Source organism: Tachypleus tridentatus, chromosome 13, assembly GCF_004210375.1.
Source record: "Tachypleus tridentatus isolate NWPU-2018 chromosome 13, ASM421037v1, whole genome shotgun sequence".
In the NCBI taxonomy this organism is placed as follows: Eukaryota; Metazoa; Arthropoda; class Merostomata; order Xiphosura; family Limulidae; genus Tachypleus; species Tachypleus tridentatus.
In genome coordinates, this window is record NC_134837.1 from 152,980,544 (window position 1) to 153,224,336 (window position 243,793).

At 33.4% G+C, this 243,793-nt stretch overlaps 2 protein-coding genes and 1 long non-coding RNA gene across 14 annotated transcripts; 2 read left to right on the forward strand and 1 right to left on the reverse strand.

Moving 5' to 3' along the window:
- The first annotated feature begins 98,739 nt into the window (after positions 1 to 98,739).
- On the forward strand, positions 98,740 to 104,534 carry LOC143238268 (uncharacterized). Its single transcript, XM_076478356.1, has one exon. The coding sequence runs from the start codon at positions 98,984 to 98,986 to the stop codon at positions 99,830 to 99,832; it is 849 nt and encodes a 282-aa protein (XP_076334471.1). The 5' UTR covers positions 98,740 to 98,983; the 3' UTR covers positions 99,833 to 104,534.
- A 20,120-nt stretch (positions 104,535 to 124,654) lies between these two features.
- On the reverse strand, positions 124,655 to 243,335 carry LOC143237123 (peroxisomal ATPase PEX1-like). Of its 11 annotated transcripts, none has more exons than XR_013019872.1 (25): positions 243,203 to 243,335; positions 239,648 to 239,753; positions 238,820 to 238,933; positions 238,452 to 238,607; positions 237,289 to 237,378; positions 216,319 to 216,430; positions 210,827 to 211,818; positions 207,671 to 207,788; positions 204,861 to 205,143; positions 203,354 to 203,583; positions 196,614 to 196,784; positions 195,849 to 196,003; positions 188,331 to 188,508; positions 184,676 to 184,866; positions 184,307 to 184,441; positions 183,287 to 183,351; positions 181,211 to 181,270; positions 180,407 to 180,489; positions 177,655 to 177,758; positions 177,108 to 177,282; positions 174,953 to 175,137; positions 173,466 to 173,638; positions 157,891 to 158,009; positions 147,518 to 148,558; positions 124,655 to 125,641 (listed from the first exon to the last, which is right to left on the reverse strand). XR_013019872.1 is itself a non-coding variant. In XM_076476017.1 (24 exons), the coding sequence occupies exons 3-23, from the start codon at positions 238,913 to 238,915 to the stop codon at positions 157,928 to 157,930; spliced, it is 3,834 nt and encodes a 1,277-aa protein (XP_076332132.1). In that variant the 5' UTR covers positions 238,916 to 238,933; positions 239,648 to 239,753; positions 243,203 to 243,335; the 3' UTR covers positions 124,655 to 125,641; positions 157,891 to 157,927. The 11 variants fall into 11 exon arrangements, 9 of the variants coding, with proteins under 9 accessions (XP_076332132.1, XP_076332133.1, XP_076332137.1 ...); XR_013019871.1 differs by having other exon boundaries at positions 147,518 to 148,561; XM_076476017.1 differs by lacking the exon at positions 147,518 to 148,558.
- LOC143237125 (uncharacterized) lies at positions 143,369 to 147,507 on the forward strand. 2 transcript variants are annotated; one of them, XR_013019874.1, is made up of 2 exons: positions 143,369 to 144,554; positions 144,800 to 147,507. It is a non-coding gene; the product is annotated as an uncharacterized LOC143237125 (long non-coding RNA). The 2 variants fall into 2 exon arrangements; XR_013019873.1 differs by having other exon boundaries at positions 143,369 to 144,511.
- Positions 243,336 to 243,793: the final 458 nt, after the last annotated feature.

Genomic DNA, 243,793 nt, shown 5'->3' on the forward strand with positions numbered 1-243,793 from the left:
GAAAAGCATTTAAACTGAATAATGTTATACAGTGTTACGACGGTTAATTCCCATACGCTTATAACAATGAGTCAGTAGCTACTTATGTAGTGATTTTTATACAGTTGTGTGTATTCATCATATATAAGGTATAACCTTGTTTCTATATTTTTTTAGTATTTCCATCCCTACGTCATCCTTATTTTTTTCAATTTTTTAATTACTTGGTTTACCTGTTATTGTTTTTTAAACAATCAATATTAATGATTGACAGTCTTCACGAAAGAAACAGTTTTAGCGCGGCGTGATGAATTGTCATGTATTAAAGTCATTGAAACTATATTACTTATGTAGTTAAACTGCAATAATTGAAGTGTAAATCATCACAAAAACTTCAAACATTGGTGAGCTAACCCTTGTGGTACCAGAATCTGAATAATCAGTTGAACATTTGGATGTTAAGCTACTCGCTGGTTCTTTACTTTATCGACGTTATCTGGAAAAACTGAAGGTCTTAATAGCTAATTAATACCAATATTACGTGTTTAGAAAGGTTTCTTAGACTACTACAAGAGAAGTTTGATAATATGATGAGCGACACATAATATGCAGGGGTCTTTATTTTTTTCATGGCCTATCCCTACATATTAAACACTATTGTGCTTAGTGATATGTGAGCCAAAATATTATATATACACATATCACTTTATTTTATCTTTTATTCTAAAAATATAATTTTCTTCAACGCAGTGAAATGAGTAAAAAAAACAAAAACATCCCTGTTTAATGAAACATCATATCCTGCGATAGAAAGACAGCCCTGTTTGATTTGATAAATTATCATATCCTGTGATAGGAAGACAGTCCTGTTTGATAAAATATCATAATCCTGTTATAGAAAGACAGCCCTGTTTGATAAATTATCATATCCTGTGATAGGAAGACAGTCCTGTTTGATAAAATATCATATCCTGCGATAGAAAGACAGCCCTGTTTGATAAAATATCATATCTTGTGATATTTCCCTGTTGGAAATTTGCACTACTATGAAAACGTTTTTAAAGTATTAGAGAGTTTCATAATTTTGTGATAGAATGTTTTATGTTGATTCGGTTTACAAGTAACAATTATCTGTTTCACACGCCCCGTAGTGGCTCAGTGGTAGCTTGAGGGACTATAAAGATCGAGGTTTAATAACGGTGGTGGGCACAGTGTGCATTATGAAAGATTCCCGTTAACAACTAACAGGAAGAACATATATCTGGTTTAGGGATATTTTTATGGTGTTTTAATATTGAAAGTCATGTAGGGTGACCTATGTATAGGTGTATCATCCCTGTATTCTGGTTTACACTTTTTACCACCATTCATGCATCATTTTACATTTACAAATGCTTTTATTCCATGTTGTATAAATACTTGTTTTAACGAAGCATTATGCATTATAATGTTATTTTCTACCTGTTTGACAATTTGTGTTTAACAGCTGGTTAAAGTTGCACGATTACCTTCATTTTTACATGTTATTATCATTATAGGCAACATTCATGCTTTGCTTTCAGACAATCTAAATATCTATCGTTAAGTGAAGGCTGATCAGGTGTTCTCTCTCTACTACCATGAGGTCAACAGTCATCTTCATGCAAGATAAAAAACTAGGCAACAATCCCTCTACATCATCTATTCTTGTCGATTTAAATATTACATCATCGTTTTTATTGTGAGTTCATTTAGCAGTTCCTTATTTCTGGTTCTTAAAATTTATCAAGTTACATCAACTTTTGACAGTGAAGATCAGTGTTTGTGATGATAGATGAATTTAGTATGAACTGTTTTTTGGTTTGTCTATAAACTACAAACCTTGTATCCTTCTCCCGATTTAACTTCTAGTACAGTAGGATTTTCCATCTTGTCTACAAAAAGTTTCCTGTTGGTCATCACTCCATAACTCTAGTAGCTTTTTTATTTTATCCACCCGCGTGTTCAATCTAAGCTTAACCTTCATTCGATAGAATTATCATACCAGTTAGTTACCTATCATATTAAAGCAGTATTTAAAATACTAAACAATCAATATGTGGATTCATTTCTATCTGACACTTCAAATAGCTGCCATCATCTAGAGTGTCAGGTCATATTTTCTACTTGATATCGAAATTCCGTTGTGTATCTAATAAAACTGAGTTCGATAAGATGTGGCTGTATTCATATCTCCTTTAATATAAGTAACTTGCTAATACTGTGGTTCTATTTAAGCCTAGTAAAATCATTACTGAGTCAGTAAGTAGGAAAGTATCAACTTTAATAGTTCAGTGGTAATCTCAAAATGTTAGATATGAATAAAAGTACACAGTGCATTTTACATCTATGAGTACAATAAATATGAGTAGAATGAATAATGTTGATAGTTATAAGCACAAATATAACACAAAGTATGCCAGTCTTCGATGTCAAGAATATTTGAAATAAAAAATATTAAATGCTTCATTCTTTGTTTTTTAACTAATCATCCCGAGCATCAGTAAAAAAAAAAAAAAAAAGGCGTCCAATCTAAAAGAAAATATCTACCTAATGGTTTGTTTGAAATTAGCACAAAGCAACCCAATGGGTTATCTGTACTCTGCCCACCACGGGTATCGAAGCCCAGATTTTAGCATTGTAAGTTCGCAAACATACCGCTATACCACTGGGGGGCCATACAAATAAACATGGGGTTTCGTTATCCACGGTGAGAAGAGTACAGATAACCCATTGGGTTGTTCTCTACTTAATAAAAAACAACAGAACTAAAATCAGGCTAGAGGAAGTATGTTTTTGTTGTAATTTCTGTTTATAAATGCCTCTGACGTATTAACTTGCCAAGCAAATACATAACGCTTTATAAGAAATCAGTCATGTATATGTTTATGAACACAAGTTACAAGTTTTTTCAGACAAAATCAGTATTTCATGTTTACATTGAAATGTGTATGGACAAGTTTTTCTTTCACTGAAACTTTTACTCGTGTCTTTAACAATTTAATGATGTCATTAACGTAGTGGATGTCAATTTACCGCCAGTTACACACCGAAGTTAACATTAAAAGTACACTAGTAAGCGAAGCAAACCACTAGTGTTTATGTGTTCCGTAACTAAAATACATTCTATTTTTCTCGTCTTACTTTCATTAATAATATTGGATAGTATCAGTGTTTAATGAATGTATGTGTATACCTTTCAAGTATTCATAGTAATATTTGTAATAAAGACTTTTTAGCTGAGTTATGACTTTTTTTTTAATTTCGCACAAAGCTACACGAGAATTATATGCGCTAGCCATTCCTAAATTAGCATTGTAAAACTTGAGGGAAGGCAGCTAGTCGTTACCACCCACCGTCAACCTTTGAGCTACTCTTTTACCAACGAACACAGGGATTGACCGTCACATTATAATGCCACGACTGAAAGGACGAACATGTTTGGTGTGACGGGAATTCGAGCCCACGATCTTCAAATAACGAGTCGAGCGTCCTAACCACCTGACCATTCCAGACAACGAGTTATGGCAAACGTAAATCTCCTGAGTAGTCCATCGTTAGAATTACGACCGAAAACATCGATAACAGCAAGAGTACTTAAATGATGAAATAATGTCTTCCAATCGTCACAAGTACACACATAATAACGGTATATTTATTTAACTAAACACATTACCAAGTGGGTTATTAGTAATGACCCATTTATGTAGCTTCCTTTAATCATAAGTTAATATTAATAACCCTTAACTGTAAATAGGAATAACGCTACAGTAGTAAAATTCGTATATAGTAATTGCTTCAAAAAGTCTTAGTTTAGAAAGGCAGAATGCACAATGTAAATGTAAGCAATATATCATATGTATGTATATATATATAGTGCAAGCTCTTAGGGCTCGGCATGACCAGGTGGATTAAGGCGTGCGACTCGTAGTCCGAGGGTCGCGGGTTCGCGCCCGCGTCGCGCTAAACATGCTCTCCCTCCCAGCCGTGGGGGTGTATAATGTTACGATCAATCCCACTATTCGTTGGTAAAAGAGTAGCCCAAGAGTTGGTGGTGGGCGGTGATGACTAGCTGCCTTCCCTCTAGTCTTACACTGCTAAATTAGGGATAGCTAGCGCAGATAATCCTCGAGTAGCTTTGCGTGAAGTTCAAAAAACGAATGAACAAACAAGCTCTTAGTGCACAGAAGTAGATTACTCAGGCTTTAAAAATTTGTTCTACATGATATGAGCCCGTTTCGGCTTTACAACTTATTCACTATACTGTTATCTGAAATTATAAAACATGTTCATAATTGTATTTTTAATTCTTAAGCTGATAGCTACTATATTAAACAACATAACGATGTACACATGTTTAAGTAACGAAAATATAAAAATGTATGACTTCAAACACATATACAAAGGTCCAAGTATAAGATTATGTAGGATTGGAAACTTCGGAGAGAATTTAGCTTTCTTAATACGTTTCGAAAACCCGGGCAATTGTTTTTTTTACGAATGTATCATGGGTTTTTCAGTTATTCTATTACGATCACACAGAGTAGTTTCCAAAGACCTAATTTATGTGTGTAACAGATTAAAAAGCCATAAGATTGAAATACGATGGACTTTTAACTTTTTTTTTCACCCTAGAGGGAAGGCTAGTACATTTCTCATAAATTATACGTTTAAAATGAACAGTGTGAGACATGTTATAGAAATGTTTTATGTGTCTGTTATCCGTCCCCTTATAACCACTATTCAAGGACTTTATAGTGTTGGGACTGCACAGAAAAAATTATTAAAGTTGTTAAGAGATTTTATATTGATTTATGTACATAAAAGTAACAGATTTACCTTTTTCACGGCAGGGGTATACCTCAACTGACTTGTGATTTAGCTGAGGCATATTGATTAGTGCACCTAGACTGTGAGTCCATTAATTCATATTTGGTGTCCCGTTACCTCAAACGAAGTCCGGCTACTGGGGCTATGAGTGCTCTATAAGTGTGACAGTAGAATCCAACCATATGATCACGTAAGAGTGGTCCAAAGATGTTACCAATCTTGCATCCAGTGTTAGAATATGAAGGAACATGATAGATACAGCGACAACATTGTATGCACCTTTAAATAGTCCAGATGTTAGAATATAAAGGTACGTGATACACAGAGTGGCAGCAATGTATGCACCGTTAAATAGTCCAGATGATATTAAATACCTACCGAAATAATTTTAACCTTGATGCAACAGTAAAAACAACTACAATAAATCAAAACAGTTATTTAAAATGGTGTCAATGCATTACTATATTACCTCTTACTTCCCGAAAATGATGCTAAAGACAGTAAAACTGAAATCATATTTTTCTATACAATCTTGAAACAGGAGTTTATTAACAACCTCCATTCCTATAATATTACTCGAAATATTTAATTTACATAGTTTTACTTTCATAGAAAACGTAAAAATAGAGAAAAAACTGTAAATATGTAAATGTTAATCATTTTGAATAAAATAAACTAGAATAAAACAGAAACCTTTCTATTACGACCCCGTGATCATTAGATCCTTTGAAGCTATTGATTCGTATAAAATTATATTTTACTATGAGTATATGAGGAAGCCATTTTTCAATATTAATTCATAGCATATAAACTATTACTACAACACCAAACTGATATTGATGTCTTTACGAAATACTATTTGTTGATTACTACAGCATGAAACTTTGGGCAATCTGATTTGCTAGAAACAAATACGTATGGGTCATTGCTTACTATGTATGATTAATTCGTTACTAAAGCAGCAGGTTTCTTTGACACTTTGTGTGATCTTATTTATCCATTGTGGCAACAAATCGTTATTGTTCTTGCGTAGTCTGATTCATTTGTTGCTATAGAAACAAATTAGTTTGACAATTTCTGTAGTCTGATTCCTCTGTTATTATGGCAAAAACCACTTATATTCCTTTTTAGTTTTCTGGTTTATTCATTACCTTAGCAAAAAAATGGCATTTTTGTATAATATGTGTTTGTGCAACCGAAATTCATCAACTTGTACTTGCGCACCTGTATATAACAGTCATGAAGATCCATAGCCACATGTTGAACGTAAAATAACAATCGTAGAATGCATGCCAAGTTCGTTGAAAAACAAATAGAAAATACAATACTGTTCAAGTAGTTTTCGTACAAGCATCCAGCAATCGCATACGGCTTACTTGAAAATAATGTACGAAATACTTTGTACGATACTCATGCTTGGTTTTGAAAGTGCGTCACAAGCACTTGTGTTCCTGATGTGATTGTTTGCAGAGGCACAAATGCGCACGTGATTACCTTCTTCGTGTTGCTACAGAGGTTGGTGTTAATATGTTAATAAAACAAAGTATTTCGATTTTTGACTTAGGATGTTAGCACGCTCAGTAATCTGATTTGTTTGTTGCTATAGCAACAAACTGGTAGGGGTGTCCATTCTTTGTGTAATCTGATTTTTTCCGTTACTATAGCAACAAACTGGTACGGGCCTTCGAGTAGTTCGCTCATTTTCTAACACCATAAATTTTAAATTAAAATATTCCATGTGTAATTATATAACTATTATATACAATTTTAGTACATTTGTAATGCAGCGAGTTATAACGTAAATTTGTAAATATTGTCTATAGTTCTATTACCATTTTATAACACAAACACAATAATAAACACTACTTTTTTATATATGTGTTTAATTAAAAAAAGAGAAAAAATTATTATATTAATTAAAATATTTCTTTAAAAGTGGTTACCAATTCATATGAAAAGATGGAGTAAAGAAAAATAAATATACCTAAAAAATGCATGCGTTTCAGTAAGTTGTCTGTTTACTTATTAAATGTGCATACACGTAAATAAACAAGATGATCAAATTACATGATAGTTTGTTTTAAAACTTAATTTTCTGTTCGAAGACTATAAGCTGGTCAAATTTATCCTCTGACACGAGTGTCCTGTTTTATTGCTGCTATGATTCTTCAGCTGTCATACTTTGGTTTTCATCCATAGAAGCATCAACACCTTAATCCTTAGTCCCTATTCATGGCTGGTCCGAGTGCAGAAGGTTTTGAACTTGTCAAATGCAGTCGCTGTCTTTGATGGCCAATTTATGGCCCTATCACTAAGACTAATCGGAGAACAATAAAAGTTCATTTTATGGAGCCACTAGACAACGCCCCCGTATCGAGATTGACCATCACGCGTGGTTGTTAACTAGGGAATGGGCTATGTTCCAGTCACGTGAAACGGTGGTGAGCAGATGGAGGACTATTTGGTCATGATTCATTTGCCTGCTGCACTGACCGATCAGACATTGTGCTTACTACTGTAACTAACTGTCAGTGTAGACGTTTCTTGACCTCTGATGAATACGAAAATGTGAGCATTAGCTTGGATTATTTACGGCAGTTTGTGAGCACACATGTATGCTAAAGATTATAAAAGCAACTTTTCTTCTCTGCTTCGCACGTGTCTGTGTCTGTTTTGAGCATTTGCTTTGCATTCTTACGTTGTTTTGGTACGGGTGTTAGAGAATATTACACAGAAATAGCTGGTGTATTCAGATATAATTATTATCTTGAAATAACAGCTAATAGCACTGTCTCGTGCACACGATACATTAAAATAATATTAATAATCAAAGTAGGTATTACTTGAAATGTTGTATTCATCATGCGTCAAGCATTAAAAAAGAAATGTACAAGTTTCATCCTATCGATAATAACAAATGTTGATATTTTCCAACGTATTGATATTAACAACAGTTCTATCGAATCTGAAAAATAAGTCAGTAATATAGAAATTAGGACATTTAGCTGGAATATATAACTCGGAGTTGTGCTTTGGTAACAAGTGACAATATCGTAAACTTGGTAATCCATCATACATAAACAAGCGTCCGAAGCTATGTCAACAGCTCTCTCTAAGTTCCTCTATAGGATCAAGTGTGATGTCAGCACCGCCCCCGTGTGGACTGCACAGTAATTGTTTTGTTTCAGGGATGATGGTTGGACGCTTTCAAAGCTAAAGCTGCGAGATATCTATCGTCGGCTCTGTACAGGTAGCGAACTTATGTCGCGCCTACATACAACCTACAAAAAGATCTAGTCCGGCTAGAAAATTGTAGGGTTAACGCCAAAACTATATATCAGCAGTTCACCCCCTCCCCATTCACCTCCCGCGATCACTGAAGCGTGCAACTGCATCAGTGAGCCAGCGCTAACGTGGGAAATGCTAAGCAAATACTATTTCTTGATTCCTAATCTCTATGTTTCTTTCATTTCAAATAAAAGCAATAAGTCGGTCACCGTGTAGTTTCTTTTCTGAAAAGCTGAATACCAGAGGCAGTCTCGTGCGAAATTACAGTCAAATATACAAACGTGGTATTTTGTCGTCGCTCTAACTACGGAGTTGTTCCTTCAGACATAAAAAAGTAAACGAACGTCATTCGACATAAAAAAATCCAATCATCTAAGTCGGTTACTTTAAAAACATAGATCTCGTGACGATACCCGGTCATATAACGTTTATTTTCACAACTCTCAGTGGCCCTAGCTGACTGACAAAGAGCGAACTGGATATTGTTGTCTACACGTTAATGTCCAAAATAGGAAGTCATTGACATCACAGAAGTTACCGCTGTTTGAATAAATCCCTGCCATGTTACTACTTATGATTTCCTATCGCAACCAGAGACAAGGACTGGATGATGATGACATTACATGTTTTTGTTACGGGATGTGAGAGACCATTCCCTATATCACGTAGCGGGTGCTGGCGCGTGCAGACATATCATGTAGTCACTTTCAGGTGTGATAGCGCGCGCCACTTCCCTTCAATAATGTCGGTGCGTGGGGAAGATAACTTACCTTTTGTGTTCAATTATGGCTCTACGTTTCCTTTTCTTTCAAACCTCCACCATTAATGGGCCATAGAATACGACGTAAAGAAACGTCTGTGATAAAACGCGCTGCCATCAACTCGGTGCGACTCCCTGAAGGAAACGGAACGTCACATACACATACAAGTGACTATTATTCAGTTCCCTAACCCACTACACAGTTCCCACTGTATAGACCACTTAATTGGCCCTAAGGTGAAGTCATAGAAGATATTCTGCATTGGCATTTCTTGTTAACCAAACATAAAGGACGTTCGCTCTATCTGAGCGATAGGTGTTGTGCACCTGTTTGTTATGTGCGTATAGTTACACCTATTGTTATGCAGTGATCGATATAACAATACAAAAGCCTTTAATCACTTTTCCATTAATTAAACTACTTAATACGTTTAGATTGCTTAACCATAACACCGTCTAAGTTGTTATGTAGCAACTAATCTAAACGATACAAAGAATTTTAACCACAGTTCGATTGATTAAACTGAACACAGCCAGTCAAAAGCACCCTCCACCACCCACTCTTTAAGTGTGCGGAATATTTTGTGGTATTGCAGAAATCAGAACCTAGTTCGCTATCTTCAAAATCTAGAGCTCTAACAAAGGGCCAACACGAGCCTATTTTTTATTATGTTTCTGTAGTACTCCAAATGTTTCACAAATTCGAAGTCGTATATGCTTCAGAACTTTAAAATATTTTCTTCCATTTCCTATCTGTAAATAAATAATTCAATTCATCTTCCGATGCATACATCTTGGAGTAAACTTAGCTGAAACTGGATTTAGTACTGTTATTTAGTTCCCAATATGTCACAGCCGGATTTAATCGTCTGTACTCCAGACATTTTAATCTTTTAATGATTAGTCTTGATTATTTTTTAATTAGTATATATCTGTAAAAAATTAAAAACTAAAATAATTGTAATGAGCTAATAACTCAGTCAATAACTCACTGATAAGCTCTAATCCTCGAAGATTACCCACAGGAAAATACAAAATATAATGAAAATTTAACGGCTACAAAAATGTGATAATGTTTATCAAATGCTTGTTTTTCAAAATATCTACTGACGTGAAAAAGAGAGAGAGAGAAATAGGAAATGGCACGCTGCTTTCGTTTGATAATTGGGAAGTTTCAAATCATTTCCTCTATTTGGATATGAAAAATAAAATGATATATTTCAGAGTCTACAGATAATCCATAAACTAATTACCACAATCGCATTAAACAAGTAAACACTTATCTAAATGTGAGCGGTTTGGATGCAGGTGAACCGAAAAAAAGAAAGAAAAAAACGTTTTGAATTACAAACACCCTTCAACAGAATGTAGTTGCAACTACAAAATTCATATTTTCTTTGTTAACCCTAAAAGCCATAGAAAAAACACAAATTTCTTGCTATTCTTGTAATCCTTCAACAAATCAAACATTTGCAGGAAAATTTTGATATGATAAACTAAAAAAGAGAAATGTTGAAATATTCACTACATTTACAGAAATATCATAAATTCTAGTTTATGCTAGCTGTTCTGAAGAAATTAATATTCGTTTTCCATAAAAGTTTCAATTTTTTCCACGAAAAATAAGAAAGAACTATGAGTAAGAAATGGCTAAAATTTTACTTTTTGTTTTAAATTTGATAAATTCGTATTTTATAGCTACGTTTCTTAAACTTTCACGTGCTTTATAATAAGCAGATTTCTAGTAAATCTCAATTTACTCAATTTTTTAACCCAAAGGCCCTCTACAAAGCAATACATATCAGTTTTTAAAGTTGTATATTATATATGTATAAAAATAAAACTCAATTTAAATTTATTGTATCCGTGGATCTTTCAGATTCTTTTACTTTTAAATAAACATACGTAAAACGTCACTGGTAACCAACCAAGAATAAATAATATTTTGTTAATAAAAAAACCGTATTTGTCTGTATTGATAGATGCGTAATCTAAATCTTTCAAAGAAAACTGAAATCCTCCTCTGGTACAACGGTAAGTCTACGTATTTACAACGCTAGAATTAGGAGTTCGATTCCTCTCGATGGACTCAGCAGATAGCCTCACGTGGTTTTTCTGTAAGAACACACACACACATAAAAGTGAAAGCTAAAAGTTTAAAAGAATTCTTAGCTAATATTAAATAAAGCTTAAACCTTCATATTACACTGGAATAATAATAGGTTGTTTTATAAACAAAACACATCCAAGAATTATTTAACCTTCATACGATAGTCAGTACACATATATTTCAATATTGTAGGCAGTTAGGGCGTTCGAGTCCCCTTCCCAGCAATCTTGTTCTCCCTTTCAGCCGTGGCAGTGTTAGGTTCAGTCCCACTATTCGTTGGTAAACGAGTAGCCCAAGAGTTGGTGGTAGATGATGATGTCTTCCCTCTTGCCTTTCACTGCTAAATTAGGGACGATTAGCCAAATAGTCCTATTATAGCTCTGTGTGAAATTCAAACCAACAAAGTTTTATAGATACCCTTAACTACAGTGCTCCAGAAAACTTTCTTATGAGAAATCGCACTCTTTTTAATCATGTTCATAGTCAGCAAATCGGTAACACTTAGGTCTTTTAACTTTTCGCACGTAAACTGACCGTACACTATCACAATGTTTAAGCAAAAGCATAGTTCATAGTCTTTAACCCTAATCTCTATACGTGCAGCAAAATCAATGAAATTAATAAGATAATAAAAACATTCAATATACAAACATCCATATAAAGTATAATTTTAGCTTTATGAGAAGCTGCTCATTACTTTTCACATAAGACTAATGACTGATTATTCATAACGGAATCATAGCCTAATGAACGATAAGTTACTTGCAGAGTCAGTTATAACTACGTCATTATGTTGTACTATGATGAACTGTAACATATTAATTTGTTTATACATTATGTCATCCAGGTATTTCAACGTGATACAAAGTACCCACTGACAGTTTTTGTAATACTGAATGCTTTTAACGAGGTAAAGTAAGTTAACGATGATGGCGACAGGCGACGTCTGTTCAAAGAAACTGCAAAAAAAGGTTGATACTCAATATAAAAAAAATATATAATTTCTAAAGTACGAGGTCAAACGATGTATGAGGCTGGTTGATACACTAACAAAATATGTATTCACAGCAACAACTGACAAATAACCTTTCAGTTCAGTTAATGGTTTGGGTGTCTTCGCTCTATTTGTTTTGGACAATGCATACCACTATTTAATATTGTTATAGGATTGTTTGTTTTAGAAGTACGCGTAAAGCTACATGAGGGTTATCTGCGCTAGCCGTCCCTAATCTAGCAGCGTAAGACTAAAGAGAAGGCAGCTAGTCATCACCACCCACCGCAAACTCTTGGGATACAATTAACCAAAGAATAGTGGGATTGACAGTCACATTATAACGCCACAACGCCTGAAAGAGTGAGCATGTTTGATGTGACAGTGATTCAAACCTGCGACCCACAGATTACTTGTCGACATCCTAACCACGTGGCCATGTCAGGCCTGCTATAGGAAATATTTCGTAATAAAAGTGTGTTGACATAATTAGTATTTTAAAAATAATACAATTTTTCATATTTTATGGAAATTAAAGCCAACATATAACCTGCAGACTTTGTCATAATGGTATGATTTGGATGCATCTGTAATGTATCATGGTAATGTTAAATAAGAATAATAATGCAGAAACACTATTAGGTCCCAAAACTTACTCGCACACTTACGTTAACACATTACACATCTGCAGTGGTTATAGATTTTAAAATCTAGATATTTTCTGGTAGAAGTAGTCTCTTTACATTGGAGATTATGAACGTCTACATTAACAAAAACATTAAATAAGTTCCTTTTAATAATACTGTTCTTCTTTAGGATAAGTGTAAATTAAAAGCCCTGTGTTATAAGATGTGATTGTATAGGTAAATCCCTTCCACGCGAACATGATGAGTGAAGGTTGAAAGTTTTTTTTAGAATCCAAGACACATATTTCCAGAATCTTCTACCGGCGATGGGTACGTCCTACAATTGCGTTGATTTTTTTAACAACATATTTACTTCCAATTTTTTCGTTCAGAAATTATCCTTGAAATGAGGATCAATGACCCCCGCTCTTCAATTGAAATTTTTACCTCTTTTTATAAAAGCTAATTTTGTTTAGTGATTGATATAAATGTAGAGTCTTCTAGCATGTTGTATAAAAACTAAAGTATTGCAAACAGTATTAACATACATAAAAAAGAACGTTTTCAGGATAAAAGTATCTTACGTTCAACTGTTTCCATTGTGGAACTCTGCCAACGTACATAGACAAAATATTTCCCACCAATGTCGAAGAATAAAAATAAACCAGTATTTCAGTCAAGCCATTCTCTTAAATATGTTTTCGCAAAGAAAGATGTAACTGTTTATTAATTTACAAAACAGATATGTAATATTAGAAGGAATAAATTTCCTGAATTTTCTTTTGTAAAGATTGATGTGTATGCTTACAAGTTCAACCTTCTCCACCACTTAAGAATATTCAGCAACCGTAATTATTAAGCTAAATTGATGTTCTATGTACATTTAATTAAAACAAATGGGGGCAGTGCTTTAGAATTCAGTTTATAGTTGCACAAGTGGATAAGAATGGCGATCCATTGCTCGTGTAAATGATGCCAGTTCGTCTCAGGTTAACCTCCAGCTAACAGCTGGTACCCATCACACAGGTGGATAGAGTGGAACAAGTAAGGTAAAGCAACTTGTCATGACGCGAACCATCAACCAACATCTGACTACAAGTTGAAAGAACGAAGCCACTGAGCTACGCTGCCTCTTACGTAGTGTTAGAGTAAGTAAAAAAAAAAAAAAATCCAAATATACATCTTTCGCTGATTTAGGGATTGCAAGTAATGGTAGATAGGTTTAAAAAAAGGAAACTCGATAGAGACGTGGTTCACTGGTCCGGTTTGTAAGTTGAGGTTGATTGGTCTGAAAAGGGAATATCTGAAGAGACGTCGTTTACTGATACAATTTATATAAAATTTTCTTTTTTAAAATGTAAACACACTTGGGTAAAGCCACGTAATGTTATTCTCACGCTTTTTGAGAACGAATATTAATTACTTCGAGAGACAATGAATGTATAGTTACACCGTTTGAGAATAATTATGTGTAGCACTTTTATGCCAAAAAAGTAGTAACATATTTTTTTCAATATTTAGTTGTCTGAAAGATTTAGTTATAGCTCTTCATTTCTATATATATATATATATATATCAAAACAAGTTTCCCTTGACCAACGTCTTTGAAGTTGTATATGTATATGATTGTGCGTGTGTATGAAAAATTGTGTGTATTTATTTGAACCAAATACATTATGATTATTTGAAGTTAACATAAAATGATGTGATCTATCCGAAAAAATATGGAATAACTACGCTGCTGTTTTACATAACCAACTGGTGGCTTAATGTGGCGATTTCTATATGGTGATCAGACTGTTACTTCTCACTTGCAAGTGACAGATAAGTGTGATAAACTCTACGTGTTATCCACCTTGCTTCTTTTCAAGGCCTTAATATGGTGAAAAACCACACATGCTAATCACATTGATTTTTCTCAAGGTAAACTGTCTACTTATGTAGAGGGGATAGAACTTAACGTACTAGCCACAATGCTACTACTCATTGTACGTGACAACCACACTATTGCTTCACACTGTCCAAAAAGCCTTAGTGTGGTGAGGTCTACCAGCTCATTAAATCATACTGTTGGTTCACAAGGTCGACTTTTCTTGTTAATCACACGACCAGCTTAAGGCTTAGACTTAGAAAGGTGGACTGCGTGTTCACCACACTGCTACTTCTCACGGCCAACTGACAGCTTAGTGTGGTGACCTGTACGTACCTCTCACCATATAATTTTCTTATGCACTAGAGAAGTTGCAATATAAGAACAGTTGTGTTTTGATCTAAAATAAAGCTCTTGCAACTAACAGAGCTCTAAATATATTATGTTTATTAATCGACAAGTGATCTAAATTGCCTAAGAAAACAATCAATAGATATAGTACTCAAAAACAACAAAAACTGGTTAGAAAAAGAGTCGCCTCTTTATGCATTACAGCCTTATCTTGCGCTAATAGTTTGAAAATCTGTAAAAAATAATTTTGTATTTAGCCTATCATAATACGAAATTATTTCTTTTCAAAAACATTGCAAACTTTTTAATTAACATGTTTAATATCAATATCACAATTTATAATGAAAACAAAAGTGTTTGGTTTGGTATTGAATGTATAAAACAGATTTCTTATCAGGGATAATATATTAACTTTCCGTAATTCTGTCCTGACGCTGGTGATTTCGTGACCTTTTTACCTGGATTCAAAGGTCCTAATGCTGCTATATAAACAAGCAAGAATTTTCGCAACGTAGTGATAACTCATAATAGCTTCTCTTTTTTTATTTACTGTTGACAAAATACGCAGGTTCTTCCTAGCGCCAAACCTCTTTCAACTTGGATAATCATCACTCATGCATCACTGTCGCCGCTGAAAACGTCCTCTTGACAAACGGGAAATTCGCGCCATAATAGAGAAGGCGTGCTCCACAGGTCAACAAAAGTTAAGGAGAGAATCTAGTAGCACGTGACAAAAATTTACAACTGATTCAATCATATTCAAAGTGAAAATATGCTTGTGGTATGAATTTATACTCTTGACAAGTACCATTAATTACTTGTTCAAATTGTTCTTTTAACTGTCGTGGTGAAAGAAAAAAACGTTCACACGCATTTTTATGGTCCGAAACAATCGACACCAATTAAGAATCTATCACTCAAGAAAGACCCGGTTCAAATGCGACAAAGGCTGTTTAGTTCAGATAATAACAGACTCAAAATTAAACAAATAACACGATTAAGAAAGGAATTCAGCACATGCGCTTCAAGCTACATTTCTTAAAGTGATTTGTATCTTTCTCACAGGGCGGGAGCAAAAGAAAATTACATACATAAGCGTTTAATTTGAAAACAGAAAATTTAACAAGGGCTAGCTAGGCCTATATTACCGAACCAACAAATAACTAGGCCTATCTTACCGAACACTTGTGTTTAATAGTTCGTTATTGTTCGTGTTCCTTGACTCCAGAAAACACGTTTTTGTCAGGAATTCTTTTTTTTTACAAGCAACTGAATGTTTTAACACAAAATTTCCATTATTTAGTCAAACAACGTATTCTCTACGATTGATCATGTTCTAAATTATATAACAGATCGAAATCAGTCAACACGTAGTTGAGATATACTTTAGTTTATTCCATAGCTTAATACAACTCAGAGTTATATGGAGAATGCGTTAATCAGTTAGACGTACATGATGTTCAAAAGACTAGTTATTTAAATACGTGAATCCACAATTTTCAATCAGAATACATTGATGTTTAGAGGTCAGAACTTATTGGGTGTCATTTCGTTTTAACATTTTATCTTATAGTACTAAGTTAACGACGTGTAAAATCGCACAAATTAAACTGAGTTTAGTAGACAAACTTAGTTTCACAAAGTTTATGTTTTGTCCTTATCAGTTTTGTTTCTTAATTTATTATGATCAAGGTATTCTTGAGTACATAAGATACTGTGAGAAATTTTTGTTCCTAAGGTTATTTGATTTGGTTAGTATGTTCTTAAAGACATATAATTATAGTATTATAGTAAGGTAGCATCTGCACTATAAGTTGAATAACTGAAACTTCAAGTCTTAAAAAAGAAAACATCAAAAGTAAAAAAAAAACTTAAGAATATTTAATTTCTTAAGCTAATACGTTGTTGTTAATGTGCATTATGCAATATCTTAAAAAAGACTGTGATAGAATGCAACCGATGTTTCTACATCCACGTTGTTATTCACTTTGTAATAAAGTTACTTTTTTCTATGAATTCTATTGTTGTTGTTGTTTCCAAAAAGATAATGTGTTCAGATAATACGATTACTATGGTTACTTCTGTTGCACCCTACAGAGCTAGGTTTAATCTCACAAATAGGAGTTTCACAAATAACCATACGTTCAATCAAAGACCAATTGAGGACTTATGACAGATCTTATGTGAATATTAGAGTCACTGTCAGACACATGGTAATTTTTTATCATTACAGTAGATCGGTAAAAGGGTTAAACTGGTGTTTGGTTTGAATGTTTGGGCAAAGCTATACGACAGCTATCTGCGCTAACCGTCCCTACTTTAGGAAGTGCAAGACTAGAGGGAAGGTAGCTAGTCATCACCACCCACCGCCAAATCTTGGGCTACTTTTTACCAACGAATAGTGGGATTGACTGTCACATTATAACGCCCCCAAGGCTGAAAGGAGAAGCATGTTTGGTGTGACAGGGATTCGAAACCGCGACCCTCGGACTACAAGTCAAGTGTCTTAACCACCTGGTCATGTCGGGCCTAAACTGGTGTTACCCTGAACAAAGGGCATTAATAAAATACTTGTTTACAGAGGAAATCAGAGTTCAGAAATGTACATTACTTTTGATATTTTAGCGTCAATGTTATAGAAAGATGTGTTTGACATTTAGAATAGCACAAATCTATACTCTTCTATCCAATATAACATTAATAATAATTTTCACTAGAAACTCGATTTTTGATCTTAATCTAAAAGAAAAGTGTAATTAATCTGTTTCAGCATGTTACGTACTACTTAAAAGCTCTCAAGTATCCAAATTTCTATATCTTCCAAAATTCAATAACTTGCTTTAATAACTAGATGATACTTATTTCTCCTAGGATGACTGGAGTGTTTTCGTAGATCACATAAAACTGAAACACTTAAATTCAATGGAAAATATAGCTATTTCGGCCTTATACATAATCAATCATTGAAACCATTGACAGGGTTTTGCATGGATAACCCCGTAACAAACACACATTTGAGACACATATTGTATAACCAGGTATTTTTGTGCTGTCAAGTTAAAGTTTTTGGAAGTTTAATAAAAAAAAACCGTTGTAGATTGCGTGACACGTTTCTTCTACACAGTCAAAGAAAGTGGATTATATATTGTTGTTCCAGACAGTACTTCATCATCTTCATTCTTTTAACACCTCACAAAAGAAGTAATAACTCAATTTTCTAAAATATGACGATTTCGGTCATAGCTCAACTTTCTAATGTTTTTAAAACGGAAAACTTGATTCAATTTTCTTTTGGATAGGGAACAATTCTCCACGCCTCAAGATTCACTGTATATTTACATATGATGCCATGGTGTAAGACCACTTCCTCTTTCATTTTGGTTTCGGCCACTTTTCAGAGGTTCAAGTCGTGATCATCATTTCAATGTACATTATTATATTGTGACATGAGGGCTGTTTTCATGCACTTGTACACGGCTAAGTGCTATTTCTTGAACCCTGACATCTCACTTCTATCGACATTATCTCTCATTGTACATATTCGCAGTATCAATTCCACTTGAAACCCTGAATCAGAACATTAATTAGTATCAGCACTAACCAGTTTCTGAAGAAACTTTTATGCTCCTTTACATAATCTACTAGACAATAAATTAGAATATCAGCTAAGAGAATCCAAACGCCTTTACCCTAAGGTACACCAGAGTAAATCACCTGTTATAGTTCTTCAAATGAAAGTTACAGCATCTTAGCCTGTTATGTGAGTGACAGGTTGGAAAATTTAAACATATAATCATATCGGCTGCACAGTTGGACTTACGGTAGCAGTTATCTTTTCCAGATCGCTAGTCTTTGACAGTGATATGCCGATAGACCTAGCAACTCCAGGAGAGTGCCAATCAACAAACTTGACTGTAGCAAGCATTCTTGGGGCCTCTAGGTTAGTTTGAAGAAGTTAGCATAAAAGATGGGCAGGAAAATAGTCTGTTAGTCGTGCCAAGGTCTTCCAGGTTATTTCATATAAAGCTGCCAGTTATCTCTGACTAAAAAACGTTGCGAGAATACAAAAAAGAAACAGCACGAAGCTATTCTACATAATAATAACCAAAAGAACTAAACGTCAAAGTTCCCCAAATGAACTCGTATATATAATCAAAAGGCCGTGACCTCAATTTTGACGCGTTTTTACTGAGAACCCACATTACAGACCTGTGTCATGACTGAGCAAGCGTCATCACAGCCGCCTTCCACGAGTCTTTACTCTGTTCAACCTCAGTGTTCAAGCAAATTTTTAAAACCGCAAAACAAAAAGAAGAAAACGTGACGTGTACGTCTGGCCCTAATTGATTGTGACCTGTATTCAAAGCTATTCTATTGATATCGGTGGCAACAGTTAGCCGACTGTGTTGTTATCTGTTACCTCCGTGGACCAAAGAAGAAGGTCAACTTATTGCTCACACAATGTTATACTGTGAGGACCATTTTTCTACACATTTCAACAACTAAACTCACAAACATAAAATAACCCTCCTTCTTCAGTCACTCTTTCGTTAAGTCATTTTCTCTGTACTTTGAAACTTTATTAATTAAATAAGTTGTTGGTGTTAACCTTCGGGAACTGAAAATAGTACAAAGTGAGGGACTCTGTAAATATTAATATTTATTCAAGTATTTGTTTTCAGAAGACGAAGGACTGTTAATAACTTGACACTAATCTAGATGACAATATGAAAAGGCGAAAAATAAAACTACGTGTTATTCATTCTACGTAGTTTTCTATTTGAAGCTGTATAATTAGAAATACATTGAAATTACATCGATTTTGCATATTCTAAAATTGAAGAAAAAAGATGTGTATTGTAATTCACTTATTCGAAATTTAAGTCTAGTTGAGCTTGGATATAATTTAATATTTCGTTATAATTATTTGGAGTGTGTTGGCTTGAGAAAGAAAAGCTATCTTAAATATATATATGGAAAATTTGTATTCGTTAAGACTATCCACACACATAAAAATTGTACAAAAACAAACGACAACATAATAGTAATGTATGTATAATGCTTAAACACAGATTCCAGTCGGTTCTTAAATTTTACACACAAATTATTAAAAAAAAACAGGCACGAAAATTTCCCGCTCAAATCGACCCAAAATGATAAAATCACAGGTGACACTCCCGACGAACAGCTTATTGGAAGTACCATATTATTTATCAGTACAAAAGCCCCAGTCAGCAGGGTAAATTATGGAGACGATGATCCATTAAGTGGAATAATTTTTAGAACTTTTTATGTTCTTTCTTCTTCGTCATTATTCTGTAATTCGTGTTTATATTACACTTTAATATAAAGACGGCGAATCATGAAATACATTGACATTTGCAGTGTGTTTGGCCCGCCCCGATAGCAAAACCACTGACCAACAGCGTGCAACTTTTCCAAAATCACACTGTTATTATTAGAGCCCTGGATTAGTTTTTATGATACACTCTCTAGACATGGTTATTAAAATCAATTTGGACGGCTTCATGAATTATGTGTCATTACACCTGGGTGAACAGCGCCGCGAGGCAGGACCATGTTTGTTGATTTTGTTGAAAACCATTGTGAACCCTTCAAGAAATTGTAACCAACAAAATCAATGCTAATATTTTAAAATTTACATGTAATTATATCATACTTCGAAAATGCTAATTATGTTCAAGACTTCATTTCGTTAAAAACGCGCTTTTTTAATTAGTATGAATTTTTGGTTTTGAAAATAGGTGATTGTACGAAACGTAATAGAACTAATAAGTAAAAGTTACTCGTTTTCTCACGTAGTTTGGTTACATTTTTAGTGTAATTTCAAACTAATTCAGTTTATTCCTTTTTATTACACCTGTCACAGAGCCAGAAATAACATAACAGCATTGTATTCTGAGACATCACTCATTATTTGTCGATATTTTTTTTTATCAGACTCATCTAGATATAATATAGTTTTGAAACTGTTGCATAAATTATCAGGATTTGTGCTTTAATACTAGAGGAGCCAGAAGAAACAACAGGTCTAATTATTTAGGGAATGACTTTCTGTCAAAATGGTACTATGTATATAGCTACAAATATTCATATTTTTATAATTTCTTATAAATTTAAATAATTTCTAAAATAATATTTAGGCACAAAGCTCATTTACTACTTTCTTATCAGGCATATATCATATACAGTATATATATATATACAGAGAGAGAGATTTAGCTTATGAATAAGTGAATTCTATAATAGTCACAATACACATAAGACCAAGGTTTAATAAACATAGAATATTACAGTTCATATATACACATATATTATGTTAATGTTTGTACACAATGAGAGTGTATGAAACATAGTTTACCAATCAGTGAGTCTGATTAATCACGATAGACACAAGACCAAAATTTAAGAAGTAGCATGTTACAATTCGTATGAACTTATGAGTTGTATTAATGAAAATAACATACAACCGCGGAATGCAGTACACAGTTCATCAAGTGACATATGGCGACAGACACGCATAGTGTTTTTAATCACGAGACACTTATGAATACAGATGTGTCAAAGTGAATCATTCTTGTAGGTGTCAAAAGTTGATTTGTCAATCCTTGAAAATTATATCATTCCGTTTTATCCTAAAGATTCACAAATTACAAAAATGCATTTGTCACTGTTTCAGAAGTTGTGTTTAAAACATTGATTCTGTCGACAAATCAAGAATATCTGTATATGTATTCTCAGGACTGCTGGTATGGTTATTGAAACTTTAGTTAAAATAAAGTTCAGAACAACAACGTTTCGATCTTTTTAGGTCATCTTCAGGTGAGAGTTTAGAAACATAGTTGTAATTAATAATAAATACATGAGGCCAATATAACCAAAACCATATGAAAATACAATACCATTACGTGCGAATAGACATTCGTAATGAAAAAAAACTAAAATAAACATATTTTCAAATTTATATCACACTTTTCTACACATATACATTTTACAAATATTGTTGGAAGCTAAAGCTTTATATACCCTATTTTCTCTCTTCCTATGTTCGTTCACTAATGTAACTGTGTCCTTATACTTAAAATGGTAGCTAAAAATTCGAGAAAGTTATACACTGGAATGTACCAGCTCTCAGTCGCCCACCAACGAGCCCAAAATACACAAAGCTATTATTTCAGCATACCTGTGTTATTATCTGGGTTTATTGTCAAATAAAAGGAAAAACAGTTAAGTTCTATAGCCCTTGGAGGAGTCAGAAGTAACGACGGGTCTGGTTTAGTGCATGGGTGTCGGCTGTTTCGGCTGTAATTATAGATAGACGCAAGTTGATTGCCTCAGCCTTTTTGTGGCCATGTTACGTAGACGAAGTGTCAATAAACAATTAAAGTTATGTGATGCTTGTATAGCGATCATTACGCCTAGCTACTGTTCCTTACGGCACAAATGACGATGCTCAAAAATAACTATACATTAGTATAAAAAAAGCTAATCAGTTGTGATGAGGAAGCAAAAACTTTACATTTCTTCAAATGAATTATAGCTTATCGAGAGATAATAAAGTAAACTTTAGTATATGTCCGTTTCAAAACAGATAAAGAACAGAGAAAATATGGAGAATTGAACATATATATATATATATATAGACACAGCAAGATAATAGTTATGTTGAAATGCCTTGGCTATCATTATAAGAGACCTGTAATTAATAACTGCTCGTATATTTCTATACAAATAATACCAATTCCTTAAATAGCTAAAATCTATACTATAATAATAAAAAATGCGACAATTTCTAAATACTGAAATAATTTATTTTCCAATAAATAAAATATAACATTTTGTTTTACAGATTATTATTATTTAATTACAAAGCAGAAAAAAAGAGTTTAGCTCTGATCAGTTGAAAATGTTTTATCAACTGGAAGACTTTTGTTTACAAGACAGTACATAGACTATAGTACTCCTGTGTGTGACGTACAAGTTCCAAAGATGCGAATATAAATTAATGTTTTTTATAAAAATTACATAACATATTCGCTTAATAAAATATCGAATAATCTACGTAAGGAACCAGATTGAAACTTTCACACACAGAATAAGAGTATATATGTATATCTATATTTTTAACACTTTTTTATCGAATAACCTGATTTTTTATATTAACCCATGTAATGAAAAATGCAAAGAATTCCATAAACATGCAAACAATATCAGACAGAAGCTAAAAAATTAATACAGTTCAAGTGCTGAATACTAGCTTACAAGATTCAATAGTTACAAAAATATATGTTCAGGCTGGAGATATTGTTCAAGTGAAATCCAATCTATTGAACTCTCTTCGTGCAAATGGACCACATCAACTTTATTTTTTCTAGTTATTTTAAACATTTGGGTTAAAAATCTGTCCAGCTGCAGTAGCTTTTGTATTTTGTACTTGCATTCAGAATACGCTTTTGTGCAAGTGCGAAGTATAATAGAAAAGACCGCAAGTGTTCTTATGTATACCTGTACACGTATTAGTTTACTTTGATGTAGCTTACAGTACCATATAATCTACTCTTTTATAAATTGCATACATGCATTCATACTTTTTGAACTCGTACAAAGTATTTACACTTTCACGTGTTTTAGTACTTTGAGTCAATGTTTTTATGTATTAATTTTATAGTTTAATATAAGCTCAAAAGTGGTCCATTTAAGCTGACTCTACAGAACTGTAAGCTAAGAATGTTATGCATCTGTAAACTAATATATAAGTTTACAAAGCAGTCTCTGAAATAAGTTAGTAAGTATTGCTTCTTTAAAATTTCCTATTTCCAAAACAAGTTCCATATTTAGCAGTTATTTTCACTATATCGGTAAGAAATCTTCACCAAATTATTTCGGAAAACAGTATTAGTTTACTCGTTAGCAACGAGGTTACTTTAATATAAATAAACGCATATATCATTTAAAAAATAACACGTGAAAGAAGGAACATATTTTACATGGGAGCGAAAGGCAAAAGTCGTAAAGTTCAGATAGTTTTTATCATTAGCAAAGTTAGAAGTAATGTCTTTATTATAATAATCAAAGACAGAATTAGGCACTTCCGTGAGTTGTTTATATCATATCATAATAGAGCTCTTGTTTATGATACTGCAAAAACCTTTTTATTACGTAATGTGCAACCTTCAACTTCGCGAAATGTTTATCTTGTGTGCATGAAAATTTACAATAGGAATCACGATTTTCCAGTTTCCCCTCTCCGTTTCCCGTCACGGAAAACTTTATTTTTTCTCCGTTCTTAGGGTGCAAATATGACGTCATGAATACGTCACACACGGATCTAATGTATTGGCTCCATCTATACAAATATAGTAGTACTATCTGTTGTATGTCCACGTAAATACTTCACAAGGTTTGGATGGATTTACACTAAAATTGGTTTGAAGGTTAATTACGTTTATGGGGAAGCACACATATTTCCAATTTTGCATTTTTCGATTTTTGCTAGTGTTTTTGCGTTTCTTTGTTTTTCTAACACTACTTCGCCTCTCTTCATGGATCTTCACCAAATTTAGCATGAAGGTTCGTTGGACCCATCAGAAGATACACGAGAAATTAACGATTTCACATTTTGTGTTTTGCTGTTTTATGGGCGTTTTGGTTTTTTATTTTAAATTATATATAAAGGAAACGACTAAGATAACCTTTCATTAATCATGAACTTACATAACTTCCGTCCAGGGTACGGGTATCCCAGCTAGTAATTATAAGAGGTTTAATGCAAAGATTCTATTTCAAAGTAAATTACATAAGATATTTTTGGTTCAGATATAGTTCTCTCTAGTTTTGAATTGCAAGCCAGGAAGGAAGATGACCACTTGTCAGTTCCCACCAATTGAAGCGGATACTCTTAAACAGAAAACAGTATTAACTGTTAGTTTTATAACGTACTCACAGATAAGAGTGCGAAGCATTTTTGGTAGCACCAGTGTGGGTTAAACCCAAAACTCTCGGAATTCTAGTCCGAAACATAAATCAATAGGTGCTCTATCTGTCTTCTGAAAAGATAACTTAAAAACATCTGCAACCAGTATGTTAAAAAGTAAAAATAAAACAATCAAACAGAATGGTGCAAGTTAATTCCTACAAATATTTTAACATGTTATCTAATTTGTTAGTTTTTATGCCTTTCCTCACCTGATAAAGTTTAACTAGAAAATAAATGAAATTCATGAAAATCAACAAATAAAATTTGATCTCATTTTGACCCTTTTTTTACTCAGTATTTTTTGTTTGGTTTGTTAAAAATACGAGAATTCGTAAAAGCCTGATTGGTGTTGTACAAGCCACAACGGTGCTTTAACTTGAGTGTGAAGGTGTCTGTCATTCTAATAGAAATCACATAAATATATTTGTTCTGTTAAGAGACATTAGGAAGCAAAAATCTTATGTAAAAGATATATAGGGACGATACTTATCATGGGTAAGCTATATACAACTGTTTAATCAGGTAGTTTCTAAAACTTATTATGAGTTGTATATATATACAGAGAGAGATCACATATCACCTGCAGTAAAATATTGACTGTGCAATAAAATATGATTGGACTTGAAATGGAATTTATGATATATAAATGCTGACAAGGCATAACCGAGATGATATAAGGAAGAACTTATTCTCAACAACCGTCGCGTGGATGGGGTCGGTTATTCCTATATTGATGCACGTGAATACTACACACAAGAGTATATTGCTCTGCAGCAAGATATGTGGACATAATTCATTCCAACCACAAACGACTGAGAACTCGAAGACGCGGCTGCAACACAACTGTTTAAAAGGAACAAAACTCATGAATTTGTAAGTTAATCAAACTGGTCCCGCTAACGTCGCAATGACGGAAAGAAATTACCTCAAATAATTCACAAAGTTAAGTACGTTTTTATATATACGTTTGTCGCACTGAATAGCGCAGCAAATCATGTGGAAGAATCCTATGTTAATATCTCGCTACCCAAGCCAGCTCATCATAACAAAATGGTATTCAAAGCTATCCACGAAATTTCATTTGAGACCCTTTCATAACTCGAACAAACGCCAGCAGGAACACCCGTGTGTATTATAAAGTTAATATAGCAAGTACAAAAATGGTGCAACGGATCACAGTTGATGCATAAATTAATATTCGGATTGAAAGAACCAGTTCAGTAAATGGATGAAAAATGAGTCCAAGTGACACAATAAGATAATAAGTTAAATATATGAACTGTGAATACTGTGAGGTGGTTGTTAAACAAGTAGAAACCCAGTATATCATTTAAAAAAAAACTTATTCTGAATTTCAAAACTTAACGTCTCTGTAAAACTTCATATCTCTATAAATGCAAAAATGCATATAAATACTGTTAATAAACTGACGAACACCTATTCTGCATCCACCTCTGTCCAAATCACACTGAAATAATTAGATGCATGCGAATTATATATACATAATATTTACACGTTCAATATGTATATTTATATATATAGAGAGAGAGAGCCTCTTATACTAAATAGATAGGCATTTCTACAAAGAGGGCGATTCTATAAAAGACTGTGTATGTATATATTGCACGCCTTTTCTTGATTAACCGCATTAGCTTCTTATTGTTCGAAAATGGTATCACGTGGGTTGTAACTTTAAAGTTAAGCCTTGATGGTTAACATTATTTATATACATACATAAATAACAACTCCTTTGTTCAAAATTAAAAGACCCTATGAAAAAGCACACAGAATATCAATACATCGTGTCGGAGAGGGGAAACACTAGAAACAGATTACGAGACCTCCCTACTAATCTATGATGCTCCATCAGTCTGACCAACCAGACAAGAGAACACATTCGTACTAGATCATAGGATAATGTCTCACTTAACAAGAGCTTCCTGTTATCTGTGGTTTTGTAAACGGTCCTTAGACTCCACCTGTTTGTTTAACACAAGTTATTCGGTGGACGAGTACTAAACTACGTGTTCTAAACAAATAGAATAAAGCCTGCAGTTTTTGACATGCAGTTTAAAAATCACTCTACCTAAAACGCTTAGGAGCACTGTCGAAAAACATTTCTTTAACTAACATGCACTATCCAGCACGTTTAGGAACATTATCGTGACACTCGGAAACGTTTCTTTAAATAACGTGCTCTACTCAAAACGTTTGGAGAAACTACCGAGCTAGCCGGAAAACTTTTATTTAATTAACATGTTATAGCCAACACGTTAAAGCACACTACCGACTTATTCGGAAAGTATTTCTTTAACAGACATCTTCCAACTAACACTTTTAAGGACGCTACTGATCTATTCAGCAAACGATTCTTCAGTTAGCATGTCCTACTTCACAAGTTTAGAAATATTACCGACGTATCAGAGAAACGACTCCTCTGTTAACATGTCCTACTCCACGAGCTTAGAAACATTACTGACGTATTAGAGAAATGGTCCTTTAGTTAACTTACACTAACCAACACGTTTATGGATACTATTAAGATATTTGGAGAACGTTTCTTCAGTTAATACGTTCTTACTAACAACATATGTAATTGGGATGATCGAGACATCCAGATTTCATCACAATATCTTTTACAAACGGCGAGTTGTATCCGAAACGTTTGGATATGTGTTTAAGGATTTACCAGAAACACTTTGCTTATCTGGTATTCGGTAGTATTCTGAAATTACTTGTTCTAATTTACCAGAAACACTTTGCTTATCTGGTATTCGGTAGTATTCTGAAATTACTTGTTCTAATTTACCAGAAACACTTTGCTTACCTGGTATTCGGTAGTATACTGAAATTACTTGTTCTAATTTACCAGAAACACTTTGCTTATCTGGTATTCGGTAGTATTCTGAAATTACTTGTTCTAATTTACCAGAAACACTTTGCTTATCTGGTATTCGGTAGTATTCTGAAATTACTTGTTCTAATTTACCAGAAACACTTTGCTTATCTGGTATTCGGTAGTATTCTGAAATTACTTGTTCTAATTTACCAGAAACACTTTGCTTATCTGGTATTCGGTAGTATTCTGAAATTACTTGTTCTACCCAAAAAGTTAGAGATACGTAATTTAATTGTCAGTCTGTATAAACGAAGCTTAATACATAGTGGTAAATTTACGGTCTTACAATTTTAAAATACGGGGTTCGACTCACTGCAGTAGACACAGCAGATAACCCAATGTACCTTTGCTCCAAAACAAACAAACAAAAATACACAAGAGTTGTGACATACAAACAATATAGTAAAATTAACCACTCTAATAAAATACAAGCTGCAACCAGATTTAGAGGCGAATTTCATGTGTACAAGAGTTTAGCTCAATTGACAGTTAATAATCCAATAAAGTAAAAGCTATAACTAAATAAACTATATTAAAGTAAATTGAACAACAACAATTTACGTTGGTTATTTTGCTATTGTATTAGGATAACATGCTTTTTTAAGGGGGAGAGTCTAGTAGATAAATACTGTAATCGTATTATTAGAAGTTACCTCACCACGAAACTCCTACAGTGGGATTAACCGAGTTTATTTCACTAATAAAATGTTTTTAAAAATTCATTAAAACCTATAAGTGTGATAGCTAGATTTAAAAGGATTTGATACATAAATGTTTTAACAGAATTATTAAGACTTATTCTAATTAATGAATATAGCTGGATTACCAAAAATCAATCCACGATATTAGTAATATTATCGGGTTAAAGTGAATAAATCTAGAGTATAACCGAACTACGTTAAGATTAGCATGTAAACAGGCAGTTTTTAGTTGAAAATCAACGCAAACTGACTTAATTCTCCTACATGTAAAACATGTAAATGTTTCATAATGCCCATGCAGTTTTTCTAAAATGTTTTGGTAATTTTATACTTTGATACATTAATCGTTCAATCATACCTACTGTTTTTGTAATTCCGTTTTACTTTGTGACTCATATTTAATGAGAAAAAAGAACGTATTATCATGCGTAATGTAAAGCAAATGTTTTAAATATTCAAATGCGTTAGTGTTTACGTAATATAACTTTTACATTTTGTAAAGGCACGAACTAGTTTTTATACATAAAGAAGTTCGTTACTCTTAAATTTTAATAAATCTTTTGCAGAATTTCAAAAATTAACTCATTAATATATTCATAGTTACATATTTCTCCTTTCTTTTTATATTTGATTTATATCGTTTCTCCGCTTAAAACAGATCTAAGTGGTCCTTAAAGATGTCTTTGCATCAAATTTATAAAATCTTCTATTTTTTTAACTTACATGCACTTCATCACTAGTTTCTTTCTGCTACAACTGTATTGATACACCTTTAGTTAAAGACAATGTAAAATGTAAAGTAACTAAAATTAAAAATAGCATAACTTACAATAACTACCTATATATTTAAACTATAATCGTATTAAGAGGAAATAATAGGTTATCTTTATTTCATGATTAAAACAAGTAAGTGTTAATTATAAAAACAGCAAAAACAGCTAAAATATCTAACTGTATGGTTCCTTAAGCAGTTCACTGTAATGTTGAGTAGCGACAATAACGACGATTATAACTATATTAAGAAACTTCAAAGCTACTAGTATAAACGTTGAACACATGATGCCCTATTTATTGTAGCAGCTATAAGACATAGTGTTATATATAATACAGAGAAGGTGAGACTTTTTAAGAGAATTCCGGCCAAATAAGGCTATTCAATTATTTTTTTATTATTATTATTGACCATACGAGACGTCTACGTGTAGAAACCACAATAAATGGAACAAATTATCAAAGGAAATTAGAGTAACTGATTTCTACAAATCTTCACGTTATTGTTCCTTATTAAGAATAAGGTATACTATTTATCTAGTTGTATAACTAGAGTAAAAATGAATGAATAAATAAACGTAGGTATATGTTTAGTAAAAATATGTCCTGTTTAATTTGTTACGTGTTTCCATGATTTATATGAATGCTGCCCAAAATAACCATCAAACGCTGACATTTACTTACCTGTATTAAGAAAATTATTCTATGGATAAATTAATAGGATTACGTGTTTTGGTAGGAAGAGACGCTGAAAATTATTGATTTCTGTGGCGATTAAAGTTTCGTCTATTAGATTGTGTCTAGTAACATACGAAGCCATGTCTGATTGAACCACGTGTGGGAATACTATCGATTATATTGACTATTTGTTTTCTAAACTTTTGCTTGAAGTTAAACAAAGGGTTATCTCCGCATAATAATACCTAGTTTCAAACTGATAAACCTGGGGAAATCTAGCTATTCAACAAAACTCACTAACACCTTTTCAGCTTCTTTTGTCTAACTGAGTATTGGGATTTGACTGGTACTCTTATAGTGTACCCAAGGCTTCACAGTGGGGATCGCGATTTTTTGGGGATTGCGGCACAGGGACATGAACCATAAATTGCTGGATTCGAAGTCTTGAAAAGTTAGTCAACTAAGCCACGCTTGGCCCACTACCAGTGATATCAAAAATAAAGGGCACCACTACAACCTTTAAAAGAGTGTAACAGAGCTCAAAAATATAACTTAAAAACATATTACACAAAGATACTGTCACATTTGTTCACAAGTAATTGTTAAAGTCTATAAGTAAATAAAAATTAACCCAAAGCAGATGTGGAATCTGCATTCGTGAAAAACAAGTTTCAGCAAACAGAGCTACGTTTTGGATTCATTACTCGTAATTACTGAAAAGGTCTTTCCCTTCCACAGTAAATTGAAATCACATACTATATAAGAAGTGGTCCTTGGCTCTGTGAATTAACACAATTTTCTGCATTCTCTCTGCATTGTCTTTACTTAGAAAAATATGTTAAAACTAAATGGAATCCTCAATACCATCGGCTCTTGAAATTCATTTAGGCAGAATTAGAGTAAAAAATTAATCTGAAACATTTTTTCACTTTTTCTTAGCTATATTTTTGTGCATTAGCAATACCAAGCGTGGGGCGCGCGTATACGTGATTTGATTTTATAACTCATCAAGTTCTCTGTCAGCCTATCCTCGAATTGACATTCTTTAAGGCAGGATTAGAGTCAGTTAATCTATGAGACCTTCTTTCAATCGAAAGGATTTGACCTCCTTAGTCTAAAACTGTAATTACATCTTAAATTGGTTAAGAGGTGACGAAGCTATGAGCTAAAACTATGTACTTGAAGTAAAAAAAAATAGAGCCATTCTATGAGCTGCGGCTAAAAGCAACAAAACAAAAATAGTGGGAACTAGCATAAAATACCACCGTTCTCAGAGAAACTCTGGGAATTCAATATTTCCAAATGCGCATGCGTCAAATAATTTAATGGCATGAAATGCCTCTTTAAATTTAGAGTGACTTAAGGATTTAATATTGCATAACCGTAAATGTATAAATCTTGGTGTACAGAAGCTTAATTACATAAAATATCCCCCTTTCTTGAAGTTGACGTACTGAACCGAGTTTGCGTCAGACGTGCATAAACTTTCGTGGTTCAAGAATCCCCTGTATGTATCCTAATTGAGGATCTCAACCAAATAATTCGTAGGAATATAATATAATATAATAATTTACTTTCATTTGAATCTATATTCTACATTTTGTTCTCTCTGTGTGTACATTCGTCCCTTACTGAATGCGTAGGCACTTTTCAGATCTGAAAATTCATTCTCGGAGTAAGTACAAGTATATGTCGGGCAGTCCCCTAAAACTGTGTCACAACTCACAGTTGTAAAACCCCTGAGTTACACATATGGCTGCGTTTTACATTATAAATTAACAACACAATATTCCTTTTTTACGTGAGAAGACCCAATGATTCAAGAATCCACATCACACACGTTATGTAGTGGATGTTTGGTATTATAGATATAATTTAATGATGTGAAACGCCGCTTTCTTTCCTCTTTAGACGTATACTTAATGCACTAATTTATGCATGTTTGGAGATGTGGAGAAGAAGGGAAAGTCCGCGTAAATTAAAGTTTAATTATGTATCTAATTTCTATGTATCATTCTTGACCATCTCTACGCTTTTCACATAATAATATTTCACAATAAATAAACACGAGGTATGATCATCGTTATCTAGCGCTTCCAAACTCTCCTGCTTTCATTTCTGCAGTGATGAGTCTACGACTTGAAATGTACATATTCAACCACGCAGTCTGAAACCCCATTTCACAGACCGCCTTTAAAAGTGAAGCCACAGCGCTTAGTGAGAGGAGAAACTGTGTCGACTTCGTTTAAAAGTTGTAATGAAAAATGCGATAGGAAATGAAAATAAGGAGAGAAAAAAAGAATGAAAAGACGTGCAGCCATTATTCCCGATAAGTTTGCTAAATTGCAAATTTCGGTTGAAAAGGCAGCTCATACTTACTATATTATATATATTATCTATGCATATATATATATATACATGTATGTGTGTGTCAGTGATGGGTTTAATATTCTTATTTCGAGAGCTGACAGTTAAACTTCACATCTTTACTTATCACTCTCTACAGAGCTACGTCCCGAGGGAAGGTATATTGAAGTTCTTATCTGACATTCTTCCTTCTCTGCTATAGTATTTTCAAGTTCTTGTGTGACACTTGGTGTACAGTTGACAGCTCTATGCAAGCTCTGATTCTTCCCACGTGACACGTAGGTGATTTCCCATCCATACAGTAGCTACGAAAAAAGTGCAAGGGTTGTCAAAATGTTTTAAAGCAAGTGCAATTCACCATCAAACGTTAGTAAACGTTTTAATTGCAAGTTCTGTAATTATATAAGAATAAACAGTTTAGTTTCAAACTATAAATTAATCAACTTGAATTAGCGCTTTTATTAAAGAGTATTTACACGTAAAAATCTCATATTCATCCCTGAATGTCGAAAACTAGAATCGCAATCTTTTCACCGTCTTGTTTCTTTCAGTAAAACCATAAAATATTTTTATTTGTGTCATTAGAGCATATATCACTTTAAAATAAGTATAATCCAAATTTAGACTATTTGACCTGATTAATTATCAAACACTTAATATTATGACATGTTTTATCGTACATATAATGTCATAAACACGCCAAATGTTTATTACAAATAACAGAGTTACGCGTGTATCTAACTACTTCACTATATAGCTAAGCTTCCAAGTTAATGTTTTTTATTGTTGTTGGTTTTCCCTCCATGGAGATGAGTACTTTGACCCTCTCATGGTCTAAACATATCCTGTAGGCGACTCGGGTCTCAGCTTGAAACCACGGTCTGCCTACTAATACCGACTTTTCTTTTCTTTACCACTATAACAGCTTGACGCTGTGCGAACCGAAAGGGGTAATTTAAACCAGTGAAGGGACATGTGGTAGCAGTGATTGTCGAAGTGTGGAAAATTATATTTCCTATTACCGCCCCAAAACAACCGGCCGTCAATCTTATGTCCTATATTGATTTGTTTTCCAAAGAAAACACTCAAATTGCAGGGTTGAAACCTACTATTCGAAGAATCTTTTTTTACTTACCTTAAACAAGAAAGCCAAACTTGTGCTTTTGTCTGTAATGACTGGTTTCACTTATTCCTCACACGATGGGTTTTATAAAACCTTTGTCATATAAAACTAGTCAACTATTTAATTCTAGAATAACGGAAGTTACTACTCTATTCGTGTGTGGGCTCTATAACAATAATAAATATGGAAATGTAATAAGTTTTATTTTATACAAAAAGCATCAACAAGCTTGTAATACCACCTAATTTCTTATTAACAATGACGTAATATTATCTAAGTCAATGGTAATGATAATTTAGAAAAAAAATAATTTCTCTCTTTTTTGTCCAAAAACTCTTCATTGTCATGGCCAGGTGGTGAAGGTACTCGACTCGTAATCCGAGGGTCACGGGTTCGAATCATCCCAAACATGCTCGCCTTTTCAGCTGTGGGGGCGTTATAATGTTACGGTTGATCCCACTATTCGCTGGTAAAAGAGTAGACCAAGGGTTGGCAGTGGCTGATGAAAGCTAGCTGCCTTTCCTATAGTCTTACACTGCTAAATTAGGGCCTGCTAGCGCAAATAGCCCTCATGTAGCTTTGGGCGAAACTCAAAACAAACAAACGTTAATAAATTTAACCATCAGTTACTTGAAGGACAGCTATATTGGTGGGAACTAGATTAAGCTAGGTGACAGAAATTCGCTATCAGCTGTACCAACTCAGTAATAAAAGTTGTTGTATTTGTTTAAATATTTTGTACGATAAGAGTACAAGCGCTTCATCATTGCAAAAGTCAACAACTTTTTTTTGTAGCAAAACGTTTGTATTTATGCTGGTAACTGTCAAGTGTAACGAACACTACGAATCACAAAAAGTTGTTATGTGAAAACTGAATTAAAATAATTAATTTATTTTTTATATATCATTACAATATTTATTCACATAAGAATGTATTGCTACAGCAAATATTCTAACGTGTAGTTATAAATACAGCAGCATTGTATCGACGAAGTTACTGAATATTAGTTTTTTGTGTTAGTGTGTGTTACATTAGTTTTGTATCTACTACATTAAAAAAAATTTAATGTGCATAAAATCCAATTTATATAAAATTTTATACTGGCCTTAGTTTTACTGCAAATGATTCTGTATTGATAGACAGTAAATTTGAGTGAAAGGTTAAAAAAGAAACTTTAAAACTAGTGAGATTTTCTCAGTAACTTGAGGGTCGTAATTTGAGGGTCGCGGGTTCGAATCCACGTCGCACCAAACATGCTCGCCCTTTCAGCCGTGGGGGCGTTATAATAGTACGATGAATCCCACTATTCGTTGGTAAAAGAGTAGCTCACGCGTTGGCGGTGGGTGGTGATGACTAGCTGCCTCACTCTAGTCTAACACTGCTAAATTAGGGACGGCCAGCGCAGATAGCCCTCGAGTAACTTTGCGCGAAATTCAAAAACGAACAAACTTTTCTACACACAATTTCATAGTGGCATGAAGGTCAGTTTTAAATGCAAAGTAACAAATTGTAATTTGTTTTTGTAGCTTCCTGGTGCGGTTTTATGTATTTTAAAGAATATATATATACTTTGTGGTGAATATATGAGCTATTACTTTGAGAAGTTTTAATAGAAAAATATCATAGAATATTTTTGTTTTTTAGTTTTAACACCTCTGGCTCCATATTAAAGAATTTTAATAACTGTATCCAACAAAACGTGCGTTTCTAACAGATGTTTATTGACTGAGTGACTAAAACGTATAAGGATTTTCTCTTAACTATTGGCGACTGAAAATGTATTGAGTTGTTTCGTATCTAGTCGAGCGAAATAAAATAGCTCTTTTTTCACAATGTTACAAATGAAATACATAAATATTTTCTTATAACTAAATGAAAATGTTGTTTATGAATTCTCTCTTAACTAGACGACCCTAATCTTCACAGACCTTTGTTCTCAAATTAGGTGACTAAAATCTATTGTAAAACCTACGGGACCAATAGCTCGACAAATGGTAACCACTGGTAAGTTGTTTCGTGACTTGGCCATTTAAAAACGTTGTATTTTCTGTTGGTAGCGTTTTTCTTGGGCAATGTTGGTTTCTATTGTACAATGTTTATGTTGATAAAATACGTTAAGTGACTTCCACATGTCAATATTTTCCTGTAGTATTGTTCCTTGTAAACATTTTCATTTCTACACATTTCACAACGTGATCTTTGCGGAAAATAAAAAAGAAAGAAAGAAAGCAATTACCTAATTAGGCATCTTTTAAAGCTATTCAAAAGAGTAGAAGAGAGATAGTGCTAGTATCTGCTACCTGAGGATTTTTGCTAGTATCTGCTACCTGAAGATTTTTGCTAGTATCTGCTACCTGAGGATTTTTTTTACTTCACAACCATTTTCAGACACGTGCAGTGACTGTTACGCCCGTGTGCAATATTTGGCCGTGGTTCAGTAAACTAATTAAAATCTAATGATACACGGACCACTTACATTTGCCCCCAGTGCTTTAGTGGCACGTATGAGTGCTCATAACGCTAAAAATATTGTTTGATATCTGTTCCTTACTCACCGCCAGATGACGCCGATGAAATAAATTACAATATTAATGTCAATATTAATATTTGTTTGTTGTTAAGTGAAAAAGTAAACAATGAGCTAGCATTCTGCTCACCACAGATATCAAACAATATTTTTAGCGTTCTCATTTTGTATCGTTATCATTTTGTTAACTTTCTTTATCGAAATTTACAACAAATAAATATAACAGTAGATAGATATGTGACAGGAAACTTTGCAACGATCAAGCGGCTGTTGATTCGTGTAAAATATACTGGTAGTTTAACATTGTTTACTTCCCTGATTTTATGGAGAAATCAGGTGAAATAAATGCAGAGTTTTAAGCATTTAAGAGTTGTTGTTTTTTTAGAAAATCTGGAAATCTATCCTGAAAATAATTGCATTTTCCGTTTGATATTGCTATCTGCAAAATATTCACTCGTATTAAAACAACTAGTTTTCAGTACGTGATTACGTTAAAGGTACGAGTTTATACGAAATTTAAAAACATGACATTTAGTATAAACTCTCATTTAGTATATTTATGAATACCATAAAGATACCATTGGATAAGTTACAAACTTATAGTTTGCCTATTCTGAAAATACTATCCATTAAACAGTTGCAGTTGGTAAGGATAATAACCCAGACTACAAGAACTATACCAAACTCATAATGTTCTTGGGGAAACGACATAATTTTTTCTTTCTTAACAAAATATTAGACTCGTTATAATCAACCCGAACAGGAAAAAAATGTATTAATTCAAAGTCATTACTGTTGTGTTTAATGGAGATTATTGCTAGATAATGATTCAAACAAGTTAAAAAAGCGGGTACAAGCTATAGTTTATAAAATAACAGATCTGTTTTATTAGTGTCGACAATTTTTTTACTTGCACCAAAGCAGTTCGTGTGGTATCTTGGGTCTGACGGTTTTCACATTAAGATAAAACATTGCATGACATTAATGTAATGTAATCATCTCGTTGTTATCTTTTCGTTAATGGCCGACCGTCAAACCGGAAGCGTTCGTCCAGCTTTTGCACTCGGGTCGTAATATGGGCGATTTGTTGAGATACCAAACTTCATGTTTTCTAATTACTACCTGGGGTCCAGCTGTTACATTATTGTTTAAAGTGACAAAAATTGATGACTTTTCCACCCGTGTTCGTACGTAACATGAAGCTATCAGTGATCTGTTAGATTAATGAGACACGACAGCATCCAACACGGGTTTAGATCAGTTACTGGACCACCTGATGTGTTTTTTTTTTAAGTTTAGTTTAAATAAACATAAGAAAGAATAAAAACGGGAACAGGTTTTTGTGATGACATGACATAAAATAAATCTTAGTCGTTAAGTTTTGTACGATATACAAATAAAATTTCTTTATTTGTTTAAAAACGAAATACATAACGAACAATTGATTCGCCACGTAGCATATTTATTAATGAAACAAAACAACCATACTAAGAATCAAATATCTTATGAAACCATATTCAGCTGACTATGAATTGTGGTTGCATTTGCTATCACAGTTCAATACAATATTACCTGGGGTTAGTTTAGAAGGTCTAGACTGGCCAGGTGGTTAAGGCACTTGACTCATAATCCGAGGGTTGTGGGTTTGAATCCCCATCACACCAAACATGCTTGCCCTTTCAGCTGTGGGGGGTGTTATAATTTGACAGTCTTGTCAAATGTAGTTTTGACAAAGTATGGTAGCATACCTACCATTATTCGTTGGTAAAAGAGTAGCCCATGAGTTGGCGGTGAGTGGTGATGACTAGCTGCCTTCTCACTAGTCACTACGTATTTTGTTTGTTTATTTTTACAACAAACCCACTGTGAACTGTCTGCTGTGTCCGCCGTTGTAAGTCCGTAAATTTGCCAATGTCCCATCGGGAGATAGACGTACCAATAGAAGTAGGGCTTGACATCGAAATGGGCATATTATTATATTGTATAACACCCTTCAAGTGTTAAATGCGTTTCTTCTTCCTTGTGAATCTGGCTGTTTCTTTCTACGCAGCTATTTTGTCTGTCTATTTTGCGTTAAACAATCAAGAAACAATTCCATGAAAAGATAAAATAGAGCATTTGTAGCTCTTATACCAATTAGGCATTTATGGCAATACATACTTAGGCTAAGGTCATTATCACAAGTCATAGATCTCAACGAGAAGATCCAACTGCTGAGTAACCGATAGCAACTTTCTAGACCAAATATCACAGTAGAATTGTTATCTATGTGTTTAGAGTGTTTCTTTTTTTTTTTTACGCAAGTATGCGGTTGAAGTATTGTATTCTAATTGTTACAGAAGGTTCATCGGACTTTTTTATCTAAATTATTTATATATATCTAGAACATGTCTCAAATGTTCAAAAGATTAAGTTTAATGAATTGAGTTCTTGTTTGAATTTTTCAGATTGGTCCTGTGTTATGAATTGTTCTGATGTTAATGTTGCTTATGATAATTTTGCTGAAGTGTTAACTGATTGTATTCAAAGTTGTACTACTACTGTTTCTGTGTCACGAAAGTTTAGAAAAATTAAGCCATGGATTACCAGTGAATTGGTTTTGTTAATGATTAAAAGAGATAAGTTAAAAAAGAAAGTACATCAATTTCCTGATGATATTTATCTAAAGATTAGATTTAAGTGTTTAAGGAATTATGTTGTTAGCTTGACCCGTAAGACTAAATGGACTTATTATCATAACCTGTTTAAGAATGCTAAAACTATTAAACAGAATTGGAATATTGTTAACTCTATTATTGATGTTAAAAAAAAAAATAAGAAATTTTGTAATTTTGGTACTACTGATTTATCTGATTTGAATTATTTTTTTGTTAATGTTGCTAAATCTACTTGCTCCAATCCTAAATTTTGTTCTCAGGGCATGCCTCCTGCTCCTTCTTCTTCTTGTTACCTATATCCTGTTACTGTATCTGAAACTATGAATAATATTTTCTCCTTATCAAATTCAGCTTCTAATGGTGTAGATGGTGTTTCGGTTAAGATTTTGAAAGCTAATGCTAATCTTTTGCACCAATTTTGACTTTTTAATTAATTTATCTTTTACTCAAGGGAAGTTTCCTAATGCTTTAAAGTTATCATTGGTCATTCCTATTTATAAATCTGGTAATATTTCTGATTTTACGAATTATAGACCTATTTCCTTATTAATACATTTCTCTAAACTATTTGAAAATCTATGAAGATTAGAATTTTATCATTTCTTGATAGACATTCAGTTTTGTCTCCTTCTCAATTTGGCTTTCGGCCTGGGCTTGGAACGGAGGTTGCTGTTGCTAAACTTGTGGGAAGTATTACAGAAGCTTTGGATTCTGATCTTCATCCAATTGCTGTTTTTCTTGACTTAGCCAAAGCTTTTGATTCTGTTAATCATAAAATATTGTTAAATAAATTATCTTATTATGGTTTTAGAGGCATTGTTTTTGATTGGTTTTTTCTTACTTTCACAATAGAAAGCAATCAGTTTGTATCCATAATAATTATAGTGATTGGCTTACAATTAATGTTGGAGTACCACAAGGTTCTGTTCTGGGCCCTTTATTATTTCTCATTTATATAAATGATATTCTTTACCAACAGTTTTTTGGAGATATCCAAGCCTATGCCGATGATATTGCTGTTGTTTATAGTAAGCCAAATCTAATTAATGAAGCCATTATTTCTAGTGATCTTAATAAAATTAAAATTGGCTTTTCTGTAATGACTTATCCTTAAATATATCTAAATCTTTTCTTCTTCAGTTTAACCTTTATGGTGTCATTCCAGCTTTTCCTTCTATTTTTATCATTCTAGTGATTGTTATACTTACCCTAATTGTAAGTGTCCCAAATTGACTCAAGTTTCCTCTGTTAAATATTTAGGAATTATTTTAGATCGAAAATTAAATTGGCAATTTCATATTAATTCTTTAGTTAATAAATTAAAATATAGTTCTATGCTAATTTTGAACTTAGTCATTGTGCTCCTTATCATATTTTGTTAAGTGTATATTATGCTCTCTTTCAATCTTTCTTACAATATTGTATTTCAATTTGGGGTGGCACATATAAGACTTTTTAATTCCTATTCACAAGTTGCAAAAGTGTTTTCTCTCTTATTTTTACTCATAGGCTTGATACCGATTTCAGTAAATTTAACTCCCTCTTTCATATGATAAACTTTATTTATATTTTTAGCTTTATCTACATTGCATGTTTCTTTTAATAGGCCTTTTAAAGTCACTTCATATTTTACACGACTTCAATCTTTTTTTCCAATTAATGTACCCACACCACGTAAAACAGTTACACTTCATCAATATCTTTATTTGGCACCTCGTATTCATAATTTTATTCCTTATAGTATAAGATCTTCTATTAATCGTGTTAATCAAAAGAAATACTTAAAACAATGGATCTTAAATACTGATGATAATATTCTGGGAACTTTACATTGATTTTGTAAGTTTTGATTTTACATTTTTATGTGTTTAACCATCACAGGACGAGTTAACTCTTTGTTGATGGTTTTAAAATGATATTTGATTTTTTGTGTCTAATTTATTGCTTAATAAATTTATTATTATTATTATTATTATTATTATGTGCTAATACAGTAACGTATTGCTGCACGTATAAACCATGGTGACACAGAAGTCTAGTTTAGCTCTCCTTGTGTTTGCTTCCCAATCCTCCGACAGTGCAATACAACCAAGCGTCGGCTTATGGATGAGAGAAACTTACATGCAGTGATATTGTTCAACGATGCAGGATACAGAGCCAAGGATTACAATATATGGAATAAAAGAAGCAGTCCGTGTCATTCCTGAAAGCATGACATTTCGCGTAACAGAGCACTTAAGACACCATCCAAAACCATACGCCCAAATCAATTCCAGTTCAATGTCATCATTCCAGGACAAAAGCTCTAACAGTTAAAAAAACTAAAATTCCAATAGTCATTGTAGTGGGGTTGTATCTATCTTCTAATACCGTTAAGAACATAATAAGCAAGCATTTCTAGATGCCAAAGGCTCAAAGGTTTCCAACCATACCACAGAAATGAATGTCTGTTCTTTCAAAAAGATTTGTTTATTTGTTATTAAGCACGGAGTTACATACCATGGGTATCGAAACCCGGTTTCTAGCAGTATAAGTCCACAGACATACGGATGCGCCACTAGGGGGCCTCTTAAAGAGAATTACAGAAAATTTATAATTACATGAACATCATTCGACTGTATACCTACCAAATCCATCGAAGCAGTTCAGTTGGAATTTTTGTGTCTTTGGTTTGCCATATATAGATGTGTGATCTAATACTGACTTCGCTGTTCTTCGCATAGTCATGGTCAACAGATTGAACGTGATCGACAGTGGAAGAGGTAGCTTCAATTGTTGCTAGAAATCCGAAACATCATCCTTATAAGGCGTGATTACAGGCCACTCACTACACAAGCATACTGTACCCTTACTAATCTTTCTCAACCACACGAGCACCGTTATCTGAGGCTTTCTGTGAAACTACTGCTTTCAAACTATCTGGTAACAAAGTAATAACTGTAATTTAAACAATGTAACTGCTGCTGCCAAACTATCTGGTAACAAAAAATAACTGTAAATTGAAACAATGTAACTACTGCTGCCAAACCACCTAGTAACAATGAAAGAACTGTAATTTAAACCATGTAATTACTGGTGCCAAATTATATGATGATATCAAAATAACGTAAACTGTACTCTTTAGGCTATAAAACACACGTGTATAACTTGTAGCTTTATCATTATCTGTGGAAATGCCGAACTTCTGTTAAACATCAGTGGGCAATTATGTGAATATTATCTTGGTCTTCTGAAACTATAACATGCAGAAAACCCGAAACCTTATATCATACAGGAGCTTAAATAACCTGGTTACTGACGTTTGTGACGACGATTTCAGTTGTATAGCATAGCAGCAAAGCTCCCCCCATCCCAATAAAAGGATTAATTAACAGATGAATTTATAAAATTCGAAAAAACCTTGGGCAACATTAAACGGCCTAACAGTGACGTAACCGAACACGTGGACACTCACTTTCAAAGAAGATTCAGAAAAAAAAAATAACAACACAAAAGTCTCACATTTCGGTTTCTTTAAGAAGACTTAAATAAAAACACGAAAGGTATGTGACGTTTTTAACATTGCCAAATATTGTTATACAGTTTTAAGTAGTGTAGGTTATACTGGACCAAAGGCATTATGAACTGCATCTGTTTACATAAGACAGCAAAAGTTTTTGTGTTATATTTCAGAACCGGAGTGGCCTAGTTCTAAGCGAGTCTGGCTTTGAGTGCGAGAGCCCATGGTTCGTAACTCAGTGGTACAAAATCGGGCTCTTCTCTTTGCGACTGCATTACAAGAGTAATAATTAAATCCCCTACTTGATAAGAGTAGTCCAACAGTTGGCTAGCTGCTTTCCTTCTATATTATGAGTTCAAAATTACGGATGGCTAACACAAATAGTCATTGTGTAGTTTTCTGCGCATATCGGAAATACACAAACAAAATATTATACTAACAGCGCTATCTAGTAGCATTAACTATAAATAATCAAACAATGTGTGATACTCCAATATTTAAATACGTTTTAGTGACAGAAATAGAACATAAAGTAATATCAGTTCCAGCACGAAATTATTGCAAATTTTCGCAATATTTCACTAGCTGTCTGGAATAAAATGTTTGTTTATTTTATATGTTATAATTTCTGCAAGATACATGGAAGTAAATAATAACAATAGTGTTATACTACTAATTGCTGTAATGAAAACATTTCTCATATTGTGCCCATTTCACAATTTTGCCAATGAAAAATCATGTATTATTTTCTTACTGTTAGAGTTTAAGCAAAACCATAAAGAGTAGCTATAATAAATTTCATTAAGTTAAAATTAGGGTGTTGGTCTCTGTTCGTCTCGTCTTCACAATGAAAAAAAGAAAAAGAGATCTAAATGGTAGTCGTTTAGAACTATGTTTGAATTATATTTTATTTGATATCAGCACTAAAAGTTTCAGCTAAAACAAAAGCAAATTCTTGAAGAAGAAAATATTTTATTCTATCTTACACAAGTCATGGTTAGAACTTTCTAAATAGTACATCTACAGCGTTCATTCGCTCATGCCTTACAACTCTCCTAATTCCAAAGATTTATTTTCAGATTGCAATTTAACGGTGAAGCTTATCCATTTATAACAGGCTGTTCCGTTAAATGCGCGTCTTGTTCAAAGTGCCAGTTTTCATTTTCATCACACTTGCAGCAGTTTCCTGTCGTTTAAATGAAATCATTTGTTTACATAATGCTCCTGCGGCCCGTTGATTTGAATTCTCTCTCAAAGGCAACACTCGCATGAGAGTATTCCACATTACCGCGTGCAAGGCACGTGATGGACAATAGCAAACAATGTGGTCGTGTTAGATATGGCGAGAGAAAGTCCATGCAGGTTTGTTATTTCATTTCTGAAGGCTATTTTGGCAAGCAGCAGTGGTCCGCACGAGCTTTCCTCTTGGGATGAATTTTAATAAAGTTGTTCAAATATCATCGCTTAAAGCCATTATCGCCTCCGCGCAGTTGAGATGAAGGAATCATTCTATCTGATAAACTGTAAATGAGACCAAGCTTTTATTATGTTCTCCATCTCTAATGTCTGACGGGTCCGCAAACAATCAACCTCTTTTAATTTTCTATGGATGAGTCGACTGTTGGTTGTACGACAGATATCACAGAGCCCAGGAGCTCTGGATGAAAGGTGCCTACGAAGTCTTTGTTGTCGTATAGTACTTCTCAAACTTTATACAGAGAGAAGTTATCTTAAGAAATGTCCTTATGCCGCGACAGTGTTTCTCTTGTATTAACATCCCTTGGGGCTAGCTGCTAGTGCCATTCCTGCGAATTTCTAAAACGCCCTCGACGAAGTGTGTATAAACACATACATCTATCCTCCCTATGGTATGATTTGATAGACCAGACTGGGAAAGAATATAAGCCACAAAAACAAAATACCATTTCCTGAGCCGTCTTCTGCTCAAGTCTAAGTGGCGGTTATAGCCACGCGATATTAAACTTGTTCTTCTCTTGTGTACTTCCACCTGACAGAAAAGAGACATCACGACGTCACACATTGATGAACGTTACACTTTTGTTTGCGCGTGACTCAAGCAAGTGAGACTTATTACTTTTGAGTTTGATCGATCTTAAGATGTAGCTACGTTATCGAAACAAGATAAAAGTACCATTGTCGTAGTGATTGACTTTGATCTTGTTACAAAGATCAGTAACAGGTATCAAGAATGGGAATATTTCTTCTAACTTTTGAACACTGCTAAAAAATATCTTACTCCGCGAGGCTTAGTAACAATGCCAAAACGCATCATATACAAATATTCAAACTCAATTACAATAAGAAAATAAGAAACGAGCACCAGAATTTCAAATGTTTAATTCGAATGTACAAAATACATTTGAATCTCCACAAGAAATAATTGTAGTTAATGCGATACACCTTAAGTGTAACAAGGTTAACAATGTTATAATTCCTTGTTTTCTTGTTTATAAAATTTTCGGGCGAAGCCACAGGAAGGGATACTGCACATGGTCGTTCTTAATTTTGATTTTTTGATTTGTTTTGAAATTCGCGCAGAGCTACTCAAGGGCTATCTGCGTTAGCCGTCCCTAATTTAGCAGTGAAAGACTAGAGGGAAGGCAACACCACCCACGAATAGTGGGATTGACCGTAACATTATAACGCCCTCACGGCTGACAGGGCGAGCATGTTTGGTGTGACGGGGATTCGAACCCGCGACCCTTGGGTTACAAGTAAAGTGCCTTAACCACCTGGCCATGTCGGGCCTCTTAATTTTGAGCTGAGTAGAAGGAAAGCATTTAGCCAAGCACCTACCGCCAACTCTCATCTGACCGAATAGTGAGATTTAGCTGTCACTCTTGTAGAAGGTTCACGGCCCAAGGTATGAGGTGCGAATGTACAGTAATTGTTCGTGAACCTTAAAATCCCGAATTCACATTTTAAGCACGTTAAAAATAGAGGAGAGGCCCAACAAATTTATGCATTTCAGAAAAAAAACAGTAGCCTTAGTAAATAACATACAAAATAATTGGATACTTAAATCTACCTCACAGAAGAATGGCTTAAATAATATATAAAACTAGACTGAATGATAAATATAATACATGTATTATCTTATTAAAGGTGAATTTTCAACAAATTTAATAATTGCCTTAGAAACTGTACTTTGGTTAGGTATAATTTCTGTGTGGTTGCTATATTTTTTAACACTTTAGTTTTTGAGTAAAAAATGAAACAAAATATGCGGGTTCTCCGACTCAAGTTTTTCTTGGTCGTTCGGCTGTTTCCGTAACGTTTTACAACTATGACGTAATAGTTGCCAAACATGCTTCGTTGCGCGCCAACCATTTTATTCCTTTCAGTGCTGGTATTTTATGTAAATCTATAGGTGCTTTTTTCGGATTACATACTTTTTGAGACTATTTTGTGTCTTGATATTGCAACTTTATGTTTGTTTTATGATAACATGGTTTACTGCGTTGCTTATGTTTGTAAAAACGGTTCGGCATCAGGCAAAAGCTTCTTTCCGTTTCCGTGCAAGGAGAAGGAACCGGCAAGGTGGCGACAGTGGGTGCGGATGGTCAATAGGAAGAATTGGACTCCTTCACACCATGCAAAGCTTTGTCAAGATCACTTTGAACGCTCATGTTTTGTGTCGGATCCCACTGTTTTGGATTCCGTGGGTTTCAAGCCAGATAGATTGAGACTGTTAAAACCATCGGCAGTAAACAGGATCGTCCCCACCATCTTTCATCGTGTAGAGCTGAGGATTGATCTCAGTCTGCAGCGTACAGGTTCCACCCCTCTGAAGCCATCCCTTGCCATCACGAAAAGAACAAACTTAAAGGTATGTGTGCAGTATAAAGCGATAAACAATAACTAATATAATATAATAATTTAAAAAGTACAAGTTTTTGAGGAATGTAACTAGACATACACATTTCACATTCATGATCTATTTTGCATTTGTGGCACCTGAAAGTCAGTGAAACCTTGATTTCCTAGTCTAGACAGTAGACAAATCTATCCCGAATAGAGTATATTCCAAGTTTAAAAGCTGGTAGATCATTCTGTAGATATTTTTGTATGATTTTTACATATGGAAAAGTTTGAAGAATACCATTTTTCAAATTTAACATTTCAAGATAAATTGAAATAAGACTATGTCTTGAACATGTTGAAGTAATCAAGTACATGTTATGTATTTTTTTTAAAATCATTGTAGACTTGTAAACAATCAAATATAAACTCCATAACCATAACTCTTCATAATAAAATTAATGTTAACACAGTACTTTGACATTGTCATATTAACTGTAAATCTCATAAACCTCGTATAATCTTATTTCTTCAGTATCACTCACAGTTCCGCTACTTTCGCTCGTGGAACTGTCCTCATCACTAGAACTTGTCAGATGTGTGTCAAAAGTAACTGTTCTAGGTTCGTTCAGAGTAGGTTCCAATTGATATGGCGCTACTCGACACTGTTCAGAACACAAAGTCAAAACAAACTCCGCCTCTGATTCTCCGTATGCACTGGCCATGTTTATTTACATTCAACGCAATGACGTTGGCGGTTTGTTTGGCAACTATTACGTCACAGAACTTTTCCTAACAACAAACGTAAAACCAAAAACGTTCGGAATGCCGCTCGGAAAGGGCTCTTTCTGCACCAAGTTCTATGTTTCATTTATTAGCACATATGTTTTATAAAAAATGTGAACCTGCAAAATTAATCAGTATAAGTAGTTCTTTTGACTGCAAAGTTTTCTTTTTTTCTGTAAAATTCACCTTTAAAAGATGAAGCGATCGTCTTTTACAAATAATATTTATTTTTGATTGTCTCGTGATTATCACCTCTTTACCATCCTCGTTTTAGTATTATCAGTTTTTATATTATTATAATAAACATTTTACCTTTTTAGTAATATTAATTATTTAATCGTCTTACTTGCACCAACCTTTTTATTTAGTGTCACGTAACAATCTTTTTCCGTCTGTATTCGGTTGTCTTACGTAAAGCAATCTTATCTGCATTGAGCTTGTGTAAGCTTATGACTGAATGGAAGGAAGCATAGACTGTCAGAAATGTTAAAATGTTGGAAACCAGATATAAAAATAAATTTTAATGGATTGTTATTCAGCGGATACATCTTCAGTAACAAATAAGATAAAACATTACAGCAACAAAAAAAAAACACTACAAGTTTCTCAGAGGAAAGAAATCAAACTGGACTACTGAAATAAAGAAAGTAGACACCAAACAGCAGAAAGTCATTCTTTGTTTTTCACAACACTGAAAATGTAGAAGTTTTTTGTGTTTTTTCTTATAACCAAGCCAAATCGGGCTATCTGCTGTGTCCACTGAGGGGATCGAACCACTGATTTTAGTGTTGTAAACAATGCTTTATAATGTTGGTCGTCGTACTATTCTAAATCTTCTTAAAGTTTGTTTTACATGTAATAAAAGCAGTTATTGCAGTTCGGACATCCATCTTCACTGGACGAAAGACAAACGAAAAGATGTCTGGTCAAACAGAACCAAGTCAATACATCCAGGTTTGACCACCCACTATTTCTAGCTGCCTACGTCATGAATCAGTCTTAATGATACTTTAACGGAAGTACAAATATTTATAAGGGAAATCCTTTCTGGCCAAGTTACAGATGGTACCTTGATTCCGTGCAACTGCTCAACGTGTCTTAAGAGAGACCCCTGTTGTGTTTAACTAGTCTAACAATCGGCAAATTACAGTTGACTATGTCCTATCATTACACTAATATGGATTGAATAAAACACATTCATAAATTAAAGGTAAAGCTGCAATTTTATTGAATGCCTACACTCTTCACAAAGGAGCCAAGGTTTCATGCCTTCAACAATCATCTAGAACAGGGGTAGGCAACTTATTTTTCATAAAGGTCACAACAATGGATAATGAAAACACCTTTGGCCAGACTATTAAAACCAAAAATTGAAAGATGTTAGTTTAATCAAAATAACTGTATTTCAACTAACCTTCAATGTGAAAATTGATGGGATTTTTAATCAACTAGTTTCGTAAAATTTGGGTTAATATCTATGCTCAATGACCATCTTAATTTTGCCTCTAAATTTATGTCAGTAAGCTGAGATCTGCGTCGAGACCTTAAAAAATCTAGAGTAGAAAATGTTGACTCATACACCCATGTGGATCCAAAGATGGAAAATAACTTTTGAAATTGATATCTTTAAATTTGGAAGACTATCATTCATCAGAATAGTGAGCCACATCTCTCTGATAGAACATTTTGTTTACCTTTTATGTGTTCTACACTCTGCAGGGTAAGCATCTCCAAAGACAAAAAAAAATGTAATTTCCTTACCGAAATTTCCTAAGTCAAATTGAAATGGATCGTGCAAAAATTCAAATATTAATTTCAATTTTTTTAAATTCGGAGAAACATGATTCAAATTTTTGAAATAGATTTTTATCCAGTTTACATCGAGACCATCTTTAGCAATAAGAGAAACAATAGTCCTTATTATTTTCTAGAAAACTATTCAACTTTTCAAAATATATCAAATCATTCTTTTGTAATTGTTCTGCAAGGAGGTTTAGATTTAATTGAAATTCATGAATAGACTGTGATTGCTCGCTTATTATTTTACCTCTTCCCTGAAGCTTCGTATTCAAATTATTCAAGTGAGCCATCATGTCACACAGAAAGTGCAAATCAAACTGCCATGACAAAGTTTCAATTTCAGGGAAATTTTTAATTTTACTCTTTTCAACAAGATACTATTTTATTTGAGGAAATAAGGAAGTAAATCATTTCAAGTCTTTTCCTATATTTAACCATCTTACATTTGCAAAATCAGTAATATCATCAAAGGTACAGTCACTGATTTTCTTCAAAGACTCAACAAACTATCGATGGATGAGAGAACTTCCACTTCTAATGTAATTCACAACTTTTACAACAGTGTCCATCAAATTTTTCAATTCATCACTTTTAAACATCTGAACACATAAATGTTCCTGATACAATATACAATGGAAAGATGGCAGTGTGGAATTCACATTATTTTCAATTAAATGCTGCTTCAAAAGAGAAACAAATCATAATTTTGCCCCAGTCATGGCGGAAGTACCGTCTGTTATGACAGAAACCAGTTTTTTTTAATCCAGGTTGAATTTTTTTGACATTTCAAGAAATTTTTCAAACATGTTTTTCCATATGTTTGATCTCGTAATCCACAAAGGCCAAACATTTCTTCCCTCACTTGAAGATCTGAAGTTACATATCGAACTCAAAATATCAACTGTGCAGTGTCACTAACATTTGTTGACTCACCTAATGCTGAAGAAAAATAAAAACAGTCTTTTAGTTGTTCAAGCAACTGATTTTCTATGTATTTTGCTAACTCTAGCATTCTGCGGACAATTGTCCTTTTTGGGCCTCCCTTTTGTTCATGAAGTTGTGCTTTCAGACGAATAATTTCGTTCATACGATTTTTGCTATCAACTGGAAATTTTACATCAAATTTGTAGTGTAAATTGTTAAAGTGCTGCTTAAGGTTGTATACTTTATTATTCCTAAAAACTTTGTTACACAAAAGGCACACTGACTTATTATTTATTTCAATCACTGCAAATTTCAACTCCCAACTTTCATTAAATTATCGTTTCACGTTTTTCCAGTCACGCGCCATTCTATTTTTGGCAGTAATGGCAGAATAAATTAAATTATCTTTATTTTCTGAGTATTCACCGTTATCTGGATTTTTTCATTTTCCATTTATCAACTTATCCATATTATGGGATTTTAAAAAATTTAAACACTTGAAAATGCACAATAAAAATATGTTTGCAAGCGCATGCAAAACAACGCACACTCGATAACAAACATCTAAACCAGACTGACGTTACAAAATGGACGGAGTCTGTAGCAGTAATGAAGCGCGCAATGTTAGCGATGACTTGAGGCAGTGCAGTTGCTGATTACCAAATTTGCGATAAAAATAAATCATGGGAAAAGCTGATTACTAAACGTGAGCTGTCCACAATTGTGCTATCCACTGGCTACATTAGACCAGCGGACATGGAGTTGCCCACTCCTGATCTAGAAATTTGAATATGTGGAATCAGAAATTAACGATATGCTCAATACATCACTGTTAAATATAACAGTTGAAGGTCATTTCAATTATTGACCAATATCACTTCAGTTTATGACGTGATGGCCTTTCGCACGAGCAGCGAGACTCCATTTTGTCCTCGTGTCGTTAGGATAACACTCGCTGCTATATTACCAGGACTGTGGATGGTCTACGTTAAATAATAAAAAGCATTAGACATTATGGACTGACGAGAGAGAAGTCGTGGTTTCAGTCTAATGATTTCTGAACGATGTGCATATCAAATACATAAACCTTTTGTAGTCCGATGGTTTGAGTAGTAAAAGTCCTTACTAGCAGTAGCTAGGCTATAATCCTTTAGCACAAATGATTTAGTTTCGTTGGTGTTTGATATGTACTTAATTCGAGCACTGGTCAAGCAAATTATCATATTACTACAAAAATATTGGCGCCTAGCTAGTTACAGTCTAAAGAGAAATAATAATTTTTTTTTGGAAAACCACAAACATAAAATAGTCGTTACACCGCTTAAGAAACTGGACATAATCCTGGGTAATTGGGGTAATTTAATGCAATCTGAGGAACATGAATGATTCATTTTCAATGTAATTAGCAATGCGCTATCAATCAACTCAGTAATTTACTTTCAGTAATGTTTCACAGATTTTAGTCAGTAATATGCTGTCAATGAAATACTGATTTATTTTCAGTCATGCTTATTGTTATTACTTAAATGAAGTCAATTTCTACAACTTTCTTATTTAACAACAAAATCGTCTCCTCATTTGTCTGATAAGCAACAACACGTGTTTCTTTCAAGCGCAAAGCTGTACAATGGGCTACCTAAATTGTGCTACTACAGGGACTGAACCTCGAACTTTATTGTTATGTGTCGTCAAACTGTATGCTGAGCCACCAGGGACCTCATCGAATATCACGGCTCTTATTTAGTAGCCTGTGGTTGTTATTTTAAACATGCATAGGAAGTTACACGAAAATTATTATAACATTTTTCCTTTATGAAAATAATTGTTGGTAAATTATTATTTTTCCATTGTGAATGCTTTCTTTCACACAAAAATATTAATGATATCGAATATCTCACAATACGCGAGATAGAACCTTTAAACTTCATCTTATATCCTTAGTGTGTGTTTTTATATGAATTGATTCTTTTAAAATGTTAAGTTTTGAAATCCATTCAGTAAAAAAACTGAAAATTACAACTTACTGCATAGCAAATCACTCAACTGAACTTTATATGTGTTGCATAATAAAATGTTTTGTTTTATCTGAAAAAAAATATTGAACTCATTGATAAGTGTAACTTTTTGATTAAAAAAATAAAATATACTTTACAAGGTATTAAAAAGCAAACAAACTAGAAGTGAAACTTATTATTCTATTAAAACAACATTAAAATTGTATATTATGTAATATTCTTAATATTTTATTGTGAGAATATTTTTAAATCTGTTCATTTAATACAGACATCATAAAAATTTTCCGAATGTCTCAGCGGCAAATTTGCAGGCCTACGATGTTAAAAATTCTGGTTTTTGATACCCACGGCGAGCAGAGCACATATAGCCATTGTCTACTTTTGCGCTTAGCAACAACAAAAATGAACATAAACAACAGTTAATAAAGAAAATATGTGTGTATATATATATATATATATATTAAACAAACGTAGTTTGTTGATTAATATTTCTTATTATCTGTGAACCTTTTGCTGCAATTCCATATGAGCTCAATATGCTATTTACGAATTCTAAACCGAGAAGTAAACACAAAGCCCAATAATCGAATATATTAAAAGCTTTTAGAAGATTTAGTCCGGTAATGAACTAACTCTACGCAGTTTTTTCTAAGCAGCATTTGCTTTGTACTCACAAATTTAGTGGAACTTAGAAATAAATGTTTGTATTTTAACAAGTTTCTCACTTTCTGGAACATTCTTTGTTAAGAGTTAGTTTCAATAAAGAAAAACAGGAGTAGAACGATCGTTTGTTGTAGAACTAACACTTGTCAACTTCACATGCGTGGCACGCTTTTTGGACATTGTTGGTACGAAACAATGTTCGCGTGTACCTGAGAATGTCATTCTATTCCGGCTTTCATTATCGAGCTACCCTCTACGATACAAATGCGGTGTATACCTAGCTCTTGTTAGTTTCCTGGGTTTCGACGAAACGTGAAAGAACACACAATCACTCACTTCTGTTTTATAGCGCAGCGGATGTAGAATGGGTAGGACAGTCTCCGTTAAAGAGTAGAAGTAACTTGAGAGTGTCTATTCATTCATATTCAAGTTAAAAATACTGTCGCATTATCCCCAACCCCTTCTTCCCCTCCTCGAATCTTTCTGTAAATTAGATGCATATATATATATATATATATGTGCGTTCTTACTGCACAATAACCTTAAATATGTATACAGAGACCATAATTACTCGTGCTTTCATATCTAACGTCTCTGTGGAATACGTGAACTTTTCAATTAAGCTAGAAAATGGAAGCACGTGAATTTCGTCATCACTGAGCCAGCTAACACTAATACGGACGTGCAGCGATATACGCAGTAATAGTTTTATAATCTTTAAAATACAGAAATACAATGAGCGTACGGTTTTGTTTATATACAGGGGTGTGCTTTATATTACTGTTGGTTCCTTCTAAGTTGTATTTTAAACACCCACATATTTATACGTGTTACTACATGAACACTTTTACAAACGAAGCTATACGTGCAAATAGTTTCATGTGTTTTGTTTAATGCAAATAAATAAAAAGACTGACTGAGTATAAGCTTTGTGATTCAAATCCATATCTCTCCTTACATTATTATGTACTGCTGTTTATATGAATTTACATAAGTTGGATTCTGTTTTTGTTTCTTTCGTTTGTGGGCTTTGAGGATCAGTGAATATTAAACTCTTAAACTCTTGTGATCTCAAAGCTAACCTCTGATTTTAAGTAATTTACTCACAGCACGTAATGACATCACGTAATACAGCACAGTGCATAATGTGACTAACAGGTAAACTGAAGTAAACCAACAGTTGAACTTAGTTTCACGACATAACGCACAAACAACACACAAAAAACGCCTCTACAGGAACTATGCTAAACAAACATCGATAAGTCAGTGATTGATATTGAAAGAGATCCAAACTTATTAAAATTAAACCAATACAATATCTTCAAAAATAACTATACATCACATACAGTACACAACTAATCGATATGCATATGTAAAACCGTGGACTCTGGACTTTAATACAGAACATAATAAAGGTTAATACTTTAGTTCTTGTTGCTAAAAGGTAAAACATAAACACAACCTACTTGAATAAATAAAAAAATAAACCGTCTAATTATTCTACTATATCTGAACCACGCATAAGCTAGAAAAACACGCAAAGAGACTCATCTACATACTAATATAACTATACTGTAGTTTAGCATAACAGTATTGAATGTAAACATAAATTGGCTACCTGAAGTGTACAACCTTCTAAGCTGGAAATTATCTAACTTTAACCTAATATATAAATATAATCAGGACAAATTACGTTGAGCGTTCATCACATTAACAACTAACTTACACTCAACTAACATTGCAACATCTTTCAAAGTTAAATGAAACCAGCAATTTAAAACACACTGATCATGGAAAAAAAAGCTTAAACCTAACAAAAAAAAAAGACATGTAAAAAATATATCAAACTAAATGGTACACGTCATAATCAAAACGATTACTTTTCCATAGCTACATACACACACCAAATTTAACTTAAGCCATTATGATTACAATAAGTAGCAATTAAAACTGTGTTTGTTTGTTTTTGAATTTTTCGCAAAGTTACTCACAGGCTATCTACGGCAGCCATCCCTAATTTTGAAATGGCAGAAAAGAAAGCAAGCATCCAGTCAACACCACCTACCAACAACTCTTAGGTTACGCTTCACCAACTACATGTAATAATAGAGCTGACCGTCACACTATAATGCTTCCATAACTGAAAGGAAGAGCACGTTCGAGATAGGATTCGAACTCGCTACCTTCAAAGTACGAGTCAAATGCCCTAACCACCAGGTAGAAATGAAAAGCGTGTTACTTTATGCATATTTAAAATATGTCATATAAGTGTATGAAAAATCATTATGATAGTATTAAAATAAGAGCCTTTGAACAAAGAGTTAATGGTAGTACAAACATGTTTTCTTAATTGTTGACAAAAATCATAATACTCAAGAAAATATATGTTTGTGATATTTATTCATCAGTACCACACAATTTCAAACGTAATTAATTACACCTGGATTAAAAGAACTAATTTCACTCGTACGCCATTAATCAGAATTTATGTCTTTACCTACAACAATTGCTCGGAACGTTTTTTGTCTTTCATAAACCAATTCCACGTGTACGTACTAACCTGTCTACATGTCAGTTTGCATTAGTTTGAAATAATCCGTGTATATTCTGGTTTTACACTGATTAAAATTAATCGTGAATAATCTTGGTTTGAATTAATCCGTGATGATTTCTGTGTTAAACTTTCCTTAGTTTTCTTTAAGAACGTTGCTATAGAACAAGAAATAAAGCAAACTTTCCAGTTAAAATTTAAGTTAAATCTCCTTTATCCTGAAACAACAATAGCATACGAGTTTTAATCAGATGATGATTGCGAGAAAGTTTTCCACTGCAAAATCTAGGTTGATATTGTTCTTAAAAGGTATTTGGCTTTCTGTGAATCTTTTCGGGCGTGTTGGAGGTTTACTTAACTCTTCTCCACCTGATGTGGCTGTTAGATTCTTGTACCTTTATTTAGCACTTGTTAGCACAATATGATAGCATTATTTTATGGTGTTGCCTTATACAGAAACTGCTATTTGTACTTCAGATAAAGGTAACTTTGTTTTGAATTTTGCGCTAAGCTGCACGAGGGTTTTCTGCGCTAGCGGTCCCGTTTAACAGTGTAAAACCAGAGAGAAGGCAGCTAGTCATCACCACCCGCCGCCAACTCTTGGACTACTCTTTTACCAATGAATAGTGAGATTTACCGTCATCTTATAACGCCCTCACGGCTGAAAAGGCGAGCATGTTTGGTGTGACGGGGATTCGAACCCGCGACCCTCAGGTTACGAGTCGAGTGCCTTAACCACTTATCCATGACGGGCTATAAAGGTAAGTCTGGCGGTATTATTTTTGGCAGAACAAGTGGCAACTTTAATGTACTAGATGTTACACAATCTACATACATGTATATGTGTGTGTTGTATACTTGTGGATTAAGCCTAAAACAAATACAGTGTGTATGTACTTGTGGATTAATTAAATTTAAAACAAATACAGTGTGTATGTACTTGTGGATTAATTAAATCTAAAACAAATACAGTGTGTATGTACTTGTGGATTAATTAAATCTAAAACAAATACAGTGTGTGTGTATACTTGTGGATTAAACCTAAAACAAACACAGTGTGTGTACTTGTGGATTAAATGTAAGCCAAATACAGTGTATACGTGTGTGTATGCGTAAATGTGAATATAACCTAGGACAAACACAGCGTGTTTGTATAGATAGATGTGTAGGTACTTTTGTAATAAACCAAAGACAAATATAGTGTACGTGTGTATATGTTTGTGTATGTCTTATATATGAAACCTAAGATAAACTCAATATGTATATCCATATATGTGTGTGTGTGTGTGTGTGTAATTACAAGGTAAAATGAAGTGTACCCAAAGAAACTCAGCGAAGCACTATCTAAAACAATTGTTATTAGCGTAAACAAAGCCTTCATTTCCTAGTCTTCCGGTCATCGTCACATAACTGGTCATTCTTTCTCTCAACATTCGTCGACAGATTTTTACCAAATGGAGTAGTGGAAGGATTTACGGTGTTTTCTTAGACCAAGAGGATGAAATCTTTTTATAAAAGAAAAAAAAAAAGAGGAAAATCATGACTAGTCATTCTTTCTCTCAACATTCGTCGACATGTTTTTAGCAGATGGGGTAATAGAAGGACCTATGGCATTTTTCCAGACCAAGAGGATGAAACCTTATATAAACAGGAAAAAAACCAGAAGAAATCCATGAGGCAGGCAGATATGGAGGAAATCTTACGATATTTTGAGTCACATATTTTGTGTTATACAAGCATTAATTTGGAATTAAATAATACATTTAGAATAAACATTTATTATAGAAAGAACAAAACGTATTATTTTGTGTTGTACGAGCACTTATTCAAAACTAAATAATATATTTAGAATAAAGATTTATTATAGAAAGAGTAAAATGTATAATATATTTCTATACCACACTTCCTTCTGCCATGTCTTTTTTTTTCTGCCGCTCCAAAATGGTATACTCATTGTTCTGTTAATTTATGAGTTACCATGCACTGAGATATCAAGGAGAGGACAACTTCAGCCTACTTATTAAAGTATTTTCATCAAAAACGACAAAAACCTTATAACCCGAAATATTTCGAAAACGCTCAGGTTATAGGGTTTTTATTATTTTATATCAGGATTTCTTGAATCTACGTGTTTTTCTAACATCATAATTATCTTCCTCTATTGCTGTTGAAGGTTTGAAAATATCCGTGGCTATTATCTGCACTGATGATCATACTATTTTCTGTCACAGCTTCCCGTGGAATAATTCTCTGGGAAACGCACATAGATGAAGTGTTTGTCCCATCTTTTCACATCTTTCTCGGAATTTAGCCAGAAAAACAAGCTACACAACGATCGTATGCCTTTAAGCTCCAAAGACCACTAACCAAATCACATAATGTGCGTTTCTCTAGTAATTGTACGCTTACTTTTGTGCTATGTTTTCCAAGGTGAAGTTCGTGTTTTCCTTTGCTCTACAGCAAATAGTGCTCAAGCTTCATCATATACTTTAACTGCTTTTTCCAGAGCACTATTTAGTTACTCTTAGAAACCACTGATTTTTAACACTTTTTTACCAGCTTGTATGTGTGTCAACTTTAGCACCAATCTCATGTTTTAAATCAGGGCATTCTACAAAGATGTTACCAACTTGTGAAAGAGTTCATTGATATTTCCATACAGCAGTCACACGTGATGGTGTACAGTGAAACTGTACTTTTGCAACATGGTTATTCTTCTTGTTGGTATAATTTCTGGTTTTCTTTAGCAACAGAGGGTCAACTTTAATCAAGAAAGATATAACAAAGAATACAACTGCGATACTACTTGTTTTTACAACAATGACGTTCAGCATCAGTGGGCTTGCAACTTGTACACGTGATTACACACTCTGTACCGTGTGGGCTGAGCTCGTCCCAGTGGTTAGTACAAGACTGTGGATATGGGGTTCCATGATTTTTACCCTATTACAGTTGAAATGTTTTGCGCTGTAATATGAGGCCATGGGTGCGTTATGAGAGTAACGACTACTAGCTCTGCCTTTCCTCAAGTCTATCACTTCCAAGTTAGGGATGGCTGATGGCTAGTGCAAATAGCCATTAGTAGTTTTACATGCAACTAAACAAACAAACTATACCACCACTACTCTAGCATCGTTATGACGAGCAGCTCTATACAGTAGTGACGAACACTAGTTTAGGGTAAGCTAATACTGATGAATCAAATAAACTTATTTTAATAACTGAAGTGACTGTTCCTTGTCTTCTGTAAGTTGCAACTATTCCAGTTAGTCTCACTCTGTGTTCGTTTTACTGAAAGTACTTAATTCTTTCCTTCCAGTTAAAAACCCAAGAAATTGTACTTCAAGTGCACATGAGCATATATACTTTTCTTCTTTTATTACCTTCTGAAATATCATATTTGGGTTTTCAAAAACAATCTATAAATTGAAACCAAATATTAATGTCTTATCAACATATATCGAATACTTCTCCCTTGAAAATTTCATAATGTGATTTTTCAACCATTCAAAAGTACATAATGCACTATAAAGGCTAAATTGTATCATTTAAAACTAACACAATATTTATCTGGTATCGAAATCAGTTTTATATCGATCTTATGATTAAAATCTATCTACTGGGTATTCACTCCTTAAGCTTATGACCGTATATGTTGTAAAACACTAAAACATTTGGTGTTCTTTCATTTTGGGGAGTAATTCTGTTTAGTCACGTATTTATAACATTAAGTCTTTGCCTACCTATATGTCATTTCCAGATACTGTTGACACTCCAGCCAGTGTTTTGGAATCGATATAGTGAAAGCTGAGAGCTGAAGAGCACCAAGAAATTCTTCCAAAACGAATTCAGTTTATATCAGCTCTCTAGCGTATACAGATGGTCTTGTCCTAACTACCTCTAAGACGCTAAATGTTATTGGATGACTGACATTATCTGCAGCCTTGGTTAAACTGGTGGAAATTCTAAAGATAAAATTATGAAGTCCTTCATGGAATGCAGGGCAATGTTCTAGGCTCAAGACTGGGTTTCGCCTTGTTGCTCTCCCGTTTTTCCATCTTATACAATTTCAGTAGATACATTTTTCTTTTTATTGTACTTTCTCAAAGAAATATAGTAAAAACTGCCTGTAATGAGACAAGATAAAAGGAAGCAAACTACAAATAATGGAGCTAATCTTCTTTAAATTATTTACACTATCTTTGTTTTGGTATGGTAACTGGTGTTTGACTCTTAATTAATACGCTACTCGATCTCCGCTAAAATCAGAGATTCATAGGAAGTAGCAGGATGGATGTAAAATTACTAGTCCAGCTGGTACAAGGTGTTCAACATGTAAGTTTAGATATTTTTATTAATCAGGTGTAAAAATAAGAATTAACTACAAGTAATGTTGTTTTAACTGTGATAAAATAGTGAAGTAAAACGTGAGAGATAATGAAATCTGGAGTTATTGATGACAAGGGGCAAAATGAAATAAAACACAATGTTTGAAAAACAATATTGACTTGTCAAAACATGTATTAACCCAATCAATCAATATCATCCTTACAGGCCATTCGGAGTTCAAAGAGGTGTACCCTGAATGTGCTACTTTATTATCTACAACCAAGTTCATGACGTACATCAAAGAGTTACTGCTATCTACACCCATCTCTTTGGAGATATTAATATAACAGTATTTATATTCAAATAACAGTATTAAACTTTATAAACTTTCTGCCAATATGATCACAAGTATTCACTAAACCCAGAATCACATAAAGCAGAAATTGTGAATACATAAATATGTATAAAAATAAACTATGAATTATGTGCAAGTAGAAAGAGGAAGTTGTGCAGGCAAAATACGTACAAGGTTAGTATAGGTATCTAACTAGTAGTGGACATAAAACAGACTGGTGCTTTATAGCCTTTTGACTCAAACTGTAACTTGCATATATTGTAACATCATGGGTAGTGAACATGAAAGCAGACTTTGATTGCTTTGTATTCTCTCTGATTCGAAACTGAAATTTCCTACACTGTATATAATCAATAGTGGGCATGAAGCAACTCCTGGCTCTTATATTCTTTTTGTTTGAAGCCTTAACCTAAATATACTGTACATTCCCAATAGCTGGCCTGTATTTATAACTAATGCACTATAAGAGAAATCGAAACAAAGTATACATGAATAACGTGATTTATGATACATACTAGGCAATAGATAAAAAATAAAATGTACAACACAATGAAACTTCTATTTTATTAACTACTTTAAAATGTGCAATCTTTAGGTATAAAATAAAATAAAACCAACACCCTTCTCAGTAATAGTGCAATATACCCTTGGATTTGAGCAATGCTACTGTGTAATAACTTTGACAGTGAGAGATTCGCAATTATTCGGTTATTAATCTTAGTATTATTGACTTAATTATGAGTTGATAACTAATAAATATTCAAAAGCACTTATCGTGTTTTGAGAAAGACAAATCTATAAATTACAATTGTTCCTAAAATATTTCTAATAAATAATTGTAGTAGTAATAATAATTTCAATCTCTAATTATTTCTTCTTACACAGTAATGTTGAAGAGTTTGTTAAGATAAAGATAATCTGAAAACTATCTTTGTATCCTGGGTACGATATACATCTGGAAATCAGTCTTAACGTGTAATATCTCTGTTCAACTAAAATGACGATCTCTTCTGGTTGACCATCTTTAAATCAACCCACATTTAGTTTCAGTTTGTTTAGTGGAAAGTTGACACTTGCTTTTATGATGTAATGAAATTTCTGATGTATGGTGAATATTAACAGAAGTATTTCTATCAAGGAAACTGAATTTCTTTTGTTTTTTCATTCATCTTATGAGAATGGTAAATATAATTTCAAAACTATGGTATTCTATACTAATTATGGAAAACAATATTTACTTACCACAGTGTTGTTATTTTGAGCAGATGTTTGCAGTATTAACATAACACAAAAGTCAAGTTACCTTTTCTCTAGCTTTTGGTTTTACCCTTGTTAAGTCAAAGCTATAAAACAAGCTACTTGTCCTCTTCCCACAATGAGTATCGAAACCCTATTTTTAACGTTAAACTTATCGCTAAATCACTAAAGACTTGCTCTAGTTATATATTGTTCTGTATCACTCACCTAGAATAGCATCCTTCCTCTTCTCATGGTGAAATTAACTTCAAGATCACCTTAATATATATGTTATACAGTAGTATAACTGGTGAAATTAACTTCAAGGTCACCTTAATATATATGTTATACAGTAGTATAACTGGTGAAATTAACTTCAAGATCACCTTATATATATGTTATACAGTAGTATAACTGGTGAAATTAACTTCAAGATCACCTTAATATATATGTTATACAGTAGTATAACTGGTGAAATTAACTTCAAGATCACCTTAATATATATGTTATACAGTAGTATAACTGGTGAAATTAACTTCAAGATCACCTTAATATATATGTTATACAGTAGTATAACTGGTGAAATTAACTTCAAGATCACCTTAATATATATGTTATACAGTAGTATAACTGGTGAAATTAACTTCAAGATCACCTTAATATATATGTTATACAGTTTTATTTTTTTCCTGGCAGTCTCTTGATCTCTTGAGGAAACCTCCATTGTGTTTCATTCGAGATGATTACACTTGGGTAAAACTAATCACAATGGTAAAACTAATCACAATGGACAAGTCTGATGTTAACAAGTTAAGTCACACGATATTATAGTCAGTCTTGAACAGAATCTCAACAGAGTAAGTAAAAAAAAAAACAACCCTCACAGCTAATTCTCCAATAAAGGCAACACAAATGTGCAATAAACAATCTTTATTTATTTTCTTGAGCTCAGTTAGATTCAGTATACAAAATTACTTTCTAGTTAATTCTTTAACGAATATCGTCTTATTCTGTGGAACCGTCTTGTTACTCTTAGGAAAAATCAGTACTACCTGAAACATATTAAGTCGGTGTAAAAGAATATTTAAAGTGTTTGAATATGTGTATAATATATAAACATAAATATAATGAGTTATAACTTGTTTATTAGACTATAGATCGTTCTTTAGATTTCGAATTTTATCCAAAGCTGATAATGAATACCAAAGTGAATAATTATGTACAGATTATTCATCAGATTTAAAACACATCAATGGTGACCTTACTATGTTTCCTACCTTTTTAAAACACATCAATGATGACCTTACTATGTTTCCTACCTTTTAAAACACATCACTGGTAACCTCATTATATTTTCTACCTTTTCAAAACACACAACTGGTGATATAATGTATTGACTATCTTTCTAAAACATACCATTGATGATATTAGCATATTGATTACCTTTTTAAAACACACCGCTGGTGACCTTACCATATTCGTGTATTTGCTTTTATAAAAACAGTTGTTTTTTTTTTTCATTCATAATCATATACAAATGATGTTTTTTTGAAAATCTAACAGATAAGTTTCTTAGTCTTTATATATCGTTTATACTACAGTACAAAACTAATACCTGATAAATACTAGAATACTGTAAACTAATATGTCAAACCGGGATTTCGAATATGTATTTAAATCTGTGATAAGCTTAAATTATTTGAAGATATTTAATAACTTCAACCCCAATTAACACCTAATATAATACATGATGACCAGAGGGTGGCATTGCCTATGCATTTACTTTTAATTGAATAGTGAGACTGACTGTCACATTTATAACTTTTTCACAGCTTCAAGTAGAGGACGTGCTTATCGATATACTGAGTCTCGAACCTATGACGTTCTGATACACAGCCTAGCAAGCTAAACGTTAGGCCAGTGATGCTGGGTCGTTCGACTGAAAAATATAGTACATTGAAAGAATGTTCACAAAGTAATATTTCTGACAGAATCACTACAATATATAATACTTTAACCACATGGTATGTTATATTAAAATTATTCCAAACATCTTGAAATATGAATGATAATTGCAGTTTATACATCTGGATAATGTTATCACGATCTTAAAAGCTGTTCTATTTTATTTGTTTGTTTTTAGCGCAAAGCTAAACAGCATGCTATGTGCACTGTTTCCGGGGAAGAGATCGAATCCTGAATTCTGGCGATATAAGCTGTTAAGCTGCCCTCTGAAAATCAGGACAGAATTAACATGTTTGATACGTTATAAAACATTTATAGATGCACTTTGACAATTTGAGTTCTGGAACAAACACGAATACTTAAAAAAGAAGTCGACAACAGCTGCTTGTATAAATATATATTAAACAAACAAAAGGGTAGCCTGATTTAATATCACAAATATAGTTGTTTGTATGTTACAGGTTTTTGTGCATCAAAGTGACATCACCGACGTAGAGATTTGGTTTGTTTTGAATTTCGCGCAAAGCTACACGAGGGCTATCTGCGCTATCCGTCCCTAATTTTGCAGTGTAAAATTATAGAGAAGACAGTTAGTCATCACCACCAACCACTAACCCATGGGCTACGAATAGTGGGATTGACCGTGACATTTAACGCCCCCATGGCTGAAATGGCGAGCATGTTTGGTAGGACGGGGATTCGAACCCGCGACCAGCAGATTACAAGTAGAAGTTCTTAACCACCTGACCATGCCGGGCCACAACGTGGAGTAGCATGGGGAAAATAAAAGCATTTGTTCTCATCCGTTTCTGGGGTAACTTAATAATATACCTTACAAAACGTATAAACAAACTGGTTGAAGAATGAGTGACTATTAAAAGTAATTCTTATAATGATACCTTTAATTAAAATTTTATTTTTTATTATTTAAAGTTAATTAGTCTGAGAAATTTCCCATTTTTACGTCTCTATAGACTTTTTCACCAGAAAAATCAACTAAGTTTTATTCCAGTCCAGTCAATGCTACAATATGATGATATCAGCCAGAAGTTAAATATATTCAAATGCAACTTTTCTCTTCATCATCAAGAACGTATTCAATGTTGTGACTAACCCACAGCAATTTGTGTAAACTAAGACTATTAAGAGAACCATTAGATGATAGAACTAATGTGTTCAGCCGTATATTATCTTTACACTGCGAGTTAATATTTTTCTAGGGTTAAATTAAATTTAGCCAAGTTATTTGCAATTATCAAAGAAACCCATAATTTCTGCTTTAATTCTATAGTGGAATCGTATAAAGCTTCTAAGGACAGACAGGCACTAAAGTTTTTACTGACACTTACACGGCGTATGCAACAAGTTTAAAGATTACATATAGGCGTTATAAGGTATTATTAAAGTTATAAAATAACTCAACGAAGATCGCCTTTCTAGCTTTTAATGAGCTCACACTAAATTCAAAACGCCTGACATAATGTGAATATTTCAGAATTTTTCAAGTTTGTGACAGAACTAATAGGATATTATGCAGCTCATACTCATTCCATAGCAATTCTATGTACACCAGGCGCCGAGTGGTTGCGCTTTATGGCTTGTGTCTTCTGATGAAGTGTCTCTTTCACCACAAAATTAATCAACATCACATGTCTATATCTACACCCCGCAATGGAAACAGTACGGTCGTGCTCATTGAAGCCAATAGACCATTTTAACAGGGCTTATTAGAGCTTTGCCCCATAACGGCCTGCTTACAAGGTTTGTCACCAAGCGTCTGGGCAGAGGAAAAGGGAAAGCAGGGTGGGAAGGCGGGGGAGACGAAGTGGATAAACCACAAGCATTGCAGGAAGGAATGATGAATACGTAAATCAATGAAAGGGCACTCATTTGAATTTTATGACTCCATCATAAGAGTTGACTGGAAAGTAAGGTTAATGGTTTAATGCGGAGCGGAGGCAATGAATGGGAAAAGCCGCAGTTTGTCCGGACCTCTGGCGGCCGTCGAAAACAATTCAAAGCATCGAAAATCACCAACATACTTTAAAAGTTCCTCCTTCTACGATATAGAGGTTTAACTACTTCCTTCGCAAAAAGGTGATAGAAATAATATGTTAAGAGACAAATAAATATACAGAGAGAGAGAAAAAAAGCAAGAACAAACTCTAGTATCAAAATTTCTTAAAGAACAAAAGGTTCATTATTAAATTTCTGTCAGATCAAGAGAAGTTACATAATTTTTATATAATTTCATTTGATGCTAAGCTAGCTCGTTGCATTCATATCTAATCTTAAATGAATGCAGTTTAAAAGGATGCTGCGTTGTCATTCGGGACTAATAATAAATCAATATAATCAGGTAGAACACAGTGTAGATATTCAGATCTTATAATGAACTAATATAACTTGGAAGGAAACAGCGTTATCATTCTGATCTAATAATGAATTAATATTGCTTGGAAGGACGTACTGTCAATATTCAGATTTTATAATGAATTCAAATAGCTTGGAAAGACACTTGGTAAGATTTGAAAGGAAGAAGTGCATTCCTGTTTTCACAACTTGGTAGATTGTAAAATAGTTTGAAAATAGCAACAAGCAATCATAAAAGCATAAAATGTGCTGTATTACAAAATACATTACTTATGAGAGTTTGTTAAAGCTATGCTGTGTAACTTGTTTTGCTGACAAAACTTATTTTGGTAGAATAATTTCCTTTCCGAATATGGTATAGCTTGTAATATACCGTGGTTAATACAACTTCTAACTTTAGATGAAAGTTTTAAATTCGGCCTTAAGTTTTGCCAACTCAAGTTATAAAATTAATTTTTCTTTTCCAAAAAATTATAGCGTTTTCACCTCTCGCTTTCCGCACCTGATAAAAAAAGTGTTTTAAGTCGCTATGTTTCGCGAAAGTAGAGACCCCTATCCTTGTAACTGTTAACGAATACTCATTTTATGTGGACACTCATAAACTTTCCTGCCTGTTTCTTTAATTGGCCTGGCATGGCCAAGCGCGTAAGGCGTGCGACTCGTAATCCGAGGGTCGCGGGTTCGAGCCCGCGTCGCGCTAAACATGCTCGCCCTCTCAGCCGTGGGGGCGTTATAATGTGACGGTCAATCCCAGTATTCGTTGGCAAAAGAGTAGCCCAAGAGTTGGCGGTGGGTGGTGATGACTAGCTGCCTTCCCTCTAGTCTTACACTACTAAATTAGGGACGGCTAGCACAGATAGACCTCGAGTAGCTTTGTGCGAAATTTCAAAAACAAACAAACAAAGCAGTTTCTTTAATTGCTCAGAAGGCTGGCAGTTGGAACAAAGTGGCTAACAATTTCATTATAAAAGACAAAAATGGGTAATTAGAAGTAGCTTTGAGCTTCGATTCTTTGTATAAACAAATTTTAATGTCACACTTTTTAAAAGGTATATTTTTTTGATAAACTGTAAAAAAAAACAAGAGGGGATCCTCAATAGCTGCGGCTCTTGGAAATCTTTCAGGCAGAATTAGAGTAAATCTAAGAGACCTTGGATGTGTACAAATACATCAATCGAAAGGATTTGATCATCTAAGTCCAAAACTACAATAAAATATCAAATCGGTCAAGAGATAACAAATATATGAACTAAAAGTTTATATTTGAAGAAAAAACCTCAGAGCCGTTTTATGAGCCGCTATACCGCGGCTAAAATATTTTGAAAGTAACACAGCATCGTTCTTTTCAGTTTCTATATTATTTTGTACTCCTGGACCACTTGGCAATCCAATCATTATAGTGTAAGCCTGACACAATATTATTTACTACAAGATAGTACCAGGTGTTTCTAGCCAGCCCATTTAAGTATTAATAATCTAGTATGAATTATATACTGTAACCAAGTGTATACGGACTTACACTAATATCAATAAGGTCTATGTAATGTGGCACCAACAACTTCTTTTACATATATTTATATATATATACTAATCCTTACAATCTCCTTGAACACATTCCATACAAAGTAGTTCTAATAACTTGCTAGTGTTAGTTAATTGTACACATACCACACAAAGTAGCTCTGATAATCTGCTAGTGTCAGTTAATTGTACACATACCACACAAAGTAGCTCTAATAACCTGCTAGTGTTAGTTAATTGTACACATACCACACAAAGTAGCTCTAATAACCTGCTAGTGTCAGTTAATTGTATACATTCCATACAAAGTAGCTCCGATAACCTGCTAGTGTTAGTTAATTGTACACATACCACACAAAGTAGCTCTGATAACCTGCTAGTGTTAGTTAATTGTACACATACCACACAAAGTAGCTCTAAATACCTGCTAGTGTTAGTTAATTGTACACATACCACACAAAGTAGCTCTGATAACCTGCTAGTGTTAGTTAATTGTATACATTCCATACAAGGTAGCTGTAATAACCTGCTAGTGTCAGTTAATTGTATACATTCCATACAAAGTAGCTCTAATAACCTGCTGGTGTTAGTTAATTGTACACATACCACACAAAGTAGCTCTAATAACCTGCTAGTGTTAGTTAATTGTACACATACCACACAAAGTAGCACTGATAACCTGCTAGTGTTAGTTAATTGTACACATACCACACAAAGTAGCACTGATAACCTGCTAGTGTTAGTTAATTGTACACATACCACACAAAGTAGCTCTGATAACCTGCTAGTGTCAGTTAATTGTATACATTCCATACAAAGTAGCTCTAAATACCTGCTAGTGTTAGTTAATTGTACACATACCACACAAAGTAGCACTGATAACCTGCTAGTGTTAGTTAATTGTACACATACCACACAAAGTAGCTCTGATAACCTGCTAGTGTCAGTTAATTGTATACATTCCATACAAAGTAGCTCTAATAACCTGCTAGTGTTAGTTAATTGTACACATACCACACAAAGTAGCTCTGATAACCTGCTAGTGTCAGTTAATTGTACACATACCACACAAAGTAGCTCTAATAACCTGCTAGTGTTAGTTAATTGTACACATACCACACAAAGTAGCTCTGATAACCTGCTAGTGTCAGTTAATTGTATACATTCCATACAAGGTAGCTGTAATAACCTGCTAGTGTTAGTTAATTGTACACATACCACACAAAGTAGCTCTGATAACCTGCTAGTGTTAGTTAATTGTATACATTCCATACAAGGTAGCTGTAATAACCTGCTAGTGTCAGTTAATTGTATACATTCCATACAAAGTAGCTCTAATAACCTGCTAGTGTTAGTTAATTGTACACATACCACACAAAGTAGCTCTGATAATCTGCTAGTGTCAGTTAATTGTACACATACCACACAAAGTAGCTCTAATAACCTGCTAGTGTTAGTTAATTGTACACATACCACACAAAGTAGCTCCGATAACCTGCTAGTGTCAGTTAATTGTATACATTCCATACAAAGTAGCTCTAATAACCTGCTAGTGTCAGTTAATTGTACACATACCACACAAAGTAGCTCTAATAACCTGCTAGTGTTAGTTAATTGTACACATACCACACAAAGTAGCTCTGATAACCTGCTAGTGTCAGTTAATTGTATACATTCCATACAAAGTAGCTCTAATAACCTGCTAGTGTCAGTTAATTGTACACATACCACACAAAGTAGCTCTAATAACCTGCTAGTGTTAGTTAATTGTACACATACCACACAAAGTAGCTCCGATAACCTGCTAGTGTCAGTTAATTGTATACATTCCATACAAAGTAGCTCTAATAACCTGCTAGTGTCAGTTAATTGTACACATACCACACAAAGTAGCTCTAATAACCTGCTAGTGTTAGTTAATTGTACACATACCACACAAAGTAGCTCTAATAACCTGCTAGTGTCAGTTAATTGTATACATTCCATACAAAGTAGCTCTGATAACCTGCTAGTGTTAGTTAATTGTGCGATGTAATCTTGATACGTTATTATTATTATCAAATATTTACACATAATTCTTACCTTGTCTGCACAAATTCTATACAAAATATCTCTGACAATCTGCTACCTTACTACTGTTCGTTAAGTATGCGTAATGTAACCATGACAACATGTTAAATGTAGAAATGTGAATTAATTGAAACTTAAAACTGTATTTTATATTCTAGATACTCTAGTCCTGGCATAATTACTTTAAACAACTATTAATTGTCTCTGTGTTACAACCCTAACAATCTGGCCTCACACAAAGTTGGCTAGAATTTTCCTTCATAAGCAATGCATTACGGTTCTTCTTTCCACATATTCACGGTTTGCACACGTCTCAAGATAAAGTTTTCCATTTCTACTTTACATATTCAGACATTTCTTTGCGATATGTTACCTGCTATGCTGGACAACCAGCGTAAAGACACTCGATATTTTCAAACTTGGGCATATTACCAATAGCTTATTTATATACATGTCTTTGCCATTGATGATTGCTTTATATAGCTGCTATATATATATATATATATATACATGTGTAACACTTTAATATTCCTAATTTCTTTAGAAGGATGGTAACAAGTTCAGGATTAATCATTCGTGTTCCGTTACCGTAAAAGAGCGAATCATACTTCCGAACTATGTATGTACTATATGAGTAATGATTAAACCCCAATTGCTATTTAGTTCAGACAAAAGCAACCCAACAGATAGCGGTGGGTGACGGTTTTCTTTTCTCTTGTATTTCCCAGGTAGCTCAAGTGTTAGTTGGGCTTGTTTTGAATTTCGCGCTAGCCGTCCCTAATTTAGCAGTGTAAGATCAAAGGGAAGCCATCTAGTCATCACTACCCACCGCCAACTCTTGGGCTACTATTTTACCAACGAATAGTGTGATTGGCCATTTGATTGTGTTATTGATAAACTGCCTCCTGTAGTTCAAATGGAAGTGACTGACCTGCAATCCAACGACATGTTGAAGGACAAATACATAGAAGAGAAACTGATAGAGTTTTATAAATACCTTCCAAGTGATCAATATGCTCGCTTAAAAACATTACTCGTAGATTTATTTCAGTTTTTGACACTACATATTTCTGTGAAGACATTTTCAAAGACGAAGTATGTGAAATCTAGTTACACATTAGCCTCATCAGTTTCATGCTTCTCAGTAATGCTAAAAAAAAAAAGACAATTGTGCATCTTAAATATGAGAAATAAATTAGTGACGTTGTATTCTGATTGTGTATGCATTCCTACTTAATTTTGCCACAACCTCTCCGGCCAGAGATGCCTAAAAAGATTTACCTCCCGGTGCTTGTCCAAAAAGATTTGGAAACCCTTGCTCTAGACTATCACTGAAATATGGCAGACAACTTTGTACAGAAAGTCGTTGTATAACTATGTGCAATAATTCTAAAACAAATAAGCCTTTTATGTTGAACTTACTATTTTAATTCCTTTGTGTTTCGCTATCTATTTCAAGTTTGTGCAGTTGGAATATGTGTAGAAAGTAATTCAAGACAAAATACTGCTTTGTGTAAAATAGGAAAAAAGGAAAAAGTTCAGATCATATAATCATAGTATCTAATTGTACAAACTGTTGATGTTTTTCAAGAAAGGATTTACATGCCTAATAATTACTGAACTAAAGAACAAAGCTACTTTTAATCCACCTCCCTGTAAACAAAAGTCGTGAAAAATAATGTAAAACAAAGTTAGTAATAAAAGAAATAATCAAATATAATCTATCAAATACTATCATTGGTAGTTTTTACTTCGTTTTCTATAAAGGACAGAGACTACAATTAATATCTATTGAGAATAGATTATTGGTAGTAACAACTATGATAGAGAGTAGTTGGTACATTTATGAGACGATAAAATGGACACATAAAATGTATTGCTAATTTTTCGTTTAAATACGTTTTCTGTTACAAATGATGAGTATATCATTATACTATAGTAATGAAGAAAAACAATTGTAGAACAGACATTAATTAAATTATCAATAACAGTATTTAGTCGCAAATTTTTAGTAGATAATATCTGAACAAATTATTATTTTTACTCTTTTCTATACTTATCAAGGAATTTATTATGTAACGGATTTACCGTTATACGTTTATTTTAATACCTATGCTTGTTTAAGTATAGTTTCCTTTTTTGCATGTGACTTATATTCATGATTGTGTATTGCTCAAGTACCGCCTGTTCTCGAAATTTGTAGGAGTTTCTTGAAATTAAGAACAACAATATTTGTTTAACGAAAACGCGCTAGAACATTGTTGAAATTTTTAAAAGCTCGCGTGATTCGTATAAAAAGCGGCTATCAGAGAGACAGAAAAATATTATTATTGGTCAGTTACAGTCATTGTGCTACATGTCTCAGAAGCTATAATTGTAATCAACGCCTATTAATCGAAGAACTATAGAATTTGACCAAGAACATTTATAGATTTCGATCGTTAGATACCGTTCAACTTCGGTGAATTACTTTGGACGTTAATATTTCGACAAAGACATATTTTTACTGGAAGGAGCCAACTTTTACGTGATATGAGGCTATACAAGAAAAAAGATTGTTAGCTTAGGCGAGGTGTAAAAAATCAGCTCAGAATTAATTTGCTCTTCTCAGACTTGGGTCGTCGATAAAATATTAAGCTTTAGACCAAATATAAGAACCATTATTGTCTGTAAGTTTGTAAAGCTCTTCTATATAAACCATCATTTGTAATAACTGTTAGTTATAACCGTTATTATAAATTGTATTATGTTTTGTTTTTGTTTTAATATTAAAATATATTTATGTTAAAAAAGAAAAATGTGTGTATTAATGTTGTTGGCAAATAACAATAACTTTGATACACGTTAACAGTTAATTAGCTTCTAAGTTCAAATTTCCAGTTATCTGAAATAGTAATACATTAACATAGATAACATAATAAATCGAAGACTCATACTTGTAATACGTAACAATTAAGAAAGTTTAAGTCCATTGTGGACACAGCACTAATCGTGTATTTCTTTTAGTTTATCCCAGAATTCCTTCACGTTTACTCGACTCAGAACTTAAGAAGTGAGTATTTAACTGTATTCATAATTCTTGCACTAGTCATCCCAACAAGAAAAATGTTGCTCTTTAGTGAAAGAGATGTCGCTTCTTTTCACAACCGACAATGTTCGTGGAACGAGGTTCTATTCAACGTCTAATCTATTTTTCAAAGAACCGGAATCTGCTTTGGAGACCAACGTCAGGCAGGGGCCTGAGTACACATAGCTTGACGCTAAATTTATTGATACCGGGGGGCAACCAGTTGGCTGGTATAAACTGAAAGAGCTGGTCAATTAAAATATGAATAGTACATATGTCAAAGAAGTTGGTTTTTTTTTCATCAGCGCAAGAAAAGTTTACTGTAAGTGAAGTGTCAATGTAGCTTACTGACTCAGCTGACCAATAATAGGAAGCTTATTTGTCACTCGCTAGAGCAGTGTTCCAGCTGTGGGATGGGGACGTTTGGTATGTATACAGTTGAAAGGGCATTTACATTTTACCACATATCATGAAAAAACGTCATCCATAGAGACCCCGCTGAGAAGCTCAGCCGCAAACATTGATTGTACAGTGTGTACTTTGGATGAATAGAAGGTTTATGATGATCGCAACAACATAAACATCGGTTTTTATTTTAGAGCGACTGAAATGAAAATCTTATGTAAAGCGTAACTCATCTTCATGGTAACGTTTCTTGAAGTTCGGGTCCTTAACCTGTAAAGTTCTCACTGTGATACAATATTTTCTATATGATGTTCATGTTCCTTTTATGGCATGCTAGATGCACGTGATCTAAACGTCATATTATTGTAAGTTTGTCTCACCTTACAAATATTGTCTCGCTTAAATATTCATTTTTTGTTGAGACAACTACAGTCGTTCTATGTATATCACCTGTTTTAGCATATGCGTAACTCTTAAATATTACGTCAACTTGTAGAGGTTCAAAACTTCTGTATGCCATTCTTTTGTATTTTGATGCACGATGCGCATATCTTTAAACATCTTATTGTTTTACTGAACTTCGTGTGGGCCCTGCATGGCCAGGTGGTTAAGGCACTCGACTCGTAATCTGAGGATCACGGGTTCGAATCCTCGTCCCACCAAACATGCTCGCCCTTTTACCCGTGAGGGCGTTATTATGTTACGGTCAATCCCACTATTCGTTGGTAAAAGAGTAGCTTAAGAGTTGGCAGTGGATGGTGATAACTAGCTGCCTTTCCCTCTATTCTTACACTGCTAAATTAGGGACGGATAGCGCAGATAGCCCTCGTCTAGCTGTGCACGAAATTACGAAATTAAAAAAACAATAAAGCTTCGTGGAATGTACATTTACTAAATATCCTTATTTTTCCAAGCTATCTGCTTGACGTGTATAGTATACTTAAAGCAACATCGTTAACTTGAAGAAGCACTTGTATCCTTTTGCTTCAAGTTAGAGTTTCATGACTTGCACACTGTCTAAATATCACCATTTTTCAAGTTATCTTTATAAATATAAATCTTCCTATTTTATATAACACACATCTATTTTTTTCCTCTAAATGATATCCTGTTTCAAGCTAGTTTCATATAACACACATTTATTAAATGTTTCCTCTTTCAAGCTAATTTCTTAAATTACATGCACGTTAAATATCGTCTTGTTTCACAAAACACACGCCTATTAAATGTTCTTAGTTATATTTAACTGCAAGACGTTAAATATCGTCTTGTTTCACAAAACACACGCCTATTAAATGTTCTGTTTAAAGCTGTTCTCATGAAGTACACGTTCCTCTGTTTCAAATTCACTTCATGAGGTGGACATATTTTTGTTGAAAACTATCTTCATGGTATTAGTCTTATTAATGTTCTATTGTAGTGATTTGAATTCATGAGCTGGCAATTCTTTGTTTCAAGCTGTTATAATTGCCTTGAACTTCAAAATGTACGCTGTTACGGCATGGTGACCGTGTTCTCATTTGATATATGTTTATGACAGTGGTAATACTGAACTTGAACAGAGTGCCCAAACGTAATACCACTATCTTGTGTAGTTTCAGATCTTCCCATCAAGTCCGATTTAACTTTAAATATCATTTAAAGTAAATTTATAATTTGAGCAGGAAAATAAATTTAAGTGTTTTAAACATAATTAATTCAACTAAGTTTATTTCAAATCATTTTGCCTTAATACAAAACTAGACTCCAAAATATATCGCACATCAGATTATTCACACAAAAACTTCGAACACTGATGTAATATATATTGTGGAGTATTCCAGGTCATATATTACTTTAACATTTAGCACGCTTCAGTTTTTAATTTACATTAGTTTACTTCAAATAAGTAAATATTACACAGTGTAACAAGCTCTTTGAAGTTAATATATATATATATATATATATGCACATACACACACATCAGTCCCCTCGCTGGACCATCGCGTTGCAGTGTCTAGCATATTATGATTAGGAGATAGCAGAGTCTGATTTATTTACTCATTCTGATTGGTTAAGCTAAAATATATAAAAGTGCCACAAAATATATTTTTAATAACAGTTAGCAATATACAGTGCTTTCTTAGAAGTGTGATATCCGGTTATACATATCACAAATGCAATATATCTTAATAGTGAGAGACCTGGCGTGGCCTGGTGGTTAGTGTGTTTGAACTGCGAGTTCTAACAATCATGGTTAGCAGCCTATCACCACAGAAATGAGCTCCGCACTTTAGGGCCGAAAATGTAAAATATAAGAACAAAAGTCAACTTTCACAAGTGTAGCCCAAGAGTTTACACTGGGTATTGTTGAAAGTTGCTTTTTTTCTAGTCTGTCAGTTTAAAATTAAGAACAGTTGAGTGGGTATTAATAGTTCTTTGTGTCGCTTTGCACGAAATTCTGAGACAAGCAATCTAATGGTGACTTTCTGTACACTTATTTCACCAACCTTAAACGTATTAATGGATAACAGAACAGTACTAGAGAGGCGAAGTTAGTATATCATCTGGCGGAGTTATTTCCTGAAAGTGGTAGAAATATCAATACCTTACATACGTAACACTTTAAAAGTTCCCTCTCGAACACTCTTTTTGTTAATTCCCTGAAGATATTTTTTTTGTAAGCAAAACATTGTCATACAGAAACTTCTTTGTAATCTTTAAATTAATAGTGTGAACTCACTTTCGTGATTAAGAAGGCAGCTATCAGGTTCTCTCTGGAAGCAAATTATTTTTGTTAGCTTCAAATACGATACAAATGTGTTGTGACAAGCTGACACTACGTAATCTGAAATAATTTTCTTTAACATTACTTTACACGTCTTCAATTTTTACAACGACAACAAACAGCTTCAGTTAGTTAAGTGTAATATGCATCGCAATTCTCAACACCGCACACTATAGTCTAACGAGTTCCTTATTTTCCCGGTCTTGCAATTAATAATACCCATTGGGTATGCATGGCTTGGCACGATACAATACAATAGGCTAATGATGGCAGTGATCTAACAGCCACGCCGGCTCTCGGGAGTTCAGCCCTATAATATTTCCTATCTCTTCTCTGTATATAATAAGTAGCCTGGCTTCTGGACAGCTCATCTCTGGTTCTAGTCCTTGTATCAAAGTTCTCTTTTCGTCTGTTGCTACTGACACAGGCCTCTTAATGGGGGTCGCAGCCATGTTATCAATCACTGCAGAACACGTGCAGATAAATGAACGTTCCCCCGCTAGACGATGATGCAAATACGAGAATCCATTAGTTATTTCTTTTCATAGGAACGTCAGTGTGGGAAAAGTCATCAGTAGAATTCTAAGTGTAACAAATAGAAAAGTTCCGATTTGAAAGCTCCAAGTCTTCAAAGCTGGATATATATTACATCGCATATGAATATGCTTTAAAACATACATACTTACACGTCTATGTGTAATTATGTATGCAGTGAGTATGTAGATATAAGTACTGGGCAAGTCTGATAAATGATTTGTTTAATTTATCTTCTTCACCTTTCACTCGTAGTCGATTTCAGGACAAATAATTCTCCTTTCTCATCCTTATAGACTTGGTGACTCTTCAAGTACAAGTATCTTATAAATTACTGTACGCAGAATTAGAAGAACAAACTATCGTTTCTATTGGCTTTGCTCGTTCAAATTTTACTGTTTAAATTAATTAATATAAGTTTGTAGCAGTCTGTAATGGGATACGTGTAAATCACACACTTTTATTTATCTGAAGCATTGATATTACATACAAGAAACTAAAGTATATGAATTTTACTATTTTTTTACGGAAGAGCTTCTTGGCCTCATCAAGGTTTTCTACCAACTGAAGTTTTTCAGTTTACAATAACTCTGAAGATGAGAACCAGTAACGAAAGAGTTAGACTGCCATCAGTTTTGTTATTAAGAAATTACGTTTACCCCTTCCGAGCGCGAAGGTTTTGCATTTGAGTCCCCACAGTCCTAATCCGGATACTGTATCACTTTGAAACATTTTTATGATGAAAGTGTAGGGCATTTCCCCGAGTTTTTTAATGATAATTATGTAAAAAGTAATCGAATTTCAGGCGCACATTGAAATCAAAAATCAACAAATTTGCAGCTAAGTGAGAGTGTGCAATCTCTCTCGTTGCTATAGTTAAATAAGTAAATTTATTTCATTCAATTAATAAAATTAACTGTATATATATATTCATTTCTCATATGATTGCCAGGCATATCTAGTGGTTAACGTGCTAGACTGTGAAACCTAGGGTCCATGGCTCGAATCCTGTTGGCATAAAATCACATCCTACACATTGGAGCGTTATAAGAGTGATTGTCAAATCCCACTATTTGATGTAATCAAGAGTTAATGGTTGATGTTGTTGACTAACAGCCTCTTCTCTAGTACATCACTTCAAAACTAGGGGCGGATATGCCGAGAGATCTGGTGTAGCTTTGCACGAATGTCTGGAACGTACAAACAATTTCTCTATATGGCAAAAGTTCTTGACTGGTGATATTATCAAAAACAAAAATAGACTATTGATACAAAATATCGTGACAATAGAAATATTTCAGTGAGTTTGTTAGTTAATTTGTGAATCTTTTCCCGTGTTATCGATCACTTAATGAGTTAATTACTATATTAATTAGCCAGTTTTAAGTTTGTTCAATAGGTACGAGAGGAAGTCCAACAACCGAGTGGCTGATTAGTTATATTTGTGAGTTAGGCCTCTCGTTGGGTAAACTTGAAGAATTTGTTGTAGCAGAAATAAAACGCTGACTTTGCATTATATTTACCAACTAATAAAAAATAATTCATCCGAGGATAAAAATCGTTACAGCAATTTATTCGAACCAGTGTAAATATTTTTTGTATGGTAGTGATTATGAAGAAACATAACACTTTGGTACAGTGGTTCTTCAACAAGAAATGACTGTTTTGGCTTAACACTTGTTTCAAGGATAATGGAAAAATAATTTTCACTAACGTTTTTTCATACAGTTTCAAAAATTCTCTCTATTTTTTCTTTTTAACTATTTTAATCTATTAGAGCTTTTAAGATAATTTGTACACTCGGCCTTGTGAACGAGATATTTTCCAATAGTTAGATTAAATGCTCGGGCAGGTCATCAAGGTCATACTGTATTGGTCCAGCGAGTTCCTAAATAATAAGATAGTCAATAATAACATAGTTTTCAATCTCATGATGTCTCTACAACTCGTTGGATCAACGCATTATGGATCTGTAGCAGTGATGTAGACGTGTTTTCCACTCGGAAGCGAGGGGGACATAAATTAAAAAGCTGAAATTGATCTAAATTGTTAATAAAATTGTCATTAAAACAAAACTAATTTAAAATATTAGCGTTTTCAGAAGTTTTGTTTTTTATTAAATGATACAAAACGAGTTTATTATGTATAAAAGATGAAAAACATCAAGATTTTTCATATTTTTAAGCTTAAAAAGTACAACACATAGCACGAATCTCGAGAGTCCTGTTAGTTATTTCGATAACGCGTCGAGCGAATGCATTACGAGTCTTGCCTACCTATTTTCAGGGTCAAAAGATGTTCATTCAACGCGTAGCCTAAAATCGACCACCCATTAATTCAATACGTTATTGCTCCGATGATTATTACATACACTTGAGCTTGCTAGTCCTTTTGTTAAGAAACTCTAATTATTTTAATGTTTTGTCTAAGTTTATCAAAACAACTACCAGTTTTGTCAGCTAATAGACTCTGTATATTACCACAAGCCTCTAAAGTCCTCGAAAAGTATTTCGGCAACAACGTGTTTGACACTGTTTATTTATCGAAACCCAATATAGTGGTTAAGTCTTGTGGATGGTTGCTGTTGAAGAAACTGTCATTCTTCAATATAAAAAACGCGAGACACGTGTGGAGACATAATTGACAAGCGCTTGAAGGCATAACGAGACGCCACATCTAAAAATTACCTGTCTTTTACAAAGATACGTAAACACAAACTTCATGAAAAATGAACGAGACGTGCACAGTTATCACAAATGTCTTACGTGTTTCAAAATTCACAAAATATGAAACAGAAGCTCAGCAATATCACGTTATATTGCAGTAAGTACGCGTGCATTGTCTCATGTACCATAATTATATTAATACCAATTCTGACTGGAATTCGTTTTCCTCGAAACTATAGTGGAAAAAAAAAAAAAAGCTTTTCAAAGAATTCGACAAAAATAGCTAATACATCAAGGTAAAAAAAATCTAGAATATTAATCAATAATTCATGAAATCTCAGGGACCATCGTGAACCGATAACCTGATACCTTCATGAACCTATAACTTGATACTACTTTTGTTTTCTTAAATAACACAATAAATCTTATCGTACAACAGCCAAAACAGAACACGTAGGTCAGTATATAGTGTAATTATAAACAGCACGTATGTCAGCATATAGTGTAATTACAAAGAAAGTCTCGTATTTAAAATAATTGTATCTCAACACTCACTCGTTCTAAGTGAAACAATATTTGCTAGAGGAGGGACTTGAAAATCATAAAATTTATTATTCAAGAAAGTTTATATGTGGTATATGTTTTGTTTTACAAACATTCACAAAATTCATTCAACGTACTGTGTGTGCCTCATTCTTGACTAGTGGGTTAAGCCTTTCTTTAAACGTAGCGACACTGCAAGAAATATAAGCTCTGAACTATGTTCGCCAATTCTCAATGTCTTACTTACTCTTTGTTTGCATTCCATTGAAATTTTTCCTATTGTTGAAAGAAATGAAGAAAGACAGGATTTCTCGTTGTTCTAGTTAACATGCAGTGGTCTGTTAAGTGATTGATTAGCTTACGGTTAGGGTTAGTAGGTTATCATTACTAGAGCTCTTGAAACACTTGAGAACCAATACTTAAAATTTTTGTGGGTATATATAACAGAATATATAACGCTTTTTCACTACATATGATCAACTTACTCGGTTATGATAATACTATAGTTTTTAGGTCAATATTATTCAGTTTATATGCATATCATGACCATTAACAAATTTCACCGGACACATAATAATATTCTTAATTTTTAATAAGTAGTCTCACCGACAATTCCAGTTTATTTCAGTAACTTTAACCTCATTTACTAGGTTCATATGCGTTAGGATAACTTTAAGCACTTTCAGAGGGTTCACTGATATTTTTAAGATAAACAGGTTCACACTTGTCTAATACCCTGTTAAAGTGCTAACCCAGCTCTAATTTCGTGTTGATGTTCTCTTTCTCTTGTTGTTGTTGGTGGTGGTGATGGTCCTTTTTTTTTTCTGTACAGTAGTAGTTGTTAATATCTTATGTACTTTATAAACTCGTTTTGTTTTCCTAAAAAAAACACACATTTTAAATTTACCACTTTAATCTATGATTCGATGATGACCAAATGGTTATAGTATCGATCCCGAGGGTCTCGATATTTTAAACTTCCTTCTACTGTTAAACACGTGTCGTACTTCCAGTTTTAGATGAATTATGAGTGTATCATTCAATCACAGTATTCAGATAAGAACCGACTGTCTGCCTGCCTCTGCACTTCACAGCTAAGGGTTTCTAAGTTTCCCGCTAAGTTCCTTGCGTGCATAAGGCGTCGTTCAGTGAATTAAACTTACGCTGTATAAAATATACAACAATAAAACATTCGAGGTTACGCATGTTATTTTCGTACATTCTAATATGTTGTATCCTAGTGTTGTGATTTAAAAACAAAATAGTTAAAATTAGTCGATCGACGTACAACAATCTCTTTCGTTGAGTTGTTTATCAATATATTTATTTAGCCATGAACTGGAATTTCGGAAACAATGCAGCCTTTGTATAATACGTTTAAAGGTATAATTTATATCGGCCGAGAGGCATGATTGATTAGAATAGTTATATATCAAAATATATATCTAATAAAAGTGAATGTTAGCAAAATAGAATTACTGGTAAAGACAACATTCGAAAGATCTGAAATTTGACACATTTTGTATTTGAACTGTTAATATGTTTGAGTTGTCAAAAACTGCTGCAATATATGTAGTAAGTCGATAGAAAGCAAGATAAAGTTAACTTAGTAGAGCAAGATTCTACCATTTTATCCATTAACAACAAAAGCTGAATAATATAAATATATAACTTGTACGTGTAGTAATTATGTTAAACATAAGTTAGAATCTCTAATAAAATACTATTTCAATCTAACAGAAAAAAATATCAGATTTTATAAACGTTATATATATGTATTAAAATTCCCAAAGAATTATATCGGTCAATGAAAAATACGAAAATCTAAATTATGACATTTTAAATGTTAATATTGTTTAACATAACGACTACAGTAAGAAGGTATTTACGAAACGTACTTGACACATCAGCTCATGTGAGTAATCCGTTAAACGATCAAAAATGTCATGAAATCGACGTTACTTTAAAGGAAGATTACCGTCTCTGATGCTATCAGTGCTGAGCGTCGCCGGGGAGTTTATAGAGAGAGAACAAGCCACTTTTGAACAACCAGCAAACATTAATTTCACGAGCATACCTGCTTGCAATTTAACAACGTAACTAACGTCCCCAGCACGACATGACGTAATTAAACGTACTGAACGCCAAGCAATTCCGGTTCTCATAACAATGTGATGGGCAAGGATCGTACAACGTACTAACCAGGTACAGACAGTACTGTAAAATAACATTCCAACCAGGATAACTTATTATATATTTGCATACTCCTAGACAGTGTAATATGGTAAGGTAATGTTATTAAACTAACAGGCTCAAATGACCATAAGCCTACTAAGGTGGAAAATGGCTGTTAACAAATTTACGTACGTATAATTGTGACGCACGCATAAACTTCAATTGAGTAATGACTAGATAGTATTTAGTTTGTATTAAATACTTCCATGAATATTTATTTCAACATTTCTTATTCACCATTGTTCTCTCATTACAAACCGTGTCATTTTATAAATATGTATGTTCACAGATGTACACGTATGTAAGAAAGATGCACCTTGAGCATATACGAATCTCCTCTCATAGGAAAGCCCTAGTAACTCCAATGGGCCTTGGGCTAATTGTATTACATAGTGTCGCCATCTAGTGTTAGGTTTTGGCTGTTGGAATGTTATAGTCTTTTTATTATTTTTTAACTTTATTTCTCACTCAAGCCTTAAATGAGTAACAAAGCTCTGTTTCTCTAAAATATAAACACTTGAACATTCACAGGAAAGGCACTTGCTATTACCTGCTATGAAGTAGTCATGACAAAATATTTATATGTTTAAGTAACATGCTAGTAAATAACAAATCAATTTCTGTTTGTTTTTTGAATTTCGCACAAAGCTACTCGAGGACTATCTGTGCTAGCCGTCCCTAATTTAACAGTACAAGACTAGAGGGAAGCCCAACTCTTGGGGTACTCTTTTACCAACGAATAGTGGGATTGACCGTGACATTATAACTACCCCACGTCTGAAAGGGCGAGCATGTTTGGCGCGAAGGGGATGCGAACCCGCGACCCTCAGATTACGAGTCGCACGCCTTAACACCCTTAGCCATGCCGGGCCCCATCAATTTCTGTATTACATAACACTTACGTACTAATTTATAAAAGGATATAAAACTGTAAATCAACATACGTCCACGCATACAATTAAGCTATTCATGTATTACTTTTTTTTATGAAAAACTACATTACCAAATATTATATATGCAATAATTGTATATAATTATAATCATATTCGTTTTTAACACAGCGGAATGTCTGTAGACTCCTACAAACTGGGTTCTAATACCAGAGCACGTATCGCCCAGTAGCGATGTGCTTCATTCCAAACAAACGAATTATATTAATAAAATTGTATTTTACGTTTGTATCGAAAGTGGAAAGTAAATGATATAAACGACTGTACATTATATGATTAAGTTGTACTTGTGTTATTTTTAACCATTACTACTTTTATTTTGTACTTTAGATCTTTCACTGTTTAGTAGGAACAACATCAGCAACTTATGGAAAACAAATAATCTAGACGTATGGTTTCTAAGAACGTAAAATGATTTTACTTGACATTCTTATGGAAAGTCAGATGACGTGGTATTAGCCTTCCCCCTCGTAAGCACGAACTGATAAGCCTCTAGAAAGCTGGATAAAACGGCGGCGTCATCCCACTGTTAGAAGGAGCTGACAACCATATGGAAAAATCTAATGACACGGTACCAACCCACCGTAAAAGAAGCTCTGACGTTTGAAAAACGCGCGAAGGCTGTAAACAGCCCACGTCAAACAGAACATGGAGACTGTTAGCAGGCTGATGCCATATCTCTATTCTTTGTTTATGAAATTGGACAATAAAAGCGCTCATTTGTATTGACTGAATTGTACTACGGACTGGTCACGAGTTTATATGTTTTGAGTTTTAAAGGAGTTGAACGCGTCTTATTTTGTTCATAACTCAACTACGTATTTTTTATTTATTTGAAACTTAGAGAGTACGTACATGAAGACACCGAGTGAAATTTTAAAGTGTGGTATCTTGTGAAACATTTTCCTATATGAAGTGGAACCACACAAAACTTCCATATGTACCATGTTCCACTTCTTTTCCCATGAACAGTACAAACTCTTTAGGCTCTGTTAGGAAATAACTTTCCTCCTGTAAATGAAATGAACACAGGAATGTGCTGCTTCATATCCCTAGACAGTCATTCTGGGCGATCCTTGTGTGGGGCCATTTTTGTACCTTAAAATGATGGACCAGGTTCGTTCCTCTATAGTTCCAGTGAGCCATCTTTTGCCATAGCGAGGAGGAACTGCATATATTTTTGTTGTTGTTGATTTATGGCTTTGTAGATTATATATGAATTAAAAAGAAGGCAATTTCCTCGATAAAGTACTACATTTTTTGTCCATTTTACAGTTTTTCTGAGAACAGTGGTGTATGAGAGGTACTGATTTACACGATCAACACCTTTCATATGATCATTCTGTTGAAGAACACACGCAAGTTTTTTATTTCTTCTACAGTTATTTTTTTCTTTCCTATGGTAGAAACAAATGAGTCATGGATGCTGGAAACCATTCTGACTTCTCTCTTGTTTTTCCATATGAAACATAATCTTTATTATGGAAAGCTGTTTTACCTTTTTTCATTGTTGAAAGTTCAGGCCTGGCAACAACCCTCTATTCGCTCTGCTTCTTCCACAGACTCTTGTTTTATGTTCTAGGATCAGGACTACAATGGAAATACTGTTGAAATAATTGTCCTGTTATACGTAGTACCACAATCAAAGGTTGGGAGTAAGAAATAAAGGAACAGTTTCCTTCATTTTGTTCCTTTCATTAGTATAAATCACCATGTTGTAAGTATAATCTGTGCCATTCTCACACACCATTTTCACTAGCAGGCCATATTTTACAAATTTTGCAGGAGTGTGTGTTCGGAATGGAATCACGCCTTTATTCAATGATAACTGTTGGTTTGGTTTGCATAGTGTTCTGAATGTATTGAGGAAATAATCCAGTACTGATTGAAATTTGAAGAGTCTGCCTGAAGACTCATCTATATAATTTTCTCATTATCATTGAAATGCCAAAATGTCCAAGTTTGTTCAAATCTATTTCAGGTCATTGTCTGCGGAAATATTGGGCTAATCAGAAGAGGGTCTGTTGAACGATAATCTTTCCAGTTATATTTCCTTGTGTGTTCCACTAATATAATAAGACCTAGGAATTTCCTCACGTCTATAGGTTTTACTTCAGACCAATGAAATCCTTTAGATGGCATTTTATGTTTTTCTGCAATTTTATTATGTTAGGTACACATACACATTTCCTAACAAAACAATTCAAACAGGGCATCACCAAACATTAGAACTGTCACAGCAGCAATTATTTCAGATTGGAATGACCCCTGAATTTCTTTCAAAAATTTCCAAGTTTGGTGGAATATTTATTTCTGACCAATTATCATTATCACAATGGGAAAACAAATCACTAAGAGGAATAGCTATAGAATCATCATCACTTTCTGACACAGAATCAGTTGAGAACACAAGTTTACATATCCTAGTAGGTATAACAATGTCAGAGTAGCTAGAGTCACTGTTAGAATGATCCACAAACATATTTACATCAAAAGTTTTACATTCTCTTGGATGATCTGACAAATTGTCATCAAATAGTTCAGTAATTATCTCACCTCATTCATCACGTTATGCTTTCTACGAGAAACCATTTATAAAAATATGAGTGCTGTAAGCAAAAATAAGAAAAATAAAACTCGTCCAACTTCTTTGACGCTCTGAACGAAACACGAGTAAACTTGTGACCCATGCGAAATGTATTAAGAGAATCTGTGGTCATATTCAAAGGTAGATTGAGTGTAAGATACAAATGTAAGGTCTGATCCATTAATGTTATAAACAATCAATAAATTTTTGGCTCTATATAACCAGGTATTGAAGACGTTCGACGCGCAATCTGAGGGTCACAACTTCGAGTCCCAGACTCACCAAACATGCTCACCATTTCAGCTGTGTGTGTGTTATAATGTTATAATCAATCTCACTATTAGTTAGTAAAATAGTAATCCAAGAGTTAGCAGTGGGTTGTGATGACGTATGGCTTTGCGCGAAAATTCAAAACAAACAAATATTATTGGACAACAGCAAAATATGATGGTTTTCTATTTTCAAATGGACAGACCAGTAGATAATATTTTCAGATGTTTAGAATCATTGAAATTACAAATTAATATAAAATAAAAACTCTTTATGATTTCATTGCACTTCAAACATATAAAAATACATAATACAGAAACGTGTTTTTTTCATATTTCTACATGTCTTTAACACAACTTCCCATGCTACAGTTCCTTTCAACTCAGTAGAGTACCTACTATATAATTAGGAGAGTGTTTAGGTGCAATGTTTTTAAACAAACCATTTGGCCACGAGTAAAACATATGCTGAATTCTGTCAATACGGTTCTCATAAATGTAAACTAACATTGTTAATTAAGTTAGTTAGTCGATTCTAAGTATTAGCAGAAACTTCACTAATTGTTTTATAATTTACTGCAATCGATAGAAACATAGCAAAGGAGGGTATTTAGATATAGATAATAATATTTTATTATAGATAGTTGTATAAGCCCATAAAATAATAGAAAAGAACAAACGCACACACATTGAGTTGTGTCACAGAACCCAAACTCTCTAACTGCATACGTAAGTTTAATGGAAATTCAAAGTACTTATGGTGGTAGAAGTAAACCATCACGTATGGACCTCCGTACAGAGTTATATGACCTGAAACCTCAAACCTAAAGGAACTTTTTATCCTAAACGTGAAAATATATATGTAAAAACGGCTCGTTTGGGTTGAGAAAATATTTTACGTAGAGGAGCGAAAAACGTTTCGACCTTCTCGACATCACTAAACGTGAAAAGGTGTCGCTTTAAAAATTAGCAACAACGGCTGAACTGTATATCTTTTTCGTTGTAAACTTAGCAATAAAACTTAACTGTATATCCTTTTCATTTTTAAACTTAATAAAAACAGCTTAACTATTGGGTTGAGGAATAATTTGTGAGCGTTTTTTCAAGTTAAAAAAATATATTCAGAAATGAAACGCTTTCGCAAAATATTTCATGTCATTTGGTAGATAATTTTTTGCTCTAATAGATGGTGTGTTTGATTTTCATATGTCTTTAATTTTTGCTTTCATTTTCAGCTCATTAAATGGAATGTCAAGTTGACAAAATCGAACATTTTCGACACCATCCGCTTTTCGCATTTAATTTCTGGCAATTTCGTTTAAAACAATGCATACCATATACCTAGGTATTACATGAAATAAAGTATCATAATAAATGTTTTGGGTGTAATGTGTTCATGCATTGAAGTATTGTATAGTCTTGCATGTAATGCTTGAATGAAATTATTTAAAAACGCTCACGAATTATTCCTCAACCTAATATGTACTCTTTTCTTTAAACTATGATCTTGCTCTGCTGAGTAGAATCGTCTCACTTATGTGTAGACTTTTTTCATCACTTCCCTTTGAGGTGCACATAATCATGTAGAAATAACGTATTTGTTCTTGAACCATCTAACAGGATGAGGACAGAAATTCTCATTACTTAGGTTGACGTCAGGGTCAACTGCGCCAACATATCGCATTGAAATAGAAGCGTTATTTGATCCCTATAATAGGTGGCATTTATGGTACCATTTTTAGGACACAGATGTTGATATATTCATTACTGCTCATTCCTACAAACAGCACACGTATTTCTACCATGTCACATGTATCTGTTTCTGCATAAAGATGGTCAACCGATGGCAGTATCATACGGACACCATTGTGGTCGAGCTGTCTTGATCCTTGTTATGTATGAGTACCAAACACCTCATTGCATTTAATAAACAAGTCTACCTTATGAACTCTGTTTCTAACTGATTATGTACCGATACACCATCTAGTTGCAGCTGCGAACATATGGTTCAGTCTCGGAGCAAGTACCTCATGACTGCAGCGAATTAGAACTGATAAATAGTGGTTATGGTCATATAAATACTGTAAGTACTGTCAAAACACTTCTGCAGTTTCACCTGAAAAATCTTATTTGCTCTTATCTTCGATAAATGCAAGTATCTTCGAAAGAGTCCTAGTATAGAGATTTTAACAGATTGTTTACATGCATGTTTCTCTCTTAACAAGATAATTTAAAATTACCTTGATAATGATCTTATACATAAGCACTGATACTCAAGTTTTGATATAGGGAGGGGCGTTCCGTATTTCCCAATTTTCTTTATTGTTCTGTCTTTATCTGACGAACGTGGGTACCTGTGCTTGGTTCTCAGAAACAGGAGGTTATTCGTTTTCTTTAAAATATATTTACCATATATTTTGGTGTTGGCCCGATAAAACTTTACGCTCTCAAAACACAATAACATGAAGTTCGGTCATGAAGGGAAAGACTTGTGATCATTATTATAAACTCCACCTTTCACTGTGAATAAAACAGCAGTAAGTAAATATAACACTCTGTTAACAGCATATTCTTAATAACCCCAATTTCAGCTAGTCTGCAAAATACATAAGTTCTGTGGAAGTAAAAAGATGAGGTCACGCAAATCAAGTAACTGAGACAACTTCATTTAATATTATCTTTGCTCTTTATAAACAAATTATAGGTGATTTCGATTTTAGACAGCCGGCTCGATCGAAACAACACCCGTGTAATCATAACATCTATTACTAGTGATGAACGGACTTGGAAACAAACAAACGTTTCCGAAGTCAAGCTTAGAAAGCTACAATTAAATGTTTGACGTCGTTAGAAAAACCAAAGGTTTTCTCTACGTTATCTAGCTTTTTAAAACACAACATGGTACACTTATACTACACAAAAGGCCTATATCATCAATAAACAGGGGAGAGAAAAAAAAATTTGAGGTTACAAAGAAACAGGGGAGTTACCTGTAGCAGTCTGTGCATTCACGAGCTCAGCCAAACTGAATTGATCGATCTTTCCTTGTCCCCCCCTCCACCATCTATGTATATTCATTACATCTCATGAAATTCACTTGGTGGCTTGGTACCATACGCACGCGCATACACATTATACATACAAACAAAGCTATGGAGTTGGTGTTTTTGTATCATATAATATCTATAAAATCATTAAAACTAATCATTTATTTAATTATCCTTATGATTATAAACCGTAATTAATAATTATATATCAGAAAGAGCAAAAATGTGATTAAGATAGGAAATGTAACTGCAAAAAATAATAGAGATACAAGAATATGTTCTCGTTAAGTATTGTTCATCAAAAGTTTGTTTGTTTTTAAATTTCGCACAAAACTACACGAGGACTATCTGCGCTAGCTGTCCTTAACTTAGCAGTGTAATACTAGAGGAAAGGCAGCTAGTCATCACCACCCACCGCCAACTCTTGTGCTACTATTTTACCAACGAATAGTGGGATTGACCGTCACATTATAACGCCCCCACGGCTGAAAGAGTGGGCATGCTTGATGTGATGGAGATTCGAACCCGCGACACTCGGACTACGTGTCCAGTGCCTTAACCAACTGGCCATGCCGATCCTTTCATCAACAGCAAAGTTTTTAAACAAAACTGAAATCTAACAATAGTCACTCTGCTTAAAAACAAACTAGATTATTGAGCTACTCATATGTTACCCAAACTGAAGACATCTATACTTGTTTCACATAGCTGATTCGTACATGTTTTTATTAAAAATTGGCCTACTGATGACTAGTTATATGTATATATATATATATATATATATATGTATATTCTACTAGGTCTTAACACCTGTAAATCTACAATGTGCATTGTACATATATATCACACAGTACATACTTTACATACAGATTTCATAACCTAGTGGTTAAGTTGGCGTCTGCAAATCCGAAGGTTCAAAGTTCGTATCTCGATACCGTGACAACACAGTTACTAGTTATTACCTTACGTACGCTGAGTAATAAACGGCATACGTTGAGAAAAGAAAGCCATCTATCAAAATTCGTAGTGTATACTAAAGTGATTTACACTTTTTGATAAAAGTTTTTAAAAAACGACCATCACATACCAGGTAAAAATAAAATAATATGTTGTTATTCAAACCAACGCTTCGCTTTTGCATCTCCATCAGGGTTAATATACAAATATAACTATTCAATATAACACATATAATTACACAAAGTGTACGTTATGCATGCCTACGTCTAAATTAGTCTCCCAGTGGCTCAACGGTAAGCTTCATTGTTTGTAACACTAAAATTCGGAACTCTATTCCAGCGATTGGCACATTGCAAATAGACCATCGTATATCTGTGCGTGAAAACAAAGGATTTGACTAACTTAAAAATTAACTTTTCTGAGAAAACATGTTAAAGAAAGTAAACAAATAGTGTATCAGATATTTTGTTGCTAGAGGGCGTGGAAACAACTTGATTTTTTAGTCCTGAATTAATATCAATGGAACGTTACTATTTATCTACAAATTGAAAACGAGTTAAATATCATTTCTGATAACAGTGTCTTAGAGTTGTGCCTACAGATCGAAGTTCACAAAAATAAGCTCGAAACTTAACACTGTAAAACTCAGACAAAAGAAGAGGCGTGCCTGTTTTCTAAGAGCAAAGCCACATCGGACTATCTGCCGAGTCGAACCCCTAATTTTAGCGTTGTAAATCTGTAGACTTTCCGCTGTACCAGTGGAGTACAAGAAGGAGGCAAAAATATGCTCATTACAATACAATACAAATTACTCCAGATACAGAAATAATTGTTGCCATAGTATAACCACGAGCCTAAGTCCGTCTTTTAAGCACATAAGTTCATAGTTTTCATCTGATGTGATTTTGTTTCTTCAACACAAAACTACTAAAAGGGATCGATGTGATTATCTCATTCTTCACCATCTATTTACTCATTTATTTGTACAACTTTTGTAATGTTATTTTGGACAATTATTGTTATAATTTTTAAGTTATCTTTAATATCTGAGGAAAACATTCCCTATTTCAAGAGTAGCAATAGCTTGACAATTTTTTATCCAATTTTTTCAAAAAACGAAAGTCCGGCATGGTCAGATGGGTTAAGGCATTCGACTCGTAATCCGAGGGTCGCGGGTTCGCCAAACATGCTCGCCTTTTCAGCCGTGGGGGCGTTATAATGTTACGGCCAATCCCACTATTCGTTTGTAAGAAAGTAGCCCAAGAATTGGCGGTGGGTGGTGATGACTAGCTGCCTTCCTTCTAGTCTTACACTTCTAAATTAGGGACAACTAGCACAGATAGCCCTCGAGTAGCTTTGCGCGAAATTCAAATACAAACTCACAAAACGAGTGTTACGTATTACATTTTATTTCTAAGAAGTCTCCAATTTATTATATTACGTACGTTATGTATTACAATTTCAAATAAGCGGAAATTTTAACTTGAATTTAGAAGTTAATTAAACGTTAATACGTATCAAATTTATTATATTTACCTAACAGACTGATAAACACAGTTTTATTTATTAACACAAATGTATTTTAATATATAAAAAATACAATTTATAATAACGATTACTACAAATAATTATTTATATACAAAAATTTTACAAACCCACAAACAATATTCAGTCTTCTATCTGGTTTGGAACTTAATACACGGTCCAGATCCACGAGATGCAAATTACTTTTATGTTGATATATAGGTAAACTTCGCTTGACGGGAGCACTAGCTAGTTCTATTCTTATTTACAAAACTTACTTTTCATAGTGGAAGATAGATATCTAATGTCATTGTGGAGAAACTAACGTCCGTAGTTAACTCTCTGAAGTTGAATAATTTGTAATGTTCGCAATCTATAAACGCTCCTGAACAAATTCTGTAGTTTTCCGATTAATAATCGTTAAGTACAATTATAGCTTCTGAGGCCTATAGCACGCTGACTGTAGATGCCAATATATAAATGTCTCCTGGCGTCTTGTGACTGATTGCTTTTATATACCAGCCACGCGAGATTCTCGAACGTTCAGCAATGTTCTAAGACATGCTATCATTTTTGTAAACCACATACTGTTGATTCTTGCTCTTGAGAATCTTCTACAAATGTAGAGAACAGGCGGGACTTCCGCAAAACACATCCAAAAATATAAGTCACACGCTTAAAAAACTATACTGAAAGAAACGTAGGTATTAAATTAATGTATAATTAATGTATCTGTTACCACGAGTTAAAGGTAAAGTCAGATGCACAAAGATATAAGCGTTCGAGAAAATAAAAGAATTGATATAACTGTAGTATTTTGTAAACTAACACAATATAAAGTTAAAATTGCTTGAAACCAACCGAGATAGAAAACAAAAACAAAAGAAAGCGTAGACATGTTTTATTGGAGTTTTCTTTGAATAACAATGAGTTGCATGGATTTTCTATCTTTGAGAAAACTGGAAGTCATAGGGTTTAATAGAAAGATAGTAATCTTCAGTAGCACGACGGTATACTTGCGTATTTATAAAGCTAAAGTCTGAGTTCGATGTCCCTCTGGCATGTCTCCATCATGTAACTTTGCGCTTAACTACAAACAAACGAAACATAATAACGATTTGTGTTGCATGAGCTTACTGTGCAGAGTATCAAACTTCCCATGATTCAGTATAAAGTGTTACAGAGCTACACATGAGCTGATACATCCTCTGGAATGTTCTACTTGCATTTATTGCTTATAAAACCTTTGACTCTGTGTCTCGCGCAACACATGCACCACTGTGTTGCTATCTAGACTCTAGAAAATGTAAACTTTCGATGTTTAGTTGTCTTCAAACGAAATCGTGAGTTGAATGGAATACCACGCGTTACAGTTAAACAACGTTTACAATTTATGGATACCTTTTCTCATAATTACAGTTACAAAGACTGTGTTTTATCCAGTTTGACACGAGGCCAATGACATTATTTTAGACTGTATATAAGTACTTTAAAGTGGTGATCTTGCTAAAAGTTCACACATATACATAAAGACAAAGTGATTTTAAAAAAGTCAGAACAAAATATTTTCAGAATCATAAGTAAGATATATAAAGTGATGATGCTAAAAGAAACCAAATCACATACATTACTTATTTATTTTTATATGGCACAGTTACTCAGATTATCTGTCGCCGTCCCTAACCTTGAACTGTCGGTCAGAGAAAGCAACCAGCCAGCAGCATCCAGCGCCAATTTATTTATTATTTAACAAAATATTTAAATAGCAGTGATCCAGAGTTTTCTAATAAACATAAATTTATAACTATATGTTAGTTGTAAGCACAAAGCTACACCTGGGTTCCACTGCAGAGAATTGGGCTCTGGATTTTAACACTATAAGCTTTCAAGCTTACCGCTAACCCTTACGGGAGACTGTACTTTAAAGTATTCCTTAAAGTTTTTAATTAATAACTAATATTGCGTTGAGCGTATTTTAACCTCACACATATTGCGAACCGTGCTGTTTATCCGAACGTTAGTTCTGCCTTCCAGTTGAAAAGCTGCGGAAGCAGACAAAGCTCAACATTCACTTTTGAAATAACAGGAGAACGGATATGAATAATGCTGACACCAAATTTTATATCGCAAGCAGGATATTCTATATTAATATATTAAGAATCATACTATCATTCACATTTCAAATTGGGACAGAACTTAAAAATACAATTGTATAATTGCTGTATGTTATTGTTAAACAGTTCTAAGCATGACTGATTGGTTTTTGTTTGTTTTGAATTTCGCGCAAAGCTACTCGAGGGCTATCTGTGCTAGCCGTCCCTAATTTAGCAGTGTAAGACTAGAGGGACGACAGCTAATCATCACCATCCACCGTCAATTCTTGGGCTACTCTTTTACCAACAAATAGTGGGATTGATAGTAACATTATAACGCCCCGACGGCTGAAAGGGCGAGCATGATTCGTGCGACAGAGAAAGAAGTTCGCGGGGAGAGGTATAAGTGAAATCAAGAGTCTAACACTTTTAAATAATTAAAGTTAATCGATTAACTTAAATTTTCCCATCACTGGAGACGGATATTTCTGTTTGTTAACTGTGATATAAGTGTAACGTTAGTGTTTCACCTATTGCACTTTTGTCATAATCTAATACAGCATGAACATCTTCGTGACAGAAACTCAAAATACATGTTTCCAGCTTCTATAAATTACTATAACTGCTCTTTGAGCGTATTATACGCTAACCAGTGATTCTAACGTTAACACTTCTCTTTGTCTCTTTTTTTGTGTTGTAACAGAACAAAAATATCTTCTGGTAGGAAACCATAATGTATATTATCAGCTTCTGTGAAATGACTTATCACAAATATTTGAAACAATTGAAAGAACTGTACAGAAAAAAAAATCTGTTTCAAATGGAAACCTAGTATACATATATAGTGGTTTTGTTACTTAAAGATGGATTTCCACAATATATTTAGATCAATTTTCTAGAGATATTTCTCCGTATTTCATCAGAATCACAATGTAGAAAGAATTCTGGGTGTAATAATGGAAGCTAAGCCTTTTTATAAGAATTTCATCAATGGATATGTGGCAGCTGGAAGGGTTAAAAACTACTTGTTTTTCACAGTGTTGTGGAAGGGAAGGGGCTACTCAGTTGAAAATATGGATTTTCACTTTTATATATATTTTAGAATGTCTATAAATTACTGTATTTCTCTTGCACTACACTGTAAAAAAAAGTTGTTTTTAACCTTTCCATCTGCAAGTTATCCACTTATGAGAAGCACAATGGTTGTCATAAACAAATTTAAACATTGTTAGGGTTCCAAACATTTTATGGTGTAGTTTTGGCTATTGTCAAGTTTTTCACGGTACAACTTTAGCTATTGTTAAGTTTGTCAATTCCACAGCGGCTCAGCGGTAAATCAGTGAATGCATTTATAACGCTGAAAAATCATATTTCAATACCCACGATGGACAAAGCACAGATAACCCATCGTACAGCTTTGTACGTTACCATAAACAAGCAGTAAGTTTGCCAAATGGATTTTCAGTAGTTATTATGTCCCCACAGAGAGACATACTATTTCTCTATTCATTCTTTATTTCATATTGTTCCAAACACTTTTCAGTCGACAGCCAGTCTTTCACTTCTCGACTTATTGACTTGAAAGTTAGGAGGGTTATGCTCTTATCCAATACGTCCAGGTAACTTCTATTTTTTAAGCTTTTCTTTAAGGATTGTTAGGGTAAATTGTCAAAGAACTCAAAAATGTATGTCTTGGGCTCCGGTACGCTCATGTTTACATTACTGAAGATGAAAATATAAATGTTCATTTGCCCAATACATTTACATAAAAAAAAGTTAGATTTTCCGATTTTGAGTATTTTTAAGGGATCAGAGTTCACAGAAAACATAATTTTATGGGGGTTTTGGTCAATTACTCAGCTGTATTCTGACTAATTTACAAGGGACTTGATACAAAAATACTTTGCAAAAGACCTCACACATTGACAAATAAAAATGGTGGAATTGTACATTTTTAGTAATTATAAGGAAAAGAGCGCTCAAGATTCCACATAAATCATAATTTTAGGGTGTTTTTTTAATATTACTTCGGTCTATTTCGGCCAATTTACATGGGGTTTGGTATAAAAACACCTTTTTTACAAGTCCTATACTTTTCAGCGAGGAAAACACAATTTGGGGTTGTCGTGAAGTACTCGTGTATATGTTAACCAACTTACATGGGATTTTGTATAAAGAGGCCTTCCTGCAGGCTTCAAGTAGTGATAGAGGCAGTTTCGACTTCCCTGGTGTCACAGTCACCAATGTTAGGACTATTCGGTTAAGACATGTTGCATTCGCCCGTGAATTTTGACCTCTTTAATACTTTAATGATTTGGATAAGAAGAGAACTAAGGTATGGGTCTTTAAACCATTAATAAGATTAACGACCACAGCCCTCCAGGCTAGTTGGTCACGGTCGATTATAATTTTAAAAGCACTATAAGCTCTTACGTTAAGATGTAGTCTGCACAGAGCTCATTACAAATCATGCGATGTAACTGTGTTCATTATATAATTACTTTGAAAGTGCGAACATTGAAATGAAACTTGGCATGATTGAAAGAGAGGAATGAGTCATTTCTCAAGAACAAAATAGTGTTCTATTAGATTCCACCCTCCCAGTGGCACAGCGGCGTGTCTGAAGATTTACAACGCTAGAAACCGGGTTTCAAACAGAATAGTGACAACTATTAGATTCCACCCCCTAGTGGCACAGCGGTATGTCTGAGGATATACAACACCAGAAACCGGGTTTTGATTCCCATGGTGGGCAGAGCACAGATAGCTTAATGTGTAGCTTTGTGCTTACCTTCAAGTCAACAATTAAAACCTTAAATGTTTTGACTGTACATAGGAAATACCTAGGGCCGCATTTTCTGAATCACCCGTTTCTGTTCCCTCTTTTTCTTTTTCTGGTTTGTTTACGAGATAAAATCAAGATAAGAAGTGGTATACAATTTTGTTAAATAAATGTTCATTTCAGAAAATATAACAATAACGAAACATAAAATCAGATGGCGCGGTTTGTTGATTGTTTGTTTTTCGTGCAAAGCTACAAGAGGACTATCTGCTCTAGCCGTTCCTAGTCTTAGCAATGTAAGACTAGAGAGAAGGCAGCTAGCCATCACCACCCACCGCCAACTCTTGGGCTACTCTTTTACCAACGAATAGTGGGATTAATCATAACATTGAACGCCTCCACGGCTGAAATGTCGAGCATATTTGGTGTGGCAGGGATTTGAACCTGCGATTCTCAGATTACGCGCCGAACGCCCTAACCCACCTGGCCATGCCGGGCCGTCGTAAGAAAGAAAATCGTATGTATCAATCTTGTTGACAGATATAAATTTGATACCTAGCTTCAGGTTTTACAACACCGTTATTGTAGCTTCAGGTTTTATAGCACCGTTAAATGTCGAGCATTTGGTGTGTAGCTCTCAGGTTTTCGTACAAGGTTTTACAACACCGTTATTGTAGCTTCAGGTTTTACAACACCGTTATTGTAGCTTCAGGTTTTATAGCACCGTTATTGTAGCTTCAGGTTTTACAACACCGTTCTTGTAGCTTTAGGTTTTATAACACTGTTATTGTAGCTTCAGGTTTGATAACATCGTTATTGGTTTTGTTTTTACGTCTCCTTCTATCAACACTTCACGAAGTTTCCAATTCGGAATTCGCCAAAATACGTATAAATGTTAAATAGAAAGTTTATTAATGTGACAAACCGGCAACCAGCAATCCTATACTGTTTGCTAATTTATGAATAAATTTAACGAAACCATGTACAGGTAGGCTACAATATTTTTAATATTAAATTTTGAGGCATTGCTACCAGAAGGCGCTAGTAGCAAGAACAACCCAATGGAAACAAATTGATTTTATAACTAAACATATATTTTTATCATTATTATTATAACAGAATTTTACATCGCAATTCATGAAGAGAATAAGGAAGCTTTATAGTAAAATGCGTCATTATAATTTTGGCTTATTGTAAATTTGAAGAAAAAATGTACTATACCGTATTAGTGAATTGTCCACCATTGTGTTGGGTTTATAAGTTTTACATTTATATATATATATACATATGTATGAGCATTTATATGTTCATAAATGTTTTATTGAAGTGCAGAGTACTAATAAAAAAAGTGTTATTGTAGGAAATGTTTTTAAATTTTTGGAGATTAAGTGTTGAAATGTTAAATTAAACAAAGAAACAAAAAAACATGTTCTCTGTTCTAGTTCGCAAAGTTGTCGATTATTTTATGATTTACAAAATTATTTATCGTCTTTACTCACAGCGTTCTAAAAACTGCAATTCTTTATTTGAGACTTCTGACTTCTTCTTCAAGTTCTCCACGTCCCCCGCTAGTACAGCCGTATGTCTCCGGATTTACAACGCTAAAATCAGCGGTTCGATTCCCCTGGGTGGGTTCGGCAGATAGCCCGATGTGGCTTTGCTATAAAAAAACACACACAAAGTCTACATTCTCCACTGCACGACTCAGACAGGGGTTCTCTCCGTTAGCTAGTTACAACCTTGTGTTTACTGACTTCAGTGAAAAGCTACTCGAGAACTTTTTGCCCTAACGGACCAAAATTTCGAAGTGACAACCAACTCTTGAGCTATTCTAATTGATTAGTAGGGTTGACCATCACTTTTCTAATTCCTCCACGGCTGAAAGGTGAACATGTTCAATGATGGAATTCGAACCCGCTAACTGTAGATTACGAGTTTCGCTCCCTAGACATACCCTATTATAACGCTGAAAAAACATATTTCAATACCCACGATGGACAAAGCACAAATAACCCATCGTACAGCTTTTCCTGCATTCGTAAATTTTAAGTCACAACGAAAAGAACAACAGATCGTTGAATGACATTGATGTTGAGTAATAAGTGGAACCTGAGCGCATTATTAACGAGACAATGCACGTTTAACTGTCTTTGAAAATAAATTTAAACAGCTTACATTTGTGTCAAATATGAGTTTTATTATAATTGAAACGTCATAAAGAAAATCAATTAGAACCACTTACTATATGTACATGTGTGTATTAAATGTATATTGTATAGATAATAAACTCTTATTATTCAACCAGAATTCTATGTCCATAAACTATTGCTGGGGTTTGTTATTCATTTTACATCTTTTGTACGTTTACTTAAACCTTACGGTTGCTAAATATTGAAAACTAAAGAGTATACTTTTTTAAAAACAACAACAGGTTTTATGAACAAATAAAGGCTCATCTTCCCACATTATTGTTTAATACTTTTCTTGGCTATAGTTTATACCCGTTTACCCACACACTAATAAAAATAAAATGCGCGCTCACACAGATTTGTCACAATGCCAGTTGGTGGCTCCGACAGTGCCGGACCACGTGGCGCTCTACTGTTGGGAAAAGCTGGCGTTATTGTTGTGGGAGATAGGTCCAATGTCTGTTATCTCCCAAGAACACAGAACTTCTATAGAAAGGCTATACTAGCTTTTGTACATTCCGCTAGGACTGATAACTGTTTCTCACACAGCACCGTCTTTTCAGCTCGTTAGGCCTAACTCTCTTTCAAACATATACATTCGGCTCTCCCTCTGTTTTACGTTGTAACAAAAACCACCTATGTAGAGCTTATCTCTGCTTGTGCCTATTGTTCACACGCACTATTGTATTCCGAAAAGTACCTTTTGTGTTGTGGCCGAGGACAAATATGGCAATGCAACTGAATTACGCTACTGAAGATATCCTGTGATATATATAACATAGAATTAATATAGTAAAGTAATAGTGTTGTAGAGATACGTGATTTATGTTTCTTTACACTTTGTCATTGCAAACACCTTTGGAATTTAAGACCATAGAGCTAAAGCTAACGTTTTATCTTAATAATAAATTAATATTTTTTACAAACCCTTTTTGTCGGTAATAATAGCAACGCTGCATTCAGAATATAAAGCATAGCACATAAATACGTTTCGTAATTTACTGGTGGATTTCGTAAGACAACTTTTATATGAAAGTACTTTCAACTGGTATTGAATGTATCGTGAAATATTATCAAAACAAAAGCAACTACTTTTAGAATAAAGATTCGTCTTCAAAATATTAAAATGATGTACTAATGCAATTAATAAAATTATTAGTAAGATGAAAACCAATAACAAGTCATAAAGATATAGAGTGTAAATTATGTTAACAATATGTTTAAAGCTAATGTTATCTTGGCGTTAACTTTTAGTACTCAAAATTACATGTGTTAACAGTTTAACTTACGGTTAAAATTAGTCTTCCTCTTTATTTTTTGAAACAAAACAGGAAAATAGTATATTAAATTTCTGCCCGTTGTTAAAGGATGTCTTAACACCAAACATCGTGATATACACACTGGGAACAGATAGTGATCGCGTTTTAATAATGTTACTAAGAGCCAAGCAAAATTTCACGCTTGCCTGACATAACTGAAAAATATATTATTAAAATATCATTGTTTCCGTCCCTTCATTCGATAATAACTACAATAAAGATGGCGCTTTTGTCCAGACATTTCCTCTCAGTCAGCTTAAAGAGAGCCAATCAGTGCAAAGGAGGCGGAGTTTGTATTGTTGAAGTTAATAGTCCTCGGTTTATTTTTCACCAATCACATACAACGTAATATTTTCAAGCAATCAATACATATATCAAACTAAGAAAGATACACTATATACACGATAGTTATCTTGTACTACAGTTAAAAACACGTGCATTACATCAGCAGAGAAAGACTAGCTTATTCTAGCCGTATTTAGTTCTTTATAGTACCATTTTAGACTTGGTAGACATTTGAAAAACAATTGAAGCAGGTAAGATAGATAATAGTAAATAAATAGATTTTTTTTTTTGCAAAATATAAAGTTTTCAGCATGGCCAAAAGCAACAGTGAACATGTCAAACGACCCATGAACGCGTTTATGGTGTGGTCTCGTGGTCAGCGCAGGAAGATGGCTCAAGAGAACCCCAAAATGCATAATTCTGAAATCAGCAAACGTCTCGGTGTACAATGGAAACAACTATTAGAGTCAGAGAAACGACCCTTCATTGATGAAGCTAAGCGCCTTCGAAGCTTGCACATGAAAGAATATCCTGACTACAAGTATAGACCAAGGCGAAAACCAAAGTCTTTACTGAAGAAAGATCAGTCATATTTCCCTGTGACGTCATGTCTGACTTTCTCGCAGGCTTTTGACCCTCTTCGGAGATTTCCATTACATAATACCTCTCCAACACTTGGCTTGCCTCTCCTATCTGCTTTGGAAAGTGAGAAAGCTACTGCCGTCAGAACATCACCTTTGGCCTTTCAACTATCGTCCAGTCCGCTGAGCCCTTCACATTTACACAATGTCTACGGCAACAGAGATGGGCCTAACCTGAGTCTAGAAAAACTACGAGTAGCGCCCATGGATCCCTCCCTCTCGCCCAGCAATCTGGCGGCAGCGAAGAGCAGTATCTTGAGTTACACACCCTCAACGGTGTCGCCTCTTTACAGCGCGGCAGCAAGTGGGAGTTTCCACCACAGTCCCATCGCTGTACTCCCATGTGGATGTGGGCCTGCTTGTTTTTCAGCTTTTGGTTCTATTCCCTCATCAAGCAATATAAAGACTCAAAAGGACGACTTTCGCTTTCACTATGCACGCTTATTCATGAAGCCTGAAGACTATCTATCACAACTATCAAACCCTACAGCCCTAACTAGCGTATCATCAAGATGTTAAGCCTCGTTCAGGCTTAAGTATTTCCGATTAGAAAACAGTAAGAGTCGATAGAGAAACTATGTTTATTATTGTTGTTGTTATTATTATTATCGATGAATTAGTGAAAATATATTTCTAGTCGTTACTAGTGCCATACGTCACTCGTTAACAGTTTACATAATAATAAAGGTACAATAAACGTTGTACAATCGATGCAACTAGAAGACTTGTATGCTAGCTGATAATGGAAGGCATGTGTGATTGATTACACTATGTAACAAAATTTTTACTTTTTCTTTTTCCTGGACAGAAAATGTTATTTCCCAATTACTTATGCCTAAAGTATATGGAAAAGACCCATTTTTCTCTTCAAACTTTACTTTTATGATTTGGGAGCGTATAACGAAAACATGATGGGAGACTATTTGGGGGCTGATACGTGAAAGTGATTTACATTATAGTTGCAAGTCTCGAAAAACTACTCACTTCTAAACATTTTTGTATAACTTTAGTATAAATACAGGTAAATCTTGATTCATATGTTGTTTTATTCATCCTTATGTAAATGAAAATGTACAAATTTGCCCTTTTTTACAATGAACATAGGTTAATTTCTAAATTTCATTATCCAGGTCACAAAAGCAAAGTTTGAAGGGAATAATGACCATCTTATGTACTTTTATAACATAAGCAATTAACAAATAACACATACTATCCAGGTACAAAATTTGTGTTACACAGTGTTATAAATAACAGTATTGTAGGTAAAACGAAATTAAATAAATTTTTCTTGTTATGCCAAGAATAAAATTATTTTTTGTTCATGTGTTTAATGTTAAACGAGAGGGAGGGTGCAAAAAGTTTTGTACATTGTGATAAATAGTATTTTAACAAAACTATATCAAGTAACTATTACTGATTTTATTATATTCAGCAAAGAATACACTACTATATAAATAGTTATTTATGGCCAACAAAAATAATTTTTGAAATAAATGTATTTGTAATTTGAAACGGTACCAAAACATTCTAAGACAGGAACATTTTTATACTTTCTGGGAAAATTACTCTGAGCCCTCCCGATAAAAATAACATAAATATTAAATGTTTAAGTTTCTGACTTTTTTCCTTATTTTCTTTCTTACATTACGTTTTTATTTTCATAATCAAGATTAAATAAAAATTTTAAACTGGAATAATAATCTAATTTTAACAAAGCCATAAATGTATGAAAAGACAATCGTCACGTGACGACGAGCTCAGTTTGTTTTCTCACACAACAATGCATGAGTATTTTTTGCTCAATGTGCAGTATAAGTAATGTAATTCAGTACTGACATGTGGAATTTATGTATTATATTGAGTAATATACAATTTTTCTGATTTAAATGATGTTGATTGAAGCTTTAGATTTTACTGGGATGAATCACTGACTAACGTGTCTGTATTGACATTTTGAAATCTTAGAACATTTTCTGTTGTATAGACTTGTTTTCGTATTTTGGTGTTGATAGTTTCGTTGTTTTTATTGGTGAATGATCACGTTTCGAAACCGTTCCTTTGTTTTATTTTTGACAATGCTTCAAATACTGCAGCTAAATGTAGAGGTAAATATTACGTCAAATGACGATATCCAAGTAAATTCACGTGTCTTTAATAGTTTATATCATGCTAATATATTATTTGGTCATATCGCTGATTTTTCGTAACTTTATATCATGGTCCCTTCACAAATGAGTTAAGTTTCGTGAAGTCGCATAGTTAATCACTGGCTAAAGCCGATATTATACTCGTCACGAGTTGGTGGCAGACTTTTGTCTCATATGCTTGTAAGCAAGAGATTATTATAACGTAGAATGTACTACATTTATTTTGATGCTTTTGATTTTTGTGAATCAAAGTAATTCGGTCTAACATATACTCAAATCAACTTGGGTGTTCGTGATACAAAGAGGACTGAAAAATCCCGTACGTATTATATTATTATATACACGCGACCATTATAAGAGGTCTTACCGTAGTTCTTTGATTTGCTAATCAAATCTGTGCTGCCAATCAAATAATCCATTACGCCTCTACCTCACAGATTTTAAATTTTATCATTAGTGAAAAGAAAAGTTTGCAATATTAACATACTGAAATAAAAACTATAAATAAATTGATATGTTTTTGTTGGTTTTTAGGTATCACCTAATATTTCTTTCTAGCAAAACCTTTGCTATTGTGTTTTTTAAAAAAAGAACAAAAACATATGATGTTAATGACAAACATGTAAATAACCTTTAAATAGCAGTTTGTACTTTATTGTTATTATTTCACAAGTATATAATATGGCTGTATTAAACTCTATAACTATAAATCTACTTGCTATAATTTCTTTGTTGTAGCAGTTGTGGATAGTAACTATTAATTAATGTTGCATGGATTTATTATGATAAGCACTCGCTGTCGCATTCCAGACCAACGCATTTAATAACCTATAAGGCTTAATAAGTCTATATCAAAACTGTTTATATTGTATATATTTTGCCTGATTATTAATAATGATATTAATGTATTTTTTAAAAAAGGTTGTGATTTGATTATAACCAAATGAATTATGACAATTGTCAGTGAATACACTTTAATTAAACGTGATTATTTACATTATATTAATTAATATGATCTGTGTCGTAATTCTGTCCATTTTTAAATGAGTTTTTTTCTTCTTGAATTCTAGAAAATGATTCAGATTTGGTATTTATCATGATTTAACAGAAATGTCAAATTATGCGTAATGAATCGATTAGAAGCTTTATTTCAGAATAAATTAATATTATAAATTATTATTTCTGTGACGTTCTTGTTTGATCATTTCAACAGATCTTGCTTCTGCTACAACAAAACACTCCAGTTTCCTAATTTACGTGGAAGTCAGTACATGTAGAACATCTAGATGTGATATATGTATAAGCTGCAATAATGTCAGTAAATTCAACATTAATTCCTTCTATATATTTTTCATTAAATATCATGTTATTCTCAAGTTAAAAAAGCAAACCCAATTTGAAAGATATTTAGGTAGAATATCCTTAGACAATAACCTTCCACGCAAGTATATGTATATATGTAGTTATTTATTTAACTCAATCAGAACATTTGATTTCAAAATATGATAACCTGTTTATTTTGTTGCTTTTTAAAATTGTGGATAAAGTTATTGTAACGTTGTTTCACGTTTATTATATGTTTGGTATTTTTAGTTGTGTTTCACTCACCACAGAGAGTCTATACGTATATACATTTTGAATAATATGTAGCAATGTATTTTCTAATGTATTTTCCTGAATTAAGCGTTAGACAATATGAAGACTATTCTATCATCCTACTTATTTTTAATATAAATGAGTCGCATCAATATTTTGAAATCCTGTGTAAGTATAGGTTCGTTGTGGTGAAGAAAAGACAATTACAAACAACATTTGATGTGCATTACATCATTATAAGATGTCTAGTTTTGTTTTCTTTATTCGATTTAATCTTGTCTTGGGCTACTGATGAGTTGAATCCCCAAATATGTATAACTGAGTGAGAAGTCGTGAATCTAATGATATATTTTTCTGTCTATAATATTGTATCTTGGTATATAAAATTGGTTTTAATGTTCCAAACGTATAAATATTACTTAAGTAGGAATGAAGGAAAATAAACCATACATAATGTAAAGGATTACTTTATTTTAACATATGTACACCATACATAATGCAAAGGATTACTTTATTTTAACATATTTACACCATACATAATGTAAAAGATTACTTTATTTTAACATATTTACACCATACATAATGTAAAGGATTACTTTATTTTAACATATTTACACCATACATAATGTAAAGGATTACTTTATTTTAACATATTTACACCATACATAATGTAAAAGATTACTTTATTTTAACATATATACACCATACATAATGCAAAGGATTACTTTATTTTAACATATTTACACCATACATAATGTAAAGGATTACTTTATTTTAACATATTTACACCATACATAATGTAAAATATTACTTTATTTTAACATATATACACCATACATAATGCAAAGGATTACTTTATTTTAACATATTTATACCATACATAATGCAAAGGATTACTTTATTTTAACATATGTACACCATACATAATGCAAAGGATTACTTTATTTTAACATATTTACACCATACATAATGTAAAGGATTACTTTATTTTAAGATATTTACGCAGTTCATAACTTATAAATTAAATTTGGAAAAAAAGAAACGACAAGATGTTATGTGAATTGACAACTAATGTACACACGACCAACCTACATAAACTTAATAACTTTCAAGATACACATATTAATTTCCTAGTGTAAACTTTGAACTGAGTATCAAAGTCGTTTATTTATAGAAATGTATGAAATATAAGTGAGAAGTCTATTGGTTCGAGTAAACTCTGAAAATATCTTACTGTACTGACTTCAAAGCTCAAACACGTAAGCACAAATGTTCAGTTTATTGTAGGAAATCTACAGTTGTAGCATAAAAGTTGATATTAAAAAATATGAGAATATAAAAACTATTCAAAGTGTCTCCCGTATATGTACCTAATTATATAATCTAGCCATCACTGACGGTTAACCTTAAATAACGTTATCAGTTATCAATGTAGTAACGCTTTGAAGTCAATAAAAATTATGTATTGAACATACAGCTAACGTTCTTTTGTTATTCATAACATTATACACATACAGGGAAGCAGTGTGGTATAACCACTTTGAACTCCAAGTTGGATGATTGCGAGTTCGAACCTGGGTCACATCAAACTGTTGTATCCTTGAGCAAGTAAGACACGTTATTTTAATTGCTTAAATCTTGCAACCTGTATGATGGGTATGTAGCTGGGAGTTAACTTGAGATGGATTAGCATCCCATCCAGTGGAATATGTCCCAATTCTTATACCCTGGTATCAGTTAATCCGGAATACAACACTGGATCCTACATGCTATGTCGGTATGGAAAGGACTTGACTCGATATGTATACAGGCCAACATTGGCTATATCTCTCAGTGTATCAAAAAAAAAAAAAAAAGTCAATTACTCTATCTTAACAAAATCCTGGACTAGGATTCGATCCCAAGTTATAGACATTTAGGCTAGTTCTAAATACATATTTTAATCTAACAATGTACAACACTCGTTATCAAAAAATCATAATAATAAAATATAACACAGTAATGACATTCGATATATTAAATAACATAATCAATATTATGGACGAAATATCCATAAAAACGTAATGTAACATATCTTACCAAGGGATTTATAAATAACAATATAGTAACATATCACTGGTCTTTCTTTCCTAGTGTCAGTCATTTTAACGGGATTTGGTACAACACAATATACTGCGTCCGCATTTCACGTGCACGTGTTACGAATCCAAAATAAATGTAAAATTAACAAATTCTATATTTGTTTTCACAAACTGGTTTAATTGATAAACCTGCATTTGTCTAGATGAAACGCCACAGTGTGTAAATGTCACACTTATCACTCAGGAAAAGTTTTCTATGTTTCAATTGCTATATCATATAGGGTTATTCCTCTCTTTTACCTAGGTTTATTCACTTACAACCAGAGGTTTCATCAATGCAGAAATCATATTTTACGTAATGTTGTAACTTTTTATATTCGAAACTTGTATTTGTTTAACACTAGATAAGGTTGTTTTTCAAATTCTAACATTTACATAAATTATAGAGGCCCGGCATAGCCAGGTGGGTTAAGGCATTCGACTCGTAATCTGAGGGTCGCGGGTTCGAATCGCCGTCACACCAAACATGCTCGCCCTTTCAGTCGTGTTGCCGTTATAATGTAACGATCAATCCCACTATTCGTTGGTAAAAGAGTAGCCCAAGAGTTTGGGGTGGGTAGTGATGACTAGTTGCCTTCCCTCTAGTCTTACACTCCTAAATTAAGGACGGCTAACGCAGATATCCCTCAAGTAGCTTTGCGCGAAATTCAAAAACAAACAAACAAAACATAAATTATATAATAATTGTAAACACATGGTTTAAAAAAGTAAGGTTAGCTATCGCAAGTTTCCACATTAATTCTGCTAACACTGAACTACTTAAATAAATATACGTTTTTATGTTTGTTTTGTCGTGATTTTGCGTATGTGTTACCCTATCAGCTCGTAGAATCCAAAATGTTTATTCTCCTTTTGTTTCGAAATGCAAAACTGATTAAAGAAAATGTAAGACGCAATAAAAACTGAAACTTTCAACAAATCATCATATTTCAGTTTATAAGAACAATGTGATCTACATAATAGTTTTTCAATGTCATCGAAATAACTGCAAGCCACTGAGAACTTATAAATGATGTAAAGGTAACCTGCCCCTGATAACTTATAAATGTTGTAAAGCACGTATTTATATGCACCATATTTTAATGAAACTTAATTAACTATATACACGACAATTAAAAATCAGTCCTACTAAAGGTTATACATGGTAACTAAAAACTGATCCTACTAAAGGTTATCACCGACAATTAAAAACAATCATACTGAAACTTATACAGGATAATTAAAATTTGATTATATTAGAGGTTATCACCGACAACTGAAAATCAATCCTACTAAACGTCATGCCTGGCAACTGAAAATTAACCCTACTAATGGTTATAACCAACAACTGAAAGTCAAGACTACTAAAGGTTATAGACGGCAAAGATTACGTTTTGACATGATTTTCTCAGAAAAAAAAATCGAAGTAAGTTCAGTACCGCAGTTACTATCATACTAAATGACTTTTCTCACAGCGAAATCAGTTAGAAACGATTAGTGTTTTTATCATAGAAATAGTGGGAGTGCCCGTCCATTGGACAGATGAAATAAAAACTTGTTTGTAAGAAAAGATAAGAAATTATGCTTCTGTTTTTTCCTTAACATAATAAACGCAAAAAGTGCACTAGAAATATATAAATGTACCAATATTGAAAAGAAAGATATTCTGTTTAAAGAATGTCATCAATATAAAATTAAGCGGGGGTCCAACCCTCCCTCCTCATGACCTTCCACATGTCATCCTGTATTACTGTGTTAAGTTTGGTGTTGATTGATGAAGAAATGTGTAAACATATAATGAACAGATACACACAAATATTGACATTTATTTATGTAGAAGATGGAGGTCCAATCCCTTCATGTCGTCTTGTATCACTATGTCAGATCTGGTGCTGTTTGACCAAGGAGTGTTGAAACGTATAAAGAACAGATGCACAAACATACTGACGTTTATTTATATAGAATATGTGGGGTCCAGTTCCTTCATAACCTTCCTCGTGCCATCCTATGTCACTTTGTCAACTTTGGTTCTGATCGATCATGAAATGTGGAAACGTAAAAGAAAAACAAAAAACAACATACAAAATAATAGATATACGACCGTGTATTTTTTTTCCAGACACACACTTTGCTTTATATTGTGATATCAGTACTACACAACTGACAAAACACTAGAGTACCAGCAAACGAGACACAGAACGTATATTCGAAAGAATAAAGACAAATAAACTTCTAGTTTGGTAACTTGTCATCAGTGCATTGGATGTTAATTTAACCACAATCATGGAGGATTAACAAAAACAAAATGCCTGGATGTAAGGACTCCAGATGAGCTGGAAAATACTAAATTTTGAGCAACGCTTCTTGCCAAAACTTGCAGATTAAGTTCACGAAAACAGATGCCAGAATGGGGTAGTTAATACAGTAAGAATAAGATCACCTGCACCTTATAATGCCCCAGGTTATTCCTGTTTCCTTAAACCTCTTATGTTCTGTTTTGGTTCTTTTTCTCTAGAACGATGCACAGTTTTATTCAAATAATATTTAGTCTCGCTCACAAATAAGATTTTAAAAAGTTGAAAAGTTCCATCTAATGAAAGCATGAAACATTTAAAAACAACAACAAATAAATGATAAAATTACAGCACAGTAACCAGTGAGTATAGAACATTTTATTATAAAACGTTTCCAAACGAAATCAGCTGGAAACAAGATTTTACCTAACAGATTGTTAACTTTCTATCATAAGTAAACTTTTATAAATCTGGAAGAAACAGTTATAATGAATAACAGAGCAAAAGCTGCAGTTTGAATGTTCTTCCGTTAGTTAGTTTGTAATCAAACACAAAGCTACACAAAGGGTTATCTGTGCTCTGCCCATCACAGGTATCAAAACCAAGTTTCTAGCGTAGTAAGTCCGTAGACATGCCGCTGTGCAACTGGGGAGTCCTTCTGTTAGAATAATTTATATGTAAAAAAAAAAAAAACAGTGTTAAATAAAATCCAAGCTTTCTTTATGGACAAAGATATTTGTATCTCCAGTGTATTATTTGGATCTATCAGCAAATGATGCAAACTCAATGATTTATTATGATACATATTTTAATCCATTCTTAAAAATATGTAATATACATTGATTCAACTCATTAATATCTAGTACAAGGAAACGTACTCGTCTCCAGTGACGTGAAATCTCTCAGTAAATCAATCTATCAATTTAAGTTATTTCATGGACTTTAATAAAGTTGTATTGGACTCTTGATTTCATTTAGAGCCAAAGCTCTGAGCTACTTATACCACCAACCGTGAAAATTACTTGTTGAACACTTCAGTCATGCTAAGAGTTGTTTAACAACAACAGTTCTGTTTTTATTATTTATGTTACGTCACATTTTGAAATGTGATTGATAATGTGGTTAATTCCTAACAACTTAGTGTAGAATATCCTGCTTACGAAATAAAATATGGCATCAACGTTATTTATGCCTGTTTCATGTCATTTCAAAGTGAATGTTGAGCTTTGTCCGTGTGCACAGCTTTTCATACGGGAGACAGACGAACACTCGAACAGACACAATGGTTCTCAGTATGGTATAATACAATAGCAGTCACAAGTTCTGTTTCACTACCTTGATATTTGTATATTTATGTATGTTGTTATACTTTTGAACCACCCGATATAAACCTGTCAGTAAAAAGACAGAAGTAAAAACATTTTAATGGTTGATAAGCAATCAGCTATAGTATTTATACACATGCATATATGAGTGCATTACATAAACATATTTTTTCTTTAAAAATATATATAGACTTTGTGCACTAAATCTTTACCGTATAGCTCAACAATGAAATTCAGTATAATAGCAAATGTCGTGGGGAAGACACTGACATACAGAAAGGAAAATCTGTGTCACCAGTTCAGGCAGAAATCAACTATTTACAATTTGCCAGTCACAAGCAGTTTTACATGATATATGGTTCTATATTAAGCCTTTTCTTTTAACTCAGATGATCCAGCTGTGTCACGTCTCCTCTTAAGTTACCAACCACACGATCACTGCAACGCAAACTTCCGAACAAACACTATATAATGTTTCCAACTGGGCTTATTGTAGTGTCTGTTTTTTAACTGTTTATTTTGCTGCACTATTATTTCAGTTCTGGCATGTTGTATAAAAAATGTAAATGAGAGTAAATAGTTATAGCTTTGACTCGGTATGAAATCCTAGGTAGGGATACAAACCAACTAGTTTATTCTGTCAGCTGAACATACCTGTCACAGAGTATGTTTATATAATTTACCTTACATTATTAGCTCCTGTTTTTATATTTGTACCTTTCAATGCCAAGCTTTCTGCTCGTATTATGTTTCATGAACGAAATGCGTTTCCTGTAGTAATACAAAGCCTTGGAATCAATGAGTATTACAAAATACGTTTGATGTTTCGTTACTTCTTTATAATGAATTCACGTAGGGGATTTTAAAATTTGATTGATGTGATAAAATGAAAACATATACCTTCTTAAAATATAAGATACAAATAGTTCAAGAGTTTGTTGTTGCTAAACAAAATGCTCTAATCTATGCTGTAAAGGGATCGAACCCTGAACCGGTGAGGGTGGATATATTTCATGGAACACAAGACGTAAAATTGTCTTTATGAAATTAAACAAGGTGAAATTTGTAACGTACTTGTTTATATAAAAAAACAAATTCTAAGTATCGTCGAGTAAAGGAACCTAGTTGCTGTCATTAGCCCAGCTAGATCAATGGTAGGGACTGTTATTCAAACGGACTTTACATGTGATGGAGGACAGTTGGTGTAAATTTTAACATCCAAACACCTTTACAGTTCTTCAAAGAAAACTGGAGATGTTTCCACAGACTTAGCTTTGTGCCTGATTTCGCTGGTATTGTAAATTAAAACAAAGATAAGCATGTACACATAAACTGTACCAAACAAGCATGTTATTGTGTTACACATAAGCTGTATCAAACAAACATGTTCTCGTGTTACACATAAACTAGAGATTTCTTTCTATGACTTGCTATTGGCACGTATTCGACGATTTATAGATTATAAGGCTTCAGGAAAAGAACAAAAGAGACAATAATACACAACTCGAAATAAGCGCACAGTCATTTAAAAAAATCAAAGTAATAGCAATAATCGTTTAAACAAAATATATGGATAAAAATCATATCAGTTATAGTTATATCTATCTATGTTTATCTTCTGTTTCGAATGTCTTTCTGTGGGAAGGTGATTGGCACACAAGGGCTACCGATGATGATACTACGAAAGACTTGAAAGAAAGAAAGTTCCATATTATTCCTTTTTATTATGGTCTTAAGAAAATGTATTTTAGCTCAACAGTTTTACAAAAACGTTTGTTTTGTTGTTTTCAGGTATTCTCGCAAAGCTGATCACAAAGGCTTTCTATTTATGCATAACTATCCCTAATTTTGAATTGAAGAACTACAAGGAAAGCAGCTATAGTAAATAGTATCCAGCTCTTGGGATATTCTTATCTGATCCAATAGCCGAAGTTGGTTGTCATTCTTATAGCGTATCTACAGCCCCAAATACGGACCACAGTTTTTTGCAGCAAAGGGACACGAGCCAGGAACCTTCGAGCTTACCATCTAGTTCATGCCCAATACTATAAAAATATGAGTTCGTGGGATCTATACAAGTACGTTTTCATCTCGTGTATAGAAATAATGAGGAAGGAAGTGAAATAGGACAAAGATAGAAGATATACATTGTATTCACAGATTTCACTAAACAGCTGCAATTGTTTCAACATTTAGACATGCTCTTTACAAACGGATGCGGCTAAGAACTAAATGGCCATAAGGAACGCACTTCAGATATCAAAGCCAATAGCGATAACTTTCTATATCGACAGTACAGTTTTCAAGATTACTTTCTGTGATCCCGCCACTTCAATCAAAATACTCCGCATTGAATACATTCGATTATTCTTAATTTATAAACGATGATATCACAAACAATAGTGTCGTGTGACATCAAATATTTTTGTTTGTTTTTTATAACAATTAGACAAACAATCTAAGATTTTCATTGTTGTTCACAAGTGGTTCGGAACCTTTGTGTAAAATCCAAATGAAGATACTAAGAATTATATAGTTTTCTTTTAAGGTACCGCACTTTGTTACGTATATAGATAGATATGTCAGAGACACTTTGCTCTCACTATGGAAGCCAAAATTCTTTTGTTTGTATTAGGTTTTAAAACAAGAACCTTCGGTAAAATAATCGTTCGTTTAACTACATATCTTCCTTGAAGTTAAGCATAAAAGCGTAGCATGACTGTGGTATTAATCCTCAATGAAACACAGCAGTTACGGGCACAGAATGATTAAACTACAGTTATTGTTTAATGAACTCTCACGTAACTGTATGCTTCAAATTTGCTTACAACATACTACTGTAAACTTTGACGAAACTAGTAATTCAATCTCGTCAAACTTGTAAATAGCAGATTTTCGGTAAATAATTACTAAGATTTATAGAACAGTGGTGCGGAAACTTTCTTATGCCTTCCCCTTCTAAACACGAGTTTTGTTACGTCCAAACAAGTTTCGTCCCACCCGCATCCCGAATAATCAGACCGTGTATGTTTTATGGATGTCATTTTCCAATGTTAATTGTTGTTACGATATTACTTAATAATAGAAATACTTGTACGGTAGGGTTTCAGATGTCTTTACTTTCATATTTTTATTCTCATATATATAATCTATATATTCCTTTGGCCAGTCCTCCCTCCTGTGACACAGAGGTGTCTACAGACTTACAACGCAAAAAACCGGATTCCGATACCCATGGTGAGCAGAGCACAAATACTTTATTGTGTATTCTTGTGCTTTCCTTCAAACAAACAAACAAACAATCCCAGAGATGCCAACCATTAAGATTTGAGCGTAATCATTACGATTTTGGTGTATACATTACGACTATGCGCTCATACAGACAAATATTACGACTTGTTGCAACTTCCAAATTATTATATATTATACAGGCCTATACAATAAAGTGATAAATTGTTCCTCCAGGGCTTGAAAGGGATGAAAAGAAAATTTCTAGTGAGATACAAATAAATTTTGATAATAAATAAAAGACATAGTCCAAATAGCTACTTGCGATAATCATGTTTGTGCTTGAAATAATAAAAAAATATTTGTACCTCCGACGTCTACCAATAGTTTGAGTGCGGTACATGGGGGAATCCATAGTTACGTCATCAGTGCTTGTCAGCCAATCAGCGCTCGCGTAGATGGGTATTTCTCGTTTTCTAAGCGGCATAGAATCACCAATGCAATCGTTCACAAGGTGGAAAAAGAGAGGCCTCGTTCACCAGATTGTCTTGTTATGGCAAATCTTAAAGGACTAAAACTGTGAATCAAAAATGTAGGAAAGAGTATTGTGCAAAATATCTGGTCATTGCATCAAAAGTCAGTGTCAGTCATGCGTTTTGTACAGTTTGTCACATCGATTTTTCTGTGGCGCATGGCGGGATAAACGATTGTTCCAGACATACAAAATCAGCATCTCACCAACAAGAGACTGAGGCGAAGAAAAAACGATGCAGATAAAGACATTTATGAGTAAGAATTCAGAATATGAAACCATAAATGCAGATGTGATGTTCACGCAATTCGTCATTGCTCATAATTTACTCCTAGCTGTAGTAGATAATGCAGGACATCTATTCAGAAAATGTTCCCAGACTCTGATATAGCGAAAAAATATGGCTATGTTAGAACCAAAACTACAGCCATTGTACAAATGTTGGGTTGTGAAGATGACAAAATGATTTCAGGCATACTTACTAACAGTGTTTACAGTTTAGCCACAGATGGATCCACAGACATGGATGACTCAAAACTGTATCCAGTGGTTGTACGATATCTGTACGGGCTCTGTCTACAATCATTACGCGCAGTCATTTGAAATAGTTGGCATCTCTGCAATTCTTTGATCATAGTTATGTAACCCTACCGACTAGAAATTTGATAATTTAAGGTAAAAGTGAAGTTTTCAAATATATTAAACTCAAATGCACAGACATTCATAAGTTCTCTGTAACAGATACATGAAATACAATTTTCTTCCGAGTTTTTTAAAAGCGTATAATGTTTTAAAATACTCTCACGTAACCCACATAGGTAAATTCGAGTTACAGAACCGACACATAAATAGTTGAAAATTGTTTCTTGTTATACTCACTGATAAAAAATCAACAACTTTAAAAGAAACACAGCTATAAGTTGTGTTAAGTTACTTCTTTATTATCTACCAAGTGTTTGCGTTCTATGTTCTCCCACAAGTAAACCAACAGCAATTTTTTTTACAATTTGACAGACAGCCGAACTTCTTATTTGAGAAACAATTCAATGACACAGGCTATAACTGTTCATGAGTTGTAAATAACTTAACCATAGCTATACTGACCAAACATAGTTGTATTGTACAATGATTCACAAAGGTGTAGTTTAAACAGCCGTAATTTTACACGCTTGTGTAGAACAAGTTCTAATTTCAAAGTTACTATCCCTATACACATCTTAAAGCCTGCCAATAATTCTCTGTTCCGTCTTTCGTGGTTAGGGGTCAGAACAGCCATGTCGATGAATGTCATTCTAGTAAATTTCACAAACTACAGATAATTTTCTCTGAAAAATCAGCAAGACCACTGGAAGTCTTTTCTTTACTTCTCTAGTAGTAAAAGCTTTCCCAATTTGAAAATAAAATTATCTGCTTTAAATTCAGTATCATGAATAATAATAAAGTTCAACCATTTACCCCTGTCGGTAAGTTTTGTAAAAGAGCCATATCTCTTCTTTATTTACAACATGAACGATCTTTAATTACTCTTGTCAACTTTTAAAAACGTGTGTATCATAACATTTGTATTCTTTGGTTGACAACTTCAAAATGTTATACATTTCAGGAACCAGCACTAACTTCGACTTCTCTGAAATGGACTGTGTACATGGGAGAGGGGGAAAGGATTTCCCTTTTTTTGAGACGTAACAAACAAACGGTTTGAGCGACACAAAGGTGCTCGTTCTTTTGATTAGGGTTTGAGCGTCACAAAGGTACTCGTTCTTTTGATTGGGGTCAATACCATGTTCTTTACTATCGACTACCATGCCAAACCGAGTTCCCATTGCTGTGAAGTCGAAATTGCTATCAATTTCGAATCGCAAGATCTATTGTTTGTACATTTAAAATATATTTGAGGGTCCATCTGAGTTCATCTATCAAATTTCATCGAAACTGCTTCAACCAGTTCTTTACAGCTTCACAGACTTATTGGTCAGAATTGAAATATACTGAAATATATATCATCTTCTCGGTTAGACAGTCAATGCAAGTCTGGTCTTTGTAGTAAAATAGTCCATGAACTACCATGTTGTTTTTATTTAAATTGTTTTAAAATGGAAACGTATGATGAGCTTCGAAAGTTAAAGTCTATTAAAAAACACACAAAATAAAATGAATAATTGTACATTAAAATTACAATACGTTTACAAATAATAATAATTACAAGTCAATGTTGATATCCAATGCTTAGCTGAACAATGACTGGGTAATAAACAAAAGACCAAAATATTTAATTTCTGAGTATTCTTAAAAAAAATTACAAGTAAGTTTTCTTTGCAGACTTTTTAAAATTGAGGACTAGCTTGTCTTCTTGATACCATTCAATAAGGGTGTTAAGATAATATTAAACATCAGCATGCAAAGTTTGTAGATCACGATTAAACCAAATAGTGGTGGTAGCATGTACATATAAATTCCGCTCTGAACTGCAGTTGTGATAAATAATTAATACATAGCTAAATTATTGTCGATTCTAGGAATGAACATTCAGGTATTTATCAGTTATCCTTAAGAGCGCCTGAACTATATCCCGAGAAAAGAACATAATGTTTACGATTTATAAGGTAGTTTTCTATTATCGCTAAACACAGACTCTGATTCCAAAATAACATAACATGTTTAAAAGGAATTTGTCACTGAGTAGCTTAGTGGCATATCTTATGACCTACAACGCTAAAAATCTAGTTTCGATATGTAGCTTTGTGCTTAACAACAGCGAACAAACTAAAAAGATTGGTTAGATGGTTGGTTAAACCTTTCTTAAATTAGCCTTTCTCCGACATTACAGATTTTGTTTTGTTAGTTGTTTGAAGTCACTTATACTTTAAGGTATTATTTACAAACTACATCTTGCATTCTATCTAAATGAACAATCTTCAACACATTCCCATTTTTTTTATTATCTCCTTTATAATAGAGCAATATTTGGAAATAATAATTAGTTTTTTGATAGTTTCATTGAATTGTCTAATTATTTTCTATATTTGACAAATGTTTATTTTAATTTTGATTCATTGGATGTTATCTTAGCTTGTAAACACGAGTAATTATTATTTCTACAAAAACACAAACATAAACATGAAAAACCTGGGAATGCTTCATTGACATCAGGGCCATGTAGAAGATGTCTCTGGTGTTTGTCGATTGTAATTTTTAAAATCAAATTAAGGTAAATGAAAATACTTCGTAATATACGGAAGAAATATTAAAATAAATTGATCAATAATCACCAATGTCTCCAATAATTGTACCTGCCAAGCATTGCCGGACTTAGAAGGAATGCAATCCATGCAATTGCATGGAGGTTTCGAACCCTGAAACAAGGAGTTTAATTTTGAATTATCCCAGGAAATTTCCCTCCAGTATCGCATTAGACCCTCAAAGGGTCTAAATCTGGCCCTGTTGCCAATAATCATTGAAATCGGTAAGCAAATGATCAATAACTATTGAGGTAGGATCTATACCTCTTACAGGATTTATAACACAGTTTTTCTGTAAAGTTAAAATATAGAAGTAGTCCTAATTTAAGTTAAATACATCAATACTGAAATCACCATAAAGTACACAGTTACCACCAGAATGAAACAAATGCTCAGCAAGTCTATTAAAAGTTCCTAGGACAATATTTAATTTTGCATTAATGCTACGATAAATGGCACTTCTATTAATATCAGGACTATTCACTTTCAACACTTCCTTTCAGAGCCTTTGATAATCGTCTAGCCTGCTCATAAGGTCAGTTCTATTTAGGAAAGATACATTGAGTTTACATAAATGCATACTTCCGCATCCCTGCTAAATATCTGGGTTTTATTCTCCACCGTGGACACAGCACAAATAGTCTATTTAGCTTTGTGCTAGATCAAACAAATTAACAACTTACTGAAAATTATGGATGGCGTAATAAAAGTAAAGTTAGTTACTGGTATAGCATTGACCTAAATGATAAGCATCTTCAAATAATCGTGTTTCTGGTATACTAATTACATTAAAATTAGAAGGTAATAATAGTTCCTTAATTTTAACTAAATTTTTATCGATATTACGCATACCTAAAAACAGTAATTAAAAGTTAAGGAATTGGTAGCACCATAAAATAAACAATTTATCAGCAATCAGCTAGAAGCTTCTGGCATTAGATTAAGATGGCTAAACCTCAGTCTCTGAGTAAAATAATTCTATAAGTAAAATAACAAGCAACAGCAACTTATTAGTATCACAGGTTACAAAATAAACTATATTGTTGAACTTTAAAATAGGTCATAGACTTAGGGTGTATAAATAAAAATGTTGATACATGATAACATTAGATCATCTCATAAGTAACGCCGTTTTTTGGGATAGGATAGGTTAAAATACATATTTCTTGGCTAAATAAAGTTATTATCAAAGTCATATAAAGTATATGGAATGACTTGGTAGCATTAAGTGTAAGCCAGTTCGTTTCTTTACTAATTTTTGTTTCATTTATTTCAGAAACCTCGACTATCATGGTGGTGTCAGAGGAGCACATAAGACATATAATGTTTTACAAGTTCAGAAAAGGAAAAGTGTTACTGAAGCTACGCGAAGCATTCAAGAGTTGTACGGCAATGACATTCTGAATGTGAGAAAGTGTCAAAGGTGGTTAAATAAAATTAGAACTGGTGACCGACATTCTGAATGTGGGGAAGTGTCAAAGATGGTTCAATAAGTTTAGAACTGATGACTGCAATTTGACAGATGCTGCTCGTGCTAGGTGCCCTGTTGAGTTTGATAATGACCTGCTTCTAGCAAGACTTGAGGAGGATTGTGCTGTAGCTGTTGAAGAGTTAGCCCAGAAACTCATTTCAGATCCTTCCAGTGTCCATCGACATTTGCAACAACTTGGTAGAGTTTCAAAGTTGGGAAAATGGGTACCACATGAGTTGTCAGCTGATAATCCGAGAGAACGAGTAGACATGTGCACATCTCTTCACTTTCGTGAACTTAAAACTTCGTTTTTGAACCGCCTAGTGACTGGAGATGAGAAGTGGGTACTCTATCAAAATGTTAAACGCTGCCGACAGTGGGTTAGTGCAGGAGAACCAGCTACACCACAGCCAAAAGCGAATCTGCACGCTTGTAAGGTTTTGCTTAGTGTTTGGTGGGATAAAGGTGGTGTAATACACTTTGAGTTGTTACAACCAAACCAGACAATCATTGCTGAGAGATACCATCAACAACTGGATCGACTGAACACTGCACTTATAAAAAAAAGACCTGCTTTGGTGAATATGAAATGACTTTTCCACCATGACAATGTTCGTCCTCACACCGCTAGGATCACTTCCATAAAACATTGAGGAGCTTGCTGCTTCAAATTACGTTCTTTTTAGAAACTTGCAAAAAACCAGTTTACTTGTATGTATGAGTTAAAAACTAGCCTTTGTACCTTTTTTGTCTTAAAACCACCGGATTTTTATAAGAGTGGTATTGGAAATCTTTTGAGACGTTGGCAGGCTGTTATTGAAAATAATGGAAGATACATAATTAATTAAAGTTGTTGAGTTCTTTTTTGTCCTTTTGAATCTTAGTGTTACAAATGACAATATTTATGAGATAACCTGATACATAATACAAAAGCTATATTACAAACATCATGTAGTAAATTAATAAAATTAGTTTCATTTAAGCCAATAAAAGACAAAAAATACTAACCTCACTAGAACCAATATCTTAATTTAATAATTACAAATAAATTTCAATCATTATCTAATTATTTTTATAGGTTTTTCAAGAACTATTTTCTAATTCTGTTTTTGTGTTTTGTTTTAAAACCTCATTTCCTTTCAAACAACTTGCAAGTCGGAATAACTTGGATTTTAAATTTAGAGGGTATTAGTATCTAACTTGCTAGTATCAGGATGTCGTACTTTAGTCTAGGAAATGCAAGTGAATAACAGACAGGTTCTAAGGATTGGTTTTGTAGTGTCCCAGCCTCTGTTGTTAAATATCTCTCATTACTTATGAATTTACTTTACTCTAGTGATGTTTAACCTGTTGACTTTCACAAACAAGTAGCTTTCTTTTTCGTCGATAAATGTACATCATTATAAATTGATCAGTTACTTCTCGTTTAATAAATTCTAGTTGCTTCTTTAATTCATTTCCTCAGTGTTAAATAATTTTATTTTTTTAGATCAAACATTTCTCGTATTTCTTCAGAATTTTTATTCTCTCTCAATATTACCTATTTCGATGTATCGGTCGTTCACTCTAGTAATCACCATTTCTATCTTCTGTGATAACTTATTGTCAACTCGTATTATCAACATTTTTATCTCAATGAGACTTACGTCTTCTTCACCTTTATCTTTGTTTGAAGATGATGTCATTTCTGCAAAACGCATTATGATTTAACTTCGATTTAAATACAATATAGAAGACAACTTGTTTGTTATTAAGACCAAAGCTACACTATGGACTGTCTTTGGTGTGCCAACCATAGGTGTCAAAATCTGGTGTTTAGTGTTACAAATCTTAGATTTACCGCTGAGCAACTAGGTAGGGGACAGCTAGCAGAAGGGAAAGGTTGCTTACCATGTATTTACACATGGTTATCCACCATAATATCATTCTAAATGTACATGTTAATTTCTCAATAACATATTTCACGCCTATCTACAAAGTTTCCTTATTACCAAATTATATATATTTTAGAAAATTTGGCTATATCGAAGGTTGGTTGGATTAATTTTGGTAGTAAGAACAAAATTATTTCTTTTGATTTCTTGCTCATTTGAATTTCCTGTAAAGAGCTTTAAAAATAGTTTGAAAGTGTCTTTCCAACGTCAAAACATTTTAATCTTCTGGAATGTATAATGTGATACTTTCAGCACTGATTCATCGATTCCTAACTTTCATATATTCAGTGATAAGTGCACTGTTTGTTAGTTTACTTTGAGTGTTAAAGAAATTATTTTGGCTATTTTTATTTATTTAACATCTTTAAGGAAAAATATAGGACTTCCTTCCGCTTTCCTCACCAAAGATTAATCTAGACATCTGTGGCACTACTGTTTCTGACAACACTTCCTACGGGAGTTTTTGACGTTCCTTCAACACTTCCACAGCTCTGTCCACATACTTTAAAGTAAAATCATACTACTGGAATTTTAGCAACCACATTGTGACCCAGTTTTAAAAATCATTAAACATTCTATTACAGGTACTTCAATTCAAAGTTTAGAAATAATTCAATATGTTTCTTCCGAGAAATAATGCATTTTCTTTTAAACAAACACAAGGATATATTAAGGTAGGCAATACTTTTCTTTTTTTTAATCCTATATTTGTTTTCTTATAGCAAAGACATTTTCACCCTTTTGGCTATTAGTGAATCTTTAGAAATCAAGTAAGATATCAGCAGTATTCGTACAATATTCTTTTAAAAGACAATAAATATCTGTTCTCGTACTTCTTTTCAACGAAACACGTGAAGCATTCATGTTGTGTCAAAAATAACTTCAAAAGTTTTTATATTAAAATACAGCTGTACAATACGAGCATAAATGGTCCATGTCAGTCACGGCAAGGTTAATGTCGAAAGCAAGAATGAATGATGATATGTGATTACATTATTGAAAATAATTGTTGAAACACACGAAAGAATCAGGTGCAGGAGTAAGAAAATAATAGAAATGTCAATTTGTCTTTAGTACAACACGTTATTATAGAAACTGTGAAAATAATGAATAGGTTTTACAATACATTGATATTTTGTGTTTGCTTCAAAGAGAGTAGTTGGTGAAATAATTATGGTAAGTTTGTGGCAATCAGATATTAAGATGAATACTTCATAAAACTCTAAACTATAGTTGGAGATGGCCACAACATGAGATCAGTTCCAATCCAACAGCTAAAATAAAGAAGAAAATTAACAAACTCCTTACGATACATCAGAAAAATCTTGGAATAAAAACAATCAACTAACAGTACATCTCAGCACAACCCCAAACATTTATAGTTTATCTAAAATTCACAAATAAGATTGCAGTTTACGTCTAATAGTTAGCTGCAGAGGTTCACCATACCACCCTTTAGATATTATATCATCATTGACATGTAAAACATCCTCACATGTTAAGAACTTAGCCCATTTTGTAAACGAACGCACCCAACTGACAGTAATACGTAAAACTCAAAACCTTCTGTATCGATGCCACCTATTTATAACATAAAAATAAATACTACAAACACCATAAAATCCAATACGTAGGCTCACGCCTAGCTCTAGTACTCATTAAGTTTTCAAATATAACATTTTGAAGTTAATGTCCTTAAAACAGTCGCCCCAAACCTCAACCTTTTAGCTCAGATATTTTGACGACACAATTTTGATACAGTTACACATAATATATATATATATATATACTGTCAAGAATCAAGAGTTCTTGAACTATCTGAAAATACAATATCCGTGGATGCAATTCACACTGGAAATCGAAAGAGATAACAAAGTTCCATTCATTAAGGTATTAGTTAGCAAAAAACACAACTTATGTACCACGAGACTTCATATATAACACACACGTCGATTATAGATCCAATCACATGAACGATATAAAGACAGACATAACACTAAAGAAGCTAAGATGGAGGAGGAAGAACATGTCATTACAACTTTCCTTAGTATTGATACCAGTAATACTTGATAAAAAATAAGGAGGAAGCATACAAATAAACAGGAAGAAATTACAGACATATAACCATATTCCCATACAGTATTCAAAAGTCATAACAAAATACTATCGTAATTAGTTACACCAAACCAACTCATGGAGGGGGGATGATAAAACACCATGTGTAGCATCCTTGCGAACGTGAGTTCCAGTATACTAGAGAAAAGGAATAGCTAAATGAAATTTATATTAAGAAGGCTTTCTAATACCGATCTATCTGCAGTGGCCCATCATCCAAGAGAAGAAAAAAGGCCATACAATAAATCGGAATAATGTTTAAATAGTGGGATATGAATCACACATAAGAAATTAAATGATAAAAGAATCTTTCTAAAAAAAGTTCATCTAAGTGATAACACAGTCAACCTAACATCGAAGTCAACGAAACCTGAATACTCCTCTTAAAACGATGAAATAGATAAAATTGATTCAAATTCAACACGTGCTGAATTTAGGACCACTGTTTTGATAGAAAATGAAAAATAAAATGCCCAAAATGGTTTGTTCTTAAAGGAATGACATTATAGATACAAATATGAATGTATCTGCCAGAAGTCAAGATGTCATAAATTTTGTGTAGGTCTCCAATTTATTGGCAGAGATGCAACCCACACTAGTATTAGACTTCCAGCATATTTCACCATTGATGTTATGTTGTACTTTGTCGATGATATCGTTCTATTCTCTGCTATCCAACAATTTACCATTGATTGTTGCCAATCAACTCGAACTTAGATTCATCTATAGAAACTATCTTCTTCCAGTTTTGTCCATCAAACTGTTTAAAGGCTGATGACAATTTCTTGTTCTAGAGGAAACACTGATACTTTACAGATAAGATCTTTATTGTATTGTTGTGTATCGTACAAAGAGCATAGTCTGGCCAGTTTCTTGACCACCTCCACTGACACCAATATTTTCTTCACAGATTTTTTAAAAATCCAACTGAAACGTGAAGTTTCGTCTCAGTTTGTCGCATGGATTGTTTTTGTTTGTTTGTTTTTGGAATTTCGCACAAAGCTACTCGAGGGCTATCTGTGCTAGCCGTCCCTAATTTAGCAGTGTAAGACTAGAGGGAAGGCAGCTAGTTATCACCACCCACCGCCAACTCTTGGGCTACTCTTTTACCAACAAAAAGTGGGATTAACCGTCACATTATAACGCCCCCACGGCTAGGAGGGCGAGCATGTTTGGCGCGAACCCGCGACCCTCAGATTACGAAGCGCACGCCTTAACGCGCTAGGCCATGCCAGGCCCTTGTCGCATGGAATAAATATCTTTCACCAGCCCAGACCTTTTTATTTCTATATGTCTGTGATGTAGCATTTATGTCCTAGAAGCCATAACTGTATTAACTACACTATCGCCAAGAATTTTATGAATGACCTTTAGAATAACGTTGGTGTTTGTTTGTTTGTTTTTGAATTTTTCGAAAAGCTACTCGAGAGCTATCTGCGCTAGTCATCCCTAATTTAGCAGTGTAAGACTAGAGGAAAAGCAGCTAGTCTTCACCATCACCCACCGCCAAACTCTTGGGCTACTCCTTTACCAACAAATAGTGGGATTCACTGAAACATTATAACGCCCCCACGGCTGACAGGGAGAGCAGGTTTAGTATGTCGAGGATTTGAACCTTCGACCTTCAGATCACGAGTCGAGTGCCTTAACCACTTGCCCGTGCCGGGCCTTACTTTTCTGCTTTGTGTTTATTGTAATTATTTGCTTGGTCTAATTTCTTTATGTGTTTATACCATCATCCAGTGCATATGATTTTGGACTTTTCTTCACACATATTTTCATGAATTTTCACTCATTGTCGTCTTCTGCAGAGAGAAATCACACTGAAAACCAAAAGTAATTTAAAAAAAAAATTAAATTACTCTATCTCAGAATGAAAGCCAGATAAAAATCATTTCACACATACAAGTTTTATACGACATACTTAGAGGTAAAGCTCCGAGAAACAGTTGATTCAAAATTTCTTAAGATATTTAGAATACCTTCTTAATAACGTTCATCAAAAAACTTCCTAACCTCTATACTCTCGATGAAGGTAGACCACAAGAGTGAAAGAAACGTATTCTTTATTTGATTTATTCACCATGATAATAAATTAGCTTATTTATGCATTGGTGTGCCCTTGTGATAAGTTTGGTATAATTTAAGCTAGTTGAGTCCAAGTTGGGAACGTACTAAACTAAGCATAGCCCAAGCTTTTTTAAATGGATAGGTTTGTTTTGAATGTCGCACAAAGCTGCGCAAGGGTTATCTGCACTTGCCGTACCTAATTTGTTAGTGATAGACTGCATGGAAGGCAGCTAGTCATCAATCACATCTAATCTTTTATCAATGAACAGTGGGATTGATCGCAATTTATAATGCCCCTACGGTTGAAAGGGCGAACATGTTTGGTGGGACGCGGATTTGAACCATAACCACGTAGCTTAACGAGTAAAAAGTACGCAATGAGACATAGACATATAATAAGATCAAATATAGAATTAGTAGACGGAATTAACTTGGGGAGACAGTTATATTTTGCGGAAGGGAGTGCTCCCCACTAAACTAGTGCCAATCATAACTATATGTCTGATGGTTCGTGTCTCGTTACCATAACATAAAAAAATGCTCCTCACTGTAGCGCCGAGTGTGCTTTATAACACTGACGGCCAAATCCCACTATTTGATTATAGTGGTTGACTCTGTTGTCTTACACCCCTTCCTCTGGCTTGTATCCCATAGATTCAAAATTATCTCAGTTGGGCCTCATCTAGGTTAGAGACAACCTTATAATGAAGTGTGTCCTATTACTCACAATTTCTATGCCCCCCCCCCCGCTGGGACAACGGTGAGTTTACGGATTTATAACGCTAAAATTAGGGGATCGATTCCCATCGGTGGATACAGCAGATAGCTCGATGTAGCTTTGCTATAAGAAACACACATTTTCTAGTTCCGACTTGTGCTGGAATTGATCCTTTAACATTTTTTAAAATTATAATTAAATAATTATAATACCATGTAACATTAAAAAAAAAAAAAACTTGCATTATTCACCATCGTATCCTATAAATAATAACAACTTAAGCCGGGATTCTATTCTATAATGTTGGTAATACCTAATCATGTGTCTATAAGATGTATGGGTAATACTTGACAAGTTCTTATAAAATGGAGCTAATATGCAGCCACATTTCTGCAAACAATACGAGAAATACTGAAACGCACATCTGTAGTTTGTGTAGATTTTTTGTATCCTTATTTTCTTCAGTGTGTCTGTATCTTGTAAGAAATGGAAATTTGGTGTAAACAAGGTTATTCAATAGTTCTTTCACGTTAAAAGGAATATAACACACACTTAATTGGAGTGTTTATTTTTCAAATCACACTGATATTCACAATAGAATTAAAACTGTAAATAACTTGTATTTTTTCCACATTTCTCGACTGGATGTCTACAGAAAAATAAAATGACGAACTAGGCCGCTTGTTAACATTCAATTATATATACGTTTGCCACAATACAACAATTTTCCAGTTATTTGACGTTTTGTTGTAAGCACACCATGAATACACAACTTTTAAATTATTCAAGAGACAAACTTTTCACAGGACGAAACTGGTTAAATTTTTTTAATCAATATTAAAAACATTCTGAAGAAATGTACTAGTACTACTAGTGACATCACGTTCATAAAAAAATATTATTTTAATCATATACATTAATGGTGACGTCATTAGAAAAATACTGAAAGTTAGAGTACAGTATTATCTAAATGTAAGCACATTGAATTGAAAATGTTAAAAAATTATTAATTTATCAAAATACCGTCCTGTATAGAACGTCTACGGTATTAAATTCTCATATTTACAATAATGTCACACAAAGTACGTGTGAATCCATCAGTTTTCTTTTTATGACATAACCAAATCCACCAATCGAAGAACATGAAAAAACGAGATATTATTAAGTTGTATTTTACAACAAAAATATAATTATTCCGAAACACAATCCTTACTGTTTCATCATTCCTTTCAGATTCTATTTTTTATCTCCTAATAATTTTTCTTTAACATAAATTCGTCACACTAAAAACACAGGGGCTAAAATCATTTATAAAATTTCTGTACACAATTACAGGTATGTACAAGCATATATAAATATACTATTGATCTAAGCTTGTGTAACATTTATCTAATTATATTTCTGTACATTATCACCATCAACTTATTTGAAGAAGTCATTTTCTTCTGGAGTGTCCAAATTCCAACACGATATCTTTGTCTACTCCAGTTTTTGGCTTTTCAGTTACAGTGTTTTTTTTTTAAGGTACCTTTTCGTTCCCTGTAAAGAAAAATACATAATATATGGAAGATGAAATTACTGTAGATAAAACTGGTGGTAAAAATTCAACAAATACTTTCCTGAGAAGTTGTTACTAAGTTAGGGTTAAGCAGGTTATTTACACACTGAAACAAACTCAAAATGTTCATATTTAGAACGCGTTTTTATTAAAACTAACGACGGCGAACTGTTTCGAACTTCACACATTGTAAGCCAGGTTTATCAACGAATAGACTGAGTGGTTTCACATTTCTTCCGCTGTAATTATCACTCTGTTCTTACTACGTATATAGTTTTGGCAAACACGTTGTTTTTTACATCTGAAAATAATTCAATTTATAAATTTCCTTCTTAAACAGTTTATTTGATTCGAATATTTGCAAAGAGCTACTTAACGGCTCTCTGCACTAGGCTAGCCATTCCAACTTTTTAATGGATAGAAAAATCGTGACTACAGAGAAGGCAGCTTGTCAACAGCATCACCCAAAATTTTTGTGAAACTATTATCTGATTAATAGTGGAATATCTGGCCATCGTCCTTATAACTCAAACTCACGGCCCCAAAGTATGGAGTGCTATTTCTTTTAGTTTTCAAAGGGTAACAATTGAAAAGAGCCAAGAAACAAACAAGTACCTCTAATTATAAATGCAACCAAAAATACTTTGACTTTATCAGACAATATCAAAACTCATAAAATCGAGACGGCTGTATTACCAGATTTATAACAATTGCCGAACAACACTTTACACCAGTACTACCATACGTAATACAACTATTCGTAAACTCCATACTTAAAAATACAAAGGGCTAAGAAGCAAATAAATCATCCATATTCAGATCACATAATACCAGTGATCTGATAAAATTCATGGACATGGCCCTGTAGAGCATTCTAAAACAGAGAAAGGAAATCCATTACTAGTATGCAATTACTGCATTTAGGTTTAAAAGTAACAACAGTTCAGAAGGAAAAAAAACAGTACGACTAAAACCTGATTTTCTCAGATCCACAGAAAGGATTTACATTCCGCTCCAGACAGACAGAAAGTGAACATTGGACACGCAAACCACTGGGTCACGCTCCACTCTCACCATAATAGAAAACAAGTACTAATTCATGCTAAGATTTATACATTTACGTACGGGTATATTTACTTCATACATATGTCACATTATTGTTTACGTTAAGAACAAAAATATGGCTAAATCATATTGAGATTTGTATAACGACATGTGTCGTGGAGGCATCTCATGTACACGTGACTTGTGCCGCTTATCCAGATAAAAAATCACTCTTAGTCATGTTCAGCACTGTTGCCTGGGCCACGTGAACTACTTTTGCCACTGACCTTTGTGTTCGTGGATTTTCACCTGTTACAATACGTCGCACTTTGCTTACCACAGCTGGAGGACAGCTTGTATATTTTTTTTCTGGATGCCCTTGTACCCCAAGTCGACCTATATTCCTTTGTTTTTCCAGTGCTACTAAGTACAAAGGACATCCCGCTCACAGAACTTCTACACAGTTTTGTTTGTTGGTTTGTTTATAGTTAAACAGAAAGTTACAAAATAGACTATTTGTGCTGTGCTCACTACATCTGTATGACCCGAGTGCATGTATATTTTGCATCGAAAGAGCTGTAACGTACCGCTTCTCATAAACGACTACTTTTTGGTGGTATTACATTACCTACGTTACGCAGAACAATGTCCAAATGTAATTCTGATACATTCTGTTTCACCGTGACTTTATATCTGCTGTGGATGTCACATGATTTTTGTCTTTAAAAACCGTTAATATAATGTAATCAATTCTCTGTATGTATAAATTAGCTGAATTTTATTTATGACTTCAAGACAAAGTGGATATCTGTACAGATTAGAAACAGACGTATAGAGAAACATCGGAACATGAATTAGTTGTATTTTTATTCTTGGCTTTAAGAACACACACACATCGATATGTTCAAATCTCAACATTATTTAGAAACATACACACACATGTATAGATCCCAACATGAATTATATTTGCTTTTTGATTTTAAGAGGCAGGTGATATATTTATGAATTAGAAACACAACCACAGGTTACAAACCCCAACATCAGCTAATTGTATGTTTAACGTTCACTTTAAGAAGCACGTGATATGGATTACACAAGTACTGTTACAAGTACATATCAACATGCGTTGTTTTTTTATGTTTGTTTTTGTGACACATGCTAAACGATACATTAAATTCTTATCAACCACACTAATTGAAAATGGCATGTGTTGACCTTCGGCATATTGAGTAAATAATAAGATATCGTATAGGTGATAATACTTGTTTGACACGCCTTGAATATACGGTTTTATCTTCGCGCCAAAACTTTAAATTCATTCATGAAAATGCTCATTTTCTACACAACTCTCAAAGTGAAATCGTGTCGTTTTTATCTCTAGTTAGGTCCTTAGGTCAAACGATCCTTCTTATTATAAAGACATGTTATGAAAATGATCGAAAACTGACAAGATTCGACTAATAACTGAAAGCTATACCATATATCATTCACTGTAGATGTCTTCCTTAATTACCAACTAGATGTTGCATCATACTGAGTAAATTGTGTATTTCTCCCTGTTACTAAGTAAACAACTGAATGAAATAACTTATGTTCTGTGCAAAATACATAACGAACTCCAGTAATAATTGGCTTCAGTAATTGCAGTATTGATGATATTTTTGTTCCTGTCTCTGTAAAATTCATACATTACTCCTGTAAGCAACATTATTATGGGCCAAAACGCAGTTTTGGACTTCGCAGCTGGTAAAGTTGGGTTTAAATCCGTTCGATACCACAATTTTTTTCCGCGCACTGGCTGCCTTCACTTTAGTCAGTAGTTCAAAATTAGGGACAGCAGCATATAGCTTCTGCAGACATGCTATGAGTACAAAAACATACTACAGAAAACACTATATTTGGTTACAGAGTGATAGCAACAGGCTAATTTAATAATATGAAACATCTATAATGTTACCATCCTTTACCTCTGTTATTTTTTAACATGTTAATACAATGTGGAACATTTTGAAGTAGTAAGGATTTAAAACGCTATTACAGATAAAAGAATTCTGTGAACAAAAAAAGACGAAAATTACTTAAGTTTACTGCTGTATATTGATTTTTTGATACAATTTTTTTTCGTTCAGATATAATGTAATAACCACACAAAGTCGGTACTCGTACCTTAACAATGAAAGTTTGAAAAACCTAAAATATTTTGACATTGAGCAAGTAGTAATTTCTTGAATAGATAAAAGAAACTCCGAATCATTTAGTTTTAATGGAAAGAAAGACTTTCCCCAACTTGGGTATACAGGGAAATTGATATCTCCCTTCTTCACCCAGCTCGTGAGATATATTTGGTGACAGTGATATTTTTGATATCGTTTAATTAAGGTGAGCTTTAAAAGGGATTTTACTGACACGGAGTTTGTCGATTTTTTAAAATTAATTGGGAGTTGACTGGGGTAGAGATGGAGTTGATTAAGCGGAGGCAAAGACAGCGAGAGATCTCTCAATAGTAATTATCAGATTTACTTGTTTGTTTCAGAATGTTTGCGAAAGCTACACGAGAGTTAACTATACGTAGAACGTCCCTAATTTTTAGCTTACAGACTATAGGAAAGGAGCTAGTCATCAACTTCAGTGTTCTCATCTGACCAAATGGTGTTGTTTGATCGCAGTTCTTACTGCGCCCTTACACCCCCCACCCCAAATAAAAACAAAACAAACAAACAAACACGAAGACCGTTTTTGACCAACAAACAGCGAACCAAGAGCTCACGGTTTCACAGTTTGACACGCTAATATTAAGGAGCCGGGTATTTGTGATAAGACCTCAAGTTCTTTATGGGAACTCTGATGGGTTATGGGCGTTCCATGCGCCTTTTGAGATTTTTAAATGAATAGCCCCTTGTTTTATTGCACACTGCTATTATGTTATCCTTGCGGTGTCTTGATGATATTCTGTGACGTGATTATGCTGTAATACTTTGAAACATCGACGCTGCGTTAAGTATATAGCGTAAGTAATAACACGTTTCTATAATATATGAAGACAGAGACTGGGAAAATGTTCACATTATTAAGCCCGACAGTGATGAGTTACGGTTGATATTTTTACTGTAGGCCTTGATCGTGAAGAAAGTAATATAGATCTATTACTTGTTCATTTCAACGAGATTTTAAAGCCGTAAATGTCAATAAATCATAAGCTGTAATTGGTTAACAATTAGTACCACATGTATGCTACGTCAACAGATATGATCAAGTATTATGGTTAAAGTTCAATAAGCTTTAGTTGATATATTTACATGCAACAGACATACAATATATATTTACATGATAAACACTTAGAATTTGGCTAATTCAGAGGATCACCTTTTTCGGAAGCCACTCAATTAGCCATCAGTACACGGTTATGTTCCACATTCCTCGCCTCAAACACATCTATACAATAAAATAGATGACACATCGTAAGTAAACTTTCATGTAGTTTTTATAACCAGTTTTATATATATTATTCACGTCCTACAATAATTCACCTGAATCAATAAAACTATATTTCTCTATGTAAGTATTCGTAGCTTGTCATTCTAAACACAAAGACGAGATTATTCGCGTGACTTCTAAACGTGTGGTCTGATGTCAATGTGACTGTGATATACAGTATAAATTGTGCCGTTTTGATATGGAGTTAGTGAATGCTGATGAGCAAACATCAACAAATGATTTTTATCATTTATAGTCCATTTCCAGTCATCAAATAATAATTGTATTTGCATATCTAAGTGAAGTTTAAACATGACAATGTACTCGATAATACTGTCATGTAGTATTAGTTTTTAGTTACCACAATTCTGCAAGTCGACCATCGGTTATAACGCCACCAAGCACAAAGACGCAGGTGCGACAAAAAAAAGAGAAAAGATTAAGTCCGTTACTGACCCTTAACTGACCAAAAGGGAAGAACAGAAGCGAAAGAGGGGAGGAGGTTAATAATAACCACCCACAGGGACAATCCATCACAACGGTTCGTAACCGTTATTTGGCCGGTAAGAACAGAGAAACCGCTGTTACTTGTGAAGAATTACATCAACACAAGACAGAATAACATGGTTGATAGATTCATCAGGACGGTCTAACCAACTTGACACATTGGTTCTGTGGTGATGAACCGTCACAGCTGATACTCAACTCAATTGAACTACACTTTGCTTTATAAGCCCACAAACAACTGCTCCTTCTCCAATTCCGACGATAACTATCCTGTTATATTTTAGTTAAACAAATAGCTGTATTCTCCATTTCTTGGATGAGACATAAATATAATGACAATACAAATTCTGTATCAAAAGTCACGAAAAACCTATAAAGTCCTCTCTATAAAGCCAGCAGAACAACCAATATATATTGGTCAACAAAACCAATTTCATTGAAAAGTTCATCCACATTGATGTTACTTATTACTGCGTGTGTGTGTGTATGAAGTTGTTTACACAGATAACATAATGTTGTTCTTCCTTTGAAAAAAGCTATTTTAGTAAAACTGTGCTAGAAGAATAAAACTTCAGCCAATAATCTATATTAACATAGCATCAATCCACGTAACGTTCTAACAACAGTGATTGGCTACCTTTAAATAAATTAAAGGTATCATTACTATGTGCCAAAATTAACCAAAAGTCATCAAACATCGTGTGTCAATTATAAGTGCTAAAAACTCAAAGAAGTTTCACGCACTTCCAGGGCTTCACCAACAACGAGCAGTATGACGTAGACAGACTCGACTCGATCCCACATTCTGCTTCTTTAAATAAGCTCAAACATCCTCCCCTCCTTTTACCATCATTTAGTTTGAATTTTGCGCAAAGCTACGCAAGGGCTATCTGCACTAGTCGTCCCTAACTTAGCAGCGTAAGACTAGTGGGAAGGCAGCTAGTCACCACCACCCATCGCCAACTCTTGAGCTACTGACCGTAACATTATAATGCCCCCACGGCTGAAAGGGCGAATATGTTTGGTGTAACGGGAATTCCAACCCACTACGAGTCGAGCGCTCTAAATACCTAACTATGAAGTGAATCCTTCACAACATAACTGCACACGTTCAACAATAAAGCAATAATTAAGGTCTGTTGCTATTCCAGCAAAAGTACAAGAATGGATTGAATAAAACAGATATGTCATTTTATGAGGGGGCGCAAGAATCATGAAGACATTAAAGTTTAAAACTGACAGGTTAAAGAAAAACAAACAATCCATACAAAAACTAAAAAAGGATATTTCAGTTGCACAACAACATAACGCCGAGAAATATTATATACACAATTTGCTGAATACGCAGTTCTGGACTCCTTCGCACCCATATGATGCTTTGTGTATACCTTTTTTTTTTATTTGTATGCATGTGTGTGGTTGCGCCCGGCACGTGTAAGCACGCACTGCACGCTGCCTATTTACTTGCTATTCAATCTTTGAATAAGCTCGTATAGCGTTTTGAATGGGGCTCACTCTTGAGTAAGTTAGCTGAATAGTTTTCAATTTTATATCAGACAATACCTAAATCAGGAAGACTGGCCGCCATATTGATCTTTTCATATAATACAATAATATACATAGATTCACCGTAAAAAGACGAAACCATCCCCACTGTCTTCTTTATGATCTATAGAAAGATACCTCTACTTTTAAAACTTTTTTCACATATATTCCTTCATATTCACACAAAAAGGCACAATATACCATACATAATGGTTTAAAACGCACAATTTTATGAAAGTTCTATCTTGACTAACTGAAGTCTTAACGAAATAATTAATTTTGTTGTACATTGGAATCAAACTGAAGAATTATATTTCTTTCAAAATTAGTTCATCGTTATATTTGGTAAATACATATTTACTATCAATATTATATTTTATTACATTTTACCTTCCAAATAACCAACTTATCATTCGCTGCTGAAGGTTCACATATTACATGGTACTAAGTAATTAACCGCGTCGTAACAGCTTACAGAACGTTTCGAATTTTTTATTTATTTGTTTTTTCCAAGTACAGACTTTTAGCTAGCAGCTCCGTCATTTCTTGACCGGTTTGAGAGCTAATTACAATTTTGGACTAAAGAGATAAAACCTTTCAATTCATGTGTTTGATCACGCCCAAGGTATCTTAGATCAATAATCCTGCCTAAAATATTTTAAATTTGAGGGTAGGCTGGCAAAGATACTGTTAAGTAATAAAATCGAATCAGGTACACGTGCACCCAATGTTTGTTAATGCTGGTGCACAAAAATACAGCTAATTAAAAAAAGTTTCATAGATTAATTTACTCTAATCCTGTCTAAAAGAATTTCAAGTGCTGCAGCTATTGAGGATTCCTTTTGTTTTATACTAAAATATCTAGTGTAAAGTTTCGACCTGAAACTGGCTGAAACCACGCATCTTCTATATAAAATACAATAGTAATTTGTAGGGTTATTTGCAATACTGATGATTTATGTTCTTGCACTTCTGTGTTACTAACCAACAAAATAACTGATCAGAAGTAATTTGGCACATAAGTAATAAAAAAACCTTGTTTAAAAAGCCAATGGGAGTCGGATCTCATTGATAACGTTTGTTTAAAATTACTGAAAACAACAAGAAAGTCTATTTCCTAAAAGGGTTGTCTCGTGGTGCTCAACATATAAGATGCGTATTGTCAATTCCAGCAACGTACACTTTAAAGATCTGTATCCAAACGTTAGCAGTCTAATTTTTAAATACTGTGTACTAACATTTGGTACAAATATTTCTTAGTATTTGAAGATGTGTTTTTCTTTCGTCAAAACTTCTTCCAATGCACACCTTTTCTTCACTTTTCAAAAAGCTAAATACACGCATTCGTAATATAACTTTATAATGTCTCTCTGCCTGAGTAACTGTAAAGTTTAAATAGGCCTAATGTCATTGGTAGATCTTGTTAGTGGAAAACATTTAATTAACACTTTAAGTTTTCAAAATATTTATTTTAACTAGAATACCTCGGTTTATTTCTTTTGTTTTGTGCATATTTTACACTACCAGCAGTATATTGTGGGAAATAAACACGTAAAATTACGATAGCGCGTAAGTATTTTTGAATGGCATCTGAAGCTTAGGTGATTTACATGTATAAATTATTTAAACATTTTACAGCAATAATTGTTAGTTATATAGCCACAGTTATAAAGTTAAGCGTGGCAGTTTTATTCATACTCAACCTGGCCTAAAACTTTCAAATTCACGTTTTATACATCACTTTTGTTACACTAACCATTTTACTAGAACGTACCATGATGTACAAGCTTTAAAAGGAAACGTGCACTGGCTATTACTGAATAAAACATAGTAACTTCTAAATAGCTTGATTAAACATGTTGTAGGGGCCACTTAGGTCGTATACTAGCGTGTGTAACGAGTCGGAAACAGCTAACAAAACAAAGAATGAGATCACGGTTAAATTGGTCAGGTCCACCTTTTCCGTGCGCTTTTGAAACATCGACCGAATGTGAAAAACGAGCACGACGTGGCCGTAGACTTTCTCCGTGAGCAAGCTGAGAGATGCAGTTGTTTTCCGGTTAAAATGCTGACTGGGTCGAGGTTTTGTGGCGATGATTTGCAAATGAAAGGCAGCAGATTTATATGTGACACAGGGACAAAAGGCTAAACCCCGGGTCCGCGCTCCGATACAATAGTTAGGCGGAAGGATGCCGTTTGTACGACCGTGCAGTTACCCGGGTGGAAGTTCATCACAGGAAGCTGTCTTAGGAGCTTCTTTTTTGTCCCAGTATCTGTATATCCTGTGTTATTTATCCTGTCTGGTTCTCAATGTTATACAATTCGTAGATGTTTTTGGTTTTTTTTATTTCAGGGTGGATTCTAAAAGAAAAATGTAAATTTCACACACACAAAAATCAATACAAAAGTCGGAAAAGTTGATGAAACTATTTTGTGTCGAAGAAAGACACTCAACAAAGAATTAAGCATTGTTTAAGTATCTGTGATTCTCATACTTAAAGATAGCGTAAAGTTATTTTAATATTTTTGTCTGTTGTTTGTTAAAAATAGATCAAAGAGAAAAATGCAAAAATGTTTAGGCCTCATTTAACTCTTCCGACGCAAACCTAAGTTATGACGTATTAAAACCTGCGTGATGATAAAAATTTTACGATACAGAGCCCTCTGGTGGTACGTTTTCCAGAATTTTTTTCTATCCACACCTCTGTTTAAAATATCCGATACCAGAAAAATGCCCTGAAATGATTATTTCGGCCCCTCAAATAGAAATAGCATTGTGTTTTCTTTCATTTATTGTTGTGTAAACATTTATAAACTACGCAGATTTGAATACACATATAGATTCAGGTATTTTTTGGACTGGCAGGCGAGACGAAGCAAACAAGGGAAACCCCATGGCGCCAGGTTTACAATAGCTACACTCAGTCGGAGCTTTTGTAGCTGCGAAACAATCGGCTGAAAAGGGTTCTTTGTATAACAACAGCAGGTAACAATACACTCACTACATAGCACGTGGTACAGACGACAGAAAGGCGGTTGATTTCGTAAATTGTTGTGCTACAACAACCTCTCTATTGCCGTCATTGTTGGAGGGGTAATGCATTGATTATGAATACGTCAAACAACGGGGTTCCTTGTCTGAGGCAGATTAAAGCGTGCAACAGGGAACAAAAGCTCTCGCCACCTATTTACTCACACTCGGCCCGGTATACAATGCTTCGGGCGGGACGCAAAGAAAACAAACGCCGCTACAGACTTCGCTGAACTTGTCTTCTTTTTAGTGGCGTTCGTTTCTATCACTAAGAAATAATTACAAGATGCAATGAATAGCCCTGTATTACATAAAACACGTCCATGCACGAGATGTATAGCTAGCCATGATTATAAGTTAATAACATGTGTGGAAGGTGTGTCATTGAATTGCGAATGGCTAAGAGACTCTTTATTACCCTCTCGTAACTGTACGATAGTCGTTTCCACGCGCTTGTTTTGTTCTGATAGGGTTAGTTAGATTTCTTTAAAGAAATAAAGAATTATTACTTTTGTGTGGGAAATATGAAACTGATTAACTGTCTGCATGACTGTAAGTCACGTGCACTTTTAAAAATAAGCTTATTATAAATTCTGTTGAGTTTATACAGGTCGCCAGTTTCTTTTGTCAAAACAAATGAAACCAAATATTATAAACCGATAAAACTAATGGTCAAACATGTAGATAAAATGGAAACAACAATATTCTCTTCTGTTTTATTTTAATTACAGTGTATCTTACAGGTACTAACGGGTTCTTACATGCAGCTAAAATGGAAACAACAATATTCTCTTCTATTTTATTTTAATTATAGTGTACCTTACAGGGACTAACGGGTTCTTACACCCTTGTGCAAATTAATTGAAACAATTGGTCATTTTACAATATTTTCAGCATGGCGGTCGGTGAAGGCTCGCTGGACCCGCTGATTTCCTTTAAAAGACATTTTTTCACACAGACGGCGTCATTAGCTGTGTTTTGCAGTATGGTCGATCTATTTTTAGGATATATGACGAAATTTTGAGGACTATTACATCATTCGAAATTGCGTTAGACTTTACGCAAAAATGAGGCTATTCGTTTCACTGCTAATCAGTCGTCATAAACGATGGACGTGAGTCCTAGAAAGCGTACAAAGATTGTGACACTGCACAAGCACACCGGCATGACTTACAGGGAAATCGCGGACGTTGTTGGTGTTAGCCTATCGACCATCAGCCGTCTGATCAAGGCCAAGGTGAGTGCCGGATATATCAGTCCTAAACGTAAAGGAAGATGTGGCCGAAAAAAGGAAAACAACGCCAAGAGACGACGCGTACGTGGTTAGGGGAGTGTGAAAGATCCACGGAAGACAAGTGACGCCGTAAAAAAAGATTTGGAAGTCAAAGGAATAAAAGTCAGCTCTTCAACGGTTCGTCGTAGGCTTCTTGACGTCGGTCGAAGGGCAAGGAGACCAGTCAAAAAACAACTTCTTACCAACTCAATGAAGAAAAAAACGGTATCAATGGGGTCTGAAATACAAGAACTGGACACAAGAACAATGGAGAAAGGTGTTATTCAGTGACGAGACTCATTTCTTCGTACAGGGTCAAAGAAGTCTGCATGTTCGCAGATCTCCAAGTGAGAAACTTTGAAAATCTCACATCAATCAGTTCGTAAAACATCCCTTGAAGAAGATATTTTTGGGCTTTTTTCAGCTACTATGGCGTCGGAGGCTTACATATCGTAGAAAGTATGATGCGAGGACCACAGTACATCGAAGTTTTGCAGAGAAGAGTCGTTCCAGAATTGAAAAGAGATTTCCAGATGGATCTGGCATTTTTCAGCAAGATCTGGCTCCGTGTTACACATCGAAACTTGTGAAGAATTTTATGACTACAACGCGAATAAAGGTGCTGGACTGGCCTGGAAACTCTCCGGACTTAAATCCTGTTGAAAATCTTTGGGCGATTTGTAAAGAAAGACTTCGGGGAAAAGACTGTACTACGAAAGATAAGCTTATTGAGGCCATAATTGAGGTGTGGTGCCGCGATCCAAGAATTAGTAAAGATTGCAGTCAACTCGTGGACTCAATGTCAAAGTGGATTAATGATCTTCTAAAAATTAAAGGCGGTCATATCATGTATTAATTTGTGAGTAATTTTTGGATTCTCAGAAATAAAATGCAAAAAATTGAAAAAATCGTAATTTTCCGTCTTGGTTCAATTAATTTGCACAAGGGTGTATTTGTATTGTTTCCTTCTTTTTATTAGTTGCCCCCCCCCAATGGCAGAGAGGAATCACAACGCTAAAAACCGGGCTTCGATACCCGTCTTTGGCCAGAGCACAGTTAGCCCATTGTGTAGCTTTGTGCTTAATTCAAAACAACAAACAAGTTTTCATAGAATTAATATTAAAAACTTTATACGACAAGCGATAAACGAAAAGTGACTTTGGGATCGGAACTCGAACATGGGATACAAGGCTAACAAAAGCTCAGTTCTCTACTATTAAATTATCCAAAAAGTACACGTTTCTTCCGTGCGTGTTTACATACAATCACTACGCTGTGTTACGACACGCATGAAAGCCAAATCAAAGAAGTCTCAGGGTCGCTCTTCTCTTATTGGTTTCTCATGTAAGATAGTTGATACTTAAGACTACAAAATAACAACATTGCCATTTCACAGTTACTATAATACAACTATTCCAGTAATACTTACCAAATTCATCATGTTTTTTGTTCTGACGCTTATTTATTTATTACAAGAGTTATAAACTGGTTGCTTAAAATATTTTCTAGCCCAAATAACATCCTCATGGAATGCAATAAGGATTTTCAATTTTTTTAAAACAAGATAGATTACATTCATTCTGATTGCTTTTATTTTCTAGAACAATATTTTAGTAGGCTCACTAACGATTTATATACACATATATATATACCAAAACAAAAAACCTGTTTACATAGCTATCATTACATATGAATACTGTTTACGACAATCTAATTAAGAACTACAGGTTCACGGCCATAACTCCGCGAAGAAACTTGAAAAATACCTTCGAAAACTTTTAAAGCATTGCAAGTTATATTTTATGTAATTGTCTAAAAAAACGCGCAGTTTTTATTATTGGGTTACGGAAACGATTAAAATACCAATCGTAAGCTGCTTTAATTTTTTTTTTTTTCAGTAAAAAGGTTTGCCGTTCAAGATTGTCACCAAATAACTTACGTTACGTTTATTTCAGGTATTTACGTTTCGCAGCTGGAAATGACTTTATTATAACCTTATTTTGGTTGTTCGTTTTAAGGAAAAGTCACATTTGGCCATCTGCGGTGTTCACTGCGAGTAACTGAACCCTGGATTTTAACGTTGTAAATCCGTAAACTCGCCGCAGTCTCACCGGGAAACATAACATTATCTGTATTTGAACACAGTGAATTGTTCTAAGCCAATCAAGTAAAAAAATGAACTAACTATTCAGCTCACTGTCATTCATGTTACAACAGTATCAGAAATTTTTTATCTATGCAGTGAAGCACAAAAATGTTAAGCAAATTTTGCAAACATGTATATACATACAACCTGTGACAAACAAGTTTAAAGAGACTGTGGACTTTTTGAATGTTCTACCATTTAATTACCACGAGATATAAACAATATTTGTTACCAATACGTGTATATGTATGGTGTCAGCAAATAAACGTGCTATTGAGTTTACCCCCTTGTGAACAATAACATTGCGGGAATTAACTAATTAATGGGGCAAGTGGTTGTTATATTTGCAAGTAATTAAACGAAGCGTTGTGACTATGTGGTATAGCTTAGATTCTGGAGCAAAGGGAAGACTTATGACGTAAGTTCACAAGTAGCCAATAATGTCAACATCAGCAGAAAAACAAATGGACAAGAACACTTAAACATCTGAAAAACAATAGAAGATAGTATTAGCCTTTTATTAATATAATAGTAGTTTTTGACTGGAACACTGAACCATGGACACATCTCTCTTTAGCTCTGTTGCAAAACCGACCACTGCAAGACATCAACTGTATGGTCTGCTTGAAAGCTGGACACGCCTACTACAGAGACTGACTTTATTCTTTAACTTCCATACATCTCACATACAACCAAAATGTTCCTCTTTCCGACTTCCACCAATAAAAATCAAAGTTAAAGTTTGGCCAGTTACCTAAGAAGTTCGATATTCACGTGGCTTTGGCTGAACAGGATAATAAGAATAAAGAGATGACCTGAAAACAGTCAGAACCAGAACGAATTCGTATTCCAAAAAAGGTACTGGCTCAAAGAGGTCAACTTATAAGGTAAATGTTGTCGACGTAACTCAATTTTGAAACTTTTGGAAATAACGTTATACAAGAATGATATTTAATAATATCAAAAGTGAGGAGTAGAAATCTTAATAGAACTATTCATTATAAATATATATCAAAATACACATAAAGCGCATAACAACTATTAGCGTCAACTTCAATAAAGATTCTACCTTGGATTCTTGAGATAACTTAAACATTATATAACAGGGTAAATGTATTTACATCCTACCGCGCGATAATTTTTCAAACATGTTAAAGATGTATTTGTTTTAACACTATTGTTAATTTTCATTCGATAGAAATGACTAAAATTCAACATATAAAAGATTATACTTAGTCATTCAGTCAATGCAACATTTTTAGTTTTGGCTTTGTTTTGTTTATCGGCGTAAAAGTGGATAATGGGCTCTCTGTGTTGTGCCCATCAGAGGAATACAACCATGATTTTTAGTGTTACAAGACCCCAAGATTTACTTGTAGCATCATCGTTAAAGTTAATACACTAAATGAATTATATTTACTCATACCACCTAGTGGCTCAGCGGTATGTCTGCGGACTTACAACGCTAAAAACCGGGTTTCGATATCTGTGATGGGCAGAGCACAGATAGTCCATTGTGTAGCTTTGTGCTTAATTCAAAACAACAACAATATTTACTCATAATTAAAAACGCTCTTGGCCTACATAAAGCAACTAGTATATATTGTTTACCCAGATATAATAAAGACATAATTTTATGAGCCAAACACACACACACACATTTCAACAGTGCTTTGATGTTCCGCCCTTGGGTTAGATTCAGCAAACTGTTTTATCCTTGGCATTTATTTCTCTATCACGATTTCGTTTGGCCGTACACTAGCATCAAACAGTGGCATGACCAGATAGAGAGGAAAAAAAAACAACTTAACTAAATATTATTGCTACAAGCAAAGCACAGGTCTTGAGGCGATGAGATATTTGTCTAGTCTAACAAACCTCCGCAGATGGCTTTCTTAATTGAGCGGAAAATGTCCGCCGATAATTTTTCAATTCACTGATTTCTGAGCACCCGCTGTTATTACATCAATCGCAATTTGACACTTTGGGGGAGAAGTGTGTACTCGCGCATGAAACAAGGAAGAATACAGAGACGAAAATGTACATCAGGTAGTTAAATGGTTACAATACACTCCACAAAGAAACATGCAAGAAGAGGTGGATATTGACAATCATGACAGTTTAACAGTGTGATTTTATACATGTATATAACGAAATAAGAAACGAAATTTCATGAAAATACAAACATGCATCACGAGTTTCTTAATGAACAGCACCGTACTAATCGTAGAAGCTGTAAACCAACCACAACCAATGCCGTAAACCACTTTTTCTGAACCAACTACGTTAGAATATCCTTGAAGAATACCATAATATTAGACTGATGTATATTTAATGGAAGTATATTTAATCATAATCAAAACACGTTTAGCTTATATGAAATTATTATATATTATTTACACTATCATAACGATAGACTGATGCCTAACAGAAGTATATTTAATAATAATTAAAATAACCAGTATATATTATTCACCATACCATAATGATAGAATAATACCTATCATTTGTACTTGTATTTTGAAAATACGCATGAAAATAAAAAATTACTTGACTACATCACTTTTATTGTTTGTTCGTTTGTTTAAGCACAAAGCTACGTATTAGTTTCTGCTCTGTACCCCCACATGGATCGAAACCTACATTTTAGCGTTGCAAGTAACTGGGATGGAGGTAGCTATTTTTCTTCTCGTGGTAGCTTAATGTAATATTAATAACTACACTCGTCTCTACTCTTCCGTAACATAAACGAAACAAGAACTACTGTGACCTGGAACAAAAACCACGGAACTTAGGATTACATCTAACATGAACCCTTAAGGTGGGATCAACAGTCATGCCTTAATTATAATTATGCGTATCATTCTCCACTAATTAGGGTGCTCCCACCACCATTGGCACAGCAGAAAGCCCGTAAGCTTTTAACGCTAAAATTCATGTTTCGACACTCTTGGTGGACAAAGCACAGATAGTTCATTATGCAGATTTGCGCTTAACAAAAAAACAAACAAATTATAGTGTCGCCAAATGTACAATGTTCAAAAATAAAAGTTTCAAAAACTTGTTTCTCACGAAGACAACATAAGAAATAAATAATATCAAATCGTTGTTTCTGTTACTTTATTGAATTTTTTGTTTGTCCTTAAGTACAAAACTACAAAATAGGTATTGAAACCCCATTTTTAGCGTTACAAGTCCACAGACTTACCGCTGAGCCACTGAGAGCTTTTATGAACAAGTAAAAAAACAACACAAAAACAAAACTCTTTACTTGTACTATAAACTTGTGGAATTAACGCTATTATTTCGTTCTTTTAAATTACTTTTACACGCAAACCTATCGTGTGATACTTTAGTTCTATTACTAATTTCGTCACGTGTCACATTAACCTTACAGTTCATGTAAAAACATCAACAAATATGTTAATGTTGATCTTTTTGCTGTGCAATTCCGGAATTCTAACAATTCCTAAAATTGTACTCATTCCAAGCACATGCGGTGAAAAAAAAATCTAGATAAGTTGGATAGATGCGTTGAACTTCGAAATATATGTACAAAAAACAATGGTCCTTAAGGATTGACACGTGACTTAGATATTAAATACACACCACGTATTAATTTCAAAGTACCAAGAGACCAATGTCAAAGTTTCCAGAGTTTTATAATTAGATATTGAGGAAAGATAACAGAGGATTAAGAAAACAGCCTAATATTGTGGGAGAGTAAACTTCACTTTCTCCCCATAGGGTAAGAAAATCTAATTTAGGAGTGGTAAGCAAATATTACAGAGGATGCTAGAAGTAACACATATGTATATATTGATTTAGCAATTTCAAAGAGTAACTCGTATTCCAATAAAACACTGCTTTCAAGTGCATCACGAAAAATAGTCTTATCTCAAACCTTATAAAACGTGATGATAAAGTTTAGAAGTACTTTGAATCAAAAATATACTGTTAATATCTAACATTCGGATAGTATCATATTTTCTGACGCTTCAGTCGTTATCTCATGGGAAATAAATATGTTTATCATTCTGTAAAACCTGCGACTAACTCACTTTTTTATTCTCTCTTTTGTTAGTACTACTACTGTTTATTCAAGTGATTGGACAGGATACTGCTGCACCTCTGTTAAAGTGTTCACCAATCTCAAAGACACAGATCATATTTTACAAAATTGTTGTTTTCTTTACCACAAACCTCGCATTCCTGCTGTAAGGTGTTTAAAAGATAAGAAGCAAGTGTTTTATAAACTTACTGAATTTAATGTATCGTCGTAAATAACGAAGAGTTACACATATTTAAGTTTTTGTTTGTTTTTATTGTGGTGGTAGAAAACAACCTTAATACAAAAAGGAATCTTGACAAAAATTTAACGTCCAAACATATTTTCAAAATATTTACAGTATACGTTTTGACGTAAAAGTTACGGAGTTCATGGACGTCCGCAGGCGAGGGGATTCAAGACGGGCACTTGCCTCCCCTTTAGTAAATGTGAAATATAATTAGTTTTTATTCATTTAGCATATGTATATGAATTTATAATCCCATTTACAATTCTCTTTACTTTGTTCCTCCTTGGAAAACGTTTTGCGGAAGTCCATGTCAGAGTTAATATAAGTTTTCAAAAATCTTACCAACTTACAATTACAAGGATCAAATAAATTTAGCTCGTAACAAATTGTCTAAAATCGTGTTAAGGCAAACCTTATATGGCGCTAAAACATATAAACGACAAAAACTAATTACATCAAACGGTAAGTGAACAGAACCAGATGCGCCGACTCAACGTCTGAAGTTAGCGCAGAGATTAACGTCTGTCTGCACTATTGTCTGTACACCGAACAAGTTTAGCAGCTTACCCAAATCTGAATTACACAGTTTAGGTTGTGATTGCGTCTTTAGCCCACGAACGACAGTATTCAATCCAATTTCTCGCAGTTTCTGGATTTACTTTATTTCCGCTAATCAAGCGCTAATCAGAACACAGCGATTCTGATATACGTCTGTTTGTATTGGTTTTATCTTACGATGTCATAGCTCTAGGTGGATAACCTTTTCTGTGTGTACCCTGATAAACAAACTTAATGTGTTTACAACTGAGAGGAGAAAACAGTATTTTCTTTATTACATTTAGACACCTAGTTATACAAGGTGTAATGTTACCTACAAGACTATGTAGTATTAATTTTAATAATTTATTATTCAAAGCTGTTCAGCAGACAACCTGTTTAGATATTAAAAAAAAGAAACCCATTCCTTCATTGCACTCACCACTAACACACTGGATTTCTGGGTCACTCCATGTACGTAACCATGGGCAAGGACAAATCAAAAATACGCGAGGAATTACAAATTAGATGCATATATGATAATTTACTCACAACTGTGAAGCTGTCTGTGTTCGTAAATAATTTGAAAAATATGAATCACTGGTGCTATTAATCTATTCTTCTAAAATGGAATGGAACTACAGTGCACTTGCATGCGATAGTTTTGAGACGACGTTTCAACCATTCATGGGTTTTAGCCACTTACGGTAACTTGGAAGCCACGTTTCGAGCGCGTGTTCCATCCACTTGTAGGTCAGTGATACGTTCCTGCAAACCCGAAACGAATCATTAAGCTGTACCTGTCTGAGTTATCACAAATAACTGCGGTAGTATAGAGTTAAAAATTAAATAACCATGACATACATCTATAACACTATGTAACAAAATTTTTTACTTTTTCTTGTTCCTGGGTAGAAAGTGTTATTTCCCAATTGCTTATGCTCAAAGTAAATGGAAAAGACCCATTTTTCTCTTCAAACTTTGCTTTTGTGAATGGTAATGAATTTTTCAAATTTACCCATTTTCCAGAACATTCCAGGTACATTCAGTGTTGAGTAGCTGATAGAGAATTTTCTCGAACTTACAAGAATTTTCTAGAATGTTGTTGATTTTATATAATACAAATTTTAGACCTTTTAAAAGTTAAATATATTTTAATTTATTTTTTAAATTTCCAATAGTATAGAATAATATTACAAAATATTCTGCTTGAACCTCTTACACATTAGCTGTGGATGAAATAAATTTATTCTTCAAAATAACAATTTATTTTGCTTTTTGTAGGATGGTACAGAAGGGAAAAGAGAGCCATGAAGTTCGCTATTCTAAAAATTTGGCGTGAATCCACTGACCTCTCAAGCAGTTACTACTTCTGCATGGTGGACCCTTTCCAAACGTCGGGCTAACAAGAATGCATCTGCTATCATGTATCCGGACCTTCCATCATCCATAGCTCCAGTGCCACACTTCCCTGAGCTCCCTGTACCCACTCTGCCAGAGAGAAAGCAGCTATCCTCAGGAGAGAGCAACAATCAGAAGAGGAGATAGACATTGAAGATCCAGATTACAATTTCATAGTGCAGCTGGTGAGAGAAACCCATACTACCCACACCAAAGAGACCTCAATGGCTCGATCAGAGATCTAGGTCTAACAAAGTCGAATGCCGAGACTATATTTGGTGGCTGATACGTGACAGTGATTTACATTACAATCGCAAATCTCGAAAAACTACTCACTTCTAAACATTTTTGTTTAACTATAGTATAAATACATGTAAATCTTGATTCATATGTTGTTTTATTCAGACCATATGTAAATGAAAATGTACAAATTTATTCGTTTTCACATAGAAAATAGGTTAATTTCTAAATTTCATTATCCAGGTCACTAAAGAAAAGTTTGAAGGGAATAATGACCATTTTCTGTACTTTTACAACATAAACAATTAAGAAATAACACATACTATCCAGGAAAAAAATTTGTGTTACATAGTGTTATTATTCTCGTCACTTTATCCCATTATTATTTTTAATATAATTTTTGCTATCTTAAAGTTTAGAAATATTTGCTGCCAGGTATCGCATGTTTATGTGTTTACTTTCACGTATTCTCACGGTAATTAAACTTTTAACTGTGTTTTTTATTTGTTTCATACTGAAAAATCTCACCACATCTACTTATACAATTAATATCAATGCAGGTAGCTGACTGATGATTAAGCTGCCCTTAAAAGTATATTTTTCTAAAGCAAGAAACGATCATGAATCCCTTCCCAACATGCCGTGAATCACTCTTAGGACTTTTGTCTTCTACTCAGCAACCACTAGAAAATAGCACAACACGAGACTTGTTACAGTTACCAAGGAACACACGTTTCGTAAATAGTTTTCAGACCCGCCGATCATAATTACCGCTCATACAGTTCTGTGCAGTTGATGCTCCTTTCCTAAATATGTGTAAGTAACTGTGTACACGTGATTTGCGTCTCTCTCTCTCTTTTCCAACAGGAAATCTTTCTTGATTATGTTTTTTTGGTACGTGATCAATTTTTGCCACTAATTTCTGTTCATGAATTCTTATCCTTTACAACAGGAGGTACGACTTATTGATGTTCTCTTTCTGGATAGTCCTAGTTTCCTAAGTTGATACATATTTATTTTGTTTTCTAATGTTATCAAGTGCAAGTAATATCCTCATCTTAATAATTCTAAACTCCCAATCTGAACCCACCTTTTCGATTTGAATGAACGAACATTTTGCACTGAAGAGAGCTGTTACCAAACTCAAAATGATGTCAAAATGTAGTTCTGATACATCCCATTCCATCGTAACTTTATACTGTCCGTAGTCACGTAGCTTGATTTTCATATTCAAAACAGTTATAACATACTTAATCATCTGCACATGCATATGTAATCTCACCTGAAAGAAACTGGGTTTTGTAAGTTTCAAACACATATATATTGTTTTCTCTTCTTTATAGGCTTAACCATTCAATAAATAAGATTTGAACAATAAAGTTCAATTTTATTGCGTAAACTACTTTGAAAACATTTAAAAAAATCGGACATAATATAGTTTTCGGAAGTATAAGTTCTTACAAAAATATCTAAAACTTAAATTATGGAGTTTCGTGATTAGTGTGAAATTTGATAAAATCTTCCAACGTTATTGCAAAATTACATAATCATACAAGATAACTTACTGTAGAATTTTAAAGATTTGTAATATCGAGCCAACAATATATGGTCAACCAAATTTCTCACTATATTGATAACTACATAAAGTACCAGTTCCTTGAACGGTAATTAAGTAAATTCTTTATTAATGAATGATTATCTCAATACACGAAAAGTTGTTCCCTTATATGTAATTGCAAAAACGCCCACAGAAACGTGAAACTGTAAATTTACATATACCTTCCATGGACCCAATAAACTTTCATGCAAAAATTTGGTGAAGATCCATCAACAGGGAGAGTAGTAGTTACGTGGCCAGAAAACAGATAGTATTATTATATCTGTACAGAAGGTCCGGCATGGCCAGGCGGTTAAGGCACTCGAATCGCAATCCGAGGGTCGCGGGTTCGAATCCCCGTCACACCAAACATGCTCACCCTTTCAGCCAAGGGGGCGTTATAATGTGACGGCCAATCCCACTATTCGTTGGTAAAAGAGTAGCCCAAGAATTGGCAGTGAGTGGTGATGACTAGCTGCCTTACACTGCTAAATTAGGGACAACTAGCGAAGATAGCCCTCGTGTAGCTTTGCGCGAAATTCCAAAACAAACCAATCTATACAGATACTAAAGTTTTAAATATATATACATATTGTGTACGAAACTTTACTTGTAACCTAATGGTACAATAACACAGAAAAACATTAATCATATATCATAATTTTAAAACAAAAAACGCTCCTAGTAAGACTGATATAACATTTTCAAATCCGATATCATAAATTACAAGCGATGAAAGTTAATTTCATTTCAATTTAAACAACCTGGTTTGTACTTCAAAAACTTGCTTGAGTTGCGGTTCAAATCCATTTTTAGTATTATTCAAAAACACATTCTGCCCAAATATATTTGTATGCAACAATGGTCGTAAGACGAAAATAACAACATACGATTTTGTTAATTTATATAAAGCTTTTCGTTAGCTATCACTAAGATCTAAGTGATTTTTTTTAATTTTCAAACAGCGTTACTTTGAAAGTACGTATTGTAACAAATCATTCGCATTTGTTTTCGAATATACGAGAAGATAATTTTCTGACCGACTCTGGAAAAACAAAGTGCGCAACTTTATCAGTATATGTTCAGCTCACGTTGCTGCTATTGTTGAGAAACAGGAAAGCAAGCCGTGGTATGAATACTGAGTAAACACTACACCCAAACTCTGGAGCTCCTGTTTCTATATGACACAACCTCACTTTATAATGACGTTTCGACAGATTATCATTGTCTTAATACTGGAATACTACTACAGCTACGCGCCTATAAACAAAAAGAATCAAATAGTAAAAAATGCAAGTACGTTCGTTTATCAATGAAACATAACTATGCAAGCACGTTTCATAATTTCCCATTGATTAAATTTCAGTCTGGTACGGTATTTTATTACACCTATGTTATGATAAAATCAAGTTCGATAAATACAAACACACACACACACTGACAGTTTGAAACGATCCCTCTAATATCCGGTTAGACGTGCATTAGAAGTTTCAGTAAAAAGGCACAATCTATCTATTCATTTTTGGTAATAGGATTCATAAGTCTGGTGCACCGTCTTTAACGAATTAACAGATGGAATATAAAGATGTGGTCAATGACTGCCGTTTGCGGCGTGTTTACTAAACCGCGAATATAATTGAACAAAAGCTGAATCTGTGCAGGACGCATCGGCCAGTTTCTCTTCCATTGAACACTATCAATGCCATCTTCCAGGTGGCTGCCTGTTTTCACTTGACATTCTCTTTTCAAACAGCTATCTCTCACACAATGAGGGGGCGTTCAAAAGTTTAACTCTATGTTGTAGTCTGCTAAAAACATCAGAAACAAATATAAAGCAACTAATACATGTGCACATATATCACTGTAACGATTGTCGTTTTCAAAAATATTCACACGCGATGGTTATTACTGTTCACAACCTCACAAGTAAACATCATTATAATTTCCTACAAATTAAATTTTTAATCACCCCATTTATTACTTCCTACAGAAAAATTACATACGAGTTTAACTCCAATCTGTTTACAGAAATGATAAATTAATACCTCTCCAGTAAACATCTTGCTTAGGTATATCATAAACTACACAATAATTACAAAATTAAAACAACAAATTTAACTAACACAATTCCTGGGTACAAATATAACGAAAACATGGTGGGTCGAAAATTTGTTTTAAAATTTAATTTCTAATAACATGTAAAAATTGTCTCGTGTTACCTCTAGTAAATTTGTATAATGGTAATGAATATGAAAATTTAAATACAAATTAATTCAGTCCATTACTGTAATTAATTCATCATGTCACGTATTCAGCTTCTCACTTGATGCTATACTTGTGCTATGTTATTTGATATTAGATGCTATTCTGATAGTTCTCTAATAGTGAATGAATGCTGTGATTTGAAGTGACATTAGAACTAAATTTGTGAATGAATACCATAATTCTAACACTGTGGCTCAGGAAGTGAGAACAAGGAGCAAAATAATGTGTCCTATTTTTGGTGCACCTACGGAGTTAGTATGTCATGTTACCCATATCAAGATAAGATACAAAAGAGCCCTCTGTTGAAGAAATATCAGAAACAGTTGCTTTAAATGTATAGAAGATGTAGGTAAAAGATTCATTGCCTGTTGTGAGTCATTAAATATTAGAAACTATCACAATAAAAAAAAACAACTTAAGAAACCAATGCAGGCAAAGTAACAATTACAAATCCAGTAATTCTAACAACAAGAAGCGAAAGATGTTTTCGACATTTCTTCTGTACGTGTTCAAATTTTCTTTTGTGTGACTGTCCTAAGTATCACAAATTACTAAAGAGAGAATAGGCTTTTCTCTTAGTTCAAAGAAGTGACAGAAATATGATTATAGGCGCAGTCATTACATCTACTACTGAAAGCCTCTAAGAAAGGAGAAGAAAATACAAAGCATTACCATCTCCTGTGCAAAGTGACAAAGCTGCTGGACAAAATACGGACAATACAAGTGAGACAAAATGTGATGACGATGACCACAATAATGAAACTATCCCTGAACCCAAAATCGATAATGATTGTGGTTTACCCAAGTACTATTTGTAGAAAGTTGTGAAAACTGATGATGAACAAAGGCCTTCATCATCAACAGAGCCCAGAACAGCCAGGTGGTTAATTCGCTCGGCTCGTAATCCGAGGGTCGTGGGTTCGAATCCCCGTCACACCAAACATGCACTCCATTTCAGCCGTGGGGCGTTATAATTTGACGGTCAATTCCATTATTTATTGGTGAAATAGTTGCCCAAGAGTTGGCGGTGGGTAGTAATGACTAGCTGCCTTCCCTCTAGACTTACACTGCTAAATTAGGGATGGCTAGAGCAGATATTACAAAACAGCAGTTGTAGAAGAGCATTTTTCATTACATAGAGAACATGGATCAAAGTACTTAAGACATATAACACCTGTTTCTGGCACTGCTGAATGTATCAAAATAAATGTAACAAAATATTTAGTTGAATATAACATAAATACTGAATAACTAATGGCTATTGGGAGTGTAGAGGCCCATATGAATAGCAGACCAAGGGGTGGAGTTATCTGACAAGTAGAAAAACATTTTAGGAAACCATTGCAATGGCTAGTATGTCAACTCCATGCAACTGAGCTGGTACTGCAACATCTTGATGGACACACTAAAGGACTTTACAGCTATTGAGATCCTGTTGGAAAGTTTGGAAGGTTGTGAGAATCTCCCTGTAACTGTGTTCCAAAACACCAAAGTTAGCTACCATCAGTTGATAGAAAAGAATAAGTACATATCAGCTCCACCTGGTACGCTATATATACCACAGTTATACAGGCAAACACACAATAGAATACAGACATCAACTAAGTAATTTTGTATACTGTTCTCTCTGTATGATATCCATAGATATTAAATGTAAAGAACAGTGTACGTTTGCTTCTACACTTCTACATATTATAAGTTACATAAGAGGAACTTTCGGACTACAACGAACCTTTAAATAAGGCGTCTTTTCTTTATCATCCCATTAGTGTAACTGGGATAAAATATATTCTCAGCTGTTTTGATGAACTGGTTTGATCATTTCATATAGAAAAACAAATAATATTTACCACAATTTAGGATTACAAGTTATTTGCTATTACAGTATTCACTTTCAACTGGATTTCTCTTTATAGAATTATAGAAAATAACTACGAAGTTATATTTCAAATAGTTATGCATAGGTAACAAAATAATAAAACAAACAAGAGTCACAAGTTACCGTAATTAATGAATAATTAATAATTATTAAATATTAAAGAAGCTTGCATTAATCAAACTGTATCATAAAGATATCAGTATGAAGTTTGACAGTTTCCTCCACTGTTTATAATAAATTGACGATATTAAAATAACATTAGATAAAGAACGATCAACAAAAAAATACAAAATTAACAAATAAACGAAACTAAATGATCAGTTTCGTAAAAATAAAGAAAACTCTGAGTATATGATCGAATAAGTTACGCAAAGGAATCCTTTAATTGTAACATAACACTGATGCTATTGTACTGAAATCAACAAAAATAAACAGATATTTACATTTCAAACTGATTAAACGACAACCTGAATAAATATGATATAATTAATAACTTTTACTTCGCTCTTTCAATGTACGTCAAAATGTCGGAAAACTTTAAAAAATCGATTTTAACGTAGGATCTTTTTGTTATAATGATATAGCCCGAAGCTCTGAACACTACGTAGGAGTTAACAATTAAAAAGTTGGAGCAACAACCATAGCGCCGACGGATATCAGCTATCAAATGAAAACACGTTTTCGTCTCGGTGATTTTGGACGAGAAATTAACTAACGCCCCATTACGGTTTTAAACGTCATTACTTTTATGATCACACTACAATTTAGGATTTGATAATACATAGTCTTAGCCCTAACCAGTATTTATTTATTGATAATACATAGTATTAACCCTAACCAGTATTTATTTACAGCTTAAAGATACGTGATAATTGTACAATAAAAACTTCTACGCAGATAAAACCGGCATAAACCAAAAAGTATATCAGAAAAAAAACTAAAGATTTTTGATTTATCGTCATAGCCTTAAGGCTACAAGCATGGAGAGATAATAATACAATGAACTCATCTCTGTGTTAGTTCCAAAACATTCCTTTAGTCATGAATGGTTAACTAGGCGGAAGAGAATTTAAACAGACAAACCCAAAATAAATGATAGACAGGAAGTGGAACGTGGTGATTAAAGTGGCGTTAAAAGAGATCTAAATGTTTCGACATACCGTCCAATGAAGTGTGTTAAAAAGCGGACTATTGGTAATATTGCTCTGAGGGTGCGCCGAAACACACACACACATACTGTATTACTGTTCTATTCTGCCACTGGCGTTGGAAGCGACAACATGCGACGCTTCTTGATTGAATTGTTCAAAGACCAGGCGCCAGAAGTCACATAAATGTTACCGTGTAATGAAATTTTGGTATTTCATCTCCCCGAATCTTACTTTGAACAAAAATCAGATGTATTCTATACTGAATAAACGACCTTAAACTTATACGTTACACAGAAACATTTTAACTTTTGGTAAAACTTGAAAAAGCCATAAGTAGACTAAAACAAGTTATAATGTGATTTAGACCACATGTAAAAGCAATAGAGTCAGTTTCGTTCAAAACTGGTGCTGTACAGTGAAACTGAAATCTTTTGTGTATCATCAATTTAAAAAAAAGAGAAGGACTCTTACCGATATAATGAAATGGATTGAAAATATTTCAGCATATTTATCAAAAAATATTAAGTAAGTGGAACAGAAAAAAACATCAAATAATTCTCTATGAAACATTTAGGACTACAGAAAATACTAAAATATGGGAAATACTGGAACCAACGATGGGTGAACACGAAGGCGAATTTGGGTGGAGCAATATAAAACTCGCTTCACTATTGTGATAAAACACGGAGGGCAGGAACAGTGAAAAAGTAGCAATAATCTAGCAAGTGTCATAAGAACAATTAAAGGAATTATCAGCCCACCAAAAACCCAGATTTAGCCATTACTGTCAGCAGGAGTTCTGGTATAACACTAGCCCCTGCTGACAGCCGGTCCACGTGCAAACCAATCTTTCTCTCCACCTGGGCCGCTGGACATGTCGGGAAACCGCCACATAAAGGGAGTTGTCATACGTGTTTGGCACGTCAACTATGCGATTACCTCGTCAAAACGGATTCCCGCCTTCGTTTTTCTTTCTCTCGGTGATCCGAGTGACTCTTGGTGACATAAATCTTTTGAAGCGGATTTAGACGCAAATAAAGGCTCTAGGCAAGGCCCAGATTCAAAATCCCATAACCTCTGCCGCCCCCTTCATCGGACATACAAAGGAAAGCACCTCCTCCTCGTAAAGCTTCTATTCATACACAAGTAGAAAGACGAGAGAATGAGGGTTTAGAGTGAAATGAGGCCAGTACCCCCCCCCACGTCTTGTCTTCGTTTAATCACTATTTATCGGTCTGTTAGTCTAATGCTACAATAGACAAGACTTTTTCTCCAGAAGTATTACGTTAAAAAACCCTCTTGTATTAAATGAAGGCGGCTATCTTAGGGAAAGCATTGAAAGAATGAAAGATATTAGTAGGTGGACAGAATTTCTCATGATTAACATGATTTAGTTCATGAGTACACTTTTATAGTGTTATTTACAATGACAAATGTAATATAACTGTCCTAGGTAAAATTGATACACAAATGCCAAAACCGGTAAATCTATCAGTTGCCTGGTATAACCGCCTAAATTTCCGTATATAACCTATGCTTGTATGCTTTTCCCCAACATAAAACCTCAATGTGCATAATAAATACATCATTAATGAAAATATCTTTAAAAACACGCACGATGAATTAATTACAGTGGCGTTACATAGATACGCAACATTAATACAACATATTCCTAAGCAAAAACTTTTAAAGCAACAAAGATCGCCAAACGAAACAGACCCTAGAATCAAAATTCGAACTCTCGGCGATAATTCAATCGAAAATAACGCCACACTTTATGCATAAAATTTCAAATTAAATAAAAGCAAGCTGAAAAATTATTATTAATGGAATTTCTTCTGGGAGCAGACAACGTATACTCTAAAATTAAGTCAGATAAGACAAAATATTAATTTCGTTTCTTATTTGTCGGAGTTAAATTTACGTGTATTAGGCCAGTACATAAGCTTAGGCCTAAAAATTTTGTAATTTTTATCTGTAATTGGTTGGTTATTTTCAGGTACAGGCCAAGTGGATATGCACCCCACGATAATAAAATGGCGCCATCTACTGTTTATTGAAATGGGCAACCATATTTTCAACACAAAAATGTCTTTGTGTTTGTTTTTCATTTAACAAAATATACGTAATTTAAACATTTAAACAAATTTCAACGTCCTTATTTGTGTCAAAAATGTATTTTTGAACTTCATCCTCACACACCAGATTATGTAAGATGAACACATAGTAACAGAGAAAGCAACCCTATCTATTCGAGTGTGCGCATCACAATTTATATTGCATAAATTCTGACAGACTATATAATCATGTCTAGAAAATGCAAGTTAATTAGCCCTAACAAGTAAAAACTCTTGGCAAACAAGTTTTACTAATTTCAAATATGTGCTAAAAAGGCGTTTCATTAAACCTGTTGAAGGGGAAGGGGTTGAAGGAACAGTCCTTATACACTGTGTTGCTTGGCATAAGTGATATGTTAATTAACACACATTTCTTCTACGTATAGCAAAGTATATTCTAAATTCATCAATGTATAAGTTACTTTTAGTTAATCAACAGAATTAACGTGTATATTTTGTGAATGAGGGAAAATCATCAGTGCTTTAGAGGGTGAGGTGGGAGTGGAACATCCCAGTACGATATTTTAGCTGTAAATTAAATGACATTAATTAACTAACAAAATCTGTAGCAGGATATATTGTTTTAAAAGGATTTGTGTGTTCTTTAATTTTGTGCTAGCCATCCCTAATTTATTTTTTCCTTCATTGTTTCAAAGTATTAGAGTTGAGATTTCTGGCCATTTTCTGACATCTAATTAAATTTAAAAATTAATTTTATTAAATGTATATATAATGGTATGCTTCTAAAACTCGTATACAAATCACATTATTAAGCCACTTGAAACATGTTAGCTAAAGTACAGTTTTTGTTTTGTTTGTTTTAAAATTTTGCACAAAACTACATGAGGGCTCTCTGTGCTAGCCATCCCTAATTTAGCAGTGTAACACTAGAGGGAAGGCAACTAGTCATCACAAGCCACTGCCAATTGTTGGGTTACTGTTTTACCAACAAAAAGTGGGATTGATTGTTACATTATAACACCCCCATGACTGAAAGGGCGAGCATGTTTGGTGTGACGAGGATTTAAACTCACAACCCTCACATCACAAGTCCTTAGCCACCTGGCCATGTTTCAAAAGGAACCAGAATATTAATGAATATTACTCTCATGTCTGGTCACAATGAATCATCACACCAAGATATTACATATACGGAATTGTAGTCTTTTGTGGAAAGTACTGAGAAGAGACTACTATCACAAGTGTTTAAATTGGTAAATTTGCAAACTTGTGCTTATTTGTGTGTGTGCGTGTACATACAGGAAGTGGAAAAAAACATGTGCTCTCCCTTAAAAATGTTAATTTATGAAATATTTTATTAGAAAACAGAAAAATATGTAAAACTATATGTGTTTAGAATTCAATCAATAAGATTTGTTCAAGTATACAGCTATATATAAATTGTGTTTGTCTGGATCCTAATTCCTCTGAATCTATTTGGCTAATCTCAACCAAAATTTGAACACTATGAGCTACAAGGAATATTCTAAGGGGGTCAAAATTGAATTAGCCCTGTTTCTATTTTGTGAATCCTGCTGATTAATTACTCCTAGCCTATTGAATCAACGTCTAACAATCTTGGTATGTTGACGCTTTAGACAATGTTGAATGTTCTAAATGGATTCAAAGTCACCATATGAAAGTTGCTGGATTGTTTCTGGCAGTAAATGAGATGTAGGGTGTTCAAGGTTAGACTCACCTCAAAATCGTTACCTGTTGGTAGATGGAAAGCAAACTGCTAATGTTGTTTATGAAGAAGCTTTATTATAATTTTAAAATTTCAGGATGAATTTAAGTTATTACTTTGAAATATATGATTGCTGTTAAACTTAACTTGTTTTATTTAAGTTAAAACATTCCCTGTGAGCTATAACTGCCAAAAAAATTTTTTTTGCATTTTTCAGGCTTAAGTTATTCAAAGCAGGCATGTACTGTTCCTTACATATGAGAAGTATTGAATATGAAATGAGAAAATACATTTGATTTATATGTCATCTAGTATTCATAAGTGGCTGAGGTTGTTGACAATGAAGAATGTTTTTAATGGCTCCACAATCTCATCATTCATGTATAAATTCAGCTGTTACAGAAAATTTAATGTAATAATATACATGTACATATAGACGCATACATAAATATTTGTTTCTTATCATTAGCAGTTTAACTAAATAACCGAGTCTAGCTATCTCAAAATTCTTTGAGACCCAAATATTAAGAGCAGTATTTATATTTATAAAATCAAGTCAATTAATTGATACAACTCTTTACACCCCTTCTACAAAAACTTATAAAAAAATAAAAAATAGTAATTTGTTTTCAAACCAGATTCATAGCTCAAAACTAGCACTACAAATTTGGAATTGGTGTCCTTAAAAGATAGTGAGATATCATTGTCAATAGCAACGCAACATGCCAATAAACCCTGTTATAAATTAACTGACCACTGTTGCAATATGAAGCATACAGGTAAACACTGCAAAAGATGTCCATCACATCTTATAGTTTGTTTCCCTATGCAAGGAATATGCTGTTCAGATCATTTATACAGGCTTACTGTATATTTTTGTAAAAGTCAACATATAACAAGACAGGACATTATACAGGTTAATACATCATAACAATATGATGTAGTATTTTTTTAAGTTAACAGTTAGAATACTGCATACACAAAATCCTATTGGTATAACATAGTAACTAAAACTACTAAGACATAACAACTAAAAAAAATCATGATATCGTATCACACCACTTAATATTTCACAATATATTTCTCTCCAATTTTAATCAACTTGTTATATAAAATTATTTTTGAAATTGGATTCTTAGCCATTTGATAAAAATGTTTAAAAAAATTCAGTGCATACATATACAGACATTAACTTCATGACAAGACTCAGATGAATTTTGTGAACATATTTGTTACTTATTTATTTTACGCTGCATCTAACTTGATGCATTTTATTGATGTGTTATTTCTTAGCTTCAATTTAATAACAGTCTAGTATTAAACTATCAGAAACCCATATTCATATTTTATTGTTGTTTTAACTAAGACATTGCATGCCATAACCTAACTAATCTGACAATCTCTGATACTGGGAACAGGCCATATAAACAGCAATGTAACAGCATAGTTGAAATGATACTGTATAACTTTCTTGCTAAAAAGGTATTATTCATTATGAAACAAGAACTGAGTAAAACTATCACTAGATTTACTGTGACACTATATTGCACATATATAATCTGTTAAAATTAAGCTTTACCAAGATAGTGTGTTATAATCAATACAATGACCATGAGATCTTTATTGCTACAAATAAATGATATAACTGTGTCAAACCACGCATTAAACATCAAACCAGTATCACTGAAATAAAATATCTTACTTATTAACTATTACAATAAACTATGTACAAAATATCAACTAAGTTTATTAGTATTAAACCACAATATTACAGAAGGATGTTCATAATACAATCTATACTATTTTCCCAAAGTATGATGGTATCAATCAACACAATAGTATACAGAGTTCACCAAACCCCATGTATCCCTTGGAATCAATCACTAAACATCAAACCATTGAGAATGACAGTTAATCAAAATATTATGTGGAATACCTTATCAAATAATAAACCAATGTCAGCAGAAAAACTGCCAGCAAATAATTACATTTCATCATTAACAGTAATTTTACATTTAATGTAATTAAAATAACTTACCATTGGAAATCAAAAAGATATCTTGGACAAGATAACATCAAGCCAATGTCACTCTTTTGCCACCAAATGAGCCTGGAACAGTGAAGTCTGTACTTCGACTTCCCATGAAAGCTTCATATCTATAAGTAAGAAAATAGATGAATCTTAATATACTTTCTACTGGTATTTGTTTTTAATATATTAAATCAGATGGTGCTTAATGTATTTACATAAAATATCTACACATTTAACCTCCATTAAAGTTCTGGGCTGATGATAAACATTCCTCTTGTACAAAGTAATTTATATTGGAAGAACACAGTACACAAGACACAAATGACACAGAAAAATATATACGTTTTCCATGTTCTTTCCTGACAAAGCAGCACTAAACATTCTTATTAATACAGGAACCCAAACGTTCTCTATTCTTACCTTTATAAACATATACAGTCATGTGAAAAAATTAGGACACCCTATGAAAGCCTGTGTATTTTTGTAACATTTTTGGATATATAGATATTTAATCTCAATTTAAACAATATTGAGAGATTATAAGAACATAACTAAACAATTAAAACTGAAGAAAATACTTTTCAAGATCTTCTGTAAGTGTAATTCTACAAAAATGCATATTCTAACCAAGGAAAAAGTTAGGACACCCTACCCCCTAATAGCCAGTGTTACCCCCTTTGGCTGAAATAATTGTAGTGAGACGCTTCTTGTAGCCATCTACCAGTCTCTGACATCGGTCTGAAAAAAGTTTGCCCCACTCCTCAATGCAGAATTCTGTCAGCTGTGAGATGTTTAAGGGGTTTCTTGCATGTACAGCCTGTTTCAAGTCACCCATAGCATCTCAATGGGATTACAATCTGGGCTTTGACTCAGCCATTCCAGGACTCTCTATTTCTTAGTTTTCAGCCAGCCCTTGGTGGATTTACTGGTATGTTTTGGGTCATTGTCATGTTGCAGGGTCCAGTTCCACTTCAGCTTTAATTTTTTTACATATGGACTCACATGTTCCTCAAGCACCCTCTGATACACAGTAGAATTCATGGTAAATTCTATGATTGTGAGCTGTCCAGGTCCTGCTGCAGCAAAGCAGCCCCAAACCATGACACTTCCACCTCCATACTTCACAGTTGGTATGAGGTCCTCTTCCTGGAATGCTGTATTTGGTTTACGCCAAACATGTCCTCTGTTCTGGTGTCCAAATAATTCAATTTTGGACTCATCTGTCCAAAGAACATTATTCCAGAAGTCCTGGTCTATGTCTACATCCTCTCTGGCAAACTTCAGTCTGGTCTTGATGTTTCTCTTAGAGAGCAAAGGTTTCCTCCTTGCACACCTCCCATGCAAGTTACACTTGTGCAGTCTCTTTCTGATTGTAGAGGCATGCACTTTCACATCAACAGTAGCCAGAGCCTGCTGTAGATCCCATGATGACATTTTAGGGTTTTTTGGAGACATCTTTTAGCATCTTGCAGTCTGCTCTCGGGGTGAACTTGCTTGGACAACCAGACCTGGGCATGTTGGCAGTTGTTTTGAAAGCCCTCCACTTGTTGACTATTTTACGGACAGTAGAATGGCTGATTTCAAAATCCTTTGAGATCTTTTTAAATCCCTTACCAGACTCATAAGCTGCTACAATTTTCTTTCTGAAGGCCTCAGACAGCTCTTTTGCTCTCACCATGGTGCTCACTCTCACTTCAACAGTCAGGAGCACACCAAACTAAATGTCTGAGATTTAAATATGGCAAGCCTCATTCACAATGCTGAGTAATGATCTTCTAATCACGTGCACCTGGTGTGATACACCTGTGTGTGAGTTGAGCCATTTTAAGTGGGTATAAATGTGGGGGTGTCCTAACTTTTTCCTCAGTTACAATATACATTTTTGTAGAATTACATTTTACAGAAGATCTTGAAAAGTTTTTCTTCAGTTTTAATTTCAGTATTGTTAAAATTGAGATTAAATATCTATATATCCAAAAATGTTACAAAAATATACAGGCTTTCATAGGGTGTCCTAATTTTTTCACATGACTGTAAATTTGTTGGACACCTTTGTATTACTTTTGTATACAAAACACATTAAGGTGTCCTGAAAAACATTTTTTTAAATGTCCTAACTTGTTTGGCCTAATGCCATTATGGAAATTGTAACTCAGTTATTGACTTCAAAATTGGTGTTATTGATAAAGAACAAACAAAACAAACTGCCTCAATAACCTTTCTGTACAAAAAAGAAACTCAATTTGTTAGGCTTTTTAAGGTTTACTTTTCAAGGTCATAATTCTATGAAAACACATGCAAGATGGCTCAACATGTTAATTACACACTAAATAATGTTATCAAACTTATATAAGTAATATCAAAATTTGCTGTGATGTGTCTCAAAAATATACCTATTTGTTTTTGTTATTTTTAACTTGCAAATTTTCTAGATGCATTTTGTTGAATATGTTAAAAAAATAAGTGAATAACAAGTACTGGAAATAACTAAGAATAACTAAAGGAACAATTATTACTAAATAAAATAGTTTGTTTTGGGAGCTAACAGAAATTTAATACTAAAAAGATTATAAAAATGTTAAAATATAATTTAAATAAACTGAATCTAAGTGGTCAGAACATCATTCAAAGGAAGAAATTTGGTCTAAACATATGGTAATAATGATAATAAAGAAAACTTATTCATATAAGTATTTATTCAATGATATGGACTCAACCTGGATAAAGTTTTTGGTGAGATTCTGCTACTTGTAACATAAATTGTTTTTGCTGTTGATTTATGGTTAAAATTTTTACAGAGTCCTTTACGAGATGGATGCTTCATATTATGGCATCATCAGTTACTAAAAGCCTTCTAATCCATCACTGCATTATTTGAAAATTAAAGTCTTCTTGCCATGATGATAATGATGATGGCTTTTTAGTTAGCCAGGTCATAAAATCATTCAATAGAAATTCAAATAAAAAAACATGAAGAAAGATTTATAAGTGATTCAAGAATTATTCCCTCAATTCCCTCTTGAGATTTTCTTGGGTTTATAAGGATTGGTAAATCTTTTTTTGTCTTTAATGTCAGGTGCTCTATTTTTTCCTGCTAGTTTTTCCAATAAATGATGATGACACAGTACATAAAATAAATGACAACATAAATCGTTTTTCAATTGTAACTCCTTCTCCTTTCATCTACCTAGTGTTGGAAGTAATTGTGTCAAACACCACACCAACAATTTTGTAAGAAATATTCCATTCTCTCAGTCTATACAAATATTCTATGGCTTGTGATTTTCCTGCAGTATCTTTTGTTTCTTCACAAGCAAAATCTTCTTCTAAGTATTTCTTTGAGTCCTCTTATATAAGAACTGCCAATCAAGTCTTCAAACTTGCCTTCTGCATCACAGAATATTTTACTGTCCCATTGCTCATGCACACGAAGACTGACAAAGAGATTTGGGATAAAGTTTTGGAAGTTTTTGAAACCATACTTGGTATTTTTTCCTAAGACAGTTCTCTTTTGTTTGTTTTTTTCAGTCAAAGGGAGTTTAGAAGCAAAAGAGGAAGTGACTTTTAAAAATGAAAAGAAGTTTTTCTCATAAAGAAAACCAATCCTTATTAAATCAAGAGAATCTCAAAAGGGTATTGAGATGGAGCTCATGATCAGGGTGTATACCCCCCATTGGTAGCAAAAATGCATGCAAACAGTTTTGGAGAAAGAAGAAGTAAAACCATTTGCTGTGGTTCACTTAAACAAGCAATTGAGGACAGTCTGAGATTGTTGTTCATGAAACCTCATGTTCAATGACTGACATGAGAAGTGGAAGTCATTGACATAGAGCCCTTTTGCAACAGTAGGAGGAAATTGTGAAGTGCTAGCATTATTCTTGATACTGAAAAGTGTGACCCTCAAGACATATCCCTGAAGGACTCCAAGTTCCTGTGAAAAAGAACAGGAAAATGTAGAACCTACATGAACTTGGAACTGCTTGTCCAGTAAAAAATTCTGGATTAAAATGGTAAATGGCCAGATAACCCACAAGAGTGGAGGTATTGCAAAATTCCATACTTCCATGTAATGTCATGAGACGTCTCAAGGTCAAAAAGCATGGAAACAAGATGTTACATTCTGAGGAAGGCTTCCCTGATCAGTGTTTCATGTAAAATCAGGTGGTCCATGGTGAACCATTATTGACAGAATCCTCACTGGGTGGATGAGAGGAGGTTGTTTAATTCAAGTAAACAGACAAGGTGAGAACTAACAATCCTCTTTAAAACCTTACAGAGACAGCTTGTCAAAGCAACTAGATGATAGTTAGAAAGAATCCTTCTGAGGTTTAGAGAAAGGAAGGACAATAGCTCAACACCAAGGATCAGGAAAAATATTTTCCTGCAAGATCCATTCAAAAACAACCAGAAGAATAGCAAGAGAGATAGGAGAGATGGCACAACATCTCATAGTGAACATCATTAGGCCCAACTGATGAAAAGCAAGATTGAGTTCCACCAGTGTAAAAGGGGCAATTTACAATCATAGAGATGATTGGCTTGAAAGATAAATGATGATCACTCTGCATAACACTTGATGGCCAGAAAGACAGGATAAAAAACAGAAGTGTAAGATACACAAGAAAAGCTTTCACCTAGAGTACCAGCAATACTCTGGATATGAGCAAATTCCTGCCTATTGCAGAGTAAAATGGGAGTATACTTCTCAATGACCTTCCAAGTTTTGTGTGACAGGATTTTGGAATTGGTGGTAGAAGAGATGCTAGTTGTGAACTGGCATTGGCACACTAGAAAGCAATGTCATTCAAAAGAGAGGAATACCTGCAAAAAGCATTCAAGGCCAATTTTTTGAGCCCTCTGTGCCTATTGGCAGGCAGGACTCCACCATGGACAAGGATACCACGGGAAACATGTCAAGGTCTTAGGAATAGAATGAGCAGCTGCCTGGACAATACAGTCAGTCACCACAACTGGTCATCTATTGATAGCAGATAGATGACAGAAGGATCAAGTTCCAAGAGAGTGGTAAAAGAGGGTCAGTTGCAAAACAATAAGAAAATGGTCACTTCCCTACAGGTCACTGTCAATCCTCCAAGAAAAGTTACAGCAAAGTGAAGGGGAGCGGAAGAGAAATCAACTGTAGTAAAAGACTGATTAGGTGCATGAAAATAAGTATAAGAACCAGTACTGAAGAGAGAAAGACTGTGATCCAAGAGCATATGCTCTATGGAATTACCCCCTACCATCAATATCAGTACTACTCCAGAAAGGATTGTGTCCATAAAAGTCTTCCAGGATTGAAAAGGGAGATGGCAACTCTTCAATGAGAGCATCAAGGTCTGATTGATAAATATCTCCAGGTGACAGTAGAAAGAACAAACAGTGTATTGAGCTGCAACGACAGAGTGGGCACATGCTGTTCGACAAGCAGTCATCCTTCCATGCACTCGCCCATCACACGTGTCATTCCATTATAAAGAAAAATGTTTAAAAGAGACTGTTATAACAGGTTTCAGAAATATTTCCTGTATTAAATCAATCAAGGTCTGAATGTCATCCACATTAGAACAGAAAGTTTGACAGTTTCACTGTATTAAAGTTGCCATTTTTATTTAGGTGAAAGAAAACTGGTTGGCAAACCTTTTGGTTTACAACAACACCTTTTGTCTTTATGAGAAGAAGGTCTGTTGACCTCCATAGATTCTGCCCTGGGTCGAGTGGGCATGTCTCTGTCACTAGACAGAGATTCCAGCTACTGAGGGAAAGAATGAATAATTGTTCTAGATCTCAGAGTTCAAGAAGTTGTACCCAAGGAGATGCCAGAAACCAAAGCTGAAGGAAGTGGACCCAAGCAGATGCTAGGGGGGATGGTGGGGCTAAAGACAGGAGTTGACAATGACTTTCCAACTCACTTATTATGTTTGCACTCGTAGATATCATGTTCTTTGCCACCACAATAAGCACACAAAGAATCATGATGTCGTGCCTTTGAATAATGAAACTGCTAACACTGGAAACATTTAAGAGAATTGAGAATATATGGTTGCACCTAATGGTTCAGATAACCTCCCATGACAGCAGTAGGTAGACATGGTGACATAAACATCAAAATTAGAACACTGGTAGGTAGCATGATTCCTTCCTTATGAATGTAGATGCACCTCACTGATGAAATTCTTTCGGTGAAAAAACCAAAGAGGATCTCTGACTTGGGGATGTTCTTCAAATCCCTCTCAACAATAACTCCTTTTGAGAGATTCAAAATATCATGGGAAGTAACTTCAATGAGTATATCCCTAATGGCCTTTAAATTCAAGGAGTTCACAGTGTTTTGGGGCAGATGTTTCCATATTCTCCAAATATTATTTGATTCTTTTTTAACAAAATTATGTTGCTTGAGAAGTTATTTTGCATTTAATAAATAGAAAATTTATACCATTCTCAACATCTGGTTGAAAATTTCTTCTGTCATATAACAACTCTTTATTTTACTTAAATAATTTGTTTGTTTTAAGTATAAAGATGCAGAATAGGCTATCTATATTATATCCATTTCAAGTATTATACTTTAAATTTTTGCATTATAAGACTTCAAACTTACTACTGAGCCACCAGGGGGCACTATTTAAAGAAAACATTTACATTCTCTTCTAACTGATAAGTTTGCCACAATCAAAAATAATTATTTGGATTTGACATTGAATTTTATAACAAATTTTATATTTATTAAATATCACAATGTTATTTTGTGTTTCTCTACTAAAGGTATAGAAAAGCATAAAAAATTCAGCAAGGAATTTTTATCTCAACATTCTGATCATACTTTAGCTATTAAATATTGATATTCATAAAACCTCTAAAAACTGCTGATATAAGATCACCTATTCTAGTTTTTTATAACATAATAAATCCTAAATGGTTTCTTCAAAACTTTGGAAATAACAGATATGGTAAATTAAAATCAAACATCTCAGTAAAGGTGAAGAATTCGGGGTAAAACATTCATTGTGATTATGATTATATAACTAATATTTGTCTGAACTTTAATATGCACCTGTATTTAATTCTTGTTATTTATTTGAATTACAAGTTTTCATATCATAAAATACTGAAATTATGTTTGCTCTTTTTCACTTGTTATGAATCTGACAACAAATTAGAGGTTCACCTAACTACTACAACAGCTAAGATCAACGGCATTGAACACCAGATACTGGAAAGAATTATTTTTATTCTTTCAGGGAGAACAATAAGAATACTGACCCTTTTCTACCAGACAAAAAGGCTTTACTAAAATGCAGGTGCTACTGCATTTTTCATTCTCAGTGAACACCTATCTGAAAGTGTTTTATTACCACATTCTTTTCAGCAACATTTCTTCCTGTAGGGTTGATACAATCTATGACATCCTTTTATCTAGTAAAAATGTCTCTGAATCACCTTTCCAGATACAGTCTTCTCATTTTTTAATGCTTACAAACAAAGCATGAAGTGAGAAGTAGATAAGATTGGCAGCCCCCATACTGCCTCACCCCACAAGTATCTAATGAACAAGATATACCAATGACAGTTATGGTGTTTTTATCAGCATCCAGGAAAAAGGTATTGTTTGCAGGTGTGCCCAGTGGGGTTTCAAGCTCAAAATAGTAGCTGCAGCTTAGGTCTTGCAAACTACAACAGTACATTACTTCTCTTGTTCGGCAGCTTTCCTCATTAGTGTAAGAGCTGATGCTAATTGTAATGTTGTTGTTGTGAATGAAATGTTTTAAGAACAGTGCTTGTCGATTACTCTCTGACAACTATGGAGGATTAAGTGTTTTACTTCTAGACATAGAAGCGTTTTTATACATGGAGCACATGAACATCTTTGTTTCAATATATCTTTCAAACCTCTCATTCAAAAAAAAATATATATATACTAAGTACAACCCTTGCATGTTTAAATTTAGGGCGTAACCAATCAAAAAGCAGACTTGCAAGAAAAGAACACAAAGGAGTGATATAAATCATTCCTTGCCACAGCAGATGCAAGCAAGCAGGTGTGCAAACAAACGCCTGTACACACGCAGAACATTGATTTCTTCCAACAAGAGAGAAAATGCGTTAATACTAGAGACCAGTAACACGTGGTATAGACTTTCAAATGCGAACGGTTGCAAGTGAGTAAACTCAGTACGAATCAACAGGTTTTTCTTCCATTATAACACCGACAAAAATTGCATGAAAACAGAAATAAGAAAGCAACTACGCTTAACATAATTAATTTTGTATACAATTATTTTATTGCTGACGTTGATAATATGACTACAATCAGACTTCTTTAGTTGAAATGACGTCACTGGCTATAATGCTTATCAATACGCAAGTTAAAAAAAACAAAAACACAGGAAATTAGCGACACCAATCATATATTCAAAATGCAAAATATATTTTAAGAGAGCCAAAACCAGCTCAAATCATAATTATTTAAAATAATTAGTACTCACATGAGAACTCTATCATTAAAAACAAAAACAAAACACTCAGACATTCATTCCTAAACCAAAATGTTAAGCCTAACATTTGTGATAAAAGTTAAGCTTGGCTGCAATGTTTTTATTCACCTTGCATTCTGTAACTTTAACACATAAAATCTTATTTAATTATAAGATCCTGTGCAAAGTTTCGAAATAAATTTATGGCTATTAACGATAAGAAAGCTTATCGCACTTTGCTTCTCTCGTTTTTAAGCACATTCCCCAAATATATTTTTAACTGCAGTTGATTATTCTGTTTTTTATTTAAATCATTATTAAATTGCCCATAATACCTAAATACAAGTATACTCGTGCAAAAGAAAGTACAGTGATAGGTTAATTGGACGTCATCGCTTGTGTAGTTTTTTGAAATAAAGTCACATGGGAGAGATTTAATTTGGAGTGTCATTAGGACTAACTACAATGTTTTATAAATATCCTCAAGTTTTTCAAGTGTCGATTGCGGTAACAGCAACTGAAGATTTGCTGGTTACATTCATTTTGTAACACGTATTCATTGCTGAATAAGTACGTTAAATCTTTAACAGTGTCAAATTTGAAATGTGTAACACTGTGTTGCTTCAGTTTTTTAATATTTTTACAGTGTTATATAAGTTTAGCTAGGCCATTTTGTTATTTTTATACAGCATGCGATCTGATTAGATAATGTTTATGTCTGTACACTACAATATTTAGTTTAATATTTTTTCTTTGTCATATTCTATGCAGTATACAGGTTTAGTATTTTCAGTTTAATTTTTATGTCATCTAGTAAGCTTGGTTCTATACAGCTTTCAAATTCAAGTTCGGTAATGACGTCTGGTCAATGTCGTTTAATATAGTACAAAAGTTTGGTAAGGCCATCCGGTCAAAGTCGATTAATTCAGTATTATTAAAGTTTGGTAAGGTCCATCTGTTCATTGTTATTTAATACAGTATTCAAGATTGGTAAGACCGCCTGGTCTTTGTTGTATTGTATAATTCAGTGTTCAAGTTTGGTAAAGCCGTCCGTTCCTTGTTGTATAATTCAGTATTCGTGTTTGGTAAGACCGCTCGGCCTTTGTTGTTTAATTCAGTATTCAAGTTGAAAAAGACCGGACGGCCTCCTTAAATACTAAATTACACAACAAAAACCGGACGGTCTTTTATCGTTTAATACGACAATTTCAGTAAGGCCATCCGGTCAAAGTCGTTTAATTCAGTATTATTAAAGTTTGGTAAGGCCCATCTGTTTATTGTCACTTAATACAGTATTCAAGTTTGGTAAAGCCATCTGTTCCTTATTGTATAATTCAATATTCATGTTTGGTAAGACCGCTCGGTCTTTGTTGTTTAATTCAGTTTACAAGTTTGGTAAGACCTCTGGTCTTTGTTGTTTAATTCAGTTTTCAAGTTTGGTGATACCTCTCGGTCTTTGTTGTTTAATTCGTTTTCAAGTTTGGTAAGCCCGCCCGGTCTTTGTCGTTTAATACATGGTTAAAGCTCAATAAGGCCATCTGGTCAATGTTATTTAATACAGGATTAATGTTTGGTAAGGCTGTCTCTATAACTTAAACAATTTTTTATTTTTTAAAGATCGTATCGAAACTACGTTTTTTTGTTGTTGTTTTTACTGCAGTTACAGTGTACTAGTATAATAGGAGTTTACAGTAAATCTCTCAAGGCCTTTTACTATTTCGACTTTGTTCGGTTGGATATGGTCGTACTACATTTCAGTACAATACTCATTTTATTTTGTGTAAGTTTCGTACCATAAGGCCTTAAGACAATTTCGTTGCTTTATCCATGTCTAACAAGATCATTCAGCAGTTTAAATGTTACACAAAAGCTAAGCCTATTTTAGTTACATAATGTCCATAACTGTGCTGGTTCAGAGGATAAGTTACGTAGGACAGTCTTATCCAAGTTTGGTAAGGCAGTGGCATTATCGCGCCTTCTTCATATATCAAAGTTCAACTGGTCGTCATAAAAGTCAATACAATTTTTTTATAATAATAATAGTCTGTTTTAACGCCACTGATGAGAATCGCGTAATTCCTTAAAGGCAGTTTCTCATTGCAGTTAAAAATTGAGAAAATTTAGCTATTAGCAATCCAGTTGCCAAAATCTATATCATAAGATCTGTGTGTGTGTCACGTAACTCCACTGAAACCGCTGGTCGCACTGACTTCTAAGTGGTACCAAACGAATCGTCTCGATCCCGAGGTTTCCATAAAGGGCAAAAAAGTTTTCACGCAACCCCTTAGTAGTTTAAACATTAAATCTGCATGACAGCGACCCTGTAAATGTGGGTCATACACGCCCACGGGTTCGTTAATACGAAAATAAAATTATAAATATTTAATTTAAAAATTGTTGCGATTTCTCACAAAATAAGAAGTTTCAATATTTTTATAATTTTATAGTTGTCGATTGCGTATTCTTGCATATCATTTGGGAATTAAGGCATATACTGTGTTTGTTTGTTTTTGGAATTTCGCGCAAAGTTACACAAGGGTTATCTGCGCTAGCCGTCCCTACTTTAGCAGTGTAAGACTACAGGAAAGGCAGCTAGTCATCACTACCCACCACCAACTCTTGGGCTACTCTTTTAGCAACGAAGAGTGGAATTCAACATCACATTATAACGCCTTCACAGCTGAAAGGGCGTGCATGTTTGGTGCGACGGGGATTCGAACCCGCGACCCTCAGATTACGAGTCGAACGCCTTAACCCACATGGCCATCACACTGTGTCATGGTATAAAATCGTGTGCGCAGACTGAAGCACCTATTATGTCCTGAAACTGAAGTGAAAAGTGTCCCTAGGCCATAAAAATGTATATCTTATTTGAAGCTTTTTTTTTACAGCCAAGGCGAAAAAACTTTAAAACTTTTTGTTAGTTAAAGAAGATAGCTTTCAAATAATACATATATACATATTTCTAGGTCATGAATAATGACCATAGTATTCGTGAAACATGTTCCAAAAACATATAACGTACAACATATTTTCCCATCGCTACTTAAGTAGCAGACTCATGTTTGTAAGAGCACCATGTCACAAATGTAGAATAGTCAAACAGCACAACAAAATTCAACCACAGTCTTAGACAGATGTTTTAGCGTGGTTAATACGTAATAAGTATGATGGTGGGAGGTAATGTCAAGTCAGACATGGACAAGATGGTGGTCTTCCTATAAAATGTAATTTTAGCACGTACTTTTGTTGTAGCTTTTAACTCAACTGTAACAAATGGTTAAGGAACAGATCATAGCACAATAGATGGCGCGGGAATTAGTTCAGACTTTCGGTGACACGCATTGCTGTCAAGGCTATCCATCACAAGACTCACCCACCTAACCACCTGGGTAATCTTCTCTTTCAATATCTCCACTGTACAACACGATGAAGCCACTTAGGGGAACTTTGTAATATTGTGGGGAAAAACTGTCAGTCACACGTTTACACTTCAGAGGGCTGGTTATCAAACATTTGAACGAAGGAAGCTGTTTAACTGAAATGTTAAGTTTATGGTTTGACAAGTGCACGCATACACACAACTGAAAAGCGGTTTACCTAGAGTCTTCTCTCGTCCAATGACAAAATATAGACAATGAAAATACCACTAAGAATTTCCAGTTGGTTTGTAATAATAACAACAAAATTCCTAACCTTTACAAGATCATTATTTTAAACAAAAGCAAATTACTACACGACATCTGTACAAGTTACGATCACCAATGTAAATAAATTACACACGAAGCTTCACATGAATCCCTAAATAATTTAAACAAACTTGTACAAAACTAAAATGTAAGATACAACAACTGAATAAGCTTGTCTTTCTACAATGCATTTTGTTTTTTGTTGCTGTTTTGTTTTTAATTTCGCGCAAAGCTTCACGAGGGATATCTGTGCTAGCCGTCCATAATTTACCAGTGTAAAGCTAGGGGAAGGCAGCTAGTCATTACCACCCACCGCCAACTCTTAAGCTACTCTTCTAACAACGAATAGTGGGATTGACCGTCACTTTATAACGCCCCCACGGCTGAAAGGGCGAGTATGTTTGGTGTGACGGAGATTCGAACCTACGACCCATTACGAGTCGACTGCCTTAACCACCTGACAATGCCAGGGCGGAGAAATCTTGGTACATTAGTTGTAGATGAACAACAACTGCAGATGGCACCCTAGTAGTTAGATGTGAAACTTGATAAACAATAACTGTACATTCTAAAGACACAGGTATAATATGGTTAAAATATGCATACAAAATATAAATACCTAACACAAGCACGTTCACGTGTCAACGCAAACTTTTGACTCACTGTCTAGCACATTATTCAAGAGACACAAGTTACCATTATAACAGATAGTAGTCGTAAAAGGCAGTTAATTAACTTGTGGTAGTTATTGACTTATTTAATACTTTAAACTAGATAAATTATCATTACTTTTATCATAAATCAAACATTTCTCATAATTGAGGTTTAACCTTCATTTCGTTTTGTTTGTTTTTAGAACGGACTGTGACGTTTTTGTTCTTCACATGTCGAAATATTTTTTTTCTTACACGTCAAATAATTTCACGTATCCTCAAAAGTAAAATAGGGTCAAAAACATTTTATTTATTATTTTCAAGTATTCTTTCGGCAATAAAATAGTCTTTCAACGTTTAAAGCCGGTAATTATGAAAATAAATAAATTCACGAAAATAACCTTTGTGAGCTTTAACATTCATCGTATCATATAATATTCCACATGTATTTCTATACTTATTTTTATTATTTATTATTCTTAAAAATATAAGAATAATAATTTTAATGTTGATTTGAAAGTACTACAAAAATAAAGTTACAACAGTAAAGTCATGATTTTTACTCCCGATTTAAATTGTGAAACATAAATGATGTTAACACAATAATTAATTTCCTCAAAATTTTTAAACGGATAAGTTTTTAAAATTTGAAAAATTGTTATTCGAATTTTCGGTCATTTTAAAAGCGGTATGTTTTTAACGAAAGGTTTACTAACTGGTTTACTCTTGAGGTTGTGAAGATTTCACGTTGCTTGCCCACAGTAGCGCCATCTGCTATAACTTCACGAAAATTATCATTAAAAAAGTCTCTCAAAACCGCGAGTACACGAAAAAAATCTACTTATTTTACCTATGTGTATTTTGGTATTTTTCCTCACTTTACTTACAAAACTATACATTATATTTACGATTTCAGAATGAAGTGTATTTGTATTTTTCTAAACTCATAATGTAACAAAATCACGTTTGAAGTTTTAACATTTTGATAGCTTTTGTTTGTCTTCATGGTAACGTTTCAATTAAGAGTAAGTCGTTGCCTAAAAACAACCAACTAACCTCTTCTTTCAGAACATAGTTAATGATCTTAATACAACGAGAGAATACAGGGAAGGGTTCATTATTACTAATAACTTTAGACACAAAAAGTCAGAAAGCAAAAAAACTACGGCATCAAAACTATTGTAACGATAATATACTGTAGTTTTGTCCGAAACTCCGAGTATATCGTACTGTCAAGAATAATATATAGATAACAGTTTGAACCCTAATCTGTTTTCAACTTGGTTGCATATCTCACAACTTCCTTCTTCTTAAGTAAGGTGTTATTAAAGCATTTTGGGCAAAACTAATGGCAATGCTTTAGAACAATTTCAAAAGTATTTAGTGAATCAAAAAAGAACAGTTTCATAATTCCATTGTTGCAAATGTACTGTTTTCAGTATGCAATACACTCGCTGTAGTTTGCTTTTCATAACGTATTGTAGAATGTGAAAGATATTAAAAAGAGAATGGTTTCATGACTTGAACTGACCTTTATATCTGGCAGAATGCCTAGGAATGGAGCTGTTTATGAGGATTCTCAATGATGATACTATCACAACTAATAGATTAGTTTAATTTGCTTTCTTCACATATAATTTTTATGCTTTTTTTGGTCAAACAAGCTCAAATTTAAAAAGACTTCCTACAATATTAAAAGAAGTTACTCCAATCTTTCTTAACAATTTGGTATGGTGACAGAAATTTTAACAGTGAGTTTTTCACTGAGAAAAAGTACTTTGAATTCAACTGTTGACAACTATTTCTTGAATCAAAAAAGAACAGTTTCATAATTCCATTGTTGCAAATGTACTGTTTTCAATATGCAATACACTTGCTGTGTAAACTTATCGTTATTTTAAGATTAATTCTGGTGTTTATAAAGAGCCTAGAAGTACTAATTAAAGCTTTCTGTGCAAGTTTTTAAAATTAACTTTTATTTTCACACATTTGATTTTAAATAGGTACAAAACTCAGCACATGAATAACAAAGTAATAAACACGTTTTATGAAACCTGCAGTGTGAGTTGACAACACTTTTTCCTGTTTCTTGAAGTGTTAAAAAGTTTCCAAGTAAAACTAATAATTCTTACTTTTTTCCAAAAATTGCTATTTTTCTGTTGCTATCAACCTGATTTGTATCTATATTTTCATAAGTCTATACAAAAACCTCTGAAAGATATAATGAGTAATAAATATTTAACATGTTTTATCAGTTATGGCCTGATGTTTTTATTACTTTCAAGAAATAGTTCTCAACAGTTGAATTCAAAGTACTTTTTCTCAATGAAAAACTTACTGTTAAAATTTCTGTCACCATACCAAATTATTAAGAAAGATTGGAGTAACTTATTTTAATACTGTAGGAAGTCTTTTTAAATTTGAGCTTGTTTGACCAAAAAAAGCATAAAAATTATATGTGAAGAAAGCAAATTAAACTAATCTATTACTTGTGATAATATCATCATTGAGAATCCTCATAAACAGCTCCATTCCTAGGCATTTTGCCAGATATAAAGGTCAGTTCAAGTCATGAAACCATTCTCCTTTTAACATCTTTCACATTCTACAATACGTTATAAAAAGCAAACTACACTAAATTTCAGGATATGGGACTATAAAACTAGCAATATAAAATAACCTTTCTGGAGATCAGGTAAGTCATTTCAAGTAGACTAATTTATGTTCAGAAAGTTTTAACTTATTCACATATTAAAAGATCTTACATTGACTGGTAGCGTAGTCTTTCTTCAAGCATTACAGATGGGGACATTTCATTTGCTACATGCTGAAGGTGTTTCTGCTTTATAAGAGGAGAGAGGGAACTGGGTGTGTTATCTTCTGTAGAAGTTTGGTGTCTTTGGTATCTCCCATAAATATTCGTTTTTATATCTTTCACCTAAAAATATCAACATAAATAGGTACATTAAGAGTTTTTACTGAAGAGACAAAAGTTATTTCATTGTATTCACAGTTTAAAGTAAGTTACTATGATTTATACACACACAGTCATTTGAAATAAAGCTGCTACACTTTAAGAAGAAGAAAAATTAAAATTAGAAAAAAGAAGTTTTAGCTGTCAACAAAATGAACTGTTCCTTTCTACACAAAGGTTACAGTTTTTAATAACTGAACATTCACAGGTAAAAAGCACTAGCATTATTTAATACCTTTTTTTTCTACTAAACAAGCAAATATCACTTACGCAGGAAAAAGAATCATATTATTGTAGTTAAGAAATTATAACTAATAAACTATTTCATTACTTGAGAAACATTTTTGTTTTTAAAACATCATTAAATTAACCAAATTTAGTTATGAATTTTATTTATTTGCTAACTTATGAATGTTACTTGTAATAATGAATTTCAAAGATAAAACAAAACATAATACCTTCTTACCTTACAACTTTGAACTGAATGGGTATTATTTCTTTACTTGTTGGTTATTCATTGTTTGTTGCTATCTGCACCATGTCCATAATGGTGAAATGAACCCAGTATTTTAAAGTTACAAGTCTTTAACCTTCTGCTAAGTCAGTTTGATACTAATTGGTCACCTTATAAGTAATTAGAGGCACAAGATAAAACTAATCAAACCAGATACTGGCAAGCCAATCACTCAAGAAACTAAAATTCATGAAGGAAACAGAGTTCCTAAACTAGACTTTGAAATATAAACACAAACTTTAAAGCTGTTTCTTATAGTTATTATAGATTTTTATATTTAATCTTTGAAATTCATTATCGAATAAGTCAAACAAAGTCTGTCAATTTTCAAACTACAGTCCTCAAGTACAAATTACAAAAATTAAAATAACATCTTCCCTCTCCTTTAAACTTCCCAATATAAAACTAAATGTAATAAAGAGAGCAACAACTTGAGGACTATAGTTTGAAAATTTCCAGCATGTTTGGCAAAGACAGGTCTTGTTCAGCGTGCTTCACTAAATCAAGAGCACAAACAAATAGCAATATACCTGGTTTACAGATAATTATTATTAACCAATGGATATTACAGTGTATCAATAATCAACCAGGATGACACTGCCTTACTATCATTCTATAGTTTCTTCAGAAATGCCAAAGCATTGAGTAAAAGGTTCTGACTATTATTAAATATAATGTGATCGATTCAAGCAGGATCCAAGTAGTGAAACTCAAAACAGAAAACTGGATTTGTTTCCATTGTCAAGCACAGAATTTAACCAAACCTCCTGAAGAAGTCTTCTCTGTTGCTCAGGCTGAAGTTCTACAATTCCTTCTTCAATGCTTGGAAGATACATCACTTCTTCATCTGTGACACCTGGACTAAAGGTGTTTTCCAACTCTTTATCTTTCTTTGTAACAACTTGTGTCTTTTTGACCAGTGGACTGATGCACTTTTTTGACAAAACAGCTGCAATGTTAAAGGGTATTACTTTTAGATGCTTAGTGAATGATGTTTTCAATTACATATAGAATAAAAACAAGATAATTGAAAACTAGAAAATGAATCTTACAGATTTAGATCTGTTCAATTTACTAGTCTGAGTGCCAGGTGATTTTTTATGCCATGATTAAAAACTATTCTTCATCTCCAAAATTTCTAAAACCTCCTAAATACATGTTAAGCATTCTTTTCACTGAAACTTCATATTTTGTCTGGTATTTTCTCTACCCTATCTATAGAGTCTATCAATTTGACCAACCTTGTAACCACATAAAAAACTAGGAAATAAATATAATTTGTGTTTTTTTGTTCTAGACTGACTATAAATTATAACATGAAAATGCAAATGTTTAATCTAAAGAGATTAAACCTTAGAATGACATGGTATATGTTGACTCATTTTACTGCATCCAAGAATAAAAAGCTGGTCTTTACAAAATGACCTGTCTTGAACAGATTTCAATGGACTAGTCTTTTATAAAATACAGTCATGTTTCAGTTTTAGTACATTATATATACATATATATTATTACTATTTACAAACAAGTTCTTAAACTTATTTTTCTTAAAATATAATACAGTAAATTATTATTTCATCTAGTTAGACCTTTGTACTTGGTTTCTGCTTGGTATAATTTGCTAAGGCATTTTAAAATTTTGCACACATAAACTATGAAATAAACTAATTACTTTTAGATTTAATATATAAGCATACACACACACACACACACACACACACAGCTGAACAACTAAAAAATCATAAATTACTATATTGATAACACAAAATTCCACTATAATTTATCAAGCTTAGTAACTAAGCTGTATTTAGGTCTAAAAAAGTATAAAATTTTGGGCAGACTACATACACAACCTATCTCCTTGAAATCATGTTTCAAAAGAATGAGATGGCATCTTAACACTTGAAAATGACTGAAAATATCACTAAGGAGACAATCTGATCTTTTCATTGGTTATTCACATGCCACATACACAAGTGAATGTATAGAAGGGATTATTTTCAAACAACTGAGTACGGTCACTGTGTTTGATTCGGTACATGTGCAATACCCTCAGCAAACAGAAAATATAGGCAGTTTTTATTTTATATTAAAGCTTGCTCATATTGGTAATTTGAATTCCTAATACGTACAAAACTACAGACCTTGTATTTTGATATCACAAACATCTAATTTGAGCCAGTGCTGCATTCAATATACATGACACACAAAATTCAATGTTTAAGTTTTTTTTAATATTTACTTTTAAACCACAAAATTTAATAGTGTATAATATTAAAGTTTAAAGTATAATCTAGTGACATAAATTTATAAAGTTGTTTAATAAAAGTTTGAATACAAGTCAACAAACATGATGACATGGCTTTTGACCCATGACCCAGGATTAAAATTAAAATTATAACTAATCTCCATATTCACAAATATATATATATATATATATATATATATAAAGTCAAAAAGTATGAAGAGTTTATGTTTAATTACACATCCTAACATCGTAACCTACTAGGATCTACATAATACAACCAATAAGGTTCCAGACGAAAAAAGTTGTAGCGTCCTTTGAACAGCAAAAAAACATGGAACTCAAACCTTAAAGTGTTCATTATTGTCAAAATTTTTCTGACCAATATTTAAGCTTACACACAACACAAATCAAAAAGTTACAAGTGAGAACTGTCAATGAGATGCAAGTTTTCTCATAATTGACTGTTTTATTTTGAACCAGTTTAATCTTGGTTGACAATGAACACATGAAACAGGCTGACTGACTTCTAAAAGCTAATCCACACACAATTAATTAAGGAAAAATATAGAATTTTTATGCTACCCTGTTGGTTTGTATATTCTTTTACAACAATTTATATATATATATATATACACACAGACACACATAAATACATATATATATTATCTTACTTTCAGACACATTTGTTTTTGTTTCATGAAAGGCTTCCAACTGTGCACTGTAAAATAATGCTTGTAAGTCTGCTCCTGAGAAGAACTCTGTTCTTTCAGCTATATCACGTAAGTCAATATCATCTGCTAGGACAAGACGCTGAGAGAGACACTTTAAAATGTCTTCTCTTTCATCCTGTATTATAACAAATAAAATAAAGTGAAAATTCTGCTTCACATGAAAAAATAAAAACAAAACATGCTGCATATCTTTAATTGTATGTTTACAGAGTATAATACCCGCTGGTCTTAAAAAGTTAAGTATTCTGTAACTTTTAATTTAAATTCTTTTTTCTTTTTTGTAAAAGTATAGACAAATTGCATAACAACTATCTAAAGACTGCTGGTATGGGTATTAAAACTTTTATTAAAATAAAGTAGAGAACAACGTTTCGACCTTCTTAGGTCATCTTCAGGTTAAAACATTGCATAACATAATTTAAAGCACAGAAGAACTGCCACACTGAACAGATCTTGAATCGGTACAGGTTAAATGTGGAATAATTACCAAGTTAGGAAGAGGGCAATGTAAACATTTGTCTAATCTTCCAGGTCTTAGCAGAGCAGGATCAATTAGATCAGGACGACTTGTTGCAGCTAACACATACACACCTACAATGAAAAATAATTATAATGTTTGGTTATTTACAATGATATTTTCAAGACTTTTAAAGAACAATAAAGCAAGTTGTCACAATCTTTAAAAAAGAACATGTTTTCAAAGAAAGTTTTCCAATTTTGGAGTGAATATTGATACTTATCACATGTTAATGTAATGTCAGGAATAAAAAAATTAAACTCTTCAAAATATAACAGTATTTTAGAAAGTCTGTGAAATTACAAAATCATTAACAGAGTCAAAAGTAACCAATTATACAAATATTGTGGATTCATGATTTCAATAAAGCCATATTTGTGCTTATAGTTTGATATATTTAAAACCAAACGAAATATTTTTATAATATATATTACATTAATACTGTTTAATACAATTTTCTTACAAAATTTCATACAATAATTTTAATATCATAGAATAATTTTAGTAGTTTTGAAGAGCACAAATTTAATAAACATACAACTTTATGAAGCCTTCTAGGAATAACATATTTTAGCTAATTTTGGCCTTCTTAGTTGGACTTCTGTTTAAGACAGACTGAAGAAAAAACATCAAGTATTTCAAAAATATTACTGTTGATTTCTAAATATTGAGTTGGTTATACAAATTACAAAGTTATGTGCATATTTTTAATATCATACAAAGTATAAACAGTTGACTAAATTATTCTACTGGTATAATTCTAAGAGATTTAAAATAAATGATGGTTGTAAGAAAACGATTTTGAAAATAGTTGTTGTGACATAAAAAATAAATTACTTTGAGAAACTCTGGTATAGCTTCAAAACATAATTCTTCCCTCTCTCGATTTGTTGTTTACGTCAAGCAATGATCGGTATTTGATAACCATTAACAAAATATTTTCTGTGATTTGGAAGAAGTTCTTTTACTTATTTCTGACATAAAGATATCTTTTTTTTTTATTAACTGAAGTAAGATTTAGCAGTAATTAAACAAAAATACCCAAGGTTATAAGCTATGCTACCATTAAATACATTTTAAGATACTGTAGTAAAATATGTATTATTTGAAGTCAGAAGATAGTTAATTAAAAACAAAATCACAATAAATTATTCAAGATACAAACTTTTAGAATAATCTAAAGCATTTTTACACTTGGTTTTAATAAGAATTCGTTATTTGTGAAGTAAAGGTAAAATAATAGCAAATAAAAGATTAGTTGTTTGACATTTGTTGATGAAAGCAACTAGGATACAAACAAAAATTAAAATACTATAAAAATAAAAATGATCAAGATAAAAACAAAACTATGCCCAAAAATCAAGTAAGAATGATAATGGAATTAAATAAGGCCTATGGACTGCAAAACCTAAAAATACTATCAAGCTGGACAGTGTCACCATTAGCAATGACACTGTCCAATGTCAGGGCAAAACTTTATAAAGTACATTTAAAACTGTACCACTTCTTACAGTCTTAATGAAGGCACAACCGTAACATGCAAGCTACAGTGGCTTGTGTGTCATATAGGCCACATACTGGTGAATTAGACCCAGATGAAAATAAATGATGGGTCAAAAAAGTGTGTCCAATGCATAGCCTAGCTATGACAACTTCCTCCCTCTGATCTTATACAAACTAGAGGGCCAAAAAAACAACAGTAGGTTTAATTTGGTAAAGCTTGCTAAAAAGTTGTTCTCCCAAAATTGACTGCCAAGTAGTACAAAGCCTTGACTTGATCAGAGGAGCATAGTCCATAAGTAGAATAGGCAAGGCTGTGACAGCATCAGAGCAAGTGGATTTCACTGCAGTGTCAGTGAGCTTGTTCCTGCAAGTACCTACATAGCCAGGTATCCAGAAGAATTGGATAGAAAGGGAAGATACAAAAGAATGGGCCAATCTGTTTGAATTTTGACAAGAACAAAGTTAGAACTAACGTTAAGCAATTCAAGGACCAGTAGAGAGCTAAGAGAGTCAGTGTAAATAGTACAGTCAGTTTCTACATGCTCCAAGGCAAGAGAACTGTCATACAACTTGGTAGCAAACATAGAAACTATAGAAGAGATCCTGTGAATACCCACAATAAACCATGTCAGAGCCCAAAGTATCACCTGATTTTGAGCTATCCTTATAAACAGGAACAGAAGTGTGGGTCAAAAGATGTTTGTAAAAGAGAAGAAAGTATTTTCACTGGGAAATACTCACCTTTCTCAGGTTACTCAAAGAAAAGTTGCAGGTAGAAATGATAGTGATCCACGACAAAATCGGCTAATCATTGGAGTCATCAATATCATCCAATGACACTCTCAAGCAAATAAAAAGAAGAAACTAAATTTATTGTAATCTCTTGCCATAAAATTTTAAACCAGAATGAACCCTATACACTGTACACTTAAAATCGTGAAGAATATTTATTATGATTTCAAACACTAGAAGCCAGTGTGATTTATTTTAAATATTTTCTATTAACTCATTAAAATTAAAAACATTCAATTGTGAGAAATTCTAGATAATAAAAACAGACAGCAAAAACCTGAATATTTCTGTTGATTTCATTTATTAATATTCATAATACTTTAATATTTGAATATAAAATATGCTCTAAACCTGCCAAAAAATATATAATAACTTTGAATTCTTTGTTTGTATAACTTCAAAAAAGAAAAATCATGTAATACATTACCCTCCAGGCTTTCCACTCCATCCATCTGTGTGAGCAACTGATTTACTACACGATCTGTTACTCCAGTACTATCATGCCCTCTTCTACAGACAAACAAACAAAACAAAAACATTTATATCAGATTTTAAACTGGGAAATAAATAATTTTAGAAGATGAGTAATCTACTTTCCTTAATTACACATTTTTTAAAAAAATTAAAAATTCTTAACCATTTCTTAAGACTAAAATTTTGAGAAATACTATCTACCAGTATTACAATCAAATTTTAAATAAACATCAAAATCTGAAATACGTATTAGATTTTAATATGGTTGATTAAAAACAATATAATCATATGTGTATGACATTCATGCATCATTGCACAAAGAATATATATGTTTGTGTAATTTTTTTTAAGACATACAAACTTTGAAATACTTAAATATCACTGTCAAAATTAGGAAGAAAAAATATTTGGTGAAACTATTGCTTACAAAGAACTTTGACTGAAATCTTACTTATGAAAATAAATAATATATTTACATTTATCTAAATAAAATAGATTTTGGTACACTTTGGAGAGATGACAGCTCTATTTGTAATTGGAAAAATAAAAAGGTTGGAAAACTTAATTATATCTACAACACCCAGTGAATTAATTTATGCCAGTTTTTTACAAGAAAAAATATGGCAAGTAAGGGGTACCATAGACATCTATAAAATAAAGCTTACATTAGTAAACCTACTTTATGTTTTAATTTGTACTAATTTTATTTTCCTAAAACTTTTAATTTGTCTATATTTGTAAAATATGTATTTTTTACCTTGGTGCTATGGAATCAAATTCATCAAAAAACAATACACACGGTTTTGCAGACTGTGCCCTAAGTTTACAAAAAGTATTAATGTCAATCAACCACTTTAAACAACACCATAAAGAAGCATAATAATTCATTCCTAAAGACAGTTTCAAATGATATAAAAAAAACCTTAAAATTTATCTACACATTTAACTAATGGTTTAACATGTAAATATGCTTAAAATAACAACACTTACTATATATTTGCCAACTGGCTCAAAACAGTTATCTGTAGATTCTTGGGATAATATCTACTGTTAAAATATCATTAAAAATATCCCTTTGGATTAAACATTTACGAAAGTGCCTATCAATACGACTTTTTTCCTATAAAATGGCAGGTATTCACATTATTAATTTTATTAATAATTTTTATATTTGTTGAAAGTTTCAAAAGACAACATTTTCCTAAAGTGAAGATATATTTCCAATAATACTTAACCCTGCTGACAATAAAACTATTCTTTGACATTGACTTTGTCTATCTAAACATTGGTCTCACATGCTCTAGTTTTTTTTATACCACACTTAAATGTCCTTGGCAATACCTAAATTGTAAATTTCTCCACTCTTGTCAATGCACTCTCTATGCAGATACTGTATATAAGCACGTCACTTAGATAATGTAATCATTTTTTCATGACTTACACCAGCTCTTAGTAGGGAGGCAGGTTGGGCGAGTATCAGCAGAGGTAAGTATTATTGGAAATACATTTTAAATTTAGGAAAATTTTAACTTCCAAAATGTACTTAAAATCTGCTGAAAATATAACTAGAATCCCACATTCTAGAAGGTGGAGGGGCCAGTGTAGGCATGATCCATAATGAAACTGTCTTTACAGAACAGTGGTGTACCAAGATAAAAGTGGTATAAAAGTGGGGAACCACACTAGATCTTGAACAATCAGGCTCTTCAGCTGGAACTAAGTTCCTGTATCAAAGGTAGAATAGCACATGAATAATCATTATAGTCTAGCCCCAACCAGACAGCCAAGGTCCCACAATTCAGGGTTGAAATTAATGGGTCTTGATCCCTCTATCCCACATTAGTGGCTAAGGTTACTGAACCACAATGTCATAGACATATACATTTGATTGGATCCTAATCTGTAGCCACAGAGTGATGCGTTTCACATCACAGTAATCATGACAAGAGTGTAAGCATCACCAAACTGAACAAATTTTCTCCTCTATCTGTCCAAAAGACAATGCACACCAAGCTTGGAATGATGGAATTGATACGTAATGCTTCATCAGAGAAAACCGTGACTAATGTTTCGTTGAAAAAAAGTGATTACATTATTTAAGTAAGGTGCTTATCTACAGTACCTGGATAAAGAGTGCATTGAGAAGGGTGGAGAAGTTTCAAATTAGATACTGCCAAGGGCATTTAAGTGGAATATAAAGAATTGGAGTATGCAAGACCAATGCTCAGATAGGCAAAACCAATGTAAAAAATTAGCTATATTGTCAGTAGGTTGTAAGTATGCTTTGGAATAACAAAGAAGAATTGCAAATTTCTAAAAACTGGTTTTGAAATGTGGTATTAATAAAGACTAAATATTCTTTATACAACATTTCTAAAAGCCTAGCTCAACCCAAACTGAACACAATTTTTAGATTGGCTTTTTATATTTACTTAAAAATAATGGTTTCTTTCTCAGAAGCAAAGTAAAACTGAAACTTTGTATTGTTGTTAGATTCTTCAAAACACCACTTTTAATACTATTATACTATTAATATTTTAACATATAACTCAACTTTCATACAAAATTAATAGTTTTACAAATAAATGTCTTACTGTCTAATTCCATCACGAAAAAAATAATGCGGCTCTCTTGATCAGTAAGTAATTATTTTACTTTGTATTGGGACCACTCTTAGCATAATGTTCTATAATACTGAAAGTAAAAATTAAAAATGAACTTCAAACTTAAACAGACTAATCTTTTTATGCAAAGAAATTAATAAAAATATGTAAGAATATAAATAATAAATCCAGGTTCTACAAAATCACAGAAAGTATGAAATTTGACATACTTGTTAAACACTGTCCTGATGGCTTGCTCACTTGCTCCTATGTATTTGGACAACAGCTCAGGTCCCTAAACAGATATTTAATAAATAAAAGTTTATTTCACTTCATTTTTTAATGTTACTTGAAATTTACTGTCTGTTACTAATTTCTAAATTGGAAGAAATTCTTTGATTATTTTGAGTTAACGTAATACATGTTACAGACAACTGATATTAGCATTAACAACCCTTACTTAAAAAACACAAAACAAATGGCAAATTTTCAACATACTCAGGTCATCATCCCATTAACAATGATATTTGAAAAAAGTGATCAAAACTGATCAAGAGTTGTTGAGAAAACAGCAGTGATAGGTGTAAAACCGAAGAGGGGCATTGTATAGAGTTAATAAATTAGGTATAAAAGTGTTTCTCAATACTGGTTCAATTTGAGTAAGTTTTTTTGTATTAGAGGAGCTTCTATTATTTTTGTTGTTGTTTGTTTACTTTGTTTATTTACTTAATTTGTGGTTTCTGTGGTTATATTGTGGTTATTAATATGATAACTTAAGGAAGTGGAAACACTGTTTTTTTTAAATAAAAATTATTAATACCCATATCAGTTATCTCTACAGTATACAAACGTAAATACATATATGTATATATTTTTAATTCAAATGGATTACTCATCGTCATAATGTCAAAAAATAGTCATTAACAAATCAAATAATTAGAACATACAAAAATATACACATCTTCTTTACATGTCATTCCTTCAGAAGTTTTGAACTGTGGGTTTTTGTTTTCATGTGATATTAAAATCACAACCACCTACACTTCTGCCAATGAATACATGACCATGATCAAAATTGCATAACTTACACACAACAGAAATTCTCCTAAACAATGAAATAATATTTTGAAAGCAGAAGGATGGAAATATCAATACAAATAAAATTAACTGAACTTCTGACTTACTAACCCTAATTGTATTTTACTTCATCATTATAGTAAAAGCTCAATAATCATGAATTAAGTTCATACTTGTATACTAATAAAATGTAATCCAAATTCTTTGGCCACAGTTCCTGCTAACAACGTCTTGCCTGTACCAGGAGCTCCAAACAACAAAATTCCAGACTGTGGTTTCAGTGGGCATGCAGCAAAGAGGGATGAGTACTGAGAAGTAAAATAAATGTTTATATCAAACTAGAAAAGTTTAGTATAAAATTATAATAAAATATAACTGACTCTGATTCTCAGAAATGTCTTCACAATTCAATCATCACAAAGTATTGGAAGTACTTTTTAAGTTACACTTCTAGACGTAATTAATCATGCTTTTATTATAAGTAAAGCATATGTTAACACACAATATGGAAGTAAAAACGTGATTTTCAAAATGCAACTTACTTTCACAGGCCACAGAAGCATTTCCTTTAATGATCTTTTTACTGACGTCAATCCTCCCACATCACTCCACTCTTTATCACCCCCAATATGAAGGCTTAAATCTCGTAGAGAGAGTGGAGAAAAGTCATATAGAGCTGCTTGAAAGTCTGCATCAGTTAAAACTGCTTCATTTTTGTCTTGAACTTTATTATCTACAGTAAGTATTATGAGTCTATTGAATGAACTGTAGGCAACATAACAAAAGGATGCATATGACATTACATCCACAATCATAAATAAAATTAGACTAATAACAACTAATTAGTTGAAAAATTAATGTTCTCAAAATTCTGCACATAATTAAATGATGCCCCAACAATTTTAAATGCTTAGGTGATTAGAATGTCAAGACAACTACTTACTCATCATAAAGCAAGTCAAACTTAGCTTATTCAAAAGTTAGCATATTAGTGTAAATTAGAATATGGCACTTTAACCAATTACCTATGACAAGCTATCACGTCAATAAGTGCAAAGTCAACTAATCAATGAATCAAAATTATTTTTAATTATCAATTAATGCAATGAAAATAATCAACTAAACAAAATTATGGTTTCCAATTATTATTGTGTTTTATTATTCTACCAACCAATCAGTTGAATTATGATTAAACCTATTGTTACAAAAATGATGTAAATTAGGGTTTTCAATTGTTATTGTTTTCAAGTACACCAGCTATTCAAGTAATTGCAACACTACCATTAAATTTGTTTGTTGTTAAGCATAAAGCTAAATGATAGTCTATCTGTACCCTGCTCATTGAAGATATCAAAATTCAATTTCAACATTTTAATTGTTAATTTCAAGTTTGCTCAGCTTTATGATTTGGAGGTCTTGAGTTTGATTATAATTGCCACCAAACATGCTTGCCCTGTCTTTGTTATGGCAAAGCTACCACAGCTATATGCAACTATTACATATTTTGAGCTTCTAACACAAGAGAAGGCAACTGACTGACAACAATCACAGCCAACTCTGACATACCATGGTTTGAGGAGCACTGTAATAATTTATTAATTGAGTGTAATCAATTTATGGGTCCATCCATTAGTTGACTGGCAAACATCACTACTTGCCAAACCATAGTGCATATTCAGTTGCTTTTTTTAATTTTAGGTATAAACAGTAAGTATCTGAACAATATACAACAGCCATACTTATTTCATTTTGTTTTTACAGTAGACTCTTCTTGTTAAGACAACCAGTGGGTCTGAACAAAGGTGATCTAAGAATGAAAGTGTTCTTACTAAGAATCAACCAGTCCATCAATTAAGTGTAAAATATTTGTGATAATACAGTGGAACCCCTCTAAGCGGCCACCTCTCAGATTCGGTCATCCCTTGAAAGCGGTCATTCAATCACAGTCCCTTTTTTTGTTTACATAATCCCCAATTATGTACAGTGGAACCCCTCTAATCAGGCCAATTTGTCTGTCCCGAAAGTGGCTGCTTTAAAGGGGTTCCACTGTACTTGAATATTGAACTGTAATATTATATGTGGTATTTCTTTAAATATTGTACATCCAAACTGTTATAATTATTCATTTCTTAAATGTTTTATATTTTATTCTTTATTTTCATCATTCAAAGTGTTTTACAAATTTTATTTACAGAAAACGTGTGCACGTATATTTTATTACAGAAAAACACTGGTTATTTTGAATTATTGTTTTTTGGCATTGTTTTCAATTTCAGTTTGAGGAATATTTTCTATAGTACTTTTAACAGTATTATTTTGAATCCTCTTCCTTACTTTAAAAAAAGTGCCACAGCACTAAGCAATCAATTAATAAGATACTATCAAAATGATTTTATCTCACAATCATGAGCTAAAAAATATGTTTAAAAACAATTCATCCTCAAATTGACAAATCTGTTGAAAATAACGGACCCCATAAATCATACAAGTAATAATCAACTCTCCTCACATGTGTCTGAGATAGTTAATCTTTCAGACATAATTCTCTCTCAAGTGGTATTGTCTCATTAATAAAGGTCTCGACTTCTGCTCAAAATAACAGCTATATTAATGAGTCCAAACTTTTTTCTGACTTCCATGAATTCTCTATAAAAGCAAGACTTTGCAAATTTTTTCACAAGAAACTCCACCCTACTGAAAAATCAACATACACTGAACTTCAAAGAAAAGTCTTAATGGATGGACACCTCCACTGTACAGGCAGTGTATCTGACACAGTAATATTATTAAATCATGTGTGATAACACACCCCTTTCAGGTGATTTCTGTTGTGGCTGCCTCCTATTAAATTTATCACCAACAGAAATCTTAGATATTAACTGACTGATTGCAATATGATTCATACCACGTGATGTTACAGATAAATGACAATTTAATTAATGAGTAAAAGTTTTTTTAAATGAGAACATAAAGAGGAGCTAAGTAGAATTTCTAACTGCTCAAGTAACATGATAAGAGAACAGAAAATTTTGACAGATACCCAGTTTTCTCAGTTCTTCCATGCATTACTTACTTAAAAGAAAAAATATTTTGTAGATTAGTAACACTGGTGAAAGTATCAGGGCTAACACAGAAAGATAGTCAATGACAGAAAGAAAAGGTTACACAAGTAAGAGTTATATTCGTTTTTCTTAACATTTTTTTATTTATTATCATAAATGTCACTACAAATTAAAAAATAGAAAATTTTAGGTTAGATAAAGTTATATTAGGTAATATAGATAAAATTAATGATGACAATAAAATTTCTCTACAATATAAGCTTGTTAGGTCTAACAGCTCGGGATGAGTACAAGCTTTACATGACTTGATTAGTGTAATATTTGCTTCACCTTACCATGTATTTTGGAACTTTTTTATGGTGGGAATTTTAAAAATTATGGTGCCAAAAGCAATAAAACAATAAGATTTAATTAGAATCACTATAAAAGTAATTTAAAAGTGACATGCACTGTGTGTTGTCAAATACTAAACATGACTGCAATCAATGACAACACCTGTTAATGTTTATCATATATATTAAAAAAAAAAAACAGACGACTGGAAAGCCAATAATGGTCTTGGGATTGATTTTAGTGGTCACAGTATGGAATGGACTATGAGAGTTGTTGATCTCGAAGATATTTTATAATGGTAAAGATAGGCAAATTGTTGGGACTGTAATATTTTGCCTGCAATGATGGAGTTGTCTCCTTGGGGAAATGGCCGCTCAGGAAAAATATACTGTATGTAATACATACACATTACGTAAAAAATGTACATCATATACTAAATACATAATGTCTTAGTCAATCCTTCAAAAAGTAACTTAAATAAAAATTAATACTGACTATGACATTAGTTATGTTGTGAATAAAACTTTATTGCAACTGGTTTAATAAAAAACAACAGGAATAAAATAGCATAAAAACTCTTATGTTGGAGGTTAAGCTGAACTTTTACTTCCAGTATGTCTCAGATGACTTAATATTAAATGAATGGAATAAAATAACATCAGCTGTGTTATCTAATATATATATTTGTGGTTTGAACAAACTTTTAATCGTGAAGGCTGCCTTAGAAAAAGTATATGGACTTAAATAGTACAAAAAGAGGAAGTATATGGATTGAATTGTTAGCTTCTTAACTATGACTTACCAGAAATTGAGCGAAGAAAAGCAGCATGCGTAGCTCTGTCTACAATAATCTCCAAATCCTGAGGAAAACATCCTTCGGTCTTAGAAGCAACAGTAGCTAAGTTAACTGTTTTCAATGCATTAGCACAAAGGTATGTTTTGAACAAAACAATGGATTCTAAAATTTCTTTTCTCTGCTCCTGTTGATGAAATACAAATAACTTTACAAGTTTTATTTTGAGAAAGGATATTCAGTTTGAACATTGATGTTAACATTTTCTTAAACCAAACAAGTATTTGAAATAATACTTACCTCTTCTCACACTACAACTATTACTCTACTGCAAGGGTTCCCTTCCTTTGCCTATCTAAGCACCAGTTTGACTTTTCCTCATTTGCAAGTTACAATAAGAAGGTAAGCAACACTGTAGTGGACAAACCCTCTTTTTAATTCAAAGAAGTCTAAAAGGCAACATCCCAAACTTGGAATGATGAGATCCTGTATGCCCTACTCAGTTTGAGGAAACAACGCATTTAGTCTGGAATTATGAACACTCATCCTTACCCTACAACCACACTGGCAAGATAAATTCCAATTTTCCCTGGAATTATGGGGAGGACATGGAACAAACTAGGGTTAACTAAGAACCATGATGGAATCACACCATGTTCAGAATTACGAGGAGATAATAGAATTTCTTCCATGAACAATGTACTGAAGCAATATTAATCAAAAAGAAGGGCCACACTCAACCTAATAGTCAAGCATCAAATTTGAACCTGTATTACAAATGGACTTCTGTGTAAGCTGAGACCTCTTCTACCAACATCTGGAAAGAAACAGATATAGGAGGGCATCCAACTTTGCTCTCTTCTCCAAAAGTGAATTTCTTGCACTGGAAAGTTGGTGTGGTAATGCAATTTTGAGAGCCCTAGGAACAATGAACCAAGTTCTTTAAATTTTTAAAAGCAAATCCACCCCAATTTATTCAACCTGATGATTGGTAGGGATGTGCAGGATAAATACCTTTATGCTTTACTCATGATAATCCTTAAGTGACAGTCCAACATAGTGCAGTAATACTACCTGGCCTGCTTCTAGGTTGTTTTACAGAACATTTCATTTCTATAGAGCCTGTTGCAATCTAGATAAAGTATGTTGTATAACAGTTGTTAGTGTATTTGGTTTAATAAAAGAAAACCTGCCTAGGCAATACTCACCACAGAATGGGATCCCGTGAAAAAGAAATAAGGGATCTTGGAAAGTAAAGAAGACACAATATTTAAAATAAGTATACTCACCCATCTTTATAATCTAGTGAATGTGGCTAAGATAGCTACAGGGGGGTAGTAGAAAACCTTTAAAGGATGATAATGTCAAATAATGCAGATATTGTGAGATAAAAGTATTCACAGTGTTTTTCAGCAGCCAATTAACTGGACTGTTATGGACATAGAAATGTGATGAACATGATCAGACATGACTTGTAAAATTCTCCTTCTCCTGAAAGATAACCCAGATTATGTGATATGGATCAATTTTCATACCCATCTCATCAAAGTAACTAGGGATAAATTTTAGGAAACTGAAGGATCCCAATGAATAAAAAGTAATTGTATAGCACCTTAAAAAGATATGAGTGCAGGCAACATAACACTTCAAAGTCCCTACTGGACATAACACATGACTGAGTTCCATTCAGTTACATATGTGATAAACAGCAATCAGATAAATTGATAAAAAGGATTTATCCAATTTCTGGCTGCTAGTGTCTTAAATAAGTAGGGCTTAATACGGAAATTGAAGGATAAAGGTAGATTGATAAAGTGTCCTGAACACATACAGTGCAAACAAATCTGACCAGTGATATCTGCAGACCAATAACAACATAAACCTTAAGAGAAAGGTGATACATAGTATACAAAATTAGAAGCTCAAACAGGTGTGGAGAAAAAGCATTTAATACCATCTTAATATCCCAGTTAGATAACTGAAATACTCTTTTGAGACAAAGGACATCAACCAACTTGAGGAGGCCAAAGAGGTCTGGGGACTCAAATAATTCCATTTCTCAGAGTATCTAGAGGTAGCCTATAAGGCTACCATTTTATAAGGTATTTTGGAAGATGCTAAGCCCTTGTCAAAGAACCAGATAAAAAAATGAGCAATGGTTGGCATTTCTAGACAAAGTGGGTTCAATTATTTAGCAATACACCATTGTCAACATGTGTGCCATTTCTGCTGATAAATGTCCATCATGAACTATACAGATACAACACAACCTTAGAAGTTGAACCTCAACATCATGAAAAGGACTGCATAACCTCTCTGCTTTAAGTTTGAGCTTTAGAATGGTTTGGTGTATAATGGTGGATTACGGCTGCCTTAACAGAGATAGTCAAAGAGGAAGTGAAAGAGGTGGGCACTCATGAAGGTACCACAGAAGTGTAAATCTGGGTTAAGCCAGCCAATCTTGTCCAATACTACCAAAAGAACATAAGGGACTGAACAAATCATAACTAGGACTCTGGTTGAGAGAAGTATTGATGGGAAGATATAAATGTGCAATCCCATTCAGTCCTGACTGGATGCATCCAGAATAGAAAGACTGGGGAATCTAGTGAACTGCTGTTCATGACCCATTGGTCATATAGAGACCACAGAAGGGAACTCAGATGTTTTCATCCCAAAGTTATGAAAGAATCAAGTGATGGTCACATCCCCAAAAGTGATACTCATCCATGCAGTGGGAGAAAGACTTGAGTAACAGTTGTATTAACAGTTTCATAACAAAGAGCCTTCCAGGGAATAACTGAACTCAACTAAGATATGTGCTGAAAAAGACACCCAAGTTAGACAATATATTGTGCTAGAATGAAAATAGATTTCTTGGATTTGATAACAAAACCTGACTTGGTTGCTTCTGACAGTAGAATCTGGGCATGATGTTCCATCAATTAACAAAATGGAGGTAACAAGAGAAAAAGCTTGTGTGGTTTGGTAGAACATATATGGTGTCAATGATAGTTTGTAGAGCTGAGTCCTGAACTACAGCACCTCACACTTGTGCATAAAACATGGACAGTGATGGGATGACTTCACTAGGGGATGGTGTAGATAGGTATTGGTGACACCAAACAGTCTTGGTGAAACATACAAATACAATGGGAGTAATGACTTCATCTTGAACTTTGGAAGATCTAGGATTTGATTGAGGAACAAAAAACAGATGAAAACAAAACTCTGAAAAAACTGGAATAACTTGTTTCACTGCTGTCTTGACCAACATATCTCTGATAGCCCTGGAATGAAATTCCAAAATCCAAGTATACTGCAAGAGATTGAAATACTATTAGTTGACAGGATGATGGCAGTGGTGATGTGATATGAATGATTAATCCCAATGCAAAGGCTTGTAGTATTCTATGGATCCTTAGTAAAGGTTATCCACCTGGCCAGAAATTATCAGAGCCAATCTCCCAAAAATCCCAAAAGGATAAGGTAGTCAACGCCACTCCTGGTGGTATTAGAACTAACTGCAGAAAACTTATAGATATGGGTGGAATCTATTCTGAATATCAATGAACCAAGCAGATGTTGGGAGTCTAGACACATTAGTAAAAGCAGAACTTGTAAAAACTGAGAAAGTTGAGAAGTCAAAGACTACAAGGATGAATGCAGATGTGCAACATCAAACCTTGATTCTAAGATCCAGGAACACTTAAAAAAACCAATGGTTGGTTGATTGATTTAGTGTTTTACGACACAAAGCAGCTAGACTATCTGTGCCAAACTTCCAGTAAAGAGGTAAAAATAAAGTAAATGTGGTAAAATTCATAAAAGGAAATGAAGGTAAAACAAAATAGCATTGAAAAACAGAAAAAGCATAAAACCAATGTTGACACCTAGTCTAAAATGTTAAGAGAGAAAGCAGAGTAAGTGGGCACATGCTTATCAACCAACAATGCCACCCCTCCATGTACTCGACCATCACACAGCCTGTCATTTCTGTACAGAGAAAACTGCCAAAAGGTGACTGTATCGCCAGATTTCAGAAATGTTTCTTGTAAGGAAAGACATACAGGATGGTAGGAAGCAATCAGTGTTTTGATGTCATCCAGATTAGAACGTAAACCTTGACAGTTCCATTGTATCAAGGTGGCCATTTTTAATGATGTGTAGATGAATTGGCTGGAGAGCTCTTCTGTTTACAACCACGTCTTTTTTCCTTATTGTCTTTATTCAGAGGAGGTCTATCAACCTCCATGGATCCTGCCCCAGGTCGATTGGACAGGTCTTTGTTGTTGGAAGGGGATTCCAGTGACTGTGGACGTGAACGAATGATTGTTTTTCATCTTGGAGTGGGAGAAAAAGATGTATCTGAAACCAAAGGATGTGGATCTTGGGGTTTGTTGGAATGTATGGGAGGAACAGAGATGGGTGTAGAAGTTGATTCATCAACCTTTTTGACCATGAAGGTCAAAAGACTTTTCATTTGTTTTGAAATCGATTCTCTTGGAGGCACAGAGAGATCTGTCTGCACTCCCACTGTAGTTGTGGAATGAAATGCAGCAGCATATGTCCGAGATGAAGTGGGGGACAGCAACATCCGAGCTTCAGGATAACTAATGTTATGAGCTGTTTTCATATGCTGCACCTCTTTTTCCTCCAACCATTTAGGGCAATAACGAAAGTAGGAAGGGGGAGAACCATTGCAGTTGAAACAATGTGGGTCCATTTCACACTCATAGGCATTGTGGTCCTTGCCACCAAAACAAGTACATGTCAGGGAACCACGACATGACATCTTTGAGTGGCCGAACCTCTGACATTGGAAACATCGGAGAGGGTTTGGAATGTACGGCCGTACCCTGCAATTTAGATAACCTGCCTTAATGGTGGCAGGTGCACGTAGTGATGTAAATGTCAAAATGAGGATATCTGTCGGCAGTGTTACTCCATCTATGCGAACGGAGATGTTCCTCACTGCAGAAACTCCTTGAGTGGAGAAACCAGTGAGAATCTCTGATTTGGAGATGTTCTTCAAATCCCTTTCAACAATAACTCCTCATGATGAATTCAAGGTAGCATAAAGGGTAACCTCAATTGGTACATTCCCAATTGCCTTTGAATTCAAGAGGAGTTCAATGTGTTGGGATGTGGATGTTTCAACCAATGTCTCCAGATTGAAGCTCCTTTACTGACTTTGGAGAACCAGCAATTCCCTCTAGTCCTTTCTGAATAAAAAAGGGGGACATTTGCCCTGAAAGTGTTTCTGAAAGAGAATGTAATTTAAGAAAACGAGGTACGTGTGTTACAGATGTTGAAGATTGTTGCTCAGAGTCTTCAAGACGTAGTCGTTTACTTATTGACTGTTTTTTCACTATTTTATTTAAATTTTTCATAGGAGGATCCATAGGAAAAAAAGAAAATTTTGGTATCCACTGACCCCACCCACCATGGAGCCCGATGAGGGAATGCACTACAATGTCATGCAAAGACATTGCAGCAATGCCAGGGTTTCATGAGTACTATACCCAAACACCAGCCTCAGACACAATGTCCACAACACCAATTGAGAACTTCCAACACTGGTACTTGGTTGACTCTAACCTAAGTGAACCAGCCGATTAACCCAAGGGGGGCCACCCAAAGGCTGCCCGTCTACAGGAATTGAAGGCCAAAGTGGTGTGTTAGGATTGGACCCCTCAACCACCAGAATCTTCTCCTCCCCTTCAAGAGTCGCCACTCACGGCAAACACGTGGGTGAATGTTTCAATCCCAGAGGAGGTAACCAGAAAGAACAAAACCTTCTCTGGGAGATCCCCTCACCACGTACAGGAATCCACAATGAGGGGGCAAGGGTTGGGGAAAGGGCACCTTATGTAGCTCACAGAAAGCAGCTGCTGGCAGATAAGTGCCCTCCAACAATACATTTCTACCCAACAAGTCCCGAAAACATAACAGCCAAGAGACTAGGGAAGGTGAGAACCTGACAACTGACCCAAGGTCCATGCCAACAATGGTCTCAACTTGCCATCAAACTGATGTGACATTCTCCAAGAGTCTTCCAGCAAAGGTTGGAAGGATGATAAATATCTCAGAACTGTAACTAGTGATCTCTTCAAGTTGACCTGACAGTCCATCGTGTAGGTTTGTGCTTAACTTCAAAACAAAACATGCAAGTCCATCTGCTGTTCCAATAAATGTGGCAGACAAAAGCGTAATTGCCCCTTCATGTTACTGAGCAGTAAACCTCTCTGCATAAGTTGCAATATCATGTAATGTAGAAACAACTAAGTATTCATCCTCAGATTTTTCTGCCATCAAGGAAGGCTCAGATTAAAAAGCAACTATGGTAAGACCCAAAACATCACATGCTTAATTAATCAACTGAAAATAAGAAGCCAGAGGCAAATGATCCAAATTGGCCTTGTGAGAAGCTGACAGAGTAAAGGAAGGGACTGGAAAAAGCAAATCTAAATTTCTTCCACAATATCTAGGATCACCTAGAAGTGCAATATCAGAGTCCCCTGGAGAAACACCACTGAATTTAGTATCTCCATCTCACATGAATAAGGACAAGGACAATCTCAACTATTGTAGTACATTAATGTCCCCAAAGTGTAGAGCATGATTTTGGGGCATCTGGCTGCATACTATGCACCTTGAGATTCATAATACAGAAGTGTTAACCACCATGCTATTATCAGTTCAATAAACCAGAAAATCTAATCGTATAAAAAGTCATTTGAATGATGACGAAGAATGAAAGAAAATGTTGTTACATATTTTTTCCTAAACTTATTGAAGTTTGGTATGCAACAAAGCTGACTGAAATAGTCCTGCACTTTTCTCAGTGATACAAGATCATTTAGTGATTACATATTGTGAATTACATTTTTAAATGTGATACGACAAATGAATAACAACTATACTGTACAAAAACATGCAAGTACTAATTACAGTGGTTTATGCAGAAACTGATTTGCAAGAAACATGTCAGTCTTAAATGGACAAAGATTGATTATTGACAACAAAAACTGAATAAAAGACTTTTATACACCGAAATATTTTTTTATTTTTATGAATCATAAAATCTCATTATTTAAATAAAGTGGTAAATTATGGATGATCTTGGAACATTTGAATTTGAATTTTCTTATAAATTAAGTTTTTAATCACATTTATTAAACAAGTATAAATGCAATACATTCCAGCTTGAAAAAAAATACCTTGTGAATAGAATAAGATAATTTAGCATAAAATAGCATAAGCAAACAGTTTAGGATTTGGGTCCTAAGTAAGTTCTCCAGTTTGCTTCTTTTTGTGACAATGTACAAAGATAGTTAGTGAAACAATGTTAAACTTGGATATTCCTTTACATATCAAAATTCCCCGTAATGGGCAAAAAGAAATTTAAAAAAAATTTAAAGTAAAGAATTTGCCTCAGAGATCTTCCCACTTCAGCCAATGTAAATATTAAAACCTTTAACAATTAACTTAACTTTAGAAAGTTCAAATTTAATTCATACAAACCATATTTGGAGGTACAATGTCTAAAGCCATATCAAAAACATGAACTCCACGTGAAGCAGAAAGAGATGGATGAAGAGAGTTTACTGATTTACTTGTAACCAGCATGACTACCCTGGCTCCTGAATCTATCAGGGTCTCTTGCATACTTCTGAATGCTAGGGAAAATTATAATTAAGTTTTCCATGAAACTTTTAACTTCCACTAACATAAAATGATTTAGGAAGGATCAAGACAGCAAAGGTTTTAACACAGATTGGTTTTTACATATCTTATATTAATAAAAGCAAAAATAATATTCATTATCAATTTTATAGTGCAACTTTATGTTTTTGTTGTTTCTTTTACACTTGGTTCAACTTTTATTATGTACTATATACTACACCAATGGTAGAGGGATTTATGGGTTGATAACATGGATGAGAAGGCAATAGAAGTTGGCTCATAAAACATTTTTTCAACAAAAGTACACCACAGAGAATGATAAAGAGCATCAATACACAAAACAAAGCAATGTTATTGTGGCACTTCAGGCAGATGCATGAGTAGGCTAATTCTTTAAACAGGTTAAACTTGGAAAACAATAGAATAGAAAAAGCAGCCATAAAAACACACCAACAAACAAAACAGATGGAAATAATAGTTTGAAGAAACTAATATTTTTCTAAGATGTGTTTCTCAAGCATAAAGCTGAAACTTCAAAGTACAATAGCTAAATGAAAAACAATCTATGTGGATGCTGAAAAAAATCCATTATGAATAACTTACCTTCAGCAACTTTAATAATGTACTGTCCATGTGGAGACACATCTACTTCCACTGAAGCTGAGGCAGGAATCAGTAAATCCAAGTCTTCCAAAAACATTATAGATGGAGCTCTGTAAATGGCATCACAATAAACTCTGTACCATGCTTTTTGAATGCCTTCTATCTTTCTACCTGAAATTAACCCATTGAAAACCTTCATCAATGCCAAAATACCTCAAAAGATTAATTTGTCATTAAGTCACAATTTTTGGTTTCCAATCTAGTGCTAAAGTGATTGTACAACTTATTAAATATCCTCTTCTATTTTTAAAAAAATGTCTGAAATAATGTTCAATTGAACAATTTTAAAAATAATAAACTAAAGGCTTTTAACATAATGTTCAGCATTTTTGTTATATTTAATTACACAGGGTAAGAAAAATATATCAAACAAAAATTTCAAAATTCTTATTTAAACAGAAATTTCCAAATTCTTTGTGTATGTAAGAATAAAATAAAAATTTTATATTAAATTAGAGATGGTAAGAATTGTTTAATGTCACAGGGTACCAAAATTAAACTTGAGAGATACCAGTTTGCACTTTTTGAATGGGGAACTTGTACATTTTTTTTTCCCAACATTCAATTGGTGAATTACAGTTAAATCAATAGTAAACTCTTCAGAAAAAAGAACTAATGTATATGCTACATATTTAGGGTTCTGTTAAAAAGAACATAATAAATATGTATAAGGATACATTATTTATTAAAATCAACCAAGTTTTACTACATATATTTTACAAGCTTATTACACACAACGAATATCAAGCTTGATCTGCTAGGTAGTTTAATTTTTCTCAGTTCTGTAAAAACTAACATCTGCACCAAACTTTGAATCACATTATTAAAAACAATGTGTTACATGTAAACTAACTTAATAAATTCTAAAAGTACCAAAACCAAATAATACTGTAAATCTTTTATCTTACACTTATACTGAATAGCTGGTAAAATAGTAGGCAATGGTTTCTAACTATCATTTCACTAGTTGCTCATTTTTCAACTATGCTGCAGTTGAAAGAATTACTTATTTCACCACCATCTAATACACTGAATGAGAGTCTCTTTAATTAGGTATATTCAGATACATTTCCATAAATATTAATTTATTTTGCATTTATTTAATTGGTGTCTCTGCAGAGAAGTTGTGTTACTACTAAAGGTTACATTGCACAATGAGTAATCAGTAAAATTCATGCCTGTTTGTCTCAACTTCTGTATCATGCTCTCCTGGAATGAGGTCATCCTCAACCAAAAGAGGGAACAGAAATGTGACCAAACTAAAACAACTTAGGGATTTCTCTTCCTTGAAAAAAATATAAAAAGATACCATTGTAACATAATCTGAGAATATGAAATACCAGACTTGGACTTTTGTTTGACTTGAAAGTGTGGTATCATCATTATATTTTACCTTGTATAAACATACTTCTAACCAATGTAAGCAGTAGTAAGCACTGAGGTTAGTTAGCATACAGTTACGACAGAAAGTGTTTGTATCCCTGCATTGTGAGAAGTTTTTTCCTCAAAACTTAAAAAGTATGATGATTAGGAAAATGAAAGTATGGTATATTATAAATATTATACTAACATACACCTACATAAATTTCTATGTAAACTGAACGACAAATAAACTGTTTATAAATAAATAACCAAACATAGGAGGGGCAGAAAGTGTTTGTGCATCTACTTTAATGGTCAGTTGTGTAGCCTTTCAGGTGAATTACTTGCTGCAATCTCTCCTCATAGCCCTCCATGATCATTTGACAGTACTCAACTGGTATTTTCTTCCATTCTTCTTTACAGAAGGCCTCTAACTCTTGCAAGTTTTTCAGATGACACTGATAAACTCTGGTCTTCAACTCATACCAAACATTTTCAATTGGGTTGAGATCGAGTGACTGCGATGGCCACTCCAGAACTCTTATAAGGTTCTCTGCAACCAGGATTGCACATATTTCGATGTGTGCTTAGGGTCATTGTCGTGCTGGAAGATCCAACAACCCCACAGCCACAAGTTCCGAGCATCATTCTTGATATAAGTACCAAATATATCAACATACTCTTCTTTTTTCATGATTCCGTTGATGCGGTGAAGGATGCCTACACCAGAAGAGCTGAAGGAACCCCATAGCATAATCAAGCCACCTCCGTGTTTAACTGTATGGACGGTGTTCTTTGAAAGATTTCATTCCCCCTTCTTATGAAAAATACTGCGAACATCATAGTGGTCGAAAAGCTTGATCTTAGAATCGTCCAATAGATGAAGGGTTTATCTACATGTTTTTACATACCTCAATCATGCTTCTAAATGAACAGGCTTTAAATATGGAGTTCTACAAGGACGGCATACTTTGAACCAAGAAGAGTGTAACATGTTCGTAACTGTAGAAGTGCTTACTTCAACCCCAGTTTCCCTTACCAGTTTCTGTATGTCATTACGTGTTAAACGAGGGTTCCTACCAACTTCTCTGAGAACCTTCCTCTTGGTTCTCTCTGAAATTTTGGTGGGGCGTCCAGAACAAGGGAGGTTAGTAGTTGATCCTGTAAGCTTAAACTTGGCAATTATGCTTTGAACAGTAGCTTTCGGCACATTAAGTTGTGTAGCAATACAGGAAAGAGACACACGAGACTTGTATTTTACAAATATTTGGTATTTTAAATCACTGGACAGTTTTTCCTGTTCGCCATGATGACCAAGCAGATAATGATGGACACAGCGCGCTAAATTGCCGGAAGTAAATTTTTTACTGGCTAAATTCCAATAATTATGAACCCAATGTCTAGTTCTGGAATGATATAATGTAGTTTAATAGCCAAACTAAAAAAAATTTTTACGGGAATATAAGTTTTATCACACGTTCTGAAATGTACAAATACTTTCTGTTCCTCCTATTTTTGGTTATTTGTTTATAAACAGTTTATTTGTCATTTAATTTTCATAAAAATTTATGTAGATGTGTGTTAGTATAATATTTATAATATAATATACGTCTGTTAGCTTAATCATGATACTTTTTAAGTTATGAGCGAAAAACTACTCGGGACGCAGGGGTACGAACACTTTCTGTCATAACTGTAGGTAAATTACTGTATCAGTCTATGAATAAATATTTTGTTTTATTTGTACACTCATATTTACCACTTTTATTCACTGATCATGTTCATTTTATCTGATTAACAATTTCTGAATCTGCAGGGGATTCCAAATACTAAGAACACTTTTCCTTCTTTAAATTCAATGTACCTGAATACTACAACTATCAATTGTAGAATAAGATAACTAACACAGAATAAAATAATCTAAGGTTTTCATTAGGATTTTGTGACTAGCAAAGTTTGCCAACAACTTTTCAAACTTTCACTGACTCCTTTAAGATTAATTTCACTATAAAAATCAGTTATTCAGTCAAATGTTCTGAAACATAAATACTTCACACAGCATTCACATAGGTCATGAAAATCCTGGAAAATTATGAAATTTTGCAAACAAAATGTTCAGTACTGCAGGTACTCAAAATCAATGGTTGTTACAATGAAGTCCCAGAAAGTCCTTGAAAGTCTAACCCTATTGCTCCCACATCCCTTTTTTTTTATTTCAAAGATAAACTGTACCATTGTTTTATCCCAGTGTTGTTAAAACCAATGTCTAAAAGATTTAAGTCTTAAAATGAGAAATAAGCTGATTTGGTAACAAAGATTAGTAACAGGCTTCAACTAAGTACTTCCATTTCCATGTGATAATTATTGGAATGATACTGTTAGAGTAAAATAAAGACTCATTTGGAAGAAATCTAACACCATAAAAACGTTGACAGGATAAAGAACATGGACACCTCAGAATTTGTGTATAATTCCATCTTCAGCATAAATACTTCAAAAATAAATCACTATGTTTCTTGCATATGTTCTTTAGCAGTTATTGCTCAAAGTTCCTTAATAAAAAGGGAGAAAAATTCAAGTTCAAACAGCAACAATATAAAATAGCGAGTATATCAAAAACCTAATTAATTATATGAAATAGTCAAGTATTTGTTACTAAAGATAGCCCATCAGTTTATGCTACCCATTACTTATAAAATGATAACTTAGATCACAATATTCTGAGTGACATTTCAAGCCCCATTACTAAATATTTTGGGATATTCATAACTGTATTGTTATATACATTATTGTTACTACTACTTTTAGGAATAATAGGTAGATGATATTGTTCATGTTCTGCAAGTTGATTTGTTGTTCTACTGGCAAATTGAAATATGTTCAATAAACATTTGGTTTTGGTTACACACTAAAGCTCAGGCCAAGAAGCAGCATTTGGGAGAATAGTTGGTTAGTTGGTGTTTATTGTTGCAAAACAACTAGGCTGTCTGTGCCAAACAACCAGTAAAATAAAATTAAAAATAGAAGTAAAATTATTAAAATATGCAAAAAGAAATCACATTAAAACAAAACAAAGGCCAAATTTTCAAATTAAAACGACCAATAGCCCTTAAAAATTCATAAACACAGCTGAAGTGGACAGTGTCACCATTGAAAATGATACTGTCCAACATCAGGAAGAAGCCATAGTAAAAACGTGTCTAAAATGGTGCCATCACTCACAGTCGTAATGATAACATGACAGTAAAATGTGAATTACTGTGACTTGAGTGTCATGCAGACCACACACTGGTGCATCAGTCCCAGAAAAAAAGAAAATGATAAATTAAAAACACTGTGACCAATAGATAGCCTATCCAGGACAACTTCCTCCTTCTGATCCTTATGGAAGAAGAAGGTATAAAAGCAACAAAAGGTTTGATCTGAAAACACTTACTATGATGTTGTTCACTCCAAGTCAAATACATAGAGCCAAGCCTTGAATACAGGACCGTAGTCCATATGTGGGATGGGCGTGGCTGTGGTAGCACCAAAGCAGATGGACGTAGCTGTAGTGTCAATAAGTTCGTTCTCATGAATATCAATGTGGCCTGGTAACCAGAAGAATTGAACAGAAATGAATGATAAATAGAAATGGGCCAGTCAGTTTTGAATATTAATGAGAACATAGTGAGAATTAATGTGAAGCTATTCCAGGGTCAGTAAATAGTTAAGCAAGTCAGTATAAATAGTATAAATGGTGTATTGCATAGCTTCTACATGATCCAGGGCAAGTGAAATGGCATACAATTTGGCAGTGAACACAAATTGTAGAAAGGATCCTGTGTGCAACCAACAAATAACAACACACCACAGCAGAATTGAAGAGTCACCTAATTTCAAAGCATCAGTATAAGCAGTATAAGTGGGAATGGAAGGTTGGTTCAAAAGATGTTTGGCAAATAGAAGAGTTAGCTTCCAACTGGGTGTATCTGCCTTCCTCAGATAATTGAAAGAAAGATCACAGGTAGGGATGGTAATAAGCCATGGTGGGATAGGTTGACCAGTGAAGATAGCAATGTCATCCAAGGACAGACCCAATTCAGCCAGATGTGCCTGGATATAAAGGTCAGAAGAAACAAAAGGAGACTATCTATTCCACTGAAGATGGAAAACAAAACCCTAAATTAGATGTTGTGGTAAGGGTCATAGTTTGGAAGTATACATTAAAGACAGAGGTGTAAAAGAGGTTCATGAAACTAAGTATACAAACTCTGAACTGAAGAAGTGCAGAAAGCAACTGTGCAGAGCCAAAGCCCCAGATGATGAATGGGGTCCAACATCTTCAAGGATGAGGTACTGACAGAGCAACAGATATTAGACTCATAGTCCAGTTTCAACTGAATAAGGATATAATAGATATGTAGTGCAGAACATCGATCCACTCCCCAAAAGATGGAAGAGAGGACACATGGGATGTTCTGTGGTCTTGCTGACTTGACACATAGCTGCTCCAATGAAAGTCAGCTTATGGTGAGATATAATCCCTACAAACTTTGCCTCAGTAACCACAGGAAATGTTATTAAATAATTTTTATTATCTAAGGATTTTAGTCTTGAAAACAAATAAATCATTTCATGTATAATTATAAATACTTTCATTTTATCTTTAATAAATGACTGGTTTGTTCTATAAAAACGAAAATTTTTAAAAAGTAATATTTTAGTAAATACGTTTCCTGATTCTCTGAAGTCCTCACTAAGTTATTTATTAAATTCATAATAGTCTTAAAGATAAACTTGACTGAAATGCATAACATATAAAAATGAAAAAAATATCTGGAGATATGAGAATCAATACAAAAATAACTTAAAATGTAAATAAAATGAAATATATAACAAACTACAAGAGAAAAAGATTTCATCACATGTTTAATCTAAACTGATACTTGTTAAAAAAAAATTCACTTAGCTGGTTTAAAAATGAGTAATATAATTTAAAACAATTACTTTAGTATGCATTTATAACTTTGCATTTCTCATGTAATGTTACAATTTCAGGCTGTATTTTACTACAATGCAGTTCTTGATTTATGACAAATTTAGTTCCAAAGTGACAACAGCTCTAAAACCATTATAATTTTTTAAAGTTCACAACATTGATATCTTTACAACAACAAAAATAATGGTAAAAAATTAATATTACTTTTTAAAATATAACAATTATATTATTATTTTATGAAACATTCAAACAATAACTCTAAATAAAATACAAAGTAAAAACCCCAACAAGATTACATGGTAAATAGAGAATAATAAATGATGTTTCTACATCCTACCTCTTAGCCGTTTGCAATCCAAAATACTAATAAAAACATAATGAAAAGGATCTGACAATTTTCGACAAATAGCTCTGGCCAGCGATGTTTTCCCAGCACCCTTAGGTCCTGTAAGTAGTAGACTACAACCACTCCATGGTGACCCTGCAGTCAGACAATTAGCAGAAGGAACCAGCCCAAGTCCAAGTTCAAAGAATGCTATTGCCTTATCAGCTAGTTCTTTAACTGCCCTGGAAGTGGAGATTTATATAATCATTGAAAGCTTCTGATACAGTTTAAACAAGTGCTTAGAAAACTTATAAAGTCAGCCCACTATTTAAGTATTCAACTACAAGCTAATGTATTGTTGCAACATATTCTGTAGTGAATGGGTTCTTTTGGATTACCTGGGAAAAATATTGTAAAATCCAGTTCACATAACAATACCAAATTAGTTTATTTTTTCTGCAGTATCTGCTAAAGACTACAACAAACAAATATAGCTTGAATTTCAGTACCTAAGAATTTATACTTAAGACAGAAATGAAATCTGATTTCATTTACCCAGTGGCCTAAGGCTATTTGCTGACAAGTGTCACTGAAATGGAATACCAAAAGGTATTATACTTTAACACAATAACTTTATTACTTCTATGATACATTTAATAAGTATTTCATATTATGACCTAGTCTGTACATAAACAAGACCTGAAATCAGGGTATTAGTTGAGTTACAGGAGTGTTTGGTATGCAAGTTAGAACAACATCAAAAAAGTACTATGATAAAGAGTTTGATCTATTAACCTCACAAAACAACAACACTCTATTGCTAAAAGAACTCAAATCTAAATAGTGTTTGCCAACGAAGATATAAGATATGTTACAATTATACAAAACAGAAGAATTTTTCATGTTCATATAAAGACTGCATTTAGAAACCTAATAATAGTAAGCAAGCTTCACTGAATCTTCGTCACCCATCTCTATCAACAGAAGTTAAAACCATGCATAAAACAGTTTTACAGTGACGAGAAACCACATCTCGTGCAAATTCACCCTAGTTTACAAGCTGTGAGGGAGTAAAATGCATACACCATTCCAAAATGTCACACAAAACATGGTGCATGACCACCATGTTTTGTGTGACATTTTGGAATGGTGTATGCATTTTACTCTCTCACAGCTTAGAAACTAGTGTGAATTTGGTAATGTTGGAGAAGAAATTCAGATCCAGGGTATCACAAGTTTAAATCTATCCAGAATTTAAAAGAAATAAAAGTATTAAAAAGTCTTGTTTGGGAATAAACCCATAAAAGATGTCTCTCTGCATCCCAGACTGAGTATTAAATAGAATCAAATTTCTGGGCATTTAAACATTTTTAAACTCATTACTTCAAATTTTTAAAGGTTATAAGCTTAAAAACTCAAAACTTTAAATTATTTTTGTATAAAGTCTCCATCAATGAATAAACATATACAAATACACCATTCAGCTGCAAGAAGTAAACTTGGTATTATTTATGCCTACCCCAATTCTTCAATTTGACATCCAACTTTTCCAAAGTCTAATTCTTCTATTACACGAATGGGTAAGTGTATGCCCCATGGCATCATGGGTATTAGCTTTACATCTTGGACTTTGCACATAACAAAATCAGACTTCACAGCCTCTGGGATGAGATACCAAAGACAGGCAGAAGATGTTGTAAAATTAGGTTTATCCTTTTGTGGAAGATTATTTGTACTTGAAACAGGAGTTGCACTTAACTCAGGAAGAGCTTCTGGTTTCAGAATAAAGTCAATATCTTTATCTATCAAAAATAAATGTATATATATTATTACTCTTATTCATCACATTTATATTCCTTGTAAAAACACAAGTAACGATAATAAATAACATTTAGAAGATATTATTACAAGAAAAATAATTATGAATTAGCTTCACTATTAAACTTTTTATGACACATACTAGTAATTCACTTTGCATATAATGTATCAATGAATCAAATGTCTTAGTCATCTCTACAAATGAAACTTTCAATAAAGCTACATAGATGTCACATTATTACACATATAGGTAAACATACCCAATTTTTATACAGTGTTTAACTGAGTAAAGTAATGAAATATGACATAACATAGTTTATTCATTAGAAGAATAAAAAATTGATCAAACATGCTGGGTTGGTCCATTGGAGCAATCCTGTATAGGAAACAGAAATGTTTACTATAATTCTAAATTTACTGTGTATTCACACAAAATGTGACAACCTAATAAAATATACAAGTTTGTTATAAACTACAAATCAGATGTGTTACAAAAGTAGTTATTCTTAAGATGTGTCTGTGAACTGACAAACATCAGTCTGACTCAGACTCTGAAAAAGTGCAAGGTAATGTTCAGGTGAAAATTAAAAGTACTTCTGTCCATCATACAATTTGTATGTTATATTTGCATAACCTCTAAAGTACATATCCTCAATATCCACATAAACTGTATCTGATATTTATTCTTCTCTACCATGAAATATCACTAAATCAGCAATATAGGGTAAAATTGATAATTCTGAAATCAAATACATAACACTTTGTTGAATGGCACTAAGTAAAGGCCATGGAATGCATACTTTAACCCTCACCCATACATGTAGGGTTAAGAATTTAAAACAGATCATTTAAATATCCTAATACAATTTCCCTATTAAAGGACAAAGCAGAATAAAAAAAAACATTTAATGAACACACTATTAACAAAATCAAAATAATAGCAACTAACTTACATTACACTATTATAGCTTGTACTAACAACAACATTCCTCTCTCTCAACATATATAAAAACTCTGGTAAATATTCATAAAAGTTTCAAAATGTTACTTTACTGTTTTTCCAAATGGCTGTTAACATTTGTAAAGGTACAAGGTAATATATATTCACAATATTTTCTAATTGCAATAAAATATTTTTTATTTTTACTCAGTGCAGTTAAAATCTATGCAAATCAGGGTTAAAGCTGTTTGCTACCTTTCTTAAGTCTTAGATGCTAATCAAAACAGTGCAAGTCTAATTTTACTTTTACAAGCATACTTTTGAGTATCACAATGAAATAGATTTTGACATAAAATGTAATAAAAATAAGAAATTATTAACTTAATTTGAACAAGCAACTTTCTTACTTACTATTGTAAAACATAACCACTTATAAGCAAAATGACAGAACACAGCCACTGAACTTAAAACATACATCTTAAGTAAACATACAGATGATACTACACCCATTCAAATGTTACAATCAGTTTTTTACTGGCAGATGACATAATATTGTGTATTTACACACAGTTTTCTAAAGAAATTGGGAAGAAAAAGGAAATCAGTAAAATATATATGTAAAGACATCTTTTTGTAAGAAACGCATCCTCGTGTGCTAAGGATACTTTTGCAATATTTTAATCTTAAAAGTTTGCTGCTATAGTTTATAAAAAAATACAACCAGAGTTGCAAATGTTTTACCTTTGGTTTGAACCATTATTCAAATTAGGCAAAAAAAAACTGATTAAACCAGCAACATACCAGTTGCCACTTAATCAAAATTTAATGAATAAACATTTGAATAACACTAGAACACGCTGTCTCAAAACCACTAGAATTAACTTGACATTCTATATAACCTACAAACAGGTTTATAAAATTATATTACGGCTCAAAGTGGCACCTTTAGTCTAAACACATTATGTTCTCTTTGTGAAATAATGATTTTAACCACGAAAACAAAAATGGGCAATTCTATGATTTGTGTAGTTTAAAACATATTGTTTGTATTGGTTATAAGTATATCCAATAGCAATATCAAAATGAATTATAGACATTTCATCCAAACACTGTAAATGAGCAGGGTATGCCACTGTGGGTTGAACGATGTAGTGATATCTCAATAAGGCAAGACAAGACTAAAATTTCATATTTTGGCTTCTCAATATCTATGGCAGTGTTTCTAGTTGGTTGAATGAACTGAAGCTCTTATAAAGGAAGAGAGCAAGTTACAAAATGAAAATTTTGAGGAGTGTTGTGTCATATGATTCAGAGGTGCAGATTGAGAATTTAAATATTGTTTGTCCAAATTAAGAAATTAAGGTTTAAGTAATATAACACTTGAATTATTAAACAAACTTATGCTAATACCTATCAGAAGAAAGTTTACAACATTTCAATACAGTATAGTTAAAATAAAGGATGTAATTATATCATGTCATCTCAGAAAAACATCTAAGTAGTGCCCACACTCAATTTTTATCAGATTTTAACTATAGTGCATGTATGTAAAGGTTAAAAAACAAACTGACCATCTATAGAAAGTGAAATTAAAGTTCCAGGCATGACCACAAGTGGATAAAATTTGTTACTAACACCTCCTATCCAATTTTTGAACACCTCTATGACACTTTCAGTGGAAACCTTGACCTGTTGGCAAAAGAAAAAAAACTACATATGAATTTAATTTCCTTAAAGATTAAAAGGAACATACATTTAATTAATTAATGTTTAAAATATTAAAAAAAACTGATGAACTAAATTTGTGTTTCAAAGAAGCTTAGTTAATATTATTGTATGATGCATAATCACTTACAAAGAAAAAACTAAATTAGCTGTAGTACTTTGCTCATTTAACTCTGGTCCAAATCTACTGATCAACAGACATTCTCTTTGTGCAAAATTCTTATTCATTATTTGTTTTAGTAAGGACAACACACTATCCCCTATATATGAGTTAATCACTTTGATTTAATATATAGTTCATCATGATGAAAAATGATGGTGATTTCAAATTTGCACTTCCTTGTATGAAAACTTGAGACAATAACAAAATTAGCTCAGTAGACTTTATTATCAGAATTTAGATGTTGTATTTTTTTGTAAAAAACAAAGTATCTTTCACAGTATAATAATTACTAGTTAATGGTTCTATATAATAACTTAAATAAAAATAAGCTTAGAATTATATATCATGACCCACTACAATGGTTCATAAGAGAAATCACTCCTGAATTCACCAAAAACCCTCATAGAACACACAAGCAAAAAACAGACTTGTTCTTACAATGACACACAAGGTCTTCCATCTGAATGGTTAAGGTTACTACACATCAACAATAGCAAAAAAAGTTTATTTTCTTATTGCTAGACAAAATTCATTCATTTGTTATTCATATTATTATTGTTTAACAATCCTACACAAAAAAACAGCAATGAATATCTCATTCAAACCTGTGCAAACCTACTAAAACACTTCTGTGCAGGTCAAAGGGCTATTTTTATGTTGATTCTTGAAAGAGAGATTTTATTAGTTTTTCATTTACATTCAAGTTTATTTTTGAAGCTATTCAAATACTGAAGCCTACAGCAGAAACAATCACATACACTGACTCAAAATCTGTGCACAGCTACTAAACAAACTCCTGCAAATGTTGTAGGGCTATTTTTAAGTTGATTTTTGAAAGTCAAGATTTCCACCCTCTAAAATTTTGCAAGTTTTCCTTCACAGTGTATATAAGCTCTGAAGGCATTTAAGCACCATCATACTAGTCAGAAACACTTTGTTTTATTAGAGTAAACAATGTGCATGTTCATAACAGTATCTCCAGCCTTATTATTATTGATTCCAGTTTCACAAGCTACAACAGAAAAACAGGTTATAAATATTTTACAGCAAGCTGGACAATAATTTGATGTAGTATTATGTTATGTGGTAATTTTAAAATTAATTCAAGTGGTTTCATTTTTTTAACCAGAAGAATTTCTCTAAACTTTTTACTTTCTGCCATTGAAAAAATTTGGTGTTTTACTGATGTGCATTAATTGAAAAACAATTTTTGTGCTTCTTATAATAAGCACAACAATTGGAATCTGCCATGCTGTGAATTCATCATTTCTCAAGTTCACTGTTCCTTATTATTCCTTGAGTTTGCTGTTGCACTTTGTCTCGATGTGATTATTTGCAACTATTTCAGTGAGCTTTCTTAACAGTAGACAATTATCATTGTAGATTTCTCTATTTGTAAGTTGTGATTTATTCTACAGATTTTCATCCTTTGTGAAAACTGTGAGTGCACATTTTAATATTATTTCATGATTATTATTCATATTTTTGATTCACAAGCCTACAGCAAAATTGGTTGAGTATTTTGCACCAAAATCTAGCATTTCATATTGCTGAAAATGTCCATGACCTATCTAAAAAGTTGATTTTCATAGCTATAAATACATAATATATCCATTGTTGTAGTGAACAACTTCCTTTGTAATCAATGCTTGTTACCCATGTTTACATGAAAGCGCAGGCACAAAACAACCTGACTCAGTAAATAATGGCCGAGTGGGGGAAAAAGAAACAAAAGCAGCAGTAAACTGTTGAACATCACATAACATTTAAGTAAGTGCAAATGAATGAATGTAGTTTTAAATTGATTCTCCACAAACGGACACAAAAACTTAAAAACAAAGAGAATTAAAAAGTGCTCATTTAAAAATGGGAATAGGGATCATTATGAATGCCATCATAAAAGATTGAAAAGCACTTGTTTAAAGCATGGTGTTCTTCATTTGGGAAAATGACAATTCTGAATTCACATTTAAGAACATGCAATTTTGAAATTATCATTTTTTAGAATAAAGAACATCATGCTCTAAATGACTGCTTCTCAATTTTTTTCAATATTATTCACTGGTGTAATTTTGTCATAGCAGCTTACTCATCCCAGTTAAAAAAAAAGAAAGACAAAGTATTAATTAAAATGCAAAATTCCTTATTATGAATTAAATATATATCAAACTAGAACTAGAAGGAAGACAACTTAAACAAAAAATAAATATTTATCAAACTACAACTAAAATATATAATAACTACTACTGACTCTTTGCCCTTGAATTTGTTATATAATTGATAACACTCATTCACCCCAATTCTGATGTTATTAACCTCTGTGTGAACCATTCATCCAACTGAGAAGCACTACTCTAAAACAAATGTAATGAACCTCCAAGTAGTGGATAATTTAAGGTTCTTCCTAAAACAAATAAGGATTAAACACACCTCAACCAAAGTTATTCATGTAAAATTCCACAGTTCATTTCTATAAGCACTTATTTGAAAAAAACAACAGCAAATTTATGTAGTAATGTAATCATCTAAAAATTACATAGTAAAGAACAAGCTCATAATATAAAATTTGAAAATAATCAATAATGAAAAGAAAAAAAAGTGATAAAAACATATTGATCCAAATATTCTTTTAATATAATTTTTACTCCTAAATTATACAACAAACTGAAATTTAAAATTAGTACTCAAAAGTTCTATATTTGTTAAGAATTGCAGCCAACTCTCTGTAAATGCAAACAAAACTTTCCAAAGCAAATTCAATTTTGCACAAAGATAAAAAATAGACAATCACTACTCTAACCACTGTGGGTATTGAAATCTAAACAGAAAAATTTCTTACCATGGATTGAGGATACAGTGAAAGAAATCGGGGATGATTTGCCGGGTAATTAACACTTTCAAGACGTACTATACTCGTTACCTCTAACCCTAATTGTCTCCTAAGTAAGTCAGGTACAGCTAACTGCTTCATAAAATAAGAAAAATGTAAAATACGATGAAGTTCCTCTTGTTCTCTAGTTCCTCGTTTTGAAACTACAAATACTCTTACATTTGCAAAATCAAACACAAACTCTTCTGTGGGATGCAATAATTTGTCATTTTGGGATTTTTCATTTTCTTGGCTTTTATTTTTTGATTGTAGTTTATTTTTGTGGAAAAGATAAGCATTTCTCTCTTCAGGTGTATGGATTTTTGAAAGTTTAGCAATAAACGTTTTAGGAACTTCTGGTATGAAAGGATACTGTTGTTTCAGACTGTCTTCACTTAGATAAACAGAACATGGAGAACAGAGCAAGACAGAATCATCATTCTGTTTCAGTTTTAAATCTAGTTCAAAGTTATAAGGTACCACCCTTAAGCTCATGTCTAAGTTGAATGGTAAACTTTCTTTCTTGTGAGGAACTTCAAGTTCTTTTATGTTTTCTATAGATGAACTGTATTTAGAGCCATATGTAGACATTACCATTTTTGCCAAATCACTAAACAGGCTTAAAACTGATATGTGCCTATAAGGAGTAAGACCCGAACCTGAAGAAACAGGACTGGATAAAGTTTCTACACGTTTCTCATCATAATGTTTACTGCTCTTGTTACCCGACTGATTTTTTCTTTTTTCTAATAATGATGTTAAATCTGTTGGGTGTGTATCAGAATTTAAACTGTTGGCAGATTTTCTACTAGATTCCAAAAAATGGGATCTTCCAGTTGAATTCTTTTGTACTGTATCAATATCGGAAAAAGACTGAGATTTATCATTTCTCAGTTTAGAAGAAACAACAACTTCAGTGTATTCAAACAGCATTCCAGGAAGTGATTTAGGTTCTAGATCAACTGGAAAGAGAAACAAGAATCATTTTGCTAATATTTTCCAAACATATGAATAATAAACAGTTATCATAAGAGAAACACAATTTAGCATAATAATTCTAAAAATGTTTGTGAACTTTCAGATAAATGTTTGTGAACTTTCAGATAAATGTTTGTGTTGTAGCTCATCTTTCTAACCTAGAAATTTCTCAGAAATTCGTTGTTTTCTTTTTGTTTTTTGTTTAACTGGAAGAAACTGTACTTAACATAATGTGCATAGCCTAAACCTTTTCACAATGGGCTTGGTATAACATATACAAACTCACATAACTATTTACAGATGTCAATTTTCTATACTATAACTTTTGATGCTTTATGTGTATCTCCATATTTTGGTGGACTTTCAGTAAAGATTGTGAGTGTTTATTAAAAATATTAAAAAATAAAAAATTTTAATAAAGTGTTTTTACTGAAGATTTATTTGTGAAAATATCAAATCTGTTTCATTACTAGTTCAAGTGTGAAATGATTTTCATGTTAGGAATAAAAACTATTCTTTATCCCAAAAATCTCAATAATTATTTCTGTAATCTCTAAAACCTTCTAAATACATTTCATATGTATGTTTTCAGTAAGACTTTATGTTTTTCTGTTATTTTCTCTACACTAATTTTATGGGGTCTGTAAATTTGACTGACTATGTAACAATCATAAAAAGGTAAGAAATAAATACAAGTTATGTTTATTTTGTTCTTAAGTGACTACTAGTTATAAGCACAAAAACACAAATGTTTAGCATGAATACAATAAACCTCATAACATTATACACTTGTTTTTAATAAAGTGTTTTTACTGAAGATTTATTTGTGAAAATATCAAATCTGTTTCATTACTAGTTCAAGTGTGAAATGATTTTCATGTTAGGAATAAAAACTATTCTTTATCCCAAAAATCTCAATAATTATTTCTGTAATCTCTAAAACCTTCTAAATACATTTCATATGTATGTTTTCAGTAAGACTTTATGTTTTTCTGTTATTTTCTCTACACTAATTTTATGGGGTCTGTAAATTTGACTGACTATGTAACAATCATAAAAAGGTAAGAAATAAATACAAGTTATGTTTATTTTGTTCTTAAGTGACTACTAGTTATAAGCACAAAAACACAAATGTTTAGCATGAATACAATAAACCTCATAACATTATACACTTGTAAATATTTATTATTCTAATTATATTGACCTTCGAGTTCTGCCAAAAGTTAGAGTGACACAACGCACATGCACTTGTGTTACCATATCCACAAATATAAAAACTGATACAAGACATTATGTGGCAAAAGCCTTCCACAAGTAGAAGGGTGACATGTGTACTAATTTTCTCTATGCACTTGCATTCACAACATCATTCTTTGGTAAGGCAAAAAAAACATATACATTGAAAGTTAGAAGGTCAAGTGGAACTATCCAAGAAGGTAAGTATCTAGCAGAAATAAATTTTCAGATTAGGAAAATGGTACCTTCTAAGGTGATAACTCACCTCATACCATAAATAAAGTTACAATGCCAGGTTGAACTGATGGAGGGAGCCAGTGCAAATTGTATCTAAATGAGCTCCAATTAAAAAGTGCCCTAAAGGAAGCCCATGGAGTGTAACATCTGATGACAGGAGCAATCTGTGGAAGAACATATCTAAACCAAGACATACTATTAATGTAGAATGTAATGAAGAGAACAGGCTTTAAATAGATGTGTCCATGTGTTGAAGGGAACAGCAGAAGGAGAACGTGACCATACAAACAATTACACACAAGCAATCAAAAGGCCAATGTGTATTGTGCGGTTGGAAAGCACTCAGACCATATCCCTGTGTGCTCAACCTCAAATCTACTGAACAGACTGACTGCAGGAAAATAGCATATCAGTTATGTATTATTATGTAGTATGTATAGCATATACTCACATCAACTTTACTGACATTAGTCTTGGAACGTATTTTCTGTAAATTATGTGATAAACTCTACTTAACTGATCATGCTGTGGATACAGCAGAAGGGCAAATGTGGTATGAGTTATGGTTTTGAGGGGGTGACCAGTACTATACTGATAGTGTCACAACCATCTCAGTACCCAGAAACTGAGAAGGAAAATAGAATTCTCACACGTAAATGCTCAATTCCTCACTGGACTTCCAGCCAGAAAGGCAATAACATTGGCATGGTTCATTCACCAAGACAATCAACATGATGCAAGAAGAAAACAACAGAAACCAAGAAAGAAACCCTTAGATCTGCAAGGTATCCTGAAGGAGGTGTATATGTGTACACCCAAAAAAAATGATGAGTTCTAGAGAAGCCTGAGTCCTCAAAATTAAAAGAACTTCTTGCATACAAAGAAAATGAAAAGTGAAAAAATGGTGATTAGAGATGTAATAGCTCACACAAAAATTGGAGAAGATTGAATTTAGCTGACACAATAGATAAATAGAATACTAAAAAAAACAACTAAATACTGAGTTGGCATGAGAAAGGACACACATCTCATGACAAGATCACACCCCCCCCAACCAAATAGCTTTCTGTAAAAGAAGGGAGGCATGAGAAAAAACAATCTAAACACAGGCCAACAGAAGTTAATCATCATAGAAAATGGAACTCCAGCCCACAGACATGAATATTGAAAGTGAAAGCCCTCTTGATATCAAAGAATACAATAATAAGAAATAACAAACAAAAACAAAAGATAAGAAAAGAAACACACCAGAGAAGATATCCAGAAAGAGATTGAAAGGTGAAGGTAATTTCTTGAATAGTAGGATACTATAGATTAAATTTACAGTACACAGAATTTTGGTCAACAGAATCAGTAGGCCCAGTGATCATGTGGTAATCCACAACATGCTAAAAATGGCTGGACCATACCCAACAGTTAATGCATCTTCAGAAACTACAGTAGAAATAAAGCCTGGATGTGAATAATATCACTCAAATAGGATTAAGTACAAGTCATTGTCATTTGAGAATTCACAATAAAAAATTAAAGCTTTTCAAACAAAAATCAAAGTTATATTAACAGTGCAAGTCTCAACAAACTGAACTCAAAGGAGAAATTTTAAACATCCCTTTACAATAAAGTATTGAGGAGATAAACAAAGTTATCACAAATGCAAATCAGGGCTTGCTTTTAAACAGTCATTTAAGACAATTACAAAATTCCCTGGATGACCAAATTAAACTCTTGTGTTGTCTAACTGACAACCTGTACCCTTAACTCACATGTTGTCTAACTGACAACTTGTATTCTGGAATAGACCATAACTCATAATAGCAATAGAATTTACTGTATACTAATCCCTGACCAAACTACAAATAAAATGTTGACTCCAATCCTCAACCACAATCACTGGTAAATTTCCAAACTATGAACTCAAAATTTGAGCACATACAAAAATATCTTTCATTCAAATTTTTTGTTCAAAAATAATGCACTTTGTACAAGAGAAATATTGGTACAATCCACCAAAATGAGCTGAAAACATTAGTTTTATGACTGGATTATAATGCTGTTTTGGTCACTAAACTTTGTGGACAAACTGCACTTCTGTGCTGTTTTCTGCACATAAATTTTAGATGGAGCTCAAAAGAGAGTGGCTATGTGTGGTAACACAGCATAGACCCAAACATTTATTGAGATTAATTTCTGATATAGATGCTCACAGCGATACTACAAACAAAAATGTTTCAACTTCATACCAATAAAAACTCAGTAAGAACTAAAATGATCAAACTTATAAAATGAAACTTTTCATCATTAAGCATTACAGTTGAAACACTGACTCCTCTTTTGATTACTCATGTATAGGCCTAAAACTTATGTTAGACAGACAAAACCAGTCAAGTCTAGCAAATACTAAAGGCCTAACTGCCATAAGAAAAGGAGAATTTCACTGTCCTAAGCTGTGATCTTCTCCACACAGTGAAGAATTGTCATGATGACTGGACCATGCTCATATTACTAACAGTGTTCCCTTAATGACTCTCAACCTGCATCTATCTCTTAAATTGAGCCACACAAGTGCTTACGTGGAAGAATTGTGAATAGATATTGTGTCCCCTCCTCTTGGTGGAGGGCTTGTTGTATGATGATATCATTGTGCACCAGAACAATTCACATTAAAACATGAACATTGATAGGAGCTGTCTTTAGGCTAGTGACATGCAAACCTTGAAGTCAGACATGAGGAAAATAGCTTCTTTGTGTGAAATGAGTTATCTTGAAATATATATTTTCCATATTTTTAGAATTTAAAACTATCAAAGGTCTTCAGGATGGTTCAGTTTCTGTTATTACAATATATCTGCTTCCAGATATTATGCATCTTTTGAAGCATCATGAATATATCTTTTAATAAAACTACTTATATTCACAATATCAAAAGAATTATTCTATTATTGCTTCCTCTTTTTTTTTTCATTGCATCATTAGTAACATATAGGAGACCAAAAAGAAAAAAAATAACATACCCACTTGGACATGAAGCACATTTTGATCAATCCAAATAGGAAAAATCTGGTCTTTCCAAACTACTCTAATTTGATTTATTAACTGTGATTCAATTATCTTTCCATTTCGTTCCTGTAAAAAAAAAAAAAGGTATATTCATTCAATACAACCTAACCCAATCTTTCAAAATCCAGTCACATTATCACATTTTGAAAAACCCATCCAACACAATTTGAATAAAGTATTATATTCAAGAACATTAATATTCAAAGTATCAATTATCAGAAATATAAAAGTTTCTGCATATGTTGCATAAAGAATAAAATAAAATTGGACAGTAAAGGAAAAGAAACAAAAATATTCATTCATATAATGAATATGTATATTGCAGCTTTACCTCAAGTAGCCAGTTTCTCCATTCATCATAAAGACCTCTGGATGTTGAGGCACAGAGAAATGATTTCTTACGCCTTATATAAGACAAAATTAAAAGCAAGAATAATGATGATAACAATGTTAAATGAGACAAGCTAAGCCCAATGAAGTATCTCATTACTCCTTGTACATATTGCAAGGCATGATGTCCGTTTGATCATTCACCTGTCTCCATACCATGCTGCATTTGAAAAGCTGAATATCCACTTTTAAAATGATTGGAAAACAAGAATGTATAATGTTGATGTCACATTTTATTTCACAAACAGAGTATTCTACACTAAATTGTTAAGAATTAACCATACTATCATTCACATTTCAAAATGTAATGTAACTTAAAAAATAAAACTGTTAGCATAACTAAAATGCTCAACAATTACTTTTTGCATCACGCAGTCAAAGGACAAAATATCCTGATTTGTAATGCAACTTTGGAATAAAAGTGACACCAGTTGTGAATCACATTATTCTTTGTTTCAAATAATGTAAATCATCCATTTCTCATATATGTTGTCTTTAAGACCTCTAAGAATAAAGTGAAAGTGTCATAACATTTCAGTTTTATACACTGAAGTTAAGATGATGTTAATTTCTTTAAAATTCCCTTGCAAAATGACAAACATTGTAGTTGTCTGTTCACAACATTTGAAATGTGCTTTATAGGCACCCACTGCCTAGCCAACTTGGCAATACTAGCACTGAATTTGTTACAAACTCTATCAGTGTGGGCTTACAATTTTACTTCTATACAGTTTTAATACTATATTATTTAATACAGTATGGGTATCTTCAAAAACTTTGAAAACTTAGTAAACATTATAAATCATTCTTGCACAAAAAAATCAATTTTTAATTATGCATTTTTACAAAAGATTTGTATGTTATTACATAATTTTTTTCTGACCAGTCCACATTCAAATTGATTTATGTCAAGTTGGTTGGTTGATTTAGTGTTTTATGGCACAAAGCAGTATGGCTATCTGCGTCAAACGTCCAGTAAAAAGATAAAATAATAAAGTAAATGTAGTAAAATTCATAAAAGGAAATGAAGGTAAAACAAAACAGCATTTAAAAACAGAAAAAGCATAAAACCAATGTTGACATCTAGTCTACAATGTTTAGAGAGAAACCAGAGTAAGAAAAGTTGTAAAAGACTTTCTGTAGCATAATGGTAATAAACATAACCTGCCAGAAAGACTAACACGTAAGTACAAGAACCACCGTCAGTCACATGAAGTTGGCCTTTCCAGTCCTGGTTTCAGATTATGTGTCATTATGGCCAGTATCAAAAAGTAAAGTAATAAAAGTGTTGAAAGACATGCAGCAAAATTGTAATAATAACTCGCCAGGACAACTAACGGGTAGTTCAAATGGATATTTCAAACAGCAGCATGAGTCAACAGCAGTTGGCCTTTCCAGTCCTGGTGTCGAGTTATTTAATGTTATGGCCATTTTCCAATTTCAAATTGAACTTGAGAGATTGTGACTCTTAAAAGGGAACCACAATTAAAAAGGTGTAATGAATAAATATCAAACACTTAAATGACATTAAAAAGATTAATGGCCATGAAAAAACTAAAAACTTTATCAAGGTAGACAGTGTCAGCATCACCAATAACACTGTCTAATGTTATGGACAAACCTTAGAACAGAATATGTTTAAAATAGTACCGTCCTTGAGAGTCGTAACGATGGCAAGAAAGTAAAATGTGGCTTACAGTGATTTAAGTGTTACACAAACTACACACTGGTGCATCAGTTCCAGATAAAAGAAAAGGACGAGTTAAAAAACTGTGACCAATGCGTAGTCAAGATAGAACAACTTCCTCCTTCTAAACCTTACGGAACCTAGATGGCCAAAGTCCAATATAGGGTTTTATTTGGAAAAGCTTGTTGTCGCGTTGCTCAGTCCAAGTCGACTGCTAGCTGGCACGGAGCCAAGCCTTGAATACAGGACCATAGTTCACATGTGGAATAGGCACAGTGGCGATAGTGCCAAAGCAGACAAATTTAGCTGCCGTGTCTGCAAGCTCATTCCCGTGAATACCAACATGGTCTGGTATCCAGAAAAACTGGATAGAAGTAGATGTTAATGAGAAATGGACCAGTCGGTTTTGAATATCAGTAAGAACAGGGTGTGAGCCAACGTGAAACGATTCCAGGGACACTAGAGAACTAAGCGAGTCAGTATAAATAGTGCAGTTGGAGTACTGCTTAGCTTCAGTATGATCTAGGGCAAGAAAAATGGCATACAGTTCAGCAGTGAACACAGAAGCTGTAGAGGGGATTCTGCACACAACCACCGAACCACAACAAACCATGGCAGAGCCCACAGAGTCACCTGATTTGGAAACATCCATATAAATTGGAATGGAAAGATTATTCGAAAGATGTTCAGTAAATAAAAGATGGTACTTCCAATCGGGAGTATCTGCCTTTCTCAGATGACTGAAAGAAAGGTCATATTTGGGGACTGTAATAAGCTATGGTGGGATGGGCTGACCAGTGGATTCTGCAATGTTATCTAAGGACAGACCCAATTCAACCAATTGTGCCTGGATGCAAAAGCTAAAAGGAGCAATGGCAGATCTTCTGTTCTGAAAAAGTATGGCCCACTGAGGAAGGAAAACACATCCCCAGGTGGGATGCTTTGGTGAGGAACAGTTTCAAAGAATATAGTGAAGACAGTTGCAAACGGCAAAGATGCAGACAAGGTTCACAAGATTCTACGTACAAGCTCTGAACTGGGGAGCTGCAGAAAGCCCCAATGCAGAGTCAAAGTCTTTGATGATGAATGAGGTCCAGCATCTTTAAGGCCAAGGGTCTGGCAAAGCCATAGACCAGTGATCTATAGTCAAGTTTTGATCGAATAAAAGTATGATATATCTTTAACATGGAACATCAATCTGCTCCCTAACTGGTGGTAAAGAGGATAAAGAGGATGTTCAGTGCTCTTGTGCATTTGACCCATAGCTGCTTTAAGTGTGGTATAAAGGTCAGCTTACGGTCAAAGATAAGTCCCAAGAACTTGGTCTCAGGGACCACAGGCAGTGAAACTTCACCGACACGGAGTTCAGGATCAGGTTGAATACCCCATTACTGGCAAAACTGCATGCAAACGGTTTTAGAGAGAGAGAAATTAAAGCAATTTGCCATGGTCCACATCGAGGGCAGTTTGTAGTTGCCATTCAATATATCTCATGTTCGACAAGAGATGCAAGTCATTGTATAGAGTCCGTTTGTAACTGAAAAGTGTGACACTCAAAAACCCCTCCATGCACTTGTCCATCACACAGCCTGTCATTTCTGTACAAAGAAAATTGCTGAAAGGTGACTGTATTGGCAGGTTTTAGAAATGTTTCTTGTAAGGAAAGACATACAGGATGGTAGGAAGCAATCAGTGTTTTGATATCATTCAGATTAGAACGTAAACCTCGACAATTCCATTGTATCAAGGTGGCCATTTTTAACAATGTGTAGATGAATTGGCTGGAGAGCCCTTCTGTTTATGACCACATCTTTTTTCCTTACTGTCCTTATTCTGGGGAGGTCTATCGACCTCCATGCATCCTGCCCTGGGTTGATTGGACAGGTCTTTGTTGTTGGAAGGGGATTCCAGTGACTGAGGACGTGAATGAATAATTGTTTTGCAACTTGGGGTGGGTAAAAAAGATGTATCTGGAGAAATGCCTATATTTTAAACCAAAGCATGTGGATCTTGGGGTTTGTTGAAATGTATGGGAGGAACAGAAATGGGTGTAGAAATTGATTTATCAACCTCTTTAACCATTGAGATCAAAAGGCTTTTCATTTGTTTTAAGAACGATTCTCTTGGAGGCACAGAGAGATCTGTCTGCACTCCCACTGTAGTTGTGGAAAGAAGTGCAGCAGCATATGTCTGAGATGAAGTGAGGGACAGCAACATCTGAGCCTCAGGATAACTAATGTTATGAGTCATTTTCATATGCTGCACCTCTTTTTCCTCCAACCATTTAGGGCAATAACGAAAATAGGAAGAGTGAGAACCATTGCAGTTGAAACAATGTGGGTCCATTTCACACTCATAGGCATTGTGGTCCTTGCCACCAAAACGAGTACATGTCAGGGAACCACGACATGATGTCTTTGAGTGGCCGAATCTCTAACATAGGAAACATCAAAGAGGGTTTGGTATGTATGGCCGAACCCTGCAAATGAGATAACCTGCCTTAATGGTGGCAGGTGCACGTAGTGATGTAAATGTCAAAATGAGGATATCTGTCGGCAGTGTTACTCCATCTATGCGAACGGAGATGTTCCTCACTGCAGAAACTCCTTGAGTGGAGAAACAAGCAAGAATCTCTGACTCGGGGACATTCTTCAAATCCCTCTCAACAATAACTCCTCATGATGAATTCAAGGTAGCATGAGGGGTAACCTCAATAGGTATATCCCCAATAGCCTTTCAATTAGATAGGAGTTCACTGTGTTGGGATGTGGATGTTTCAACCAATATGTCTGCAGATCGAAACTTCTTTATTGACTTTGGAGAGTCAGCAAGGCCCTCCAGTCCCTTCTGAATAAAAAAGGGAGTTATTTGCCCTAAAGGTTTTTCTGAAAGAGAATGTAGGATGAGAAAATGAGGTACAACTGGTGGTACAGACATTGAAGATTGCTGATCAGCCTTCATGACATGGTCATTTACCTATTGACTGTTTTTTCACAATTTTATTTAAATTTTTTGTAGGAGGATCCCCAGGAAAAAGAGAAAATTTCATTGCCCACTGACTCCACCCACCATGGAGCCCTACACTGCAAGAACACTGCAGCAATGCCAGGGTTTCATGAGAACTATATTCAAATACCAGCATCAAACACAATGTCCACAACACAACACTGATACTTGGTTGACTCTAGCCCAAGTGAACCAGCCAATTGATCCAAGGGGGGCCACCCAAACGCCACCCGTCTACAGGAATTCAAGGCCAAAGTGGTGTGTTAGGGGTGGACTCCTCAACCACTAGGATCATCTCCTCCCCTTCATGGGTCACCACGCATGGTAAACACGTGGGTGGATGTTTAGATCCCAGAGGAAGTAACCAGAAAGAACAGAACCTTCCTTGGGAGGTCCCCTCACCAAGTACAGGAATCCAGGATTTATGTTAAGATTAAAAATACTTTTCTTCATTTCAAAAGTTTCTAAACTTTCTACTGAAGTATCTTCTTTCAGTAAAACTTTATATTTAATCTGTTATTTTCTCTAAACTAACTGTATATAGGGTTGGTCAACTTGATCGACCTTGTAACCATAAACAACAAAGAGAATTACTTCAAATTGCAACAAGAAACTACACTTGTTTATCCTAAGCAGTTCTGAACTTGCAACACTATGCAACTGTTTACTTAAATTTTAATATTTTATGCCGTTTGAATCATTTCTAACTACTAGTAGTAATCATACAATTATAAGTACTAAATTACTTGAGGAATGTACAGCTCACGTTATACTATTAAGTTACACAACCCACAAGCTACCTCAAGCTGCTTGTATGCATGCCATGTGAACATTCTTTAATACATTATTTATTTTACCTAATCTAACCTTAACTATTCTAAAGAGTTTCCTATTTTTACATTTTAATTACTTTTATAATAATATATAAAGAACACACATGAAAAACAAAGAATAAAGTACTTACCTGGACTTTTTCCTGCTTTTGACTGTTGATTATACTTAACGCTAATTTTGTACAAATGGTAGTAATGTACTAAATAACTTTTACCTAATTAAGTAGTGCACCAAAGAATAGAACAACAACATGCAATAAAACAAACGTCCCATAACTATCACAATTTTTCTGGCTTTCTGACTATGCATCAAGAATCATTACAAAATCATCCAAACTAGTCAATGTATTTCCTTTGGGAACAAAACTTGCCATGAAAGAAATTAATACTTCTGTAAACAGAAAGCAAGCTAATATAATACAGTATTTGAAAGATGAAAACCTTGGCTTTCTACTGGCTAAAAAAAAATAGTACAAATCACGAGAGAACTACTGACAAATCCTGAAAAGAGGGATGTGACAAGTGGAAGAAGCAACAGATGTCTGATTTTTCTATTGATGACTTTGTAACCAAACAAAATTGAAAGCTATGAAAATTATGTTTTATCTAGTTGATGGCAATATTATAATAAATAATTTACAATAAATTTTGTATTCCATGGAAGTGTGGTAAATGAACCAGAGATGAGGGATACTTAGAGAAAAAATGACACATTTCTTATACTAGGAAAAATTAAGGTCCTCTTTTTTTAATATTTCCTTATAAAATTAAAAACTTAAAATTTGTATACTAGTTAAATATGGATCATTAGATATGACTTTATGCTACATTAATTACAATAACATGAATAAATAAAAAGCAGATTAAATTTTTAATGTAACTCAGTAAAAACTTTATGACATGTATAGTACATGATGCCTGTGGTGAGAGAGAGTAATGATGCTGATAAGTCACTCAACATTTTCTCCTTCAAAAAGCCAATGAGACTACACTGTGAAGAGGGTGGTGAGGTCTCACATAAATAAAAAGAAAAATAAACTGGATTAGTTTCAAAAACAATTTATGGCAACCTTTTTTAGTTGCAATATCTTCAAGTCATTCTTTTTCCGGTTAATCAACTGTTGTATTACGCTATGCAACACAAACTTTGTTCTGGATAGTGTATGTTATTTCTTAATTGCTTATGTTGTAAAAGTACAGAAAATGACCATTATTCCTTTCAAACTTTGTTTTTGTCACCTGGATAATGAAATTTAGAAATTAACCTATTTTCTATGTAAAATGGGCAAATTTATACATTTTGATTTACATAAGGTCTGAATAAAACAACACATGAATCAAGATTTACATTTATTTATACTAAAGTTATACAAAAATGAACAAAAATGTTTAGAAGTGAGTAGTTTTCAAGATTTGTGACTGTAATATAAATCACATTAATGTATCAGCCCCCAAATATAGTCTCCCATCATGTTTTCATTATATGCTACTTGGTAGGGCATTCAAAGTCCAGTATATATCTTGTTGGAGGTCTTGGTAGTGAGTTGCATGGCGGTCATTGCGAATAACTTAAAACATTCACTTTGGCATGGTTGATATAAGCATTTGCAGAAGGCTGGCTGGAATGTTATTCCAAGTGGTGAAGATGGCTTCACGAAGATCATACACCGTTTGGAATTGATGTCCCTTCCATCTACAGACTTCCCTTGCCATCTACTCCCAAACATTTGAAATGTTCAGGCAAACATGCTGGATGCTCCTAAAGAATCACGTTATTCGCCATGAAAAGTCCATTGTCCTACTGAAAGATTCAGTCATTTCCACACAAGTGAGGGTCTTCAGTCAATAAGAATGCTCTCTCCAACATGCCAATGTAGCCAGCTGCTGTTTGATGCCCCTGTATACCCTGAAGTTCCAGCTTTCCATGGAAGGAGAAAGCACCCCAGATCATGATGGAACCTCCTCCACTGTGTCGAGTAGAAAATGTCTCCAATGGGATATCCTTATCATGCCAGTAACATTGGAAGCCATCTGGACCATCCAGGTTAAATTTTTGTTATCAGAGAACAAAACCTTCTTCCACTTTTCTATGTCCCATGTTTGGTGCTTCTCAACAAAGTTTAGCCAAGCTATTTCGTGGTGTGGAAGGAGGCATGGCCTTTGAAGACATTTATGGTTTTAAAGCCTTTCTCTCATAGATGCCGTCTTATTGTTCTTGATCTGCATTCTGTGTCTGTATTGGCCTTAATCTGGTTTGACGATCGGCTGGTGTCTTGCCGGACAACCTGTCAAATTTTCCTGCTCAATGCCAGCAAAAATCTCTTGGGCCGACCACTTGAAATTCTTGTTCCATATCCCTCAGGATCTTTTAAGAAATTTGCAACAGCAGTTTTACAATGCCCAATCTTACCAGCAATGGCAAGTTGAGAAAGGCCTTGCTTTTGCAGCTCGATAATTCTGCCACATTCAAACTCTGTCAACATTTTAGCCTTTGCCATGTTTTTACCCAATGTAACACAGGAGATATCAGTGGGAGATGTTGACAACGCTAATGCTTGAACACAAATGACTAAGTTTTGTAACGTGTTTACTGATTAATGCTTCATTTCAGTATGGTCTTAAACTTTTGACAAGCTAGTATTTAGGCTAATTTCATAGTGTTCACATTTTCCCTATTAAATGCTAAAAAGGTTTTTTGCTTTTATTTTCCTTTTTCTTATTTTCATCTTTTGAAGCTCGACTCAAATAAGTGGTTGAGTCTAACAATGCAAAATGCATATTTTTTCTTTATGTTCATTGGTCTTAGGATTTTGGCCAGTAGTGTATATATATATTACTATGGAAAATTCTAGAAAATTCTAAAAGGTTCTTGAAAATTCTTAGAAGTTCTACAACATTCTAGTAAGTTCTTGAAAATTCTTGTAAGTTACAGAAAATTCTCTATCAGCTACTCAGCACTGAATCTACCTGGAATGTTCTGGAAAATGGGTAAAATGGGAAGAGAAAAATTGGTCTTTTACATTTACTTTAAGCATAAGCAATTGGGAAATAACACTTTCTGCTCAGGAACAACGAAAAGTAAAAATTTTATTACATAGTGTAATTTTGTGACAACTGATGTGTTTGGTATTTCTTGCAGTTTGAAGTTTCCCTGTATACACCAGGAACGATTTTGTTCATGAAATGTCATGTAAGGTACAATTAAATACTGGGGTTTGAAGCTGAATAAAAGTGTTATTAGAATAAAAAGATACTATTAACCTCTTTTTTTTTTTAGTGCTGGATTTAGTTGCTGCAGCATGTTAAAATGATGAATGTCAAAAAGATGCTAAGCAAAATTTGCTAACTGGTAATCAAATTCAATACTGATTAGTAAAGAATTGCTAACTGAATCCAGCAAACTATTTTATCCCCTGGCAGTACAAGTGGTACAGAGATTTGTCTATGAGTAAAACAATGAATGCAATAAAATTAACCTTTTTTTAAAGTTCATGATATATGAGGCTGTCCAGAAATAAATGTTGGAATTCTTATGATGACATTTAGAAGCTAAATATTGAGTAACTTATCGTTGGTTGATTGGTTAGTTTAATCCAAGATTTATCACTTATAAAGTGTCTTAATTGTCTGCTGTTTCAACTCTATTCACAGTAAGTTTTGCAACCTCCTAGGCAGCATGGATAAGGACTTTTGTCTGGTTTTTGTCTGTGATTTCAAACTTGGATAAAAAGCTACCAAAACTACATGGAACATCAATCAGGCATTCAGCCATGGATCTGTTACTGAAAGTACAGTTCAGCATTGGTTCCAAAGGTTTTGACATGGAGACGAAAGTTTAGAAGACCACAAAGGTCGTGGAAGGAAGCCATCCTTAGATCAACACACATTCAGGGAAGCAGTTCAGACAGACCCTCACACAACAGTATGTGAGCTTACAGAAAAGCTCAGTACAAGAAAATAAAGCATTACCAACCACCTGATTGTGATTGGAAAAACAAAAAAGTTGGATAAGTGGGTTATGCATGAGCTGACTGAAGATCAACAAAACTGGCATTATGAGACCTGTAAAGGATGATGCTCTAAAAATTGAATGAATTTGGAATTGAGGTTCTTCCTCATCCACCTTATTCCTCAAGACCATTCCCTACACTTTTTCATTTTTTCAAGCACTTTGATAACTTTTTGAACAATGAACTCTTTGAAAACCAGGCAGCTGCAGAAGAAGCTCCCTGAGAGTTAATTGACCATAAAAAAACTCCGATTTCTACAGCAGAGGCATAAACAGCATTGTTATACATTGGCAAAAGTGTGTTGAAACAAATGGTGTTTATTTTAATCAAAGTATGCTTTACAACACTTGTTTATACTTTTCCAAACTTTGCAGTTCAAAAATGACATACTTCTGGATAACCTAATAATTTAAATTTACTGATTAATTCAAACAATTCTCTTCACTGAGAACAGGTACTTTTTTATTTTATTACATATGTAAATGTTCATTTATATCTATATATTTAATGGAAATAAACCCTCAGTTCATAACAAGTATAGGTAGCAACCTACAAATTAAGTGATGTCCTCATCACCTACAAATATATTCTTTACCAATTATAGAAGGGTAAAATTTGATAATCTTTCCAGTCACCACATTCCAATCCTTTAATTATCTCAGGGCCTCCCTATTACAATTAAACATTAAAAGATCAAATTAGAAGTAACTCACAAGGTTGTTACTACCTGTACTTACCTTCTAATGCTATGACACAGTACAACAACAGTTACATAAAAATAACAAGGATATGTTATTGTTAAACACACAAAGGCTTCAACAACCAAATAAGTTAAATATAACTCTAAATTAAACAAAACAAACTAAAATCAAATTAAACAGTAATGAATTATAATTATTACTCTTTTCAGTTAAATAATAAAGTAAAAATGGAGTCCACTAAATGAAATGAATAGAAATACACAATGAACAAAACTGAAATCTTATAATAAATAAACTAAAAAATTACAAAATAAAGCATACTGCAAAACTGAACAAAAAATTAACAATAAATTGAAGATTAATTACAACATTTATGAGCTTTGCAGTAAATACGGATTGTTGATGTATTAATGTTCACTTTTACATTTAACAAGGAAGACGCTTGAAAGGTACAATAGCAGTTGTGGGTACTAGATAATGATCTTTACCCACAATACTGCAGTAAATCATCAACAAAATAAACAGTCAGGCATCTTATAAGACTTATGACTTCATCAACCAGCCAAGACTGAAAACTTTTGAAGTTCATTCAACAAGTAATTTTAAGTCAAGCATCACAACCAATTAGGCCACAATCCAATTACATTTCTGGGAAAAAGTCACCTGAAACAAATGTAGTTATGTGTTGCATCTCACAATATTAATGGTAGTGTACCCACCTTATACTGAAAGAATGTTTTTACCAAGCATTAGAGGATACCCATACAACATACATTTTAAAGAACAGTACACATACATCTATGTTTGATAGAACCTTTACCATGTCAGCCTCTGCAAGACTTCATGTTTGAAAGGTACCATTATGTTAACACTTCTAATCGCCCACTTGCTGTTCACATAACCAGTTGTTGTATGTTTATACCTGAAAAACTGAAATGTAACTTTGTGTAGCCCTGTTAAATGCTACAACTCCAGCACTTCAACTTTAATTGGCTTAGACTACCACTGTTACCTACACAATAATACAATATTTTTAAACTATATTGTTGTTTTAGATAAACATCTGGTACTATAACTGAGAAATTAAATCAATGTGTTAAAGTTTAAACTACAAAACTAGTTATTAATTACTAGCAAATTCAGAAGAACTAGAAGAGCTTTAATAAATTTCATTGTGACCCAAGTTGCATTTGATGAACCACTTTGATTGCATGGCATGAGATTGCAAGGGCTGTTATACTGATTAGAAATTACCATAGTTTAGTTCTGGCTAAAGCTTTAATTATATATATATATATATATACAGAGATGCCAACTATTTCAAATGACTGAGCGTAATGATTGTAGACAGAGCCCGTTATCATTTGCAGCTACTAGGCCTGACCAATGTCTCTAAGCTGTTTATTATTATATTATTATTATAACTATTATTATTTATTATTGCTATAGAATGCTCATTTATAACTGTGTTTTGGTTAAACTGTAAACACTGTTAGTAAGTATGCTTGAAATCATTTTAGTGTTTCTATGCCACTTAGAAAACGAGAAATACCCATCTATTCAATTTCTGTATGTAGAAGCACTGCACTCAAAGTACTGGTAGATGTCGGAGATACAAATATTTTTTATTATTTCAAGCACAAACATGATTATCTCAAGTAGCCATTTGGACTATGTCTTTTACTTATTATCAAAATTTATTTGTATCTCACTAGAAATTTTCTTTTCACCCCTTTCTAGCCCTGGGGAAACAATTTATCACTTTATTGTACAGGCCTATATAATATATAATAATTTGGGAGTTGCAACAAGTCATAATATTTGTCTGTATGAGCATGTAGTCATAATGTATACACCAAAATCGTAATGATTAAGCTCAAATCGTAATGGTTGGCATCTCTGTATATAAATAATTATAAACGTGTCTCAGTTTATCATGTGAAATTCTGTTTTGTTGCCAGCATTCAGCACATGGAATACTGGTTTACAAATTTTTCTTTTTCAAATAACATCTTATGAAGAGACATTTTAACAAAACTTTAAGAAGAGTTTTGTTCTAAATACAGTAAGAAATCCAAAATGAAGTGACAAGGCACAGTCAGCAAGAAGTGGACAAGTATATACAAGTCACTAAATTAATAACAAAGTACACTGTCATTTCCCATTTGAATCCAAAAACACACCAAACTACTTTATGAATGCGAGTGTGTGTGCATACAGAGTGTCCCAAAAACATGTATACACACTTTGAATAATTATAACTCACTTAAACTTTCTTTTTTAACAGGTGCAACTGATTTGAAGTAATGGCAGAAGCAAGACTAAACTCTGAGAAAAGGAAATTTATCTTAAAGTGCTACTGGAAGTGCAAGAATATAGCTGAAGCGCAAATACAGTTTAGAAGGGAGTTTCAAACAGATCCACCAACATGACTCACCATTACTCGCATCAAAGAAAAGTTTGAAACAAATGGAACTGTTCAAGAATCCATAAAGGGTGTTCGGGAAGACCGAGGTCATCCACCAGTCCCACACAAGAAGCAGAGCTGTTGGAAAGTCTCCACCAACCTTCAAGAAAATCTGTTCAGCAAATAGCCCGTGAGACAGGAATCCCAAAATCGAGCGTCCATCACATGTTGAAGCGCGTTCATTGGAAAAGTTTTATTCCAGCATTAGTTCACGCCCTTAATGATGATGATCCTGACTGGAGAGTTCAATTCTGTAAATGGTACCTGGCAAAATCTGCAGAGGATGCACAGTTTCCAAACAAGATTGTCTGAAGCAATGAGGCCACATTTAAGATAAATGGCTTAGTTAATTGCCACAATTGCACCTACTGTGCACCTCAGAATCTGCATGTTACGGTTGAACACAACGTAAACTTACCAGAGGGTTACAGTATAGTGAGGATTATCAGTGTTGGGCATAACTGGACCATTCTTTTTCAAAAACACAGTTACTGGCCTTGGTTATCTGAACTTGCTGTAAGAATCTGTTGTGTGATGCATTTGAGAGCAATTTGGAGATGAGGAGTTTTATTTCCAACAAGATGGGGCACCTCCCTACTACCATCATAATGTCAGGGCCTACCTTGACAAAAATTTGCTGAACAAATGGATTGGGCAAAGAGATAGCACTGACTTTCCCCCACGTTCACCAGATCTCACACATCTGGACTTTTTTTTATGGGAATACGTCAAAGATAAGGTTTATAGCACAAAACCTGTAACAATCAAGGAGCTAAGAGCAGCAATTGAAAGAGAATGCACGCAAATATGAAATGAAATGATTCATAAAGTTTTCAATTCCATCTGTCCGCATTATCAGCAGTGCCTGGATCAGAACGGTATATCAGCTCAAACAGCTGTGATAACTCAAAAGATTCTATACTTATCTTCTTAAACTTGGATTAAACACCTAGATATGTCTTAATAAACATTGCACTTATAATCATTCAAAGTGTGTATACATTTTTTTGGGACACTATATATATATATATATATATGGTGTTGACCTACACACAAGATGCAAGCTCACTTTGGACTTTCTATAGGCATATATTTGCCACAAAAATTAGCCTTATTACCTAGAAATCAAGGACTCAAAACTTCTTTCAGCATATTAGTTTGACATAGTTCCCAGATATAATCTTCAGTTGAAATGAATTATTAAATTCCTAAGACCTCTGACAACACCACCTATCCTAGCTGTGTATCTAGGACACATTATACACAATGCTCTGCAGAAAATGTTGCACCAACTCAGAAGAAAAACTGGGTATTAATGAAAAAAGTCAGACCAGTTATTTCCTATCAAATATCACTTGACAACCCAGAAAGTAACAGTCTCAACCTGTTTACCTTTTAAACAAGCTACATAACTATCTATACAATAATCAACTTGTTATCTCATAGTGTCCCAATTTTTTATAATGTTTATTAATTGAAAGTTAACATCCTGTAAAGAAAGGTATTCAGGAATTAAGTGGCAGTTTTTAACACTGACATGGGCAGTTTAAAAACTAAATATCCACTTTTATGGCAAAAAAATTTGTATTAGAGCCTCAAGAGAGAGTTAAAGCAGCAAATAAAAGATTCATAGCTAATTTTTGCTGGCCTATGCTCCTACAGTACTGTGCAGAAGTGTTATGACAAAGTAAAACATTAGACTTCAGGCTAATTTCAAAGAACAGTGGAAGGTAAATTGCAGGTGAAACATTAATTTTATTAATCTTCACATTTAGTACAACAGAAACTTAGTCTAAATGCTTGAATTCAGCAAACAATTAATATTTTGTGTCCCCCCTTTGCTTTAATAACTGCAAACAGTATTTAAGACATTCTTGAAACATATTTAATCAAAGCGTCCTTTGGAATTTTACTTCAAATATCTCTTATACACTCCCAGTTTCTTTGGAAGTAATTTTCAATTTGTCAAATTTTCATTTGTCACATCCCAGAACGGCTCAATTGGGTTAAGACTGGAGCTTTGTGAGGGACAATGCATCACTTAAATTTCTCCAGCAGCTTCTTTCTTAGCTAAATAATTTTTTCATCGGTTGGATGAGTGTTTGTGGTCATTAACTTCTTAGTAGTAGAATTCTTTACCACTAATAAACAAACTAATGGGTATACCATGAGGAATCAGTATCTGATAATACTTGTGCTGGTCCCTTCTTCAATCTATTTGCAATTATTTCCAGTTGCCTAAGTAGAAAAATGCCCACATATTATCACACTACCTCCCCCCATGCTCATGATAGGTGCTTTACATTGAGGTAAGTATCTTTCACTTTTCTTCTGCCAGATGTTCAATCTACTCTTTGAATCAAGTATTTCAAACTTAGACTCTTCCATCTGTAACACTTTTCCAATCATCAACAGTCCAGTTTTGTACTTTTTAGCAAATTTCAGTCTCTTGAAAATATTTGGAGACCAAAGTAGAAGATTTTAACTGCTAAATATTCCATTCTCATTGAGTCTTCTTGATACTGTAGATCTGGACTTTTTTTTTTTCATTTAATACATGATTGTTTATCTCATTCTTGAGATCAGTGGCAGTCTTCCTTCTGTCCTGAAGGCTGCATAAATGAAGATACTTAGCATTAGTATTGTTGAGTTTAGATGTTTTACCTCCTCCTTCCTTATTTTCAAATTTATCTGTCTCAGTCTCACGATCTAAGATGTACTTAACAGTGTTAAGTACATCAGTGTACTTAACATTTCAGTGTTAAGACATTTCAAGTCTGCAGTAGTTTGTCAGACAGTTCGATCAGCATCACATAAAGCTTTTATGGAAACTCTCTGCTCTGCTGATAATTCTCAATGCTTTTTGCACTGTGACATGACAACAAAACTCAATATAACTTGTGTTCATTGCTGGAGTGCAATTAAATTGATTTCTTCTGGCATATACCAGTACCATATGTTAGCTCTTTGCTATTTGAATTCTATACAGTTAAGACATGACAGTTATTTCAGGCTCTAAATTTGATCAGTATGTTCATTCAAGCAAAACTCTTATGACATACCATTGGTACAAGTATACAAGAATTATAAATATTCTTATCCTGGCTCATTCAATTGTTGGCAGGGATCAGCGAGATGTTTCCATAGTGTTGAAATTTACATTCTGTAATGATATAGAATGATAATGGAAAGAATGTCTTAAGACTTTTGCACAGTACTGTATATGCATGAAGAAACTAGCAGAAGCTATGCAGTATCTGCCAGGGTTTCCAATACCTGCCTGTTAACCTCTGAGCCCTGACAATGGCTCAAATGAGAGTATAATGGCTGGCTCTTGATCAGAGAGAACAGTTCTACAATACTAATCATTGTTGCATTCTTAGATCAAGTCATACCCAGACGTGGTTAACAAACTTGACTAATACAATTATCTATGAACATTGATTAGTATTACACACACAATCTATTAATCAAAATTATTATTAAATTGATTAATGTTATGAAAGGAATGAATTAGTTAAAATTAATGTTTCTCATTATTACTGTTTTTGATTATTCCATTTTTCCAAACAATCAAAATAATGCCATTATGATTTCTAATTATTATTTTTAATTAATTCAATGTTGTTCAGTTTAACCATTTAGTGTCAAGAATTACAAAAATAATCAGAATTATTGTTTCTGATTATAATTATTATTGATTAGTACAACTATCCAAGTAATTGAAATCATAGCTATTACTACTTCAACTGCTGCATCTCAGCACGACAGTAAATCCACACATTATGACTGCATATAAGTCACAAATGTGAAGATGTAGTCTACTGGTTATTATTACATAACTAGCCAGAGTGATACTTGTTGTTACTGCCTACTTGGTTTTATCTTGATAAAAGTAGAGCTATAACATATTTTTTACTTTTTACAAGCTACAAACATAATCACTACTTAGAAGAAAATTGCTTTAATAAAAAAAAAGTTACATGTTAATATTCAGTATTCTTCATCCACTCAAACAAATGTTGATAGTAAAATAAGTTTCTCATTTCACTATGTCAGAAATTATAAGTCATGCACAAATAAGTCTAACAATGTGTAATACTTTTAAGTTTATAACCTGTTCTCAAGAAAATGAACTCCTGTTTGATTATGAATAATCCTAACTACATTGAAAATAAAGAAAAGGAAGAACAATTTTGCCTGTTGTAACTGTTTAGTACTATAAGCCTTAATTTTTATGATTGATTGATTTTGCAGTATGCTTGTTTTATTAAAAATTTCTCACTTAAAAGGTCATGTTTTTTATACTTTGTTCATTGTATTTCATATTTTTCACCAATAAGAGGAAATGAAGGAAAAAAAAAAGACCAAAATGTTTGTAATTTAATATTTTTCCATATACTACAATTTTAGAATTTTAAAAAAACAAACTAATTTCTACACTATAAGTAATTTTAATCTCTGAAAAGAGGTTATATAGTATCATCAAAACTTTTCTAGAATGAGCATAAATTTTTCACAAAATTATGTTTTTACTGCACAATGTGACAAGAATCTTTATTAGTTTTATTAAGTGAACACTAAGAATTATTATTTTTAAAACAATATTAGTGTATTTAGTTTCAGTAATTTGAGAAGATTCATATGGAATCCCTCTGGAATCCCTATATTCATCCACAAAGTTCATCATTTTTAGGGCACAGCCAACAAATATGGTGCCAAGGCTCAAAATATTAACTAGAAGGCACTAAGGCCACAGTACACAAATAATGTTAATAGAATAGAAATGAGTTTTCCAATTAGTTTAGCAAATATGGGATTGTTTTCCATTGAAAAACTGGGAAGCTGGCCTATGCTTCTAGATTATGTTTGTCAAACATGTAAATATTAACTTCAACTAATGAGACTTATAAAGTATTGGTATACCAGTTTAAAAAGTAAAAAAGAGGTGTGTGTTTTCTTACAGCAAAGCCAAATCAGGCTATCTACTGAGTCCACCAAGGGGAATCGAACCCCTGACATTAGCGTTGTAAGTCTGTAGACTTACCACTGTACTAGCAGGGGGGGAGGCATCCTGGCAATCTAAAATGCCCTGTAACCTTAATATTTCTAGTTTCTGACCCCTCCTAACCCCCAATGGCATTTGACCTGAAAATCATATACACCTCTTAGACACCTCTATCTATTTAATTTGTCTAACTTTAAGAACAATCAGACAAAATCCCTGGGAGGAAAAGTTTAAAGGCCTAATATGTAACAACAAAATTCAACCCCAACATGTGTGACTACTTTGCAAAGATTGACAAAAATCAGTAACAGTTTCTGAACAATGACCTGGTGCTGATATATAAACAGTAAACCAGCCCTATACTACATTATAGCATATGGTCAAAGCCTACAAATAACATGTAATTTCTCACTGCATATGCAACTTGCTACTTGTAATTCACTAACATTAACCATAGATAGCTAATGTAATATGCCTAAGCCTTTGATGGGTTTGCACAGAAAATTTATTGAGCTGAATTATTGCATATCCCATTTCTTTTCATTTTCTACACAAGAAAAATCCTCAATAGCCATAACACTCGAAATTCTTTTAAACAGGATTAGAGTAAATTAATGTACGAGACCTTTGCTTCTTTTTATTTTTTATTAGTGTCCTCTTCACATTTGTACCCACTAATCACTTAGAGATTGGTCAAAATCTTGTGCTTTCAGTGGCTGATTATACACTGCTCCTTGCACAACTCAGCAACAACCAGCATGGAAGGTTGGAAAGGCTGCAGAATGCATGTCTCAGGATCATCACAGGTTGCACCCTAATTTAGCAGAATAAGACTAGAGGGAAGGCAGCTAGTCATCACCACCCACTGCCAACTCTTGGGCTACTATTTTACCAATGATTAGTGGGATTGACTGTCGCATTATAATTCCCCCATGGTTGAAAGCTCGAGCATGTTTGGTGTGACTGAGATTCGAATCCATGACCCTTGGATTAAATTTGAGTGCCTTAACCACCTAGCCATGCCAGGCTGATTAGGGTGAAACAGATCTTCATGGTATCTGAATTTATACATTAGTACCACAGTATGTAGAGGATCACCTATCTCTTTACCTCAAAACAACACCAGGTGTTGGGTGAGGACAAACTTCCACTAAGGTCTGTAAGGAAATAAAGACCCTGGTAGGATTACAGCTCCAGTCCAAAACCTAGCAGCATTAGGAATAACTCTTTCAGTTTGTGATAGTAGGAGAATAACTCATCACACACAAGTGAGAATAAATATACTGCATCCAGCTACTAACATTAGATCCACCAGGAACCAACATCCAAAAGATAGTAGAAAGAGGGACTGAAAACTTGGGGCATATCTCCAGACCAAAACCTGGGACATTGGTCATTTTGCATCCAGTCTGTGGTAGGATGAGAAATACCAGCCAAAACACATGTGAGCACCTACTCAGCTTGACCATTTCCACCCAATACTAGACCCCTTGGGATGATAGGAATGAGAAATGCCATGGTGGAAAAAATAATGTCAGATATCTCTAAATTAATATGGTGCAGTGTACAACCAAAACCTGATGGCTTCTGGAATTATACTTGAGGTTTGCAGTGGGAAGTGTTATATTCTTTCGAAACCAAAAAAACACCATTGCCCTACTATCGATGGAGTGGTAATATGCATCACTCTGGAAAACAGGTCTCTATGGTCCACCATCCTAATGGCAAGAACTCTCATACTCCACTGGAAGAAAAAAATGAAAAACACACAGGATAGTCTAGAGGACCACATCACTAGAAACACTGCAACAGTTGACCTCAATACCCTGTTTAGAAAAGCAAAGTTATCACACAGACAGAGCTGATCAACCAATACTTGGCAGCATTTTGAATTATGCATCAAATCATTGGTAGGAAGAGTCTCAGTACCATAGGGCATTGTATTACACTCCTACTGATGGAGAATTGCTACATAGTCATTTACATGTAGATATGCAGAAGCAGGAGGTGGAAGGTTCATAGCAAGCATTGAGAATTTTTGCTGATAGAAGGTAGCACTAATCAAGAAAATCAGTTTAGTGAGATAACAAAAATGTGTTTGAATGTTCATTGTTTATCAATAGGGATAGATTATTTGGGGTAGGACAATGAGAACTAATATTCTTCATATGTTTACCAAGTTTCATCAAAATCCAATAATTTCTTAATTAATTATAGAGCAAAAATAATGTGAAAAATCAGTCCCCCTGTTAACAGATAGCTTTTTTGTGGCCTTAAACCCTCTAAAACCTAATCACTTCTCAGTTGAGTCACTGTCCAAATATGTGGTAACTTTCATCCAAATCCATTCAGCTGTTTTTGAGAAAGCTTGCTAACAAGTGCACACACACACACACACACATGGATGAAAACATAACCTCCATCATCTTTGTAATAGAGGCAACAACTAGTTAAGTTGTAAAACTATATATATATATCACATCAAAGCACATTTACATAATCTTTTTTCCATAAAACAGTATATTTCTCCTTATGATAAATACAAGAAAAACAAGGGTTCTTACAATATGCAATACAATACTTCATATCATGAAAATAACTGAAAGACAGTCACAATCAATATCAGCACAGCTATACATATTCTAAAGGTTAGCTAGTACCTGAAGAAGCTTTATAGTGCTTTAGGAAGAAAATATAACTGGTGTAACAGCTTATACATTACTTTTCTTTTTTAATATTCAAAACTGCAAGAGGTTAAAGAAAACCTTTTTCAGAAAGTAAAAATAATACAACATTGTTAACAACTATATATATTTACTTACAATTATTTCCCAGTCATCATCAGTTAGAGGATCCAATTTCACTTGAGTGCATGCTAATACTGAACTTGATGTCAGTTGTTGTAGTACAACCTGGTAACAAATGCAATCTATTTATCCTACTATACTAAGAACAAACAATGTCAGAAAACCTCAAATAAACTAAACAGAAAATGAAGGTACACTACTCATTTTTTACAGTGTCACATAATTTACAATTATTTAACTTACATAAATACAGAGTAATTACTCCAAAAGCATAATATCCCTTTTCACAACATTATATACAGAAACATATAAAAGTTCCATAGTTCTAAAGATAATTCACTACTGTTTGAAAACCTAACACTACAAGTTTAGTTCAAGACATCACATGGTTACTAAATACAGTTGTATATCTACAAAAATAACACAATATCTTATCATACAGTAACAGTAACTTGAACAGACTTTTGTCCTTACAATGAATTACAATGAAGGAAACAGTAAATAAGGAATTATGTAAAATTAAACAATACAGTTAATGTTAATGAAATTACTATGAGTGTCTTTCAAATAGCCTGTATTTATTATAAGCAGCAGTTAGTATTTATACAGGATATTCTGATGGACAACTCTAAAACACTGATATGTGCAAGTAACTTTGTCATATGATTTTAAATACTTACCAAAATGATCATTTATGATTCACAAGCCTGCAGTGACAGACTTAACTATTTACAATAATGATACAGTTTAGTCATTTTGAGAGAAAAAGATAATAGAAGCCACTCTCTTGGACCAAAACACTTAATAGTATTTAAAAATAGCCAAACAAGCAAAAAACTTTTCTTGAACATTTACTCAAGTTTTCTGTTTTAAATATAAATAAAAGGTCATTTATAATTTAAGTTCTAAAAGTGAAATATTTACTAACATTATATTTTATAAAATCATAGGATGTAATTTTGTTTCCAGTGTACTAATTTTGCTGTAATCCATGTTTATCATTCTTTCTCACAATTTATTTATGATTACAAAATAATTGAAAACTATACTGCACATACAATGTTCATTTTAACACCAAAAATTAAATTGCTTACTAAATATAATTGTCAATGTTGTGTCAATACAACTTGCTCAAGAGAATCTTAAAAAAAAAAAAAAGATACCAAGTCAAATCTTACCTCTTCATTTTCATTTATTCCAAGTTTATCAGCATATATCTTATTTATTTTGACAACTGGAACATTATCAAGAAACATATCATGACGTCTATAGCTTGGGCTAGTTGTGAAGTATGCTTCCTTGTTACCATTATAAGAAACCTTCCATACAGTAAGCTACAATAAAATCAATACATATATAAACAAGTTAAATTATATCAAACAGTAATGGATCAATACATTACCTTCTACAGAGTTTATTAAGGAAAAAAAAAGGAGAGAGAGAGACAGACCAAGTCTTCATGTATCAAATTTTACCTTTTAATTCATTCTTAAAATACTCTTTCACAATTCTCACAACTGTTAAGCACAAAAAGTAAATAACTTACCCTATCAACACTGTCCTGAACCCATTCGTTTGGAACAATTAAAAAACAAGATTTTTTGGATGAAAATTTCACTCTGGCTACTTTTGATGGTGCCATTGATTTGAAGTTTCCTTCCTGCTAAATAACATGTTAACGTATTACTAATGTTAATATTTAATTTAAAATAACAGTTTTACTAAGCACTTTACAGTTACTGAAAAATAATTCTTAACCATAGATATTTTTATTCCCATTCTTACTCACATAAAGTTCTCTGCCAATACTTTTAACAAGTAATAAACAAAAACTGAACAGAGAAAATGTTTCAGTTACAATATTCCAATTCATTCTGTCATTCATTCTTTCCCTTTATAAAAATCTTTAGGATGAAGTCTTTGCCACGTTTAACATTTGTATCCAACAACTAAATGCTTCCCAAATGTCAGTAAAATTTTAATGTGAAATCAGCTGCACAGTTACCAAGTTACTGCACTGTTAAATTTGGTTGTAGAAGCACACAGAAAATAATTTTGACCACAAGTCTTTTTAGCCCGTATATGCACATAATTTGGCAAAATATGTACAGGCATTTCCTGATTTATGAAAGGGATACATTCTTGGAGAATGTAATGAATAACAAACAATGTAAATTGAAAATGCTTTTCCTATCATGTTAAATTAAAGAAAATAATAATAAGGGATGCATTCCTGGCTCAGATGTTTTGGCAACACTAATATTTTCTTTCACTATAACATAGGAAATATACTTACAATTAACACAAACAAAATCCTGAAATACAGGCATGTTCATTAATTAAAATAATACAAAATGTAGTTTACTCGACTTGCCCAGAAGTTGTTGTTGCTTTGCTTGTTGAAGTAATGGATGGAAGGAAAGAGGTTACAGCAGTTACTGGTGAGCGAGCTTCAAAAGGTGGCAATGAATCATCAGATACTGAATTTGAATTAAGTAGTAGTGAAAAATAGATTAGTATTTAAAGGTATTCCAATGTTATAATACAGAAAAATAGCCATTTAGCTATTTGAATTTTGTAATAGTGAAAAATTGTTTGTAAAGTCAAAATTTCTTACAACTTTTAAATACATTTCTGTTTAAAAAACATGAATGCAAATTAAAAAATGTACCCATACAAGTTAATTAAATTACAGCAAAAACAAACAAACCACACATTCATAAATCAAGTGGTATCTATCTGTATTCAGCACTGAAGGAGTGGATACGTGCTTCAGTATGTGTACAAAAAATATAATATAGAAACCACAGAGTCACTAATATGTAAAAGCATGCTACCAGACCCCTAAGTGTCATATCAATTAGGGAGATTAATTTCGTTAACATACCAGACATTTCAAACTTTGAAAATGCAGACAAGAACTTGGATGACTGTGCATCCAAAATATAGTGCTCGATATAATGCAAAAAATATCGTTCTTATAGATTTTAAATCAAGGTTTTTTTCCCATTTTGCAAAACTATTACTTTCAGACTAACTTTAGGTGAATCAAATAAAAGTCTTCAATCTTAAGGAATACATTCAGTAACTAATTCTTCCATTAGTGCATCAACATTTCTACAGAAACACAATGTAACTTGCATGCTTTAGTAAGAAGTAAGACTTTGAATGTGACTCCAATAAACTGAAACTATGGTTCCTGGAGCTAATAAATTCCATTGTTGTAAATTATAGCCAAGAAGGTCTCCAGACTGCTCTGACAGAAACAAGTTGAAAATCAGATAATTTAGCTCTTCCTGTGTGATCAGATGAAGCAGTTAATGCTGAGACACTACAGGTATAAAATTACTAGATGAAGAGGTTTCATTGTCTTCTTCACAGAATAACTATTTTGTTTCCTATGTCTACTGTTGAATATGATACCAAAGACCATTTCCAAAAGGTAATGGTTTCATTGCAAATGCAACATCCAGATATCAAATGTATTTAGTTTTGCCTAAATGTCCAGTAATACCATTCATGCAAAAATAACAGTCAGTTAGGTGATTTTTGGATTAACACTATATCTTGGAAATTGCAAATGGCATACTTTCTCTCTTCTTTTTCAGAAGCCAGGTATGCAACCTGTACAAAACACATGTAAATCCCAGTGTGTTTTTTGATGACCAATTTTATACCAAATATAGTGATAAAAAGTTACCTTCACCTTGCATGTGATGGTTTTCCTTTGTGAAACTGTTTGTTTTTGTTTGTTTTAATTTTGCTCAGAGCTACACGAGAGCTGTCTCCACTAGCCATCCCTAATTTTGCAGTGTAAGACTAGAGGGAAGACAGCAGTCATCACCACTAACTGTCAACTCTTAGGCTACACTTTTACCAATGAATAGTGGGATTGAACATAACATTATAACACCCCCATGGCTGAAAGGGCAAGCATGTTTGGTGTAAAGAGGATTCAAACCTGCAACCCTCAGATTATGAGTCAAGTGTCTTAACCACCTGGCCATGCTGGGCCATGTGTGAAGCTGTAAAATATTTCCCACAAATGTAGTAGAAACTGTTTGAGTGATTTTTACACATTTATACTTCACTTGAACTGGCAACAGCTAGAATTTCATGTAACTTTCTGAAAATTATTTTAAAAATTATGTTTACAGAACTAGATCTTAAAAGATTTTAAAAATGCAGTTTTATAGCATTTGATTATACTGAGGGTATGATGTGAGGAAGAAGATTGGACTTTGTTTTTACCATGCACAGAGAAAAGTAACCAACTGTATGAGTAAGAGGCATCTAATGCCACCACTTTTATGCTAAATCAAGAAACTTCTTGAATGTTCTAGCAAACTTAGCATTTGACAGTTTTGTAAATCCCAGGCAGAGAAGGTGAAAGTTTTAATGAAGAAAAAGTGGTACAATTTCCTACTAATATATCAAGAACAAATAGCATATATGAACAATATATTTGGAATTTTACAATACAATAAATGCTTGAAGTTATCAGAAATGCATGCCTTTTACCCATTAAACTGTCCAAGTTAATCTATTATACTGACTTGACTGCATGATATTTCACATAGTATTGATAAAATATTGAGATACTACAATAATCTAGAGGTTACAGAAAATTCTGACATTTCTTAAATCAGTACCATCATATTACACAGAAACACTTGAATTTTTCTACAGTAACAAATTGTTTATTGTCCAGTGATTTATTAGGATAACATTTCAAAGCCAGGCAGAAATGTCTGAAAGTCACTGTACATATGATTTTGATCACCTCATATAAAAGTGGTGCTGAAATCTACAGAAAAAGTATGAAACACAGTGAATGCTACAAAACTGTTAAGAAAAGCTAATGATTCTTCATTTAAATGCACAAATGAATCTAATAAAACTTCATCTACAATAAAAACTTAAAATTGATTTATAATTTACCATGCCCTCCAGTGATAAGTCTAATAGCTTATGACACTAAAAATCAGGTTTTAATACCCATGGTAAACATAGCAAAACTAACCCATTGTACAGGTTAGTGATTCACAAGCAAACAAGTTGCTATTCAAAATGAACAACAGCATAAAAAAAAATTAAATATTATGGCCCATTTTATACTTCACAGCATAGACTTTATCCTAGTAAACACAGATTGCCATTACATGATTAATTTCTAAAAAACTCCCTGGGTCATTTGTAACTTTAAATTTGATAATAACGAACTAGAGGAATTAAAGAGAAAAATGTGCAGATCTTTAAGTTTAATGATTAATAATAGTATTAACACATGAAATATTTTGAATCATAATATATTTCATTTTCCTTTAATAACATGTTACACCATGCTACACTGAAAATTGAATAAAGGATTAATAGTGGCAAATATTTAAAAAGAATTATTGATACCTATTAACTGGCACACAAAAGTATAAAATACTTTCAATCATACATTGCAAAGTTTAATAATTTTCATTTTCAATGATTTTCATACCAACTACATCAACACTGGTTTGATTCAAGGAAACTGGTAAATAAATATCACCATCCAAATAAAAATAACAGGTTTCCTTTAAGTTAGTTAAAATGTTAACACCATACTAGTGACCAGCTCAAAATCTTAATCCTGCCCTCATTTTTAATATGATTTTATCAAATTTGGTCAAAAAACTGTTTAACATCTTGTAACTTGTATTTGTTAGTTGTATACTATTGGTATTATTATTATTAATAGTATCACTAATACTGGTTACAATAGTCAGTACTGTATAATAGTACGTTCAACATATACTTTCGTATGCTTAAATTAACAATCATTACTTCAACAACAAAACGAAAATTTATGAAAACTCTTCAAATTTCTCAACATATTTACTGATTAATTTCGTATACAGAAATCCTTATCAAAACGACATTTTACTAATTTACTAACCCGGAAAATGATGTAGTGTTAGTAAACAGTTGTTTCCGCATTTTCAGAAATCACACTTTATTAATGATTAAGTGCCATCTATAGTTGTATTACAAATCATAAATATATATTTTACAACTTTATTCCAGTGCAACTTAAACCTAAGGGTCGCGGGTTCGAATCCCCGTCGCACCAAACATAATCGCCCTTTCAGCCGTGGGGGCGTTTTAATGTGATGGTCAATCCCACTATTGGTTGGTAAAATAATAGTCCAAGAGTTGGCGGTGGGTGGTGATAACTAACTGCCTTTCTTCTAGTCTCACACTGCAAAATTAGGAACGGCTAGCGCACATAGCCCTTGTGTAGCTTTGTGCGAAATTCAAAAAGACACAGACAAACCTATGCGTCATATACATTATCGTAAAGTTTATTTATTGTTCATACAATTCACAACTGCAAGATCATTAACAGTGGTTTAAGACATCCTTTTTCTTAAATTTATATTACTAAAACGGGTTGAACTACAGAAAGACAAAAACAAGTAATTTCTGGCAATAGGGTACTAACAAATAGAGCATAAAATACTCCTTTTCCTTTTTTCTCTGTTATTTG

Excerpts from the sequence above, each read along its gene's own strand:
- LOC143237123 (XM_076476017.1), bottom strand. The coding sequence starts at position 238,915 with ATGGCACCATCAAAAGTAGCCAGAGTGAAATTTTCATCCAAAAAATCT. Across the intron at positions 238,608-238,819 it reads TTCAGGACAGTGTTGATAGG|CTTACTGTATGGAAGGTTTC; the intron begins GTAAGTTATTTA and ends ATTTTATTGTAG. Across the intron at positions 196,785-203,353 it reads GGATTGCAAACGGCTAAGAG|GTAGAAAGATAGAAGGCATT; the intron begins GTAGGATGTAGA and ends GGTTAATTTCAG.
- LOC143238268 (XM_076478356.1), top strand. The coding sequence starts at position 98,984 with ATGGCCAAAAGCAACAGTGAACATGTCAAACGACCCATGAACGCGTTT.